The sequence below is a fragment of the Nilaparvata lugens genome, chromosome 6 (genome assembly GCF_014356525.2).
Source record: "Nilaparvata lugens isolate BPH chromosome 6, ASM1435652v1, whole genome shotgun sequence".
Taxonomy (NCBI): Eukaryota; Metazoa; Arthropoda; class Insecta; order Hemiptera; family Delphacidae; genus Nilaparvata; species Nilaparvata lugens.
In genome coordinates this window covers 14,436,204-14,717,770 of record NC_052509.1, presented here as the reverse complement: position 1 = coordinate 14,717,770, position 281,567 = coordinate 14,436,204, and the positions used below count along the sequence as shown (strand labels likewise).

Sequence of the window (281,567 nt, the reverse complement as noted above, 5' to 3'; positions counted from 1 at the left end):
TGGTTGGCTTAGCTCTGGTGTCAGAGTTTTCAGGTCTCGTGTAACTGATCAATTTCTTGGCCTCTGACATGACCTAACGACTGCTCTTTGGGCAGCTGGGACCGACAACTTAATGTGTCCATCCGAAACATGGGGTGGCCCAAGAAAAATATATTGTTCGGGCTGAGATCTGAACCCGCCTCTGAATTACAGAGCCAGCATCTAATCCACTCGAATTCCACCACTTCTAAGAGAAGAAACAATGAAGGATGTTTTATATTTTTGAATGTTATGATAAGAACCTACCAAACAAGGGCTTCCAATATTTTCAGTTTTGGAGGAGTGAATCATTATCTATTCTATTCAGTAGCTTTTGGTTATGATACCTAATCACGTAGGGTATTTCTCTTGCTAATTCACAAGATTTCTGATTTATCCCAACAGTAGATTTAAAATGAATGGATCATACAGGATCAGGTAAATGATTGATGAGGTATTCTGAAATTAACAATAAAATGGATTACGAGATTAATTTTATCATTGATAAAAACAATAGCAAATAAATCATACCGTGCCGATGATTACTACAAACACCCCAACAATAACTAGCCTACTACTCGTAGCAGAGTGTTGTTAAGATCATTACTAAATCATAAAGCAGAGGAAACGTTTGTATGCCGACCATGTTTTTCCATGGAAAACAATTAGTGTTAGTTATTCATATTATATTGATCCATATTGATTGTACATAGTAGCCCACTTTTCAAGTCGCCTATTATTGTCTGAATTGAAGGTTTTGTCTACTGTTACATGTCTACTGACATACTCTGGATAGAATTAGGTCTAGTACGGAACGGAGTACACACCATAAGGTACCGTAACCGTGATAAATATTTAAAAATATCAAGTCTGAATGTTGGAGAAAACTGGCGGAAGAACAGTTTATCAAGTCGGCTCTTACGGGAAGTTTGTGATTGATTTGCCACTGCAGCTGCTCAGCTCCGTTTTTATTTCAATGATTATAATTTTCAATGATATAGTACTTGATAATAGTGTCAAAAATACAAATTGAAGCGCGAATCGAGTTTTTAAAAAGTGATTTGTGGTTGTGGTTATTTAAAAAAAATATCAGTCAAAACTATACCTGTAACTATTACAGGGATGGCAATTCCATATAGTAGGAATGACAATGTAGGAGTACGATATTTAAGACTTTTTAACTTCGAAAAGTGCATGATCTACTTAGGATAATTGGAGAGATCAGAGTTGTATTTCTTAAGGTGAGTACAAAGATATCAGCTCTTACGTGATTTTCAAAGCATACGGTATGCTAATTTTTTAAAAATATTTGCATCTTAATAATTCGATATTAGTAGAAAGTATCTTAAATTTTTGAAAAATGCGTAATTTTATCATCATTTTTAGTGCAATAAACTATTATTGATTTCTCTAAAACGTGAATGAATCATCAATATCCTTGAAAAATGAAACTATTATAGATTATAGGCCTATCATTCAGTTCCAATCAAAAGAATAAGACTCGATGTCAAATTTGACTTAAATAGCCTACATGAATGATATTCTCATTACAGGAATTGAGTTTGTAAATTAGTGATTAAAACTGGAATATTACTGTCTCTAATGGGAATATATAAAATAAGTTTTCCAAAAAAGAAAATTTCAAAATTCTTAACCTGCTGAAATTGTTGGAGATCGAGAGAATAATAATGCAATTCGTTTCCGAGCGAAAGCGTTTACAAGACCGTATACTGATATAACTATAACTAGGTATTGAAAAATATAATAGCAAAATGGCTACACAGATAATTTGATGAATAGATAGTCAAATAAAGCCTATCGTGATTACTATATACATACCGATGATTACTATAAACACCCCACCAATAACTTACTACTCGTAGGGTTATTAGGATCATTACTAAATAATAAAGCACAGGAAACTTTTGTATGCCGACCATGTTTTTCCATGGGAAACAATTAGTGTTAGTTATTCATATAATATTGATCCATATTGATTGTATATAGTAGCCCACTTTTTCAAGTCGCCTATTATTGTCTGGATTGAAGGTTTCGTCCACAGTTTGACATACTCTGGATAGAATTAGGTCTAGTACGGAACGGAGTACACACCATAAGGTACCGTAACCGTGATAAATATTTAAAAAGTCTGAATGTTGGAGAAAACTGGCGGAAGAACAGTTTATCAAGTCGGCTCTTACGGGAAGTTTGTGATTGATTTGTCACTGCAGCTGCTCAGCTCCGTTTTTATTTCAATGATTATCATTTTTAATATCATTAGTACTTGATAATAGTGTTAAAAATATAAATCGAATCGCGAATCGAGTTTTTCAAAAGTGATTTGTGGTTGTGGTTATTGAAAAAATATCAGTCAAAACTATACCTGTAACTATTACAGGGATGGCAATTCCATATAGTAGAAATGACACATAATGTAGGAGTACGGTATTTAAGACTTTTTAACTTCGAAAAGTGCATGATCTACTAATGATAATTGGAGAGATCAGAGTTGTATTTCTTAAGGTGAGTACAAAGATATCAGCTCTTACGTGATTATCAAAGCATACGATATGCTAATTTTTTTTTAAGATTTGCATCTTAATTCGATATTAGTAGAAAGTTTCTTAAATTTTCGAAAAATGCATAATTTTATAATATTTTTTAGTGCAATAAACTATTATTGATTTCTCTAAAACGTGAATGAATCATCAATATCCTTGAAAAATGAAACTATTATAAATTATAGGCCTATCATTCAGTTCCAATCAAAATAATAAGACTTCTGATGTCAAGTTTGAATTGAATACATGAATGATATTACTTTCATTACTGGAATTAAGTTTTTAAATCAGTGCTTAAAACTGGAATATTACTGTCTTTAATGGAAATATATAGAATAAGTTTTCCAAAAAAGAAAATTTCAAAATTCTTAACCTGCTGAAATTGTTGGAGATCGAGAAAATAATAATGCAATTCGTTTCCGAGCGAAAGCGTTTACAAGACCGTATACCGTACTGATAACTATAACTAGGTATTGAAAAATATAATAGCAAAATGGCTACACAGATAAGTTGATTAATAGATAGTCCAATAAAAGTTATCAGTGATGAATTATAGCTGAGTATAATAATTTAATATAATTGTTCTACTGTTCCAAATTTCTACCTAAACAAATTAAGCAAGATTGAAAAGATTCATTCAATTATCAATGAATTCTTCGAGAATATTTAAATCTCCAATCAAAACTCGTACAATTCGAATATGACAAAATATTCATAGTGAGGAAGCATAAGTTCATGACAATTGAAATTTGCAGTCATATTAGTACGGTAATTATAAATAACCTTCACAGCATACCATGTGGGGAAGGAAACTCATTAGCAATCAGAAATTTCAAGTCATGTTTGCAAAAGGTCAGACTAGATCAAATTTGGACATGGTGACATACGAAGGTGAAGTTGAAATCAAAACTGAAATGTTCTTACTTTATGTCTGTTGATGACGATTGTAACCACTGTATTGAATGTAAGATTGTCGATTTATGTAAGACTGATCGACAATTTTCATTGACCGACAGTGTCTTAAAACTTAATGTGATTGACAGTCAGCTAATTGATTTGTGAGAATATAAGTCTCGAGTTTCGAGATTCCTTACTGCCATCAGAAATATACGGTAAGGAAAATTAAACTCACTATTTCGTCTTTCCAAAACGTTTCTAATGCAAAGATGGGTTTAAATTTTATTACAAAATCAGTCCGGTTGTCTCTCATTTCTTCTATGTTTGTTTTGAAGTTTGATTGTATCAGTAAAATGCAAGATCATCTACTAAATGAAAATTGAAAGATTTTTTTGAGGATCGATAATGTAGCTTCAACTTTTGATTAGAGAGTAGTCGTAATCGTACTTAAAAAAAATAATTAAATCCATTTGGTAGGATTAATGCGCCATCATACATTTACATGGATTTGAATAATACAAATGAATGATAGATTTTTTGTCAAGTAAAGTTCTATATAGACTAATTTCTGATTGCAACACTAAGAATACATGCCGCTTACTATATATTATGTGTGACCTGTAACTATCGAGTTCTTGAAGCTTGAAACACATTTTCGACAACAAGAAGATAAAAGAGACAATAAATTAGGCCTGATCTTAAACAACTTGAAAGGTTCCTTTCAACAAATCGACTTCTATTATACTTCATTTACTAAATTTAACCGCCAATATGTATTGTAATGCTGTTTAGTGCAATAGGTCTATGAAGACCTAGCACATCATTATAAAAATCAATCATAATATTGGACTATATTTTATGTGATTGTGGATCTTGATGCAAGTTTGCACACCTTTTAGGTTCGGAGACAGCCTTGTATATTCATATTGATCCTTTGAAAATACATTCAGGCTATAATATCACACCAGGGCTCTGAACTATTTTCCTTGTAATAATATTCTTATTATCTTCCCCGGACAAATTTAATCCATGGGGTTGATGACAAAAATGTGTTATTCAGGAAAAAATATGTTATTGTTAAATGTAATAAAGATTGTTAAAGATTCATTCTATTCTATGTCAGTTCCTTACTTTCTTGTAAATGATTTTCTTCATTTCAATAAATACCTAATGTGATTCTCTTCAAATGCGTGTTAGTCAATTTCTTTCGACTTCACATTACAAAAATGACATTAATAATAATGATAATAACAATAATAATAATTAATAACAATATAATTATTATCAATAATAATAATATGAAATATGTTATTATTATTGATATTTTATTGGGGTATATTTGATTGATAAAGGCAATTATTTATTTATTCTTATTATCTCTTCGAACACAATTCAACAATGTTGACCTCACCGTTAGGCTGTGCAAAGGCGGAAAATGAAATTACTACTGGTGATATTTTTCCGATTTTTACTTTCCTTGCCCTATTACCATAGGTATAAGGAAAGTATTGCTTTCCAAAAAAGAATTAAGGTACCCTAATTTCAAGTTGTGTGTGTGTGTGTGTGTGGTGTGTGTGTGTGTGTGTGTGTGTGTGTGTGTGTGGGTGTGTGTGTGTGTGTGTGTGTGTGTGTGTGTGTGTGGTGTGTGTGTGTGTGTGTGTGTGGTTGTGTGTGTGTGTGGTGTGTGTGTGTGTGTGTGTGTGGTGTGTGTGTGTGTTGTGTGTGTGTGTGTGTGTGTTGTGTGTGTGTGTGTGTGGTGTGGTGTGTGTGTGTTGTGTGTGTGTGGTGTGTGTGTGTGTGTGTGTGTGGTGTGTGTGTGTGTGTGTGTGTGTGTGTGTGTGGTGTGGTGTGTGTGTGTGTGTGTGTGTGTGTGTTGTGTGTGTGTGTGTGTGGGTGTGTGTGTGTGTGTGTGTGTGTGTGTGTGTGGTGTGTGTGGGTGTGTGTGTGTGTGTGTGTGTGTGGGTGTGTGTGTGTGTGTGTGTGTGTGTGTGTGTGTGTGTGTGGTGTGTGTGTGTGTGTGTGTGTGGTGTGTGTGTGTGTGTGTGTGGTGTGTGTGTGTGTGTGTGTGTGGTGTGTGTGTGTGTGTGTGTGTGTGTGTGTTGTGTGTGGGTGTGTGTGGTGTGTGTGTGTGTGTGTGTGGTGTGTGTGTGTGTGTGTGTGTGTGTGTGTGTGTGTGTGTGAACACGATAACTCCGTTCTTAATCAACCGATAGACTTAAAATTTTTAACTTGAGGTCCTTATACCATGAGGATTCGACAATAAGAAATTCAATAAAATTGAATTCAAGATGGCGGAAAAAGTGACGGATAAGTACTAAAAAACCATGTTTTTCACGGCTTTATCGAAAACGACTCTAATGATTTTCTTCAAATTTATACCATGGATAGCTATTTATAAGCCCTATCAACTGACATGAGTCTCATTTCTGGGAAAATTGCAGGAGCTTCGTAATATTCTTGAGAAAAATGGCGGATAATCACTAAAAAACCATGTTTTTTACGGTGTTCTCGAAAACAGCTCTAATGATTTTCTTCAAATTTATACCATTGATAGCTATTTATAAGCAATATCAACTGACATGAGTCTCAATTCTAGGAGAATTGCAGGAGCTCCGTAATATTCTTGAGAAAAATGGCGGATAATTACTAAAAAACATGTTTTACACGATTTTCTCAAAAATGACTTGACCCATTTTTTTCAAATTCATACCCTGTATAGTTTATCTATCAGCTCTATCATCTGGCACGAGTCTCCTTTCTGGGAAACTAATGAGGGGTTCACCCCATCCTTGAGAAATGGACTTTGTAACCGCCTTCTCGTGCATGAGCTAGGTAGGTAGAGCAGTTCATAAAAAGAACACATAGACGAGATATTTCATCTGTAGAACAGCTGTTTTGACGACTTTCAAAAAATCATCGAATTCCACAATTCACACAAAGGAAAAAGTACTCTGAAAACAGTTATATATATACACATATACAGAAGTCTGATCGTAGTTTCAAATATGTTGCCGCCAATCGTCATTATGTTATTCCCCTGAATTATTCTCGTTTAAGAATGGCGCTTACAGTTCAATGAGCAAGGAAAGTTGTGTGAGTGTATTACACCAGATTTTTCCGATTTGTATATCATCAAGCTATCAAAATGAAAAAGTTTTCTCAGGAAAACTTTTTTCCCGATCATTATTGTTTGAGATATGAGAGCCTAAAGTTTATTTTTTTGGGACAGAACATTTCAAATGTGGTTAGTGATAAATCCATAAAATTCTGAGGATGAATTCTACATGGTGTTGTTGATTGAATAGAACAATTTTTTTTTTTGAAAATATCTGTTTTTGAGAAAGTTATTCAATTTACTAAAATGACCTAAAATAACTTTTAGTTGAGTTATTTTTGGTAAATTGTATTAACTTTCTCAAAAATTGATTAATTTTTGTTTTGTTTTATTCAATAAACAATACCATTTAGAATTCATCCTCTGAATCTCATGTATTCATCTCTCACCGAATATGAAATGTTCTGTTCCAAGAATTTAAAATTAGGCTCATTTCTCAAAAAGTAATAATCGGAAAAAATGTTTTCCTGAGAAAAATTTTTCATTTTGATTGCTTGATGAAAAACTTTGAAAAATATCATCAGTAGAAAGTTTATTTTTAACCTTTGCACAGCCTTAAATTATTACAGATAATTTCATATTATTTGTAGTCCTGATGATAGGCATCTATCAACTTTTTTTCAAACTGCGAATTAGAATTCTCGTGAGATTCTTGATTATTGGCTCGTGAGAATTTGTGAAACGTGAAAAAGTCACGAATGCCACAACCAAAGTTCAGTCTAATTTTTTAAAATTAGAATACAAATTCAATTATTTGATAAGATTATGCTATCAGTGCTCAGAAATTTCCTCTCAATAATTATTATTATTAGGCTACATTTATCAGCAACTGATAAGTCTGCTCATTAGTAAGATGATATTTTTTCAAGTTTTCTTTCCATTGAGAATTTAAATGGGAACTCCCTATTCAGATAAGATTACAACTTCAATAATAGAGAACTCAGGGGGAAGAATCTTTGTTTGCTTTATCATAAAGGATCTCTGGTGAGGAATTAATTGAGAAAAGATGATAAAGGTCTGAAATGACGCGGGAAGTGAATAAAATAACGAGTGAGAACCCTGTTTTTTTCATATAATATTTGCGAGTTGATTTGTGAAGGTCTACGGTTACTTTATAGTGAGACATCAAATTTGATTAGAATACCTAGCTACGTATTCTAAGCTTCGAATGTGTCTTCTTTTCAAAGTGTTCCTATTACTGTGCTGAATTTCAAAAAATTGTGCTACAAGAATGAATGTGCCAATTTCCGGGACTTCATCTGGAAGAAGTAGAAAGTTGAAGAGAGAGAAAAGCAGCCCTCATTTGAGAAACTTCTTAAGCAATACATCTCTTCATGGTTTGAAGTACATTGGTGATTGCAATAGACACTGGATTGAACGACTCTTTTGGGGTATTGTTTTAATAAGTTTCATCATTTCGTTGGTTGGGATTTACAGAATGAAAATATCAAAATGGCAGAAAGCACCAATTACACTCGAAATAGCAAGCACTCCCGTTCATGTATCTACACTACCAAAACCTGGCTTTACAATATGTCAGTCAAAATCTGGAGAAATGCATAAATGGAAATTGTCAATTGACAATGATAAAATTCTTAAGTCGAGAAATTTCTACCCTGCATTCCCTATCAATTTCTTAGTGGATGATGGACGAATATCAAGGGTTGCTGACTCATATCTCGAACGCGAAGTTGATATTATATTTGGTGCTTCACGAGCAAAGAACGAAAAACTTTGCTTTGTAACACTCACCGACTTGGGACTTTGTCAATCTTGCAACATCTTTCCACCTTCAAAAATATATAGGAGGAATTCAGTGCGAAATTTTTTCAGTCTAAGTTGGAGTTTCTCAAATCTAGGACGAGATGACACTCAATTCACCAATCACAGTTATCAACCCAATAATGATACAATAAATGGGTTTCCTTCAATCAAAATAGTGGAATCTATTAATGAGATTGAAGAACCATATCCTACTTTAGTGGAAGATACACGAATTCATATCAAGCTTCACATTCCTGATTTTTATAGAACTACTTCTACAATCAAGTTTGATCCCATTTTTGCAATCCACAGTCCCTGGGACCTCCCAAGTCCTTTCATGAGATGGCACCATCTCAAGGGAAGGTCTACAGTGATCAACATTGAACCGGAACAAATCTTACAATATCCCTCGGATGCTAGTGATTTTCTGTACAACATTCCATCCTCTAAGCAGTGCTACAACACAACAGAAAAAAAGCTGGACTATTTCCAATTCTACACACATCAGAACTGTTTGATAGAATGCTCTACGAAAAAAGCTTTGGAAAAATGTGGATGTGTTCTGTTTTTTATGCCACATAATGAGGAAAAATGTTTATGCTCATTTTGGAAAACCCCTTGTGCATTCAATGAGGCCATTAAAGCACACTATGCTTCTAATGAAGAAAATGGAGTACACTCTTGCGACTGTCTGCCATCTTGTAATTCAACTGAATACAAAGTAATATCAATTGATTCAGACTACCCCGAGACAGATTTCAAAGTGGACCAATCAAACTTGCATATTGTATTCAGGGATGATTTTTTTTATCCGAAAATCCGCACTCTCCCTTACAAAAAGAATGACATGATTGATTCCACTGTTGCATACTTGGATACATTTTTAGGTGTAACTTTGTTGAGTATAGCTGAAATATTCTACTATAGCTCAAGGTATGTCATTGATAAAATTAGAAGTAGGATAAAGAGACAGCCAGTAGCAATTGAAAATGTTGTGAGTGGAGAAATTGAAGCAAGATATTAATATCATCTATTGTTCCATTCAAATGAATTTTGAAATCCAATTATTAAGAATTCGAATTACATAAATGGAGTGGGGAATTTGTTAATTTATGTGTTATATCCTTATCCTAATTGAAATGTTTGGAGCAATACAGTGCAGGAGTAGGTCTCAAGGTGAATGCTAACAAAACCAAAGTATTGACTTTCCATAGGGGTCGATTAGCAAATGTCAGTTCCAAGCTCGGGAAATGTGTAACCAGTATAATTATTTAGGAGTTCTTCTGAAAGATATACAGAGATGTTAAGAGGATCAATAAGTAGGGCTAAAGCGGAGTCCTAACAGTGGCGATGAATGTTTTATCTAGAGCCAGATAAGGGAAATGGATAGAAAGGATGAAGTTATTTGATACCTTTGTTATTCCATCCTGCCTATATGGTTCAGAGGTTTGGGGTCTGGGTTATGAAGAAGCAATAGAGGTAGCACAGTTATTTTCCTTGAAAGGTCTGCTGCTGCTGATCCGGTCGACGCCGAGTTGGAGTGTCTGATTCGAGACTGGTAGGTCGAAACTCAAGCTTTATGTCTTTAAGCATTATGATATAGGCCAAAGAGCTACAACACCCTGTGATGGCGGAGCTTCAAATTATAACAGCAAAGCTCTTGTAGGTGTTTTTTACAATCTCTTAGATTCATCACAAATTCTCTGAAAATTAAGCATGTTATAATTCAATTCATTTCCAAAGGAATAGACCTACGTAATCAATGAATAACTAACCGGTTTACTGGTTTAATGAGTTGAGAATAACTACTCGTTTACAATCACACTACTGTAATAATATGATAATGTATCCATCATAATGATGATGTAGGTGCAGTATATAACATATAAAGAATACACCACTATATACATATAATTATCTCAGGCTTATAAGTTCATAACGAATAGACATATAACTACATAATACTCTGTAGACAGATCTTCTTATCACTCCTAGATATATAACTAAATATCTATCGTCAAAGGGAGTTAGTTGATCACTGGTCAAGCAGTCAGCCTTGCGGTGGAAGTTAACTCTTCTATTAACCACTTGCTTTAAAGAACTGGTTAAGAGACGAGGAACAAGTTTTGTTATTCATCTGATTCCTAATCTGAGGCAAGCCTGGTTGGGTGACCTTCAACTTCACCAATTCCTAGTTGCGCTACCGGTTGCAAATAGTCTCAATCTTTTCTTGTTTCTATTTCCTTCCAATTACATAGATTACATATGTTTTGTTTTTGTTCCACATGAAGCTTGACTAAATAAACCTGACATGTGAGACTTGACTTGAGATCTCCATGAATTGGTTTGGATTAGAGTTAGATGAGTGCTCAGGCATTGCTCTAAGAATAGTCGATTGTCATTCTTTAATATTCAAATCCATTCCATTTACTAAGCCACACACCTTCCGTAGATACATACCCTGAAATAAATTACACAATCTGTTCGAATTTGGTGAAGAAGAAGATCATTCAAATTTAGCAACATCTACTCCATTACCCGAACATTGTATGTTGAGGTAGCTCACGATCATTCTATTCAATTGCAAATATGTATTTTTTGTGTTCATTATCTTTGCGATAGCAGCTTTATTTTTAAAGTAAGAAACAAAGGTTCTGTATAGTAGACCTTTTCATACTCTAATTATTTATTTTGGAGTGCTGGGCTTTTCATCTTCAGGGATGCATCACAGTGTCTGTGTGCAACTAAAATGAGCTGGCTCTCACGAACACGAATAAATTTCAAATGACATCCAATAAATCAGGAATTATATTTATAATGTGTGTATATAAACAAAATGTATATAATAAATGTATTTAAGAACTCTAAACGATTTGACAATACTTTTAAAGGAATCCAAAGCTAGATGGAGTTCCAAAGAGCGTCTAATAGTGTACAAACAGAGAGAGGGGTTAAATGTTTTCTTCAGTGCTGCCCACGTAGGGGGTTTGCTCCCAGACTGCAAACTCGAGATTCCTGCAGGGGTGGACTCAAAATCATAAAATTAGGCCCATAATCATATCTTGGGGGTCCCAAAAAAGGTCAGCTAAGTTTCTAAGTTTAATTTGACTACTGCCGAAATTTTCTTGTATGGAGGGGGTAGAAGCTGATTTTTTCTAAATGAAGGGCGGGGTGCGTCCACCGACCATGGGCTCAGTGGGGTGGCCACTGCTGTATTTTCAGATATTTTAATACATTCTTATAGAATGTATTCTTATTCATTTATCACTATAAATTATAAGATAGTTTTGCTAATTATTAATAAACTATGAAAAAATGAATAATACAAGCTTTTTCTATTTCAACAGATAAACTCAATTTTACACTACAAAGGAGTAGTAACGGTACGGAATTGATTTTTCTCAATGAGGTATTATTATCTTATTAACCGCTCCTCCGAAAATGATGTTCTCTCGCACAGATATTGACGTAAGTACAGATTTTCTTACCAAGATTCTACATTATTCTTCTTCACTTGTCAAATTCATTTTTCATTGTTAATTTCATCAATTTCGTGTTTAAATAATATTTTTGTCTATTCATACTGTCCGTCCTACATTCACACAATAATTTATAGCCTATCAAATTATTCTAAAACGGAAACATTACAGGGATTCCCCCAAAAATATAATTTGAAAGGATTAAAGTGGAAGGATACATCAATAAGATAAGTCAATTAGCGAAAGATCTAAAGGAGGAATTGTAATACAGGATCTTTATTATTTCCTGAAAAACGGAAGATGAATTTCTTGTACTTTGTTTTAGCTCCGGAACAAACGACCGTGACCACTGAACACCCACGCTGAGATGAGTTATGGTAATAGGAAAGAACAGTATTATTAATTGAATGGCAAGAATATTTGTTGCTAATTTAGGATGTAAAGAAATTCTACAGGGAACGGACATCAAGATCACTTCATTATTCAATCAATTAATACAATGATAAATCCTGGTAAAATGGTAGAATGTAGGGGTTATTGTTGGGCCAAGAGGTTTTTGGGAGATGCCAGTTTCAAGATATGTTCGATACAAATTAAAAGTGATTGAAAGTTTACAGTATGAAATTGCAGTATAATTCCAAATCATCCAAATTAATTGGAACTGGACCAATTAATTTGATTAATCGAATAGTTGAATGAGTCGAGTTTTCACAGAGGAAGAGAAAATTAAAAAGAAACACTCAACTAAACATAAAATACGAAGTAGTATTTACTCTGATTTCAACCGGTTGTATACTTTATACTGTATGAATATTGAACTTTTCTAAACGACTGTTAATGCTCATTGAAAATAACTGAAATTTGTGGAAATCAGCGGAGATTTCATGTTTTTCTAAAAGTGATTCGGATCATCAGAGCTCGGATAATTGGAGTTCTAGGTACTGCAATAAAATGAAAATAGGATACATAACAACAACGCAATGTTCAATGAACTGAATCTATGAGATCACTCACATGCTCTGCCAAATTCCCTTACCGAGAAATCTTTCACGTATACCTCTGAAAATATACTTATGGATAAAGGAGTATGAGTATTTTTAGAACTCTTATAGTACCAACTTTATTGTGATAACATTCATTGATTTCTATAATCATGCGTTTATACCATTATATACTGTATAGCATGCCATAGTTTCAGTGAAGAGATCTTAGAGCTCGAGTTTATAATCCTTAGAGTTCAAATAATGATAATTATGATACTAATGGAATAATCACCTTATAGTAATTAGTATAATTTGAACTCTAGTATTTGAAGATTCTAAACTGAATCTTTAAGATCTCTCCACAGAGGTTCCATAAAACTGTATTCCTGTAGGCCTACTAAGCAAACCAGAGAATCTAACAATACAAATACTAATAATTACACATCTTCAGCATCTCCATTCTGAAGCTTTTAAAGTACCAGAAGGATAAGGTCAAATGTTTCAGAGGCTCTCGCTCTGTGGAGATCCTGGCAGCCTGCTTGCATGGCTGGCCCCGGAGTCAGTAAAGCCAGAACACGCTCTACACATCAAACGTTTGCACAACAGGTACCCTACCCATAGCATAGCTACCTAGCTCACGACGGTGGAGAAGGAGAAAAGATAAATGCTCGTAGGAGCAGGAGAGACAATGTGGAAGGAACATTTTGAGAAGGTGAAGTGGACTAAAGGCAGGATGAGGAGGAGGACTTGGAGAAAGAGGAGAAGGAGATGGAGGAGAAAAGAAATGAGAATAAAAGAAGGAGAAGAGGAGGAGTTGGAGGAGGGAAGAAATCAGAGAAAAAGGAAAAATAAGAAGGAGAAAAGGAGGAGAAAGAGGAGAGAGGATAAATAATAATGAAGTAAGGAAGAAGAGGAATGGAAAAGGATTAAATATCGGGAGTGGTGGAAAATGAATAAAGAATTAATTCACTTCTCTTAAATTTCAGGAATACAACTGATAAAGAAACTGTTTAATTGTAAATTATACGCAGGAGAAAAAATATAGAGTACTAGGTGCATGAAACGAATAGGAGCAGGGAAAGTCAAGAGATAGAGATGGACGAATAAGAAAAAACAGAAATACAATGAGAGAAAGATGAATAAACAATAAGAGAAAAAATGTAGCAGAAACGAAAAGAAAAAGGATAATAGAGGGAAAAAAGTAAGACGGTGTATGAACTAAATTGAGAGATCAAAAATTGATAGTTTGGATCATTGGAAGTATATCCTCAAATAATATGATAGATTGTTTGGGAGAAGTAGTGCAATAGACGAGTGTGGAAAGATAGGATAGGAGAAAGATAGTTAGATGAAGCAGTTAGAGTGTAAAGGAGAGACGTAGATGATTATCACAAAAAATGAAGGAAAATAGAATATCATAGAACTTGTTCTTGTTTACAATGGAAAATTATCAATATCAACAATGTCCAAATTTAATATGAAATATGAACAGCCGAACCGATTAATATTGAAGAGATTACAAAGAGAAATAAGAAAATAAGCACCAGAGGGACTTCAACGAAAACCAATAGAATGGAGAAGTGAACGAGAGTATAATCTAAGAGAATTAGTAAGAAAGAGCTAAGAGAATCTCACAGAAACAGTAGAATAGTAGGAGAATACTAAAATAGAGAACAGTAGAATAGATAACAGTAGAATAGTAAGTAGAATAGTGGAGAGACAGAACAAAATAAACGAGAGAAGTAACAGAGAGGAAGAGAGGGACAAAGAATATTGTAACAAGGAGGAGTGAGATGGGATTAATTGAGGAACAAAGTAACGAAGAGAGAGACAATTTATTTGAAGGGTCCCCCTGTCGGATAGCGGGGAAGGGGACCCTGAGATGCCGGCAGATAGGTTGCTAGCAGCGTCTTGCTTCCAGTGACTGGCCTACCTTCTTCGCAAACGGTGTGCAACCAAGTGACTCAATTGTGCGATAGTGTGGTCACGCGAGTGTCTTGTGTACAATAACTGGATAATTCATAGGTAAGTGGATAGTTTCCGAAATTATGGATATTGAAATTAAAAATGGATAGTTGAAATTAATAAATTTCTCGACTTTCAGCAATAATACCAACATGCAGTCAACTTAGATATATGGACAATTTTTTGTTTATCAACATAGTGTTTGTTTACTTTCAAATAGTCATCTTTACAAATTTCTTTAAAGCTGCAACACTATAATATTAGAAATACAAATAATGCTGAAAAAGCTCAGGGTGTCATTTGGTTAATTCATTATCTATTGGAAAACATGGAAAAAGACAACTTTAATTTGTAGAATATACTCAAGCTGTTGTATTTTAACACAGAGAGTTTAACTCACTTTTGCCAGAATAGATTGTCTCCAAAACTATTCTTATAAAACTCACGATTAGGAGAGATTTCAAAAATCACCTAGAAATCAAACAATTTGTAAGTATTGCACTCAAATAGATTAAATTGAACAGAAAGACTTTTGTGATAGTAACTCTTCCAATGTGATAAGGTTCTAGTTTTGTAGGAGAGAAAAAAGGACGATTATAAGTATTTAAGTAAGTATTAAGTATTAAGTATCAAGTAAGTATTAAGAGGATTATAAGTATTCAGCTTCTCAGCTATTTCATTTGAACCATTCATCCTCAATTTCATTCACTCATGAAGCTAAGATTGATTGAATGACAGATTACACTAACCTTTCCATGATTTCATTGAAATAAAGTACGTTTAAGGTATTATACCATGATTGATTTACAATGTGCATCAATTCGACATGTTGGACAGATTTCTTTTTCAAGATAATGTAGCCTGATTTCATTGAAGTTGTGGAACCATCAAGAGTATAAAAACGTATATATGCTTGAAACAATTAAGTGACGATCGCACACTCACTTAAACTTTATAAAGATCCAAAGTGTGCATCTCTGAATAATTACTAACGCTCTTTGTGGGAGAAGGGCCCAGTTCGTATCAGTAGCGTTATTTCAATGACAAAGTTTACACGCATTCAACGTTTATTCCCTAAATCAAAAGAGCATGGATCTGAAAGTCATTTTCCTATTTAATGAGGTCTCAAAATCGCCGAATTTCGCTTTACATGAACCAGAGTTGCTCTATTTTCTCTACAACATTTATCCTTTTTACGCTGGAAAAATGTGAAAAATGAATTAATGACTTGATTATCCATGATCTTAACTTCAAAATAGACTAAACCAGGTCTATATCAACCATAAGGTACCTAATTTTTAACGTCTACATTTCCCGAATAACCATAATTATTATTTTGATATCATGATAATGATCTCAAGCTTTTTTATCACAGTCTACAAGAAGTAATATTGAAGAGACTATAAACGTGTACATTTTAAAGTATTTCTACAAAGCCATCAAGATTAATGGTTCCATGTCCTCTTCGATGATAAATATTATTGGTTGTTGAATGTCTTGTTTTTTGCAAGATTCTCATGCATCAATAAAAACCCTATACTTCCGCAAAACGGAACTAGCTGTAGAACTTGTGGTACACTACTTGCTAACCCTGACCAAGTCAAAGCCGGTAGAAAACTGCTCTGTGTTTTTGCAACTTCCTCAGTAACTTGCTACAATGTTAGCGACTTGGTATAATAATTATCAAGCAAGACATCCAATAACAATAAATTTCTATTTTTTTCTTTTGGAAATTGGATCAAATCAGTAATAATCATTATTGATCCATTGCCATTAATCGTGTTACAAAGGGTGTAAAACGAATAGCTGTTCTCATCTATTTTCAAATTTATTATATCATTTTTGTTGAAAAACAATTCAAAAAACACACTAAGTGGAATTTTTCTATTCATTCTCTTATCCCGAATTAGCAGAGAAAGTTATATAATGAATGAACTTGAATAAAAAGGGATAGAACGCGAGATTGCGTTTCAATGATCACGAAATTTGGTTGCTCAAAATTGAAGAAATGTGATGGTAGTACTCAGAGTGGTTTCTATTGTCACTCATTTTCTCTTTGAATATCACCTAATAATATTCTCTACGTTGAATCTTATTCACAGTTATGTTATTTACAGTGAACAAGATTTGATGTGATTTCACGTCCATCCAAATAGTGGATAAATCTTGATTTATTTCTACTGAACTCTATGATTTTCCACAATTTTTAGTCATCTGCAATCCAATAAAATCCGAGTGGAAATTTACAGCTGGTGTAAACTGTTCTTGAAAGAATCACTTTCCAAGAAAAATTCCATCCATTCTTCCAAGCTATGAATATTTTTTAATATTTCGAGTCATGGCTGAATAGATTCGCAGTTGGGATTTCAAACAATAAAACAATGAAACACTAAATGCACTCCCAGATTTCAATGCGCGGTTATCAATGTATTATTTGCACTGCTGAGACAATAGAGAGTTTAGGCGTCGAGATCATTTCATCGCAATACGCAGTGTGTTGCCAAGAAGGATTTAAATTTCAAGTAAATTATTATTTAATATTTTTCACGTTATAGGCTTTCTCTCGTGATTCTCTTTCTTCCATTCTAATTCAGAGAATATCATACGCAACATTATTATCAATGTTAATAATTATGTACTGTATTTGAAGCTGTTTATCAATGAAAACTGTATTTGGATCGATTACCAAATAGTTGAGCCTGATAAGTTTCATTCAAGTTCATAAGTTGATTCCAATCAGTAATTGACTGACTACGGTACTGATTACTGATTAACTGGGTAACTGAAAATATACCAGTCGTAGATATTTTATCACTTTTTTGTGCTACAAGTTGTTATTTAGGAATTGGAAAAAGGATATTTAAAATGTAGAGCTCTGAATGGTCACGAGTCATGTTTTTGGGAAAAATTTAAAATTATTTTACACAATTCTCTCAGTGCTGGTACTGTGATAAAAGCTTCCCAGGTGTACCAACATTGAACCTAGGACACGAAAACCAGGCCAAGATGTATCACAACAATTAACCACTATTGTCAAGGCTCATGGAAGAACTTTTCATGTCTTATGATTGAATTCTACCGTATAATTTCTGCCAAATGACCAGTTAATACAGCATATGCTGTCATGTTATGTCATGCCTTAATGTGTGCTGTATGTTGACATTGATTGTTCCATAATTCGAAGCTCCAGTATATAATCACTCATGTCATTGCAAAGAATAGGCCTATTGTAAGTAGGCTAACAATTTCCCTCATGACAGAAGTCTCATGAGAAGTAAATAAGGTTTGGATGTTTATGTTTAATAATCTGTAATTATAATATCAACCATTACTTGTGGCCTTCGTTAAGTTATGGGATCAAATATTAAACCTATTATTGGATTTTGTGGAGAATGATTTTTAATAATTTTTCTCTTCTTATCAAGGATCAATACAATTTTTTCCTTATACTTCTATAGTGAAATTCAATTTCAATTGTTTACATTGCTTGTTATGGGATCAAATATTTAACGTATTATTGGATTTTGTGGAGAATGATTTTTAACAATTTTTCTCTTCTTATCAAGGATCAATAACAATTTTTTCCCTTATACTTCTATAGTGTAATTCAATTTCAACTGTGAGCATAGATTGAATGGAAAGCATTGATGTTGACAATTTGAAGCGACTCTCATCTTAATATCTTGACGATTTGATCAGATCTCTTCTCAAACTTGCACATTCATTTTTTAACTAGTATTTCACATTTATAGACTATCCTAACAAAATCCCTGTCATAATAATTCAGTTTTCAGGATATTCTACGTCGTAATATATATTCGAAGATTTCTTTTGCACCGATAATCAATATAATATATCAATATTCTAATTATTATATCAATAATCAATATTCTTATTTCTTAACTTATCGAGGAGAGGGATAATAAGTCCCAGATGGAAAGGGTATCGAATGTAGGCCTAAGATCGGTGCAGCGATCGCTGACTGAAGTTGCAAAGCTCCAGACCCCCTGACAAACTAGGCTGCCCCTGACCAAGGTGGATAGATGGAGATAGAAGAACATCTTTCTATCTACCCTGGCAGTTAATTGTTCTATCTCTCATCCAATCACCCAAACATGTGATACACATTTTGTTGAATGAAGATAGGAAAGAGATAAACCAAATTAAAACTTAACAATATCAATATTGTAACATCATTTTGTTTCAAAGGAGATAGAGAAGAAATAGACTAACTCAAACTCAACTACATTAGTTAATACTTGTGCGATTTCCTTTCCACTCATCTTTTGCAATTTGCTATTTCCTTTCGAGACATTCAACGCACAATTTTTGGCATGCTTCAAGCAAGATGTGATTCATGTACTCCTTCTCCCTGTATCATTAACGCTTTATAGAACATGTGGCATGCAGCATGATGCATGGTGATTGACATGCAACACACAATTTTTGGCATGCTTCAAACAACATGATCACTCATATACTCTATTCAGTATCATTCATGCCTCATGGAAAGTGTTGCATGCAACTTATTGCATGCCATCGACGACCAAAAAGTTGCCCAAGAAGAATAGTGTGATCACAGATAATGACCATGACAAGGCAAGTAGCGAACCTTGAACTTCTACCGTGATATTCCCTTCAGTACATCAAACTGTCAAATGTAATTCGTCCAATTATAAATGAATTAAGAGGTTCCCACATGGAGAAAAAAGAGTTTATTTACTGTACAGACCAGTGGCCATCTACCTTGTTCAATGAGATTGCAATAATTACAGGTTGTAGCTGTAGTTATTTGTGGATATTGTCTCAGGTTACATTGTTAGTTATTGTTAGTTAGATAAGATCTGAGGATATTTTGTGAAGAAATTGGAATAATGAGAATAATAACTCTTTCTCCGATGTGAACTGTATCAGTTAAAGATTACTTCAAACTATGTAGTCCATGCAATGAAAATTCATAAGATTTTTCTGAATTTCCCGTTTTTTCCGACTACTTCTATATGGCTATTCAATTTCCTAAGAACTAGAATGAGTGAATCACATAATCGGTATGTACTTTGGTTGTATACCGTATTATATATGTGCTAATTATATAATATCGTTGCATCTAGCGAATTATATTTCATTTTTATCCAGGTGTACTCAATAATAGCATACACGATCTTATAACGATGAATTTCATAAGCTGTCTCTAGTGTCAAGACGTAATAGTGTTGAAGAATGTATAAAAACAATAATATACTTTTTATCCTTGATTACCTATTTGTTATTCTCATAATTCAAAAGTTGAGAATCAATTTCAGATCGGATTCCCAGTTGAAGTCCTTTAGACGTGAGTTCATGGAGTAATTTGGGAATTTTCGTCCTATTTGATGTATATTCTTTATTCTATTGAAAGATACCTTGTATAGATAAATTATTATATTATGTACATTTTAATATTGAGAGTGAAACCTAAATTTATGTACGGTATTATTATCAAATTGACGTTTCCGATAGCATTGTTGTGCATTGAAGGAATAAAATTATTCTTATTCTTATTCTTATCTGTTCAACCTAGTAAATATTACAGTATGCATCCTTGCACCTTCTATGATCACAAATTGAACATTTGTAAAATATTTTTGCATATTTGAAGTCAAATAGAATTATTGTATGGTCCACTCTCCTTTAGTACGACTATTCAGGACTGGAATAGACAGGGGAAAAATGAACATGATCGTTTTACATGCTCTTTTTCAGTTGATCGATTTTATTCTACTTACAATGTAGGAATACCTTAGGAAAATGAAAAGAGAAGGCTTCAAGACGATAAATTAAATAAATAATTGGTTATTCCAAAATTTTTGGACTGGCTAGTACAGGTCCTCCTACTCCAACTCATTTTTCTATTCTCTCTTATTCCTTTTTGCATATATTTTCTCCTCCTTCTTCCTTTTTGCAGATCATGATAATTATTATTCCATTATTAAAAACGTCGTGAGCTACACTGATGACTCAAATTCTATAAGTTATATGAAGCTTAATCTATTACAAGTTAGTGATAATTCAAACTTTTCACAGCTTTTACAGTAATGAGCTCAGTCAAATATCATTCCCCCAGTAGCGAACCGCATACTGCAGCGATGCTATCTCTCTCTATCTGATCGCTGGATAATGTTTGTTACTCACTACTCACTACTCTACTCACCGAAGGTAAACACATCTACAAACGGAAACAAATCTTGAATAATCAAAATTTGTTACACGCAAAACATAACTGGCTTTGACTTTGACAGTGACCGTGCGTCCATTAATTCGCACTCAATCCGGTTTTGTGAACGATATTATGATAACAGCAAGTACATCAACACTACTTCTAAAAAATTATAACAGGCACAGCAAAAATAACGGAACAGTCTACACCGAAATTTTTTTATCCATCATTCGTGTTCTCTTCAATTCTCCATCTCTTTCTCGATGAAAACGAAGATGCTAGATATACGAGTAGATGAGAGTAGGAGTCAAGATGAAGAAGAAGGAGAAGCAGAAAAAGAGGAAGAAAAAGAAAAAGACAGGTGAAGAAGAGGAATTAGAGGGGGACATAAGGAACTCGACAGTTCATTTAGAAGGTCAAACCTGTGGAACGTGTGTGGCTTATAGGATGCGTATATCTGGACAAGGTCCATGCGTTTCACCACATTTTATATTACTATATTTTATTCTTTCAGCGTGAGAATAAATATACATTCAGTGGTACAGTATATACTATAGAAGTAAGCCTAGTCTACAGAAATGATATTGATAGCACAATGAAGAAAACAGCTTACCACATAAAATTAACAATGATGAAAATTCATTCACGAAAATAATAGTAATTATTTTAAGAAAAGTAGGCTTCTATGTGGGTCCTTCTCTTCTACGAAGCATCAATGATCATCATAACGGATTTCCTTTTCAGACGAATTTGAAGGAAGTTGCAATGACTTGAAAGTTACACGGAAACATTGTAAGATGCAACCGGAAAAGTCAATCACTTTAGTAAATTTTAGTCACTCTCCAGTTAAGGCTTCAACATGGTTTCCGTAGACGAATACGTTTCTTTGGGTAGGTACTCTAACTTTTGTTCGGAGTTGATAGCTGATATCATTGAAGCTTTTCCAAGTGTTAGAGTGAAGAAGGGATTCTGATATTCTTGAGCATGAGAGGGTTGTAAAGGTTATCAAAAGGGAGTCAAAGATATTTATAGGTAAATAAATAGATATCTAGTGTCCAGACCCTTTTTGTTACTAATTGTATTCAAGCCAAAAATTATCTGCCCAAATATCAAAGACCATAGACTTTAAAAGGAATTGAAACAATAAACAAATTAATATAACTGGAGACTTGGGTGAGGAGCTCAAGTGGAGTCGAAGAGCTTTTACAAACTCTCTAAGTTATAAATTACAAGGAGAGGACATTACGGTACTACTTATTTGTCTACTCATTGTTAAATTGCCACATCTTTTTAACCTCAATTTAACACCAACAACCACTATTAACCTTCACGAGTGCTACTCAAGATTGCTTCAATTGAACGTCTATATTTCCGCGGTTTAGACACTTGAGCAGATGTAATCACTGTAATTCAACTGTGATATTCTACTTATTCTATTATCGAAAGTGATTGCTTGCTGGTAGATGGCTCTTTCTTTCCTTCGTGAATCAAGTTATCTCTTGTATTTCTCATGATTTTTTTTCTATGTAATTAGTAATCATTTCAATTTCGTAAAGTTAGTTTTTGATAATAGGTACTTGGACTATATAACTCTTTGAGTCAAGAAGACTGTAGCCAAAAATCTATAAACAAACAGAAATGTGAAAGAGCATAGATTTTTCAGAGTTCATCCTGAATAAGTATATTAATTCAATCACTTTCATAGTTATTCATATCTGGAAGAATTAACCATAACAAGGACTTAGTCTTCTCTATTAGTTCGATTGAGACTTGGACCTTAGTCCAATAATCTCCTCCACTCAGAAGGATTCACAAGACTGAATAATTGTTTGACTATTATTATTCAAGTAGGACTAGCTTTCAGCAAGAAGAAAAGAATAGATTCTATCAACAGTTTACTTCAGAGCCCCCTAGTTTACTTCTCAACAAGCTAATTTGTTCAGGAGAATCTGAAAGATAAATTAACTTCCCCAAATCAAAAATTAAGTTCTGTCAAAAATGTTCTTGAAGTTATGAGAGACTAACAAGCATTAATCAAATATATTTGTATTCTCTGGGCCCTAATAAGATATTCTGACATTTTTTATAACTTATTAGAATCATTCCCGATCTGCTGTCATAATATCTTAATAAATAACAGATGAGGAAGTGAAGTTATGTGCGTTTTTCAAAGGTACGGTACTGGACTATCGAGTTTGAAGGGTTGAACATTTCAAGGAACAAAGTAGTTGTTGTTGTATATTGCCTGCCACAATCTGGATGGATGGCTATGATCTAGATGGCTGGGTATAGGAAAGGCGGTCTGTAGCAACTCCTCAGTTTGTCAACTCACTCTCGTAGTTTCTCTATGTATCCTAATTCCATTCGGTTGACGAGGTTGACGAATTCTTGTTAGAGTGAAAAAAATTATTATCTAAATTTTGCAAATTTAATGGATTGTTAAATGTTATTAGAGTTTTATTCTAAGATTGATATTTTATGTTATTATGTTATTTATCTGTGACGTTTTTCAACTGTATTACATTGTTTTTGTTATACTTTTGTTGAGAATAAAATATTATTATTATTATTATTATTATTATTATTATTATATTATTATTATTATTATTCTTTATGTATTAATGAACACAACAGTTGTAACAGTTTCCAAGTTAATTAATACAATACTATGATGAAGTTATTAGGGGTAAAATAAACCAAGAACCAAGTTCAAATTCAAGTTTAATTGATAGTCTCTGCTCCATTTCAAGTAGTCTACTTGACCTTGAAGTAGATTCCAGTTTCCAGCCCAAGCTCCACGCACAAATGTTACATAAAACGATGCAAATGAAGCGTGCATTCAATTCATAAACCTATTTTAAATAACAGAGATACAACGTGGTATTATTGTAGGATGACGTCACACGCCCATGTTTATGAACACGTTGAGGCGGTCCTGTGACGTTTTGCTGGGAGGCCGTCGCGTCTCAAATTATCGTCAAACTCACTCTTGATCCTGACCGACCAGTTTTACATACTAGTTTTTTTTATGTAAAAGTCAGCAAATCGATTGGAGAAAAATGCTCAGCAACAGGAAATCGACCGAGTTAGTACGGAAAACCACTTCCAGATCAGAGTGCTTTAGTACCTTCGTCTTACTTTGTGCTTTGAGAACAATTATTATTTTCTTAGCTCAAGTATTCTTGTATTTCCTCAGCTGAAAGATTCAATTCCTTTCCATATCAGGTTATTTTTCAAATTATTATTATTAAACGAAAATCCAAATTAAATGCTGTAATTCCCCCCGAAGACTTCTGCTACTGCAAATATTGACAACAGGGTGAAAAGCTAGATGGAAATTCGATGAGCGCTGCTATTCAAAAACTATTTGTCAGCCAGGGAATCGAACCCAGTATAGGACTGCGCTCATATAGCAGCGCTCATTTTATACGAAGTCATAGCGGCCAGCCAGTCTACAGATGGAAATTACTGATATTGCAATTATTCAAATGCTCATAATGAATTAATTATTATTATTAAACGAAAATCCACAGTAAATTCACCATTGAGACTTTTGCTACTGCAAATATTGACAACAGGGTAAACAGCTCTAGATGGAAATTCGATGAGCGCTACTATTCAAAAATTTTTAGACATTTTTCAAACCTCTTGATGCAAAGTTTTGATAATATCCCACCAAAGATTCTCAGCTAGAAAATGCCATTTCCCATCAAAATGGAATTCTGTTCTCAATTGTTTATGGGCATAATTGCACAGATGCCTGCCAGATTTGAATCATCATAAAACTTCACGAAAGCCAATCAGTGGAAGTTTTTCGGAGAGCCCATAATGCGTTGATCTTCTCTGATTGGTTCTCTTGGCATGTATTCGGGATTAAAAGTTAACATACTTTTTGCAACCGAGTGTTTGTCGTTCCAAATTCTGAATATTGAATAGCCTGAACATATTCTAGACAGAAAATTGTATAATTTCTTTCATTGACAATCAAAAGTCTTAATAGGCCTTTACAATAATATGATTGGGAGAGAACAACTAACAGGCATAGCCCAAAACTGGTCTCTCTCCAAAATTTTGATGAATGAAAGTTTGGAAAGACATCAGGTTATGATTCCACTTTTCAAAGTATGAGTTCGATTTCAACTCCAAAACAAATGACATAAACTTGAAATTAAAAACTTGATGTTTGAGAATTAAAAATTCAACATCCAAAGACTATCATCTATCAACAGAATTTTTTCATCTGTACTGCTGTAATAGATTAAAAAAAGTATTTCTTAATTTCATAACTCGTGGCTGAAGCTCAAGGCTTCTTTTTCCAGTCACTCCAAGAACTATTGTATTTAAATGTTTTTTTTATTTGTAGAAATATTTCTTGTATTTGGCGATAGACTAAACATATTGCACTCATAATGTGGAGTTTTGGGGAGGTGAGAAGTGGAAAGTGACTTGACCGCATTTCGAAATGGTAATTTCTTACGTAAATTTTGGAGAGAAAAATTGAAGGATACGCCGGTTTTTCCTCCCTAATATAATTTAAACGATGAACGGTAATGTTGTACAAATTAGTTCATAAATAATAAAAATTACAATCATTCTATCTCCAGTTATTACTCATAATTCTATGCAAATGAACAATTTATTTTCGGAGGATAGACACCACCTGAGCTCTTGTCTCATGATTGAAGAAAGAGATAATGAGGTAAGATAAGCTTTACATGAAACTTGAACTCAAGTAAGAAGTAAGTAACAGTAACCCAAGTGGAATGCATTGTATGGGTGAGAAAAAAGTTCAAAGAAACTCATAATTATTTATGAAGGAAATAGGCTACATCATAAAAGTTAGTAATGATAGAGTGCATCCTCTTGTTCATTTAAGATAACGAGAAAGAATCTGATTGCTTTTCAACTTTTGTACATTAAATGCAACTTCGATATTTGCATTTGAAAGTCTATCCGATTCGCATAAGGAAATGTCCTGGGAACGTTTAATTATTGAAAATAAAACACAAAGGCTACTTGTGGTGTAAATGCAAAGTGGTAGTCATTATAGGTCTACTTGATAACAGTTTTTCCAACTGTTAATAAATTGAATAGGTACTTTACTAAAGTGTTAAATTTAACGCTTCATGGCTGCTCTTCTTTTTTTCTCCTTGCTCTCGTTAATCGTTCTTTCTCATCCTAACTTTTGCTCTCTTTTCAATGGTTTTTCTGTTTTCTTCTTCCGCTAATCCGCTTCTACTTGTTCTTCTCGCCTTCTCTCTTCCAGCTTAGGTACTCTTCTTAATCTTCTAAATTTTATCAAGGGTTGTGTGACAGAGAGGACCTAGAGCTCTTACTCGGCTATTCTGAAAAAAGGCAATTATTTGATTCAACTCAATTCTCCCCCTTCCCCTTTGTAAGAAATGCATTCAATAATAACAATATCAATCTCCAACGCTCGTATAGATTTTCCTGCTTAGAATATTAAGTTTGTTTTATGATCTTGCAAAATTATTTCTTTATATGTGAATATTTCCTATTCTAGTGATAATAATGTGAAATATTTCTTCTATGTTTGGTTTTGAATCATCTACATTTAAAAATCTACTTTGTGAAAATAATTAAATACTGAAAAATTCTGTGAAGTGAACAGCTGCAAGACTTAACCTATTTCGGACTATGTGTAGCCTTATCTAAATTTGGGAGAGGAATAGCACAAGGTTACCTTATTTTTTCTCTCCCTGTCATTCTGATGATGTACTTATTGTATGAATCAATAAAGAATAAGATTAAGATCATGGAGAAATCATGGATTAAGATTAAGATCAATTGAGATTTAAGAGAGAAATGAGATTGAGACAATTCAGAGGCTGACAATCCAGGTTGAATTTGACATTTTATGAAATACATAAGGTAGGCTACTTGGAGATGGGTAACTTTAGAGGTGGGTAACTAATCCAAAATGCAGTTTCTTTCATACTTTCGTGACAGTTGGTCAATTAACTTTCGATGTCACGGCTTTCATTCTATTTGAGATGAAGGAAGTTTTGTTTTGACAGAAAACGTGAAAAAGGGGAAAGACCTCTAAAGTGTGTAACTGCGCTTTTCGTGGATCCATTGGTTGGCTTCTGAAGGACGCTCAAACACGCAATGCTCTACTCTTACTGTTTAAATCATTCCACACTCATAATGACTCATTATGGTAAAATACTTATAACTCATCACCTCATTAAAATAAGGTATATAAAATAATAAAGGTATATATAATACATAATGAAATCTCTTTATTATAGAGATTGATTGATTATTTTATTTTTCTCCTGGCAGGGTTGAAACCATTTGGTTCTCTCTACCACCCAACCAGGCCAATACAATTACATAGAGAGAGATAGATATGAGGAAGATTAAGTGCCGGTTGCACAAAAGCCGGTTGAATTTTTATCGTGATTAATTTCACGATAACCAATCATAGACGTCTTCTTTTGGAAAAACCTTATGTGATTGAATCTCGTGAAATTAATCACGATTAAAATTCAACTGGCTTTTGTGCAACCGGGCCACAATGATCTAAAAAGTGAAACTAAAAAGTTAATCTAAAAAGTAAAACTAAAGATGATCTAAAATGTTTTATTAGGCTACTAAGAGATATAGTAATAGAAACAAGGTTGATAGACAACATACTACCGCATGTCTGTAAAAGAGTAACTTATACCATAGAGAAACAATAGCGTAAGTAGATATCCCATGGTATAGGGAATTTACGTCGCAATCATTACTGTTAATTTCCACTGTTTTGTTGGGGTGAGAGTGTATGAACGGCACAATTTGAGACTACCAGCGTCACACAGCTGCATGGGAAAGAACTACATGAACTATCGGCTTGGGATAACAGTAAAAGTTGCGGCATAAACGCCCTATACCATGGCATATCTACTTACGCTATCGTTTCTCTATGCTTATACCTACCTAGTGGATGCATCATGAATAAAAAAAACAATATTTCAGAAAATTTGATTATATTTTTTAATGTGACTGAAAAGTATCAAAGAATTTTAAATACTAGTTCCATTACTACAGTGATACGGACCATTTTCTAGAAGATTGTGAAGGAAGGTAATGTTTTGTTAAATATCCTTATTGAATGAAAACGACTTGATATTGTCAAGTACCACTAATTTTCAAAACAAATTAGAATACTTGGTTCGGTTGTTACACCATTATCAATTTGTTGTGAACTGGAAGCTTGAAAATTGAGCAGCAGAATAATAAACATGCATAAAAAGCCCAAATGATGTCTCATGATTGGTCATTAACTGTTGACCAATGGAGGTTGAGCTCGACTGTCATTTGCCGGACTAAGACTAACTCAACTCACACTTACGCGACTCAAGTCGATAAGAGACTCGACTCTAGTCGAGAGCATGTGGTGACAAATGGTGACACTCAGACCAGTCGATTCTAGTCTCCGCGACTGTCACCATTTGAAAACACGTCATGCTCTCGACTAGAGTCGGGTCACTTCTCAACCTGAGTCGCGTAAAGTGTGAGTTGAACCTAAGAGAACATTCCAAAAGTATATTCCAGAGTATATTCCAAAAAATATGGTCAATATGATAACAAACAACAAGAAATGATTAAAACTTGGAAACTTACAAAACCAATCTCCTTTCATATTAGTTTTCCACCTTTTTTCAATTGTGGTTTTTGCATTTTTCTATACTGTTTTCAAAATGAGAAAGCAAAAATAATCATGAGTTTATAAACTTATAGACCCAGACTTGTTCAAGAATTCCAAAAGCACCATTAGCCATATAGTTTTGTAATCAAATACCTCCAACTCTTTTGTTTACATACAAGTTTTCATAGCTAGTTTAAACTTATAAGGCACAAAGCGTCAAGGCATGAAACATACTAGTTGAATCTTCTGATTCAGTCGACTCTTTACAACTAGATTGATAGAAATGAGCAATTCACTCAGTTCGGAATGTGATTTTCGGGATTGCCTCCGAATAACACCATTGATATTTTCTAGTGAAGGATAAAATTGATCTTGTCAAGCATGATTCGTACCAAATTTGATGGCGGCAGAAAATGATCATCTCGAAGTCATAAAAACAATCTATCATAGTGATCTTTGAGAGAGCGGCAGCAGCAGTAGATTGATTACGAATCGGCCTAGCTCTGCCATGTAATGATTATGCCAAACTTGACAGACGATCTTGGATTACATTCATGCTTTGCTAATACTTATTTCAGAATCTATTTAATTAAGTTATGAAGAAATGTCATTCAGAAAATTCAATAACTGCTATTTTCTTGCACAAATAGTTTTCCTGTGATTTGGAACTTACGTGTGCATAATACCATAATTTTTCTATTATTCTAATTTATACCTACATAAAGTGAAGAAGCTGTTCGGGTTTCCCCAGCAATTAAATTCACTTGTAATTTTTCATCATCCAATAATACGAAGGATTGTTGAATACCTGATTGTCGACGGCAATATTATACGTATATTAATCTATTCACAGTAATATTATTGAACGGTTAGATAGATACCGAGGATGATTATTTGATAGATTATATTATGAAGTAAAATTATTTTCAATGATGCTTGAGAACTACGATTAATATTCTATTGGAAATACATTAGAGGGATCTGATTCAACATTAGGCTACAAGTGTATTGACTATAGTGACGAGGAGATCAAAAAATAAGATTGAGTCACATATGCTCATATCGAAAACTTTACTGAATATGAAGGATACAGTTTTTATTATTATTAAACGAAAATCCAAATTAAATGCTGTAGTACACCCCGAAGACTTCTGCTACTGCAAATATTGACAACAGGGTAAACAGCTGGATGGAAATTCGATGAGCGCTACTATTTAAAAATTATTTGTCAGCCCGGGAATGGAACCCAATACCATCTTGATATCGATAGAGAGGGCATATCGATATGCCGGTCAAGGCATTCCTGATCGGCAACTAGGAGGTACTGGGTACGATTCCCGGGCTGACAAATAATTTTTGAATACTAGCGCTCATCGAATTTCCATCTAGCTGTTTACCATGTTGTCAATATTTGCAGTAGCAGAAGTCTTCGAAGTGAATTACAACATTTAATTTGGATTTTCAATTAATAATATTAATTCATTAGCATTTGAATAATTGCAATATCTCAGTAATTTCCATCTGTAGATACAGTGCTTGTTGATGGAACAGGAATATGAAATTTATCATTCTTAAATTTGACAAATACCTAATGTCTTTGCTCTTTTGTTTCAGGTTAACTTTGACCTCATCACTGATGCACCAATAATTATGGTGAGTTATTTACTACTTGATATAGTGCTATTTACAATAAACCATGATTGAGACTTGTATTGGTATTAAGACTTATGAAGTCGAAAGCCTCTCATGAGAGAGGCTTTTAGGCAAAGGAAAGAAGATATGACAAGTTAATGGCGGCCAGCAGTTTCATTAAACGTCACTTCCACCAATTTTCATTTACAATTTCCCAGATAGCTCAAGAAATAAACTAAATTTATTATCATAGTCTTCGAAAACTCCTTGTAGTTTGAAATATCACTCTTCTTGGAATTATCATTTTTCATAGATCCATTTAGGCTATAATTAACAACCTCGAGTTTTCCTGTTCAATGAAACAATTAATTCGCATATACTAAAAATGTACCTACTTCAAAGCTCTATTTTCATGAGCTTGAAATCTTGTTCGAAGTTTAACAAAGTAAACCTGGCCCAATAAACTTGAAGTATGATTTCAGGTTTTGAGCGAAATATTTTACCTCATAGCTAACCTATGAGAACAGTTTAATGACCAACAAGTGGCAAGTGGCAGCAGCTTGTTGTGACGCAGGCGAACTGGAACTGGTTCCAATCCAGAATACTTATTCATTCTTGATGAAGAATCCTGCTTGAAACTCGTGTCTGTGCTTTGTTAATTCAAAAATGGTCTAGACTGAGACTGAATCAATTATTTTAGACTGAAGGATATGACTATAACAGATGTGTGGATGATACTTAAAATATATTAAGTTACTTTTGTGACTTTCTGACAAATGAATCAACATTTGCAAATTGATTATTTACTAAATATTTGACTGCATGTCGTTTGAAATACATAATAAAAGTTTATTAAATACATCGCAGCTTCGAATGGATTGAGATCATCATAAAAATATTTCCAAATAATTTTGAGAAAACATGACATAATATTCAGACTTTATTTGTTGATTGACCTCATTTGTAATATTTGTATGAATAATAATAAAATAGAATTTGTGACTATTCATAAATAGTTTTGAGATTTTTTGAGGGTATAAATATATACCATATCATTGAACAGCAGTGTTTCAAATGAATACTGACCAAATTCATTGATACGCAAGTTACGCAAAGAGTCGGTAACAGCGTTCATCTTCAACAGAGCTCTGTTTGCCTGGTAGGGAACTCAAACTTTGTTGTGCCAAAAGGACGTAACTCCACCTCAGCTCCTCTATGTATCTTATCGAAGGCAGCACGTTGCTTTTTATAAGCAACGGAAGAGGTTTGTTGCTTCTGTGAAGATACGCGAGGAGTCGGTAACTGCCCATCTCCAACAGAGCTCCTCTGTTTGCCAGGTAGAACGATTTAGGAGGGGGTGGGGGGTGTTTGTGAAAGCTAAAATTTTTTCAACACAGGTAGAACGATTTAGGAGGTGGTGGGGGGTGTTTGTGAAAGCTAAAATTTTTTCAACATGTCTATAGCGGGTGGGATGCGTTCATAAGCTTGGGGGGGGGGTGGTAACCCCAGTGTTTTTCAATGTTATTGAGTTCGTTCAAACATTTTGACAGCAATAAGCCAATTGTAAATACAGTAGTTTTCAAATTAATCTATGTGTCTATGAATTTAACTGATTACTTTAGTTCTTGAAATATCATTTTCCCAAAAATATGTTGGATAATGAAACTCTCATTATACAAGAAAATTAGTTGGTCCTTCAATGTGGAAAACTCTATAACAATAATGCGGAAAATTTAGCTTAATGTCCAACTTAAACTTGGTTGACTATTTTTGAAGGGCAATATGGATTCTTCTGCATACAATGTCTTGAATGACCACAGGCTATATGATTATTCTGCTCAGTGGTTTAATTACATAGTATTTGATTGAGAGGAAGTCTATGAAACCGGTTGTTAGTGTGTCTCTTGAATTCAAGGCACTACTATCTTGCTCATATGCCTGTATAACTTCCGCTGCAAAAAAATGTTCTTTCCTATTTGTCATGTTTTTGTTATCGATAGCTATTAACCTAACTATTTTTTGTAGAAGTATGTTATTCAGTTGTACAGGGATGAATATAATACTGCCAATATAAGTTGATAAAATCAAATTCAAGAATAAAATTACTCACTTTAATTTAACTGCCTTAATATGAGGATTTTGTTTATTTAATGAATGTCAATAAAGCTATTATTATTATACAAGCTACTCATCAATCATATATTCTCATTACTCAAACCCAGGGGTAACACGCCCCCTCACAAGCTCGATGATGCATCTCCCAGAACATCAAATTAGTATCAAAGTAATAAAAAATGAGATATTATCGCAAAAAAGGGTAGTTTTGTGGGACTACCCTTAGGATTTTTTTCTGAAACCCCTACGACCAAGAATTATAAGGACACGCAGTCTCCATGTTTTGTTTTATTGTTTCCATGTTTTATTATTTCCATAGTGAGTTGTGTTTTTCCTGGCTCTTAATTTTGTAAAATAATTACTCCAATTTTAAATTATTACTCTAATAAATTTTCCAATTAATGGTGATTTCAGTGTGATATTTTTGTTTTTTATTCTGTTTTCAACCATCAAAATTTAAAAAAATATTAGTTTTCGTTGTTTTTGAGTGAAAAAGGACTAAATTTTAGTAAAGTGAAATCATAACCCTATTTTGGAGTTTTAAAATTTTATCTAAATTTGGGAAAATAGTACAAGGAATATCCTTAGTTTTTCTCTCTCAATCAGTGATTCTTTGTGAAAAATATAAAATAAATGTTTATCTTATTTTGTTGTCAATCTATCGTGTTTCAGGAACCCGAGGAGAATAAAATGACAACTATAGACACGGGCAGTTCTTCTCCTGCGAATCGGGAACCAGCCATCACAGTGCGAAATGCCTACAAGAGATATGGACCACAGAATGTTATCTTGAAAGGCTTGAATATGACAGTTCCTGAGGGCTCAATGTAAGTTATTTTCATTCATATATATGTCTGGCCAAAAACTGTGGGCCCTGATACTGGTAGGCCTAATCGTCATTGAATAGATGAAAAAATTGATGACGTACCGTAAATAATTAACTAAAAAGGAAAGAGATCGATATTGAAAAGAGAATAAAAAATGGATGGATATCAAGAATTAAACTTGAGTGATTGTACTGTATAGTGATAAAAAATGAGTATTATTAATTAATGATTATTTTAGTGATAGGGCCTATATGCTCATATGATTAACCTCATTGGAAAACAGTCAAGATAATAGGATAATCACGATAATTTTCACATATAAAATGTGGGAAAGAGTTTATTTTTTTCACAATAATGACCAATTGATCAAAAAAACAGCAAGTTAGTCTTAATCATCTAAAAGATGCAAAGATCGATCAGTTGAAGAGTTTTCCTGATGTAAAAAATTGAGTGAGACTTTAAATGATTCATCAAGATAGTTTTCCTCAACTTTGGAACCAATCCAAGAGCATTATAAGTTGAATAAGAACTTGAATAAGAACTCAATAACTACTCATTATCTCATTGTAGCCTACATAAGATTCAACTTAGCAAGATGTTATATCAAGCAGATATCAACCCACGTTTTACTCATTATTAGTTGATTTGATATATTTATTCATGACGACATTTGAATAATCGTCCAATGAGGCAAATTATCTCATATCTAATAATATCAGTAGACTCTGGCTCTGCAATCATTTTTGATATGCAATTGAGACGCTATGACTGCTTCAATCACTGTTCCTCTTGAGTCTTGATACATAATATATTCATTTAATAATTATTAGGCTAATTTGCAATTTATTCTTCTTTTCGATTGAAGATGGAGGTATATCATTTGAAAAAGAGCCAATGAAATATCATTCGCATCAAAATGAAGCTGTAAAGATTTCATTGATGGAGCAAGTCTATATGGGAAAACACACTTTGATCTAAAATCGTTATAAATAATAATATATATCAATGCTTTTAGAAAATTCTTCTTATAATCAAATTTCAATTGATCATAATATATTATGCTACGGCACATTCTTCATAAAATAAATTCAAAATTATGAATGAAGTCAATTCAAACGCAGATAATTCTCATGAACAACTCCCAATCCCAAACAATACATTTGATCAACTGATAAAACCTGGTTGATACTACTGTACAGTAACTATAGGTAGTTACTGTAGGTAATACTATGACAAAAATCTAATTTCAAATCATTTTACAGATATGGTTTATTGGGCCCTAGCGGTTGTGGAAAAACAACATTACTCAGTTGTATAGTCGGCAGAAATGAATTGGATTCCGGAGAAATCACTGTCAAGTCATGCACGAGGAGAGAAATAGGATATATGCCTCAGGTATGTAATGCAGCCTACCTCAGATATAATAATGATTCAATAATACATTACATTTCAGGTTGTGCATTTTAGTCCTTCCCCAATCATTTTCGAATAGTGTTTTGTATATCATTGAATAAAATAATGTTTTTAACAGAGGTTGACCGAAGTGATAACAATACTTAATAATAATAATACCGTATAACTTGTATAGTTCTACTCATGGTACGGTAACACTTTATCAAATTTATCAATAAATATATGTGTATAATTTGAGTATTATTTTCCACAGGAACTAGCCATTTACCAAGAATTTAGTATATACGAGACTCTGGCCTACTACGGTTTTCTATTCGGAATGACGAAAAAGCAAATCCTCAAAAGGACAGAAGAGCTTCTAGAGTTTTTAGAGTTACCACCCAGGGATAGAACAGTTGATACACTGAGGTAAGTTTCATTCAAACATTGCAGAAAATTCTGTTGTATAAAATCCTTTACTATTCGAATCATCCAGGTCTTCTTTGGAATGTTTCTCAATAACAAACAAATAGTCTATTAATTGTTCCTTTTCATAAAATTATAACTATAACAAGTTTAATAGGTTTATTGAAATCAATCTGATTTCATACTTTCCTTGTCTGCTGTGGAGAGGAATCTCTCTCCATCCATTTATACTTTCTTGTTTTGAATTTCAAGAATTTTAGTTTCAAATGCATAGTAGGCCTATTCTTTAACAGTGCAATATGCGTATTGTTTAAAAAAATATTAATTTTTCACAGTGTAAAGAAATTAATGAGTAAGATTTTCTATTATTCATGTTCCATTTTTTGTTTGCAGTGGTGGACAGCAAAGGAGGCTTTCCTTCTCAATTGCTCTTCTGCACGATCCAAAACTTCTCATTCTAGATGAGCCTACAGTAGGAGTCGATCCCGTTCTAAGTCATAGGTGAGTAAATTGATTCAAAATGAATTTTTAAAAAGCCCAAAACCTTTAGAGAGAACGTAACTGAAATTGTGTGTGGTATATAATGTGAACCTTATGCAACGATTTGAACATTTATTATAACACGGTTTCCGATGCTGTATGGTTGTATACTGATCAATAAGCATTCATCCCTTTTTGGAAATTCTACGTCACTATAATGAGATTCACTTCAAATTGTCAAAATTGATTAAGAAAAATAATTTTATTCGTGAGGATTTCTCAAAGTTTGGAGTGAATCCCATCCATTTCTCTAATGAATGGATAAGGCACGGTGCTGACCATTAATTCAACTACTCACAAAACCCTTCAAAAGATTTAGATGTGATCACTAATTACCAATTACAGTATTTTGAAATATTAAAATATGAAATACCTTGAGCCTAACAAATTATTGAAACGAGTGGCATCAAAATGAATGATGATTTTTTGCAAGCACTTGTGAATGGCTATTCATTGTGGTAATTGAGATAATTTGATATTTGAGCTAAATAATGGAGAATTGAATGTAGCCTCAAGAATTGAAGTATTTCATCACTATTAAAAATATAAAGTGGAATATGAACAATAGAAAACAAAACACAAATAAAGAATAAAATGATGTAAGTTAATGAGTGTTTTATTCTACATTTGTGTTTTGTTTTCTATGAATATTATTATAAAATTAAATTGCAAATTCAGATATAAAACTTTAAAGTGTCCATTATGTAACGTGCTAAATGAGTAACATGCTACGTGATATTGGAATTGAATAAAATAGAGAGACCAACTGGAGCTAGAAAATGTCGAATAAATATATTCCAATTCCTATACTAATTGAATGGAATAGATGGTTTTGGAATAAATCTTTTAAAAAAGGGAACTTTGATCCAGTAAAGTTGAATGATTTTCTTCAGAAAAAACTGAATTATGAAGAAACAATTGAGCTGTATAGAGAACTTCTTAGATAGGAAAAAATAAAGAAAATTTCAGAAACCTCAAGAATAGTAATTCCAGATGAATACCAATTCAAGTACTCAAAGATGATTACAATATTCAGTTTGGACTATGTGCTTCATTCGCTTCTATGTAAGAAAAATATTGGATCACTCCAAAAATGGAAGGATAATATTATTGCGAGGAATATAAAGCTCCCCCATCCAAATGGGCAAATGACTGTATACACTATGTTTCCAATCATCAGTATAATTAATATCTAAGTTATTTCAAATATCAACGAATATTTCTATTAGTGTTCTGGATTTTGATTAGATTCTCTCATACCATTTCTTGTTTCTAGTATTTGGCAACATCTAGTCATGATGACAACACAACAACATAAAACTGTGATAATCACCACACATTATATTGAAGAGGCTCGACAAGCACATACTGTGAGTATATGAGATCCATGACTATCCTACTCAATTTTTTTCCTGAATAATTATTTCAATGATCTGACAAAATCTGGATGATATTATTTGAGTGTGACTCATGATTTAGTCCTTCATACTAGTATAGTTGAATACTTGTTTTCACGCATATTCATTCTATTTGTATGGTACAATTGATACTATTCAAATACACAATAGATTGTCTAGATGGAATAGTATGAAAAACATAGACAAAGATTATAACAATATATATTATTATGTTGGATGACAATTGGAAAAAATCACTCTGTTTCCACATCAGGCATACATTGTCACATTTTTTATTACATTCAATCGAAAAAAAATCACTCTGAACAAACATATCCCTGGGCCTAACTCCATTCAAATCCATTAATGATTGATTAATTTTGTACTCTGATTATCAATGTAAAATTTATTATCAAAGATAATAATTTCCATTTAGTTCTCATTTATTTTCAAATAAAAGCACTTCATATAAATTAATAGCATTCTCAACATATAAAACTTTATCGACAAATTGAAAAAAGGGTTCAAATGTTTTATACCTTCAGATTGGCTTGATGCGAGGAGGAATCCTATTGGCTGAAGAGCCGCCACTGCAGCTCATCATGAGGAACAACAGCAGCAATCTCGAGCAGGCGTTCTTAGAATTAAGTAAAAAGCAATCAGCAACTGGATACGACGATGACAATTCCGTAAGTTCAGACTAAGAATAAAGGTAAAATATTTAAAATGGATTGGAGCATCGTAGCCATAGAAGGTCTAGAAGATACCGTAATCTTATGAAAGAGTGACGATACAAAATTAACGTAGGCCTAAATGATCCTGAATAGAATAATAGAAATATCTTTGGAAAAAAGGGGTTTAGAAGAGTCAAAATGCTGAAAAACTCACCGTATAAAAGCCTATTTTCTTGTTAAAATAATATTTCACAAAATAATAATAATATTTTATATTTATTATCATTATTATTTTATTCGCATTATTTCCAGTTTATAATATCTCATGTGTGTACGCTGAGCGAATTCCTGATTTTATTTTCAATTATGAGATATGCTCCTGTTTGCAGACGAAGTTCACTCTTTAGCAAACAGTATTGTATTCATTGACTGTACACTACCTACGCATTTTTGTTGAATTCAATATTTGATTATCGCTATTCTTTAATGTACTTGTCATTGAATAAAGATTTATTTATTTAAAAAAGTAGTCTTCTTTCTCAAAAGAAGCCTGATATTTGAATTCAGCTCATTATCTGAAGAATATAAATGGAATACAGAATATAAAAAAATATAAAATGGCAGTACAAAATATATGTAGACTATGGGAATTTTATCTTCAAAAATATTATGAATAACTCCCATTTACTTATAATATTTTTAAATTATGATTCCGTACAATACTTTTTCATTTACTACAGTACAAACAACACTGATTACTTACATCTCACAATAATTATTTACATCTCATATCGATTCACATGTTTAGTTTTTTAAAAGGTATTGTGTTAATTTGTAGGAGTTCAAAGACTATCCACCAAAGACTGAACAGAAACCTACCCTGAAGTCGGACAGTCAGTTGACTGCGAGGAGAGTGAGGGCCCAGCTAGCTAAAACTATGTATTGGATGCAGAGGAATCTAGCGTAAGATTTCACTAAACTCAGTATTAATTATTCTTTTAACCGTACGTAGACAATTCAGAGCTATTTACTCTATTATTTCCTTTTATATCAAATACTACTATTTGTAATATATTTTCTCCTTCTACTATCTTCACTAATTATCTTCCACTATCTCCTTGTCTTAACATGGTTCTAAATGTTCTACCTCATTTCGTTTATAGTAATAGTTTAGTAATTTGTTTATATTTCATGTTACTTTTTTTAACGTTCTTTCCATCTATTATTGCTTTCACTAATTAACTAATTTCGTGAGAAATTTTTAGATGATGATTCCAAGGAAAATTATCCTTCAAATGTAATGATTATGATTACAAAAAATTTCACATCTTTCTGTAATGGTTATGATTACAGGAATAATTTTCATGAATTCCAGTGGAAAAAATGTCCATGTAAGCCTGTATCATCAAAATAATATCGAATACCATAAAATTCGTTTAGTTGTCTTTTATTGAAAATAGACTAAATTTTAGAAAAGTGAATCAGACTTTTAAAATGTTACCGGTATCTAAATAATTTGGGAGAGGAATAGTACAAGGAGTATCCTTAGTTTTTTTCTCCCAATCAGTGCTTCTTTGTAAAAAATGTAAATAAATAAATGATGAAAATCATCCTATTTTCTTGAAATAAATGTATGTAGTCAAGGCTTCTTTATTTATATATAAAATATCATCATATAGTACCCTATTTTTTAAAAGTTATTAATATAAAATAAAAGCACAAATTAAAATAAAACAACTAGTTTATGAACGTGTAGTTTCTAAGATGTTATTTTATAAATCATCCTATTCATATCTCATAGCATCCTTTATATCATTGTTATCTTGAAGTATAATCGTTTTCCAAAAAAAAAATCCAATCTAAAAGGTATCTGAGAAGCACTGAATTTATTGTTACATGATTATTCCACTTACATGAATGTTCTTCAATATCAATATGCATAATGTATATAGGGTATAACAAACATTTTATCACTATCTATTTATATAATATCTAATTCACCTCTATCTAAGTTTATAATATCTTCTGCTGGAAAAGATTTATCAACTAATTTTCTTACCACTATTTATTTATATAATATCCAATTTACCTCTATCTAAGTTGATAATACCTTCTGCTGAAAAAATTCCATGAACTTTTTTCTTCTGTGTTTTTTCCAACAGAATCATGGCATTCTTGATAGTCCTGCCAATTGTGCAGTGCGTTCTGTTCAACCTGACAATAGGCCGAGACCCGCTGAATCTGCACCTGGCCGTCGTCGACGAAGAACTGGAAAACGGATTGGCTGAATGCGACACTCTGCCTGTACATGGCTGTTACATACACTTACCGCTCAGCTGCAGATACTTGGATCGATTGAAAGAGAAAACAATCAAAATGGTGAGTTATTAAAAGTATTAATCAAATGTGAATAGGATTGATTTCGTTTCAAAAAATCTTCGTTGTATAAATGAACGAATGAATAATGAATACCGTAATGAATTTATTGCCAAATACAAGAAATATTTTTACAAATAAAAAGAATCATTACAATACAATAGTTTTTGGCATGACTGGAAAAGAAACCATGAGCTCCAGCCACGAGTTCTATATAATAAGAAATACATTCTCTAAATTCTTGAGTACTTTAGATTGCTTAAGAAAAATAAATTTGATTTTGAAAAATGCAGGATTCTAATGTTGACTCATTGCCGGTACACTATCATTCATCAATGTAATTCAGTCTACTTTCATAACTAGATTTGGAAAGGGTACCCAAGCAGCAAAATAATCAGTTTAAAGTACTTTGAAATGTAATTTTAAATCACTTTAAAGCACTTTTAAATTATTGTACAATGATTTACAATGCTTTAAGTGGGCAAAATTGTGATTTATAAACTACTTTAAAATCATTTGAAATCACTTTCAAATGATTGAATAAGTTCTTCAGAATCATTTAGAATCATCGATTTATGTACTTTTCAAATCACTTCAAAGCATTTCAAAGTAGATTTAAATCACTTTTAAATTACTTTTAAATGATTGTACAATGATTTACAATGCTTTAAGTGGGCAAAATTGTGATTTATAAATTACTTTCAAATGATTGAATAAGTTCTTCAGAATCATTTGGAATCATCGATCAATGTACTTTTTGAATCACTTTAAAGCATTTCAAAGTAGATTTAAATCACTTTTAAATTACTTTTAAATGATTGTACAATGATTTACAATGCTTTAAGTGGGCAAAATTGTGATTTATAAATTACTTTCAAATGATTGAATAAGTTCTTTAGAATCATTTGGAATCATCGATCCATGTACTTTTTAAATCACTTTAAAGCATTTCAAACTAGATTCAAATCACTTTTAAATTACTTTTAAATGATTGTACAATGATTTACAATGCTTTAAGTGGGCAAAATTGTGATTTATAAATTACTTGAAAATCACTTTCAAATGATTAAATAAGTTCTTAAAAATCATTTAGAATCATCGATTTATGTACTTTTTAAATCACTTCAAAGCATTTCAAACTAGATTCAAATCACTTTTAAATTACTTTTAAATGATTGTACAATGATTTACAATGCTTTAAGTGGGCAAAATTGTGATTTATAAATTACTTTCAAATGATTGAATAAGTTCTTTAGAATCATTTGGAATCATCGATCCATGTACTTTTTAAATCACTTTAAAGCATTTCAAAGTAGATTTAAATCACTTTTAAATTACTTTTAAATGATTGTACAATGATTTACAATGCTTTTAGTGGGCAAAATTGTGATTTATAAACTACTTGAAAATCACTTTCAAATGATTAAATAAGTTCTTAAAAATCATTTAGAATCATCGATTTATGTACTTTTTAAATCACTTCAAAGCATTTCAAACTAGATTAAAAACACTTTTAAATTACTCTCAAATCACTCTACAATGATTTACAATGCTTTAAGTGAGCAAAATTATGATTAATAAACTACTTTAAATCACTTTAGAAATGATTGAATAAGTTCTTCAGAATGATTCAAAATCATTGACATATAATCTCCTTTATAGAATAAATAGTATATTCAGCTGGATGTGAAAAAATTACATAACTTCAAAATTGATGAATAAATCCTTTACTTGAACATTCATCATTAACATAGTAATGCGACAAATTGTATTTTATGGCTGGAGCTCCAAATTAAAATTTTCAAGTGTCTCGTCTTCATTGACTTCAGCAGACGACTGTTTCTTCTTCTTTTCTCCATGTCTGTGAACAAAAATTGAATCAACTTGATTTCAATGTCATCTTTATTGTATAACTTCAGGTACAAAAATAAGTCAAAACGGAAGCATTTGACCTGTAGGTCCACAGCAGATCAAGTTCAAAGGAAAACAAAATTGGAACCTCAGTTATGTACATTATTATCAATCAATCAATCAATAATTATTATGAAGAATGTCATCTAAATTTGGAAAGAACATGTTTACTTCACTTATCTGTTAGAATACAAAGTTATTGTAATAAGAGCTCGTGGTATTCAATTCTTCCAGTTGCTCTCCTAAAAATGTAATTTTTCACTTCTAGATGAATTCTACTAGAATATTTTAACGACGACTCTGTGTTTCAAATCAATAAAACAAAAAAAATAGAATATCAAATCAATGGGTGAAACCTATCTCATTGGGGACATGGGACGGTCAAGCGAGAACAATACAACTGCAATACCCTTTGGCAGGTAGATTTAGCACATTTTCGACCCTTGTGCAATGAAGCATATGCCCCCTCCTGTTATGTTTAGTAACTTTATTCGACACTTAGCATTTAGAATTCTACTTATATTTGAAAAGATAGAGCTCATTTAGAAAAAATGGTTCGATTTCATCATCATGGAACATAATTTTGAGCCAATTCAAATATTATCAAAGAACAATAATTATAGTACAGCTTTACTATTCTACTACCTAATAACAGAATATCTATACTATGTAGAGTAGTATAGGTAGAGTCGTAGAGAGTTTATGGTATGGTATATAATACAGTGTAGTAGACTATATAATATAGTCATAGAATGAAAAAAAAAACATTAGGACAAGGCTCTTTGGGCCGCTGATTCAATGGATTTATTGGGCAGTTTTATTATATTATGTCAAATAATTCATGTTTTTTATGGCTCAGAGTAATAGGACTTGAGCATCACTACATAGTGGCCCAGCACAAGTGCGTTTACAATTTATTGTGATTGTTAAGGATATATCAATGTGTAATGCTAGTTTTTAAGTTTATAAGAATTATCATAGTAGACCAAAGACTTGAAGAAAATACACTATTTATGATGAACTTACAAGTTTATACATTTGAATATATAAAACTAATTTCATGTGCTACTTGATATTTTTCAAACGATACATATGTATAATGTATACATATGTATATATGTATACACATGTCGAGTTGTAAGTTGTGGACCAGAGTGTTGGGTTTTGGCGTAAATTTTGAAAATATATTATTTTTGCTAATTTATCTGGATGGGGGCTATGTGGAGTGTTAATCCCAGATTTGTAGCTTACTACAAATCAATTGATATTTCCAATACTAAGTAACGATCAGCATCATAATGACCACCACCCAAATTGAAAAAATCAACTTAGATATTCAATATTGCAGATCCTGGATGGAATGACTCATTTTTTTATTAAATAGAATAGAATGACTCCTTCATTTTAATGTCGTGGCGAAGTTTGGACAGTAGTGTCCACTCTACCACTCAACCACGGTGTTTGTGGATGTCATGTTTAATGGCGAAATAAAGTTTTTGAGTCAGTGAAGTAGTATTTTCTATTCAAGTGGGATTTTGTCTGGCTGATATTAATATTGCCAAATTAGCGTTGTTGAAAAATATGAAGCAAGCTACACAGTAAACTTCAAAAAGATGAATTTGCTGAAATCTTACCAATCATAACTTTAGTTATGAGAAGGTCCTTGAATGGTTTTTTCTCTATCTCATGGTCGTCCTTGCGTTGAACTCTTTTCCACGAAAAGTATATGGCAACGAAGGGTCACCAGCTTCCCCATGATACTCGTGATTGTGCGCCCCTCCAAAGCTGTATCGGCGCATGACGCGACATACGTCTCCTTTGAACAATGAAAAAACAATATATTTTAGTTGGATGATAAAATCAAAATTAAAGTATTCTCAAAGGGATCAAGTATATCAATCTGATGAATTCATAATGTAACCTTTGTTTTTTACAATTTCCAAAAAACTCTATTAAATAACTTAGAAAGCAGATTATGTATGTAAATCATTTTTGTTCTAAGTGCTTAGTTCTGTTTCATTTAGTGGAATTTATAGTTACGGCAAAAAATAATATTTTTGAAGTAGGGGTTTGGATTCAAGATTGAATACGAAAAAAATAATAGCTAGTGATTTGAAAAATTTGGAATGCTGAAGATTTGACAAAAATCATAGGCTCTGATACTCTTATACCGATTGAAATAAGAGACTAAATATATAACCCAAATTTGTGGGCTATCGTATGATGACCGGTAAAAAATATAAGCTTGTTCAGTCCTCTAGCTCATTACAGCCTATCAGGTCAGGTAGAATTCAACTAGTCAACCAAAATGAATTAACTGAACCTACCTAATATAGGTAGAAAAGACAGAACACAAGCTAGATCTATAAAATATAATAATAATGTGTATTTTCTCCAAGCTACTCTATAGTAGATATACTTTTATCAGTCTATGATTCAAACTTCCATAAATATAGTAATATTATTGTGTACTTACATTGATAATAGAAGATCAAGTGACTTCAAAACAAATAAATTCCCGGATAAAACACTGGAAACATGAACTGTAATCTGTATTCAATACATGATGAACTGAACTAACTGGCCCTTGCGACTGACTAGTGACAGTTTAGTGACAACACTACAACTAACCAAAAGACAAACCCAACCAAAAAGGGCGCGAAATACTCCGACTGAGAAGGAGTGAGTTGAGAAAGAGAGGGTAGACCAGTGGACAATGGTGACAGACTTACAAAAGAAGGGACTATTATTCGAAACTGTGGAGCAGGTAGTAAGTGGACTCGGGTGTTAAAATTGGGCAGGGAGTCTTCCTCAACTCTCTCATGTTGGACTACCAACCAACCAACTCACAACTTTGGCTCGATATGGTGTAATTGGAAAACTAGTAGCACCCAACTCCAAGACACGAAATAAAATTATCATTCAGCAAGAAATGTTATTGTTGTGATCATGTATCTGATCGAATAAACACCGATTCTGGTAGAAGTAAGTATTCCTGAGAAATAAACGATTCTACTATTGAAAAACTTTTTGTACGGTACCGGTATTCTAATATCAAGCCTCCATACCTACAATCCGGTAATTTCATATGATGATAATAATAATAAGAAAACTATTTTCTTGAGCTTCTTGAAGCCAGTGATAGTTAAGCCAGTTACACACATCGATTTTTGGACGTTCGATTTTTTGCCGTCCTTATAAATCCACCAGATTAAACGAGACTTGAAACTCTTGAATACATTATCTGTTTGCCAAGTTATGCAACTGTCAGAAAAGTAATAAAATAATATCCTCCCCATTAATACGCAACTGGAATAAGATTGATACGATACGGTATCAGAGAAAGTGTAAAATAGGCCTACTAAAACTAAAGAAGACTTGTAAAATGCTGCGAGACCTCAAAATTAAGTAATATGGTTCAAATTAGAAAAGAAATGGAAAAACTAAATTGCAATTCATCCTCATTTAAAAGGATTCTCAACTCCGGCTACGAAATGATCTTGACAATATAATTTCGCTTGTATAGCCTATGCTAAAAACTAAGCACCTGAATGAAGTAAGTGAGGCGTGAGCTATTTTCTCTTTCTCTTTCATGTTGTGTAATGAAAAAATCGTGTGTCTCTTGTGTGATGGTTATATTTTACAAGCTCATTCCAAGCCTTGAAGAACCACAGATCAATATAGAATCACTGTATGATTCTCAAAAATGTAGTAATTGCAATGATTGAATTGACTCCTGTACAGGGGAGTATCGTTGGCATAACATTTGCTGTTCTCACAACTTTACTTGAATTGGTTCCTGAGTTTCTTTCATAGAATTCAATTTGATATCTCTAATCTATTTCAATACTCAACCATGAAAACCATTTTCGAATCATAGTATCAATCAGACCCTTTGGATATCGATCTTCTAGTAGTTAACAGAACCAAAATGCAAAGAGTATAAAAAAACCCACCAGTCACTGGTGGTAGGGCTGTGGTTGGGTGCAAAGTAAATGCTGTTATTGTTGTAAATGGAAATAAATACGAAATATCTCCACTTTCGAGGTGAATTTCATTTCAAAGACTTGAGAGATATCGTCTATTTTTCATTCAAATAGTCTCCAATTTATCATAAGAGACAATACAGTAAGTTAATATTCTTTGACATTCAATATTTCGATTTCCGTTAATTGAATCAAGCGACTACAATGTAATTGAAGGTATTTAAGTGCTCTCTGATTAATATATAGATCTACTGGGTAGATTAATTGAGTCAGTATGTAATTAATAACTTGATTGTTGAATTCTGGAAATTACTACTTATCACAATTTCTGAAAAACTACTTCATGGGTTGTGATGAAACTTATTATTTCTTATACATAGAAACATTAAGATTGAAAAAACAACAGCTTTCCAAGATCCTAGATGTTTACCAATCATGCAGCTATCTTGTGGATATAATAACTTTAACTTCAAGAAATTTTCAGGACTGTTTTCAGAGACAAATATTGTTGAAGCGTTTGAGTTATATGAACTGTGATGAGCTTCTAGAAAATGTGATACAAATAAGATACTTTTTTCTCCTCTCAATACTCTCAATATTATTATGATAGTTTTTGTGATATGTTGATACACAAAATTAACGATGCATTTACTCCGCATGTGCTGGAAGTTTAGTGTAATTGATTAATACAGTACCGTATCAATAATGAAATCAAATATTGGGCTTATCGAGAAGTAATGACAATCGTTCAAGTATTTAGTCTGAATCGTATCTGAAAATGACTCTTCAACATCAGTAGCAAGTTCTATTTGCACAAAAGAGGAAATCTATACAGGTTTATTTCAAGATGAAATTCAATAGTGTGTCGTCCAATAAAGTATGTAATGAAAACATTTGGGGTATGTTGGGTGTGCTCTGTAGATGTGAGATTCTCTAAAATTATAATTAGTAGATAACCCGTGTTCCGCAACGGCGGTCTAATTAAAAACTTGATCCACTGAAATATTCAATAATTCAAAATAGGCCTATAACCATCCTCGGTAAATTAAGAATCAATATGCAAAATATTTCAAGTCAATCAGCTCAGTAGTTCTGGTGTGATGATAAGTCATTCGTGGATTTCCTGTCACCTACGTCTGTCTATTAGCCAATATTATTTCCTTAATTAGGCTATATTATAGATAACTCTAAAACATCAACACAGACAAATTATTATCGTGATTCACATGATGATACGGAAGATAATTGAATAAAGATCTAAAACTTACATGTAGGCCTACATTATTTTGCTGTAAACTTACTATAATCTTGATAGATACTATAAATTAGGATAGGAAGAGAGTTATGAGAGTTTCAGCTGCAAATCTTCCAAAAACTAGTGTGACAACCTCTTTCACCTACAAAAAGTGTTACAAAACTGTAGTGTGTTCTGTAAAATGTTATTGCCTTTATATTATATTTGCGACACGTTTCCTACAATCAAACTTCTATATTATGCATTTATAATATTTCAAACGTTAATTCATTCTTCAGAAGTTCATATTTATCAACATTTATTATGTTTCTATAAGAGAAACTATGGAATATTATAGAAACTTATAGAAGATTAGAAAAATCTATGCAATACAGGTATGACTCATCCAATTCAGGTATTATCGGTTGATATAAGTGAACAGTTCACTCACAACTCAGATTACGTAGTGACAGTGAACTCTATACTAAATAGGCTATGTATCGTTCATGTACTATAGCCTACTTCAAATTATGGAACAGTAATGCGATGTACTAGAAACTCGAAACGAAGAAGCAGTTAGGCTACAGTTTAGAATTTAGTTTTCAGTAGGCTACCTGCCAGCAAAGACAAGAAGATCCTCAGCCAAAAATCCAGTTAGTGGTGTGTCACACTCTTTTGAATTCTGATCTATTGATGCGAATTGGAATCATTGTCTACTTTTCAACTTTTTCTATCCAGAAAGGTTTAGAAGGTCCCTGCTTTGTAAATACTGCAGCTATAGTTGAATAGCTTTAGTTATACATACTAGGGATAGTGGGCAGTTGGATGAGTACTTATATATACAGGACAAAACATCTTCTCTCGCTTTCTCTATCACTTCTCTCTCTCCTCCCCTCTTGCTTATTCACCCGCTCTCTCTCCCGCTTACTCACTCACTCAATCTCTCACTCACTCTCTCTCTCTCTCACACACTCTCACTCTCTCTCTTTCTGTCTCATTTAATTATTTTTTTAAATAAATTTTTATACTTTGTAAAATTTGTTCAATAATTAGCATTACCATCAATTTATGTATAAGCCAGTAAATATTGTAACATACATAAATAAATAACTCTAATCTAATCCAATCTCTCTCTTTCACTCTCTCAATCTCTCTCTATCTCTCTCTCTCTCTTTCTCTCTCTGACAACTATTTGCTGAAACACGGCCGATTTATATAGTTACATCACAATATTATATTATCGTTATTTAAATTGCATTAAATCTTCATTCTCATTCATTTATTTTTCATACCTTGTCAAATTTGTTGAATAATTAGCAATACTTTCATTTTAATGAAATAAGTGTATAAGCCAGTGTATATTGTAACATACCTAAGTAATGAACTAGATTTATTCTAATAAAATCTCTCTTTGTCAGTTTTTCAGCCTTGATCAACAAGGAGAATTCAAACCAAAGTCTAGACTTGTTTGACCCTTGCAATAAAAGCTAAATACCCAACAAGCCATATTCGAGCTCGACTCCAACCAAGTATGTCATCCTTGAACAAGAAGGGTTTGCTGATTTCGGTTGTATAGATATTATTTAATATTGCTGAACAATGTTTACAAAATATATGATTTGATATTGCGAAAATATTGTGCTAATGTTGTATTGATATTATCTGAAAATGTTGAACAATATCTACATGATATATTATTCAATATTGTGACAATGTTGTATAGATATTATTTAATATTGCTGAACAATGTTTACATAATATATGATTTGATATTGCAAAAATATTATGACAATACTGCTACAATATTATAATGACAATATCTTGACAATGTTGCTGAATGTTGTGGCAATAATGAAACAATATTTTTTTGCTACTTGGGTTTGAACATTTAAACATTTAAACATTTAAACATTTAAACATTTAAACATTTAAACATTCAAACATTTAAACATTTAAACATTCAAACATTCAAACATTAAACATTTAAACATTTAAACATTTAAACATTTAAACATTAAACATTTAAACATTTAACATTTAAACATTTAAACATTTAAACATTTAAACATTTAAACATTTAAACATTTAAAATTTAAACATTTAAACATTTAAACATTTAAACATTTAAACATTTAAACATTAAACATTTAAACATTTAACATTTAAACATTTAAACATTTAAACATTTAAACATTTAACATTTAAACATTTAAACATTTAACATTTAAACATTAAACATTTAAACATTTAAACATTTAAACATTTAAACATTTAAACATTTAAACATTTAAACATTAAACATTTAAACATTTAAACATTTAAACATTTAACATTTAAACATTTAACATTTAAACATTAAACATTTAAACATTTAAACATTTAAACATTTAAACATTTAAACATTTAAACATTTAAACATTTAAACATTAAACATTTAAACATTTAAACATTTAAACATTTAAACATTTAAACATTTAACATTTAAACATTTAACATTAAACATTTAAACATTTAAACATTTAAACATTTAAACATTTAACATTTAAACATTTAAACATTTAAACATTTAAACATTTAAACATTTAAACATTTAAACATTTAAACATTTAAACATTTAAACATTTAAACATTTAAACATTTAAACATTTAAACATTTAAACATTTAAACATTTAAACATTTAAACATTTAAACATTTAAACATTTAAACATTTAAACATTTAAACATTAAACATTTAAACATTTAAACATTTAAACATTAAACATTTAAACATTTAAACATTTAAACATTTAAACATTTAAACATTTAAACATTTAAACATTTAAACATTAAACATTTAAACATTTAAACATTTAAACATTAAACATTTAAACATTTAAACATTTAAACATTTAAACATTTAAACATTTAAACATTTAAACATTCAAACATTCAAACATTTAAACATTTAAACATTTAAACATTTAAACATTTAAACATTTAAACATTTAAACATTTAAACATTTGAACATTTAAACATTAAGAGAAATGCCAAACCGTCGACTTGAATCCTAGACCTCACTTTGCTCGGTCAATTATCACACTTGATATCCTGTTCACCTCAAAAAGGACAAGAGAGATGGTGAATTTTATTGGACAGAGAACTTGTACAGTGTGTAATGGCTCCAAGAAAATTTATTCAAAATTCGAATTTGATTGAAAACTATCGTCGATCATAAAAATTTCAAAGTAAGCCTACTCGACTCTGAGCTAAGAGCTTCCTGCTCTCGTTGAAATTTAATATTCCCGAGAACAAAAGGGTGAAGATAGGCCCAGGCTGCCCAGTTCGCTAAGAACATGCTGTAAGAATTATAAATTAAAGTACTTCAGCTTCTCTGTGTCATTTAGTCCACGGTCATTCTCAAGTTCATTTAACTACCAAATTCCTTTCTTGGCTTTCATCCCCCAAGACTCAAACACTCTAACGCGCTTACTCTGTTTCTCCTATCTCAATCACACAATCATTCTCTCTCACTCACTCACTTACTCTCTCTCACCTTTCAAAATCTCTTTCTCCAACTGTCTTTCATTTGTTTAGAGAGTCAACAAAAGCGGGCCTTCCCTAATGACTTCAGCACGATTTTCATCCAGTACAGTAGGAATTTTACTACGTCCAGTCACAGACTTACAGTGCTAGAAGATTATACATACACATCGATTTCTACTCGTCCAATTTTTTCCGTCCTCATAAATTCTATTAGATTGAACATAACTTGATGAAGATATGATGTTGTCCATTCAATCTGGTAGAATTATAAAAACTTATAAAAATTATCGATGTGCTGTGTAACTGGCTTATTTATCCTTGGTTCAATTACAGTACTTGCAAGTTATGTTTTCCCATTATTTCAATTATCGTAAATCATTCATCATCACATTTTGTGGTCACATTTGCCACTCTACTCATTGCCTTGTTATGAATAACGTTAACTACTGAACATATTTTTAAGGCTATGCAGGAGGGGGACCATGTCGAATTGCTATCTCCATAATCGTAATGTTAATTGGGATCCCATATAACTCGGTTGATTTTCATCCGCACGCTCCGGTCAAAATCTCATTTTGAAGGTTTGTTAATTCTCTATTCAAGTTACGAGGTGGAGAATTGATATTTCTTGAGAAAACATTTATATTGCTCTATTAAGTGGGAAACTTCTATGATTTTTTCCTGGCGTTTTTGATGAATATTTTGGAAATAAACGGTTTTTAAATGGAATCTAGCCAAGGAATTTATCGTTTGCAAGCCACTGAAAAATGGAGGTGACAGACCCTCACACGCACGCACAAGCGGTGCGTGACCGCCTTTAGTTGACTAAAGGCGACCGGTTTCATGGGTTCAGTTTTCCTGTAAACAATAGTTCTTACATTTCCACTCCCTTTTGAAAGTTATTCGCAGAAAGAGTTCATGTGTAAAGGGATATTGACCTGAGAGTGGACAAAATATAATCAGTATACAGAATGTTCTGAAAAAAGGTGCCCGTAAATCAGGGCGTGATTCCTCACATCAAAAGAAGAAAAAAATTATAATTAACATGGGACCGAAAATGCTTGGTTACCAAGTGATAGAGGGTGGAAGATTTCGTCTGAAATTCTGTGCCTCTGCTGAAACGAACCCCCACGGGTATTTTGTTGGCTGTTGATTGAGATGTACAATTTAGCGTACTCTATGTGAAATGAACTGAAAAATTCAATAAAACCGTTTCCAGACCTATAACTACAGTAATTTTTAAAATATGTGACGAAATATGCGAAACTTGGTCCCGAAAACAGTTCCTTTAAAGTTTTTGTTAAAAAATGTCTCTCTCTCTCTATATATATATATATCTCTCCCGATCGTGTTCTAATGTGAAGGATGTTATGTTATATTCAGAGAGTTGACAATAATTTTATTGGTTGAAACACCGCCAATTTATGTAGTTACATCACAATATTATACTATTGTTTTTCAAATTGCATTCAATAATCAGTTTCAATCACCAATTATAAAATGATTGGGAAGTACTTTCAAGTACTTCACTTCAATAATTCTAAATGATTCATAAATCATTTTCAATCATCGATTATACAATGATTGGAAAATACTTTTAAGTACTTCACTTCAATCATTCTAAATGATTCATAAATCAGTTCCAATTACCAATTATAAAATGATTGGGAAGTACTTTCAAGTACTTTACTTCAATCATTCTAAATGATTCATAAATCAGTTTCAATCACCGATTATAGAATGATTGGAAAGTACTTTCAAGTACTTTACTTCAATCATTCTAAATGATTCATAAATCAGCTTCAATCACCGATTATAAAATGATTGGAAAGTACTTTCAAGTGCTTTACTTCAATCATTCTAAATGATTCATAAATCAGTTTCAATCACTGATTATAAAATGATTGGGAAGTACTTTCAAGTACTTTACTTCAATCATTCTAAATGATTCATAAATCAGTTTCAATCACCGATTATAAAATGATTGGGAAGTACTTTCAAGTACTCTACTTCAATCATTCTAAATGATTCATAAATCAGTTTCAATCACTGATTATAAAATGATTGGAAAGTACTTTCAAGTAATTTAATTCTGAACAATTTGTAAATCATTCTCATGCAGTCATTAATTTCATGGACATATTGGTCCACAAGATCCTTCTACATTATTATGGAGATATACTTCACACTTCATGATCTGTTGAGGATACTCGAAAGTTTCGAAGTTTTTCAATTTTCACTATAAGTATAGATTACTCATTAAAATCAAGCAATTCCAAATCATTCCATTCAAATGATTCCGAATGATTGTAAATGGATTTCAATCAGAAATGAGAAAAAAATTCAATGACTTGAAATTATTGTAAATGATTTTAAAGTAATTATAATTGTCTCTTTCAAATCACTTCAAAGTACTTTAAATCTGTTGACTCCAATCATTCTAAATTATTCGTAAATCAGCTCCAATCATTGGTCTTCAAGTAATTGAAAAGTACTTCAAAGTACTTCATTCAAATCATTTTAAGTAATTTATAAATCATTTTCAATCATTGGTCTTCAAATGATTGAAAAGTACTTTAAAGTACTTTACTAAATCATTTAAGGTAATTTATAAATCATTTTCAATCATTGGTCTCCAATGACATTTCATGAAGAATTAAAAGTAATTTGAAAGTACTTTTAAATTATTTAACTTGCCCTAAAAAGAGGTGACAAATTTTAAATCACTGGCAATTAGTTTCAAGCACTTTCAAATCATTTCCTTGCTGCTTGGGTAATAAAAGCCTGCACAAAAATATTCAATCATGATAAAGTATTTCATTTGGGATACTTAATGAATTGTTTGATTAATATAGAAATAACTCCAATAGTACCCTTTTTAAAACGTTTTATATAAACAATACTATAGTTTCAGCTGCCAAGACATTCTCAGGATTTTGGAAGAAAGCCACTTGGAAATGGCTTGAAAGCTAAAACTAGTAGGCTAGTTTTAATTTATAAAGTGTTAGGGTTCCATGTAGTTACTTGTATATATTCATTAAACAATCATGAATAACAAATAATGAGCTCAACTGATAGAATAGATGTATAACTTTTCCTTCCCATCCCATTCGAAAAGTGAAAATTGAATTTGAAGTTCCAAGAGGAAACATTTGCTCTCATGGAACAAAAAATATTTATTGAAGAAATAATTTAGTACCGAATAGGATATTGTTTGATTCAATAATCCAATAATAATTATTTTAATTAAAATTATCATTCTGTTTTGCACAACATCCACATAACTACGTATTTATATGAACTTTCACTATTTATTTGAACTTTTTCTATTATTGGCGTTTCATTTTATTCCATAGATTGAGTTTGAAGACATAGAATCAGCGAGACACGCAGTTGAGAAGAACGATGCATGGGGTCTGCTGTACTTCAGCAACAACTACTCAGAGAGCCTCATGGAGAGACTCAACTACTCTCACCGTGCCACTGACGAGGCACTCGATTGGAGTGAAATCAACATTTGGATGGACATGTCAAGTATGAATACTTCTGTAATAAGCAAATCCTAATAATTGAAAAATTAAGACAACATTAGGAAATCAAAGAAGTTTTGGGCAATAGCCTGTTTTTTCTTTTCCGATTACTATATTGTTTACTCTATACAATAAATAAATAATTGAAATTCAGAAATACTATCTATAATAATTATAATCTCATTGTAGATCACGACCTCTCACGCTTCTAAGAGATTGATGGAAATTTCATTTCCAGGATAGTATAGTGGAATAAAATATGCCATAGTACATAAAATAGTGAATATGCCATATGAATATGATATTGAGTGAAATAGGGCGTAGTGACATCTAAAAATAAAGAAAGGGAATGAGATTTTTTGAAAAATAAAATGAGGTCATATAAAATGTGGAGGAAAATTCCTTTCTCAGGGCGTAATCAGAGGTAATATAAATCTCACGTTTCTAAGAGATTGATGGAAATTTCATTTTCAGGATAGTATAGTGGTATGAAATATGCCATAGTACATAAAATAGTGAATATGCCATATGAATATGATATTGAGTGAAATAGGGCGTGGTGACATCTGAAAATAAAGAAAGGAAATGAGATTTTTTGAAAAATAAAATGAGGTAATATAAAATGTGGAGGAAAATTTATTTCTCAGGGCGTAATCAGAGGTAATCTACATTGTGGAAGAAAATTTTTCTCTCAGGGAGTATTGGATTGCACCCCAGCAGCCATCAGGAATACGAGTCGGATTTTAAAGTCTATATAAATAATTATAAAATTATATTTTGGAGTGGAATTTTAAAGTAGCTAGTAACCCATACCAAACTATTCAACTTTATTATTATTATTATTAAATTCTCCATAATTTTTTTGCTGTTATATCTTTGTAATATTAAGTAGCCTGTCTATTATTTCTGAAGTCCTCCTGAGCCAATGCTCACAAATTACTTCATTGAACAACTTCTGCTTCTTTGCCTTTAAATGAATGGTTTGAATTTTGAAACTATAAGCAATAACATTTTCAAACTTTCTCATACTTAATGAACTGTGCAATTTTCCAGATCAATACATTGGAAATCTGTTGAAGCGAGATTTGATATTCACGTTTATTGATTTCTTGAAATCGATTTATAGTGACTGTGGTTGGCCTGCCAGAGCTGCTGGTGTTCCAATAGATGTGAGTATAAGATACATATTTTTCACGCATGAAAATAGATAAAAGACCAATTTCAGTTCAAAAATAATTATCTATTAAAATTGATATGACAAGATGGAATTGAAAAAGCTACTATGGAGCCAACTCATTGAGTCCATTTGGATAAAAAAAATGCATTCCATTATTTCAGTAAGTTATCATCTTCTAAATAAATTCTAATGGATAATATGACTTATTAATATCATTAATTTATTGACTTTTCTAAGTTCAATGATATCATGAGAACATAAATATAATCCCTCTATCTTCAGGAGTTGGTAAACATCAGTTTTGAATGCTCCTTCATTGGAGAGAATGAGTGAATACTTATAATTTCTGAAGAACCAATTCATACTTGATGATACTTGATTTCTGTTGGCTGTGAATGATATTGTTGAGTAAAACTCAGCTTTGGTGGTTTAGATGTTCAGATCAAGTAAAACTATAAATAATTTTAACTATGCCTGATGACAAACACAACTATTTTTTTTCATCCATCTCTAGTTTAATACCATTTCTTTGTGTTTATTCATTACCACAACAATACAACTATTAATATTTGAATTATTCTGTCAATAATCAAATTGAAATGATTATAGGCCATGCCTGGTTTTTCTCCCACTAGGTGCATAGTTTAGTCATCAAATGAAATGAATGAATATATAATTCAATTATAGATTTCAGATGAAAGGCTAATATTTTTTCTACTTTTCAGCTTAGAGAAGCGGTCTATGGTCAGAACAATCCAAGTTTTGTGCACTTCACTGCTCCTGCTATCATTGGATTGTGAGTATTTCCACCAAAATTTCAAATAATATTTCTAACTGGTTTTATTAAGATTTTTTGATAGATTTCCAGTATTGGAAAAAAATGAACCTACTACATCATTATCATTGATAGGACTTTCCAATAATACTAATTTTGATACATATTTGTAAAAACTGAGCTAATCATGTACCGTATCATAGCCACCTCTAATACAAGGCCCCTGACTACGATATTGCAACGTCGCAGTTTAGGCCTAGAATCTAATACATTATTGGTGAAAAAGATCAGCTGGTATTTTTTAAAATCTTTTTCACCAATCATGTATTAGATTCTAGGCCTAAACTGCGACGTTGCAATATCGTAGTCAGGGGCCTTGTATTAGAGGTGGCTATGACCGTATGCAATTCGATCCAGAAATGGATTTATTTTATAAATTTATTTATGATATCAAGCTACATTAATTCTCTATTATTATTGTGTCCTATTACCATTAATAATATCAACAATCATTCATGTAATATTTTAATGTTTTTCTGTTCAGGTTCGTTTTCTATCTTCCTATGATGTTCACTGTTGGTGCCATTTTGATGGAGAAGAGATCTGGTATTTTGGAAAGGACTAGGGTAGCAGGTAGACTATCATGGAGTCAATATTGGAATTATACATTCTATTGAAAAAAAATCTCACACTCAATAGAGACACAGTGATTGTTATTGCAGTAATTAACATTATTATTAGAGACTTATAAGCATCTCGATGTAAAGTAGCAAAAGAGTATTGAATTCATTGTCAATAAACTGGAAAAAGAGTTCTGGATGAGCTTATTGATGTTGGGAAATTATGAAGAATTAGAATAATGAAAACACATAGGATATGTGGTCAGCAAGTATGACAAAGAATATTGGACGATTTTCAATGCATCAACTCATTGCAGTGGTATCAAGTACTTAATTCATTTTATTTAGGTCTACAGGTATCTAAATATCCTTTTTTATTTTAAAGATATAAGTTTGAGAAGTTTGTTGATCACTTTTGTGTTAATCCACTCTATACAAATCACTTATTTTTCAACATTCGTTGGATAATGTGACAGGTGATCAGAGATATTGAGGTGTTGCATGCTTGCATTTAAAATATTTTAAAATGAAATTGGTAAAAGGCTACTTTAACTGTGACTTAAACTCAATTATTTTGGCTTCCTACTCAATTATTAGTTATAACAAAAGATTATCACTATTTCACTATTCTACAAAATTATAAATTACTTTTTCCAGGTATGACAATGATTGAATTGATGACATCGCATATTTTCGTTCAATTCCTTCTTTTGGCTCTGCAAACGGCGATCATGATGGTGATTCTATTCGTGATCTTCGACAATCCACTGGTTGGCAGCATCAGTCTTGCACTGGGGCTTTTGGCTCTCATTGGTGTCAATGGAATGTGCTATGGTCAGTTCATCATTCTTATTAATTTATTTGAAAATATACTTCTTTAACTAGTTATTATTGTACCATTATTGTCTGTTATTTCTATCAACTAGAGAGTGATTTGAGAGTAGAAACTCCGTTATTTATTATCTTTATATTATATCACCGTTATTTGAAACTGAACTTAATAGACCTGGAGAGTCTATTTTTTTTTTATTATCAACAGATATAGGCTATCAAGTTAATGTTGATTCTTTCAACTTGAATGACTTATTACGGTACTTATTCGAATTCGATTCCAATTATATTTCTACAGACTTTTGCACTAAAATATCCAAGGCTCAAACTTTCTATGAAAAGTCTAGGTTCAATCAAATTAACAAACAACTCGAAACTATAATGTATGAAAACTCTTGTCTCTTATACGAGAAAATTGATAATGCATTTGCAATAATCGATACCGTATCTCTTCTTCCTGCTCCATTCATATTCCAATCCAACTCATAATTATTATTAGTAGGTATTATTATACATTTTTTCATATATCCATTAATATAACTCCTTAAATATCATGTGATTTTCATAAATATTATTTTCATTGTTCCAGGTTTCATGTGTGCAGTTATTTGCGATTCAGAAATTGCTGCCACTCTCATGGGACTTGGAAGCTTCTTTCCCTTGGTTCTACTGAGTGGTGAGTCTAGTTATGAAAAACGAGCTGTGATAAAATAGAGTTCAATCGAATAATTAGCAATTAAGAAGAATAAAATCATGATATCATCGTCCATCTCCTAATATATTTTGAACTGCGCAATGCGTTTTGGAGAATGAAGAGATAGAAATTAGAATGCAGCTATCTAGTTTAGAATGTATATGCTGTTAGAATCGAAAATAACTATTGAATTTGAATAGTTGAATGTGATTAGCTAGTTACCGTACCATAAAGACCAATTTTTCAGTTGATTTGGATACGACCTTTATGATTGATCTGTTTATCATATCATTTACAATCATACACCTTTGAAAATACACAAAATTTTTTAATTGTGTGCTTTGCATCCTTTATCTTGGAGTTTTCAACTTTTTCCAGAATTTCAACCAATTGATTCCCTTATTCTTGACAAAAAATGGATAGCGATTTCCATTATTCATGAAATCATAATGAATAATTGAATTTACATATAACTTCCATTAATAAAACGACATCATTTTTCATAATATTGATTATCCTACTAATTTTCACAGGTATGGTGTGGCCGATGGAGGGGATGCACTACGTTCTGAGATGGATGGGATGGCTGCTACCTCTCACTCTATCAACCGAATCTTTCCGAGCGATTTCCGCCAGAAACTGGCCTTTCTCTCACCCGTCAGTGTGGCGAGGCTTTGTGTCACAAGTATTCTGGATTATCTATTTCCTTTCGGTTACGTTTGTAATAGTCAAACTGAAGAAGGGACTGAGAGGTGCTGCCTGATTGTGTATTGCTACTACGATTGGGGTCTTTCACTTTGCCATAATATTATCAACAGATTCCAACGAGCTGGACTAGTATGAAATTTCACTACAGATTTGAGATATGGAGATAGATTGAGTCTGAATTCAGCTATTCTTGAGAAAAGTGGAGGCTACCCTGCAAATTCAACTGTGAAGGACAATTTTCATCTGAGTTGAGTTGAAGAATGTGTTGTGAACTCTTGAACTCTTGTACTACATACTAATTTATGTTTATTTTTTCCTATTACATAAGATAGACAAAATAATAATTGCAATAGGTTAATCAATAAACTTCAATAATCAATTGATTATGAAACACATTACAATCCAGAATTGAATATCATCTCAGAGTGTCAATAAATGAATATATCTACCTCCAATCATACCCTGATTGTATAATAATTATTCATAATAGTACTCCTCTATTCTCAAAAATAGTGTTATAACTCCATTAAATTGGCCAACGTCGATTTTTTAATAATTTTGAATTATCATCGAATCTTTTCCTCACTCCCATTAACCGATTATTTATGGTTCTTTGCTATTTATGCAATCAATGTGTAGAAAATCATATTCCTTACAATAATGCTATATTAGGTCAATATTAGATTCTATTAACTGATTTGTTATGTTCAATTACATGAAATATGTAATAATTTAACATGCATCAGTCATACATATTTGGAAACTGAGGATATAATCCTTTTCTGTTATTTACTTATTTGTTACTTGAGTTATTATAATTAGGTATATGTATCAATCCTCAGGTTGGAGTAATAAATTCAGTTTTTTCCTGAAGAAGAGTTTTATAGATTAGTGCATGTCCTATTCAGAGAAATTACAAATTTATGTAACATGTTGATTACTGTTAATGGATTTGCTTATGAAAGTTATATGAACTCTATGAACCTACAAAATTCAGTGATGTTTGATTACTTGATTCAGACATTAAAGAAAATTAATATTAGTAAATTATTAGAACAGTAAAAAAATACTTGAAATTACAAAAATCAATACAGTTCAATAACATTACTCCATCCAGACAAAGTAAAAATTTACAATGGTAGTGGAATATCTGAATATTCACTGATGTGATTCTTATTAACACCTATTTACAGTCAACTTGTTAACAGTGAACTTGTTGCTGACTTGGCTATAGAATGTCAATTTCTATATCAAAATAAAATCTCAATTCAGTAGTCTATGTTATTGCTGAATAATCTGTAAGGAATAAAATATTAATAATATGTAAATAAATAAAGAATCCTAGTTCTTATGATTATTATTCGGTTTAACCGATGCTCAAGTTAACGTGTGCAATGTGGTGTTGTAACTCTCAAGCTGGGTTTACACAGCTTAATCCTTATACATTCTATTAGATTGAACGGAACTTGACAAACACATTTGTTTATCATGTGTATGATAAGATAATATGTTCAATCTAATAGAATCTATAAGGATTAAGTTATTAACATTTTTTGTTATTAACTCTGGTGTAAACGCAGCTTTATGTTGCTATAGTGAAGAGTGTAATTTATTCATAAATCTATTTATAATGATTATATTTGGAAAAATACTATACCGATAAGTCTTCCTTGCATTGTTCAAGTGTAGTTCCGTTTAAAATGGGTATTGGACAATAAAAAGGTAGTTATGTTTATACTGAAATTTGTTATCATTACCATCCCATCGTTTGGAAGTTTTCATCCTCTCTATATTTTTATGTTGACTCTCAACATTAATATTAACAATGGTCATGTAGTATAGTATTTTTGATTGACGATATTATAAACCTTGTACCCCCCGTTAACTTGCATCATATGTAGTGAGGTCCACGTTATAATGGCAGTGGAGAAAGATGGGTGAATGGGATAACAACGTTGCCGATCATCTGTCTTGTCAATGACTCTATAGATACAGCTTTATTGAAGTAATATTAACTGTTCATTCTTGTTTAAAATAATCAATTATATTTTATTAAGAAAGAAATTATATTTTTCAATTATTTCATAATGAATTTTTATAATTAAGATGAAATATTTTGTTGATTAATCAATTATTCTACATTGTTGAAAGACGATCTGGCAACAGAGCAGAGCGAGAAAGAGATAGCGCTATCCGCTTTGTTGAATGATAGACAAGGATAGCAATACAATTTATTGCTAATCAAACACTGCCATTATAACTTGGACCTCACTATGGTGGCTTGGTTCCTCTTCTGTTCTGGAATGTGATCCACTGTTAAATCTTTGAAGTCATAATTATTAATCGATGATGAATTAGTCGATGATGATGATGATAATGTATGATAGATTCACTTATCGACGTACAGTAACTATATCATAATCAGTATTTGCTCAAATTCTGTTGACCATCAACATATCAAGCATTCTAAACGTGATTCATTGTCAAATTCCCGATCTAACAAAAAACAAAACAGTTCTTTTCGAAACACTCTCTATAATTTTTCCTCGTCATATTTTCTCATCAAGTCATTCATCATCTACTCAATGGTTGAATTGGGGAGAGGATTTAATAACGTTATGTATGTTGACTTTGAAAAGATGCAGTGCAATAATGCGTTTGTAAAAGAGGAAAGTGAAGAAGAAGGAGAAGAAGAAGAAGAAGAAGAAGAAGAGAAGAAGAAGAAGAAGAAGAAGAGAAGAAGAAGAAGAAAATGAAGAAGAAAAAGAAGAAGAAGTAGAAGAAGGAAAAAGTAGAGGAGATATTTAGGAGGATGAGGAGGAGTAGAAGAAGAAGGGAAAGAGGAAGAGACGAATCGAATGAAGCGAGAAGAATGAACTCCTACGCATTACTCTTCCAGCTGTTGAGGAGAGTAAGCAATAAGTGCTGAGAACTTTTGTGAAACGAAATATTCAACAGTGAGTGAGAGAGTGAGCTGAACTTTTCAATGAATGAGTGAGTGCGCGTTTATGTTGAGAATAGTAGCCTAAATCAGTTGCAGTAATCAATTCATAGAAGCAATATTTGATTTTAACTCATTGATCGAATTCTCAAGGAAAATGAATTAATAATGTAAGTACCTATGCGACTCCTTTATCTATGTTAGTTTACGTAGACTTTTCTCTCCATTCATACCAGAATAGGGGATAGGGATTTAGAAATATAGACACAGTTTGATCTTGACGAATCATATATAGTTGTTTTTCATATAAATCATTGCACTGTCAGTTGTACAGTATTGTTGTTTATTTTAGATTATATCTAAAAACTGATTTTCAGAGTCGATAAAGAAGAGGTCCATTTTTTTATTTGCTTGAATCTTTCCTCAAATTATCACATTTTCTATTAGTAGAATAATTTATTAAAGAAAGAGGGACCAATTGAAAAATAATTTCTGAAATTATATTATTCATGAATATACAAATTCACAATTTGGATGAATAATGATTGATGAAGTTAATGGAAAACCTTATGACTTTTACTGGTTCAGAGACTCTTTATTCTACATTGTAATGGATTCACTACTGTTGTGAATTTGAATACACTTTATTGAAATAATATTTAAGACTGGTAAATGGATACGTTGCAATGCTATGGAGATCATCCTCAATAACGAGGTATGTGACTGCTCTGATTGACGAATAATTATTGTGTTTCCATAAGTAAATATTGCAAGGACACATTACAATGATAATTATTACATTATCATTGACTCATTATTGATGTAGAATTTTAATCTGTTACTCGATTTAGATGCATATTCTATTGAAAAATTATCAATTAAATTTGAGGGCAATTATCCAAAATTATTATTTCAGCTATTATACCTGAGAACAGAAGGAACTGGTGGAAAAAACCAATAAAAAGTTAACTCAATGTAAAGACAATTAACTCAACTCCAACCCAGGAAATTCATTGTAGGTGACAGTTGGAGGAACATAGAAAAGCATATCGTCGCTCTAGAAATGATATAACTTAAATTTGCTATGCAGGATAACACAAAATGGGATATCACAGTTTTGATTGACAGGGAGAGAGATATAGAGTACGAGATTGAACTATAAAGCAAAACAGATGTCGAATAAATACGTGGCCTGCATTAATAAGCGCTTATTTTTGCATGAGGGTGAGAGAGAAGGGCTTTAGCATGACTGCATAGAGACACAATGCTGTGTGCTTTGACTAACTACTCAGTGATTATATTGTGGAAAGGCTCACCAAAGAGAATAAGAGGCTTTTTGTTTTTTTGGAGTTTTTTCGTTATTTTGGTAGACGGGATAGGAAAATATCGTGTATATAGTAATGTGTATAGGTATGGTAGAAACTTGAATTTAGTCAAAACGAGGAAATGTAGATTTTTTTCTGGAAGAATTTGGATTTTAATGAGTTATGTTGTGAAGAAAGCTTATACATCTACTGCCTTATTTCGAAATTAATAAGGTCCGGCATCATATTGTAAAATACTTCCTAGAACTTCCTTCAAGAAAAATTGGAGTCACTGTTCTAGTTTCCATGAAATAATAAAGCACAGAAAGGCTTCCTAGCTGATTAATTGATGGCTTGAATTTTAAGTCCTCAGGCGAGATGGAACTTCCATCTCTGGAACTTCCAACCGGAACTCCCCACAAATAAAAGCCATACGATTATTATTATTATTATCAAGTTATAACACTAGAATGACGATCTGCAGACTTCTATTGTTCTATTAACCTGCAGAACTATTAATTGTTCATGCGCAGTGTTTTCGCTCTTGAATAGTTGACTAGAAAATTGATTGGATGATAAGTTCTCAAAAATTTTTTGAAAATCTGAAGAGCTATAATGAGTTTGAAAGCCTAATTTGGTAATAACTCCGAGGCTAATTTTCACCAGAAGATTAGTAATGATTCCAATAACACGTCATCTATAATCCTATGGATTATAATCATATATTATGCTGTGCCATTATTTCCAGCTTCAATTGATGGAAGTCTACATGTTTTCTCTAGAGTTCGAACTACAAAATCACTATGCAGTTACCGTATTAACTGACAATATTTTTAGAGCGTGCCTTCCTGTAGAATAAGGAATTGAATTTCATATCGCTAACTGAATTATGAGAATGATAATATCTACGAGATCTACAGATAAACCTAATAAGGTATCTCAATGTTTTCCTATTCTACCAATGCTGATGTGCATGGAATTGCAATTAAATCGGTATTGCGAAATACAGTTCATATTAAATTATTTGAACTTGTATGCTCAATAAGTGGCAGGGTAGTCCTTGTTTTGTTTATTTTATTATCAATCACCAGTATATATTCAATTTCAGCACGTACAGTATTGTATATAAAGACACTTCAGTTGGGCTACTTTACAAATTAATAAAACAATATGGAAACTTTTACTACCCTTTATTATTTAAAATATTACAACGACTAGTTTCAACCATAACTTAGGTCAACATTTCAACTTGAAAATGACCTAAGTTATGGTGGAAGCTAGTCTTTGTCTTCTCCTCTTCTTTATCCTCGCCACTTGCCGTTATGCAGGGTCGGCATTACCAATCCTGAGGCGCCATTCCTTCTGATTATAGGCATCGTTTGTAGAAAGATCCAAATTTTCATGTCCTTCTGGACATTCGTCATCCAGGTAGTTTTTGGCCTACCTCTTTTTCTTGTTTGTGTAGCCATGGAGAGGCTCTTTTTCACCACGTGATCGTCGGGTCCTCGCATAACATGACCATACCATCTCAGCCTGAACTCTTTAAGTTTCTCAGCAATAGGCGCTACCTTAAAACTGCCACCTACATGTTCATTACGGATTTTATCTTTAAGGCTAACTCCTCCTGACCACCGCAGCATGCGCATTTCCGTAGTATGAAGCTTTTGCTCATGTGTTTGCAACGAAGCCCATGTTTCGCCTCCATAAAGTAAAGCCGGTCGTATGCATGTTTTGTAGACCCTGCCTTTTGTTCTAATGGGCATTCTTGGATCACAAAATACACTTGTTTGCTCGCGCCATCTGTTACATGCAGATGTTGTTCTATGTGTTATATCTGCTGTTATTTTGTCATCGTCTGAAATTACTGACCCTAGGTATTTGAATTTGCTCACTCTAGGTAGTATGATGCCATCTAGTTTGAGATCTGGATTTGTCCTACCAAATGTGTCTGGGTCGAAGTTGCACATCATATACTCGGTTTTGGTCCTGCTAATGCGCAGCCCATTTCGTTCAAGAGCTCTTCGCCACTGCTCCAGAGACCAGAGTATCTTGTATTTCTTTTACGCTGTCTGATATTAATGCTACATCATCTGCATACAACAGGTTCCATGGCTAGTCTTTGTAATATTTGAATATTTGATCCATGGTCGAAACTAGTCTTTGTAATATTTCAAATAATAAAGGGTACTTCAAGTTTCCATATAGTTTTATTAATTAGTATTGTATATAATATTATGATGTTGTGATCGTTTTAAAACTTGTACCGTAACTTATAAAATACAAATAACAGATCGGTCTACTAATGTCACTATTCTCAATGATACTCACTCTCAAAAACCAAGATTAATCAGGGACAAAAAGGGAAATAACCTAATAATGTTTCCTTCAGATTATACTTGCAAACACAAACTGCATACTATTTTTTCCTCACTCTTCTAATATTCTCTCATCTATGAACCTTCTCCTACTCTCATCTCACTTGAAGAGTCCTCTCACTCACTCTCTCTCTCTCTCACTCTCTCTCCCTCTCTCTAACTCTTTCTATTCTTTTCCTAAACGTGCATCAGAGTCAACACTTCCGGAAACTAAGTTGCATTAGAGCCGAATAACCCAGCAGTTCTCTTCAATTAACTCGCAGATTGCTTGTGGAGTCATTCGGGCTTTTAGCGAATTTACATGCCGCAACATCAAGACTTGTGGGCTGCTGGCCATCTTGCGTGCCAGTGACTTCAATAAAGGCATCAATAAAAATGGTTTAAGATTTGTACTCAACTAGGTTTTCAAAATTCATTGAGAAAAGAGTGCATTTAGAAGCAAGCTATTAATAATTGTTCAGATTGACAGATTGAGAACATGCAATGTTTTATTGTTACAAGCTACTACTCTTGTTTCGACAGAATAATTAATCATTCATTAATGTCAAAGGACAAGCTACGTGAAAAATATTAGTTTAGTAGTATCTTATGATACTTCAGAACATGTACGATATCACTTTACATTAATTATCAAAACAACGTGAATTTGTGCTTAATTTTATCTTAGATTATATTGAAATATAATTTGTAAATATAAATCTTTTGATGGACCTATTGAAATATCAAATCATACGTATATTCATATAGCTGTACCTGTATGAATATTAATATCAGAAAACTCTTCTAACTCAATAATAAAAATGAATCCCACCGTGGAAACAGTACAAGGGGAAGGGAAGTAGAAAAATAGTCAGCTCTGTAACTTCAAGAGTGTGGAGAAATTGAGGCATGTAAGTTTTAGATGTAATCAGGTCTCTACACTGCTCCGTGTTTCTTGATAATTTATCAGGGGGCTGAAGGTCATTCTTTCAGAAGCCTCCAGAACTACATGAGGAGTATTCTCCCATACAAATTGCAACGGTAGGCACATAAGTTATAGCGGTATTATGACACAGTTAACACATGTATGAATACTTGTTTTCGAGATTGATGAATTCTTACAGGACATTGAAATATTTAAAAATAGTTCAAATAATCAATTATTATTGAACTATTAATAATCAAGGAAAAATACGAATAATCAATTTAATAATAGATTTACACTCATAAATATCAGCTCTGAAGTTTTCTGTCTCTAAATAAAGCACTACCTGATATTATGTAAATATAGAATAAATCATGAAGTGAGATAGGTAATCTCAAAAAAGTTTCAAAATAAAAAGGTTGTAAACACTGTAGCTCTCATAGCTTATCTTTAATGCTGTGGTTAATATTTCACACAACATGCAATAAAAAGATAATCGTTGTTGGTAAGCCACTGTATGAGAGTAGTTTTAATGCACATTTTCTTACTTGTTTTTGGGATGATAACATTTATGACGGCAATGAAAATCTGAACATCTTGTAAAATCTCTCAGAGGAGACAACAGTCTCTGATGTGTTTCGCGAGAGAGTTTTCAAGTTTCAAGTCGAATAAGACAATAGAAAAGGTGAGTGTGTGAAAAATGATAGTTTTCTCTCGTAGAATATGATGAGAAACGTTTTCAATCACGATTTTGACTCGATTAGCCTACATCAAGCCGGTTAATAATCCCAAAACTTCTCTCTCAAAATTATTGGATTTTATTAGAATCCAATTGTATTTCCCTATTTCATTGGATTTTTGTAGAATTGATGTAACTTTTTAGCATTTGAATGATTATTCTGTCAACAATAAATAATAAATAAATTAGTGGGAATAATGGAATAATGAATTACCCACTTTAATCAATACAATATCTTTCTCCAAAGAAACATAATTTTCTGATCTGTTTATAAGATTGTCTCCTATCATAAAAAACCTAGTGTCATCATTTTCACGAAGATACTTTTAATCCAAGAGTAATTTGAAACATACTGATCCATTGTTGTCAAGATTATTGATGGCATAATATTATATTGATTATAAGGTATCAATATAATATGTATCGTCAATATTCTGTTCACTTATTGTTTTTCTAAACATGTTTTACCTATTTCTCATTGAAATAAGAATTTAAAATACTGAATTCTTAAGCTCCACTGGGGAGATTCTCAACATTATTCACTGAAAACTGTAATAGTGTCATCATTATCGAGTAAACAGAATAAAATGTCGAGAAAAATACGTTTCCGCAGAGTTTTTTGCCAGGAGACTGTACAATATGTTATCCATTTTATTGTAAAAAACTTCTAGAACTGATAAAACTTTCCCAATTTTTCTCTTCTAGTAACACAATAACAGAGGACAGGAGAATGGAATCTCAGCAATTTACTGAAGAAGAAGGACAAAACTATGTCAGTTCCTCGTCGGATGAAGCTCTGCCTGCTATTGTGAGCGAAAAAATACATCTCACAAATAGCAATTACGATGTGAGTCCCAGGTGAGCTATCTCTCAGGAATTTGTGAGTATTCTGATGGTTGATGATCGCTATATTCTATGTCATGAGGTTTTGATTTACTGCAGCATCATTTAACTTGTCAATTCGGAAAAAACAATACTCTGTCCCTACATTATAGCGTTATATTTTATAATAAATCATATATTTAGCATGTTACATTGATTCCAGTATAATATTTCATTGGAACAGTAAAATGTATTCCATATGATAATTTGATTGAGAAAGCCGTCGATTACAGATCCGATTTTTGCTCCTGAGGAAGATATAGTTGATAGAGTTGGAGGAGTTAGTAGAGTTTGTACGGTTGGTGGAGTTGGTACGATCAGTAGAGTTAGTTGGTAGCTCATCAATCTACGGAAACTAAAGCTACATCTACTGCTTCAGTGGCACCACAGAAGGGTTCAAAAGTTTTATTAATCATTCAGATAACTCTTGAAAATGAATAAATCACTCCAACAACATTTTTTCGGTTCCTTCACCGATCACCATTCATTCGAGATACGGATTGATTGACACTCCACAACTAGTTGCACGAAGTATAATAATGAAAGTTCGACTCCTGATTAGTTTCGAAATCCAATTGATTATTTGAGTAGTACTTGATGAGAAATCACAGCTTTGATTCAATGACGCATTTTTTTGTCGTTAGTGCAAGAAATTACGAATTACACTCTCACAATACTGACCCTACTGATGTAAAGATTGATCAATAATATTCTTATGCCGCATTCACACTCTCGCCAAGTGTATACAAATTATAATGAATGCGAGAGTGTGGATGGCTGCTTTGCCAGCGCTTGCCTTCATTTGCCTTCGCTCTGATTTTTGTCGGGACGAGACAAGGCGAGCGCAGGAAAGCTAAGCGAAAGCGAGTGGCCAGTCGAGCATCTACAAAAATGGTCACATTGCAGTGTGGATGGCCATTACAACAGCTTGGCCAGTGACTTGGAAAGCAAGCGCCTTCACAAGCGACTTGGCAAGCGACTTGGACTTGGCGAGAGTGTGGAATAGGAATTGGGATAATAATTAATTAGACTATCATGAGTGTAATTATTCCAGAAGCAACTAACCGTACTATCATTTGATATGATTAAACATTCTTTCTCAATAGTCAATATTCAAATGAGAAATTATTTGTTGAAGATGATGGTTTCTCGATCCATTCCGAGCTGCAATGTACTAAAACGTTTTTTACGTGTTTCAAGAAAAGCAAAAAATAGATCCAGTAAATATTCAACTGAATGTCGTGTGAAATACATAAAAAAGTGTATTTGTTTCAAGCTGCAAACACTTCTCATCTCAATCATACATAACATAAGTAGGCTTATTCAATTGAATTTAAAAGTATTAAATATTTGATCTTTGGATCAAATTATTTCAGAATGCGTCGTCGCGCCATTCTGAAAGATGGCTACACGAATATGTTCAACAGCAACGTTCCCCTGGCTGGACTGACGTCAATCACTCAGGACTTCTTCACATTCATGATGGAGTGCAGGTGGCGGACGCTGCTGCTTTTATTCTTCACGAGCTTCCTCATATCATGGCTGATATTCGCCGCACTCTACTGGGCTGTGGCGTTCGGTCATGGCGATCTAAGAGGCTATGAGGAGCTACATGATCCTTCCAAGTGAGTAGATAATACCATGAAGAAAAGATAGCGTAAGTATGATGGTTAGTAAGTATAATATAATTTATAACAAGTCTCTACAAGTGAGTAGATAATACCAATGAGGAAAGATGGCATAATGCTTATGCTATCTTTTCTTTATGATGTTACGTAATCTGATCATTATCATAATGTGTTATAATTAAATATTTAAAATGTAGTCCGCGTGATTGAGAGATGAATAATGAATGTATCCATTATGTTATTCAAGAGGAGGAGTTATGTTATTCATGAGGAGTTTTAAGATCCTATATCAAGTGAGATCATATCCAATATCTAATAAGTGGCAAGTTCAGTATTTTCGCGAGTGTTGAAGAAAATTTATCGATAATAATTAAGAAGCCTATATCCATATTGGATATTTTACGACTACAATTCCATCCATCTGATGTTCAAATTACGATTAAAAATTATTGTAGTCTGTATGAACGAGGTATTCGAATCTAGTTCTCCAGTACCATTAATATAATATTGTCTCTGTGCGAAATTCTTATATCTATTCTCATATATCTCAATATTCCAGGATCAGTTTAACAAAAAAAGGTTTCTTTTTCATTTAGAGAGCCATGTGTGACAATGATGGACGACTTCATTTCATGTTTCCTCTTCTCAATGGAGACGCAGTACTCTTCAGGGTACGGTACCCGATCCCCCACCACAGAGTGCCCAGAAGCAGTATTCCTGGTCGGCTTTCAGAGCATATTTGGAGCCCTCTTGCAACTCTCCATGTCTGGTATCATATTCGCCAAGTTTGCTCGACCCAAGATGCGTCAACAGGCAATTATGTTCAGGTGAGGCTTTCAAACGTAAATGCAGTACTGTTTTTGTAACAAGGTTCTGGTACGCAATGCCCCTTTGTATTCTGGAGGGTTTCCCAGCCTCGGAAAAACTTCTCAAATCCAGACTCAGAAACTGTGTTATCCTATTCTACTTGGAAATTGGAAAATATTTGAGACTATTCTACAAATTATTACTAAAATCTCATCTATGTATCTGAAAAGTTAAATTCCTTCTCATATTTTGTATCGATTTTTTAAAAGTCTGAATATTTTTGATTCTTAAGTCTGCCATATTTATGCCAATACCCAAATAATAACTGGGGACCTCGAATATTTCGAATGGAATTTCTTCAAACGTCTTTATTCCAAGACTTTTGGATCCCAATCATGATTAAGTGCCAAGAGAACCAATCAGAGAAGATATTTTTGGAGAGGCTTCTCTGATTGGTTCTCTTGAAGTGATCATAACCTCATTTTGAACTTTTAAAATGTTATCTAAATTTGGGAGAGAAATAGTACAAGGAGTATCCTTAATTTTTCTCTCCCAATCAGTGCTTCTTCGTAAAAAATATAAATGAATAAAATTAATAATAATAAATCATAATCAAAATTTCACAGGCTTTTGTCCAACTAAATTGAGGGTATAGATTAAGGGTATTGCCTTGACATAACTACGGCTACATCAACATAATACATGAAAACTCATAGTTTAGACTAATATGACTAATTTCAAACTGAATAGATTTCATTCCATTGATTATATTCTATACTCTCTTATCATCGTTCAATTCAATATCATATCATTTAATTTTCCAGGATTGCTTTTCATGAACACTACTCATCAAAACTCTGTAAAACTTTGTTGATTTTGTTGTAGTGAGAAAGCTGTGATCAGTCTGAGAGACAGGAGCCTGTGCCTGATGTTCAGAGTGGGAGATTGCCGCAAGTCTCGTCTGCTTGGAGCAACACTCAATGCCAGGCTGCTACAGCACAGAGTATCGGCTGAGGGTGAGAAGCTGCCTCACTATCAACATGACCTCAAACTGTCCGTGGATTCTAGTGGGTGTGTATCGAATAAAATCTATCAGATCATAGAAATGGTAACTGAGTTGCACCAATCAACACAATACTCACAAATGCTCCATAAATTTCGGACGCGTTTCAAGGTACTGAGTCCAATTTTCAAGTGTTTCGAAATGCGTGATCAATGAACAACAATACTCACATTTTCCATAAATTCAGTACGCTTTTCAAGGCACTGAGTTCAATTTCCAAGTGTTTCGAAATGAGTTAGGAGTTCACAGAGAGTGAAGAGACTTGAATTTTTACAAGAAAAAAAGTCTTGTAAGGTAATTTATACTTGATTCGTATAAGGTGAGATAGGCAAACTTGTAAGGTGAATGTGGCAATGTTATACCAAATCAGCATATTATTTTAATGTAAGAAACACAAATATTTTATACAGAATGAAATATGTACTTAGTTCACGGTACCGTATGCTGTGTCCCTAATTAGGGTTCAAAAAGGTAATATTCTACATTGTTGGTCAGTTAGTGTAGTTCAATAAGTTTTTCATCTCAATTTGTTGATACGGCATTTTCGAAATTAATTATGTTGTTAGAGAATAATTTGATAGGAAATTATCGCGAGACGAATTATTCCTCCATTCTGGTTCAACCCCAATATGAAATGCGTTTCAAATTGTTATCTATTTTATTGATAGTTTTTTCATTCGAATAAACTAGGCCCGCATAGAATAATCCAATTAATAATTCTATCAAGAATTGATAAATTATTCATCCACAAACAATGAACAGTTTAAGCTTTATGATTTTGAATGTGGGAATGTTGTATCAACATATTTTCATGCTAGAAATACATGGTTTTTGTACAGAATGAAATATAATCTGAATTGAATACAACTGCAGGTTGTGTCGAATCAATGATTAGCTGGAATCATTCATCGATACAATAAATTATACTCTGTATCAACGGAATATATTCCGTATATTTAATACAACTGTATATTGTGTTCATATCAAAGTTCGTAGCTGAAATAATACAATTATGTTATAATGATGAATATATCCTGGGGCTATCAAATAATTACGAATTTATTTATTTTGTAGATCGAACGTGTTCCTTCTTTGGCCTCTGACAGCTGTACACCGCATAGACTCGACCAGTCCTTTGTACGACATCTCGGCTGACGACCTAGCCTCAGCCACTTTCGAGATATTCGTAGCCCTGTCGGGCACAGTGGAAACCATGGGTCAGGACACGGAAGCCCGCACCTCCTACACTGCCACCGAGATCCTGTGGGGACACCGTCTGGTGCCACTGGTCAAAACCTGCGGTCGAGGATACATTCTAGATTACTCCCGGTTTCACACCACGTTCCCCGTCGATACACCCCGCTGCAGTGCTAGACAACTCTATTGCTGTACTCACAATTACGTGCTGTTGAACAAGGGCGGACTGTTGGGTCATGTTGATGGCTTCTTAGAGCAGAGAAAATACTATCCTCAGGATGATTTTTCAGAAAAGGATAATAAATTCTTGGACACTAAGGAACGTGGTGCTCCAGACAAGGAAGTATTTTTGGGAAATGATGAAAAGTTCTTGGAGGGAAGAGTTGGAATTTTGGAGGAGAATGATGGGTTTCTACCCAATCAGCATGAATCCTTGGACAATAGGGATAGAACCCTGTGCAACAATAGTGTTTTATGGAGTACCAATGGGTTATCAGCCAACGATAGAGACGTTGAGGATAGATTAATGGATTGTAATAATCAACAACTATCAACAACTGAATATCCATTATCGGGAAATGTTCATGAGAATCTGGACAAGAATATCCTAATGAGAGATGACAACAGACTTTCAAATAACAAGGATGAACTCCAAGAAATCTCCACAGGTAGAGACAGAATCCTGGATAGAAAAAACGAGTATCTCGGTTCAAAGAAAGCACTTCCAGTTGACGTTCTTCTTTTGGACAACAGGGATGTATTATTAGACAGAAAAGGAGATAGATTATTGAATAACAAGGATCAATATCACAACCATAACAACCATGAATTCCTTGGAGGAAAGGAAGGAGCTGAATACAGAGAAGAGAATGAGAGAGTTCAGAATCTGAGCAATTCATGTGTACCTGTCAGGAAGTTCTCGACGATACTGAAAGATGGTCCCGAAAGAGAGCTTCATCATTCACTGATATCGCTACATGACAGGAAGCAGCGAACGAGGCTAACGACACTATCGGAGGACGATTTGAGGTGATAGTTGATTGTTTTTGTTTGGAAAAGTGTGATCAGCTGTCAAAGATTGACTATATTATTAGTATTGCAGACCAGTAGAGCAACAAAACAATCGTTTTTCAAAAAAGCAATCGATTTTTGTATTGAAATAAAATTTTTCTGTAATACTATTCGATATATTGAAATACAATTTTTGAATTCGACCTCCAATGAGCCGTCACATTATTAAAATTTCAAATAACATTATACTTGAATATCACAGCAGTAATACACAGTTTCACATGATTGTGTGAGATATTCAAGTATGAAGTATTGATAAAGTATTTATTGATATAAAGTATTAGAGTATTGATATTGATATACAAGTATAAAGTACAATATATTCAAGTATTGTTGAGTATATTCAAGTCTACAATATTTCATTTAACTCATTTAAGATGAACAATGTTTTTGAACCTCAGGTTGTTTTTTTAAATACATCATTGAAAATATTATTTCTATTCTTGTCTATATCATTCGAAACAAAGAATAGAGTTAACTCTATTTATTTATTTATTTATTTATGGAGACAACAGGTCACCCCTAATGTGTCTCCTTCACAAATACAACAATACAAGATACAATACGTGAAATACAACAATACAATGAAAAAAAAATGAACAAAGTAACTTTCAATTGCAATATTGTTAAAAGAAAAAAAAACTATAGAAATACAAGAGAAGGAAAGAAAAATAGATGTATACAATAAAATAATTATAAAACGGAATATAGAAATGAAAAGGTTCTAAAATTAAAATAAAAATAAAATAAAAACTCTATGGACAATCAAAATAATAATAATTATTGTTGAGAATCCAGACCTTTCTGTGATTCTGATAATGACTCTCAAGAACTAGTATATTTTTCTGTGATTATTAGTTGATTCCAAATTATATTCATTTGATTTACCAAATGAGAACTTCACTTAAATTATAAGTAATGTGAGTTGCAACTTACAAGACTCTCAACTTTAGTAAGTTAGCCTGTGGTACTTTTCTGTAAGTTGTATAATTCTGAATGGTTGAATAAATAAATAAACTTTGTTCAACTGTTTGTATAGATTTATGATTGTCTTCTTATCGTGAGATTATGTTCAGTGATTCATGTTTGAAACGTAAAAAATGCCTCAATTTAATTTCCTCATTCACATACATGTAAATTTTGAAAAAAATCAACAGAAACAAACTTTGCAATCCTCACTCCTCAACAGAACAGCAGAAAGCTTTCAGAGTGTCCCACAAGTGACATTACCAGCAAGAAAATAACTATTATTTTACCTACAAAAAAGGAGCAGAAGAGTAAAAAAATAAAAAACAACTGCTAGCGACAATGTACCTATTCAATGCTAACTGTGATATTATGTTGCGTGAAGCTCTTTTCGTATTCACACTAGATGTGGGCGGTCTCATTTTCATACATTAACTGGAAAAGCCACGTGGAAAAACTTGGAGGGTTTTCCCGAGTTGACACTAAGATGAGGTGTGTGGTGCGGCCGAGACTTTCAATGAGGTGCAACATGAGCTTTTCCAACTACTCTATTACCATTCTTCCTTTTTTCTCCCTAATTTCCCTTCTCTCTCGTCGTATCCTTTTTTCACGACTTCCTGGTTCCTGGTATTCCCTCTCTTCTGCCAAAGTGCTCCGCAATTCTATCTGGTTCATGAATATTCATCGAATAGAGTTACCTTGTTGGCTAACACTCCCCTTTTTAACACTATCATCGAATCTACTCTCTGTCTACCTACTCTATCATTACTCTTCTTCATTTTTCCTTTTCTCCTTCCTCACCTCTTCTTCCTCCTCCTTTTATCCTCCCTCTCCAATATGTCCAAAGCTCCGCCAATTTATGTAGATGCATAACAATATTATCTATTCTATCTATAGTTATTACAAATTGATTTTTTTCATATCATATACAGCTCAATAATTATTTTCTTAATTTATATTTTGTAAATTCATCTATAATTTTGCTGTATTGTAAGCCATTGTATATAAGTGTATAAGCCAATATATATTGTAATCTACATAAATAAAGTACTCAATCAATCAATCAATCTCCATCCTCTACCTCCTCTCATCATCCTCCTTTTCTATTCAACATGCCCTTCCTTTATTTTTCCTGCTCCCAACTTAAAGACTGACTCTTTTTCTTTTCCTGCTATCCTGCCTTTTCTGTTTTTTTCTGATTCTCCTCTATATTCTGTATCGCACTGCGAATTCTTAGAGACGTCAAAAAAAAAACGTCTCTTTAATCTACTATATAGTTTGAAAAATGCTATACTATATTTTGAAAAAGAGTTCAAGTTCCAACCAAATTGCTTGAAATAGAATTTGAAGTTCATGTAAAATTATATTTGAAAAAAACTGAAAATTATATGAAAGTGGAAACCTAACTTCTTTTTGGAATTTGTCATTTCATCAAAATTCGGGACAGGAGTGGATTGAGGGCTTGAGGTTGACACTGTATTTCATGAATGAATTTACGATTTATGTCATCTATATAAGATAAAACTGATAATTTTCTGGTAAACTCGGTTGATTCTTACGATCGTGATTGTCTGAAAATATTGTTTGATCTCCTGGTGGTTGTGTAATAAGAGAATGAATTAATATCAATCCGGATAGATTGTTTTCGAGTAGTATTTTTATTCCTATTCTGGTCGATTGAAAACTCATATCTAATGAGGCAATGATTCCTCAAAAGAAGGACTAATTGGAAACACTTGGACTTCATTTTGGGCATATTTTCAATATAATATTACCAAGTCTCTCCGTCACTCTCATTCACAAAAAACAATCTTCTAAAATAAGAATTATATACCTAATTAAGTGTGTAGCGTGAATATCGATGTGGAACATTTCAAGGCTCTTAAATTCAATAATAGCACATCCCTTTGTTTCAATATAATCCGAGTATTCAGTTGAATAATCAGGAAAGCCAAGTTTCTGTAATGATTCTTTATCATAGATTATTGTTTCCGTGACTTATTTTCAAACTTCCTCTCCCAACCATTGTTCTATCTCCTGTACCTGTTCTTACTGAGGCCTGTCTCTCATTTTCTTCATTCACCCTCACTATTCTCATCTGTTATCTTTTTTCTTTACTCAGCTTACATTTTTTTGATAATATTCATTTCCTCTTTGAAACATTCTTTGCTCCAGTCTCCTCCTCCACCCCTTATCATACTCTCCTCGCCTCTCAACTCTCACACTATCTCTCTCACTAACACACACACTCTCTCTCTTTCTTTCTCCTTTTATCTCACTCTCTTTCTCTCTCTCTCTCTAAAATTTCTCCTCTTTCTCCACCTAACTCAATTCTCCTAGCCTCAACCCTAATCCCCAAGAGAGATACTCGCTTCGTGGCTTGTTGTCAACCATTCACAATTCTTCCCTTTGAACGCTTTCCGTTGAGTGAAAAAAGAGGAAAATCTGAAAAAGGAGAGAAAACTAAAAAGGTACTCGACTCACTTGTGATGGTAGGGTGTTCTTTTCAGGGATAATCCCTACCGAGTTGATCCCGCTATTCACTGAAGGTATTATTCCTCTTTAATAGCTTTTTAATTTGAATATTCTCCTCATTCAGGGAAAGCATCAAGCTTGTGCATTGTGAATGAGGTCAAGTGTTCAAGTAATATCCGTTGTTCGAAGTTTTTATCAGCTTGAAGCTTGAATTTTAATGTATTCCAATATGCATCCTTATTTTTAAAATAGGGTTGAAGATTGTATAATCCAAAGTGCATTATAATAGTATTTGTATTCCACCAGAAGTACGTTATAAGGACTCCCATACACTAAGGAAACTAATTTTACATGTACTCACGATGACAATGTTACATGGAATACTTTATAATAGTCATTGTAATGTTTAGGATGAAGATAGAAGTATTATTTTTCGAATAAAATCTCTTTCGAATTGCCAATTTTTGTATTGTAGTGGATAGTTTCCAGTCGTTCCACCAATTACATCAGTAAATCATATAAAAATTATTGTACTTACTTTAAATAAAGATATAATCTCATGCTAATTTTGTTATCTCAGGATAAACGTATCACACAGTACCGTGAACTTTTTAACTCACAATATCAGCTTTACTCTTGTACATGTCTACAACTCTTTACTCTTGTGGTCTTCATAAGATAAACAAAGCGTCTAGATAATTATGCTTATTCTTGTGCAGTAGTATTGTAGATCTATCACAGAGTATTGTCTTTTCCAATTTATAATGGTTTTTGATTTATTATGCTTATAAAATTGTAGTAGTAATCCAAGACATCTCATCGCATCTCATCTTATCTCACAAAATCCAAAAACTAAGTGAGATAACACTTACAAATTAATTAATTGAGTAATTTCATAAACTTTGGGCAAAATAACTTTTTGTCAAAATTTTGTAGGGAAATAATACAGGCTCAGCCTTGTTTTTCCCCATGGTCATAATTATACATAAATACATATTATGGTAATAGTGTTTTGGATAATAAATATATAAATAAATGAAATCACTTCACTTATATGGGCTACTTTATTCAAATTAATAAAAACTTGTAGTACCCTCTAATTAAAACATTTTTTAAACGTTAAAGCATTTACTTTTAAAATGTTTTTAAATTTTTTCAAATGTTTTAATAAAATGGTACTACAAGTTTTTACATTGATTTTATGAATAAATAAATGGATATCTTTCTCGTTCACGAACAAGCCTATGACTGTTTTGGGCTTCGTAGGATAAATATAGCGTATATATATGCTAATTCTTGTTACCCTAACAAAAAAATGTATTGTCCAATAATATTTTGCAGGATTTGACCTCAAATGATATAGCCTTTAATAAAGTAGTAGTAATCAAAGACTACAAAATTCAACGAATAAATTATGGAACTATGAACACGAATATTGGTATTTTCGAATTGATAAGAATTTTGACGTCAATTTAGTCCATAGTACGGTAGTAGTCTGAAGAACTACACGAATTGAAAATAATTATGAATGGACTAGGAACTCACAAATGCGAATAATAATGGGAACAGAGCAACTAAAGCCAACCTTTCCAGAATTGGAAAGCAAGCTAGGCAAAGCAAAGCAGAGACCTGGATTTTCATTAGAATCTCAAAAACAATGCCAGAGTCATCTCGAGAGTTGTTGGAGGAGGAGGAGGAGGTGGAGGTGGAGGAAGAGGAGGAGGTGAAGGAGGGGGAGGAGGAGAAGGAGTAGGTGGAGTAGTTGGTGGAGGAGGGGGAGAAGTAGGAGGAGGTGGAGGCAGTGGCGTAGGAGGAGGAGGAGAAGAAGAAGAATGAAGAGGTGGGGAGGAAAAGGGGTCACCCTTTCAAAAGGACCTAATTAGAGAACAAAAGTTTCTCTCGTGCACATCCATACCGAGTGTGAAAAGAAAATTTTTACCACTTCTTCTAAAAGAACAAACAATTTTCCAGCTTTTGTTCGAGATTTCACCTATCCAGGAGAGACTGCAGTTATATTCGGGAAGACTATTATCTGATAAGCTTATTCTGAATAATCATCTAGACTTGAGAGCTCTTTCAAGCAGAATTTAAAGAGAGATCATGAGATTTATTCAGTGTTCGGATGGACTATTATCTTGTGAGTTAAACCTCTTATACGGTAGGATGGTCTTCATGGCATCAGGTGATCCTTATTTTCTCAGTTTGTAGAGTAAATTGGTTTATTTATATAATATACGTAAATGAGTTATTTGAAGGACGATAATTATCATTTGTACTTTCGACCGATAATTACCCTTAACATCATCATTCTTATTGTCTCTATATCTCTACTGACATCGCCCCGGTTTCTTGCCATAAGAGAGTTATAACGTACTTACTTGAGGCTGTTAATATCAATTCACGACCTAACGTCGCTCTTCACAGACTGCTATTCAAAATTCAATATAGTATATTCTCATAACGCAATTATGCAACATATTATGTTCTCCGATAAAAATTGACCTTTTGACTAATTCATGACATACTAATTCCCTTGTTAGTATAACAAATTAGTTCGTATTATTGATTTAGCAAATCTTTATAATAAAAGCGAAATGGTACTCACTCACTGACTGACTGACTCACTCACTCACTCACTCACTCACTCGCAGAACTGAAAATCTACCTGACCAAAAACGTTCAAATTTGGTACGTATGTTCAGTTTGGCCCTTTAGAGGCGCACTAAGAACGGATTTGGAAAATTTTCCAAAGATACGCCCAAAATCTGCGTTTTTTCAGCGTTTCTTAGCGTTTTTCTCAGCTTTATCGAGAACAAATGAACAGAAATTGTTCATATTTAGTACAGAAGCTAGGCTAGGGTGTATAATGTTGTGTTAGAAGAATTTGAAATAACGTCGAATACACGCCCGAAATCTGCGTTTTTTGCACTTTCTCAGCTTTATCGAGAATAAATAATGAACAGAAAATGTTCAAATTTACTACAGAAGCTCAGCTGGGGTTTAATAATTTTGTGTTAGAAGGAATTTGAAATAACGCCAAAGATTCGCCCAAAATTAGCGTTTTTTGCGTTTTCTCAGTTCTTTCATCAAGTAATAGACAGAAAATGTTTACATTATGCAGGCGAGCGGAGCGAGCCCGCTGATCTCATTTTTGGACGATCCAGCCGGGGGTCCAGGGGGCGGAGCCCCCCGGCTAGATGAATATGACGAGCGAAGCGAGCCTGACGGCTAGTAACTTACTATTTTGGTTTTCAATAAAGAGTTGTACCACTAAAATAATCATGTACGAGCCAGGAACTTCAATGAAAAATATTTTTAATAATGCAACCTCAGGTTTATTGAACTCATTAACGGATCAATAGAAATCATGTCAAATTTTCAAGAGAACAAAGTATTCAGCAATCGATTCAGGTCAATAAGACATACTCAATTTTTACTCATACATTTTGGAACCTGCTAACTTGCTGCATTTAAATTTGGGCCTCGGTCATTCTATGAAACTAAATTTTGAGCTTAATAAGAAAAACAACAAAAGTTCGGCACTCACTTTTTCAACAATTTCAAATTTTACTTTTGAGACCACTCAATCCAAAACTCAATGAACTCAGACGTTATGAAACTTACTACACTTTACTTAAATTCACGCACACAATTAACTATTTAATTTTACATCTACTGATTCTATCAATTTTAGATTACTATACAAACTACAACAAAAGTACTGATAATGAAAAACTTTCCAATTTGTCCCTATGGATGGGCAACAGACCCTTTCAGAGGACCGAGGCTCGCGCACCGTTACATGATTTTTTGTTCGCGTCTCAATACCAACTGTGGCCTTTTCACTGAAAATTATTCCCCCTCCACGAGCGTTGAGCATAACTTCCAGTGAAAAAGCCAAAGCTGAAAAAAGGTCACGTCGGACAATTCCCAATACAGTAGCTTTTTCGACAAGAAATTGAAACTGCATTTGAAAAATGCACGAAATTGCTTTAATTTCGACAACTAACAACTAAGCAAATTCAAAACAAGACAGAGTCAATTCTCAGACTAAAACGCAGGGTTCAACATACAGTTAGAATCAAAGTTCATTTTAGTTCAAAAACCTGATAAATAATATAAGATACACAAAAACAACTACAATAATACCCAGTCAATATTCACACTATTACAATATAATGAGTTATTTGAAGAACGATAATTATCATTTGTACTTTCGACCGATAATTACCCTTATCATCATCATCATTGTTATTGTCTCTATATCTCTACTGACATCGCCCCGGTTCCTTGCCATAAGAGAGTTATAACGTACTTACTCAAGGCTGTTAATATCAATTCACGACCTAACGTCGCTTTTCACAGACTGCTATTCGAAATTCAATAATATATCTTCTCATAACGCAATTATGAAACATATCATGTTCCCTGATTAACATTGATCTTTTGGCTTATCCATGACGTACTTTGAATTGAATTGAATTGAATTTATTTCGCCAAAAAAGCACATTACATCATTAAAATAAAATGAAAAAAAATGAAAATTTAACTATACAAAACAGAAACAAAATTATAAATCATACTAAATACTTATGTACAATAGATTCAGTAAATAACTTAATAAATAAACTTGACATAGTACAGTAGTAGAAGTAAAATGAAATGTTCAGTTAACTTCATTGTAAAAGCAATTTTCCTTTTTGGCACTGCAACATAAGTAACACTTGTGTGTTGGCAGTGAGTTGTAGTTCATTACACTATTTGCTATGCAGTGACAATGATTTCGAAATACGAAAGTAAATAAAAGGAGATGTAAAAATAAGAAAAAAGAGGAAAAGTTAGCTGAAAGTCGATGTAGGGAGGCCACCATGATTTTTTTAAAGAATTTATAAAATTGTTGGGTAGGATTAAATCCGGATGTTTATTATTTATATACCAAATGTTAAATTCTAAAAATATAATATTGATCCAAATCACAGATCTATACAGCTAGCTTAAGAAAATATTTTGGTATATCCAATTATCCATACTGATGTGTAGAGCAAGAGTGATTTTTTGGTTATAAAATCATTGGGAATTTTGTTTACCATGTAATTGCTAAAGTAAGTTAATTGATGCCTGCATGTTGTAAGTTTTATGAGATTGATATTGTATTTATTGTTTGGACGAGTGTTATAGGGCGTTTCGCGCAAAACATATTGATACTATTTTTATTTATATGGAGAATGACCTTTTTACATAATTTTGTCTTAGCGTTGGAACTTTAAACTCAAGGAAGATTTCTCTACTTGGATATAATCTAGGTTTACCAAGCGCCGCTCTTATCATGTGTTTTTGGATAATGAACAATTTGTTTAAATGTGTATCATATGCACCTCCCCAAACTTCAATAATGTATTGAAATATTGAGTGGGCATAAGCAAAATATATCTTTCTTATTATATCAAGGTTCGTTAATCTATTAATTTTATAAAAACATAGATGAGGTATTTGGATTTGAACATAAGTATTCAATGTGTTTATCCCATTTGAGATGCTGGTCCAGTAGAATACCTAGATATTTTTATTGTTTGAACTCTTTCTAGGGTTTTGCAACTTCTGGATTATATGCTGTGTTATTTCATGTGTCTCCATTGTAATAGAAAGTTTGAAAGCTGTTGATGGTTGACCTGTTATGTTGGGTGAAAAAGTCATGTATTTGTTTTATCTGCATTTAGTGTCAATATGTGTTCTTGGAGCCATTTGTATACATTTTTATGTTTGTGTTTGCAGTGTTGAAAGTTTCTTCCCAAGTATTGCCACTGAAAACCAATACCGTATCATCTGCAAAGGATAAAGTTGTACAATTTGTTAAGTTTAGTTCAGAAGGTCGTTTACATAAATCAGGAAAAGAAGCGGTGATAACACAGTTCCTTGTGGCAAACCGAATCTTGTTGTACATCTGACATCCGTTTGTCCATGGAGAGAGAGGCATTGTGTTCTTCCACCCAAATATGTGTCTAAAAGTCTCTTTACTGTGCCTCTTATTCCAGATCTATCTAATTTATCCAACAATATATTGTGGGGTATCGTGTCGAACGCTTTTGATAAATCCATGAATACTGCCAGGGTTTTTTTATTACTGTTGAAATTTTCAAAAAATTATATGTATGTTATAAAACATATTTCATGATTTGATATTAATTACTAATTCCCTTGTTCGTACTATTCTGAGAGCTCAAGCAACATGAAGCACATATTGGGTTCTAAAAAATGAATTAGAAATTCCTCTTTGCTGCTGCTTTTGGTTTGATTGAAGACTTTTATTTGTGCTACTTAATTCTAGTAATTAATTCTTCAATCATTTTCTTTTATCACAGACTACAGTTTTGAATCTGTGTTTTAATGTTACAAAAAAATGCTTGTTGCGCATTACTGAAGCAATTACAATCTTGACAACCAGATGAGATAAATAGCTTGATATTAATTAATTTCAAGCTCGCGAAAAAAGTCAATGATCATTAATAATCATCCCACGTAAGGGTTGATGGAAGTCCCAGTGATGCGCTTCCTCTCTGCTGATAACACGGGTGGGTGTAGCAATTAAAACTAGGAAGCTCTCGTGCTTGAAATGACCAGAACAAGTCAGCAGATTGTAATTATTGTCGACTCGCAATATATTGTTCTGACTGTAAAATATATATTTTTCTCATAATTGTCGGCGCATTCGAGAGTAATAACGAACGATCAGTGGGGAAGATATTGTTGAAGAAGAAGGAGGAGATAGGAAAAAGTGGTGAGTAGCTGAGAAGAGAAGGAGCCATCGATGGGGGAATCGGGTGGAGAGGAATAAGCGAAAGAAGAGATGACGCAGAGGTGGAATTGGTGGGGGGTGGAAGAAGAAGAAGAAGAAGAAGAAGAAGAAGAAGAAGAAGGAAAAGAAGAAGAAGAAGAAGAAGAAGAAGAGAAGAAGAAGAAGAAGAAGAAGAAGGAAGAAGAAGAAGAAGAAAGAAGATGGAGAATACAAATTAAACCATAGGAGAAAATGAAGAAGAGAAATAAAATAGGAAGAGAAATGATGGGCAAGGAAGAGAGAAAGGAGATAGAAGACGGAGAGTCGAAAGAGGGAGAAGATGAGAACAAGAAGGATAAGGTCAAGAATAAGGAAGAGAATAAACAAACATGTGAGAGAAAAGGAATAAGAAAAAGGAGAAGTGGAAGAAGAGATGAAGAAGATGAAAAATATAAATATAAAGGAAACAGAAAATGGAGAAGAGAGGGAAAATATAAAAGAAAAGATAGTCAAAAAAGAGAGAAAAGATACAGAAGATGAGGAAAGAGATGGGGACATGTAGGTGGAGATGGAGAATGAGAATGAGCAAAGATTTAGAAAATGGAAGATAAAATAAATACGAAGAAGCGAAAGTAAATATAAATGAGTGGAAGGAAGGCTGAAAGAAGAGGGTGAGTGGCAAATGGGAAACAATGAGTGAGCAGTGAAGTCCTTCAAGTACATATCTCCTGTATCCTTCTTTTCTTCCTTCGTCCTGTTCCACCCCACATGAGGAAGGAATGGTGTGATAAAGTATGTCAAAAGGAGGATACGAATATTATTATAATGTCATTCAACCGAGAAGCGGGCTGTCATGCATGGTAGACGGTCCAGAGCGAGATAGAGATATGGCTTTGTCTCTTTCTTATTCACAGTAATTAACTTCAACTTTGATTTGTTCATCTGTCGGAGGGAGCCTTTATGTGAGGTGTGATAGAAGGGCGTGTGTTTCCATCTATGCATTAATATGTTTCATTATGATTCAAAAATCATTTGTAGAATTCATTTTACAGTTGATTTGAATCTTTCCATTGCAAAATTCTAAGATGACTTGGTAGAATCTCAAAATCATTAGGTTAGTTACACTGTCACGTTATTTTTTATAGTTAAATAACGATTAGCCTCCTGCTTGGCATCAATCGGTAGAGCATGAGAAATATTTCAATAATTATAAAATCTGATCATGGTTTTACTAGGATATAGTCTCATAAAAATCTTTATAGGCCCAGACATGAGCTTTCACAATAATACTGATAATTATAATATATAATATATATATATATATATATATATATATATATATATATATATATATTATATATATATATATATATAACTTATATCCTATAGTATTGAGGAATAAAATAAATCGTACACCATATAAAATTTGATACATATATTAACAAATATCTCAAAAAATAAGTCAAAAAACAAAAATATATAGAGCGACAGAAATATATAATATAACAAGAAACGAAATCAATAAAATATCACAGGTTAATATTATTCTTCAAGTTCTATAGCACAAAACGCTACCATGTGCTTTCATTTTATGATCATATGCATTTATTTACATGTGGCTTCGATATCAACTTGCTGATACTTGTCGACTTGGACAATTCTATTTCGAATATAAATTTCTTAAATCAGCATGATAAATTGACGAACTAATAATCCAAATATATATATTAAATTCTATGGTTTCCAATAGATTTCTTTATAATAAATATTTTTTATCTCAGGGTGCGAGATTTGGCACCTGACGGAATAGATAGATCAATTCATCTAGTGAATGAGAGCTACATTATATTATCACAAATTATATTGTAGAAATTAATGATCATATGAATATGGTATTAACAGCCTAGAACTTAGTATTCTTTTGATTGATGTATCCTTGGACATATGAATTGACTCGTTACTATCTAATAAAATACCTTTTATACTATCTTTAAACTTGCGCAAGTATTTTTACCAAATTCTTAATTTATAAAACCCTTTTGACGAGCTAGCTTTGATTTCTTATTTCATTTCGAAGCACTGAGGGCGCCCTATCACTATTTCGAATATTTTTCACTCACGTGCTGGAATTTTCTATGAGCTGCTAATGTCGATTCAAACTCCTGGTGGTCCTGGATTATTTGTAACCGGAGTCGTCTCTTCCAAGGGGTTGAAAAATTATTAAAAAATGACTTCTGTTTTACATTAGCATCACAAAGTCTTATGAAAAAATTTAGAAATTCAATTTAACTTTAAGCTATTAAAGGTATAGTAAGATATTACGCTCTATAATTTTTGGTGACATCTCATGGTGGTCGTTGGCAGGCAAGTGTCGAAGTTCTCTTTTCTAATTTACAATTTTCATTTCCGATTTCCAAATTTACATAAAATTTAAATAATCTGTTCCTCCGCCATTCATGGCTCAAATAGACCGTACCAAACTATTAGATTATTACTTATGTTACATCTTTAATAATTTATTTGCCTTCGGGCCGTACCCAAAACATAAACTGTTCAATAATAATTCATAAATTCTTATCATTTGTAGAAATATATACAAATAAATTTGAATCGGTCCACTATTACCGCCTATCAATTGCCACCATTTGATTGGTGCATGCAAATTATTATAGTATTCATGCGCCTAGTAACCTCCTACTTCCTTAATACATTTAATTATTTTTGTTTGGGTTTTTTAATATGCTTTTTACATGCAAAGTAATTTTTTACAGATTATAGGTTGTTTCTTATATTAGAATAATTAGCCACGTGGAACGTTTAGTTCCTCAAGTTGTATACTGTTTTGTTACAATAAGTTTCTGCCAAGGTGTTTGATCAGATTCTACGTTATGCGACTCGGTCGATCATTAGGTCGCCGATCAGTAGATGTTTTACACCTAACCTCAAATTTTCAATATTTTATATAATATTATAAGGTAGCAAAAATTATTTTCATTTCTATTCGGCTGTTGTACAATTTAGCCATGATGCTTGATATTATCTCATCTTTAACATTATCATCTTTGGCGATATTAGCCTATTATTTCACTTAGACCTATAAATTTCTTCAAATAAGAATTTTTATTTATCCATTCGGATTTTGAATGTTACAACACATACATAGATATTTGGACGTACGATTTTTTGTCGTCTTTATAAATTATTTTATTGGATTGGACAAATGATGTCAAACAGATTATGTTTGTCAAGTTCCGTTCAATCTGATAGAATAGGTAATTAGAAAAGGTAATAGAATAAGGACGGCAAAAAATCTTTTGTCCAAAAATCTATGGTATGTTATTGGCTTCACTATATTTAGTTGTCTTCGAAAATTGTAGTGAGATCATCGATTTAATAGGATAAGATCTCGGCTTTATTAGGGTACGAACAGAACGATCAGGTTAAGATGAATATTATTCATTTCTTCGATATATTAATTTCGTTTCTCTATCCATATAATTGATGACTCCAATCATAGAATAAAACAATTTTGGTATAAGTTTTCTCTGTTCAAATCTTTTCATCATTGCACAGCTATTTAGAGGCATTGATCTTCACCACGACTTACTCTTTCCTTCGCTCGTTATTGTATACCTTTACTGACTTAAATATCTTCTTCAATGTTTGATTCCATTACGAACTGCTTGTTAAATAATCACTTTGAACAATTAATTACGACATAGCAGTCAGGTATTTATATAAAATAAAGGCTATTATCTATTAATTAACAATTAATTACGACATAGCAGTCAGGTATTTATATAAATAGAGGCTATTATCTATTAATTAGCTTTTATTTATATAAATACCTGACTGCTATGTCGTAATTAATTGTTCAAAGTTATTAAATATCTTCTTCTACTCTATTTGAGATCAGTCTCTACATCCGTGAACAAAGCCGTAGAGCATTCGTGTGATGTCAGCACAGGTAAGGCTTCTACACCGATCAAAACAGTAGCTGAAATCAACGAATTTTTATTGGTGTAGGAGCCCTACCTGTGCTGACGTCACACGAATTCACTATGGCTTTGTTTACGGAGGTAGTGGATCAGTCCCTAGCTCTGATTCTTCTTCCTCTATGTTCTGTCATCATGGGAAATATCATCACAATCTCAATGAGTAGTCCACAAATATATCTGGATGTACTTTGCAACACTATGTGAAGGACTATGTGTAACAGAGATGGTGAATACTCGTGGAATCAACCAAGTTCTAACGATACTTTGAGACTCACAGCTTCACAGCAGCAAAGTTGGAAATTGCAAAATTATTGTCTAGATAGGGCAGCAACAGTTAAGAGGAAGTTGGTTATTATTTATGCTTTGAATTTGAACAGATGAGCGTAACTTGAACTGTGTTATGCTTGTTTGCAGCATTGTTATGTTGCATGCTGAAGCATTGTCGCCTTAGGACACATTTGTTATCTTCTTAACAATAGGATGGAGTCACTGCTAGAAGGAAGTTTGGCCCAGTGAATGTGACCAGACGATGAACAAGGAGAGAATGAGAAGAACGGGGAATGAAGATGTGTGCAAGGAGCTGAGTAAGAGGGAGATGAGAGAAAGCGGTTGTGACAGGAGTAACTAGAAAAAAGGAGATGACTGTATATATGATGATGATGATATTATTGATAAAGATGGACCTAAGAGAAGGGGAGAAATTACTGTATGATGATAATGATGATGATAATAATAATGATCATGATAATAATAATAATGATAATATGATAATGATGATAATAGTAAAAAGTAAATTCGTATGGCTTTTGTTGGTGGGGAGTCCCTTGCGGGAAGGTCCCACCGCCTGAATATATATCATTTAAGCCGTCAATGGGCCTTACGACTGTCATACTTCAGCCGGGATCGACAATTTAACGTGCCTATCCGATAACACGGGAGTGATCTGGTTAAAAAACATTTGATAATGAGAGGGTTTGAACCTGGGATCTCTATGCTGCTACGCAAGCACTCTATCCACTTGATCACGGATCACTCCGTGATATACTTAATGATAATAATGATAATAGTGATAATAATGATAATAGTGATAATAATGATAATAATGATAATAATGATAATAATGATAATAATGATAATAATGATAATAATGATAATAATGATAATAATGATAATAATGATAATATGATAATAATGATAATATGATAATAATGATAATAATGATAATAATGATAATAATGATAATAATGATAATAATGATAATAATGATAATAATGATAATAATGATAATAATGATAATAATGATAATAATGATAATAATGATAATAATGATAATAATGATGATGATAATGATGGTAATGTTTATAATGATGATAATGATGATATTTGTGAGGATGGACATACAGAAAAAAGGAGAAGAAGAAGAGCAATGAAAAGATTGAAGGGGGAAGAAGTTGAAGATAAAACAGGTTGAAGATAGAACCATAATTAATAGAAAGTTGACAGAAGAAGACAAAGTTGAAAGAAAATAAAAATGAGAGACAATAAAAGAGGGCCGACTGAAATTAATGAAGTTACAAGGAAATGAAAAGCATAATTATGAGAGTGACAGTCTGTAGGCCTGCCAAACATGGAAGTGGATGGAAAGAAGAACAGGATTACAAAACGAAATGTAGGTGGAAAAATTGTGAGAAATATAGACAAGTGATTGATAAAAGACTTCATCATCATCTTCACTTCAGGGACTAGCAGAGCTTAATTTGTGCCGGAACGCACCGGAACAGCGTTCCGGTACCTCTCAGGGATACCGGAACGTAACGTAGTTGCAGCTAAAAATATCAAAACTCGCGTCCACAGGCATGTGAATGAGTAAATATGACTTACCGTTTCATTTGATCAAATCCGTATTAATTTGTTTCAGATTTGAAACAGGGTTTTAAGGCTAAATTTAGAGAATATTTCCGGGAGTGGTCCCCGGACCCCCCTACACTGGGGGGGTCCGAACCCCCTGTAGTCGTGCCAGCCAAAGATCCGGCACCTCAAAATTTACAAATTGAGCAATGGGATTAGGTTTATTAATCAACCTGTTCCGGTACCCATCTCCTTCTTGGCCTTCCTTTATCTCTTTTTCCAGTAGGTTTATAGTTTTGGTCGACATGTGGCATTCTTCAAGGTGGCATTCTATTCAAATGACTGCACCAGTTGCGTCTGTATGAAGAAGACTTTTCAGACAAAATAAGAGGAGGAAAATTTGTGACAAGATTAGGAGGAGTTTGGAAATTTTGATAATGATAATAACATCATAGATAAAGGATAAGCATAAGTGAAAAAAGTGTAAAACAGAGTGTAAAATAATATAATTATATTTCTTGTCTCTGATAATATGTTGCTTTCCTTCCACTCACTCTGTATCACAGAAAGTGACCATCAAGACAATGACAAACTGGGCTGACGACAAAGTGGACTGACCACAAACTGGGCTGACGACAAAGTGGGCTACTGACAAAGTTGCACGCCGTCAAACTGGGCTGCATTCCTTAGAGTGCCAGTTTGGCGATGCATGCAACGACAAACTGGCACTCCTAAGATTTTGTCACTAAACGACAAAGTTGCACTCTGTCAAACTGGGCTGCATTCCTTAGAGTGCCAGTTTGGCGATGCATGCAACGACAAACTGGCACTCCTAAGATTTTGTCACTAAACGACAAAGTTGCACTCTGTCAAACTGGGCTGCATTCCTTAGAGTGCCAGTTTGGCGGTGCATACAACGACAAACTGGCACTCCTGAGATTTTGTCACTGAACGACAAAGTTGCACGCCGTCAAACTGGGCTGCATTCCTTAGAGTGCCAGTTTGGTGGTGCATGCAACGACAATGGGCTGGAAAACCAGCCCACTTTGTCGCCAGCCCAGTTTGACGCAGTCCCATTACATCAATGCTTCCCATGCAACCAATGATGACAGGAAATCTCGCCACAGTACCTCTACACTCTACATCTCATCGAATACAGTTTCTTCAGTATATAAACATCATTAAACGGGGCCACATCATGCAGTGTTCCCATCCAACGTTTTATTCGCAAGTTTTTGCAACTTGGAGTCGCATTTCGCATGTCCAACTCATGTCCGATATTTCTGTATGGTGGAAAGGTGATGGTAGGACAGATCATATGACGGACAAGTGCACCATTCTAGGCCGTTGTTATCCGTGAACGGATCGAAGTGAGATCGGAGCCCTGCATGACAGATGTGTCCCCGGCTTTAGGCAGTATAGGCCTATATCCTTAAGTCATAGAATGAACAATCATAGAATAAACAGTAGCCTATAGAAGTTTTCTCTGCTCAAGTTTAGAGCTCCATAATTCACTAGAATTGAATGTCAATATTGATGCACTGTAATGTATAAAGGCTCTTCATTATAACTGTTAATTAGACCTATCAATAGTTACTAACAAGAGATACCAAAATAATTTGATTGACGTTTTGGAAATCAGATACAATAAGTGTCATTACTTTTTACTGTCAAGTAACGAACAATTATTTGAAAAAGATATAGTGGAGTGAAATGTCTTTTGACTATTGATTGATATTGATATATATGTATATACTTATTTATTCTTTATTTCCAAATACAAGAAATATTTTTACAAATAAGAATAATCATCAAAATGCAATAGTTTTTGACGTGACTGGAAAAAGAATATTATTTTGGGGTAATAATAAATTATTCATTCAGGCTATATCACGAAAAAAGAAAAGTCTTTCGAAGTCTATTTACACGTGCATTGATTGATACCTCCCGTTGAAGTTTCCGATGTGAAGGAATATTTTTGATAATTGAGGAGAAATGGAAATTTTTAAATGATTGTAAAATACGTTTAAGGCAAAATGCATAATATAATTTATTGCATGAAAAGTAACAAAATATTGATGACTCATTGCACCTTCTGTCACAATATTTTCAATATTAATTGTTTGACCAATAGCTATGTGTCGTCATTGTTACAATATAAATACAATACCTGTCATGTTGTATTGATTTATTGATGTACAGTACCTAATCTAAGTAATTACACAGGTGAGGCTTCAATTAATTCATCAGGGTTACCAATTCACTTCATGTAATCAAATGGATTGACATGTCATTGATTTGTGGTTAAATCAGTCAACTCTGACTTATAGAGAACGAATAAGTAGGTAGCCTAAACTTAAATCCTTCATATATTCAAGTGAATTTGTGAATAATCCATATTGTTTTCAGTTGTAGTCCAATGAGTTCAAAGGTCAAGGCTATTTTGTCCGATTTCCTGCAATTACTTAAGATTTTATAAAGAGTTTTGTAATAAAATCACATAGCTTGAGGTCAATTACAACAATTGCACATTTTATCAATAATATTCGAATGTCATCAAACAAACAGACATGCAGCTTAGTAAAATTGTCCATGACGAATTAACAATTATTATTACATTAACAACAACAATATTCACCTATAGTTTACAAGTATTATTATTGAAAAATCACATTTATTCCATTCATAAAAACTTCAAGTGATAACTTTACACAGTTCATATTATTTAATTTAATACTATAGTTATAATAGAAGCTTTATTCAGTAACATCATCATTTATATAAACATAATATCTTACTTAAACTGCATTATATCATATTATGTAATATCACTGAAAATGTCAACCAACATCCATCAAATAATTCTCCCATTTATACTTTCATAATAAATTCCAGTTGAAATTTTTTATTTGTTTTTTTCATTTAATATCATTAAGAAAAATTTATTTATTATTACAAATACAATATTAATGATTGAAGTGCTCATATTCTTTAGTGAATTAATTTTTATATTATTGATATTTAGAAATTTTATGATTCATATTAGCAAATTAGACAAATTACAAGAGAATACAATTACAATAATCATTGAGATTGAAATTTATAAGTGAAAGATAAGCACTCAAGAGGAAGGATGAGAAACAATTATAATTAAAAAATGACACATTGATTTAATTTCTTGATTAATATATAATACATTATTAAATTTTCATGGATTATTATTGAGGGGATACTGATGGAAGAGTAGGCTATTTCGGGTGCTTGAACAAACCCAACTTTAAAATTAGGATTGATTGATAGAAGAAATGACCAATGAGATGAATGACAATATTGTTCAAAAGAAAGTAATTTTTAAAATAAGAATGATAATTGATCTCGAATGATAAATGTAAGACAGCATTTAAATACTACTATAGTAGAAATGGAGGAGAATAATGAAGATATTGAATCTCAAACTTAACAAAATAAAAAATATATTGTTGTATGAAACTATAAATCTTTATTTAGCATTGAAAAGCCTTCTCGTGATTGAAGATTTTAAAATATTAACTTCAAATCCTTGGATTAGGAAATTCAGTGGTGTAAATATGTTGTTTGAGGTAGTGGATTAATAACTTGGCTCAGCTCCAGTCCATGTGTCTGTAATAGAACTTTAAAATACTTAAATAAATAATGATCCCTTAAAAAGTGTGCAGGAAAGTTCTCTTGGAACAAGCTTAACAATAATCAATCAATATTAAGTATTGTTACAATAATGAAGGCTACCAACTAAAATTGATGTTTGATTATAATTATTTATGTTATCCAACATCATTCTATTTTCTTATATTTTCAACAGATGATATTTTGAATTTGAATAGTATAATAACAATGATATTGATAACACAAATCTGGAATGATGATTTTGGAACATCAAATATGCTAGTATTGTGAAAAATGTAATCACTCAACGATTAATAATTATTATTTCAGATGAAAATACATCAACATCTAACAAACTACAGAATCTGGAAACCTCAAATAATATTATAATTTGATAGAAAGTGTGATTAACGATAATAAAAGGTGAAAGCATCTAATGTGAGTGGATGTAGAGAGAACACTGTCAAAATTAGACATGTCTCATTCTAATGGGAAAAATATTACCTAAATTACATGAATAGGAAACGTGAATAATAGAGAAGTTTTAGACATTTACTCCTTCCTTGATAGAAGTGTGAAACTGTGGAATGAAGTATCTGCCAAAAAATATTGATGCTGTGTTAGTGTTGATTTCATTTCTCTATGAGTTTAAAGAAAATGTGACAGATTCTAAATGGGGGTTGATAATTACATCCTAGTTGATATCTCATCCTAGTTTCCATAACAGCATAAGTAGAACTTGTGATTAATGATAAATTAAGGATAAATTTTATTAATATTTAACACGATGGGTGTAGGCCTACTCTTCAGCCGTGAATATTATCTTACCGGTATAAATTGTGAGGATTTTACGTCCAACAAAGCTGTGTGATTGTTTAATCCTAATGACAAAAACTCTACCGTATGTCAAAATTTAATTCAGAAAACTTTCATCAAAAAACAAAACTTTGTGATTCAAATCTCAAAATAACTTACTGTGCGTGATTTTTCATGATAATATTCATTTTTCATTTGGGTTTTATCTTTGAAATTTTCACATACCATTTTTCAATTATTTTTCTCACTAACTGCTCTTATTGCAGCATGCTGTGGCATTCTCCCAGCAAGCCAATAACCTGAGACAGAATTTTCTAGATTAAATTTGAAATTATGAAAATTTGAGAACAACATAAACTTTGAAATTGAGATAATATAAAAAAAATATTTTTCTTGATGGATTTTGCTAGGAGAATATAGAATCCGTTTGTCAATTGTCTACTATGAATCATGAAAGTAGCAGATCCTTAGACGCTTAGAGTTGAACTAAGTTTAATTCAAACTCTGATCAAAACGAACGGCCTATCGTCCTGTCGTCGTTGTATTTAAATGGATTATTTGTAATGGTGAAGATAATTTCGAAAATGTGTTTTTTTCTGTGAAAATTGAATATTGAGTTTCAACCTTCTTTAACCTCAAAATTGATCCAGCAATCAGTTTTTTACTCAAATATGTGTATCGTTAAATGGACTAGCATATAATGGCGGTCAGACAAACTTATGTTCTCCTGACCAAAAACTACACAACATCTTGAAGAAATTGAAAGAATATAGTATATATGTAGACATTCGAGACTCATGAGCTTTATATGTGTTGTGTATATGCCATACGCTAAATAATAAAATAAATGGATTATTAAAACTGGGATTACCAAATAGCCCATTAATTAAAAGCTATGAATCATCCAATCATAGAAACGCATATTTTATATTACTTATATCAGTTCTATCAGTCCCTACGACTGTTCACTGATATATATACAAAAATGTGCATGAAGAATTTCGTTTGCATTATATATCATTCAGTAGCTCACAGAAGTTGGAAATAATCAAATGTTGATAATCATCCATGAAATAGAATTGAATTGGACGCCTTCGGGCATGTGGTTAGTTACGTCAGTGCCTGCCAATAAAACTTCAATTATCGACAATGAAGCAATTTCGCTGTCAATAACTGTCAGTGGTAATGATAAAATGCAATTTCGGATGGGTGAAAATTGAATAGGGTCTAATGGCTAATTCCATTTTGAATTACACATGGATTGGAATCAGCCAGTAGAAAAGCTGCTCTGAAAAGAACTAGGTAGTTAGTGTTACTGTCAATTTTTTCTCATTATATATTATTATTGATGAATTCAAAATCTAAATTTTTCTTTCCATTTACATTCTATTGTAGCCTACTGTGTTGTTGGAAGTGTAGTCAAAAAATGTGGTGTTTTCCACTTTATAAAAGTCTCAGTCCAAAAATTTATTAGATTAAAAATGGTTCAAACTATAGTGAGGTCCACGTTATAATGGCAGTGTGTGATTTGCAATGGTGTTGCTATCCTTGTCTATCGTTCAACAAAGCAGATGGCGCTATCTCTTTCACGCATTGCGATGTTGCCGCATCGTTTATCAACAATGTAGAAATTCAACTAATTGACAAAATATTTAATCTCAATCATGGAAACTTATTATTACATATTTAAAAAATATATTTTCTTGACAAAAAAATATGATTAACCATTTTCAGCAATATTGAACAGTTAAATTCATCAGATATACCAGTATCAGCTGTTTGGGTGGCAAGGCTGAGATCTGGCAACTCTTTTCTCCTATCTTCCTACACTGCCATTACAACCTGGACCTCACTATAGAAGAATGAGGAAAAACCGAAACAACTTATAAATAAAATATAATTGAGATGTTATTGCATTCCGCTGGACATAATCAGTATAATGAAAATTGAATGAAGTTACTCGAGCTAGTCATGAATTCCATTATTGGTTTCAAAATGTAATTCAATATTGGAATAATCTAGCATTCTAGCATTTTCCGCTGAGAACAGTAATTGCAATTCATAATGGTTTCATCGATAATATAAAATTAATACTCTATTAATAGGATATAACATTCTCTCTTGGAGAAACACTCTTGAATAGTATATAGGTAGTAAAAGTTATGAGAAATGAGTGTTCAGTGTATGGTCATTCATAGAGAAACATGGTGTGATTAAAGTCAAAACATCAATGTTTATATAAATTGATTGAATTAAGCGATACTGTAGTAAAAAGAATTTTCTGAAGACAGACACAATAAAACAATATATTTTTTCATTCACCAATTCAAAGTGCAAACATTGATATTACCGTATTTTGAATTTGAACTTCACTTTTTGTTCAATTAACTTCATTCGTTTTAATGGGAAATTTAGATTGAAACTTTATCTCAACATTAAATTTTAACGTTTTTTCAACTTTACCACCATGAATAGAATAATTTTTATGAATCATGAACTCATACAGGGGATTTTTTAACAGGGATAAAAATAATTATATATTTTTGAAAAAATAATTAAACATTTTTCTAATAATGATGATGCAGATGTTTACAGACACTCTGTTAACCGACCTCATATCAACCAATCATCGGATTGAATGACTCTGTTTCCAAGATAATGCATAACGCTACATTGTAGTGTCTTTATCGCTCCAAGGTGACAATTTCTTATCCGTTTATCGATTTAAACATCCGTTTAACCGACATTTCTTGCTATCCCACCACGGTTCATGTCGGTTTTAACAGAGTGTCTACTATATGATAAAATCTTTTATGAGCAATGACATCATCCTACACTTATTCAAGAGACGGATCTTCTCAGTTTAAGACCTTATTATTTGACATAACTTATTAGATTCCCATATCTATTAGAAATTTTTTTTACAAGTTCATACTTTTCTAAACGCATTTAACATTAATAGACACGGACAATGCATACACACTGAAGCAGCTATTTATCATTATCACAATTTATCGCTTAAAAATTACAATATTTTAATAAAATGTATAATAAAGAGTAGGCTACTTAATCATCGAGTTGAAAGTTTTTAAGACAATGCAGAGTCCAAGTATTCAAAGAAAGTGAGAAATTGATCGATCTACGATCAGAACTAATTAGAAAAATTACATTGAGGAATCTTTGAAAACTGAATAAATACCACACACCCTTGAAAAACGCTTTAATCCATGACAATGACAATTGTCATATATAATTGATCATATATAATAGACATATCTTCTCAACTAGTTTCGATCCTCATATATTTCCTGGTATGTTTTCAACAGATACTCATTATTTCGAGATTGAGTGGTCTCAAGTGGACTTGAAAGTCCTAACTCCGTCTTATATAGAATTTTTTTCATTCCTTCATTTAGAAATTGCTGTAGGAGCTCAAGAATTTTTATTCAAAAACGAACAGCCTAATAATAGGCACCTGTGGTAACTTTTGTTTTGAAGAAATTTTCCCGCAAAATCTAGAGTATTCATACTCAACTATTTACCATGGTAGAAGCAAGAATATTATAAACAATGAGACACCAAGTTAAGAAGAGATTATCACTAGTTTCGTTAACCTTTTTTATAAGGTTTGCAATAGTTAAGATGCATTGTTGTAAGATCAATAATAAATTAACGAACGAAAAACAAAGCATTTTAAAATTTACTCTCACACTCAGACTTAGGATATGTTCACTAAAATTATCTCATACTATTTTGTAGTTTTGTAACCTTATAATACTGACGTTTTCTAGTAGATTATTGAATTCTAACTCCTTGTCCTAGAATTCTATTACAAAACCAAAATTCTATTATATTTAATGAATCTACAATCAGTGTAATCATAAGCCTTTAGAAATTCAAGAAATCGAAAAATGAACTTTCTATATTATGAATGTCAGATTTCTGTCTAATTATTCACATGACTAGTTTAGGCTCTGTTGAAACACCTGTCTTATTGATAATTTGTAATAAATTATTGATGATAACGGTAAGATAGGAAGCAGATATTAAGATTAAGCTGAACATCCATTCATGTTTTTCTCTTATTATAGAAAGCTACTAATGTATATAAACACCATTCATATTTTATTACTGTATCATAAACTAACAAGGTATATCAACAAATTTAACATGATTGTGATACATTGTGTTAAAAACGTGATTGCTTGTCTTTGTATGTATAAAATATTTACTTTTGAGAGAACTCATTCTTATAATACTGTTTAGAATTGGCGTTGACGGGAAAAATCAAAGTGTTCACAAGATTAAGATGATAATTATTTTTGAAATTTTATATTCAGTCTTTCAATTCAATAAATCGATAACAATGTATAAGGGAGAAGAGAAAATGTGATGATGAATTTTGAAACTACTTGGTACTCAAATTAGATTTTATTGAGATATGAAAGAATATTATCTATTACTTATTTGATACACTTTTTAGGGTCTCTGATAACTCGAATTCAAATCATTCAAATTTGAAAATAATCTCTCCTGAATTCTTGGAGAGATTCTCAACTTTAAAAAGGGGAAAATGCAATTTTATTCTCAAAAGAGCTTGAATGAGGATTCATAATATCAGTCCTGCTAAAATAATATAAGTCTATCATGGGGAAACTAATCAACAGGCTGTTATTGGATGAATAGGATCCCTATAATAATTAGACTATATGAACTGTATTTAATAATATTGTATGAAAGAAGCATGCTTCACTAAAATAGACTTCAGATGAAAATTCAACTCCACTTTTAAATACAACTCCTCCCTTCTTCTATCATCATTTCATATGTCAAACCAAATATTGAATTTCATGATTATCATGAATCACAACATGTTTTGGAAAGAAATTCACCTTCCGTAAGTTTAAAAGTTGATTCAAAATCATCTCACATTTTCACAATAATAAGGCGCATGTCTTCCTGATATTTTCAAAATGGCTAATGGAAGAAGCATTTTGTCAATAAAATTAACATGTTCAACTAAATATTCTTGGAGCCTTCGCTCCAGCTAAGCTTCCTCGCTCGTAAACAAATTTAATATTAGCGTAGTAGAATACAAGGCGTTGAAATATAAATATTGTACAAGTAGCTATACAATCATAGTTATATTAATTTACTTATAGAATACGTATTTACAAAGCACAAAAAGGAATACTGTATGGTTCTCGAAAGCCCCAGATTATCTCAAATGCATCATCTATTCATTCATCCTTGGACAAAATCTATGATCAAAGATTACTGTAGTTCGGCAACTCGCTAATTCCCGATAGCTTTTGTCATCATTCTCTTTCCGATGCTTCTCTATAATTTCCTCTTTGCAATCCTCATCTTATTGATTTATAAGCCGCGTACTATATTAATTACTATATATTCAATACTCTTCTCAACAATAGGGGTTGTGAAAATGCATCTCCATTTTTGTATGATTCAATCGATCTGATTCTTCACTACAATCACAGTTTCATATTTCTATTATATCACTTCTCAACTAAACGTCATTAGACATTCTAATCACCGTTCTATGAGTAACATACTGCATTTTCAATGATACTAACCTATCAGTATCATTAATATAATTTATCATCACTCCTAGCATCCAACAATCGTTATTCTCAATCAGAAATAAGCATTTCTTTACTAGAAAATCTAATTCTAGTGTATCATCATCTTCCGATGATATCTCAGAAATCAAGTATCAATATTCTTCATGTAGGCTACAATGGGTTCTCACGTAAACTCTGTGATCAACTAACTTGTAGTCAACACCAGGTATTAGTGAGGTCCTTACTAATCTTTCCAACATTTCACAAGATTACACCTATCTAAGATTACTCCTTCTCCTTTTTACTCCTCCTTTTTTTAGAATCAAGTCACATACGCTTACTAACTAATCCCGAATCAATCACGCCCCCACAATTCAATGAAGATCAATAACATCAATCTAAAGAGAATTGATTTGTTGTCAACAAGTTCTTCAACTTGCAAATTACTCTAAAAATACAAGTCACGTATGTTACTCAACCTCAATTATCAAGTATATCCTTACAAGTTATAAAAATCAATTTCTGATAGGATCATTCATTTCGTGAATATCAACCAATCATAGTCTCTCATGAATGATCAATTCGGAACAATCACGTATCCTCCAAGCGGCATCATTATTGACCTCCTTATCAAGTGGTGGAAATTTCAGTTCAAAACTGCTCTAGAAAATTTTGTAGCTCAGTAGCCCTTTGTGATAGTGACGTTTGTCCCAATTATCAATACAATTCTCATTCAAACCTTCACCAACACTCCAAATAACTCAACTACCAAGTCGCTGCTCTTGATGAAAGTCAAGTTTATCCCACTTAGCCGCACATAATAATCCCCACATAATAATTTATATCCATACCTGTAATACTACCCCAACGAGTTCACCCATAATCAACATCATTCGCCCAACTCAAATATTCCAGAACAACATTGACATTTTCACCGCAATCACGACTCCAGTCCATCAACTACCCATTATCAAATACTTCAAATATTCCATACCCAACTCAAATATTTCGCGTCCAGAACTACATTGACGTTTTTACCGCAATCACTACTCCAGTCCCACAACTACTCATACCAACTTGTAACATCACTCCAATTTCCTAACCAACATCGTCCATCCAAAATGAGCCAAAACGACATTTCGTTTTTAGCGATTATACAATTTACAGTCCCATACACTACTGAGAGGGGCGGTTGTGACGCACAACTAGAGGGGCGGTTGTGCCACTTACGTTTGCAGCGCACTGGTTGGCCCACCCCCACCGCCCCCGGCGTCCTGGCCCAATGAGAGCGCCTGTACTATCCTCGGGTCGGCCTTGCTGCCCTCGCGGAACTCCTCCAGGGTCAGACGGTCGTCGTGGTTCTTGTCCATTTGGTCGAAGATTTTGTCGACTCGCTTCTGCGGCGTGTTCTCGTCCTCGGAGGTGGGTTGCTGACCCTGCACAAAAAATTACAACAGATTGATATTCTAGACCTGATTGGAAATGAGATGTGTTCGACATCTAAATCACTCAAATGTACGTTTTTTTGAAATCAATTCATTGTATTTATAATGCAATTTATTCAATCCTTTATATCTGTGTGATGCAATGCGGAAATACATTGATTCGATTTGAAAATGAATTCTCAATATCAACATTATGTTGTTGTTCTTTGCATTCCACATCAAGCTTGTTCCTCTAATAAATAAATTTGTATTGTCTCTCTACTCTGCACTGAGACATCCAATGGCCAATTTGATACTTTAAGGCCGGTTGCAGACGAACCACTATCGCATGTGGGATGTTAGAGCTACTATTTTCCTTCTGTGGTACCACAAACGCAGCGCATATGGAATGCATTGGCAGGAATGGCAGTGGCACTGATACTTCCACATGACGTTGCGCGCTGTGGTAGCGAGTATTTTCCTTGCGATTGTGGTACCACTGGTTTGAGCACGACGCTTCCCCTAGCTTCTATACCGAAATCGCACTAATGAGCGTTTTCTCGAATGTAATGTGAAAGACTCTCTGCGTTAGTCGTATTGTTCTGTGGTATTTCGGTCCCACATCCCACATGCGATAGTGGTTCGTCTGCAACCGGCCTTAAAGTACATAATCTAACAGTGTACAGTGTACAGCATGATATACAGCAAATCTAGCCCTGGTTTTTTAAAATCAGTACCAAGTTAATACTCAAAATATCCCTAAAGCTCTTTGCTTTTCTATGTCAATGGCAGCTCGATTATCCAGTCGTTATTTGTTCTATCAAACATTGCTGACCTTTTTTGAAACCCCCAACAGTCTGTGCTCAACGCAGTATTCTGTTAGTGACTGTAATCTTCTAAATTATCATTTTAGAATCGATCATGATCATACAGTAGATGATTAGCACACGGATTAGTAGTGGATGGACACGTTAAGCCGTCGGTCCCTGATGCCTAAAAAGCAGTCGTTAGGTCATGTCAGAGGCCCTGAAATTGATCAGCTGCGACCTGAAAACTCTGACACCAGACCTGAGCCAGCCAGGTCACTCGATATTATTGTTATTATTATTTTTTTTTTTAGCACAGAATACATACCACCATTTGATAGATGGCGTCAACGATGTTGTACATCTCGTCTCTTGTGATGAAGCCATCGTTATCCACATCGTACAGTCTGAACGCCCCTGCAACAAAATACAACAAAATTAGACAATTTCTTGAATGGGTCAATTATGGCCAGGTTGAATTACCGTTTGCCTGAACATCAATAAGGTTAATTTATGGTAATCTAAAATCAATCCATAATAACCTTGAGTACCTATGTTACAAAGTGTCATAATTATTCCAAAACTTGAAATTAGTTTTTCCAAGACACGCAATAAGTGCACTTCACATCCAACATCGACTACAACTGAGCTTGCGTACCAATAATGTCGATTCATAAATTGTTGGAAAATATGTGTTTTCACTCCTATTCTTCAGCTATAAACATTTAAAGATGAGTGATTCCTCTGATCTGTTAATGAAAGGAAGATTCTAGGTTTCAGTGAATAACTCACTTCTCTTCACTTGATGTCAACAAATACGATCAAGCCGTTTATCAAGGTGTGGGTATGAATGATGAATGGATGAGTTTTCGACTCTTGATTGAGTTGAGCTAATTCTGTAGGAGATTCTCATGGATTTTCCTTGAGTTGATTCTTAAGGAGGATTTGAATCCAGTTAACTCTTTTGGATTAGGATCCTCTTTTTAAGGATTTCAAGAAGAATCAGTGATAATCTTCTGCACAGATAGATAAGCTCAATACACAGAAAATAACTCTCGTCATAGATTCTTGTAATAAAATCCCGTTTAAAACAATCAAATCCTTGAGCTTCTTCAGCTTGCTCAATGCAAGCTCAGAATTCACGTTATACGACTTCTTGCGACTTTCCTAGAAGCATGACAATGGATCCCTTATTACGATAACTTTGCAAAAGGACCATTTCAAACTGAGAAGAGCAAGAACAGGGGAGAAAGAAGATAAAGCAGAACTTGGGACGCGCTTATTAACGGGACTGTGTGAAGGGGAAGCTGACAAAGCAGTAATTGCGCATTAAATATGGACGCCCGTTTCACTAATGATCAACGCTGATGCACAAACAGAACAGATGTGAGTGGAGGAGAGCGTGAGAGGGAATGATGGAAGGATAGGGTGGAGCGAGGGAGAGAGAGAGGACAGAGTGGAAGACACATATTAGAAGAACGACAAAGAAAAATGAGAGAATAGTTGGCAAGATTCGAGGAAGAATAAGAGTTGAATCATTTTGAGAAGTGGTAGCAAGGAATGAGACGATTGTGAAAAAGAGGGAGACAGAGAATAAGAGTCAAATAATACGAGGAAAATAGAGTAAATTAAGGGATTAGTAGATGAGGGAAAAGAAAGAATAAGTTAAGAGTGAGGAATACGGAGATAAGGAGCGGAATAGGGAAGCTGGACACAACAGTAGAGGAAATTGAAAACAAGTGCCTTGTATGATTAGGACGTACACAGAGGATGAGAGATGAAAGGTGGCCAAAAAGGATACTGAATTGGGATCCACCTGGAAAAAGAAGGAGGGGTAGACCACCCAAACTTTGAAACAAACCAGTATGATTAATAGAAATCTGGTCCAGGGAGACTGGAATAATCGCAATAAATGGCAGATGGGATGCGAGAAACGGTTGGAGCTGTAAAATAAACTCGCTTATACAGTATATACTTGTATAAGAATTAGAGTTGAATGGGAGGAGGGGAAAAATGAGGAAATAGAGACTGAGGGAAGAGAGAGAATAATAATGAAAAATCTGGCGGAAGTAAGATAAGGGAATAGCAGACAAGGAAAGAGAGAGAGAGAGAGTCAAATTAGAGAAGGAGCAGTAAAGATGAAGAAATAGTAAACGAAAGGACAACGGAAGAAATAGGATGAAAGCCAAAAATGAGAAGAAAGTAGAACAAGGGAGTAGTAGATGAAAGGGGAGAGAAAGGAATATAAATCAATATTGAACAAGAGATGAGAAAGTATGAGGGTAAAATATGATAAAGGATGAAGTAGGATAAGAAAAGAGTGATCAAGGAAAGAGAGAGAATAAAAGACAAATATCAGAAGAGAAAAGCTAAAAGAGAATGATCGATGAGAAGATATCAGAAAGGAGAAGAGGAAAAATTATAAATGAGACTTAACAGTTCATTTTATAACTTGGCAGAGTTTAAGAAATAGAAGAAAAATATCTAGACTGTTATCAATTAATTTGTTTAAAAACTACTTAAAACTTCTACCAAGTTAAATCGAACTGGTAATCAAAGTTTATTCATGAATATTGTATCCAATAACACAAAGTTCCAACACACAGTACTTCAGAGTCAGTTAACTTCCAAATCATGTTATTTCTTTGTCATTTTCCTTTGTCACTTGAAGTAAATTTCGTAGAAGTCATAATTTTCATGATCCAAAAACAACAAAAAGACTAAAGAAACTGAGCAGCTTTGTTGAATGAACATAATAACTTTGATTCTAACTCAACTTCAACTCCTAACCAACCCTGATGAATATCTCTGGTACAACAATACACACCCCCTAGAGTGTTGAATAATAATAGCATGAATGATGACGGTGACTCACTCTGATAGTAGCAATTATTAGTGGGAGACAAGCCGGATTGTTTAACTTGTAAATTCGTGTTTGAAGTCTGAAGTGTTCGTAGTGGGCCAACTGTACAATGCTCCTTCACCACTTCAAAGCAGCTGACCTATGCACTATCTACATTAGCATTCCCTCCCTTCCTTCCCTTCTCAGTCATTGGTGTTCCTTCTCTTATCCTCCATCACTGTTTCTATCTCCTTTTTCACCTTATAATTCATTGACTTCCCTCTCTCATCTTCCATTTCATTTCTTCTCTTCTCATTCATTGATATTCTGGTTTGTATATTTCTGGACTCGGAATTTGATTCAAAGTGAAGCAACATAACCTACCTTTCATAAATTGGCTTACTACTATCAAAATTCGGAAAGGGAAAAGTTTTGGGCTAGGCCTGTTGGTCCTTTTCTAATCATGTATTTGATTTGTGCATTGGTTAATGTAAATGAATGAATTAATATTCCTATTCTCATTCTTCATCACAGCTCCTATCTCCCGACTTTCCTTCCATCTCCCAAATCCCTCTTGTAAGACTTCATAGCTGGGACGTCATAGTTATTCTAGGTTTATTTATAGCTATTGTGATTGAGTGCTTATGTAAGGTATTTCCCATCTGATTTTACTTTCTTCTCCTGTTAATCTCCATCTTACTTACTATATCTTTTTAATCTTTAAAAAATTGACTCAATCCTGTTCGATTCGAAAAAGCCTATTCATGAGATATTAAGTTACATGTAATGTTGGAGAGAATGGGGAGTTGTACAGTTGAATACTATCAATTATCATTGCTATGGAAGTAGAAGTATGTTTTCATCATGATATGAGAAATGTAAATTCATTGTGACTGAATGGATCATGCAGATGATCAAACAATGGAAAAACCGCTATATTTATAGACGTAACAATCGAATTGTATTCAGTGCCTTCAAACTGTGGCCTCATGTCTTCATAATCACGAAATTGAAATCAATTTAAACTCGAAATTTTCAATTCACGAATGCTCGCTTAAACTCTATGCTTTCTCTCAAGACTACTTTTCTGTTCTGCATGGAGATACCAATCACATTCTATTTTAGTGAATAGTATCAAATACGTTAAACTGAAAACCAATGGTTGACCAAAGATTAACTGAGAGGTAAACACTAGAGGGTCCTACACATTGTGAGCTCAGTTTGCTAAGAAAAAAGGTAGACTATGCTAATTGTCAAGGTATGCGTTATTTTATTGGATTAAAATTTTCACACAAAAACTCACAAAATACAATAATAATAATCAGTTTGTGAAGAACATGACTGACAGTCACATGAACTCCATAATTGATCCTTACTATAAACTTTTCGATTTATGTGATTCGAATTAATAAAAACAATTGTTTCTATAAATGTTCCTAATAATGTTCTATGTTCTATATATTGTTCCTATAAATGTTCTATATATTGTTCCTAATTTATTAAAATGTTTATTAAAAGTAGCCCATGTGAGTGAAGTTTTTTTATGTGATTCGATATAACAGACTCGGTATACCTGAGGTCAGAATTTCTCCATTTCTTCAAAACCCTATCAACCCCAGACAATTCCACAAACAAAACAGACCTACTTTGCTAAATTTCTGGAACACTGAACATGAATACCATACTGCTCCACCGTTCTGCTTCACTTTGTAAATAATACATTTATAGAGCATAAAATACGGCCTGAAATGAGAGCAAATGAGGCAGAAAAATGGATCTTATGGATTTAGCAATTGAAAAATGTATGCCGTTCAACCCATTTATGCGGCGTAATGGCCGTCTTTTGCCCTGGGATAAAACCTGTTGGATAGGAATACTGGAGTTTATCCTGAGAGAGCGCTAAAGTATGAACATAAATAACTGCGTGAATGGTGTTTCGCCCCCTGGATTATTTTCACCCAGAGCTCAGCAGACGTTAAAACGTGAAGAATGCGTTCTGTTTTTGTTGGTGTCTTGATTTACTGTACGACTCGTGTTTTCATGCCGGATGCTTGATAAGGGCAGCATTCATTGGTTGCACAATTTTTAAATCTTCACCAGAAATTTTTACTATATTCTCATGATTTTCCTCGGGAATTTGATAGAGCTTGTACAATATTCTGTTCATGTCTTGGTTTATCGTAGCTACTAATATAGCACAAATTTAATTTTGAATGGTTTGCTAACTAATAGCAGAGGATGCATCGAAGGAGGTACAAGACAGGAACATTGATAGACAAACTCATTTTATTATCAAAATGTTCATCTTTCAGTATTCATTCTGAATGGGTCTGATTAGCAAGAGCTTACTAATAATAATAATAAAAAAATCTTTATTGACATCAACCACAAGAAAATAACGATAATAACTTGATGAATTTTCTATAGCAATGGCCTTCAGGTCGTCTGCCAGGAGTTTACCATATAAGAGCTTACTATATAGGTGCAAAAGAAAAAATGAGAAAGGAAGGAGATTGAGGAGAAGGAGGAGGAGGAGTAGAACGATGAGAAGGAGAGAAGGAGGAGAGAAAAAAGAGATGAAATAGGAGATTATGATGGTGAAGGAAATTGAGAAGAAGGGGGAAAGAAGAGAGGTTGAAGATTGAGTGGTTGGGGTTGCGAGAGGTTGAGGACGAGAAGAAGAAGTAGGCGGTGAGGAAATCGGAAAGGAGAAAGGTTGATGATAAGAAGGAGAAGGAGATGATGAAGAGAAAACAGGAGAAGTAGGGTGAGGAGAAATATAGAGTTGAGGTGTGACTGAGTGAAACCAGTAACCACATTGCCTTCTTGTGTATGTTGACACTGAGAGAGGGGTCAACCCTCAAGGGTACCTACCGTACTTCTAAAGCTCTTGAAACCTCCCTCTACCACATCTCTTTCTCTCCTCCTCTCTTTCCTCTCTATCTCTTCTCTTCCGTTCTCTCATATAAGGAAAGCACCCTATCTATATCATAAACCAACCATTACCTCCATAAATCCCCATAAGTGTGATGGTCATAAGTACCTACTGGAACAGAGTGATGCAACACTGACAAAATGAGATGACATTGTCAATGAATTTGATCTTTTTCTCGGATCCTACAGAATAAAACTTATTTGAACTAGTTGTAATAAATAAATTTTATAAGTAATTGAACTGTCCTAGAATACAATCAGATATTTCATAGTCATTTAGTTATTTGAAAAAGTAACTTACAATGTAGTTTTTCATCCAGATTCCCTCTAGACGTAACTGATAAGGCTCTGATGAATTCTTCAAACTCTATGGAACCGTCCTGGAACAAATTGAAACAAAAGTTGTGATTAAGAACTTACTAAATGGATTACATCCTTGATAATTAAAAAATCGAATTCTGATAAAATTCAGCTGCATTCCTTGTTTCCTTGTAATGTGATCAAATGTGAGACAGTTAATAATAATTATAGTGAATTGCCTACACTTCAATTTTCCTGATGATCACAATTTATCAGACGCAATTTGCATTGATCAGGTTCTGTGGCCTTCGTAGTCAAGTCATTGATAGCTGATACTGAACAGTTGCAGGTTCAAACTGCCTCATATTACAATGTTGGATTTTTTTTTCAAATGTTATTCGCCTGATCTGTGCCAGTTTTGCCGAACATACATCAATTCACAAGCCATTGAATCAATTCAGATGTAGCAATAGTCAAACATCAATCTGGATGAACTTCGTTTCCACTATACTACTTCAATCAAACAGACAAAAATCAATACTGACATTAAACTGAAACTCAATACCAGACAAACAGTACTAGATCGAGTGAAAGCATAGAAAACACTTAACTAAACAGCTCACATTGTTTACACAATGAATCTATTGCAAGTCCACCATGAATAGGAGTTCTCGATTTACAATTTTCGATTAAATACATGATATACATGCATATTGCGTCTACTGTGTACGAATACTATAGGCCTACTAGATTTGTGAGTACTTTACAAAGAAATACTCGGAATACTGAAAGAATACTCTACAAAAAATAATAATGAAAATGCATTGAGAACAGGAAAATTCTGCTTTATAGAGCAGAATGTAATTCATAAATTTTCCAACAGAATGGTAGGCTATCGACTTTTGTGAAGCTGATCACTTCTAATGGGATTTATTTTTATGTGATGGAAAGCTTCATTCTAATGTGATGAAACACGTTACAATAATATGTTGTAGTTTTATTAAAATAATAGGATGCAGGGCTTATTAATAGATGCAGGATTATTAATAAAAAATAGTATTAATTTCTTGAATTAGAGTACAAGAATTCTTATTGACAATAATTATTACGGAACCTGTCCCGAGAGTGTATTTAGATACCTATATATTCATATTATTCTTATTGATTTGTTAGTTTGAAGAGCACCGGATTTGATTGATTGATACACCGCTAATATTAGTTTACGTAATCTGTACCAAATTCAATATAAGTTTCTCTGAATCACAATGAGTCACTACTACCTAGGTGATATAGGTGATTCATTTGAGAGGTGGATTAGTCTAGCAGATTTATTAGTTCCCTCAATACCGCATTGGAGTTCTGCAAAATTCAAGGGATTCAAGATAGCCCATGGATGTTCCGCTTTTTCAACAGAAAAATTAACCATATTGCAAGAATACATGTAAATATTTTCAATATCATCTGATGACATGATAGTGTGTAAATGAAAATCAATTCCTGACCGTGGAAACCTCTAGATAGTGTGAACCAACTAGGTGGTAGTGCATGAATGGAGTTAGTTTTAGAACTTATAGAGGCTAAATTTCATAAGGTTCGTTATTCTCTCTTCTTGGCTTTCTTGTATCATACCTCTTTCTTGATTCTCACAGTCTCAAGGAATCAAATATTTCCACACTATCTTAACAAGAGATCATATTTGAAATATTTACTAGTCTTATAGCAATAGAATGAATGCTCTCGGACATTCATGGGCTATCTTGGACTCTGCAGAAATTCAATGCCGGACCAAGGAAACTGAACCTGCTTCATTCATCCACCTTTCAATTCAGCAATACAAATTTCTCAACTCAAAGAGATGACTCCCGATAAACTTCAAGTTGATAGCAGCTGATGAATTTCAATGGCCTGCACTTCATTGCAAAGTTCAACTGAATCAAACGCAAATATTCAAATAGTCAACCAAGTTTCCATCAGTTGAACAGGGAATAGATCCTGTGGAGATTTGCTTCATCGGTAAGGATGCAGAGATCTATTTACAATATTTGTTTGTGATTATATATTGTGAATCTGATAACTCACAGTGATTATTAATTGTTATTATGCTACATCTTCTATCGAAGAATAATTATTATTTGTTTTACTTACGTTATTTTCGTCAAATACTCGAAAAACGAGTGAAGCGAACTTCGTTGGATCTCCTTGTGGGAAGAATTGTCGGTAGATTTTTATGAATCCCTATAACAACAGGAAAACGAAAATCTGAATTTTTCAAATTTCTCTTGTAAAATCATGGAATATAATGTTGAAATTTATATTGTACCTATAAATTTAGAAGATTATCGGAAATCATTATCATTTACTCTTTGTAACTACAACTTGGAAAATTAACGTTAAAATATCAATTAAGGAAACTCTGTAGATCGTATTAGCTCGGGGATGGATTGATGAGATTATCAAGATTGATTATTATTGATCAAAAATCCTAATTTAATGCTGTAAATCACCCCGAAGACTTCTGTAACTGAAAATATTGACAACAGGGTTAACAGCTAGATGGAAATTCGATGAGCGCTACTATTGAAAAATTATTCATTAGGCTAACTATTTTTTTAATAATAATTATTATTATTCGTTATCAAATTATCATTTTAACAAATACAATTTCTAATTTATTTTCATCTGTAGACTGGCTGGCCGCTATGGCTTCGTAATATAAAATGAGCGCTGCTATCCAGAGATTGTCAGTTTGGTGAAAGGGTAAGCATTCCAGACTGGCAGCATATTTAATCATGATTTTCGTTTAAAAATAATTATTCATTAATTAGGATCTGAACAGATGCAATTTCTAAGTTATTAACAAGATTAATGCATTCCGATTGTATGAAACAAATTTGAAATTTGATTTTCTCTATATTTTTCCGTTGTACTCTTTGACATGAACTTCTTCTGTGAATAATTATTGTTTTGGAGAACTTCAAGCTATTTGCCAGAATTATTCTTTGTGTCGTCATAATCATGATTTGTCAGAGTTATTTTGTGCCTCAGCGATAACAAAATGGATGATTCCTGATTTAGCGATAGACATTACTTTTCAAAATACTTAGAAAGTTCTGAACTCAATTATATTGACATTCCTTCTTGCTATAGTGTTTGAAATGTAATCTACCATATTATAGATACTCCATATACTTTATTCAGAATTATTATTATTATTATTAAAAACACACATAACAAGACAAAACAAAATTACAAAGAATTTGAAACAAATAAAACACAATAAAATGTTACAAATATAAAAAACCATGGGCTTTGTGGTTGGGTGTGTTGGAGAAGAGAAAAAAAGAGAGGAAGATACCTAGCCAACTATGGTTTCCCATGTAATAGGCCGGCAAAGAAGAGAAGAGAAGTATGCATAACAAGAATGCATAAATGTAATCTATTTATAAAGAACGTTTCATTATTGATCTAGCATTAATAAGAAATTGATAATTGAATAAATTTAACCTTTTTTTTAATCAACTCACCTCTTCTGTGAGGAGTCCATTTGGACAGTCTTTAAGGAAGCCTTTGTGCCTGTGAAACAAAATAGATGGAAGCATTATTCTACATATCTGTTGTATTGAATCACGACCATTTGAAAGTTTACTTCTAAAAAGATGAACTCATAGAAAATTTAATTCTCATTGATCAAAATAATCAACTCTACAAACGAATCTAGAGTTTTTTCCAATTTCGCTCGAGCCTGAATAATGAGGGTGTCACTGTTATATTGCAACAGTTATTGTTGCAATTGAGTGATTGAGTCAAGTTGACTGTTATATTGGCCGAGACTGGACACGCCCAAGTATTTTAGTCTCGGCCAATGACAGTCAAGATCAACCTCCATTGGTCAACAGCTAATGGTCAATCGTGGGGTTCCATCAACTCTATATATTCTGCTGCTCAATGCTGAAGTTTCAGTCTACTGGCGATTGATGATGGTATGAAAACCTAAAAAATTACTCAAAATTGTTTCAACATAATATTATATATTTAATTATTTTTTTGTCATAGTCATTCAATCTCAGCTGTTTTCTATGCATGAAATCAAGCCGGTAAACAGCTGTTTGCAGAACAAATGAACATATGATTCTCATTACAGCATACTCCACGGTAATGGAACCATATGTTTTCTTTACAGTCGAGTATGTTTCCTAGTTCCAAAACTGCAAAACTGCTACAAAAAACCACCTTCAGCGCTCCAGGTTGAAGTTTCGTCAACTTCCTCAAAATTCCTGATTCGGAATTTGTAAACTAGGTTATGTTTATCGAATTCATGTGGTAACTCCAGCAAAAGCAGGTAATGTTTTCTATTTATCAATTATTCATCTTTAGATTATTATGACAAAAAATACTTCGCATTATTTGGACGTGAATGTCTTTTGCAGTGCTCGAATGAAATTCTAGTCTCGGCTAACGCCTCGACTCGAAACATCGTTCTCGCCTGTAAAAGGCCCCATCCCGTCCATGTGATGTAAGATACTACTAACGTAATCATAACGTAAATAACGTAGCATTCACATAATCGTGAATCTTAATAAATTGTATCACAACACGTCATTATTTGAGTGAAGCAGTCTTATCAACTTATGAACCAGCACATTTTAACAAGCTCCAATACGGTTATAACAAGATTCCAGCAAGGTTGTTAACAAGATTGCTATTTGAAGAATATGAAAAACTATCCTAATCTTTCAACAGCTGTACAGGAATGACGACTCTCTTGAGGATACAGCTTACTAAAATAGCTTATCAGAGGAATATCATCAAAGTTTCAAGTGATGATAAAACCGGAGTAATTTCCTGTAAAGAGCTATTTTCGAGCTGGCAACTTCATACTTTGCATATCAGTTCAGTTGAGATCTCGCAGAATTGCTGCGCTTTAAAGATGAAATAATGTGAAAAAATTTTCCCCTGAGAGTATGATGGGATATCGATCTTATAAGAAGGAGGGAAGGAACGGGGATTTGAATTGCATCCACCTACATACACCGCTGCTATGAAGCTTCAATTATCGGATGCTGTAAGGCAAAAGTGATAGGTGATCTTCCTCTCTTTTTCTCTCTTCACCTTTCTTACTTCCTTATCTCTCTTTTCCAATTGAGGAGTATTTCCAAGCACCTTTTTGAATAGGATTCTGATAATATCGGGACAAATCCTGATCACATTTTGAACATTTTCCTCTGATAATACCGATTGCCGTAAATGTTCAGCATCTGCCAGAAAAGTGATTATAATGCTAGAAGTATAAAAAATCTTGCAATAATACATTTTTCATACACAATCTCTCAGTCCAATAACCACATTGTGATTTTTCATAATCTATTAAAAATTCACTCTTACCAACTTTAAAATTCACTCTTACCAACTTTAAAATTCAGAGCCCGATTTTTCGGTCATGTCCTAGTATAAGGAGGAATAAATTGATCTATTCATTCATTACATGTATACATTTATATTCATTTACAGTGCGATTATCAAATAGATTCCCATATGATGTTATTGGATCTTATATAAAAATGAATGTCTGTTTGTGTGTTTTTTGTTTGTTCCCTATAGACTCGAAAAATACTTGACAGAACGGCATGAAACTTTGGGAATATGTTGTGTGAATATCGGGGATGGTTTCTGATCAGAAATTTCAATAGGGGGGCTAATAGTAATTCTTTTTTTAATTATCTATTTTACAGACCTATGTTTTCGAAATTTTCGGCCAAGCGGCTACCGAAGAACGGAAAGATGATCATGATTCAAGATTATATTGTGATAATATGATTTAGCATCTAAAGTTACCAACTGTATAATAAATACGTCACCCTGTGATAAATTGTGTACTGGTATAAAAACGGTAGTTTGGAGTTGAAGTTAGTGTAGTTGATTGGTACCAGCTGTAGATAATCGTTTCTTAGAAGACCTATACAGATAATTATCACTCCCCAATCATTGAGATACTGGAAGATGTTGGAAAAATTATTCACCTCATGAAAGGAAGTTGTTCATATTGCATTCATTAATTACTGAAGAATGACTGACTAATTTACTTTTTTTAATTTAGCTTATGCTATATTCATCCCAAAACGGAAGATGGGAAGAATATGGAATTCTGTGTAATTCATCGTACATCGCATATTTCCTGGACCATCCATTGACAATCAACAACTATGAAAACATTAAATTCATCTTTGAAACACTGATTCAACCATCTATTTTTTTAATTCAACGCTTTACTGATAGATATGACTACCAATTTTGATTGAGAAGAATATGTTTTAGGAATAATAAATGCTGCATGACTAAGCACATAGGAAGTCCGTATTGAGATGTAAATGGAAATATTGATTGTCAGATAAACTTCATGATTCATCAAATAAAGTCAGGTGTGACATGAGATAGATTGACTTTTTGGCGGTACGAAGTTCGCCGGGTAAGCTACTAGTGCTTGATAATAGATTCCAATATCCCTATTCTATTCCGTATCCTCAGTTCATTCTCGTTTATTAGTTATGTTAGCATTCCACAGATTTCAAATATTTATAATGGAAAATCCATATCGTCTACCTGGGAGATCAGAAATTCTTTACATTATACAACTGAGTATATTTTCTATGATTCACAATATCATTTTTAAATAATATTTTATATGCGATACTATTTTTAAACGAAATATAATACTGCTCTAATACTCCCACTTCTCAGATCCTCCCATCTTTTCATCACTCTTTGTACTTAACTTAAATTTGAAACATTCATAATAATTTTCCATCATTTTCTATCCAACCCTCGTATTCTTCACCCCAATTTATTCAACTCTCATCCACCTTCTTTCGTTATTATCCTCCACATTTTCCCATGAACAGCACTGGATTAAAGTGAGGTGTGAAGTCGAGCTGACTCGAATCTCCTTCCTCAGGCGTACAATAACAAGTTCCAAACTTTGCAATTTTATAAACGAAATGAAGCTTTATGTTGCTTATATGCTTCCCTCACTTTTCCCCCTTCACCATTGGTACTTTCTCTTCAATTTAAAACTTCTGTATAATAGACGCTTCAGGACGCGACGCAGGTCTCTGCGAATGAGAGAGAGTGAGAGAGTGTGTGAGAGTGAGAGAGATTAAGAAATGAATAGTGTATGGAAGAGATTTAGAGGGAGAAAAAGGGTGGATGAGAAAGAGAAGAAGGAAGTCTTTCTGCAACTCAATTTACGAATCGTCCTTTTGCTTCGTACCGCTTCAACGCCTCCATGTTGTAACTTTTGCAACCAAGTATCAAGCGACGTGCTTGCTCCAGAATATTCTCCGATTTTTCTTCTGTTCCACTTTCACCAAATCTCCATTCTATTTCTTCTCCTCTATATCCTTTTCTCCTCCTAAACTTTTTCCTCTTCTTCCTCCTCCTTATCATCCCTATCCTCCTCCTTTTTTTTCTCGTTTTCCTCTTTCTCCCACACCCTCTCCTTCTACTATTAGCCTCCTTATCCTCTTCTTCTCCTTCTCCTCCTTCTCCCCCATCTCCTCCTTCTCTCTAACTCCTCCTCCTCCTTCTCCTCCAACTCCTTTTCCTCCTCCTCCTTCTCCTCCTTCTCCGCCCACTCCTCCTGCTTCTTCTCCTTCTCCTCCTTCTCCACTATCTCATCCTTCTCCACCATCTCTTCCTCCTCCTCCTCCTCCTCCTCCTCCTCCTCCTCCTTCTCCTCCTACTCCTTTTCCTCCTCCTCCTGCTCCTCCTTCTCCTCCCTCTCCTCCTGCTTCTTCTCCTTCTCCTCCTTCTCCACCATCTCTTCCTCCTCCTCCTCCTCCTCCTCTTCATCCTTTTATCCCTTCTCCTCCTACTCCTTCCTTCTCCTAGTTCTTCTTTTCCTCCTTCTCCTCCTCCACCTCTCTTCCTTTTCTCCTCCTATTTTCGTCGTACTCTTTCTTTGTCCTTTTTTCTCTATTTCTTAATTCCCCTCTCCTGCTACTACTGCTCCTTGACTTGTTCTACTTCTACTACTCCTCCTCCTCATCACTCTCTTCCTTCATGTACCATTTCTACAATCCGATCTTTTCCTCCGTCATCTTCTCCTTGTCCACACTATTCCCTTTTTCCTTCAAGCTTACTTTTTCTTGTTGGGGCAGCAGAGCATCAGGTATATTATTCTTTCTTGAATATTTTTCGCTCCAGATATTCAAAGGCGTGGGATGACACCAACAATAATTGCAAACTCAAATTGTGAGAAATTGCCGAGCAGCTTCAACCATTCTACTACACACTTACATCATCTCCCCATGCTTCTATGATAGTGATGAACTCATTTCATATTCCACAGTTCCACAAAACTTTTCCGACAAGAATAATTCCCGATATAGTAAAAGTAATAGTAATTAATGAACGAGTAATTTTTCTGTCCAGTTTCAGTTGGTACTTCATCAATTTTTCCATGCGAATTCTATTCTTAAATATTGTTATTGTTTTATTGAATTGCACAGTAAGACTTAATCAAAAGTACTGGTAGGCAGGAATAGCATGAACTGTGAGATGCGCGAGAGGAGAGGTAATGGAGTGAGAGTGGGGAGGCCGCTCGAAACTAAGAGAGGGGAGGTGGCTGGAGCTTGTTGTTGAGATGGAAAGGCTCACTGTCGCCTTTCCTACTGCTTATGCTATTAGGCCTATGCAAACCGAAGCGATGTGCACAGTACGGAGGTCAAGTTGTGACTGAGTCAAATGATTCCCCCACCACTAAAATTCTCTCTCGGGCTACTGCGCATCTTGAACTTAGAGTTCATGCTATTCCTGACGGGCTGTATGTCGTTTCCTCGAATATTGTTGAAAAAATTTTTCGATACCACTTTGAGAGCTTTCAGCTATCTATCTCATGGGACTCTTGTTTATACAGTTCGTATTCAATTTGTATCTACGAGTAGTTCGTATACCTTGTACTCTACTTTTTCAAGTTCGTTTTCGTGATAAGTGAAGAGCTCATTGTATATCAAGTGATGTGGACTGTCTTTGGTATTCACAAACAGTTTTGTGACTAACTGGAAGTCCTGAATATTGCCTGGACGATCACTTGATTGATTTTGTAATAATTTTTCCTCTGTATAAATACTGTAGAATAATTCAGATACTGTTGCTGGTGAGATGTTGTGATATCTATCCATAATGGAAACACTAATATGTTGTCAAAAATATTTCTTATTTTTTTATTGTGAACTTGTTTTGACAACAATAGTTTCATCATCAGTGTGGAAAATTAAAAACTTTATTACAGTAAATTTCATTACTATAGAATTGGAAATTTTAGTAATAAGATTGGAATTCTACAGATCGACTACATTGTTTGCAAAGACTCATGACATTTTTTTTGCAAAAAACATTTTTTGAAACATGGTGTTTTTCTGGAAATTTTCATCGTTTTTCTACGACGGTAGTTCATATCTCCTTACTCGAATACATTCACATTCTAAATTATTCTGTAATACTCTTTTTGAAATGATCATTCGGAGTTAACTTCTTATGGTCCATGAAAACTCAGCACTGTCAAACCACATCAAAGTGGGTCCTCAGTTTCATGGAACTTTGTCCAGAACTTTTTTCACAGAATGAAAACTTTATCCTGACCTTTCATCCATATAATGATTGATGTGGTGGGGCATATTACGTTGGCCACGTTGAGTAGGGCCACAACTCCTAACTAGGTGAAGGATAGGGACGATAGAGAAGAAGATGAACGATGAGAGTGATAGAGAGCTCCACATTCAACTCCAGAACTATCTGGTGTGTGTATGTGTGGATGCATTCATTTCTGTACGTTTTAAACTTCAATACTCAACTATGCTCTTCTGCATTATTAAGTTGGCTTAGAAGCACGTCAAATTTGCGTTCTTGTCTCTCTATATGGCAATAATTTAATATCAGCGGCTTCGCCAGCAGCTTCAAGCATGCGGTTTCATTTTGAAAGTTGGCCGGATTTGCCAGATTAGATCTACTTCAAAAGTTATATGGATCTTATTTATGTGAACTTGATGCTGTTCAAGCACTCCCTAAATTCTGCTGATATGTTTCTCTGTATAAAATAGTATATGATATGTATTTCTCCAAATGACAAAACTTCATAATTCAATTCAACTGTTTCCATAAATAAATACTGAGACTGGAATTGGATGAATTTAATGAATGGATTCAGAATATTAATATTAATAACAATACAGTGTTGGAACAAGTATAAATATACATATCTAGGAAGTGACATCAGTTACAAAGATGAATTAGATATTGAAAAGAAAATAGGAAAGTTCCAAATGATATGTGGAAATATCAGCAGGACTTCGGGTAAAAAAGCTAGAACAGATACAATTATGAAATTTTATAAGGTAATGGCCGCTCCAGTCCTCCTCTATGGTAGTGAATCATGGGTTACTACGAAGCCACTTGAAAGTAGAGTGCAGGCAGCCGAGATGAGATTTTCTCCGAAGAACCAAGGGATGTGACAGAAGAGATCATTTCAGGAGTGAAGATATTAGGAAAGAATTGAAAATCTGCAGCATGAATCAAAGAGTTACGGAGAATCGGCATCAATGGAGGGAGCATGTTCAAAGAATGTCAGCTGAAAGAATACCATTCAAAGTCTATAATTATCAGCCAGTAGGCAAAAGAGATGTTGGCAGACCACGCAAGCGGTGGCAATAATAGGATTTTTTATGTTTATTTGAATAATTGGCTAGATGTGAGTCGGAACAGGTTAAAGCCTAATCCTTGTTTGTAAGAAGAAGAGAAGAAGATTTAGAATATGAACTAATTCTGTATAATAGATGAGGGCAATCCGTCATCATGTAAAGTTTGAAGCAAAATCAGCGATGGAGCTCCAAGTTTTTCAGTGATTTTCGTAGCAGATAATAATAATTCTTCACTATAACTTTGATACGAATGTGAGTCTGAGAGCATTAAGCTTCAATTTTATTTTTTTAGAGAACTGCAATAATGGGCCCGTTCTATGTACATGGAATGTGGTAAATTGTCTGATTCACAATTTACCAAGTGAAAAGTTCCACGTTCCATGGGAGGAATTTTGACAGATTCTGTTCCAGAATCCTGTTTCAGTTCCAACTTTCTGCCCCACAGTCGAAGTGTGGTAAATTGTCCGACCTGGTACAGTTCCAACAGGTTTCAACTATCTGAGCTCTCATTGGTCAATTATTGTAGTCTGCTTGCTTCTCTGCGCATGCGCTGATAGTTGTTTACCATAGCATAGAATACATAACCAACAATAATGTTTGATAACCATTCATTAAATGAATTTTTCTCGATAGAAAATTTGAGAGTAATGGAATAAAAGAAATTTACACTTTTCTAGACGGTAGGTTTGTAAAACAGCCTTTCTTCATTCACGCAGCTAGTAAACGACACATTTTAGTGTAAATCACCTTTATATGTGCGCGCCAAAAGCTTGAACCAACGATTTTGAAATGGCGTTCCATGGGAACATTTTGCACTAGTCACGTGATGGAACAATAATTTACGATTGGAACTGGAACAATTTACTGTACACAGAACGTACACAATAATAAATTAACTTGAATTATGAAACAAATAAGTATTATAGTAAGCAAGTGCATCACAAGAATCTTAAGAGATTGGTCTTTTGCTTATTCAATCGTGGAAAATATTATTCTAAAAAGTATCGTTATTGCACAATTTATCCAATAATCGTCTCTCTATAATCATTCTGGAAAATTGAACTATTATTGTTTCAAAATATAATAACTGTATATTCAATTAAATGGGAAGATATAATATCTTAGAATAGGAGAATACCTAAAATAATTTAATTCAATGGTGATGAACTATCGTGAAAAACTTACCATTGTCGAATTTCTTTTTCCGAGACTGTGAGCATGAAAGGAAAGAGAAAATTCTTGTTAAAATTCAGGATAAATATGCTAATGCATTCAAAAAACAATCCATGGTCATGGTAATTGATAGTAAACATTGCAAGGATGTCATGTAGTTTTAAGATCTCATTTTGAATTAATTAAACTAGAATACGGTAATATTATTAATATAACAGATTATCACAATTCGGAGAATCTATAAAAATTAGAAGATATTGTTGTCTAATAAAAGCGGAAGGTGAAAAATAGAGGTTAGTAGAGGTTCCAATCAGAATCGTTACAGTGTTGTGAGGGAAATACTCGGACTTATGTGAATAAACTTCCTCTAAATTCGATTTTGATTACGAGTGAATGATCACCATATATATGATACAATCTATGATGAAAAAAGATCAAATTTTAAATTTTTACTGATTGCTTCATTCCAGATATGAGGGACTCTTCCACAATTTATCATCATATTTCCAGAATTGGTTCATATTCTAGATAAAAAAGACATCTAGGTATGCCACAGAAATTGAACTTCATCAGTATGATAAAAAAACAAGATATCAGAGGTCTGATTGAGAAAAATCACTAGAGCCAAGTCATTATATTGCAAGCAATTACTTCAGAAGGGTATTCGGAAAAATGAATGAGAAAAGGAAGAAGAATGAAAAAAGGAGAAGAAAATAGGGTATTAAATAAGAAATATATGAATAACATGATAAGAAAGAAACTAGTTGGGAAGACTCATGATAAAAAAGAATTTTGAAAAATACAGAGAGCAGCTACTACATAGTATTATATAAATATTATATGCGAAATAGAAAGAAGACTTCCTGAGAAAACTGACTCCCTACTAATTACTACTAGAGGATGGGGTGTAAGATTATTTCCTCACAAAGTGATGTTTCTTATCATCTTTGAAACAACGAAATAGAACAAGGAACTTGTTTGAAAAAAGAAGGAACAAAAGCTATGATGTAGGGGTAAGGAGGAAGAAGATAAGAATAAGAGATAACGGCAATGGATGCAAATGGGTGACAAGCAGAAAATGAGAAGCTGTACTTGAAAGGGAAAATCAGGATTTAACAGAAAAAAGGAGAATACTGGGGGGAACTGACTCCAACAAACTAATTATAACGCGGATGGGTAGGGTGTAAGGTTCTATTACAAAGTGGCATTTCTTTGCATTTTCTTTCAAGTTGAAAATAAAGAAAAACTGAACAGAAATTGTCTAGCTGGAAGGACGCCAAAACACAATTGCGGAGTGCACCAGAAGCAATTTGTCTTTGTTATCCGTTTTCAAATAACGCGCCGCTTAGTCGTGCGGAAAAATGGCGACGAGTGGTGGATGATAGTAAGAAGGAGAGGGGATGATGTATGGATAAGGAAGAACAAGTGAGAGAGAGCGAGAATGATAGGAGGACAATACAGAGGCTAGAGATTGTTTGACTTCTTGGACACGACAAGAGTTCATCGTTTTATCTATCATTCTGCAGCTTGTTCCTAATACACTATTTTCAGGTGAATTTTTATGATGAACAGATTGGAGATCTGCTGACATGATACACCAGACATGAGAAGTAGACATAAGAACTAGTACATGATGTGATATCTGACTGGAGAGACTCAACTAACTGAAGAAAAGCTTAAAAGTACCCGATTATTCACCAACAATAATTGAAGAGTAATTATTTGATGCTGCCCCTAAAATATGATTTTAGTGAGGAAATCACGTCACTGAACACATGAGAAAAAATATTCATAATGAAATCACAATATTGTGAGATTTTAGTTTTTATTTCTTCTGGAGGATCCTCAAATGACTGAGGCAAGACATTTCAATGTACCCAATTATTCATCAACAAAAAGAGTAATTGGACAATAATTTGATGATGCTTCCTAAACTGTAACCTTTCTACCCTGGATGTTATGTAATTAGCAGCATCGCCCCATAATTCAACTCCATATGTGATTATGGATTATATTAAAAACTTGGACGAGTATTATACGAGTCTAGTCACAGTCTCTCATAGTTTGAGAGAAGTATACAGAGTTTTATCATTGGAATAGTCGAATACTCTAGGTTCGTGTGTATCACATGACGCCATTTCACCTCAAGAGGCACTCTACTTTATTCCAATTCTTGCATTTAAATTTTATCAAAACTCAAGTAGCTCATATTTCTAGTCAGTGTAACCTCAATCTAAACGACATCTTGATATTAGCCTTCTGCAAGTACCATTTAATGGCAATATTTCACAAACACATACAAAATAGGTTGACAACTACTTATAGAATACAACTACAGTAATAGCATACGAATAGAATACACATTGAGGCTGGAAAAATTAACTGTCATTTACATTGGTAACAGAGAAAGCATACAAGATGAAACACACACTGGCATTCAAGGAGAATTTGATAGATGAAAAATACTCTTTGAAACAAACACCACATTTCTACTTTTTGAGGGGAAATGTTCGCCTACACTTTAAAAGTTGAATATAAAAATGATGGAATGGAAAACGCCCACGCAATGGAAGATACCAAAGATGAAATACATAATTTATAGAAAGTACTCTTGTGAAATTACATCATATTCTATAAAAATACATTCTTATTGAGGAAATCTTTGAAGGAAAGAACATGACATGGAATGCGCCCACACATAGAAGAAGACACACCCGGAATGATTCTGAAAATTATTAATGTGATTCTTCTATTTATACTCGAGAAGCAGAATTATTTTTGTAATAAAATACATTTCCACTCGTATTGAAGTAGGCTATCTTCCATGCGTGAATACGAATATAACCTCTTCCCATAAATTATATCGTTTTTCTCTCCCAAAAAGTGGAACAAGGTGACATGAACTTCAGAGTTCCCCTATAATAAAGTGCCGATTCCATTACATTCGAATTGATCCCTCAAGCGAACAACTGCCGTTTTTTGTCGGTGTGGGGGAGAAAATAAGTTTTTTCCTCCAAGCTCCAGCATCAGACATCATTATTCTCTTCGCGGGAGCTTCGACATCATTTGTCGTATTTCATGATGTCTTTCCTTCTCTTTTCCCCTGCTTATCAGGTGGAGAAAATGGAACCTGACCCAGAAGATATGAGCAAAATATTCATATCTCGATGTTTTTTTATGGATTCGACCTTCGATCGAACCTGGAAGATTACTGAGCCAGATTCTAGTAATGTGTGATTGGAGATGTAAGATAGAGCTTTACTAGCTTTAAAAGTTTGTGTTGTAGACTACTCCTAATGTTAACGATATGACCTTCACAATAATGGAATTATCAGTTAAATTCAAGAATATATTATAGAGCAAACTTTTTCCCACAAAAGTTTGTTTTTTTCATCTACAAATATGAATAGAAGTTACAGAAAAGTTTCAAACTTTGACGCTTAGCTCCAGAGAAGTGATCTGGAAGAGTTTCCAGAGAAACAGTAGCTACTGGAATTTGCAAAGCTCATCACCAACATTTCAGAACTATTCAGTGATTCAGTTCAAAAAATGTAATCCCATTTATCTTGAAAACTGTTTGTGACATGAAATTATACAAAAATTTTCGTGGCAGAACTATAAAAGAACTGTCTGTGACACAGATTATTATTCTAATGTCAAAATAAATATTTCTACCAATGCAGAAATTTTTACATTAATACTTCACAATATTTTCTGTGTCACACCAATTTCACTGTCTGTGACACCAAATTGATCACTACTCATCCAAAGGGATGAACTCGGCCGTCAGAGATTTCAACTAAATAATAGTCCTGGATATTTTCCCCTAACTAGAAGACATGGAATTATGGCGCGTCGTATAACTTTCGAGAAAAAAACGCTGAGTAGGCGAGATGAACGCAACGCAACGCACAATTCAAGTAATAAAGAGTGCCAAGTTGGAACTTGTGGCATGTGAAGTATAGCATCTATAACTTCTCCTGGAGAGAAAAAAGTAATTCACTCGAAAGTTGAGATTGAAACTTTCAAGTTTTCCAACGTCTCGTTGATTAAAGTACTAGTCTGTTTAGATTCAACTTCGTTTGCTGCAATTTAGATGATTGAGAATAATCTAGTTATGGTAATAAGAAGATTTTTATCATTTAATTTTACACCTGCTACTTTGAATATTTAGAGAAATGAAATAAGTGAGATTTTGTTTTCAAGCATGACTTTTCATGCTAGTGATAGTACAAGAATATAGCACTACCTTCTGAAACACAAAAAACATAAGTATGAAAATCAACATGATATTGTACGAGAATTGAGACTGAAAATTAATATTCATATCAATTAATTCCAATATTGTATAATTTTGTCGAACTCCATTATCGAGAAACTCTGTACCCCCGTCAATCATGTAGAATCTGAATAAAGTTACTTAGACTGTATAGATTTATCTTCAGAGAACGGAACTAGTTTTCATATATGATTGTTCTATGTTTGGATACATAACAAATTACCAGATCTCGGATGTATTCTCATCCTCTACCTTATGTTCTCTCTCACTTTAGCCTTTTGAAATACTGAAATCAGATTAGTCAGGTTGAAAGACAGCTTGATTTGCAGTGAATTATGCGGTACGTCCCATTCAATACCTCACGTCGAGTTGAAATGACAACAATTTGGTAACAACATTTTGCAATGACAACATGCGATCACAGTATTCATGTTGCGACACTGACAACCTTTCCAATGGTCTCTCGCAAAACACAATTATTATTCAGCTGTACGTGAATTCAGCAGTATTACAACCGCGGGGCGTAAACTCTGTTTTCAAATGATCACTTCTATTATTTACCTATTTCAAATACATCCCCCTCACTGACGAAGCCTCTCTATATCTGTGTTGTTCGTTGATTCGAAATGCTAGATGTGTTTGAAATTCAATAACACACGCACGCAAGCACACTCACATCAGAATTGAGTTTCCGCTACGTGGAAATCCTATTTTTGCATATATTTTAGTCGTGTTTCACGATTTACTGCTCTGTTATGTTCGAATGTCAGTAATGCATACATGATCTCTGAGTTTCAGACCAACAAATGCCAGAGTTGAATGTTGAGCTTTATATATCAGCTTGTCATTTCACACTGATTTTGAGGAGGAATGTGAAATATTGATATTCCATACCAATCATGAATTTGGGTAATTGATTCATTTCATTGTGGTTTTGTGTGCGGAGTGTGAGGAATCGAATTTGAATAAATCAAATTTTATCAGAGTGCCTCCAAATAATGAAAATTCAACAGAAATTTATGTTAAATGATATCGTTCCGAGTACTTTCATACCTGCCCATTAACACAATGAATAATAATTATTAAACATGCTACTCATAATAGGGAGTTTGACCTCTAATAACAGGAATTATTAGAAATGTCGTTACCTTAATAGCTATGTAGGCTAATAGAGTCCATGATATAGGCTTATGCTTTGATTGAAATGAATTGGAAATGGACTAAAATTTAATTTCAAATTCAAATTCAAAATAATTGTAAAGAGTACCTTCCATACAATTATTATAATTAGAAAGTTGAAAAGATAGTCCATGATTACAGTATTTGGTGACGTTGCCTGAATAACTCATGTATAGTTTAACTAGCCGTCAGGCTCGCTTCGCTCGCCATATCCGTCCAGCTAGGGGGCTCCGCCCCCTGGACCCCCGACTGGATCGTCCAAGAATGAGATCATTCTCGCTTCGCTCGCCTGCATTTTTCATTTGAGCGTTTTTATCATATGTTAGGACAATCCAGTCGGGGGTCCAGATTAAACGTCTGGCTAAACGGATATGGCGAGCGAAGCGAGCCTGACGGCTAGTAATATTCCCAGGATTGAAGTAGCAGTGCCCAATCAATTTTTCCGAAATAAATGCATTTAAATCTTCAACATGGTGCCAAGCTAACAAAGCTAACTCAACTTAATGCCAACCTGACAAAATTATTAATTTAGTTGCCAGTTAACAACTGTTTCGAAGAGGTACTCTATCTAGATTATAGTTCTATAGTAACATATGATATGGAAATTGGAAATTCATTAAAATAATTCATCCCATGCTCTGATAGGTTGAGTAGATAATAAACCGTGATAATAATTATTCGTTTTTCATGGTAATGGAGTTCCATGGTAATGGATTGGTGACACTATCACGTCAAGCTGATATTGGATGGATAGCGAACGATAGAGAGAGATCGGTCAAGAGGAAGAAAGATTAAAAGAGTCAGTGAGAATGAGTGAGGGGGGAAGTGAGGGAGGATGATTCTAGAAAGAAGAAGAAAAAGAAAGAGGAAAGATAGAGATTCCAAATGGAATATGAATAGTGAAACAAATGAATATGAATGGAAGAAAAGAGAGAAAATAACGTAAGAGATGGTGAGAGGGAAGAGAGAAAGAATGATTAATAGCAAACATCGATGACTCACATAAATTACAATGACACTACACGTCGGGGGTGGTGGCGCAGACTGGTGGTGAAATTTAGCGTCAACTGACGGAGCTGATGAATCACTTGTGTTCGAGCGGACACTGATTGCCCATTAAATACGGTACGCAACGCCCAACGCCTCTGCTCTACTTTGCTTGCAAGTGAATATCATTGGTCAAGTACCACAGGCAATTACGCTCTATCCATCAAGGTATGCTTTGAAATTCATGGAAGATAATTACTTATCAAGTGTCAACGTACCTTACAATTCACTGATACTTTTCTCAAATATGAATAATAATAATATTCGTATGGCTTTTATTAGTGGGGAGTTCCTGACGGATGTTCCCCATCGCCTGAATATATCATTTAAGCCGTCGATGGGCTTTACGACTGTCATACTGTCAAATATTAAAAGGGGTAGAAGTCAAAATCTTATATAATTCGTTTGTGGGAAGGCTATATTTCGTGCACCAATTATAATAATTGGAGAAGCACTTTTTATAAATTTGCAATTTATACAATAAGTTGCAAGCAATGTTCAGTTTGTTTTTGCCTGGAAGTTGGGACACTTTTTTAGGGAACATTGTATTTTATTGCAGGCAATATGATGAATACATTACATTTCTATCATGGGAATGATCTATTATTGGAATCATATTATAATCATGAACTCATTTGATAAAGTTTTTTGCTTCCTGAAACGACATTGATGTTCATCATCAAACATCAATAATCTTCATTTTTTTCATATTTCTTGATAGTTTTTTTCATATTCTCTGATATTATTGATTTCATCAATTTTTTCGTCAGAAATCAGCAAAACTTTGAGAATTTCAAGAAGTTCATGAGCAATATACACCATAATATACATTGAAAGGTATAATAATTTGACAAGGGCTCGTGGAAAACCCCGGCTACAATATTTGAAGCAAGTTACCAGGAATCTAGGGATCCAAAGCTACATCCTACTGGAAAGTATATCTCTGGACAGAAAACGATGGAAAACTGCCTACCAATCGAATGGTGAAGCTAACGATACTCCATGAGATTCAGTGTATCAAGTCATTGAATATTACTTATTGTTGCCTGAAGCATTTTAACAAGGTTTTTCATTACAACACAAAATTCCAAATTGTACAGATTCTAATTGAATTCTCCTGGAAGAGTGTAAGATATTATGAATTGACTATATCTTAAGAATTCTTACATGAGAACAATAAATTCGAAGGACTATGATGTGAATACAGTCCACACTTACAGTACTCAAGATAAGAGATTATAGTCCATAAATTCAATTCCCTAGCCATCCGAACAGACATCTAACAAAACCAGCGCGCAGTTTACAAGATTGTCTGAAATGAATCGACTTGCCGGCGAGAATTCCATGCCGAAAATTAGAATATTATTTCTCAGAGAAACAAGATGATGCATTGTTTATTGTGAGGATAGAGGAGGGGGGCTGAAGGGGGTTGTTTCAGCTCCTATTTCTCATTTCCTTTTATTGCACCTTAGATTTAGGGACGAGGAAGGAAAGGGGTTTCTTCTGGGTTGGAGATCAACAGAGAAAGAGAGATGATGAAGAGTAGGTGGTGGATGGAAGAGTGAGGAAGTTATTTGTGAGAGGAATGAGAGAGAAACCAACACTTGACTCCCTTTAGGATTGTTTGAACAGAATTATTATTTGTTTCTGCCTCATTCTTGCTCCAGTACACACCAGTTTCTCGTTTGTTCAGATTATTATTTGTCAAATAATTTCCAGTGGAATGAAATGCTAATTTTGTACGGTAGTAGTGTAGTTCCAGTGTTTGCTAGAAATCCAAATAGCGCACGTCTTTTGAATGAATATGAGTTTAGTAAAGATACTCATCGTCAGTACCTTCATATATTTTCTCGAATTATAATTATGTGTTATTCTCTGTATCAGAGTTTGTATTCTACAACATAATATATAATATATTTAATTCGTCCATTTTAATACAGAATAATGTAATCGAATCACGATTAAACAGCTTATTCGAATGCAAATAGCACTGTATTACACTTTACTTTTTCGGAAAGTCTCCTCTGGAAAGAAAACACGTTTCGTGGAACAGAGTAGCAGTGAACTTCATTGGAATTCCGGAGGGCTGACAAGCTTTGGTGTCCTTTCAGGTTGCTTCAACATTATTTCGTATTCAGCCGGCGCCCCAGGCTTATATTCATGATATTTCTGAGGCCTGCTAGGCTTTGTGCAATGATAATTTCAATAGAATTAGTCTAACTTCTGGGTTTTGGAGTTAGCAGGCACTCGCAATTGGATTTAGGATTGGTGGCGCCCCCAGGCGATTCAGGAAGAACGAAATTGAGGCTCAGTGCGGAACTGGAGTTTTATTTTCTTTCAGAATTCTATCTTGTAGAGAGTACACCATATTCTCATACACTGGAGACGTCTGTAGTTGTTGGGTCTGCCTATGTTCCTATAACTCTAGTCATGCCAGTATTTAACATTATATTTATGCAGATTTTGGTGATAGCAGGGAGCTAGTTATTATGAGTGTTATAAATGAAACTATCAATAGCTTATGTACAATAGTTTTCATCCGTATATAAAAGAATAAAGTTAATACTTTTCAGTGTTAATCTTCGTCGTTAGTTTCACTGTAGTTGAGGTCTCTAATATCATGAATGGGTTCCGAACTCATTGACTTCAGCGACCACTAAAATACGATGGAAAAGTGGAAATTCAACGATTGATTAATATATCGAATGAATTGAAGTTTTTTTGTGAATATGTTGGGAACATATTCAAGGTTTTCGTATGAAAATAGGTGTTGAACAATTTATCAGCGTTCATTAGTGCACTATGGAATACTGTTCTTTGCTCTTCCATCTTGAGTCAGACTCATTAATACCATCTCATGGTCAACCTCGAAAGAAACTATTGACGTTCATATGACATTTATGTTGATTTACAGCATTTAATTAGGATTTTCGTTAAATAATAATTATATATAATTAGCATTTGAATAAATGCATTCTCCATTTAATTCCATCTTTATGTTGAAGGATTTTATCGAAGATTTACTTGGAATTTTAGGAAAATTCACGTGATAAATTATTATTTTATTGAATTCTACAATGGAATATATAATTTGAATTGATTAATTTATTCCGGATGTGCTTCCCGGACGAAATTGCTTTTTGTGATGCGGAAGGCATCCGATTCAGACTCAACCGATTGGAGGTTGGTGTGTAAATTGCAAGAAAAATTTGTAGGAATTGGGTCTTTTGCCTGCTCAAGGGAATGTCTTTCGTAAGAGAGGAGCATTTCAAAATATTAAGAATCTGCTCGAATGCTCATAGCTCAGTAATACATCATGTACTAAAAAGGACCTCATCGTTGTGAATGCCAATCCTATCGGCAGCTAATTTTCTTGAAATATCTAGTATTTTTCTGCTCTCGAGATACGGAAATGGATGAATCAATTTATTCTTCTCTAGTAACGTGAAATAAGTACTTTTTCCGTAGATAATATTTTTTCTTTTGATTAAAAATGTTCACTCTATGAAAACAATGCAACGCGTAAACCCCAGAAATGAATAGCTCCTTCAAAGCAATCCATGAACTAACACTATTTCACAATATGCTCGTGAAATAGAACATTAATTCAATTAGAACATTGCAAACATTACTTCCATTTGAATAAATTAGTCACCATTAAGCTGGGACCATAAATATGTGACAATTGGTTAATATGGGTCTCGCTTCTCCAGAATCACGGTCCATTCATTCTCAATGCTTCTTAGTTCCACTTCTGGTCTTTCAGTGAGTCTTCACCTCCACCTCCTCCATCTTCTCTTCCACCTCCTTCTCATCCACCTTCTCCTCTTTTCTCTCATTCTTCATCATCATCATCTTCGTTATCTTCTTCATAATACTAATAATTTTCTTTTGTTTCTCCTCTTCACACCTTTTCTGATCATCCGTTTTCTCAAATTTCTACAACATATTTCATCTTTTCCATTTCCTCATTCACCTTTACTAACCTCAATTTCCTCCTCTTTCTCCCTGTTCGTCTTATCATTTCACTTCCCCTACTTCCAACTCCTCCTCTACGTATTCATTAGTTTCCACTCTTGTTCAGAACTGTTCTCTCAATAAGCAGAAGATGCTGCTCCACTAACCAGTCAAGTCAGGAAAACGTTGGCACGATTCCCACTATAGAAGTGCATAGAACATGGATGAGCTCCATTGTTGGGCTTCCCACTGTCTTCTCTATTGGAATAATGCACTTCCTTCATCAGGGTCACATAGTTACTGTTTCTGGCCAGTCAATGGGACAGTGCATTACGAATCACAACTTGAAAATCAAGCAGTGTGAATAGAATGTAGTATTATTATTTCTGCATAATATATTCCCTCACTGATAAGATTTTGTTGAGAAGGCTCATCTTATATTAAATGAGATAAGTTATTTATATTTTAACATGTATGCAAATTGAATAATACGTTTAACATTGAGCCACGATTTATTGTTGGTGGACTTCTTGTTGATAGGGTCATGATATTCGGGTGTCATATAGAGTTGTATAGAGGGCTTTGATATCCATTCCAATGTGTTCAATTCATTCTAACATCCCGGGCTAAAACAAATTTGTTTAAAATCCAATAATTGACCGAAGTGGAGCTGAGGTCTAGGTTTCGACTCGATCGGCTTTTGTCTGTTTGTTTGTTTGTACCGCAGTAACAGTCGCAGTTATTGTCCGATTTGGATGAAATTTGGTATGTGAGTTCTTTGAAACAAGGCACAGAAACGTATGTGTAACGATTTTTGGTAAGACCTCCGGTTTTTTGTAATATTTAAAAACTGTAAACTAACCTCAAAAGTTACTTTTTAGTATCTTTGAAGATACAGCAATTCATGTTCCTACTTTATCGCCTTCACTATCAACAAGTCACAGTAGTTTAGAGACCTGGAGCGTTGGATTTCGCATTGTGCGCCCTAGTTTCAAATCTCGTTTTGACACGATTTTTTCGCAAATGATACTTTGTTTTATCTTATTCTAATAATATGAATCATTATAAAATGAATTATTATGATTATTATTATTATATTATTTTTATTATTAAATTGATTTATCAAATTAATTGGATAAATTATTTAAAAAAAACTCTTTATTGTATTGGAGTCCAATACTGCAGTTGTAGAAAAAAATGTGTATGTGATTTCAGCGATAAAGTCGAGTTTTACGCTCTCAATACATAAATAACTATTATTGTCTATGTTACAGATAAGTCAATAATTTCAGTTGTGGACTATTTTTATTATCATAAAAATCAGGTACAATAATTATTATTGTATTGTATGCATTTTTGTGTCGCTCCAAAGTGTCAATTTTTTTCCTTTTGGTATGAGATCCGAAACTGATTTGTGAGCATTGATATTCTGCATAGGCATAACAAGCCATAACATCAAATCAGGACCTCCTAAATAATTAGTATTTAGGAGGTCCTGATTGAATCCACTTTTTATGAAAAATATCATTGGCAACCTCCTGTCATTGTAACCAACAAACCCATCTTATTAAGAATCATTTTCCGTCTCACCATCGTCTGTGAGACGATTCATCGTCTAAATTGCCTACTGCATATTCCATTTTTCCGTCAGTTGACCGATTTCTTATAATTTATTATTAGAAAAGTTGTAATATATGTTAATATTGTAAATTTGGAGACGATATAAAGGTACATCCTTGATAAGTCCGGTGTATCTGGAAACAGTTCTCTAGCACTTTCAATGGATAAAATAATAGATGACATGGCTAAATATTCACAATATACTGTACTTACTGTACTGGCCCTTCTCATTAGATTGAAAGTTGTATTCATGAGCGAGGTATACTGTTCGCAGAATTACTAGTAATTTTATTATTATCTAATAATAGCTTGCTGTTTTATATCTGTTTAATACTGATATGGTGCATGTGACCCTCTGACCTGCATACTGACAGAACACAATAATCATACTCGATGGTTGTTCCAGATTATTCCTTCGATATTTTGTTTCCGTGAACTAATCTCTGTAATTGGGGGTTCTTGATCAATTAATTAATAATTTTGGGTGATCCATGATGATTTTGTACATGAATTTAGTTTAGTAGTGTAGCAGTGATCGAGAGCTCACCCACTTTAGTACTAAAATGTCATCAATTGTATAGAATTATTTATCAGATCACTGTGCACAATCTAACAATTCATCATTAGTCATTAATCCGAATTTGAAATAACTCATTCTCCATTATTGGGATCACAGTTTATATTTCTGATATATAATTCATACCACATCGAGCTATGGTAGAAGGTTGTGGGAATACTCCAAATAATATATATGAATGAAGAGCTAAGTTTGAGACATCAAATTATTGTAAAGCCAAAGTAGCTTCATCTCGGACTAGATTGATAACGTTGCACTAAAATCCTTTTCCAAGCATCCTCTCGAGAATGTCTTATAAATATGCATCTTGTACAAATTTCATCACTTTCAAAAGATTTTCAGATAAAAGATTTTGTTTGTGTAGTTGAGAAGTTGATATTGTGGTAATTATTCATATTGAATGAAAAATACTAAGAAATTGTCCAAAAACCACAGATTCATTGATACTTAGAAAGACCGGTTTTGGTTATTACACCATTGTCAATCTCTGATGAATTTATTAGTTTATCAGAGATTGACAATGGTGTAATAACTGAAACCGGTCTTTCTAAGTATCAATAAATCTGTGGTTTTTTGACAATTTCTTAGTCTTTTTCATTCAATATGAAAGATATTCGGAAAAGTCTGTCCGTTTTCCGGAAAACCATCATAAAACACTGGAGAAATAAGGTGTGAACCACAGATATTACGGGAGACACATGATTATTATTGATACAGGAGAACTCTAATTTGAGAGTCGGTCAAAACTGGAGCTGAAAATAGGATGTCTAGCCGTACATAGGAGGTGGAAAATGGGTTTTCTTGGTTGTGCCCTTTAAAACGAAGAGGATTCAAGACGAGCTAAGGGGCCTGGATTGCATTACCTTATTGAGGTGGATGAGAAAAAGAAAGAAGGAAGATAGGGATAGACAGTGAGAAGAGGAGAAGTATCAAGGACACAGAATAAAGTGGAAAGGATGCTGGTTGATATCTGTTGAAGCAGAACCCACTGCTTTGCAGGGAGAAAAGGTTGAACTGAGGACTGAGATGAGGCGGATAGTGTTGGTGAGAAGCCATCATCATCATCATCATCATCATGACATCGGGTAAATTGGTCGCAGGAGCAATAGGCAAGTGGAATGGAAAAAATAAATGATGATGGTGATTGTGACCTGAAAACGAATGGAAAAGGAGTAAAAGGAATATTTGAAATAGGAGAGAGGATGAGAGAAGAGTGAAGTAGAGTGTATTGGAGAAGAGAGTAGAATTAAAGTGGAAAGAGTAAGAAGAATAGGGAATACAATAGGGAATGGAAAAAATAAGAACATCAAAAAAAGAAAGCAAGAGAGACCAAGGAAACACGAGAAAATGGATGCAACGGAAACTCAAGAGAAAGAAAGGATACGAATGAATAATAAGATAATAAGGAGGATTTGTAAGTGAAATAGAAGAAGAATATAACGGAGTGTAAGTGAGGAGAGAAATCTAATCAAAACCAAGAATTGTATCCAATTAAACTTCTTCCTTTTTCAAGCCTAGAATGGTGCGAATTAGGAAAGTAATGCTAAATGATTGGATCAAAGAATAGGAAGAGAAATAATGTGATAAGATGAATTTGATATGGAGATGTTCCAATCAAAAGAGGAGGAAACTGTGAAGAAGAGCTAGTTGATATCCATGGGAATAGAGGAGATGGGTATGAGAATTTAATTTGGAAGATTATTACATTATAATAATGTTATCATTCCAAAATTAATATTCAATGGAAGCTATATATAAATAGAACTAAGCTTTCATTGGATATTTGAAATAACTATTATAAAAAAAATAATATCCCAGCAATTGGTCAAACTGAAATTTCCATAGAATCTTCAATAATTTGGAAGAACTGTGATGGACAGGAGATGGAGAAAGGAGAGAGAGACGAAGCAGAAAAGTAGAGTCAATTAAAACAGGAGAAAGAATGCGACAGAAAGGGTAGCTCGGGGTACAGAAGTAAGGAGTAAATGTGTTAGTGAAGTTGTGAGTACAAGAGGGAATCGAGGAGATGAATCAGGAGGAGGAGAAGAGTTTAAAGGCAAAAACGGAGTTGCAGGAAAGGACGAATATTTGGAAAACTGGAAGATTTAGGAACGGAAATTCAGGTGTGTGGAGAGAAAGGCGTAAACATAGTCTGTTGTAGAATCACATTGATAATGGAATGAATTTGAACGTTGATTATTTTTTCCCCAACTAATACATTGCAATCTAGTCTAAAAAGACTGATGATTTTAATAATTTTCTTATGTAATAAGATTACTAAAGATTTTCATCTGATTATTATCACTAGGAAGGCTAACATAGGTCACTGCTGGTTATCTATACTCGCAAGAAGCTCAATATTAATGAGATACAAAAAGATGAAGATATATAAGTGTTTAGACAAGTCAAGACGAAAACTAAATTAATAGTGGACGAATATACAGAAGACCAGAAAGGGGAGATATATTTACGGGCAGCACAAAAAAATTAATTAATAGTGGAAGAACAGAAAGAAAAGGGTCATGTGATCTCAGTGGAAGTTGTGCGAGAGTGTGACATCAAGAAGAGAAGCGAGAGGACATGATGATAATGTGAAGCACGTAGCGAGGTTCCCTTTCGTTCTCAGACGTGTCTTACCACTCACCAACCACTCTCCACTTACCGTTCTTCTTTTTCTTATCCTCCTTCCACCCCTTCTCATTCTCACTTCTCATTCTATTCTCCTCTCTTCGCACACAAATCTATCACACCTCTCCACATCCCCTTCACATCATTCCATTCTTCTCTCTTATCACACCTCTTTTCCCATACTTCTTGTCCACCCTAATCAGCTTGTAAGCTCCCACTTTTTCTCCGCAAACCGAGTCATCAGTTGCAAACTATCTCCAGCTTACCTCTGCAATCAATATCCATTACAAGAGCCACCTCTCCCAAGGAGTGTGTACATTGTTGTTGTTACAGATTGTCGAGATCTCAGAGTTATTACTCTTAATGATAGCTGAGATCACTCGTTGAGAAAAGTTTGTAGTGGACAATTTATAATTGTTCCCATCAGTAATAGACTTCCAAGAACTGTAGATGGAAATGTAGATAGTAGATGATGTTCAGAAGATGTAACATGTGTGACTTGATTTTGGAAATTATGAATGTGGTTCGAACTACTAATGTGCTATCAAAATCTTGAACATAAAAGTAATTTTATAGTCATTTCCTCTCGACGAACTTGTCTCCATTCATTCATCGTTCTTATTCATTAAAAGTTGAAATGGAATTAGGTCATTATTACGAATGTGCAATCTAGATCATCAACTTGATAGGTATTTCATAGTGACTCTCATTCTGAAAAATCGTTACTTGAAATCATCAGTATTATACAATCATCATATTATATTTCAGGTCTGCAGGTGATGGTCATCAATCCAGAGATTCTTATCAAATGATAGTTAACTTTTTCGTCTTTTAGTCGGCGACATGCATCGAAGAAATACTTGTTTTACTCAATAATATTTTTGGTTAAATTTTGATGATCATCCATCATCCATCATCAATAAATCCTTATTCAGTTTTCTTTCTTTCAGCTTGATAATACTTTCTAAATAAGCATAAGAGAGAGTGGAGTCTGAAATGGAGTTTAATGAGCTGCATAGCTCCATTGGTTTGGGGATTTTAAATTGACAAAGTTCCAACAATCATATCAAAAATTCAATTTCAATTTTAATTGTAATTGATATTGCTTCACGTCTTGAAATACGTTTTAACAAAGTTAATTTACACTCTCATCTTCATTCAGCCAAACAATAATTATTGTAGCAACTAGTGTAATTAGTGTAACTAGTGCCTTCAGTTTGTTGAAAGTCGTAGCAGAGGCTCTCGGAATATTGATATTGATGACTTGTTCCTCGCCTGATGTGACAAGAGTTGGCCTAACTTGATTATTCTATATGTTTAGGTGTGTGTATTTTGTGTATGTGTGTGTGTATGTGTGTGTGTGTGTGATGAGCCACGAGCTGTTTTCCCCATTGGCAATGCAAGCCAGTTTGATCAATATCTCCAGGACGGGCTTTACAACACAAACATTGCTGAACTAGTTTGCTACACAATTCCATTATTACAAATATATACATGCCTTCATAGATGTTAAATATCTGGTATATGGGGGTGTGTTACTGAAATATGCTACCGGCGCAGTCCTTCAGTAATTAACATCAATGCCCAGATGCTAAAATAGATCCTTACTCTTACTTATAATATTTTCTGATTTCTTTTGGATCTCCTTCTTTTGGTCTATTTCAGAGCTAGCAAGCTCTAGTAAAATCTTCTATGATTCTCATTGATTGCTTTCATATTCTTTCCCCAGAAAAACATAATCAAGATATTGAATGGAATTAATTAACCTTAAATAAGTTGAGTAGACAATATACTATGTTTTCATTTCAAGTAATTTTTTTGTAAACATTTTTTATGTGGGTGGAATCAGAGAGGTTTCACCCGAATAAGCGTAACAAGGAAAGACTCAGGTTTCACCCACTTCGATTAAGGTTCCACCTTATTCATAATGTTTCATTGAACTGAACGGATCATTTAACTAGAAGGATTTACAGTGAAAGTAGAGTTAACATCAACTGCAATTCTGCAGAAATTTAAGGTTTTACACGTGTTGATTGTACAGTATAAACTTCATTCAAGGTATTATCTTATTATTTTAAGCGAGCAATCTCTGTATGTCTGTTTATATTTTTATATCTGGTTATCTGGTTATTTATGTTCAACGGATCTCGAAAACGGCTCTAATGATTTTCACGAAATTTTAAACATACGAGATTGCACTAGGACTCTTCCTCGGGAAAACTCGTTGAACGACATTGAAAGGTTAATTCATCCTTGGCTGAAACAGCTGAGACTTTCGTCGTCTGTGGATAGTGAAAAGTGAGTGATTCTGTGGAAAATCAAAATATCGCATCCTCGAAATTCATAAGCTGTAAAATATAAACACGATCATTTTAGAGAATTGTGTTTTGTTTATCAATAATTAAAAATAACGAGTGAAGCTCGGTGCCACGATATTTAATTTAAAAAAAGGAATCATAATCAATAAAGATTAATTATTTTACATTATTAGTACTCTTGAAAATCAAACCTGATCTGATTATGAAGAAACCATCTCCGCACTATTATAAAATTAATCAATCTAGATCGTGACAGCCCTCGAAAAATTAATTATTCATTCATAATGAACTGTAAACTTCATGACCCAGCAGTTCAGTCTCCAACGCTCTTGAGTGAGATTGGTCAAAGCTTTGCCTAGATATCGAATGAGCATGTGGGCGTATATTATGAGATTACACGTTATTAGCGGGTGTTTGTGTGCACAAGTACGTGGGTTGGGCTCTCATGAGGTGGCAATAACCTCAATTTGCGCAAGTAATTGATTGCAAGCAATTGCTGACGTGCAAGTAATAAATTATTGATGACGTGATGCAATCGGACCGTATGCAGGGTCCTTTGTGTTGGTTCAATTACAGTCAATCGAACGGTAAATTTGGCAAATTAGAATGGATCTACTCTATCAACTGTGTGCACATGGTACTTTATACATTTTTCTGAAAGATTCATTAACTTTATTTAACGCGAATAAAGAATCTAGGAATAGATGATCTACCATTTGTAGTATGCAATCTTTAAACGTAGTATCGCAATCTTGTAGTATTCCAATCTTCTAAATTTTCACGCATCTTCTAGCAGAAGAAATAATATAGTAATTTTCAAACAGTGAGAAAAGGTAACTCAACCAGGGAAAAGTAACCCCTTGATCATTATGGAACACTTCACGTGAAATATATTACTATACGGTAGTTAACTGATTCTAAATCTCTGATTCCAAAAACATAAATTGATAAAACAATATTAAAAAATATCAATACCTTCCAGAGGTTCCCAAACTGTGCGCCGCGGCACCCGGGGGCGCCGCGAGCTAGTGCCAGGTGCGCCGCCGTTGTCTATCAAAGAGTCACACTACAAAACGGATCAGTCAGTATTGATGAAATTTTTCTCCTTAAACTGGCGTTCCTAACAGATATTTCTCAACGTTTGAACATTCTAAACCAGTCTTAGCAGGGAAACAATACGGATATTTTTCAATTGACTAGTAAAGTTGAAGCATTCAAGAAGAAACGTATGCTTTGAGAAAACAGTTTGAAGAATGGAGATTATTCGATGTTCTACCTTGAACTAGTTTCTTGAAGAAAGCAGTCTCACCTTAAAAGAAGAAGAGGAAAACATTTTGACTCAGCTCTTATCTAGAGTAGGTACTGGGTTAATAATTGTACCAGCCACAAGATGAAATAAAAAGATGAGTGAACGACCCTTTTCAATCTGAAACGCCTCAAAACTTCAGCAAGAAGAAGCAGAACAGCTGATTGAAATTTCAACGGCCTTGTCATTGAAATCATATTTTAGTCCCAATCTCTGTTTGAGTTTTGACTTTCATTAGGCTTTGTTTGCCGTTATTCCATTTGCAAGTTCTTACTTTTGCGAATGTGGTTTCCCACTGTTGCAGTCACAGAATCCAAATATAGAGCAAGGGTTTTATTGAAAACGAAAAACGGGTTGCTATAACAAAATTTACTCCCAGGTACAATGGACTTATAAAAGCCAAACAAGTACATCCCTCTCATTAAATCATACTCTGCTCATGACTTCTGCCATGGGCCTTGCTAATTTAAGTGTAACATTTTCCAAGTGAGCACTTTATTTATATCTATATCTTGAAATTTCTTAAAAGGGGAGCCATTTTTTTCTTAAGGTTATTTCATTTTTTCCTGCAATAATTCAAGTACAATACAACTATTGTGTGTTTATGTTGTTTATCAAATCCTTAGGCATGTGTTGCTGAAAAAATAGTAACAATCTTATTTACTAAAATGTTATGGAAAGTTTATTAACAAACACTATTAAAAATAAAAATTTAAATTTGATTATAATAAATAATGCAATGCAAAACAAATGAATTATATTATATGGGCCGCCAAGCCATGACTGTACTCAAAGGGAGCCGTAGGTCAAAAAAGTTTGGCAACCTCTGCCTTATACTCATTATGACCTCAAATATGAATATTTTTAAATATCTTTCAAATGCCACTGTAACTCTAGAAAGCGGTATCGTGATTAATGGGACTCAACATTTGAATTGCTTCATTCAGAATCTAGTCCAAATATTTCATGATTGTAGACTGTACTCTGGTTAACAATTGTTATTCCGCATCTTCGATTGCATTCTCTTGAAATAAATTTGTTTCACTGAACATACATTGATGAAAAGTTTGGAGTTATCAAGAATAATGTGATTTGGGAATAAACTTTGATATCCATATACTATGTCGCATACTGTGTACTTTTCAGCTTGGAAATACAGTTCCTCTCTATTAAAAAAATTGATCTTTCCATGACAATTTATAATTTTTGAAATGATTGAAGTTCAAAAGGATTGTTTGTCATTTTAATGAGTTTCTTTGTTTTTTCAAATTCATATCAAATAAAGCAATCATTTGGTTTTTTCGATTCAAATTCATTCTCTTTCAAGTTCAGTTCCTTTTCAATCATCCTAGTAACAGTATCAGCCAGTATTAGTTTGCCAATCCGGTGCTGGCTGGGAGATTAGGAACAGTCAGCTTAAATTTGCAATTTGCCTGACTAATCTCCTCACAGATCCAACAGAATCTCCAACTTTGAACAGTACTGCGCGCTTGTCGCCACAGATTATCATTGTTTGGAACAATCGAGAATTGATTAGCTCGGGAATCGTGACTGAAATCAAGAGAGATTGGCTTCCTGAACGGTTCCAGTTCGAGAACAATCCGACTGTGGAATCTACAGATAAATTGGCAGATTTTGATGCTGAAAATTGAAAATAATGGTCAGTGATTTTCGCCTAATTCCATTTTTCTTGAAAATCAAAAGAATCCATGGAAACTAGCATGTAATTTGGCTGTGAAATCTACAAATAAATTGGCGGATTTAGAAGCTGAAAATTGAAAATAATGGTAGTATATTAGAAGATTATAGTAAAAAATAAGATAGTGAAATTAGTAACAAAAATTCATAGGGTTACTTGTTAAGTTACTTGAATACTCCTCAAATCAGAACATTTTCATGGACACGATATATGTTCCGGTTGAAACGTCATAATCAAGTATAAAATAATAATTCCTCTTCTTTTAGTTGACACTTGACTTGATAATAGCCAAAATATGTTGTGTCCATTAAAATATAAAAAGTGAAGAGGTACTATATTTGAAAAATATCTGATTAAATATCCTTCTAATGACATCTGATAAAAACACCATATTTCCAAATCCCAAAACTCATATACCAACGATTTTCATCCATTACACTCTTAACGTATAGATTTTCAACGAAGCCACATAAAAACTGACTAATAATGCAAATCAACATTTTTATCTGGATTTACAGCGTGAGAAATTTAGGTTTTCCACATGCAAAAACAACTCTCGTTGCCATATGCGGTGGAAAAAAACTGCAGGAAATATTTCTATGCGGAACAGACCGAATTTCTCGTCCCCTAATAGACACTTAAAACTGGACGCGTGCAGGAAAAAATTGGTTAGTGCTGGTTTGAGGGGGAGGGGGAATTAGTTGAGAGATGTACGGTGAAGGAATGTGGAGGGACGTGGGGAGAAGCGGCTAAAAGCAAAATTGAAATTGGAAATGTGGGAGAGCAGTTGGAATCAGTGGTGGGGGTGGTGGTGGGTGTAGAGTAGATAGCCTCCTCTCCCTTTCCACACTTGTTATTCAATTTTATTCGCCCACTCAAAAAAAAAAAAAAATGGGGACGATAATTTTAATAAACATTTCATTTCAAAAAAGACTTCAACTCCTTCTTTTCATCCCTCTCCATCATTACATTCTGCTCCTCCTCCTACTCTTTCTCCTCCTCCTCCTACCCCTTCACCACCACTTACTCCTCCTCTTCCTCCTACCCCTTCTCCACCACTTACTCTTCCTCCTCCTCCTCCTCCTCCTCCTCCTCCTCCTCCTCCTACCCCTTCTCCACCACTTACTCTTCCTCCTCCTCCTCCTCCTCCTCCTACCCCTTCTCCACCACTTACTCTTCCTCCTCCTCCTCCTCCTCCCACCCCTTCTCCACCACTTACTCTTCCTCCTCCTCCTCCTCCTCCCACCCCTTCCCCACCACTTACTCTTCCTCCTCCTCCTACCCCTTCTTCATCACTTCCTATTCCTCCTCCTCCTTCTCGTCCTACCCTTCTCCTCCACCTCCTCCTCTTGACTACAGTGCTCTTCTCTCCTCCTCTTCTTCCTACTCTGATCCTAAATAATTTAGCTCTTGTTCACTTTCTCCTTCTACGTTATTATTTCTCAGTTAAGTTTTCTATGAACCATACAGTATTATATAGGAATAATGATGACACATTGATCCACATGCATAGTATGCAATCCTCAAACCTCAAGAGAGGTGAGCTTCACTTTTGATTTTCAAATCAATACATTTGATTCGATGAATGAGGAATTTTGAAAACTCAAGTCATAAGATAATTGGATGGGCTACTCACTAAATGCGCTAGATAGAGATTGAAAAAATATTGAGAATTGATAATGGATAAAGATAGTAGAATTTGTAAAGTTTCACTTCAAAGAACATTGAGGGCCGGTTTCCGAGCTCGGGATCTATAAGTTCTGGACTTACAGAGTCCACGACTAAAATAAGCTCTCGGGTCTAAATTGACTTTCTGAGTCACGATTTTATCTTCTAAATCCCGGAGTCTATCAAGTTCTCGGCTTATTATTGAGTCCAGGACTCTAACGCAGTAAACGTGAGGGAAATTCACAATATTTTGCTGTTGTATTGTTGGCATTATAGCAAAACGGAAACTGCTGATTACAGCGGGACAATTCAAATGAGCATGCTCTACAAACTATAATTATTGTAAAAACACGTTTTGATTTCTTTGTAGGCCTATTCAAAGCAAAACCTTTGAAAGGTGAATGAATAAAAATTTCATTTTACGCTATGCTATTATTGATCATTGATCCTAACCAGTGATTTTGGAATAAAAATTTCATTAGGCTATTGAGTTTGAAAACGCATTTGTTTTGAAAAAACTGGAGTGATAATTCATAATTGTTATTATTATTATTATTAATATTAATATGTTGAATATGACATTGAATAATAACATTCAGATTGTAATATAAATTCCAAGACAATCCTTGTATTATTTTGCTTGAACATTTTTAGGTTATATTACAGTCGTAAAACTTAGACCAGATATAGAATAGACACGCTGGGAAGTCTAGCCTCTGAAGCCAACATCTACTGCCATATCTCCAAATCGTGACGTCATCATCGGATAGAGAACTTTCAGATTGTGTCTATTTCAGAAGGATGTAAATTATTATTCAATTACTAATCATTATTAAACTCCAGCTGCGCTCTCGCTAAAATAGACACAATCTGCTATGGAAAACAATGTAAACAAACTCTACAGAAAAGTTTTCTATCTGATCCTGACGTCACGATTTGGAGATGTGGCAGTAGATGTTGGCTTCATCGACTTTCAGTATGAATATACAATAGGCCGTTTCTATTCTATAACTGGTCTAAGTCGTAAAATGAGGTTAGTTTTTTACGCATATTTCTGATACAATTTTATTCCAAAATGAACTTGAAAACTATAAATTATTATGAATTTAGATGGACTAATCCAAATAATTTATACTCAAGGGTCTAACATGATCTCTAAACTCCAGAGTCTATTCAAGTGCTCATCTACGTCAACGCTCTGACTCGGAAAGCCAATTTTCTGACTCCAGAGTTTAAAGCCAGTTAAAGTCTAGAACTTAGCTAAATCCCGAGCTCGGAAACCGGCCCTAACACTTGAATCTACTATGTACCGAACGTTTTTGGAAATAGAAGAAAAATCAGTCCAAAAAGACGTTTATTGTCTTGTTTCAGACAAGTAGAAACCTTAGACAAGGGTTACTATTTTTCCACCAGAGCGCTCTATCAAAATAGGGGTTTCTTTAACTCCTTTAAACCTATATTACATACGAACCTATCAGTACAAGTCTTACCCGTACTAAAAAACAAGGTTCCCGATAAACGGTGGATTTATCCAGAAAAATCACTAACATCTAAGTCGTACTGGGTTAACGACTTCCACGCTGAACACCAGAACTCAGAAAAAACTGAAATGGGAATTTGATGTTTGTCGACTCCGTAATATTTGAACAAGAGTGGAGATCAGGCAAAGAACGATATTATTTATGAGGCCAGTTGCCAGCTCTCACTAGAAAAGAGAGGGGTTAAAAATTTCGATAGCAGAGTCAAACGGAGCTAGTCAGGACTCAAGCTTTTTCCACTTCAGTTCGCATGAATATTAAAATCGAAATTTGCAATTTTATCACTCTTTCCAACGACCCCAGACTGGAATTGCCCGGTATCAAGAGGTCCACCTTTAATAGGGTAACTTAGATGGTAAAGCACTCTACATCAAGCTCACTCCTCTCTTACTAGGATAAAATGTTTTCTTTTGATTTTATTTTTCTGTTCATTCATATTCATATCTTAAGCTCTCGAGTACTACTACCCTAAAAGTGGAACTTTTAGAATTGAAATTCATAATTCAAGGTTCAGAAACCTTTTTTCATACTTGTACCACTATTGCTCTTACACTTACTACAATATATATGTCTTCAAGGGAGTGTTATAAAGCATTTTAACCATGTCAAAAGGTGCAGTATTGTTCATTCCAATCAAACTCCATTGATTCCCTATTTGTGTATAGTAATATTGAATGTGGAGCTTTCTTAGGAATTTCCAGTCTTGGACTCCAAAGTAAATCCATCAAAATTTTTCTCTAACAAAAATGTTGCGATTATATTTTTCATTATAAACAATGAAAATTAAATGATAAATTCATATCTATAATGGATGAATTTACAAAATAATATAGGATTACACTCCCTCTTCAGAGTTATGTACTTTCATTGTCTTGAGGTTGAGCTGTAATTCAATGCAGTCTTGCTTTAAATTTCAACTTCTGACCTCTTTAATTGAGAAGATTCTGTGAATTCGACAACTCAATTCCTTGGTCATCATTCATACAGGGAAGTATTGAAGTATAGGAATTGTAATCAAAAAACATCTATTCATAAGAAAATCGTGATTAAAATTATTCTGAATATCATAAAACAGAGTCAATTCCATGACAGGCCTTTCTTTTAGCGAATAGAACAATTTAATGCAAGAGCTGATTCAATTCATCTTATGTAGTATTTCGGGACAGTCTTTCAAAAACTTCAACAGAAGTGATCTGGGGATATGTTTTACTGTATCTTGAGTCACTGAGAATCCCTAAAGATAGATTGAGCTTATTCAAATAACATCAACATTAAGCAAATAGCTCGATGCAACATCAGCAAGAGTAAATCTGTTTATGTTTCAGAGAAGATTGCAAAACTAACTTTTCCTCCCACACCGCATTCTATGAATGATGTAGATCTTCTTCTTCTTCTTCTTCTTCTTCCTCTTCTTCTTCTTCTTCTTCTTCTTCTTTCTTCTTCTTCTTCAACTTCTTCTTCATCTCATCCTCCTCCTTCTTCTTCTTCACCTCCTCCTTCTGCTCCTTCTTCTCTTCCTCCACCTTCTCCACCAACGATATGCAAGTCACTCTGAATGATAAACTACAGCGTTGCCAAAATTATTGTCTACGTTTCGTCTACTCTCTCCAACGCCATGATCATATCACCCCAGCCCACATTGCTAGTTCAACATTGAAGCTTCCCGATCAGAGGCTTTTTCGAATAGTCAAGCTTGTTAGAGATATCTTGAAATACGGTAATCCGAACTATTTTAAAGATGATTTCAAATTTGTCTCTGAAGGTAGGAGGATAGATGCTTCACATACTAGAACCGGAGAAAGTACTTTAAGGATACCCAATCATCGAACTACTATTTTCACAAAATCCTTCTTAGTCAGTGCCTGTCGTGCATGGAATACACTTCCTGTTTCTATCAGGTCTATCGAGAGCCGAGCGAGCTTCAACCTGACTTTAAAAAACATATTTTGGAACAAATGACTGAAACTGTCCGGCCCTAGAACGATCACATGACAACCATCCCTCACCCATTCCACCAATATAAACCTTTAAACCATGTTATAGAACGAATTGTATATATATATATATATATATATATATATATTATATATATATATTATATATATATATTATATAAACTCATGTTATTTCAATTATCCACTGCATACTGCTGTATATTACTGAAATTTGATAACCCTGATCTACTTTCAGCCTACTTCATTTTATTAATCAATTATTTGATCTTATCTACCTATATAATTATTTTACTTTATCAATTTTCTGTTTTTTTTTCTCCTCAATATTCATATTGATTAAAACTTTTACAATATTTCCATTAATAAATAAATCCTTAGTTTAAATAACGAAATTAACGTTTTGGTAGAGAGTTAGTGGGGAGGATATTTTTAATACTCTTCCCAAAGAATGGACATTGATATGTCCAAAGCTCCGCCAATTTATGTAGATGCATAACAATATGATTATTATCTATAGTTATTATATTACAAATTGCTTTTTCATATCATATACAGTTCAATAGTTATTTTCCTAGTCTATATTATGTAAATTCATTTATAATTTTGCTGTATTGTAAGCTATTGTATATAAGTGTATAAGCCAGTATATATTGTAATCTACATAAATAAAGTACTCAATCAATCAATCAATCAATCAATCAATCAATTCTCCACCATCTCCTCCTTCTCCTCCTCCTTCTTCTCCTCTTCTTCCCCCTTTTCCTCTCCAATAACCACTTCTTCTTCTATTTTCTTATTCTCCTCATTCTTCTCTTTCTCCACCTACTCCTCCTTCTCCTTCTTCTCCTCCTCCTCCTTCTTCCCTTCTTCTTCTACCCCCTTTTCTTCTCCCATACCCACTTCTCCTTCTTCTACTTTCTTATTCTCAGTAGATAATCTCCAAAAATCAACTTTGGCAGCAGCTTCCAACTTAGCTACTCTTACAGTAGAGTAGGAGTACCTCAAATTCAATTGCGAATAAACAGTGATGAGTGAAATTGGCGTGGCGGCGGCGGCGGCGGCGGCTGTTTGAAAAGTTCTCGGCTCAGTTTCAGTTTTGTGTTCTATTATTCAGAGTCGCTTCTCAGCAGTGTTTCGTCGTATTCGAAATCCGCTTTTCAAATTTGCACGACTTAATCCTAGATTTGTGACGCCTCGACTGTCACTACTTCTTTGCTGATCGAGTCAACACATTTTCACTTCTTAATCATTCCAGCCAACTTCATTGAATTTAGGAGATTAAATTTGTTTTCAAATTAAGTTTTTTTTTCAAAGAATTAAGTTTGTTTTTCGGTAATTCTTCAAAATTATATGTGTAATATGTGGATATTTCCTATTCCAGTTATAATAATTTGAAATATTTATCCTATATTTAGTTTTGAAGCATCTAAATTTGAAAATCTACTTGTGAAAATACTTGAGGACTGGAAATTTTGTGAATTGAAGAACTACAAGACTCAACCTATTTCGAACTATGTGTTATCTAAATTTGGGAGAGGAATAGCACAAGGTTACCTTATTTTTCCTCTCATCAATTCTGGGATACCAATATCATAATCAGTCATGTGAGTTAAGTGCCTAATAGAATTTATGAATCCATAAAGCATACAGAGCTTGACTTGTTGTGGAAGTGTATTTTAGAGTATGGAGTTAAAAACAGGTAAGGTATCTCGAAGACAAAAGAATCTTTTGATCTTTATCACATGTGCAATAATCCGAAAATCCGAAATAAGGAATGTCAAGAACTAACATTAAGAAATAGTAGGTACTAGAAAATTTGTGTCTAAAATACAGAAACAAACCCAAACAAGGTACAGGAATCCATAAATGGAATGAAATGAATCTGAAACTTAATCTGCAATTCACGACGGATATAATTATATGGAAGAGAAGGAGGAGAAAGAGGTGAGAAGGAGAGGAGAAGAAGGAGGAGAAGGAGGACTAGGAGGTGTAGAAGGAAGAGAAGTTTGTGAAGGAGGAGGAGATGAATTCGGCGAAGAAGAAGGAGGTGGAGAAGAAGATGAAGGAGGAGAATAAAAAGAAGAGGGAGAAGAATAGAAACAATATTATAGGAAAACGAAGAAGGGGTAATATAGCATAAATAAAATACGAAAGAATATCCCAATAGAAGAAAAAAACAGGAGAAAAAGGAGAAGGAGAAGAAAAAGAAGAAAACGCAGTCTATCGCTCTGTGATGTAACTTTATGCGCGTGCCGCCTCTCTGAATCGCTCTCAATTCTTTTTGAACTCCCCTGGGATGATTTCTTTCGCGTATCTTCTGATATCGGATCCTACGCTTTTGCGAATCCTCCAAACAAAGGGAATAAGTTGTAATCTATAGCTCTCGACTGGCCTCTCGGATCTTCTCGGATTCATTTATAATGAAAGCATTCTTGTGCTAGAAGGAGAAAAGCGAGTACATAGTTTATGCTATTGAACGGATTCCGTCTAGAATGGAGTATCGTGTGAAAAATAGTGAAGGACGGAAAGAGAGGATTCTAGTGGATTGAGGGTTGAAAGTCGAAGGAGATAAAGGAAAATTATGGAGAAGAAAGAAGAGTGACATTATGGAAGGGGATGAGGGGAAGGAAGAGAATGAAGATGAGGATGAGAAGGAGAAATGTGATGAGAAGAAGTAGTGGAAAGAGGAGGAGATTAAGAATGAGGAGGATAACTACAATAAAAAAGTAATTCGTCATCAACTGACCTTACCAGTGAGGGGGTGCTCACCCCTCCATTGACAAGCCAAAATGATCAAGCCAGCAAACCTTCAAATAATTATTACTCTACAAGCAATATAATCATAAATCAACAATATTATCGATTTGAAGTGAAAATTATTGTCCAACATGATTAGTCCAATCCCCTGCATTACCAATAATTTTATTCACGAGTTTGAAATCCCGTGAAGTTCGCTTCATTTTAAGCTCACATCCCACTCACAAGCTATGGAGGTAATCATGCATATTATTTAAATCTATAATGTATTCAAATTATTACGACAAGCTTAGAATTTTCGAATTATACAAATCCACAAGTAATGTATTTAAATCCGTTCATGTTACACATGGTAGGATTCTCCAATAGCCTAGAAAGGCCTGGGCGTACACCGAGTGGCGGTGACTAGAGAGAGAGCTGAAAATATCAGACAAAAATCTACAAGAAGAAAAATGATCAGCAATAACCTAATTTTTACTTTCCTTGCCCTATTACCATAGGTAAGGAAAGTATAGCTTTCCGAAAAAAATTAAGGTACCCCAATGTCCAAATTTCTATACGTTTCAAGGTCCACCGAGTACAAAAAAGTGGTCTTTGGATATTGGTCTGTATGTGTTTGTGTGTGTGTGTGTATGTGTGTGTGTGTGTGTGTGTGTGTGTGTGTATGTGTGTGTGTGTGTTGTGTGTGTGTGTGTGTGTGTGTGTATGAGTGTATGTGCGTCTGTGTACACGATATCTCATCTCCCAATTAACGGAATGACTTAATGTTGAATGACGGAATGTTGTCAAAACAGGGTTTTTCGCGATTTTCTCGATAATGGCTTCAACGATTTCGATTAAATTCATACCTAATATAGTCATTGATAAGCTATATCAACTGCCATGAGTCCCATATCTGTAAAAATTTCAGGAGCTCCGCCCCATCTATGCGAAGTTTGATTTTAGATTTTCAATTATCAGGTTTCAGATATAATTTGAACGGAGAACTTCGAGTGGAAAAGATTGAGCATGAAAATCTCTTCAATTAATGTCCAGTAAAATTTTCATCAAAAATAAGCTCGAAATTCGAGAAAATGTGATTAAACAATATTATTGCAAACTGTTGGCAACTGTTGATTCTATTGAATGATTCACTATGAAGAGATAGCAGACCTCGTGTGTCTCCAGCGTTATTGCCCTGTCACCAGCTGGCTCTAATCTTTTAATAGTAGACTTGAGATGCGCGGGAACACTAGCGTCAAGTGATCAATTTCCATAACGGCAAGGAAAGTTAAGTGAGTGCGCCACACCAGATTTTTATTTTTTTAAATTAATGACAAAATCAAGCTGAATCTGATTTTGAATCAAAGTTGATAGGTATTCAACCTGATCAATTTACTAGCCTTGAGCTGAACCTGTATACAAAATAAACTTTCGTTAATTCAGTCGTTCTTGAAATTCTGCAGACATGCAATGGAAAACAGGATAAACAGATCAATGTTAAATCATTTTGAGCCCTCTTAAAACATCATTACCAGACTCTAGCTCAATTGTACCAATTTTTTCTGCCAATCAGTCATCATTCTAATAAGCTATAACAAAGCAAAAACGTTGGAAAAAGGCAGATCTCATAGTGCGCGTCTGAAGCTGAACATTCCTGTTAGATCTGACAGATTTTTAGTTCTTCTGAAGAATATTCAATGAATGAATGAAGGAATGAAGTACCATTATTTCGCTTCATCTTATATGTTAGGTATGATAGTGTATATGTAGTGTATGTGGAATGTATATGAAGTAGGAGAATGGTAAAGACAGTATGTTACAGTGAGTCCTGCAGCTTGTCGTTACGATTGGTAAGTTATAAACAGAAACGGACGGACGGAGTAGATCCTATCCGCACTGATTCCAATTCCAAGTTCAATTTATGCTTCTCATTTATGCGGACGGCTACACAAATAATCCAGCAATCCCTCGAGAGGAATACGAATGAATGGTCGGTCGTCTACACATAAATAATGGTAATACTCACAATGGTTATGGTAATGGACATTTGTTCAACTAATGGTAATCGACCATTATGGAGAAGTCAATCCATGAATCAGAATTCTGAATGCGTTATTAACAGAGAAGCCGACAACTGTGAGGTTATCATTGTAAGGTTTGTTTGGATAATTTTGCTGTTTTGGGTCCATGAAACAATGAAACACATTCGGGATTTCGTGCCTTATCATTGATTGAGATTGTCGGAACGATACGGATTATCCAATAAGTTATCTTTGGCTTTTGGTTATCCGATATAAATCCCCATTTCATATTTTTTTTAAGAATTTCAAATGTAAAAGGTGCATTTCAAATGCATCAATGATTGATACTCATGAAGTCTCATTTCGGGAGTAGTATAATTCTTTTAAAATGTTGAATCTCAAAGACTAGAATTTGTCTTCTTATTAACAAATGTTTGGAGAAATCAAACAAAATCTTGTTTTATAATTGGATGTAGTTGCTATAGCAGCTAGTTTTTTCTGTGGAAATTTGGTTGAGAAAATACTCAGGGCAAAAATTATTATGTGAAAATTCCCTAGTGGAAAGTTCGACTTATGTGACAAGCAACGAATTATTATGAATCTAGGTATGCTACGAAGTATGGTATATTTCTCTTATGAAATGTTCGTGGATACGGTCCACTATTTGTGCACAAGGAACAATATTTGTCATTATTCAATCTATTGTAATAACAAGATTCGTCATAAAATATAATCATTCTAGTTGATTGATCTTTAGGATCAGACGGTGACGGAAAATTCACTTCAAATTCTTTCTATTTTAAGAGAATTCTTTAGTGAGAAATTAACTTTATCTTGGACTATATTATTACTCAAATTCCGAAGTAAGAATAGCACAAATATTTTTGTATAATAGCCTTAGTATTTTATCTACCAATATCGTTGTATGGAACATAGATTATTTGTTCAGTTCATATGACGCTTTTCGAGGAAAAACCTCAATTACTCTGATTTTTCTACAAAAAAATGTTACTCTATAAAGAAATTAATTCATGCTCAAATTCTTCAGATTCGCTAAATTCCCGCCTAATCTTGAACCTTAGCCACAATGACTCTGCACATTTTCAGACTCATACTAGGGTCTCAAGTAGTTTCATTCTCTCAATGTTTGACCGCAGTTAGAACAGTCAAGGCACTACAGCGGCACAACTCTCCATTATCCGGCTCGCTCAACTCGGTTATCAGACACAGTTCGAATGAGAAGAAACAATTGTGCAGCATTAGGAGGAGAAGCAAGTGATTGTGCAGAAGGTCTTATCGGGGATTTGGTGACGGTTGTTTCCGGCAGCCACACTTCAACTGCAACTAACTCAGCTATTCTCTTTGAACAGTCGGTGGAGAGAAGAGAAGATAATGGAAGAGAAGAGAAGAAAGGAATAGATAAGAGTAAAGGAGAGAAGAGATGATGAGAGGAGAAAGAGAGCGAAGAAGGGGGAGTGATAGGGAAGAGAAGTGAAGAATAGAAGAAAAGAAAAGAGCATAGAGGAGAATGGGAGAGAAGGAGAGAGATGAGAAGGGAAGAGAAGATTGTAGAGAATGGAGAGGGGGGTGAAGAGAAGGAAAGTGAAGAATAGAGAAAAGAAGTGAAGTGGTACATATAGTATGTGTTGTATTTGCTGAAGTTATTTGAGAAGGAATGGAAAAGAAGTAAGGAATAGAAGATAAGAAAAGATAAGAGCATAGAGGAAATGGGAGAGAAGGAGAGAGAGTGAGGAAGGGGGAGTAGAAGGGAGGAGAAGTGAAGAAAAGAAGATAAGAGCATAGAGGAGAATTAGAGAGAAGGAGAGAGTGTAGGAGGGGGAGTAAAAGGGAAGAGAATTGAAGAATAGAAGATATGAAAAGAGAAGAGCATAATGGAGAATTGGAGAGAAAGAGAGAGAGTTAAGAAAGGGGAATAGAAGGGAAGAGAAGTGAACAATAGAAGATAAGAAAAGAGAAGAGAATAGAGTAGAATAAGAGAGAAGGAGTGAGATGGGAAGGGAAGAGAAGATTTTGGAGAAGGGGGAAGGGAGTGAGGAAAAAGAAAGTAAAAAATATAGGAGAAAAGTGAAGAGATAAGTATAGTAATGTATGTGTTGTATTTTCTGAGTGTAATGGAAGCAATTGAAAGTAGTGTTATTGAAATTAGTGAAAATTAGAACGTAATATTTTATTTGCTGGCTGCCTAGCATAGGCTACGGAAAGCTTGCATTTTTTCAACCGATGGACGAGGGTAGGATCTTTCTCAGGGTTGAGAACTGCCTAGCTTGCATCCCAGCCTGGGAAAGATAGTTTCCATCCACTCGTCCCATCAACAGTTTCCGGCTCTTCTTCTCCCCTGCCGTAGTCTAGTTTTCCACGTGTAGGCCTAGGAAGAGTCGGACCTGAGACAAAAATTGCATTCTTTCCGTGCACTCTTGTTTTAACCGTTGAAGCGAACACAACGCGCTCAGACATCAATTCTTTTCGGGAGTGTGGATCACCAAAATCATCGTTCAATGGATTTCTTCAGCGCCTTCATTATGGGTGAGTCCCGAATATTAATCCTACTCAAATGACAAGGGGCGATTGATCTTTATTTGCATAACGACGATAGGTTTTTTCTTGTTTATTTGTACCATTCCAAATCTCTTTCAATGTTTTTTTTTTGTATTAGGCTAGGCAGCCGAGTAGAGTCAAAATTGATGTAAAAATTTGGTAGAGAAAATGTTTAAATACAACAAATTTTCATAGAGTAAAAATTAGCTTTCTTTAACCTCGTCTACCCTTTGGTAAAAGCAGTTAATCATACTAAATCTACCCGAGAAATTACATGAGGTTATTCCATAGAATATGTGGCTCTATTCAGATTGGAAGTAAGTATTGATTTGTTGAGTGAGGATGATTCAATCAATACATTGTTTTATGAGTATTATATTATTGTTGTATCAATAAAAATTATAATATGAGTAAAATACAACTTATAATACAATATTATAATATGAGTTGCACTGTTGCAGAAGTCATCAGGGTGATTGATTATCAATTTGACCTTTTATCAAGCTCTACAAGCTCTAACACTTGAATGACGACTTGTATAATAATATAAAATTATTGTGAAAAATATATAATATGAACACACTGACTAAATTAACTTATCAGTTATTGAGAAACTAGCTCAAGACGTGAATTTTCCATTGATTATTAGAGGTTGCGAGATTTGACATGAGACTCAACCCCTCTAAACAGTCAGAGAGTGGCTATAACTCGTGGCTTCCCCAAGAATATGTGTTATTGAAATATCCAATACATAAATATCCAAGACTTTTCTCACATGACTTTTCTCACATTTCGTAGTTGAAATCAAACTAAACGAGTAAAACATAGGCGCGTTAGATTCGAATTCTAGCTAATGTGATTAAAATTATTCAATTGATATATAAAAAATCACCGAAAAGTAATCCTTACAGTGGATGATTCCATGTCTTCCTGATGAGCTGTTGTATAACCATGCTGCTATAACCACGCTCATCACTAGACCAATATATCCATAAATTTGCATTCTGTGGGAAAAACAGGAGGAACTCACATTTTAATGCTGAACTAGAAGAAAACTAAATGAGGAGTGATTGTACCAAGTCAAATACGCAATCTCTTCAAATGCACTGTCTCATTAAGAACTCAATGTTTTCAACTGACATCTAAAATGTCACTTCTTTATGTAAGTGGGATTTGAATTCATTTATTGCAGGAAGAATAAATATTTTCCAACAAGTTAAACAATCATACAAAGTGAATAAGCAATCTATCGATTAAAACTGTCATCATTACATTACAAATACATTTTTGTAATGTGATTAGAATTCATTCCTAAAAACATACAGAAATCTATTAATAAAATAAAATTCCTCTGATAAAGTATTAATGTGATTATAAATTATTATAAAAATTTTTATATTTGTTTACTTTTCAAATATGAATATGTGTTTAGAAATCAGTTTTCTTAATTTTAAACTTTATAAAATAGAAACTCAGAAAGTGGAAGTGCAAATTTTTAGTGAGAAATCATGAAGAACCCAATACATAACCTATAAACTTGAGTGTTGATAGGAAATGACATTGGGTAATACGGCAAGGCAGAACATCCAAAAGGATCTCTCTGTCGATAAAAGCCATAACAATGAATAAATAAAATAATGTGATTATAGAAAATAACTAGTACCCTTTTACTATTGTTATATTTTTAAATTAAACACGACTAGATTTTATATTTATGTCATTCTCAAGTGTCTTTTTTCAAAATGTTGTATTTTTGAAAAGGGTGACTTGAGAATGGAATAAATGTCAAAGCTAGTTGTGTTTATTTTCAAAATATTACAAGGGTACCCACTAGTTATCTTCTATAGCTGATGATTCATGTGTTTATTTTCAAAATATTTTAAGGGCACCCACTAGTAATCTTCTATAACAGTTAGTTATTCGTGAACGATTGAGCAGATCAACGAGATAGGTAAATAAATTGTTCTCAAATTCAAAAATTATTCCATAAAATGAATAATTTAAAGCTGTTATGAAGGAGAAATTACTTACTCCTCAGAAAAAGTTCTATATCTTTCCACAATAGAATCTCCACATAATTAAGATACTCTGTTGTGATAAAATATGAGAGAACTTTCTAGAATAAACTTTGGAGATCACCCACCGTGAAGCACAAGGAGAATAGTAATAACATTTGAGTCGACTGAGCGTTCAAGCTCAAGTAGAGCAATCATTTTTCAATCTAGTTTACCTGTGCGATCACAGGACAAGGATAACGTTACGCAGGAAACAGCGGTAAATGAAAGGAAAAAGGCGATAGGATAGATAAAAAATGAGTTGGATGATAGGTGTAATACAGAAGAAAAGTATTCACAATAACTTTCCATTAAATGTCTACTTATAGCTGTATGTATTATTATACTTGTATTCATAGAGGTTAACTTCACAATATAACTAATAAAACTTTTGAACAATTAATTACGACATAGCAGTCAGGTATTTATATGAATAAAAGCTATTAGCTTCTACTTACTTTAGTGTAGCGCTTTCGGACACTCAACTCGACAATAATATACAATAATATAACTGTGATCTATACTTTGAAGCTGAACTAATTGAGGAGGATGCATTCTTGGCTAACCACTTTTCTTTTCATTGCTCAAATATACTGATGAAATAATATGATTTTCAAGAGATTTTGGATTGAATCAATAGTATTGTAACTAGTTGAACTCAGAGTAGAATATTGTGAAATAGGATGGACGAGTTATTCGGAATGTCACCATTCATTTGGTGAAGTACCAAGGGAGGAAAAGCCTGCCTCATCATCATTTCGAAACAGGCAGACTTGCGTAATGAGAGCTAAGGGAGGCTTTTCAAATTTAATGGACTAACACCAACGGCTCTACACAGATTTCAGTCGCGGCTCACAAGAGTACTTAAGTGCTTCCATATTCGACTTCTCTACATGGAATGTAAACTTGAAATTACCAAGTTCTCCTTCGCCCCTGACAATCTCTGTCTCTCTCTTTTTCTAGAATAAATCTTTCTGTCACTCTCTCTTTCTTTTGAGGATGAATCTATTTCAATCACTCACTCTCTTTCTTTCTTTGTTTTTATCTCTCCGTTTCTTCTCTTGTCTCTGTTCAACTCCTGAGAATCCTTTTGTCTCTCTGTACTTTGATAATTTCAATTTTTGATTATGTTATTGTAAATAATCACATGCTTTTTACTCTCAATTCAGTTATCAGTAATCAAAATCAAATCAATGGCAAACAAAGGAAAATATCCAATCAGAGCCAAAATAGAATTAAACGGAACATTAATAGAACAAGTGAAAAATTTCAACTATCTTGGTAATGATGTAACATATGATACAGATATTGATTTGTACAATAAAATTTTAAAGTTCTAGGAAATATGTGGCACTATACATAGAAACCTCAAAAATAGAACAAGACAAGAAACAAGAATAAAGTTCTGTAACACTATTGCAGTTCCGACTCTCCTATATGGAAGTGAGAATTGGATTCACACACGTAGAATGGACTGTCGAATTCAAGCTGCAGAAATGAGGCTTCTAAGGAGTGTATTTGGCTGCACTGAAGTTGATAGAATCAGAAATACTGATATAAGACAAGTTTTATCGATTGCTCCTCTGCATGAAAGAATATCATTCAAAATAGACGCAACTGGTGCAGTCATTTGGATAGAATGCCACCTGGAAGAATGCCCCTTCCCCCTTGAAGTCCAAAACTATGGACCAACAGGAAAAAGAGATGTGGGCCATAAGGATGATAGGGTGGCCAAGAAAGAGATTGGTAACGGAACAGGTCAATTAATAAACCTAATCCCTCAAGTGAAGATGATGATGATGATACTCTCAGTTCCAATCCACGCAACTCATTCTGTGTTTAGCACTTTCTTTGATCAAATTGATGTAGATGATCATCAATTTGACTCACTTTAATATAATATAGAAGTAATCTCCAATCAATTTGTATTATCTGTGTACTTCATTTTGAAAATGTGGACTAATTTTTTTTCATATTTTCATAATAACCTGCTCAACCTGTTTTACTCGACCCTGCATAACTCGCGCGAATTTGGTTTTATTATTACTCGGGCGTGGTCAATATGAACCCATTTGATTTCAAGTATATTTTCGTATTTCTGAAATGAAATTTTTGCAAATCATTTTATAAATGTAATGAGTTCATATCACTGAGAGATTGGCTGTTCTATCCAGACAATGTTAATGATAGTTGATGGCCAGCTAGTTGATAGTTGATGACCAGTAATAGTTGATAGTTAACTATCCAGTAATTAGATTACTCTATCCAGTCACATCTGTAGGTTGAAGATAATATTCATTTAGGGCCTCTGAATTAACATACTACTGAAGAATTGGAAGAAGGGAGAGAAAGACTATTGAACAAGCCAGTAGCTGCTGGCATCTAGTAGCAGAATTGAGAACTAGTAATGGTCGACCAATGAGAGAACGAGTAGGCGGAGCTAGGAGGCGTGGCTCACAAGTCTTCACATCGACTGTAATTGGTTCTCTATGCTCTTGTTCATTTCAAAATTGATCTTTCCTGTTCCTTCCCTCTTATCATTTTGTCTTGTCCACTCCTGAATCTCGTATTACTTCATAAATCAAATTTAATTCAATCGTTATCAGAAGACAAAAATATAATATAAATCAAATTAATACGAGTAAGCAGACAAAATAATATTTATCTAAGAAGTGAGACTTGGTTCCGAAAAAAATATTGTTGTTTTAAAAATGACGTTTGTTTCATGGCAATACCATGAAGGAATTTTGTCAGCTTCTATAACGTTTATTGTTGTATCAACTTCTGTATTATTATAACTGTTTTACTTCTGTATTATTATAATATTGTTGTATTATTCCTCGACCATTCAGGCATTTTAAGGATAAGGACATTGATGTACACTCAGTTCAAGTATTCAACTCATTGTTAATGTGGTACAACCCCTATATTAATATCTTTGAGCGACGTTTTTGTGGAACAATGTCTTCGACTGAGAGTTTGAAAGAAAGACATCAGCTGATTTTCGAAGTTGTAGCATAAAACGCTACAATTATTACTCCATAATTCATGTTACAATTTATTGAAAAAAAAATTGACTGCGAGGTTTTTGAAGGAATTGAGACGTAACTTTGCCAGTCTAATATAAAATTCACGTCACTTCAAGCTTCGAAATACGAGTGGAATCATAGCAGTGTTGATAGCCGTAGAGTGGGAAAAACTCATATCACCACATGAACAGAGCTACAAAAACGTACGACACATCTGGGAAGTATGCCAAGTATGGAATAGGAAATTCATTGAACAGCGCAAATGCTGCACTCAACTGGCAATTTAAATTATTCCAGAATGTGAATTCACATTCAAATATGTGATTTCAAAAGCAGTTCGTTCTCTGCGCAGCTATATGGCTCATTAGTCAGGATTGCTTGTAAAATGAGCATCCAATTAGCATATCGAAGAGAATGCGTTTTTCAAACAGCAGTCTCAGAGGATTCTATTTTTTTTTTTAATGCGGATGATGCGCACATGGGTTTTTGCATTCTAGGTACATTGAGTTTTTGCTTGTACTTGGTTAATGAGATGAGAAGACTGTAATGCCTTAACAGTCTGATTTTACAATTACCAATTAGTACACTCCATGATTTTTCATGGACCACTATCAGACTGTTTATTTGTTTATTCATTAACTCAATGGTAAAATAACAATTTTTCTTCACAATGATAGGAAATGAGATATAATATACATAATCATGAAATGAATTGAGAATTTAAAACAGACTTACACCACATTTAGTATTCCATTCCCTAATTTTGATTGAAAACAAGTTGAAAAAGGTTCAAGGGAGTGTTTTTTCAACAGATTTATGTTTGGTGCTGAACTGATAACAAGAAATTTTGAACTTAGAGTGTTAGTATACAAAATTATAAGCAATATTTTCAATTTCTGTATTAAATTGTTTTCACTCCAAGTACCGTATGCAATAGGTGTTGCATAAAAAACAGTACAGATACGTAGGATCAATCAATATTCACTTGCTTCACTACACAATCTTTGAATACAAATGCAGAAAATCAATGAATTGATTATTGATAGGTAATGTGCGCTACAGGTGGCCTTCATAATTTCAAACCAGTATGAAACCAAAAAATTCTCTGGACATTAAAACCGACGAAGAAAAATAACTCCGAAAGTTAAGTAATCAAATCACTAAAGCTGCCGATTGAAAAACTGTTCATGAGTTTGTGGACAGAAAATCGTTCTAGCTTTTTCACAGTTTTCGTCTGGCAAATCGCGCAGTACGGGAAAAAGCAGACCGAAAGGTGTGATCAAAGAGTAAGCCGAAGTGGGATGAAGAAGAGGAAGAAGAAAAATAAGATGAAGAGGAAGAATATGAAGAAGAACAACAACAACAAGAATTAGAACAACAACAATATGATGATGATGATGATGATGATGATGATGATGATGATGATGATGATGATGATGATGATGATGATGATGATGATGATGATGATGATGATGATGGAAAAAGAAGAAAAGGCAAAAGAAAAATGAAAAATAGCTGCAAATGGCCATGAATGAAATGAGATGTTCTGCTGAACGAATTGAAGGCTATAAAGAGGTTTGTTGACGGTAAACAAGCTGATTATAGAGCTTGCAAGTTTGGAAGTGGGATTTGAGTGAGAGAGAGAGTGATGATAGGGGAGGGATTCACTGAATAGAAAAAAGATAGAGAAATGAATGGAGAGTAAAGAAGAGGGTCAGATTGTTTACAGAATCAATACAAACGACTGGAAGAGCCACAACGTCAAGCCATCTCATGAATTTGCCATTTATGTTTGCATTATTTTCCTACTTTGCTTGTGAAATATTTTGTTCAATCAGACTCTCGTTATATTCTCAGACTCTTTCAGGGATCATGAATCAACATCTTTGATGCTATTTAGATTATCTTCTGGCATTGGGATTGAATCTTATCTGAGGATTTTTGCTTCCTTGGATAGATCAGATCATGTAAGATGACTGCGATTATAGATAAATCGTTTCCACCAGTGGAATAATAATGTTATTTTAGTGGAATGATATGTTCATTTGGGAGATGAATATCTTCATTACTATAATTATTGTTTATGAATAATTTTCATTGTAATTTAATATTGTTTTTATAAAACTTTTATTCTTGAAATGTTCATGATTAGTGGAATAATAATTCATAATATTATTCCAAAGTTGTCCAATATCAAAAACCATCTTATCAATGCAATTATGTATGATAATATTCTATTTCTCATCTGATTAATATCAAAACTGTAGGAGAAACTGAAATATTCCAAAAGTGTATTCCATCTTATAATCTAAGTTTATTTGTAAGTTCCCAATTATACAATATCGATATAATACCACAAATATATTTTTTGCTGAGGGCGATGCCCACATGAGCTCTAGGTTTGTGCGTAGGTGATGAGACGGATGGTAATGTGATTTATGAATGGAACGAAAGTTTTAAGTTGGCTCCGAACCACCGGGAGCGACTTTACAAGTCATGAATCAAATTCAGAGGAGTTGCTTAAGCCGTCCACCCTTCCAACGGGAGTAGCGGCGCATGGTTCACCCTTAACCTCCTTTTATTGATGTCAGTTGTCTCATGATTCTTAACTTATCTGAGCGATAGCTTATCAGCGCGACCACTGAGTCAAACCGCTCTTATTGGAAGTATTCTATGAGAAAGAGAACAGTGACAATTCTCACAGTAATTTGAAACGTCATATCCTCTTCAGGGGCACTGGAACCTGAATATGATGTGATTGTACAAGAGAAATCATTTAGAGTTTGAAGTTTGGATAGCTCTTCATAGCATAGTTATTTTCATGGATGTAATGACATCCTTATTCTGGTTCTTATACAATTTTTTACCCCTATGACAATTATACAATTTTATACCTTTTCTATGTGTGATTTTATTGATGTTGTCAGATGTCTCATTTATTATTTTTCACCCACTGGATGAATGTATCGCAGTTCGAAATTCAGGTAAAGACTGCGATCATAACTGGCGTACATTTTTACTTTCCCTTTTGTGTGTGTGTGTGTGTGTGTGGTGTGTGTGTGTGTGTGTGTGTGTGTGTGTGTGTGTGTGTGTGTATGAGTGTATGTGCGTCTGTGTACACGATATCTCATCTCCCAATTAACGGAATGTCTTGAAATTCGGAACTTAAGGTCCTTACAATATAAGGATCCGACTCGAACAATTTCGATTCAATGCAATTCAAGATGGCGGATAAAATAGTGAAAATGTTGTCAAAAACAGGGTTTTTCGCAATTTTCTCGAAAACGGCTTCAACGATTTTGATCAAATTTATACCTTAAATAGTCAATGATAAGCTCTACCAACTGCCTCAAGTCCCATATCTGTAAAAATTTCAGGAGCTCCACCCCATCTATGCAAAGTTTGATTTTAGATTCCCAATTATCAGGCTTTAAATACAATTTGAACAAAAAATGGAGATTTTCCAAGTGGAGAAGATTGAGCTTGGAAATCTCTACAATTAATGTTCAGTAACATTTTCACCCAAAATTGAAAATAAGCTCGAAATTCGAGAAAATGTTATTAATTCAATTATAAACTGATGGCAACTGTTGATTCTATTAAATCATTCACTATGAAGAGATAGCAGACTTCGTGTGTCTCCAGCCTTATTGTCCTGTCACCAGCTGGCTTGGATCTTTGAATAGTAGATTTGAGATGCACGGGAACACTAGCGTCAGGTGATAAATTTTCATAACGGCAAGGAAAGTTGTGTGAGTGCGCCACACCAGATTTTTTAAAATAATTTTATCATCTTCTCAATCTTTTGATAATTATATCCTATGTGGAGTTTTAGTTATTCAAAAATTATTTTCAATGTATTCTCTATATTGAATAATTTGTTATTGAGAGGAAGGTCGTTGAAAACTCGTGATGCAATGTGAAAAATATCTTGAATCAATATTTTTAGCTCACTGAGTCTTTGCCACAATCATGCTACAAGATAAACCCAGATCATTCAACACATTCAAAATTCTTCTTCGGATCATTGACTGCTATAGTCAACTTTGTGATTTATATTGTGGAAGAACCACATATCATACGAATGGAGAGGCTTCCAATCCATTGCAAAATTCATGAGCTTCTTTTATTGTAACCAACATTATAATGTATCTATACTCCTCCCTGCACAACATTCCTCTCCAAATCTTCTGCTCTCTTATCTGCAGCTGATGATCTTTCTCCTCTTCTTCTCCCAACACAAGAGAAGGAGATCTTCTTCTCCTTAAAGAGAGGTTCTCTTCTTCACACACTTCTCCTGGTTCTACTTACTTACTTATCTCTACGTTTCTCTTTTAATCATCTTCTTTCTCTTTCTTCTTCTTCTTCTTCTTCTCCATCTCCTTTTTCTTCTTCTTCTTCTTCTTCTTCTTCTTTCTTCTTCTTCTTCTTCTTCTCTTCTTCTTCTTCTTTTCTTCTTCTTCTTCTTCTTCTTCTTCTTCTTCTCTTCTTCTTCTTCTTTTTCTTCTTCTTCTTTCTTTTCTTCTTCTTCTTCTTCTCCATCTCCTTTTTCTTCTTCTTCTTCTCCATCTCCTTTTTCTTCGTATTCTGTTTCCCCACCTTCATTTATATCTTCTTCATCCTTACCTCAATCTCACCATAACCACATCAATCTATTCATCTTCATCCTTATCTTCATCTTTATTCATCTCTTTCTTTCACTCGATCTTTATCTTCATCTCTATATTATAGTCATATTTGGTCTTGATCTCTATACATATTAATGTCATCTTCATTCATAATCTTACTAAATTGACTACAAAAAAATTGATCCAATATTCATTCCATTCGGTTCTCACATTTATGCAACCATAGAATAAATGAATCAAGATCATACAACTAAGAAAAACATTTCTAATTATCCACTCAATCTCAAGATGTAGACGTGATTTCTATCATGTTCCAAAACAGTATATCCTTCTTTTCACTGTCCATTCTACATTGGGGAGAAACCTGATAGAGATTGCAGTTGAATAACCTAAAACGAGTATCGTTTACTTTATTTCTCTGAAGGATTGCATACATCATTACAACTAATCATCTCTTCTCCTTTTTCTCCTTCTTCTCTGAAAGATTGCATACATACTGTTCACTGTTTGAAAATGAGAATAGGACGGCAGACAACGGTCCGCTGTGCCCTGGGGAGAAGGAAGAATAGGGACGGCAGACAACGGTCCGCTGTGCCCTGGGGAAATAGGAGGACAGGGACGGCAGACAACGGTCCGCTGTGCCCTGGGGAGATGGGAGGACAGGGACGGCAGACAACGGTCCGCTGTGCCCTGGGGAATGGGAGGTCAGGGACAGCAGACAACGGTCCGCTGTGCCCTGGGGAAATGGGAGGACAGGGACGGCAGACAATGGTCCGCTGTGCCCCAGGGAGATGGGAGGTCAGGGACGGCAGACAACGGTCCGCTGTGCCCTGGAGAAATGGAGGACAGGACGGCAGACAACGGTCCGCTGTGCCCTGGGGAAATGGGAGGACAGGGACGGCAGACAACGGTCCGCTGTGCCCTGGAGAAATGGGAGACAGGGACGGCAGACAACGGTCCGCTGTGCCCTGGGGAATGGGAGGACAGGACGGCAGACACGGTCCGCTGTGCCCTAGGAGATGGGAGGACAGGGACGGCAGACAACGGTCCGCTGTGCCCTGGGGAATGGAAGGTCAGGGACGGCAGACAACGGTCCGCTGTGCCCTGGAGAAATGGGAGGACAGGGACGGCAGACAACGTCCGCTGTGCCCTGGGGAAATGGGAGGACAGGGACGGCAGACAACGGTCCGCTGTGCCCTGGAGAAATGGGAGGACAGGGACGGCAGACAACGGTCCGCTGTGCCCTGGGGAAATGGGAGGACAGGGACGGCAGACAACGGTCCGCTGTGCCCTAGGAGATGGAGGACAGGGACGGCAGACAACGGTCCGCTGTGCCCTGGGGAATGGAAGGTCAGGGACGGCAGACAACGGTCCGCTGTGCCCTGGGGAATGGAGGACAGGGACGCAGACAACGGTCCGCTGTGCCCTGGGGAAATGGGGGACAGGGACGGCAGACAACGGTCCGCTGTGCCCTGGGGAATGGAAGGTCAGGGACGGCAGACAACGGTCCGCTGTGCCCTGGGGAAATGGAGGACAGGGACGGCAGACAACGGTCCGCTGTGCCCTAGGGTGATGGGAGGTCAGGGACGGCAGACAACGGTCCGCTGTGCCCTGGGGAATGGGAGGACAGGGACGGCAGACAACGGTCCGCTGTGCCCTAGGTGATGGGAGGTCAGGGACGGCAGACAACGGTCCGCTGTGCCCTGGGGAAATGGGAGGACAGGACGGCAGACACGGTCCGCTGTGCCCTAGGTAGATGGGAGGACAGGGACGGCAGACAACGGTCCGCTGTGCCCTAGGTAGATGGGAGGACAGGGACGGCAGACAACGGTCCGCTGTGCCCTAGGAGATGGAAGGTTAGGGACATACGGCAGCCAACGGCCGCTGTACCAGGGCAGGAGGTCGGGGACGTACGGCAGCCAACGGGTCGCTGTACCAGGAGCAGGAAGGTTGTGAGCGGAATGCTGTGGACTGGGGCTCGTCCGGCGTTTAAATACTCCCCCAAAGTGGAGGGGATGAGTTGTGCCGCCGCCAGAGGCGGTGGAAATCTTCTCGATGCGTGGAAGATGATGCGCCATCGTACCTTCCTTATCTCCGCGGTCGGCTAGCCTTGCTGATAGCCGAGCGTCTTTCAATAATATTATTATTATTTAGCAATATATTCCCGTCACAATTTTACTTTGTGACACCCCACTCCTACTTGGGGGGGGGGAATAGGGTGTTCGGAGCCCTCTATGGCACCACCTTAAAAGGCGTGAGCCATCTAGGCATCACCTTAAGAGGTGTACACCTCCAAGGCATCACCTTTAGAGGTGTATGCCACTCACTATGAGCATCATCTACACCTGGTCCACAGGTACATATTTACATCGTCCATCTGGAAATCAGACTTTTATACGTGGCTTGCCGGCCCGTTTGCGCTTGCCTGATGTTGTGTTGCGGTGGCACATCACTGGATCGATATTTCGAGAGGGGCCTGGTCTGGGTTCCTGGGACGGTGGGACTACTTCATTGGTAGTTGAAGACTGCGTTTGCTCTTCCACATCCATTTCAGTTGAGGAGGGTATTGACTCCTCCACATCCATGACAGTAGGGGTGGTATTGACTCTTCCACATCCCTCTCGGATTCACCACTTGTGTTGGTGGCTGGGGCATGAATCGTGGCCTGGCGTTCAGAGTCAGTCATCTCATTCCTGTGATCCATCACTATGTTGCCCCCGGATGCTTGCCTTGGAACATATGACAACTCTGCTTTGCTATCAATCAAGGCATTGGGTTCGACTCTGTTCAAACCATCCTGCTTGAACATCCTTCTGTCGCGATCCTTGTTGTCCTGAGATTCGGATTGTACAGCTGATATTGTTGGGACTGCTGTTGTCTTAGTCCCCAATAAGAGAGATTGCGACATTATTAGCGGACTTGTAGGATTCAGTTGGGGAGGATCCCACTCTACCTCTCTCGTGAATGTGTGAATATTCACTCTGTTTTCACACATAAATTCCTAATAGCAACTCTTGTCCAAGTCCTTCCATTATAGACGCCACTAGTGGAACTGTGATTTGTCCTATAGTTACATTAGTTGTCAGCTTCCCATTTAATGGGGTAGATCGTCCATCAGCAAATATCGCGTGGTGATGAGTTGGTACCTTCCTTATCATCCCTATTTTTTTGAGAACTTCATAAACGTCATTACTCATATAATTAGCTTCAGCGCCACTATCTAGCAATGCCCGACACTTTTTACCACCGATTGTCACAGTAATGAATAGTCTGTTGTCACTTGATGACTCTTCAATCACAGGAATCCTGTGTGCCGTTCGCATCACTGCTGTCTTGTTCGGAGTTTTATTCTCTTTCTGCACATCACAGACAAATTTCAGTGCTCTCTTTCCGCTCCTTTTACATGGTGGGATATCGGGACAGTGTGATCTCCAGTGCTCCGGTCTCTTGTATTGCCCACACATGGGTTCAGACTCACTAAGAGATGGTCTGTTACTAGTAGAGGTTATAACTGTCTCAACCTTGAGCCTTGTAATCTTTTTCGTGTCCTCAATCATGTGAACTCTCGAATTCTGTCTATTCTGTTTCTCCTCTGCTTTTATTTGTTCATACTCCCTCGCGAATTTCTCCAATTCGTTGATACTATGACATCTGATTGCCGAATATACAATTTGTACCGTGGGAGGAGATTCTTATACACTCTCTGTAATTTATTCTCGTCTGTAAAACCTCCTCTACGCCTCATGAGTGTCAGTACATCTTCGAGAATTCGTCAAACAATTCACCTTCCCTTTGCTTCCTTGCCTGAATTAGATTCTCGAGGTCCTCCTCATAGGTAAGTGGTAGTAGCGTGATCTGAAATCTGTCACAAAATTGTCCCATGATTTCCACTGGTCACGACGATTACGCATCCATAGAGTAGCTTTACCATCAGTAATTCAGGCAGCGCGACTAGTAGCTGGTTGCCAGTGAGCCCATAGGCTTGTTGTAGCTCGTCCAGCCTTTCCAAGAAGCTAGGAGCATCTGATTGGCCGTCGAATGACAGTCTCCAGCTTCTTACCTTGTCACATACCGCCCCTGGGTCCATGAGGGGGTTTGTGTGAATATTGGTTCTAACCTCAGTGTGGGTACCTGTCACCAAGTGTTTAGTTTCCCCACTGCTTCCGCTCATTATGCCGGGTCTTGGCTGGGATAACGTACTGCCATCTTCTTATGTTGTTCTACTAACAACTTTCTCAACTCAGCAAGTGTTCCAGATGACACTATGCCCCAATCATGTAGAAGATTGAATGCCTCATCCTTTTTCAATCTATAGATCCAGGAAACTCTGGGGTCGGCTATCACCTCGGGGTTTATGTCCTCGACCGACTGATCCTCTGTCAGCTCCTGTGTTGAGCATCTGAATCAGACTCTCCCTGTTCACTCATGATTCTTACTTCGTTGCCTCGTGCCCCACGTTGGGCGCCAATCTATCACGTACACCCTGAGTAGCTTCAGAGGTGGGTGATTGATACCCAGGTGTTGCTCCTGGATGACTTCGCTCAGTCGTAATGTGGGCGGGGAAAGAGGCAAGTCGAAGTTCCTCTTCCTTCTTCTTTGTTCCTCACTGGCGTGAACAGCACCTCCTGGTGCTTCTGACGGCGTGAAGGTCGCTCTCTTCTCTGATGACACCACTTTGATGTATTTTGTATCGGCCTTACGGCCTCGGTTCCGCTCCAGTGGAGTAGGAAAAGAAAGGACAGAAAGGATAGGGACGGCAGACACGGTCCGCTGTGCCCTGGGGAGAAGGAAGAATAGGGACGGCAGACAACGGTCCGCTGTGCCCTGGGGAGAAGGAAGAATAGGGACGGCAGACAACGGTCCGCTGTGCCCTGGGGAGAAGGAAGAATGGGGACGGCAGACAACGGTCCGCTGTGCCCCGGGGAGAAGAAGAATAGGGATGGCAGACAATGGTCCGCTGTGCCCTGAGGGGATGGAAAGAATAGGGACGGCAGACAACGGTCCGCTGTGCCCTGGGGAGAAGGAAGAATAGGGACGGCAGACAACGGTCCGCTGTGCCCTGGGGACATGGGAGGACAGGGACGGCAGACAACGGTCCGCTGTGCCCTGAGGGGATGGAAAGAATAGGGACGGCAGACACGGTCCGCTGTGCCCTGGGGAGAAGGAAGAATAGGGACGGCAGACAACGTCCGCTGTGCCCTGGGGAAATAGGAGGACAGGGACAGCAGACAACGGTCCGCTGTGCCCTAGGGAGATGGAGGACAGGACGGCAGACAACGGTCCGCTGTGCCCTGGGGGAATGGGAGGTCAGGGACGGCAGACAACGGTCCGCTGTGCCCTAGGGAGATGGGAGGACAGGGACGGCAGACAACGGTCCGCTGTGCCCTAGGTAGATGGGAGGACAGGGACGGCAGACAACGGTCCGCTGTGCCCTAGGTAGATGGGAGGACAGGGACGGCAGACAACGGTCCGCTGTGCCCTAGGGAGATGGAAGGTTAGGGACGTACGTCAGCCAACGGGCCGCTGTACCAGGGCAGGAGGTCGGGACATACGGCAGCCAACGGCCGCTGTACCAGGAGCAGGAAGGTTGTGAGCGGAATGCTGTGGACAGGGGCTCGTCCGGCGTTTAAATACTCCCCCAAAGTGGAGGGGATGGAGTTGTGCCGCCGCCAGAGGCGGTGGAAATCTTCTCGATGCGCGGAAGATGATGCGCCATCGGTACCTTCCTTATCTCCGCGGTCGGCTAGCCTTGCTGATAGCCGAGCGTCTTTCAATAATATTATTAATTATTTAGCAATATATTCCCGTCACAATTTTACTTTGTGACAGTGTATGAGTGTATGTGCGTCTGTGTACACGATATCTCATCTCCCAATTAACGGAATGTCTTGAAATTCGGAACTTAAGGTCCTTACAATATAAGGATCCGACACGAACAATTTCGATCCAATGCAATTCAAGATGGCGGATAAAATAGTGAAAATGTTGTCAAAAACAGGGTTTTTCGCAATTTTCTCGAAAACGGCTTCAACGATTTTGATCAAATTTATACCTTAAATAGTCAATGATAAGTTCTACCAACTGCCACAAGTCCCATATCTGTAAAAATTTCAGGAGCTCCACCCCATCTATGCAAAGTTTGATTTTAGATTCCCAATTATCAGGCTTTAAATACAATTTGAACAAAAAATGGAGATTTTCCAAGTGGAGAAGATTGAGCTTGGAAATCTCTACAATTAATGTTCAGTAACATTTTCACCCAAAATTGAAAATAAGCTCGAAATTCGAGAAAATGTTATTATTTCAATTATAAACTGATGGCAACTGTTGATTCTATTAAATCATTCACTATGAAGAGATAGCAGACTTCGTGTGTCTCCAGCCTTATTGTCCTGTCACCAGCTGGCTTGGATCTTTGAATAGTAGATTTGAGATGCACGGGAACACTAGCGTCAGGTGATAAATTTTCATAACGGCAAGGAAAGTTGTGTGAGTGCGCCACACCAGATTTTTTAAAATAATTTTATCATCTTCTCAATCTTTTGATAATTATATCCTATGTGAAGTTTTAGTTATTCAAAAATTATTTTCAATGTATTCTCTATATTGAATAATTTTTGTTATTGAGAGGAAGGTCGTTAAAAACTCTTGATGCAATGTGAAAAATATCTTGAATCAATATTTTTAGCTCACTGAGTCTTTGCCACAATCATGCTACAAGATAAACCCAGATCATTCAACACATTCAAAATTCTTCTTCGGATCATTGACTGCTATAGTCAACTTTGTGATTTATATTGTGGAAGAACCACATATCATACGAATGGAGAGGCTTCCAATCCATTGCAAAATTCATGAGCTTCTTTTATTGTAACCAACATTATAATGTATCTATACTCCTCCCTGCACAACATTCCTCTCCAAATCTTCTACTGCAGCGGATGATCTTTGCCTTCTCTTCTTCTTCTTCTTAACACAAGAGAAAAAGATCTTCTTCTCCTTAAAGAGAGGCTCTCTTCTTCACACACTTCTCCTGGTTCTACTTACTTACTTATCTCTACGTTTCTCTTTCAATCATCTTCTTTCTCTTTCATCTTCTCATATCCTCATTCTTTCTCGTCTTCTTCGTTATTTATCCTTTGTCTTCCTCGCTCCTTCCACTTCTTCTTCTCCCCCTTCTTCTTCTTCTTCTTTTTCTTCTTCTTCTTCTTCTTCTTTTTCTTCTTCTTTCTTTTCTTCTTCTTCTTCTCCATCTCCTTTTTCTTCTTCTTCTTCTCCATCTCCTTTTTCTTCGTATTCTGTTTCCCCCACCTTCATTTATATCTTCTTCATCCTTACCTCAATCTCACCATAACCACATCAATCTATTCATCTTCATCCTTATATCTTTATCTTCATCTCTATATTATAGTCATATTTGGTCTTGATCTCTATACATATTAATGTCATCTTCATTCATAATCTTACTAAATTGACTACAAAAAATTGATCCAATATCAATATTCATTCCATTCGGTTCTCACATTTATGCAACCACAGAATAAATCAATCAAGATCATACAACTGAAAAAAGATATCTAATCATCCACTAAATCTCAAGATGTAGACGTGATTTCTATCATGTTTCAAAACAGTATATCCTTCTTTCCACTGTCCATTCTACATTAGAGAGAAACCTCAGAGAGACTGAAGTTGAATAACCTAAAACGAATATCGTTTACTTTCTTTCTCTGAAGGATTGCCTACATCATCTCTTCTACTTTTTCTTCTTCTTCTCTGAAAGATTGCATACATACTGTTCACTGTTTGAAAATGAGAATCAATTTAACAAGGCTCATCATCAAAGCCAGCCTAATTAAAGGATATAAAGGGAAATTACTAGCTACGAGAAAGTATAGGATAATATTGAAAACTGAGAAGCTTTTAAAAGCCTTCCCTTCCTTCTCTAGTTATACTAGGAGAAATTGCGTTAAATCGCGATACGGGGATAAAATTACTATGTACCAGAGAAAACTTATACTAAAGAAAACTTGGATTGTTTTATCCTATGCTATGTACTGTAGACTTTACAGTGAGGAGACCTTTCGACTGTCAGCATTACTCAAATGGGGAGTATCTATGTTGTTTATCAGGCATGCTGACTGTTTGGAGTGGATCTCATCATAGACAAATATTGGACCTTTATAGAGATATTCCATCCATATTTATTTTCAATTCTTATCCTCTTTGATCTCACTGAAATTATCATGAATTGCCAAAAACCATTCATAAATCACGAAATCACCAACGGCGGCAAGCATAAACAATCATTGATGGAATAATAAAAACAATATAAAACATGTAGAACCCTTTTTATTTGAAACATTTTAAAACATTAATGTTTTTAATGAAAAGGTTACTAAAGTTACTAAGGTTACTAATATTGGTTTAATATTGCTTTTATTAAGTTTAATAAAGTAGCCCATACAAGTGAAGTGATTTTACAATGAAATCTATATCCATCTATCTGAAATTCAAGATTTTTGATACTGGATGAGCTGCTATCTCTGATGATAATATCACAATATATCGCAAACAAAGTAGTCAATGCAGGTGAAATTATCGAAGAAAGTCTTATTTTATGTTACAGAAATCAACTTTTCACTTTCCTTGCCCTATTACCATAGGTAAGGGAAGTATTGCTTTCCGAAAAAATTGAGGTATCCCAATTTCTAAATTTCTATACGTTTCAAGGTCCCCTGAGTACAAAAAAGTGGTTTTTGGGTATTGGTCTGTATGTATGTATGTGTGTGTGTGTGTGTGTTGTGTGTGTGTGTGTGGTGTGTGTGTGTGTGTGTTGTGTGTGTGTGTGTGTGTGTGTGTGTGTGTGTGTGTGTGTGTGTGTGTGTGTGTGTGTGTATACACGATATCTCATCTCCCAATTAACGGAATGACTTGAAATCTGGAACTTAAGGTCCTTACAATATAAAGATCCGACACGAACAATTTCGATCTAATGCAATTCAAGGTTGCGGATAAAATGGTGAAAATGTTGTCAAAAACAGGGTTTTTCGCGATTATCTCAAAAACGGCTCCAACGATTTTGATCAAATTTATACCTAAAATAATCATTGATAAGCTCTGTCAACTATCACAAGTCTTATATCTGTAAAAATTCCAGGAGATCCGCCCCATCTATGCAAAGTTTGATTTTAGATTCCCAATTATCAGGCTTTATATACAATTTAAACAAAAAAATTGCAAGTGGAAAAGATTGAGCATGAAAATCTCTACAGTAACATTAACATCAGTAACATTTCCACCTAAAATTCAAAATAAGCTCGAAATCCGAGAAAATGTTATTATTTCAATTGCAAACTGTTGGCAACTGTTGATTCTATTAAGTCATTCATCAAATTTCGTTTCTCCAGTGTTATTGTCCTATCATCAGCTGGCTTGGATCTTTGAAAAGTAGACTTGAGATGCGCGGGAACACTATCGTCAGGTGATAAAAATTATCATATAAGCAAGGAAAGTTGTGTGAGTGTGCCACCACAGTATACATACAGTACGGAAACTTGGCTATACCCTGACGCCAAAATCCGCCATCTTGTTAGGAAGTGCCGCATTGTAATAGTATTGATGGTAGGTTCGGATCACTTGAATGATCCGGATCAATTGATCTCATTCACTGCCACGAGCCAATCAGAAGACCAGGATTGGAACTTTCCAAGGTCACGTGACGTGTTTAGTATTGGCGTCATGTAAAAAGCATTGGTTAGATAGGCGTTTGATTACAAGTTTCCATTCTGTACCTATTCTGTGGTGCCACACCAGATTTTATTCACCTTATAAACAAATTCTCACTTTATAAAACACTTATTGAAATGGGCTGCTTTTAAATTAATAAAACAAAATAAAACTTGTAGCACCCTTTATTTATTAAAAAACTTAAAATAGTTGAACTACTAGTTTATATAAATAAAGGGTGCTACAAGTTTTATTTTGTTTTATTAAATTCTCACTTCTATGGAAGATGATGTCTCTTTTTCAAGCCATCACCTCTTCAGATCTCTTTCTAACAACCTCGTTGCTTCTTCTTTCGTTTCTTCTTCTTCTTCCTTCTTCTTCTTCTTTCTCTTCTTTTCTTTCTTTTCTTCTTTTTCTTCTTCTTTCTTCTTCTCTCTTCTTTTCTTTCTTCTTTCTCTTCTTTTTCTTCTCTTCTTTCTCTTCTTCTTCTCTTCTCTTCTTCTTCTTCTTTTTTTCTTCTTTCTTCTTTCTCTTTCTTCTTCTTCCTTTCTTCTTCTCTTTCTTCTCTTCTTCTCTTTCTTCTTTCTTTTTTCTTCTTTTTTCTTTCTTCTTTCTTCTTCTTCTTTCTTCTTTTCTTCTTCTTTCTCTTCTTTCTTCTTCTTTCTTCTTTCTTCTTTCTTCTTTCTTCTTTCTTCTTTCTTCTTCTTCTTCTTCTTTCTTCTTTCTTCTTTCTCTTTCTTCTTTCTTCTTTCTTCTTTCTTCTTCTTCTTTTCTTTCTTCTTTCTTCTTTCTTCTTTCTTCTTTCTTTTTTTTTCTTCTTTTTTCTTTCTCTTTCTTCTTTCTTTTTCTTCTTTCTTCTTTCTTCTTCTTTCTTCTTTCTTCTTTTCTTCTTTCTTCTTTCTTCTTTCTCTTCTTTTTCTTCTTTCTTCTTTCTTCTTTCTTCTTCTCTTTTCTTTCTTCTTTCTTCTTTTTCTTTCTTCTTCTTCTTCTTTCTTCTTTCTTCTTTCTTCTTCTTCTTTCTTCTTCTTCTTTCTTTTCTTTCTTCTTCTCTTTCTTCTTTCTTCTTCTTTCTTCTTCTTTCTTCTTCTTTCTTCTCTTTTCTCTCTTTCTCCATTCTCTCATTCTCCTCATTCGTCTCCATCTTTTATCACGCTTCTCTTTCCCCCTCTCACTCACATTACTTCGCAGCGCAGACTTTCCACAGGAGTAGAACTTAGTTTCCGTTAATTGGAAACCGCTGCTGCAGAAACGATTCGCTGAGCATAACTTATTACTGAGGAGAAACCACTGACTGCTCTGTGCTGCGATCTGCCGGTGAAATGTGCACTAACTGGTGTGTGACAGCTAACAAATTACCAACCCTCAACCCTCAACCAGTGGTGAAAGGCCAATATTCGCAATACTTCCTCCCCTTCTAGTTTTATTTCAGTATTTCTGAGCCGCCAATCTTCATCTTATAACAGCTTAATTTTCGCCTTTCAATCTTAGGCTGGCCACTAACGGTAGAAATGTATGACACACAGTCGACATACAATGAATCTCCAAATATTTGGTGTTCAATTTCTCTTTTCTGCTCTACTTGAGGCTGCATTATTATCATTATAATTTGTAATTTTTCAGTGGTTCATTTTTTGTTATTAGTTGTTCATTTTCTATTTTTGAAGCCTGTTGCTGATGACAAAATATGCATGATGAATATGTGTGTATGTATGATAAAGATGCATGTCATGCATGTTCCACCGTAAGTGACCAGCCTAACAGCACCTCGTATTAACAATTATATAACATGAAGCAGATTGAAATTCGAATGATTCATCTACATGAATAGGCTTCACACTTTGAAGTGGAACCTTGAAGAACTCCATTTCAGTTTTAGAAGTATTAAAGTTCAATTTTAGAAGAGGTAGAATTCAAAAAACAATTGATTAACAATGATGGAAATTTATCAAATATAATTGTCCCTGAATATTGCCCTGGAACATTACCTGTTTCCATTCATCACCCTTCCCAACACAATTACTTGGGGGCTTTTTCATATTGATGTTCGGATCAACTAATGTTGATATTGTATAGTATTATATTTTCATGTTTATATGTCGATTAACATTGATGTAATTTTTTTTGTAATGTTACTGTAACCTTTTATCTAAAATTGATGTATTGTTGCGTGCAAAATAATGAATTCGAATTGGGATTTCAAGCGTTAATAACATTATTTTTTGTCATAGCTATTCAATCTCAGCTGCTAGTCCATGCATGAAATCAAGCCGATAAACAGCTGATTGTAGAACAAATAAACATATGATTCTCATTACAGCATACTTTACTGTGATAAAATCATATGTTTTCTTTACAGTAGAGTATTTTTCCTAGTTCCGAAAAAGGAACAGCAAAACTGGTACAAAACGCCTTTTAGCGTTCCAGGTGGAAGTTTTGTCAACTACAATCAAGAAATTCCTAATTTGGAATTTGTAAACTAGGTTAAGTTTATACAATGCATGTAGTAGCGTCAGCACAAGCAGGTAATGTTTTCTATTTATCAATTATTATTCTGCAGATTATCATGACAGAAAATCGGCTAACGCCTCGACTAGAAACATCTTTCTCACCTGCAAAAGGCCCCTTCCCATCCTTGTTACGTGAGATACTATTCTATCATGTTTCTATACTTCAATCTCATTATTTTTCTGGACTTTCAGTTTGCATAACGAGAAAATCGATTGACGAATTTGAAAGTATGGCTATATATTTCAAATCAATCTCCTTTAGTTTTTTGGAAGGATAGCGGTGAGAAGAAAATCATAGAGAAGTGGTAAGGAGATACGAATTTGATAATAAGAGTGAAGAAGTAGACATTTTAGTGTAAAACTTGATTAGATACCAGAAGACAGAATATTAGGTTAGGGGTTGCGGAATAGGATTGCTCTACAGGATCCCTTTGTTTGTTCCGTTCCGTTTTGTATAAATAGGTCAGCACCCTCAAAATATGACTGCAGGCTTCCTGAGCTTTGGCTCTTCTTCTTCTCCTTCTTCTTCTTCTTCTCTTCTTTTTCTTCTACATCATCATCTCCCTCCTCAACACGTCCCTCTGCACAACCCCTTACCACAACCCCTCCTTCTCTCACATTTCCACTTGCTTCCCAGGTCCCCCAAATTGTCCCCTACTTCGCCCAAATTTCGCCAATTTCAATTTCTCCTAACTGTCTCTGTCATTGCCAAGTGTTGGACTCTTTCCCATTTTGTGCTTCTGTTGTTACGTTTATCGATTCTGTTTCCAATTATCAGTTGTTTCTTTCCTTATCGTACTTCCCCGATTGTTATTTTCTCCAAACTATTCCCACATTCAAGTGTCCTTCTTTATCGATTTGTCCTCTCTTCCACTAATTGTGGGACGGTAATACGTTCAGCGTTACTTTATAAGTGTGTGTAGCTTTTGCTTTAATGTTACGAAGCAGTAAGTTTTCGAATAGCAGTGGTTTTTCAGAGCCACTGACTTGTATAAGACAGAGAAATTACACGTATCGAATCTAAAATCAAATCCCGGAATGTTACATACAAAAATGAGAGTTACGGTTCAATAAGATATAGAGGAAACCCCCTACAAGACTAAAACAGGTCTCTGTGTAGGAGTAAATCTTGAATGCCCAGTAATACTTTCATATCCGATTTTTACTATCCTTGCCCTATTACTATAGGTAAGGAAAATATTGCTTTTCGAAAAAATTAAGGTACCCCAATTTCTAAATTTCTATACGTTTCAAGGTCCCCTGAGTCCAAAAAAGTGGTTTTTGGGTATTGGTATGTATGTGTGTGTGTATGTGCGTCTGTGTACACGATATCTCATCACCCAATTAACGGAATGACTTGAAATTTGGAACTAAAGGTCCTTACACTATAATGATCCGACACGAACAATTTCGATCATATGCAATTCAAGATGGCGGCTAAAATATCAAAAATGTTGTCAGAAACAGTGTTTTTCGCGATTTTCTCAGAAACGGCTCCAACGATTTTGATCAAATTTATAACTAAAATAGTCTTCGATAAGCTCTATCAAATGGCACAAGTCTCATATTTGTAAAAATTTCAGGAGCTCCGCCCCATCTATGCAAAGTTTGATTTTATATTGCTAATTATTAGGTCTCAGATATAATTTAAACGAAAATTTCCGAGTGGAAAAGATTGAGCATGAAAATCTCTTCAATTAATGTTCAGTAACATTTTCACCTAAAATTGAAAATAAGTTTGAAATTTGAGAAAATGTGATTATTCAATTGCAAACTGTTGGCAACTGCTGATTCTATTGAATCATCCACTATGAACAGATCTTGTGTGTATCCAGCGTTATTGTCCTGTCACCTGCTGGCTCAGATCTTTGAATAGTAGATTTTTGAGATGCGCGTGAACACTAGCGTCAGGTGATCAATTTTCATAACGGCAAGGAAAGTTTTGTGAGTGTGCCACACCAGATTTTTTCCATACCTTTTTATAGATGTAAATTTTACTACATACGACAATAAATTAATGATAAATGATTAATACATGTGTCTATAATGAAATGTTTAATAATAATGTTTCAATAATGAAATGTTCAATAATAATGTTCCATTTTTGATAATGACCAAATGACGAAGCAGGGTGTGATATCATAAACTCAACCTTTGGACAACATTAACTTTTTATCAAACTTTTTGGTGAGAAATAGTACAGTCTCAGCCTAGTTTTTCCTTCAATGTCATAATTATATTATGATTGTAGTATTTTGTGCAATAAATGAAATAAAATAAATAAATAAATGTTTGATGTGTGGGCCTTCAAGCCTTCAATCAATCTCCCCGAAATATATTGTTAACATCAGAATGAAGCAGAAAAAAGAGAGAGGGGAATGAGCATTGAATTACAGACGGATCCAGACAAATGAAAAGGTGTAATACGAGTATACAAGTATAGATTGGGATGAACTTATTAAATGAGGTGTTCAGTCAATTCACCACAAAGATGATACATTTTAAAAATGAAAGATTTCCAGATTTCAAATCCTTCAGAGTTGTAGAGTAACCTACATATGGCTCTCATAGCTTCACCGAAGTGAGCAATTCAATTATTCATGATCATTTTGTTAGTTGCGTGTCTGTTACAAGCTCTTTTATTACAGAGATAAATTTCCAACAATGTCCAGCTCTTCAAGAAACACGAGTGTAAAACACATCTCTCAAAACTATGATACGGAGAAAAAATCAGTACATGAATTATACAAGGACCCATGCACTAGAATAGTCCTTCAGTGCCCAGCCAGGGTTGAGAAACAATGAGCTTTCTCAGTGGCCTACAGCCGTGAAATATTCATGAAGAAATCATGAATAATGTAGATACTTGCAGTTTTAAAGCAACAAAACTGAGCATGTCAAGCAGTGGCGACCGCCATTTAGGGCCTTTTTTCAGCGACTTAATCGTCTGGAAGGATTAGACAACTGAATTCAAGGTACTTAGCATGATCCTGGTCAGTTAAGCTTGCCTGCAAAAATAAGTTCGACCCCAATGGGAAGGGAAAGAAGCAGCTTAAAAACAAAGTCCTCAACTGAAAACCATTATAATATATCCTTTCATCAGGAATTGGGTCAAAGAGGTTTGGTGTCCAAGTCCAATGAGACTCGTTTCTCATCAACTAATAAACTCTCATTCACTTTTTTTTATTGGAAGAGGAAAGAGTATTTCGAAATCGTGTATCTTCCACGTTCATGTGAGATCATTCATAATTATTATTTAACGAAAATCCTAAATAATTTATTAATTAGCATTTGAATAAATGCATTCTCTATTTAATTTTATCTGAGATCATTCATTTGACTACCTTAAGCTATGAAGATCAATTTGTTTATCTCGCTTATCCCCGTTTAAAATGTATTACATTTTGTTAGAAAAGAATAGAATAACTTTTCTATTTCATGACGTGGCGAAGTTTGGACAGCAATTTCAACTCTACCACTCAGCTATGGGAGTTGTTGATATAACTCACTGAAAATTCAATTTTTTATTCATCATAGAATCTATGCTTCATGCTCCAAGTCTTCTATTGTATTCTTTTGTAGTATATTTCACTACACAGAGTATAGACAGCCAATTTTTTGATTCTTGACGTCATGAGCATTATTAAAAAGGTTTCTCGAGAGTACATAATGTAGATGATGGAAAGGTTTCCTGAAGAATTTGTGTTCAAAGACAATTAATTTATCAGAAAACTTCATAATCGGGACCATATTATATAAAACTTGATTCGCAAAACTCATCCTAGTTTCAATTAATAGCTGAGCCCCATCTTTTTAATTCTATTATTTGTCATTGAACCACTATTTTAGCAATTCACAGTTTTTCTATGGTTTTTTGTGATCTGACAAGTCTCAACGCTCTTTTCAGCTTTATAGCAACGATGTTCATTGATAAAATTACTTGTTTTTAAAATTTTTGAATTTATGTGGTAATATAGGTGATTTTTCAAGCCAATACTAATTCACATATTTAGTTATTTCTATGATCCCAACTCTTACAGTAAATTTCAACTACTATTAGCACCCCAATGGAATATTATTTAAAATTCTGAACTCATTCCAAGAGCGAACTTCACTCTCAACTTTCATTCATCCAACAAAAGGATTCGTTAGTAAAAATAATGAGATAGCAACGAACAAAGATTCCTCCAAGATCAGACCCAACAAAACTCGATTGTCAAGAATATTTCGTTTAGAAAGTTTTCTTGCTCATCTAGAAGAAAGCGGTCATGAAAACTTCTGGAGCTTGGAATCCCATTCTCCCAGAATATATTGATTGCTAGCTACGAGCTTTTGTTCGGACAATATCTATGGATATTCGGCCTATCTGTGTTGTACATATCTATCAGCAATATATAACGGTGAAGAAAGTTTTTTATCTCTTCAATATAGAAAAGATGATGGACAGAAAGAGATTTAGTGTGGAAACATAGTAACGATCACCACTACATCTTGCAATTGAAAAATATATTGGATTGTGGAGGAATCATGGAGGGGGAAAAGACACAAAGATTATATCCATAAGAAAGAGAAGGGTATCAGAAGTGATAAGATGAAGATGAGTAGGAAGATGGAGGTTGAGATGAAAATGAACATGAAGATGAAAATGGAGATGAAAACTAAGATGAAGTTAAAGATTAAATAAAGTTCAGGTAATCGACTAACCTGACTAATCTGAACGGTTATTGACTGAAAGAGGATGTGAAGTTGAAAATTTCTTCTTAATATTGTCTGTATATACCTTTCAACTGATTAAAGTGTCTACAGAGTGTAGAATATCAAGTAGTAGAGTGAATAAAGTGTGGTAAATATAGATTTATGTAGTAAATGTAAATGTTTAGAGTTGTTAGTGAATATAGAGTGTTGAATTAATATTATTATTAGTCTCCACATTTTTTTATATATTCCTGCACCTCTCATCTCTTATCCTCCCATTTATTTATGATTCATTTTCTCTCTCTCTCTCTCTGTAATTATATCTTTTCTTTGCTGTTATATATTCTTGTCTCTGAACTTTTCTCTATTTCATAGATTTTTTTCCCATGTAGTAAAAGCACAATAAAAACATTTTCTTCTTCATTCTGTGTTATCTTATGATCCACTTGAAAAAAGTAGCAATGCAAACAATTATTTTTTCAAAATCCATTCCAAGATTCAATACTCCTTTATGTGTAATTTCAATTGCACAATCACAACATAAAATAGATTATTACTAATAATTATATTTATCAAAATTTGAAATTTCCTGTTTAGTCATTGGTTTTGAAGTAGAAATTGGACTTTTAAAAGTGGAATCTTAACCTCATTCTTTTTTGAAACTTCTATTTGTAAAAATTTGGGAGAAGACAGTTTTGGGCTATGCCTGTTGTCTTCTCCCAATCATATTATATTCTATAATTATGATTTGTTATTGTCAATGGAATAAATAAATAAAATACTGGAACACAGATTATTTCTGAACAACTTTGTTCAACCGAGGTTCACATTCTTCAAAATTCTTCTCCATCCTCTTCTCATCTGTTCCTCCCCACTTTTTCCTCTTCATGATTTCTTCTTGATTCCTTTTTCCTTTTCTCATCTACTCCTCCTCTCCTCCCTTCTTCTCATCATATTTCATCCCGTACAGAATCAACACTTCTCCCCCCACTAACTCTTCTTTTCCGATACCCCATATTCCTTCCAATTTCTTCCGAAACCTCCAATTTCCGTTTCATATGTCACTTCAACTCTTTCCCGCATTCTCCACTCTATCTCTGTGATTCTCACTCACTGACTCTCTCTCTCTCTCACTCTTTCTCTCTTTCATCTCCTTCACATCCACAATATATCATTGACTTTGTCGTAGAACAATGTGCGATATTTCAGTGTGCAATGTGCTAGAGGCTAGAGTCTATTACTCATGAACTAAAATAGAAAGCTGACTTCAAGTTGCTCCCAATTCCTTAATGTCATTGTCAGTTATCCCCTCTTCTTATTTCTTAGCGGAAGTGATTCCTATTCCCTCTAGTATGTTTCTCTCAAACCCCTCTCCTTTTTCTTCTTGCATCAGAGAGATTTGTGGATGGATTAATCCTAATTGAGTGGAAGTGGCACAAGTTTATTGTCACAAGGGATTGTGAAAATACTCGTGAATAATTGATAGTGGCAAAAGAATTCACCATGCATACACAGTCAGAGAAAAAGTCATACACAGCTCATCATATTTCATCCCGTACAGGACACATACACATACACATACACATACACAGTCATACACAAATCAGAGAAAGCATACACAGATCATGGAAAGAAAGTATTTGATAAGAGTCAACGATTTCAGAAAGTTTTAATCCACACAAAGCTACATTCGTCAGTGTGATGATCGATTGCTTTTTCTGAATATTATAGCCCAAAACATAAAAAATTTATACAAATTTATAATGAATAGGTAATCCTAATATTGAATTCACATTCACTGTATGTGAAAATATTTGTTGATAAATCTGTTTCAAACAGAAGAAACCCAAAACAGTGAATTTTTGTTATCTACTGATGTATTTGAATTGATAAGAGTTCTGCGAATTATAACATCCTATACAAACTATTTCCAAATATTGTTATACCATCAATGAGTACTGTGGAAATTCAAGTTTGTCTTTCAAACTGTAGATCACTTTTACTTAATTAGTTTATTGGTTTCTTGCTAATCACATAACCTTTAATTACTACACTGAAAACACTTTCAATTAAAATCAAGAGAGGAAAACCGAAAGCCTAATCGGTCGCGTTTTTGTCTCTTCTTCATCATTAATATCGCTTTCTCAGCGTCACTCTCACTTCATCGAGCCTTTCTTCGAATAGTAATCTTTCTCTTATCCCCTTCCAATGCAATTGTCAACTAAATCTGATCATTAAGTTGGCAACTGTGCTTCTTTCTACTATTATGTGCATTTACTCTATTCATCAATGTAATCGGCTGATCTCCGTCCATTTCTCTTCTCTTCTCTTCTTCAAGTCGGAGGTTGTTTGGAAATCTGATCATTTCTTCCTCGAAACGAAATATTAAATATCTTGTTATTTTTGTTTATATAAGAATGTTATGATTTTCCCTCTTCCTATTTTCCATGTAATGTTTTCTATACACCCTGTTTACACTGTATATATGAATCACTATATTATGAATAAGAGAGTACCATTGTTATATAGAATAAGATACTCGAGAGAATTTCGTTTTGTTGTGAATGTTTTCAAAAAATGGGCTTCGTTCCATTATTTTCTATTCTGTTTATATATTTGCTTCTGTGCTAACTCAATTTAAATCAGGTTAAGCGTTTGATAATCTTATCTCCTACTCCCACTGGCGAATAAGAGTCATCTTATGCCAGTGTTTTTTTTTCACTTACCGTTTATTATTATTACATTTTGGTTGGATTGTGTTGTCATGTTGAGCTTTGTTTAATTTATGTGTATGTATTAATGAGTGTGGGATAAATTTGAAATTAAATTTTAAATTTGAAATGACATGAGCTGAGTAGCGTTTCAACTTTGAAAAATCATCATGCTAGTAAATCGTGATCGATCGTCCTAGTCCCCTCAAGAGTTGAGAAAACAAATAATTATATTTATTCGATAACTGAAAGGAAATATTCATGTAACTCAAACCTTGCAACACTTATTCATGAATACAGTTATTGTTCTAAAATAATCATCAAGTCAATGATATTTCATCCTTTTGATATTCCATTCACACTGTATCAACGTCTACGGTACTTACATCTTACGAGTGACAAGATCTTCTGAATATCGCTCAGCAACCGATTAATTAAAGACGGTTCCCCTGAATGAACTTCAACTCTGCACATTGGGAAGCGTATTACAATAATCCATCTTCACCATTATAAAGCTCAAGTTTCAATGATAGACAGATCCTCCTTTGAATTTCCCAGCTACCATTAATAATACCTACATTCGATCAGAACAATACATAATATATCGGAATAGAATTGTATGAATCGATGTAGAGAACAACTATGTAAACAGAGCGAACATAATATATGTGTCACAAGAATACTGTTGACATATAGGTATTATAAACTGCGATACTATATTATGGGAATAGACCTCAATATCGGTATATATTGTTCACTGAGTCTGTCTATTTGTATAGCATGAGCTTATTTGGATAGCGAAGCCGCCATATTGGAATGGAAGCATTAGCGCGCGATTCAAAGCGTGATTAAATAGTCTTCCTTGAGGGAATAAGATGTGCACGCCTGTATTATATGGAGGCATGCACACATAACCGAATTCTCAGGGGCTGTTTATATGATGGAGTGGGGAAATTGATGCTCGGGTTGGAGGGGGAATTCAATACAAAAGACTATTTGCATCCAGATAGGTTTAAGTGGGTTGCCGTTATGGAGGTTTGGTATCTGAGTCTGTTCTCATCAAATTATTGTGGGCTCTAATATCCTGAACTAATACGTATCAGGCTATACGAATTATGCTATGTATATGAATATATTCCGAGGACGTCAGTGGGGGAGGGAAAAGTGCTTTTTGAATGAAAAAGACTAAGAAATTGTCAAAAAACCACTGATTTATTGATAATTAGAAAGACCGGTTTCGGTTATTACACCATTGTCAATCTCTGATAAACTAAAACTAAATACAAGAGCAGCAGAATTTATACTAGTAGGCGAGTACTGCTATTGGTCGAGGGCATGAAGACATACGGTCTTTCTACATACGGTCTTTCTAATTATCAATAAATCAGTGGTTTTTTGACAATTTCTTAGTCTTTTTCATTCAATATGACTTACCACAATATCAACTTCTCAACTACACAAAAAGTGAAAAGTGCTTTTACTATAGTTTGGAAATGTCTTTTTGATAATCAAGCTCCTCTGATGTTTATAGTTATATCGGCATGAATGAGTGGAATCGAGTTCGATCATAAAACCCATATTTTTCCTTTCTTGTTATCTCAATCAAGTCTAAAAAGGCTAATTAGCAATCTCTTCTGATATAATGAAAAGTTCAATCAATAAGATAGGTAGGTACTTCTCACCAGGACTACTATTTCTTACGACTAGCATTGAGATTCATATTTATGAAATAATTATATTATTAATATTATTACAAACTCACACTATTGAATATGTTTCGCCTTTGACACTATCATTTCACAATACTAGACAATAAAATTCGTAGGGTTTGGACCGCTTCAAGAAGCTGAGCTACTTCTTTATTTTTATGCAGTCTGAGCCTATCTGCATAGTTGCTTGCAAAGCGTTCAGTTACTGTTGAATAAACATTTATGATTCATAGAGGTTTTCATAGATTATCTCCATTCTAAAACAATATGGTATCCATATAATTAATCTAATATTTGCTTATAATCTACTCTTTCTAGGCTATTATAATGATAATATATAGTTGGATGAGTCACCACATTCACAACAAAACTTGATATCTTCCCAAATGTAACCGAAATCCTCCCATAATATTTCATCATGTTGGAAAAGCTTGAATAGTCTGATTCTACAGAAATTAACTCAGTCCATTTCTTTCTCCTCCAACATAACTCCTGAATGCATTCCAAGAGTTTTTGTTGCCCACCCAAACATTTTTCACTTAAACGAAAAATAATGAACAAAGCATGTCGTTTGCTTTATGAACTGTTACAGCGTTCAGACCCCATGAAGACAGCACATTGCAGCTCGTATACTAGCAGAGAGAAACGCACACCTAATCTGTTTAGGGATGTGCGCTGTAAAATATGCATGTCCCGTTCCACAGATGGGCTGCGTTTCTCACCTGGTCAGTCCACCTCCCCATAACACCCACTGACCCCCCCACCACAGACTTACTGCCCCCACCCCCCCTAAATTCCCCCTCAGGCCCCCTGACCGACCTCTAAACTGACCGACACCCTTGGCGAGGCAGGGAGAGGTAAACCACACCCCATTCCACATCATGCTGTAGCAGACACGCCGTTTTCACTTTATCTTGTTTACATTTAGCTCATTTTTCCTGTTTCTACATTGCGTGTTCTGTCACTTGGTTTGTAGCTCTTCATCATCTCATTCCTCTAATCTTTCTCGTTTTTCATCTTCATTCAACTATTTTCCTAAGAGAATTTTCATAAGTTTTCCTCAGATGTATACCAGGTTCTGTCAATGTTTTCCTCTGTTCATTACAATTTTCTAGCTGAGGAAAACTTTGTTACTATTTAGACTCATCCTAGGAAAACAATAGGATGAAGTGCAAGGAATCTTCACAAAGTTTTCATGTTTTCCACGAGGATGTTTTCTTCCCATCCATGTTTTCGACTTCCATTTATGAATGTGTGTTATTGGTATCAATGTACAATCTATCCTATCGGATTATAGATTGATAACATACTTTAATAAATATGGGGAATTCTTCACTCTCATCTCTGAGTATGTTGAATTGGATTCTATGTAGAATATCTTCTAACGGAATAAAGATCAATAAATCGATTAATACATAGTATTTGGAATCATAGTAGATGTAGATTTCCTTCTATCGAAGTATGGATTGACAAATTGATAAATATGTAAAATTTATAATAAAAATGATATACAATATGTTGATATGAATAATTGGAATCGATGCAAAATCTATTCTATAGGAACAGTGACGAGACGTATCACTCGTGAAAGACTCATAATTCCTAACACTCTCAAACTCCAAACTTCCAAGCTGAAACTATAAGTGTCAACAATGAATGTAATTTCCCCACTCGGCGAAAATACTAATACTCACTGAAGGGCTTAAAGTCAACCAACTTTCTATATAAGTTGGTTAATTATTCAGCAACTTGTCAACCTGTGTACCCCAAACTTCAAAGTTAAACACTCTATATAAGTAAAGTTGGAGAACCATGGGCTTCCTGATATAACAGGGACCTGCAAATTTTACAAAGATTATCAATCGTTGCCTGACTAAGCTTATAATAATTTTAGCTTATAATGTTCGCAGGTCAGAAATTGATTTACTTGCACAAGAGCAATTTTGATTATTGAACACCCTTCACAACCAGAGCTAAAAAATAAAGTGGATTGGTCACTGTCATTGGAAGTATCTCTGAAGTATCTTACTAAAATTTGTGATGTATAGTTTTCAAAACTCACGCAAGATTTCGATATCCTTTCTCTCATAAAAGGGAAAGGGAATGATTATATTTCCTTCTTCCCAAATCTTTCAAATTACAACCCTCTTCTGGACACTCAATATTTCATTCACTCAAGCGCCTTCTTCACCAAGAAGAAATTCCTGGGCCTACAAATCACTTTGGAAAGATAGATTAGAACTCTCAATCCAACAGTGAACAAAAGAAGAAGTGTTAAACATTGAACATTGTTGCAATGAACAGCATCGTGAAACAAAATACAGTTGTAGATTAGTGAAAATGAGAGAAACTTACAATATGTATCATTCATAAGACGATCGATTGTCTCCTGTTTCAACTTGGAATTCCTCTTCCCCATTGTCCTGCGCTGCCACAATTATCTGTCACAAAATGAAGCCATCTCCTGAAAAAAATTGTAAGAATGATTATCAAAACACAGAATTTCGAATTAGAGAAACAGACCTAAAGTGTAAATTCGAAACCTTCATTTTTAGAAGAACACGTGAAATTTCTGACAAAGCTAAATCCAACGAAGTGAAGAATCAAATTTTAATTTCAAACATCAACTGGAATTCTGGTATCCCAAATCACTAACACAGTACAAATACTAACTGGAATTCCGAATTTCAAAAGAATAAAAATCTTTTGGTAGATGAGCATGATGTACGTTTTTCAAACAACGTTCCTGCTTAACATTCGCATGAGTTTTTTCGAAAATCGTCAATCTTTTCATTTGAAATCCCTGAAGTGGAGGAATTCAACAAATGAATCAGGTTTTCCAAAAACCCTACGGCAGAGCTCCGATAACAATTCACATTCAAAAGCTCATTCATTACATGGGATTTCCCAGCTCTGGACCCGCTTACCCACACTGAGTGTCCGGAATTGTTTCTACACGAGCTTTCCCGGCTTTTCTCTTGGATTTTCCAGGCCGACAAGCTCTTCCATCAAAAAGCGAACAAAAAGTGACATTAATGAAGTTTTCCACTGTATCAAAACAAGAGTATGTGCCTTGTGCCTTCTTGAGTACGTTGTTTTGGACCTGACAACTTTGTGGAATGGAAAAGGATTGTGTGATACCAAAAAAAAAACTAGTACTTCTGACTAGGATTATCCCAAATACCAGTACATTTTTGCCTGAGGATAAGGGATAACAAAGAGGATAAGGGTATGGAATATATCTATATTATAGTGCGGTACAAAAAATAAAGTAATGATTATCTTTTTCTTATCTTCAAAAAAATAGAATGAAAATTCTATTTTCCTGTTGTATATTACCTATGGATAATTTTATAATATACTTGAGTATCTCATCACTATACTTGACAAAAGTTTGAGTTTTATACACCGTATTTTCTCATTAATGTGAAGAGACCCACAATTTTTGCACGTTATAACTCCACTCATTTATCGATTATTGAATAAAAAAAGATGAAAGAAACAGGAAATATTTATAAAGAATTCGTCTGAGATTTATGAATTTGGTCATTCGATGAAGTTGAAAATACTGAATTTATTATAACTTTCTTTACAAGAACACTAACTTCTCATCAAAACAATTTTTTTCTATCAGTGTTATTGATAGAACCATAACAGAAAACATTCTTGAAGACATTTGCATATCTTCACAGCCCACTCTGTATACAAGAGCGTCGACAATTAATCGATTAATAGAGTGTTTGTGTTGGAAACCGGAAATATTGAATTAGTGTGGGTGGCATTTTGATTTGTTATCAGGTGTCGTGCTGTGGCAACACTGCTTGCTTGAGGGACTCAAGGGGCGTTGGTTGGGTTAGGTTGGTCACGCAAAGCCAGAGCCAGCTCCAATTTCAACAACAAGAACACAACAACAACAACAACAATTGGGGATGATTACTACTCCCCAAACGGACTCTGAATAGTTTATGAATGGTTTGCCACCAGATTACAATCACTGCTGCAAAAGTGTCATACAGTTTGCATTTTTTAATAGTAATCCGCGTCCTATTCATGGCAGTATTTCTGCCATATTCATGGCAGTAATTAAGCGGAGGTAAATCCGAGGATTTCCGGAGATTCAAATTGTGTTCCTGTGAATATCATTCATGATTATTCGCTCATTAATCAACCTTCATGCAAAAAACAAATTATTCCAAAATGGAGATATGGGTTACTTTTTCACTCTCATTATCCTGATAGCTCAAATTGATTACATTATAGCATGAAGGAAGCAGGAATCATTACTATAACGAATGATCTCCAATATATTTAATTTCATGTGATCAGATTTTCTGAGGATAAATTCACCAACAAAATTCACAAGATTTGAAGAGGGATTTTCATAATATTTGGGAAGAGAATAATATTATATTGAGGTAATTCATAAAAAAATATTATGAATATTAAGGTAATTTATTACATTTTTGAATAGACAACAGAGTTTTGCAACGTGCGGAGTTTGAAAATGATAAAGTTGTCAGCTTTGGTCAAGGACAGCAAACCAATTTGAATTGGATACCGAGTCGAAAACATGAATCTAAATGAAAAGAATTGACTCCCCTGAAGGTTGAATTTTGATAAATCTATCATTTAACACTGTCACGTTATTCTTTATATTTAAATAACGATTAGCCTCCTGCTTGGCATCAGTCGGTAAAGCATGAGATTTGATATAATTATATAATTAGGTCGTGGTTTTCTAATAGTATTCAGTCTTAAAAAATCTTGATAGGCCTAGGTATGGGCTTCTCCTATAACTCTTGTAATTCAATAAAAAAAATAAATATATATAAATATGATACTTATACAATAGTGTTGAGGAATAATAAATAAATTGCACACCATAAACGTTTCATACATATATTAAACAAATAATGCAAAAAATAAATCGAGGCAAAAAATATATAAAGAGCGATAGAAAAATATAATATAAAAATAGAACAATAATTGAAATCAATAAAATATCACAGGCTAAATTTTATATTCTAGATTTATGGCACGAATCATTACCGTGTGCCTTTATCTTAAAATCATATGCATTCTTTTGCACGTAGCTGCGATATGCGCTTGCTAATACTTGTCGACTTGGACAATTCAATTAAAAATGTGTGCTTTAAGATCAGCTTGATAAATTAGCCACTAATAATCCTAATATATATATATTAAAATCCCTAGTACTTAGTAGATTTCTTTATATCGAATATATATTTTTATCTCAGGGTGCAAGATTCGGCACCTGACGGAATAGGTAGAGCCATTCATCTAGTGAATTAGAGCTATAATAAACTATCGCAAATTATATTGCAAAAATTAAATATCATATGCATATGTTTTAATAGCCTAGATTTTGTACTTCTTTGATTTAATAGAAATTTCTGAAATATTGATCTATCTTTTTTCTTTTAATAAAATACCTTTAATACTAATTTTACTTGCGCAAGTATTACTCTTATTAATTTCTTAATTTATAATAAAAACCCTTTCGGCGAGCTAGCTTTGACTATTAGATTAATTCGAAGCACTAGGGCGCCCATCACTAATTCAATATTTATCACTCACGTGTCGAAAATCTTCTTGTAAGCCGCCGATGTCGATCCAACTCCATGTGGTCGGGAATATGGTAGCCGGAATCGTCTCCTCCAAGGGGTTATAAATTTATTTAAAAATGAAAATGACTTCTGCTTCACAATAGCATCACGAAGTCTTTTAAGAAATTTAATAATTTAATTTAACTTTAACTTTTACAAAATCATTATCAAGGTACTACGCTCTACAATATTTGGGGTCCTCTCCTGGTGGCATTTGGTTGGCGAGTGCTGGTTCTCCTTTCTCAATTTTACAAATCTTATTTCCGACTTTCAAATTAACATAAAATTTGAATATCTTAGTCCTCCGCCATTTAGGTTCAAATAGATCGTACAAAAAAATATCAAATTATTGCTTAGATTGTATGATTAATAATTTCTTTGCTTTCGAGCCATATCGATAACATAGACTATACAACAATTCAACATAGATTCCGATCATTTATAGAAATATATATAAATATTTTTGAATTGGCCTACAATTGCCGCCTATTAACTGCCGTTTTACTATTGGTGCATGCAAATTTTATTCGGTATTCATGCGCCTGGTACCTCTTATTTCCTGAATACACTTAATTATTTTTATTTGGTTTATTTGTTATGCTCTTTACATGCTAGCTAATATTCTATACATTAATATTAATTCCATGCTACCTAATAATTAGCCACGTGATCAGGTGTTTTTTCACATTGCACACTATTTGATTGCAATAGAGCTCTGCCAAGGGGTTTTGGTCAGATTCTACGTTTATCGATTTGATCGATCTCTAGGTCACCGATCCGTGAATACATGTACCTAACCTCAATCTTCAAAATATTTTATATAATAATCTATTTATTAGCAATAAAATTCCTTCAAATCCCTTTTAGGTTTTTGTACCATTTAGCCAGAACAAGCTGAGGCTATCTAATCTTAGTTATTATCTATTTGGCGATATTAGCCAGTTACTTTATTTTCAGACCTATTACTATTTCGGTTAGGGATTTTTATCTCCCCAAATTCGATACTTTACATGCGCCCCTGGGTTTGAATTCAAAATATTTGAGAATCACAATGTTTTTAATGAAAACCCACCCTTCAATACATAGATATACACTATACTTTATTTATAAATTATACTCTCATACTTCTATCACAGTTCGCAGACATATTTGCTGCATCTCCTTTATACCTTTATCAAATACAATAACAAATTCTCCTCCTCAACACACAAAAATATCATAAATATAAACTTCTAAACACACTCCTCCTGACAACACTTAAACATAATATTTTTAAATTCGCTGCTTGCAGGGCCGCCAACCTAACTACACATATCATGATTCTCACAATCGATTCCTTTCAGACAATAATTTCAATTTACAAACTTCTGGGCTTATATCTTATAGTATTTCTTAGGTCTTAATATAAATAATTTTCTATACATCAGGTACAAAACTTTTCTTTTGCTAATGGCTCTTTGGTTTTTTGGTAGCTTGCATTTACTTTAGGTTTTTTCAGGTAACAACGTGGCATAACTAAAGGTAATAAATATAAAACATATAAATAAATGTACTAACATTGATAAATATAATAAATAACAATAATAAATAACAATTTTGGGGTTACCATACTTTTTTATAATCATATGTTTACAGACATTACATATTTGATTTAGTTGGCTTTGCCCAGCTGGTCACTGGTTCTACAGAATTTGCTGTCGAATTTCATAACTAACCTAATTGCTGCATTTTTTTCCTTTCAAAGGTAATTAACAATCTTTAAACATACTATCCCCGCTTGTGTCCTTTTTTATCTGATGTATATTATTAAATTACATATTTTAAAAATTGTTCTTTGACTGTTCCAGGCCTCTAACAGTTGGAAGGAATCAAAAATCTGATTTATTGACACGAGGTTGCTTCATCAATATTAAATTTATTAAGAAAGGTCAGTAATCGGTTTGATAATAATGTTTTCCTTGATTTCTTATCATATTTATTTCAAATTCGATGATATTTCATGTAGAATTGTTGTGGTCTTCCCATATCTTTTGACTTTCTGCTTGTAGCTATACTATAGGCCGGTTGGGTTATCTGCTGTCCGGTTGTTAATTGTTGAGGCTGTCCTATTATTAATTTATCTTTCTCAAATTTAAAGCCCTTGTATCTGGTGTACTCTTTCTTCAAATAACTCCTTGTTCCTTTAATAATAATTTCTTTTAATCTGTTCTTTTCCAATTCATCCTGTAGTCTTAAATTCATCTTTCCTCTTATTTTCATCTAATTTTCTTGATTTCGGCTCATTATAACTCATTAGGCTTACAACAATAAACATTTTTATAATATTAAATTTCCAATTATCAATAATAGATTCATTTAATAATAACAATATAATATTTTCCATCCTATCTACAACACAGTCTTTTATTAATATCACAGCCATTATTACAAACATTAAACACCATATCCAAACATTTATCATCTTTTCAATAGCATAATATCCAGGTACTTTCACTTTCTTAATATTATTTTTTAATTCTTCCAATCTTCTCAAACACCGTTCATCCTTCATCAAATCTCAATAAGTAGTCCACTTTATTGTTGCCCATGCACGAATCCGTAGTTGCTTTGTTACCAGTTCCATTTTTGTTCCAATTATTTGCTTCCTTTTTTCGGTCACATCGTTGGTTTGCCCTCTTGAAACGTATGTGCCGCGGATGCATGACGTCGGTCCCTTCCTCCTGGTGACGATCCGGTATCCTCCTTTGCCTCTTGAAGCGTGCATGCGGCTTCCATCGGCGCGCGCGGTTCCTCCGTTTCTTCCGCCTCCGGGCCTTACGATGCATGCTCCTCTTTCCGTCCTGTAGTCCGTCTTCTCGGTACTGATGCCGGTCGGGTGTCCTCGGGCGCTTTCGTCTCCGGGCCTTGCGGTGGTCGCTCCTCTTGTCCGGTAGTCCGTCCTCCCTGGTGTCATCCTCTTGGTCCACTATCCTGGGTTCCTTGGGGTGCCTTGGGTGGGGTCGAATGATGCGCGGGTGCGGTGTGCAGATACATGGTGGCGGTCTCTTGATGTGCGGGCTGCTCTTCCTGCGGTGATGTGTCTTCGGCGGGAAACAATATACTTAAAATGGGTTGATGTTTGCGGCTGGCTTTAATTGCATGTTTGGCGGCGGTTTTTTGTAGTAGGCTGTCTTGTATAGGTTTCGGTTCTTCTAATACTATTTTCGGTAAATCATTTCTAAAGGTGGTGTATGATGTTGAAATATCTTGATTTTCTTTGTTTGTTTCATTGGAGCTTGTCAGTGTTATATCGGGGGTATCATGTAGTCCTGGTTTATTAGCTGTAGTTTTCTGTATATCTGGTGGCGGGTTGTTGGGTGTTGGGTTCCGGGTTTTTTGTTGATTCAATCCTATTGCATGTGCTAATGTATAATTTGTACTTACTTGTTGAGGTGGCGGTTTATAATTTCTGTTGTAATTGTTCTGTGTGTGATTATTATTTGAGTTTAATCGATCACGGCCATCATAGTGATTCTTACGATTGCTCTGCTGGGCATAGTGGTTGGTTGTGCGATTTTGAAATTTTTCATTATTCCAGTTACCATTTTGCCTGTGCTCATAGCGGCGTTCAAATTGAGGGGCAGATTGGTAGCGATCATATGATACCGGTTCATAATTTTGGCTGTTATACTGATTAAATTTTGAGTTATGTTGATTTTGTGCATATCTCTGGTCTGAACGGTGGTTTGATATTGCCATCACAGACTGTATGCCATATAAATGATTTATCAGCTGTTTGCAATCAGTAATGGGTTGTGTAGCCAATGCTGTTCTGACTTGGAAAGGTAGCTTTTTTACGATTATATTTGCTAAAACTGAATCACACATTGGCTCATCTAATTGAGCATTTTTCAGTTTAAGAGTATTAACAAAATTGATGGATGTGTCGTCTGTCCTAGAATTAAACTCACAAGCAATGATATTGGCTAGTGCATCCATTTGTCTATTTTTACTCCAATATTGTTCCAGGAAAGCTGCACTGAACTCGTCTAACGTCCTGAATTCGTGATTATGGATCTGGAAGAACATCAGAGGTTCACCGCTTAACAAACTGGATAATCGAAGACGCCAAAAATTCCAAGAGGTGGGTGTTAATGATTGAACTAGTTTTATCTGATCTATAAATTCTTTAGGTTGGAGATAGCGGTCTGTATTGTCAAAACGGCCTAATTCATTGAAACTGTGTAGTGAATCAAACGTTGCTATGGGAATAGGCTCTATATTCTCGTGCGGAAATTGATGTATTTGATTTTCAAGTTGTACTAACTTCTCTTGGGCCTGTTTCCAATGACTAGAAGCTTCTGTTTCATTATCTACTACTTCGGCATTTAATTCAGATGAAAATAATTGCTGTTCTCCAACGGCTGTCTCCAATGAATTAAGTTGTACTATGTTTTGATTTATATCAGAATTTGGGTGAGCTATTTCATGAATTTGCGAAGTGTTTTGTGCTGGTGGGTTATCTATTCTTTCGTTTAACTCACAAGTGACAGTATCTATTTTTGCTGTTAAATCGGTTGTAATTAGTTCTTGATTTTCAGCGGTAGATGCTGATATTGTGTCCGCAGTTTCCTTACCCGTTCTTACCGATGTATCCTTCAATGATTCCCGCATTTCCTTCATTTCCGCCTTCAAGTCCTTCATTACCATGGTCATTGTTTTTTCTAAACTATTAGAAAATGACTTGATCATCCCCTCTACTATAACCCTTCTTATTGCTTCTTGGGAGACATTTAACGGTTTATTACTGTTCACAGGATTCTTGGCGGTGATTGAAGAGATCTGGGCGTTGGACTCCATCGCGCCCCCCTCAGCGTCGATCTCCGCTACTATCGCCGTCTGCAGTGTGTCTGCTACCTTACTTTGCGTGGACGAAAAGAGACTCATATTTTAAAAATGGATTAAGTGTCAAGTGTTTGTTAAAAAAGTGAAAGTTTTGGCCAACAAGGCATTATAAGGACACAAATGAGGATAGGCCTATGGACATTACAAGCCAGGTAACCTATTTATTACTTAAGCTCTTATAATATAATAATACAATAATATATAATAATTCATTGATTTCTGACTAGCAGTTTAGGCCCATAAAATATAATAGCTCTCTCTATAAAATATATTTTCTACAATAATAATAATATAAAATTTTCTTTAAAACATATAATTTCTCTTTATTTAAAGCTATTGATTCCCCAAAAAGTAATACAAATTTCACTTCGCCTGTTTTCCTCAAAACTCGTATAAGTTATCTATAATTTTCAATATGGTTATTGACTTAATTTCAAATAATTATTCAATGAGCTTGGCTCTCATCATCAGTCCCACGTTGGTACGGCATGTTTCTCTGCCGTATCCGTGGCCCCACGTTGGGCGCCATGTTTTATGTCACGTTATTCTTTATATTTAAATAACGATTAGCCTCCTGCTTGGCATCAGTCGGTAAAGCATGAGATTTGATATAATTATATAATTAGGTCGTGGTTTTCTAATAGTATTCAGTCTTAAAAAATCTTGATAGGCCTAGGTATGGGCTTCTCCTATAACTCTTGTAATTCAACGCACGTAGCTGCGATATGCGCTTGCTAATACTTGTCGACTTGGACAATTCAATTAAAAATGTGTGCTTTAAGATCAGCTTGATAAATTAGCCACTAATAATCCTAATATATATATATTAAAATCCCTAGTACTTAGTAGATTTCTTTATATCGAATATATATTTTTATCTCAGGGTGCAAGATTCGGCACCTGACGGAATAGGTAGAGCCATTCATCTAGTGAATTAGAGCTATAATAAACTATCGCAAATTATATTGCAAAAATTAAATATCATATGCATATGTTTTAATAGCCTAGATTTTGTACTTCTTTGATTTATAGAAATTTCTGAAATATTGATCTATCTTTTTTCTTTTAATAAAATACCTTTAATACTAATTTTACTTGCGCAAGTATTACTCTTATTAATTTCTTAATTTATAATAAAAACCCTTTCGGCGAGCTAGCTTTGACTATTAGATTAATTCGAAGCACTAGGGCGCCCATCACTAATTCAATATTTATCACTCACGTGTCGAAAATCTTCTTGTAAGCCGCCGATGTCGATCCAACTCCATGTGGTCCGGGAATATGGTAGCCGGAATCGTCTCCTCCAAGGGGTTATAAATTTATTTAAAATGAAAATGACTTCTGCTTCACAATAGCATCACGAAGTCTTTTAAGAAATTTAATAATTTAATTTAACTTTAACTTTTACAAAATCATTATCAAGGTACTACGCTCTACAATATTTGGGGTCCTCTCCTGGTGGCATTTGGTTGGCGAGTGCTGGTTCTCCTTTCTCAATTTTACAAATCTTATTTCCGACTTTCAAATTAACATAAAATTTGAATATCTTAGTCCTCCGCCATTTAGGTTCAAATAGATCGTACAAAAAAATATCAAATTATTGCTTAGATTGTATGATTAATAATTTCTTTGCTTTCGAGCCATATCGATAACATAGACTATACAACAATTCAACATAGATTCCGATCATTTATAGAAATATATATAAATATTTTTGAATTGGCCTACAATTGCCGCCTATTAACTGCCGTTTTACTATTGGTGCATGCAAATTTTATTCGGTATTCATGCGCCTGGTACCTCTTATTTCCTGAATACACTTAATTATTTTTATTTGGTTTATTTGTTATGCTCTTTACATGCTAGCTAATATTCTATACATTAATATTAATTCCATGCTACCTAATAATTAGCCACGTGATCAGGTGTTTTTTCACATTGCACACTATTTGATTGCAATAGAGCTCTGCCAAGGGGTTTTGGTCAGATTCTACATTTATCGATTTGATCGATCTCTAGGTCACCGATCCGTGAATACATGTACCTAACCTCAATCTTCAAAATATTTTATATAATAATCTATTTATTAGCAATAAAATTCCTTCAAATCCCTTTTAGGTTTTTGTACCATTTAGCCAGAACAAGCTGAGGCTATCTAATCTTAGTTATTATCTATTTGGCGATATTAGCCAGTTACTTTATTTTCAGACCTATTACTATTTCGGTTAGGGATTTTTATCTCCCCAAATTCGATACTTTACAACACAAATCAATTTTAGTACAATTTTGTAACAAGAAATGGAGGCTCGAAAAAAGTGCATTCCTGTATTCCGTTTATAATAATACCTAATAAGCGGAGATTCTGGAATGATTCACATAGAATAAAACAACACTTCGCAAAGATTTGCTCGAGCGCTGTTTAATTCCAAACCTGCTTTCACCAAAGTGTTTTTAGAGTGGAGATGAGTTTTCAAAAGGAAATCTGCAGGCAAGTGAAATGAGATTTGGCGGAGCAGAAGCTTTCAGTGGCAAATTAGCAGACCTGGAAAAGGAAAAGCGAATAGCCGTTATTATCGAACACGAATGAAATGTTTACATTAATATTCTCGTCTCATTTCCCTGTGTTGGGATTGAAAAATGCGCTTGGAAACTGGAAAATGGTTTGTTGGAAATCGTTGGCTTTATTTTTTCTTCTCTATAATACTACTGGGAAAGGTAATTAGCCGTGAAAGTTGAGATTAAAACACTCTCGACTCCACTTCTCCTCATATCCAATTCTGGCTTTTCTAGAGATCTGAAAAATATAAGTCGGAGGGAAGAAGTCAGATCAAACAAGATAAGAAGTACAAGTAGAAGGAGAAGAAGAAGAAGAAGAAACAGAAGAAGGAGAAGAAGAAAAAAAGGAGAAAATAAGAAGAAGAAACAGAAGAAGGAGAAGAAGAAAAAAAGGAGAAAATAAGAAGAAGAAACAGAAGAAGGAGAAGAAAGAGAAAGGGAAAGGAAGAAGTAGAGAAACAAGAATGGAATGAGTAAGTGGACGAAAAGAGATGAAGATGAGTTCCCTATTCCTGGAGATAAATGATTGCAGTAAAAATAAGAGTCTTGCAGTCATACATCACTAGGAGAGTGATCGATGATGGTGTTATCTTTAAATGAGTGATTCTTATAATATAACTTGAGCTGACTTAATTTACTTCAACTTTCCATCACATGGAATCCTGATTGTAGTTTTCCCTCTGCTAAAGGAAGTTAGTCACGGATGGGATTCAAATAATTTTGAAGTATCTTCCACTTTTTCCCCATTTTCTTAATGCCATCATGGCCATATTAATTATTCCCATTGTCAACTTCTGCATTGAAACTTTCTCCTGGGCCGCTTTCATTTCAGGGCTTACTCATTCCAATTTTTGATGGAATGATCTTGACCTAGTTCCCCACATTGTTTGAAGCTTACGTTTATGTATAATTTTCTTACTATTTTGATCTAGTAGGCAGTTTGTCTCTGGAAATAAATTGATTCAATTACTAATGATGGTCAATATTCTAAATATCATGTAACCTATTGTCTTTTTCTTTGTGCATTCTCTCCAATATTTTTCGTAGATGTGTATTATTGCTGTATTGATTGTTGACAATATACTTCACAGATTTCAGGCTTGATACAAATCTGCTTCAATTTTCGATTCAAACAGTGGAATTTGTAACATAAACGCCCTTTACCATGGAATATCTTCTTATGCTATCTTTTTTCTATGGTAAAAAAAAGTAAATTCGTATGGCTTTTGTTGGTGGGGAGTCCCTTTCGGGAAGGTCCCACCGCCTGAATATATAATTTAAGCCGTCAATGAGCCTTACGACTGTCATACTTCAGCCGGGGCCGACAGTTTAACGTGCCCATCCGATAACACTGGAGTGATCTGGTTAAAAAACTTTTGGTAATGAGAGGGGTTCGAACCCGGGATCTCTATGCTAATATGTAATTTTCTATGGTAATATTGTCATAGCTATCTTTAGCTTTGTCACGGTTTCAAAGTTTCATGTCCTAGGCTCTCGGACCTAGTTTTTCTTATTTATTTCTGAATTTTACCACTATGCTACAGGATTTTAAAACAATTTATTATACTATTGATTTCTTCGAGATCAGTTAACAGTTACCAGCCTTACCGGTTTCGAGTCCTGAAAATTTTGAAAGAATTAAAAAAAATAACGTTTTTTTTTATAAGATGATAAGGATATTAAATCTAGGTAGTATATCAACGGTCTGAAGGTCAAGTCTGGAGTCTTTTTCTCTACTTTCCCTTCCATTTCACAAAACCTATTGAACAAAAAACTATATTCAATGATTTAGATCAAAATTTGGAGATCAGATGAGAATACTACTTCATATTTACATAGAATTCCTCTACGGGTTGAGTGGCCTACAAACGCTCACCCTAAAAAATTCTCTAAAAGGGAATTTCCGGGTATGGGATGAGTTGAGTGGGGGAAATATTGACAAGTGAAAGTTCAAGCAAGTTAGGCCACTACGTCAATGGTGCCGAGGCACCTCTTTGTGTTGCACTTTTTTATATTCCGTCGACGCTTGCTGGCCTGGCAATAAAACTTGGCCATACACATTCCAGCCAGCCATCCATCTATGTGAGGGGGAGAAGGGATATATGGATGGAGTGGAGGGAATTGGAAAGGGAGAGAAGAGTGACAGGAGGGAGGGGGAGGCCACTTTTTGACAGGACACGTGGTGTGAGGGCTTTGGAAAAAGGTTTAGAGGTGTGGGGAACAGAATAGAGTGTGAGGGAGAAAGCGGCATTTATGGATTTGAAGAAATTTTGGGAAAGTAATGTATCGAGTTTCCAATATTTAATTCTTTGCCCAGAAGATTATTCAAAGAAGGAATTGGTGTTTTATAGAATGGTATCCCCCTAACAATGGTAACTGAATCATTGAATGATCGATCAATTAAATATGCACAAAATCCTTCCCAATCAATCAAATTCTTTATTTGCCATAATACCATACAAGTCTCAAAAACAGAAGCACCATTGAAATACTTTATTTGAACATAAACTTGAAATGAATATGAATTCCTCTCAACATAACCTTATAGGCGTTGCAAGCAAAACCAGAGGTTTAAGTCCTGCAACGGGCATCAATTTCAGAAATCTTAACTCATGAAAATGATCCCCGTTTAAACATGCATATTATTAATAAATTATCCTGTGATAACTACCTAGGCCTATTAATATTTATGATTTCGTTCCTCATAAAACGTGATAGGTTTACTTACATCTTGGCATTTTGTTATGCAGCCTATCACTCTGTCCAATATTGTTCTTAATATATCCATATGCCTATAGTCTAATCGATCCACACTAACTCTAAAAGAAACCTTATCCTCTTTTCCCTATGCTGAATCAAAGAATATGAGTTCTTTACTGTCTTACCAACCACTTTCACTCTCACTTACCTTTCACCTTTACCTCTTATCATACCTTTTACCACACAAGAAGGAACACTATATTTTTACTCTGTGCTTTTACCTGACCTTCCGTCTTCTCCATTGTCTCAACTGTGGTTATCTTTTTTTGGTGAACCAATGAGTTCATGACCAATCGAATTCTAATCATTTTTTTAACGTCTAACCATTCTAATTGAAAATGGAATTGAATTGTTGGATAATTAATATCATTATCAGTCCTCTTCCTTTCTTCCTCTTTGTCACCATTATCTATCTCTGTTCTCTTCCTCACACTATCTTCCTCAGTCATTCCCTCTTGTTCCTTGTCTTTCCTTCTTCTTCTTCTTCTTATTCTTCTTCTTCTTCTTATTCTTCTTCTTCTTCTTATTCTTCTTCTTCTTCTTCTTCTTCTTCTTCTTCTTCTTCTTCTTCTTTTTCTTCTTCTTCTTCTTCTTCTTCTTCTCCCTTTCCCTACCTTCCCTGGTCCAGAAACCTAATCTTGTTTTCCTTTCATCTTTCCACTGCTTTCCCCTTAAATGCCTATTTATTTCCTTCAACTTCCGTCTTCTCCACAACCCACATAGTTTTCTCCCTTTTGTTTCTCCATAATTTCTCTCTCCATAGTTTCTCTCTACCTCTTCTTCATAATCATTTCTCTCTCTTATTCTCTCTCCTCAATCTTGACATCAAAATCGTTCTCCAAGCCCCAAAATTCTCTTCAACCTCAAAAACGATGTCCCAACCCCCAAAAACACTTTGAAAGTCCCCAATCGATATCCTGTGACCCCCACACAGCTTAAGAGGTCCAAGACACAGCAACCAACTCTTTTCTATATCAATATTTACTCCCCCCTCCCACTCGACGGAGTTTAGCGAAAGAGTGCAACCTCTTGGCTTATTCTATTTCCAATTCGTCCCTTTTTGATCTCTCTCTCTCGTTCTCCCTGTCTCTCTCACTCACTCTTTCTCACTCTATCCTACTCTCTTTCTCTCCGTTCCCTTATTCCCTTGAGTGACTTCCCACACCTGTCCTTCCAGCAAGGCGATAAAGGTCACAGCCTGAGGGCATTCGCATTTAGTACTCAATTCCATATGGAGTCACATCGGTTGTCTGATGGAATTTGGAAGGAAAGGAATTTCGAGAAAATATGTGACAGGAACAAATAGGTGAAGTGTGGGACTAGATGTTGGTAGAGAGAAAATTCCCAAAAATGTTTTTTCAACGCTATAGCAGCATCCGCACTTATTCCGAATAAGTAATAAATTTATCCCTTAGTGGAAGGAATATCATCTGAATTATAATGTTTGAATGATTGAATCAATACTATTATCAAAATCAATCAGTGAGTACATTTGAAAACATGAACTTATGAGCCATAGCAATTTAATTTGTTTGTTTTATTTGTTTGTTAGTTTTTATTAATATATTATTCATTCATAGACAATAGATACAATCCAGGTTTAAACAACAGACATTTTAAAACCTTCCCAGACACCCCCATCTCAGTATAGGAGTTGTCAAAGTAAGATCATGATCATTATAGTTATCGTACGAAAATAGTCCAGCATTGATATTAATGGTTTTCAATTGATTGTACGGTGTTCAATTTCTTTCACATTCAATAATTCAAATGGTTCTTATAAGAAGGAAATTATTTAGTTAAATTATACAGCCAACGACGAAAGTTCAAGAATGAATTTACTAGTAGTTCCAATCGAGATAGTGTCCCACATGCACATTATATTATACTATTGACAACTTTTTAATGGACTTCAAAAACTCCATTCATGTTATACTGTGTTTCATATTGCATATTTGCAACTATTCAATGTACTTTGATACTTCATTCATATTATACTGTGTTTTATATTGCATATTCCTTGTGAATATTTCATATCGGACCATGAAATACTTTATGTACTTCAGGCACCACAGAACCATGGGTGGTTCGACGAATCGTAAAAACTTAATTAAATTAAGATGAGAATAAAATAAAGGCGTCTGCACACTCATTCCTCTTATATTTATATTGTTGTTAACCGTAGAATTTTCATATACTATATAGAAATGTTGGTAATAATAGACAGACTATCATCAGTCACGGAAAACGATGGTAATAAAATGAAAGAGCACCACCAGAGAATAATAAAATGACGCGAGAAGGTGGAGTGAATGAATATCATGGGGAAAAGATGTGTTAATAAAATAAGAAAGAATAGGCTAATAGTCTTAGTGGCTGCGGAAGGAATATCATGATGTGGTGGAAGAGTTCTTCCACGAAGATTGGGGAGAAAGGGAAAGAATATGAGCATAAAATGGGGAAAGGTGGACAAGAAGAACAAGAATAATGAGAAGAAGAGGAAGAACGAGAAGAAAAGGAAAAACAGGAAGAACAAGAAGAGCAAGAAGAACAAAGAGAACAAGGAAAACAGAAATACCAACAAGAAGAACCAAGACGAAAGACCAACAAGAAGAACAAGTAGATCTGTAGGAATAATAAGAAAGAAAGAACAACAAAAATAATATAAACAAGAAGTACAAGATCGAGAAGAGCAAGAAGAAAAACAACGCAAAGAAAAGAGGCCATGAAGAGCAAGAGAAAGCAAGGAAACATGAGAAAAAGGACAAGAAAAACTAGAAGAGAAATATAACAGGATGATCAATAAGAGAAGGAAACAATATGATAAGAAGAAACAAGGAGAACAAGAACAACAAACAGAAAAGAAGAAGAGAAAGTAAAAATGGAAGGGAAAATTATGAGTGACGGAATGAAGAATAAATGGGGAGAAAAAAGAACAGGAAAGAAGAAAAGGAGGAAAGGGAAGTAAGAACTGGTGGTAATCCTAGAGTAATCTAAGAGATAGGTGAATGGAAAAGAACGAATGAAGTGATAAAAAATAGGTGGCTATAAAGGATGAAAGTTAGAATATTGTGGAAAGGAGAAGGAATCGAATAAATCCAAATAAAAGGCGACAAAGGATGAAGAGAAATCGAGAAGAAAGGGAGAACACTAAACCTATATAAGAAAAGGAAATGTAGAAAAGCCGAGTGTCGGTGTTTCGTAAAAGACATCAAGACAGCAGAAGTCCAAGATGAAAGTGGCTCTTTGTACTTTCCCCGTTCTAGAAACAATTTTTTATTTTCCCCACACAGGAAATACGAGAAAAGCCACCTTTCCCAACCCCCTTCCGCCCACCGCCCTGAACAGCAGACAGACGAAGAAAAACGTAAATAAAACTGGAAAGCTCACTTTGCATCTAAAAGAATTTTCCGTTTTTTCACAGTGACATTTTCTAACTACTCGTTTTTCCAAGCGTCACGTTTTTCAAAAAGTGTCAAGTTCAGTGACAAACACAGTGGGAGGCTGGATGGAGAATGTTTAAAAAAATGGCAGTAGCAATTTGAAAAAGTAATTACATTTCTGTTCATACTGCAAGTATAGAATAAACTGTACAACCTCATGATAAGCAAAAGGGTTTTACTTCTTTGGATATCATGGGAATTGGCGGAGTTAATGGAGGCTACATATTTTTTCAATAGAAAACATGAACTTTTTACAAAGTTGACAAGCTGTCACAAGTTGGAAATCTGCAAACATGATTGCTTCAAACTTGAATGTAGCAAATCTACTGTAACTTCTGTTCAATCAAGTTATGTGGAATAGAGATATTCTGTTTAGTTGGCGTGTTTTTATAAAAATTGAGGTACCCTGAGAATCATAAACAGCTCATTTATATAATAAGCATTGAGCTTAGTGCCAACATGTCGTCCAGCTTAAGGTCATCTATAATATAATAGAGGAAAGAATCGGCTTATACACGTACTGTATGGGAGATTCACGAATGACGCATCACCTCGTCTGGACTACTCAACTGATTAACTAGAATTTTGCATAGTACAGATTATTAATTTTTCTACAACTGCGCGTGAAAAAAGAAATTACATACTCAATTAATTCTCCTCGTAAAACAGCTTATTTCTGAGGAGAATCTACTTTTTCGATCGCTAACCATCCGCGCATGCGCAGTAGATTTTCTTTACGCTTACTAATCATTCGCGCATGCGCAGAAGAGTTTCTTTACGCTCGCTAATCAGCTGATGGTAAGCAGCTCGCCAAAAGTTAGTCAGTATTTATTCTTAACCTAAAAAGTCGGTAATTGTATCGGTTGTGCACTATGCAGCCATGGTGGATATCAGTGAAGACGAATTTATTATTAACTCCGCCGATATAAGTAATTCAACAGGTTTGGGCAGTTGTAGAAAAAATGTTGTAATTCGCGCGTAATGCTTCTTTATCGCTCTTGCAAAATTATCACGCTCCGCTTCGCGTCGCGTGATAACTGTTTTCCGCGAGCGATAAAGTCACGCATTACGCTCTTACTACATAAATAACTATCATCGAAGCCTATTTCAAATTCTTCAAGGTTTCAGTACGTCATTACAATAAGTTTCTTATTGGACCCTTGCGGAGCACGGGTTACCCACTAGTATAATATGACTTTGTATTTAATTTATAATTCTAAAAATAATCGGTCAAGAGTCTTATAATAATCATGAGTAATTCTTAAATAATATGAGTAAGGATTATATATTCAAATGACTTTCATTGAGGGGATTCCCTGGCGGGAGATCTACCTGAAGGTCATATTAATCAAAAATATTTAATTCAATCCCATCTCACATAAGAGAAATTGATGGCTTGAAGGAATTCAAAAAAAGCACTCAGGGAATTCCTTATTGTATTGTGTCCATACAGATTAGCAGACTTCCTTGTTGAATGATGTTTGATTGATGTATGTTATGTGGGATCTGTTGTGTTGAAATAGGAGGGATGGTAGATATTAGATTAAACTTTGACGTGTCATATACTGCGGGATCGTTGCTCCCTTAATGCAGTTCAGTAATTGTGACAAACAAGAAAAGTAAAGTAATCATTATTCTATTGTACACTCGTCTACTCTAGTACTTTATAGAACCATATTCCCATGTGTAACAAACCTTTTAATGTTGAAAATTGATGAGACAATAGTTGTCAAGTAAGTTCAATTTTACCTCCACTAAAAGTGGTGCACAATAACATAACGGCAACCTTTGTTTGTTTGTAAGTTTATGCGTAATTTTCACAGTGAACCTTTATTTAAAAGGCAATAGTTATTATCAATGGTTTGAACTGAATGCTCTCAAAAGATGAAGGATGTTTCCATGAAAATGCATTATCGACAATAAAGTGGGAAACTGAGGGTGAAACGCTTTAGATAAACGGTAATTTCCAGCTTAATGCTTAATGATGCCGTTGATAATATGCATGTATTAAGGGTGAAACTTCCCTCTCCACTTCAGCATGACACTTGATGTATAAGCTTTGATAGTGAGATTCACTTGGAACTGTCAGTATTACTCACATCTAACATCAATGACTCCCAACCAAACCAATGCTGACAGTTTAGAGGGAATCCGACTATAGCCCCTCTAATTGAAATTCGGTTCAGATACTCGAATAGCATCGGAATGATGAGGAGGCATCGGTAGACTTCAAGTAGATATTAGCGATTTATTGGGCTCAGGCGAACTGGTTGATTGAATAATCTGTAGACCAATGAGACAGTAGTTTAACCGTGATATTATAAACTGAATCAATAGGAATAATCAATCGACTAGAACCAAAGAGATACATTATTATTATTAGCGTATGGCTTTGAATGGTGGGGAGACCCAAGGGTAGTTCCACCTTGCCGTATATAGTCCAAAGTTCCCTAATGGGAAACCGGACACTAAGGTTATAGTGAGCACAATACTTTAAAATTACACTTTTCACTTTGAAATAAAGTTTATTTTGATGTTAAAAAGTCCAAACATCCAAAGTCCAACGTCTTCCGACGTCCCTTTTCCCCATCCAACTGTAACTTCCAAGCTTGTAGTGGAAGACGAGTTGGTGGCATACGGCGCAGGTGATTTGTCCATTTTAATCTGTATTTTTTAATGATTTCTGTTAGTGGTTGCACATTGCACTCACTTCGAATTGTTTCATTACTTATGTGGTCTCGTCTCGAGTATCCTTGAATGCTGCGCAGAAACCTCATCTCCGATGCCTGAATTCGTGAGTCATCATTCTTGGTCTTTGTCCATACCTCACTACCGTATGTCATTAAAGGGATGGCCATTGTCCTATAGAATATTAAATTTAGACAATAAATTTAGAGCTGAAAATTTATAGCACGTTACAATTTTGCCAGGGCAAACACAAGAGATACATGATAAAGACCGATATTGATCAATGCCATAGAAGATCTAATTTCACATTCAGATCATAATTTTCGAATTCAAATCAATTTGACACCAATTGATATAATTATGTAGCAGAAATTTGATGTGGCACAACGAAACCAGATCATACATTCCAACAAATATGAATAGAGTTCGAAATTCGTAACAATATATTTTTATAAAAGGGATATACGATATCGTACAGAATGCCCAAGGTCTTATGTTACGAAAATGACAGGAAGGGACATATGACATCCGAACCAATCTCGAATGGGATGAAGATGGGACCTCATCATCCTCGCAAACCTGATCTCCTGAAATAGGGACAAGGAGGGCGAGTGCATAATGGTGATATATTCCTAACATTATGGGAATGGACATGGTTTTCAATTTGATTGTACGGTGTTCAATTTCTTTCATATTCAATAATCAAATGGTTCTTATAAGAAGGAAATTATTTAGTTAAATATACAGCCAACGACGAAAGTTCAAGAATGAATTTACTAGTAGTTCCAATCGAGATAGTGTCCCACATGCACATTATATTATACTATTGACAACTATTCAATGGACTTTAAAAACTCCATTCATGTTATACTGTGTTTCATATTGCATATTTGCAACTATTCAATGTACTTTGAGACTTCATTCATATTATACTGTGTTTTATATTGCATATTCCTTGTGAATATTTCATATCGGACCATGAAATACTTTATGTACTTCAGGCACCACAGAACCATGGGTGGTTCGACGAATCGTAAAAACTGAATTAAATTAAGATGAGAATAAAATAAAGGCGTCTGCACACTCATTCCTCTTATATATTGTTGTTAACCGTAGAATTTTCATATACTATATAGAAATGTTGGTAATAAGAGACAGACTATCATCAGTCACGGAAAACGATGGTAATAAAATGAAAGAGCACCACCAGAGAATAATAAAATGACGCGAGAAGGTGAAGAGAATGAATATCATGGGGAAAAGATGTGTTAATAAAATAAGAAAGAATAGGCTAATAGTCTTAGTGGCTGGGAAAGGAATATCATGATGTGGTGGAAGAGTTCTCCCACGAAGATTGGGGAGAAAGGTAAAGAATATGAGCATAAAATGGGGAAAGGTGGACAAGAAGAACAAGAATAATAAGAAGAAGAGGAAGAACGAGAAGAACGAGAAAAACAAGAAGAACAAGAAGAACACGTAGAACAAGGATAACAAGGAGAACAAGAAGAACAAGAATATCAAGAAGAACAAGGAGAACATGAAGAACAAGAATATCAAGAAGAACAAGAGAAACAAGGAGAACAAGAAACAAAAAACAGAAATACAAGAAGAGCCAAGACGAAAGACCAACAAGAAGAACAAGTAGATCAGTAGGAAAAATTAAGAAAGGAAGAACAAGAAAAATAATAAAAACAAGAAGTTCAAAATCGAGAAGAGCAAGAAGAGAAACAATGCAAAGGAAAAGAGACTATGGAAAGCAAGAGAAAGCAAGGAAACATGAGAAAAGAACAAGAAACACTAGAAGAGAAAGATAACAGGAAGATCAATAAGAGTAGGAAACAATAAGATCAGGAGAAACAAGTAAAACAAGAACAACAAACAGAAAAGAAGGAGAAAAAGTAAAAATGGGAGGGAATATAGTAAATGATGGAATGAAGAATAAATAGGGAGAAAAAAGTACAGGAAAGGAGAAAAGGAGGAATAGAAAGGAAAGTAAGAACTGGTAATCCTAGAGTAATCCAAGAGATGAGTGAATGGAAAATAACGATAAGGAATATGTGGCCATAAAGGATGAAAGTTAGAGAAGGCGACAAAGGATGAAGAGAAATTGAGAAGAAAGGGGGAACACTAAACCTATATAAGAAAAGGAAATGTAGAAAAGCCGAGTGTCGGTGTTTCGTGAAAGACATCAAGACAGCAGAAGTCCGAGATGAAAGTGGCTCTTTGTACTTTCCCCGTTCTAGAAACAATTTTTTATTTTCCCCGCACAGGAAATACGAGAAAAGCCACCTTTCCCAACCCCCTTCCGCCCTCCGCCCTGAACAGCAGACAGACGAAGAAAAACGTAAATAAAACTGGAAAGCTCACTTTGCATTTAAAAGAATTTTCCGTTTTTTCACAGTGACATTTTCTAACTACTCGTTTTTCCGTGCGTCACTTTTTTCAAAAAGTGTCAAGTTCAGTGACAAACACAGTGGGAGGCTGGATGGAGAATGTTTAAAAAAAATGGCAGTAGCAATTTGAAAAAGTAATTACATTTCGGTTCATACTGCAAGTATAGAATAAACTGTACAACCTAACCTCATGATAAGCAAAAGGGTTTTACTTCTTTGGATATCATGGGAATTGGCGGAGTTAATGGAGGCTACATATTTTTTCAATAGAAAACATGAACTTTTTACAAAGTTGACAAGCTGTCACAAGTTGGAAATCTGCAAACATGATTGCTTCAAACTTGAATGTAGTAGATTTACTGTAACTTCTGTTCAATCAAGTTATGTGGAATAGAGAATATTCTGTTTAGTTGGTGTGTTTTTATAAAAATTGAGGTACCCTGAGAATCATGAACAGCTCATTTATATAATAAGCATTGAGCTTAGTGCCAACATGTCGTCCAGCTTAAGGTCATCTATAATATAATAGAGGAAATAATCGGCTTATACACGTACTGTATGAGAGATTCACGAATGACGCATCACCTCGTCAGGACTACTCAACTGATTAACTAGAATTTTGCATAGTACAGATTATTAATTTTTCTACAACTGCGCGTAAAAAAAGAAATTACGTACTCAATTCTCCTCGTAAAACAGCTTATTTCTGAGGAGAATCTACTTTTTTCGCTCGCTAACCATCCGCGCATGCGCAGTAGATTTTCTTTACGCATGCTTATCATTCGCGCATGCGTAGAAGAGTTTCTTTACGTTCGCTAATCAGCTGAAAGTAAGCAGCTCGCCAAAAGTTAGTCAGTTCTTATTCTTAACCTAAAAAGTCGGTAATTGTATCGGTTCTGCACTATGCAGCCATGATGGATATCAGTGAGGACGAATTTATTATTAACTCCGCCGATATAAGTAATTTAACAGGTTTGGGCAGTTGTAGAAAAAACGTTGTATGTAATTCGGGCATTACGCTCTTAATACATAAATAACTATTATCGAAGCCTTTTTCAAATTCTTCAAGATTTCAGTACGTCATTACTTTTAATTTTTTATTAGACCCTTGCGGAGCACGGGTTACCCACTAGTATAATATAACTGTGTATTTAATTTTATAATTCTAAAAATAATCGGTCAAGAGTCTTATAATAATCATGAGTAAGTCTTAAATAATATGAGTAAGTATTATATATTCAAATGACTTTCAGTGAGGGGATTCCCTGACGGGAGATCTACCTAAAGGTCATATTAATCAATCCCATCAGGTCATATTAATCAAAAATATTTAATTCAATCCCATCTCACATAAAAGAAATTGATGGCTTGAAGGAATTCAAAAAACACTCAGGGAATTCCTTATTGTATTGTTGAATAATGTATGATTAATGTATGTTATGTGGGATCTGTTGTGTTGGAATAGGAGGGATGGTAGATATTAGATTAAACTTTGACGTGTCATATACTACGGGATCGTTGCTTCCTTAATGCAGTTCAGTAATTGTGACGAACAAGAAAAGTAAAGTGAAGTAATCATTATTACTATTGTACACTCGTCTATTCTAGTACTTTATAGAACACATGTGTAACAAACCTTTTAATGTTGGAAATTTTTGAGACAATAGTTGTCAAGTAAGTTCAATTTTACCTCCACTAAAAGTGGTACACAATAACATAACGGCAACCTTTGTTTGTTTGTAATTTTGAAAGTGAATCTTTATTTAAAAGGCAAGAGTTGTTATCAATGGTTTGAACTGAATGCTCTCAAAAGATGAAGGATGTTTCCATGAAAATGCATTATCGACAATTAAGTGGGAAACTGAGGGTGAAACGCTTTAGATAAACGGTAATTTCCAGCTTAATGCTTAATGATGCCGTTGATAATATGCATGTATTAAGGGTGAAACTTCCCTCTCCACATCAGCATGACACTTGATGAATAAGCTTTCATAGTGAGATTCACTTGGAACTGTCAGTATTACTCACATCTAACATCAATGACTCCCAACCAAACCAATGCTGACAGTATAGAGGGAATCCGACTATAGCCCCTCTAATTGAAATTCGGTTCAGATACTCGAATAGCATCGGAATGATGAGGAGGCATCGGATAGACTTCAAGTAGATATCAGCGATTATTGGGCTCAGGTGAACTGGTTGATTGAATAATCATTAGACCAATGAGACATTAGTTCAACCGTGAAATTATAAACTGAATCAATAGAAATAATCAATTGACTAGAACCAAAGAGATACATTATTATTATTAGCGTATGGCTTTGAATGGTGGGGAGACCCAAGGGTAGTTCCACCTTGCCGTATATAGTCCAAAGTTCCCTAATGGGAAACCGGACACTAAGGTTATAGTGAGCACAATACTTTAAAATTACACTTTTCACTTTGAAATAAAGTTCATTTTGATGTTAAAAAGTCCAAACATATACAAAACCAAAACAAAACACAAAACCACTAAGCCAAATTTAGAAAATATAAAATTTAGAGCCGAAAATTTATAGCACGTTACAATTTTGCCATGGCAACCACAAGAGATACTTGATAAAGACCGATATTGATCAATCTCATAGTAGATCCAATTTCACATTCAGATCATATAATTTTCGAATTAAAATCAATTTGACACCAATTGATATAATATGTAGCAGAAATTTGATGTGGCACAACGAAAACAGATCATACATTCCAACAAATATGAATAGAGTTCGAAATTCGGAACAATATATTTTTATAAAAGGAATATACGATATCGTTTAGAATGCCCAAGGTCTTATGTTACGAAAATGACAGGAAGGGACATATGACATCCGAACCAATCTCGAATGGGATGAAGATGGGACCGCATCATCCTCGCAAACCTGATCTCCTGGAATAGGGACAAGGAGGGCGAGTGCATAATGGTGATATATTCCTAACATTATGGGAATGGACATCGTTTGCTCAAGAATGATTGTGGCAGATATTGTCGTTTATCTTCTTCTTCTTCTCTTATATCTTCTCCCACTTCTCCTTCTCTTCTTCTTCTTCTCCTACATCTTCTTTTCTCTTTTTTCGTCTCCTTTTTCTTCCTCTTATTCTTCTTCTACTTCATCTTCTTCTCTTCTTCCCTACTACTTCCTTTCTACTCTCATCCTCTTCTTTATTCTCCTCTCTGGTTCTCTTTTTGGTTGTGCAATCAGAAAATGGTTGGAAAAGGTGTAGAGGAGGACTACAAGGAGAAGAAGAACGACATCAAAAGAAGGTGAATGGGGAGAATTAGAAGAAGAATAGAAGTAAGATAAATAGAAGAAAAAGGAGTAAGAATGATGGAGAAGTTGAGTAAAATAAATAAAATTGTTGAAAATAATGATTGAAGATAAAAGAATAGAGATCCGCTTAGTGAAGAAATTTAAAAAGAGGAGAGAGGAGAAGAATAGTTACAGTCAGGAGAACAGAAAGGAAGGTATAATAGGGAGAAGGGATCCAAATTCAATAAAGTAAGATGTGAGATTTACATAGATGAGTGATGGCGAGGAGAAAAGGAGGAGATGAAACAGCATGATGGAAGAAGACGAAGAGGAAGAAGAAGAAGAAAACGAAGAACAGGAGGAAGAAGAACAACTACGACAAGAGGAAGGATAAGATAAAGAACGAATGAGAACGAAAACCGAGTTGGAAGAAGGAGAAAAAGGAACTGGAATGAGAATGCGACGAATAGCTGGCAGAATAGGATGAGGAAGAAGAAGAATGAAGAAGAGGCGGAGAAAGAGATGTTTTTGCGGTGTGAGATGAGCCCTCAAGAGGCTGTACGTTACAAATTGCCAGTCAGCTTATTTTTTAGCACTAGCTTGACCATCCTGCTTTCCCACCTTACACCTTACAGCAACCAATTCGAAGAAAGAGTTTGACCACTCCTGTTCAAGCACCTCAAAATGAATTGCACACTATGAACACTGCGTCCTGTAGATAATGGTTAGTGAGGTAAGAAGTGACGATAAACGATCTTCTTGTATTTTATTGTGATCTATCTTCGAACTTGGTAAATACGAGGTGTTGGTGATTCTGAAAATGCCAGAAAATTGTTCAAGGGTCAGTGACTGTGAGTGATATCGTTCAACTGTCTGTCCCAGCTGAAGTATGAAAGTCGTAATGTCCATTAACGGTTTGAATTATATCATTTCAGGCTAAGTGGGAGGTTCTCATGAAGGACTTCCCACAAGGAAGATATACGAAATTAGAATTTTTGAAATAGATTGTTACAAGCATCAATATTTTTGCTGTTTGCAGAAAACTGAGAATTGTGCGATGCAAATGTGTTTTAACACTGCTCATTGTTGTATCAGTACAATTACAAGTAATCTATGAAAAGAAATAACGGAAAATAATGAAAGATAAAATGATAAGAGTTTAAAAACTAATACAAATCTGTACTTCATTTCTAGGTTATGCAATAATTATTATTCAACTTAATGGGGTCTGGTATCTTCCTTCTTCTCTAAGTACCGTCTCACATTCCTTATTTAGTGTCCATGCTTCAAACCCATACAAGAAAACAGGTAATACATAGCACTTCAAGAGACAAGTCACGAGCCGTCATTGGAGGTCACATTTTTACAAAGGCAGCTCTGGCCTTTTCAATTCTCATTTTCATTTCTGGCATGTGACTTGCATTGCTACTGACGCGGGTTCCCAGATAGTTATGAGCCTCTACCCGCTCTATTATATCCTGTCCAGCAAAAATGTATGTTATGTATCCAATCAAATACTGAACTGAATGCCGAATATATAATAGTCAACTACCGCATTTGAAGGAATCTAAGTGCCATATAGTATTTATATTTTATTGAATTCTATATAATTTCACCATACTAGCAATAGTAGATACTAGGATTATTGATACTATCACTAGGTGATATCTACTATATACTAATCTACCATATACTATCACTATAAATTTATAATTATTGTACATTTCTGTAGTATCATATATTGTTCATCACATTACAATAAGATCTAGCCCGCACTGTTTTACTATTGTACTCAATTTTATTTTCACTCAGCATTTTGTACTTTTTCTGTTCTGGCATATTGGTTAATATCTTGAATGGAGAAATGAATCATAAAATGAGTCTTTCTCTCATTCATTGCTAAAAAGCCACTTCACTCCGATTGGCGTGAACCGTATTACCAGCCTGGCTATAACCGAAACCCACGCGTTACATTTAAGCAGAAGTGATGACACATAATAACGAACAATACACGCGTATACCGTTCATTATACAGCTATAACGAACAATGGGGTTCTCTATTGTAGTGTGATCTTCGTTCACAGCTAATTGCTGCTTCCAAGCGAATAATCGGACCTCATTCGCTTGGATTGGGCAGACAGAGTGGACCAATAAACGGGGGAAATCAGGTGAAAGAAGGATGCGAGGAATAGAATATGAGATGGTGAGAGGGAGGAGAGATTACACTCTTGACGAGAAGGAGAGAGGGAGAAGGAAGAGTGTAGAGGGAAAATTTAAGGAGTGTGAGTGAGGCAATGAGGTGGAAAACGGACGAAAAGAGAAGAAAGCGAGGAATAGGGTATGAAAGAGTGAAAGAGAGAAAGAAGAGAATTGCACTGCGAATCACACTCTTGAAGAGAAGGAGAGAGTGAGAAGGAATAATGCAAAGGGGAAATGGAAGGAGTGTGTGTGAGAGAATGAGCTGGACAACGGACGAAAAGAGGAGGAAGCGAGGGATAGAATATGAAATGGTGAGAGGGAGAAAAGAATACACTATTGAAGGAAAGGAGGGAGGGAGAAGGAAGAGTGTAAAGGGAAAATAGATGTAGTATAAGTGGGACAATGAGGTGGGAAGGCGGATGGAAAGAGGAGAAAGCGAGGGATAGAATATGGAATTGTTAGAGAGAAAAAAGAATTACACTCTTGACGGGAAGGAGAGAGGGAGAAGGAAGGGAAATGGGAAAAGTGTGAGTGAGAAAATGAGGTTAAAAACGAATCTAAAGAGGAGGAATCGCGAAATTGAGTATGAGAGGTAGAAGAGAATTTTATACAGTCGAGCCTCTGTTTAATGAAGTCGATTATCCCGAGAAAAAATTCGCTGCCGAGAGGTTCGGCATTCGTTATTGAGAGGTTCTGTCAAGAAAACTGCCACGATCCTATGGATCTTATAACATTGTATCACGGCGGTAAATAAATGAATACCGTATGGTACATAAAACATATCGCGAACGTAGGTAGGGTACCTATTAGGCCAATATTAATATGGAAATTTGAAAATTCATGCTGTTGAAAAAAACATGTTTTTTGAATATTTGTAGAACGTAATTAGTAAGTGAACTCACCAATTTATTTCCAGAAAGCTTGATTTGTACTATTAGTAGAGTTTAATCAAAGTACATACTCTGTAGCAATATTTTTCAACTTTTTATACTACTATTAGATGGAACGCAAAATACGGTTATTTTGTCAATATCTTCACTATAAATACTATAATAACTCAAATTCCCTATTTTTTTTTTTTTGTTTTATATTTGAAAAAGTGAGTAATATCGGTTGAATTTTGCATTTTAATAAAACATCATGTTCGATAAACGACTCATATTTCTTCAAACAGTCGGACATGTCTGGTACACTATTTTTCAGTTTCAATCCTTGCCTGATAATTTTGAGCCTCCAGAACTTCTTGATCTGACGGATTCTTCTCCTCAAGTACGTCACAGTCATTATCATCATCATAGTCAGTTCAAAGAATTGAAGTGTGTAACAAAAGCAAGAATGGGAAAGTCCAGTCGTTCACCTGCCTGGTCTACAATAAAGACAAGCTCTTGGAATTCAATTTCCAGTAACTTGTATTAAATTTCCGACTGTGTTTCACCCTCTATTGATTGTCTACCACTCTATCTTCTTCCTACCTGAATTGCCATTATTTTCAGTCTATTGACCTTTCTGTTGAAACTAAAGAATTCCTTGAAAATGACCGTCTGCTTCCTATACACACTACACTTTGTATGTTGAAGTAAAGAGATAACTTTGTTGTTGAGAGGTCCGAAATTCGTTAAATAGAGGTAAATAAGCAGCAAAAACTCTAAAATGTCTGGGACCAGGTAAAAATTCGTTGTGTAGAGGATTTCGTTAAGTGGAGGCTCGTTTTAGAGAGGTTTGACTGTACTCTTAGATTTAACGTACACTGGCCTACAGCGAGAAACAGGATATTGGGCAGAAAATAAAATGAAGGGAGTAGGAAAAAAGAAGAGAACAGAGGAAGAGGTAGGTAGAAGGAGGAATCGGATCAAAAATAAATGGAAACTAATCAATAACTCTGAATGGAAACTCTGCATGGAAGGAAGTAAGGAGATACCGAAGAATGAAGAGGAAGGAAGGGGAAATTGGGATACGATCTGAAAGAAATGGAAACTCATTAATGTTTCTGGAGCTCAAAGAAGAGAGCATAGAGAGTAGAGAGTGAAGGAAGAAGGAAGAGAAAGGAAGAAATATTATCAGAAATATTATCAGGTCTTATTGGAGACTCTGAGTGAAGCTGAATAATGTTTCATGAATGAGAGAAGAGAAATAGTGAAAAAAGTAGGAAAGATGTTAGGAAGTAGGAAAAATATGTAGATAGAATAGGCAATATTTGTAGGACAGGAATAGAATATGCGTGTTTTTGGATAAGTAAGAGTAGGAAAAAAGAGGTAAAAATTAGGAAGTATTTACATTGAGTTGATAATGCTGGCGGTTATAGAGTGATGGAGTAAAGAAGAGTGAAGAAAAAAGTAGTAGAATGAACGATTGTAAAGGAAGCGGGAAGAGGAAGAGAACAAGAGGAAAGAGGAAAGAAGAGGAGCAAAGGAAGAAAAAGAAGGGGAAAAGGAAAAAGAAAGGTGGGCAAGAGAGGAAAAGAAGGAAGAGGACATTGAATAGAGAAGGAAGAAAATAAGGGATGACGATTACGATGAGGATGATAGCTATAGTGGATTGATCTGATAGAGGCTGGTGGAGAATATCCTAATTGGTAATCGCCAAAGATTACAATGGACTGCATGCTTCCTATGCAAGCCAATCCCTTCCAGCTGCATTAGGTATTCGAGTGAATCTGGTAATCTGTTTGGAGAGCAAACAACTATTATCGGTGCTATAGATATTGGTATCGATTCTAATCCCAACTGCGTTTTGCAGTCACAAAATAAATCCTTCCACAACGTTAGTAACATAGGAGTATTTCTCTTGTTCTTTCACATGGTTCTGGTTCCATTACAGAATGAATCATTCATAGATTGTTGTTTTAGAAAGTCTTCACATGAAATATCAAGTAATTGTTTACCAAGAAACAAATCTTTGATTTGATCTTCGATTATTGAATTTCATTGAAAGAATTTAGTGTTGTTAATTTAATATTAAAATGGAGACATTTGAAAGAAATTTTTCCAGAGCTTCTTGAAATCTACCTATTGATATTTTTCTGCACTTGGCGATTGCCAGACCTTGTTCAACTGCGGGACTATACGTAGACGTACTACTTGACGGTTTTATAAAGAATACTAAACTACATTATCCTTTGAATTTCTAGGTAAAAAAAGTAAATTCGTATGGCTTTTGTTGGTGGGGAGTCCCTTGCGGGAAGGTCCCACCGCCTGAATATATTATTTAAGCCGTCAATGGGCCTTACGACTGTCATACCTCAGCCGGGACCGACAGTTTAACGTGCCCATCCACGGGAGTGATCTGGTTAAAAAACTTTTGGTTATGAGAGGGATTGAACCCGGGATCTCTGTGCTGCTACGTAAGCACTCTAGATGATTATCCTTTGAATTTCTAGGTGATTGTGGAGTCTCTGAAATGAACAATTCGATGATCAAGTATTTTATATCAATGACTAAATTGTTGAAAGAACTGAATCAAATCTACGAAACAATCATGAACCCAGTTTTTTATATTTTTCAAGTAGAGGAGCTCTATAGTCTCACCTGATTGATTCAATATCAAAATCCCAGTTATCATAGTCAGCCTAATCAATAACATATATCAATATCAAATTGTGATATATAGCCACAGTAGATTGATACAGTATATGTATTTATGCTACATAAATATTTATGAACTCACAATACACTAAAGCAGGCGAAAATGGACGCCCTCACGAGGAAAAGTGTCGTCAGTAATAATTTAGAACACTGCTGTCCCCCTAAAGATTCATGATTTCGCGCCCCCCACCAACTAAATTTTAAGGACACAGTCTGTGTCCAAACCCCCCTCCCCCTGAGAACCCCTTTGCTTAGAGTATCTTCTAGGTATCTATTATTATATAATTGTATTATTATGATTGTATTATTACTATGATTATCATAATTGTATTATGATTATAGTATTTTATACAATAAATGAATAAATGAATAAATGAATAAATATCTATCTGCAGGTAGCTTCAAGTAACTATCTAAGAACTTCAGGTAACTATTAATAGTATAGTATTTATTTATAGTAATAAAGTAGACTATATTACAATCTATGGATGATAACTTCAAATTTCGAAGGTACCCAACCATAATCAACAACAAGATGATCCCACCCTTCACCGTAATTTGTTATTTTGATTTCCCTAGTTTTCCTGAGCTCCTGCACAAAATTCCCAGTTATTTTCCACCTGAGAAAAGCGGCGGAAAATGGAATGGATGGATGTGATCAATCGTAGTTTCCCCTGGAAAACTGGAATGGAATGAGAAGTTGGCTTTTACTTTGGGCAAGGCACGCGATCAAACAGAAAACGACAATTTCCCTTTCAGCTTTCAAGAATCATCGATTCTGAGCAACTACTGTTATGACTGACTTCACCCGAACGTAAAATAAACTGTGACAGCTTAATCGAAGATTTGTTCTATTTGTCTGACAAATCACAACATTTTTGGAGAATGGTTCTCGTTCTAGTCATGCTCAGAACTATTCTGTTCTATATTTATTTATTTATTTATTAGGTTAGCAAAAAATACAAGAATCGGAAAAGAAAAAACAGGCTATTGCCTAAAACTTCTTCAATTTCCTGATTTAGTTTTAAATTGTCCAAATATTATCGGTTATGTCCATTCAAATTTCTACACCAAATTACAATCTAAAATATAAATTAGAATGAAACAAACAATTTTAAATTTGAATAGATTAATAATAAAAGTTTCTTAAAAACATGAAACAAACTATAAATTCACAAAATAAAGAATAAAAATACTTAAATTTTGAGCTCGAAAATATCACATTGTACTGTGCAGTATTTTTTTCTTCAATTATACTCTTCTATCATTACTATTATTAGCGTATGGCTTTCAATGGTTGGGAGACCTAAGGGTAGTTCCACCTTGCCGTATATAGTCCAAAGTTCCCTAATGGGAAACATTGGGAAACCGAACACTCTCAGGGTATACTCTTCTAATAATTCTTGAATGAGTTTTCTCTTTTATCCATCACTATTATCTCAAAGCTCATTGAATTACATTCATTGCTTGGAGGTTTTCAATATTGTATAGAATACTGAGAATAGCTCTTAGAATGAGCATCCCTCTCAAATTCATCACATTTATTTCAATACTGTTTTAATTTACAATTTTTATTGCTTCGATGCATTAGTATTCTAGATTTCTACTAATTTATACAGTCATTAATACTGTACTGTAGATAGTCTATACTTTCACAAACTTACTTTTCAGGAATAATCTTTCTAAAGGTTTTTCTTCAAATTTTAGACACTATACTTCTACATGCTTCTCGATAATTTTGTATGATAATTCAGTGCGGTAGAAATAGAAGAATAATATGAGAAATGGTTCCCATGCATTTCGGTGTGAAGCACAACATAAAAAAATGTATCAATCAACTCTATAATAACTCAAAAGATATATTTTGAGATGCTCTTCTAATGAGTTTCTAATAATGAATTGTTATCCGTTATTTCAACACATGAAGCTTCATCTCTTCTCCAATTATTTCAGATAGAATATTGAATTTGATTGATATGAAATACAGTTAACATTTGAATGTGCCTTGTTTCATGAACAATAAAAATGTTATCAGATACTAGAAAAAGCTTCTAAACGTGGACGTAGAAATCCAACACAATAAAATAATAATTACGTAATATTGCAGTCAGTACATTAAAAAATAATGAGCCAAAGCACGTCTGCTATGAACTTCTGGTGAATGGGCTGCTTTTCAGTGTTACTGAGAAACTCTCTATGAAACAAGCTCTTCATTACCCTCACCAGTTTCAAAATATCTCCAATTCTCCTAGAAAATTCCCTTCAAATTCGCGAATTTTTCCTCAATGCGTTTCCATCGAAATATATACGCCTTCATTACCTCTGTTTCAACATTGAAACTTCATCTCATCTTCAACATAGATCTGTTGAATAGAATATCATTTCACACCACCGCCACAAGTAAATTTGCAAGTCTGCTTGCGCCTTCAGATTCCAGACCGAAGATATTCTCAAATTCAGTCAGTCAGTCAGCCTGCATAAATTATGCAAAACAGACTCGCGCAACGCTACACACAATCTTATCAACGCCCCAGCAATCGTGTCATCTACTCGCTCGCACTCACTATTGCAAAACTTTTCTCACACTGCTTGTGGAAAGTTGCAACTTCAAGTATAGAGGTACTACAGTAGTTGTGGTGGTGAATGAAGTTTCGATTTTCGACCAGTAGAGGTCACCACTGAACAACCATTCATCTTCTTTCGAGCTTCGAGAGTTTTCTTTGAGGAGGAAAGGGAGTTACTTGCAGCTGGCGATTGGCCAACCAGCTTCCTCCTCCTCCTACTACTCCTCTTCCTCCTTCTCCTTCTCCTTTTCAAAAAAGATCCGAGATGTTATTGACAATCACTTAATGCTCTGGTCGAACGTATGATGACAATCGAAACATTTTCTCTTCTTCATCTTCTTTTCTTTCTTCTTCTTCTTCTTCTTCTTCTTCTTCTTCTTCTTCTTCATCTTCATCTTCATCTTCATCTTCTTCTTCTTCTTCTTCTTCTCTTCTTCTTCTTCTTCTTCATCTTCATCTTCATCTTCATCTTCTTCTTCTTCTTCTTCTTCTTCTTCTTCTTCTTCTTCTTCTTCTTCTTCTTCTTCTTCTTCTTCTTCTTCTTCTCTTCTTCTTTCTTCTTCTTCTTCTTCTTCTTCTTCTTCTTCTTCTTCTTGCATCTTCTTCTTCTTCTTCTTCTTCTTCTTCTTGCATCTTCTTCTTCTTCTTCTTCTTCTTCATCTTCATCTTCATCTTCATCTTCATCTTCATCTTCTTCTTCCCTCTCTTTTTCTTCTCCTTATCTCATGTCTTCGATCTCTTCTGCCAGTACGACTTCAGGTTCGACTTCACATCTTTCCAAGTCACTCAAGTCGTGAGTGATTTTTCCTATCTTGTTGCTACAAAGTTAGAAACTGATATCCTACTGTTGTACATCCATGTTCAGTTTTTGTGCAAGTTTTTGAAAGTTCAAACTTCCCGATTCATCTTCAATGTTTTGCTGAGAATTAACAATGCTTCCAGTTACGGGTGACCTAGTTTCTTCCTTATTGGTCCAAGTTTCATTGTTTTCCTGGGAGTAATCTGAGTTTTTCAAACCTTTCTAGTATTTCATATATTTATATTCTCAGAAATATTATGTATGATACTTCAAACTTCTTGGACTATTGTACGTTAATCAGAATCTAATATTGCGGTAAAGGTTTTATACTCATTTTATATTTTTTATAAAGTATATTGTGGTGAAGCTTTATACTTATTCGTCATATTATTGTGTCTCATGTTATTGAAATTAAAATGATAAGTGGAACGTTCAGTGTCAGCCAAAAATGTATAACTGAATTGAATGGTTAAAGTACAGTTATATTCTTGTCGTTCACAAACGGTTCACCCTCTCTTCACTTCATTTCCCGTCTTTGCCTCTTATCTATCGGAAGGATTGCTGCCCCACCCCACTTCAAGCCAGCCGTCGATCATACATATTCGAAGTATGGTCGTCCCCAATGTACACCACCTTTCATAGCCTTGCAAAGCACTCTAAATAAGGTAAAACAGCAAATCAATCATGTGTTCTGTATTAACCATGGTCCTCCACCTATAAAACCCTCGTAAACCCTCGTTCACAATTCTAAGATTAAGATTCAGAATAAGATATCTTTTATTGTCAATAAACATATACAATGCAGTAATAGGCAAAAGTCACAATAAAGTAACAAGGTGAAGGAGACAAAGTTTGATTATAGAGTTAGTTCTGGGTAATGTATGTATATGTCTTATGTCTTATGTAAGTATATGACTTACTAAACACTAACTAATGATACGCACAAAAAACTTACAAAACCTACTCTAGAACATGGTACGCCATAGTGGAGTAGGTCAATTTCCACACAGAAAAATCTGGTGTGGCGCACTCACACAACTTTCCTTGCCGTTATGAAAATTGATCACCTGACGCTAGTGTTCCCGCGCATCTCAAGTCTACTATTCAAAGATTTGAGCCAGCTGGTGACAGGGCAATAACGCTGGAGACACACATGAGGTCTGCTATCTCTTCATAGTGAATGATTTAATAGAATCAACAATAATTTGCAATTGAATAATCACATTTTCTCGAGTTTAAAGCTTATTTTCAATTTTAGGTGAAAATGTTACTGAACATTAATTGTAGAGATTTTCATGCTCAATCTACTCCACTTGATATTTTTTGTTCCAATTATATCTGAAGCCTGATAATTGGGAATCTATCTGCATTGATGGGGCGGAGCTCCTGAAATTTTTACAGATATGGGACTTGTGGCAGTTGATAGAGCTTATTGATGACTATTTTAGGTATGAATTTGATCAAAATCGTTGGAGCCGTTTCCGAGAAAATCACGAAAACCCTGTTTTTGACAACATTTTTGCCATTTTAGACGCCATCTTGAATTGCATTTGATCGAAATTGTTCGTGTCGGATCCTTATAGTGAAAGGACCTTAAGTTCCAAATTTCTAGTCATTCCGTTAATTGGGAGTTGAGATATAGTGTACACAGACGCACATACACTCATACACACACACACACACACACACATACAGACCAATACCCAAAAACCAGTTTTTTGGACTCAGGGGACCTTGAAACGTATAGGAATTTAGAATTTGGGGTAGCTTAATTTTTTTCGGAAAGTAATACTTTCCTTACCTATGGTAATAGGGCAAGGAAAGTAAAAAACTAAACAAGTTTAGAAGAAGAACACATTATAAGAAGTTTTTGTAACTAACTATCGTATGTGATATTGTAATTTATCTAATATTTTGTGTAATTGATGTTGTAGTTTTAATGTTTTTGGGAAATAAACATTTATTCATTTATTTATTCTATGTATGATAATCTATTCACCTCAAAGGTTCAAATAATCAGATATCACTTTTCAAATGACCCTTGTACCATGAAACCACCTGAATCCAATTACACACAATGCACTCCCGTTGACAAACCAGTACCATTTGAACGCTCATATAAAAACAATCACTGATAAGCAACATGAGTAACAACAAAGAACTGATGAAAAAGTGAATTTGGAAAAAGCGCACTGGTAATAGAATTCGCTTCCAATATTCTGTTACAGCTTTAATCACATTGGAATTCACGTCAGGGTGAAGCTCCATTGACAGCCATGTTGGCGTGAGTACCAATAAAACTGATTCGAAACAAATTAGAATTCGAGCCCTTCCACATTCATTTACGCCTACTTCACATCTCCATTTTCATATTTTTTCTCTAATTTCCAGTTTTCTCTACTCTCTCTTCCTATTCAGCACTCTTGGCTGCATAGATTTGCTTTTATCCCTTTTCCTACAATACTCCTTATTTTCTTAATGGTCTTCCTTGTTCATTCAACGGAGTGGAGGATTTTTGTTTTTCTCTCACAGCTTCTCTTTCATTCGTTTATTCTTCTTTTATCTTTCTCTTTTATCGTTTTCCATTGTTCAGATTATTGCTCTGTTTCTCAAAATACTCCACATTTTCTCTCGTCTCGCATTTTTCGCAATTTGTTCATACAAATTACCATTTAGCTCGATTGTTTGCAGTTCATTCCCCTTCACTCCCTTCTCTTCCTTCTTGTCCTTCTTGTCCTTCTCTTCCTCCTCTTCATTCTCTTCATCCTCTTCCTTGTCTTCCTTGTCTTCTTCTCGTCCTTTTCGTCCTTCTCTTCCTTCTCTCCATTATTTTTCTTGTTTTTCTTGTTTTCCTTGTCATCCTTCTCTTCGCATTGCTCTTATTTTGTCTATTTCGTTTACCATCTCACAGTCACCTGTCTCTTACTCCCTTCTCCTTATTGTCCATTCTGTTTCTATCAACCCTTATTTTATACTCCCTTTTAATATTTTTATACCTCCTCCCTTTCTCATACATCCTCGTCCTTCTCTTGTAAGCATCTTATCCTTTCTTGCTCAAACCTCTTCCCAATAATCCTTATTTTCTTCCTCCTCTCCTCAATTCTATTCCTATACTTAAATCTATTCTATTATTCCATTTTTTTCCCACTAAAATCCTAGTCATACTTTCTCATGTATTTTCGTCTCCACTCTTTCGTTCTTCCACCTACTTCTCCTTTCCGTAACTAAGTCTTGCAGTCAATGACTACAGTGAGATTCAATGAACTCGTAATTCGGTCCTTGATTCTTCACTCACTTTGTATAAGATCTCCTTCATCCAGTATTAGGCAAGTATTGGGTCTTGAGCCTAAGGCTAGACGCACACCAGTTAGTCAAGTCAAGACAAGACATGATCAGACAGTTCAGTCACAATACTTCTCATAGTTGCTTATGACGCAACTCACACTGATTAGTCATTACAATTAGTCTATTCAAGTAACTATGTGAAGTATTGTGATTAAACGTGACTAGTCTTTTCTTGTACCGGTGTATATGTTTTTCTATAATCATTCTTCATTGTGAATGTTATGAGTATTTTGACAAATACATGGACATATTAGAAATAAAAAATAAAAATCCAAGTACCCTTTTTTATAATTTAGATTTTATTTTCCTACAGTTACCTTGAAAAGTGACGATTCCTGCACTGATTACAGAACGCAAAGATTCACTTTTCCGCTCTAGTGCGGGAAATTTTTTTTCTGCACTCCAGATTTGCAACATGGCAACACAAAATAGTTGGTGGGTTATTAGGAGGATTAGTGCACGAAAACAAAAATTAAGTTGGTAACAATGACTGTAGTTAGATTTAGATAAGAATCATTTCAATGGCTACCCTACATTTATGATAAAATCCCAATCTAGAAATCCAAAACAAGAATAATGTTCATCTAAATCATAATTAAATAATCATCATTTACGAATTCTCATCATTTAATAATAAATAATAGTTCTTTTCTATTGATAATTACTATTTCAACTGCAAGAAATGAGAAAAGTAGCAAATATACATTATAAAATTCGAATTTTGAGGTTGAATGATTACCGTTCGATATTCATAGAAATAAAAATAATAAAAAACATAACAATACTACAATAAATATTCTCTGTTGTCTATGTTATTTTTATAAATATTTTTCAGTTTACTTTGAGCATTTTTCTCGGTAATTTGAGCAAAAGTCTAAATTTCTGAATCGTGTTTCAGTAATTTTTAGCTGGATGAAACAAACTTAGGTACGATTCTTCCCGCTAGGTCGCGCGCTTGTCGGTTCAGCCATCTTGTTGTGTTCAGCCATCTTGCAGCTCGGTTCAGCCAACAAGCTGTTGGCGTGTATTTTGAATGTGAATTTTTTGTTCCATCTGTATTTTTTCTGATTCTTGAATGAATAAAAATGAGAACTTTGGCTGAGAATTTTCAACTTCAATTGGATTATCAATTTTTGAATGAATTGAGGTTATTAATAACAGCATCACACACACAAACATTTGATGGATTTCAGCCATCATTTTACCAATAATTACCCACTTTTCATATTCAATGGTATCTGTAGGAAAAATTTAATGTGAAATACGTGCGCAAAGTTCCTCTGCTTCACTCAAGAAGTCATTCCGCCCTCGCCTACGGCCCGGGCGTAAACGCTTCTTTCGGTGCAGCAAACTGTCACTTTGCACACTAGTTGCACAAATAACTATTTTATTCCTATTCAAGAGTGGCCCTAACGGAAAAAAATTATGAACAAATTAGTATACCTTCATCGGGTAGGTATTAGAAACATTCCCCATGATCATCACTATCAACTTGATTCCCTGTACCACTTCACCTCAGATAATCGTCCGATTGGCTGTCTGTCTCAAGTAAGATCTCCAGTTCAAATACCGTCCATTCTGTCGAATGACCAGTAGAGGCTCACTCAATATCGCATGACCAGCTTAATCACTCATAGACGACTTCCCAGTGTACATCAGTCTGGATTCCGAGGAGGGTACAAGACCATTTCAGCCATACTATGTCTTTGATTACAGTCAGATACCCATGTTTAAGCGGTTAATACTCACACTGATGGTTCCGACCGACTCCAGTGCGGTATTCGATTGTATTCCACTGAGGATTATAACAGATCGTTCTGTGTCACTCAATTGCACTGACAATAACAGATTCTGTGAGACTGCTTGCAGATTGTGGATAGTTCACCAGCGTATGTAAGGAAGTGCAGAGGCGTACATTTTTTGGGGCTGAAGTCTTCATATGGCTCATTGATTGATTGATAAGTTGAGAGATCTCTGAGGGATCTTTAATCGCTCAGCTAAGGAAGGATATCGATGCATCTCTCTTCTGTTCACTTATACAGTTTATCAAGTGTTAATTTGACATCTTGTGGGACCACAATTCTCTCTTCTCATACTCTCCGGCACTCTCAACCTCAACACTAGATGAATATCACTAATTCGCCTACAGTTCCCAAAGAGTAAGGACCAAGCCACATGAAGCGTTTTCTCAGGTGTTTTTGGACTGATGACGGACGAGTCAGTAGCGTCGAAAGCTCTCCGATTATCAGCTGATTTTCGAACGTCAACACAATCAGCTGATAATCAGCCAATCGGGGAGTCTCCCGCCCTGACAACCCCAATGCAAATACGCCTGAAAATAAACGCTTTATGTGGCTTGGCCCTTACTTTTGGGTAACACTAGGCTAATTAGTAAGAATCCATCTAGTTTTTAGAGAGCCGGGGACTCATATAACAGTGCCGAGCTCCTCCTATATGGATACCATATTGGATCCATACTAAAGACGGATGATAGTGTGGAATGCCCCTGCATGGTTGACTCTCAGCTCTCTCACAAAAGAGTCTCACACAAGATGGGCTTAGCTTGCTCATGAATGCTTTCTTATCTAATACAATCAATGTATGGGTAAAGTCATCTCTCTTTGGAAGTTCCAGCCTGAATTGCGGAATTCCAGTCCCAATGGAAAAATTGCAGAAGTAGGTTCAGTCATTCGTTATCCACAGTTGAATCCAGTGAAAAATTGGTGAGAAGTTCAACTTAGATTGGAATTTATTAAGTTCTAGCATAATTGAACAACTATATAGCACAGAGAGAAAAATGGTTATAGTTTAAATACATTATAACAGTAGCTATTGAAGAATAGTGTAATATGTATTTGAGTGAGAGAGAGAGAGAGCCAGCTGCGCTCCAACTCTGCCCTCCTAGGTTAGAATAAAGGCAGCCAATCAAACAATCAATCTTAGCCCTTTCCGTATTGTGAAAAACCATTGGAAAAAGCAGAGATACGAGACGCTGATAGAACATCAAATAAATTGCAATTAAAACGATGCATTCTTGTTTTTTTCCTCAATTCTATTTTATTCTGATTCATCACGCTTTCCTTTCGTATTCTAGAAAATTTGGCGGCTAAAGAGCAATTATTGTACATTCATATTCGAAGTGCATGAGAGAGAATGCTTGTTTATAAATTAGTTTTAATTCCTTTCTCTCAAATTCATATCTCCATTCACAGTTTTATCTTCTCTCCTTACTTCCGATCATCGGATAATTCATCACTGACAACAATTTATCCTGACAAGCTTGTGATTCAGTTAACGGATTTTCAAATCATTTTTGCCTTTTTTCGTTGTTTTTTCAGGTCTTATCGACTGATATTTCTTCACATATGAGTTTGTTGCCATTTTACAGCGATTTTCCGTCCCTCTCTACCCCACTCTTAATCTTTCTTCCTGTACAAGTTCTCATTTTACTTTTTTCTTCCTCTTTTTCACTCTTATCACCATTATCTTCACATTCTACTCTTCTTTCTATCCTGCCTTTGCCAAGAACCATTAAAAAAGAGTTTCCGTTCATTTCTCCTGGATCTATTTATTAACAACATTTTTCTCTCTATTTCCAATTTCTAATTATAACCTGAATTGTAAAATCATATAGAACATTAATATTCTTACTGTTAACGGCCCAAATATTCAACAAATGGAGATTGATTCATTTATCAACATAGATATAACAACATTCATATTATAGCAGTATTGAAACACTTGACAAGTCAACAGCTTCGAATATTTAAACTATTCATATTCATATATAGAATAAAAAAATCCAGTGTTTCCTTCGGAATTTAACACAATTTTAGAAACTAGATCCTTTGTCAATTAATATCATGTATATATTGTACTAGCCGTCAGGCTCGCTTCGCTTGCCATATCCATCTAGCCAGGGGGCTCCGCCCCCTGGACCCCCGACTGGATCGTCCGAGAATGAGATCAGCAGGCTCGCTTCGCTCGCCTGCATTTTTCATTTGAGCATTTTTATCATATGTTAGGACAATCCAGTCGGGGGTCGAGACTAAACGTCTGGCTAAACGGAATAGCCAGGACTAGCTCTGATTGAAGTAGCAGTGCCCAATCAATTTCTCTGCGATAAATGCATTTCAATCTTCAACTTGGTGCCAACCTAATAAAGTTAACTCAACTTAATGCCATCCTGACAAAATTATTAATTTAGTTGCCAGTTAACAACTGTTTCGAAGAGGTACTCTATCTGATTATAGTTCAGTAGTAACATATGATATGGACATTTCAATTATAATTAAGAGATTGGGAGAAGAAGAATATACATGCTGAAAGACGAACTTTAAACCCTTAAAAACAACCCTTAGAGTTAAAATATTGCCAAAAGATTCCTTAGTGCGCCTCTAAAGGGCCAACTGAACATACCTACCAAATTTGAACGTTTTTGGTCCGGTAGATTTTTAGTTCTGCGAATGAGTGAGTGAGTCAGTCAGTAAGTGAGTGAGAGCCATTTCGCATTTTATATATTTAGAAGAAGAAGATAAAACTAGATGTCCATTGATATGTATCTGCATGTCTATAACAATATACTGTATTGTATCAGAGTTGAAGAAACATGTTCTCCATCCATTGATTTTTTACCTTTCCCAAATATTATTAATCCTATCTATTATTCAAAAATTCCATTTTCACCAGTGTAATCTTTTTTTGAAAAGATCTTCTATGAGAAAATTTATAGTCTGTCCTTCTCATCGTATTTGTCTCTTGATGTAGGTTTTCTTTGCAGTGAGCTAAAAACATTTTAATGTCAAGCGGAAATCAAAAAGTTCCAATTCCACAAAAATAAACAATTACTACAAAATTCCAGTTCTAGAATGCAATTAACGACCAAAGGCTCAGCATCCAAAGAAAGTGGAATAAAGTTGTTCGATTCACTTTGAATAATTCAATATTTACCGAGAAGCTTCCCTATACTATAATAGTCTACATCAGTAGATAAATAATTAGAAGAAGCCCTCCCACGCTAACCGACTACAAATTGAGATCTTTTAATTTCCAGCGCTTGTTCTAATTATACTCGTGAATTTTCCCGGGCAGGAAAAATCTCATTCCCAATTAATTTCGGAGAAACAACTTTGCTTCCAAGGGTTTGCGTCTAGGTGGAGAAAAAAATAATAGGAAAAACGCCGGCGAGACCCTTCTAACGTTGCTGAAATATTAAAAAGTTACATCGAGAGATGTGAGGGAAAGTGTGGGGAGGATGTGATGAAGAAGGGGGGAAATTACGGGTAATGAAGGAGGATAACGATGGGGAGACGAAGGGTGGAAGAGGAAGAAATCTCTCAAGTGGAATCAGGGATGAGTGGAAATAAATTTCTTATCTTAATGAGCGACTGGCATTTTCTTATCGCCTACATTAATCAATTTTATCGACTTTCTTCAATAAAAACAGTTCCGTACAGTAGCCAGAAGCTTGCAGCTATCAAATAAGCTCACGCCGCTATGATTTATTACAAGAGTTTTAGAGTTTTATGAGAGTTGAAATTTACGACAAATTGTCAATTTCATGACTGGGGGTCGAATTTATTGTATACGAACACGAGAATTCAAATTGCTAATTTTTCAAATGCGTGCGTTCAATATGAATTGATTTATTATCACTTCTGATGTGAAATTAGCCACAGTATAACAACAGAAATTCCAATATCAAGTCTTCATACAATATTTTAAGTAAATCGTGAATATATTTGTTTTTTGGATTTTTAATAATTTCAAACACCTCTAACTATGGAATCCAACAACATAATTTATCAGTAGATTGAAGATCAGAGATAACTACAGGAGAATTCCAGAGAAGTTATTGTTCAAAGAACATTGAAATTAAAATTGGACCTATGAATATTCTAGACCAAATAAAACTAATCACCAAGCAAATGCTGCTACCTATTGGAAAAGTTTATGATTATTAAACTATGAACATTTACAAATTATCGACCAACCATGATAGAGTGGGTGGATTTGAAAATATGACCCAACATGTGCAGTCCTCTACTGGGATTGAAGATAGATTACCGAGTTGCATTACAAACTGTCGGTCGACCAATCAGGTGAGAGTGGGCGGAGTCAAGAGTACAAGAGTAAATTTGTCATCCTATAAGTTCTGCCACCTATTGGCAGAGCTCTGCTTCGGATATAATTCAAGGTTTCCAATAATTAGGAGGAAGTAGGCAGAGTTAGAAGTAGTCCAGATACAGAGGTACCAGAAGACATGTCTCTTGAACTTGCTTTTTAAGAAGAAGAAGAAGATGAAGAAGAAGAAGAAGAAGAAGAAGAAGAAGAAGAAGAAGAAGAAGAAGAGAAGAAGAAGAAGAAGAAGAAGAAGAAGAAGAAGAAGAAGAAGGAGAAGAAGAAGAAGAAGAAGAAGAAGAAGATGAAGAAGAAGAAGAAGAAGAAGAAGAAGAAGGAAAAGAAAACGTTTTATGATAAAAAGAAAATTATTGAAAGAAACTTGAAGAGCTTGGGGAGAATTGATGTTAATTATTTGGAATGGTAAAAGTTTGATGTTGATCCCACTACAACTAAACACCCATTCAACCAACACAAATAGCATCTTAACAAATAATTATACTCGTACGTCTACACACACAAAATATGCAATGAGTGTTGGAGAGTTTTACAACAAAGCCCACTGGCCAGAATAGGTTTGGCAGCGGACTAGTACACAAGCGTCATTCACAGTTTGAGTTTTGTTGACAGTTCAATTGATTTTGCGACAAAGTCGGACGAAGTGACGCCAGGCTCTAGCGCAGCGCACTGTAGACTCCCACTGTAAACAAATCGTGATTGTCGCCCAATCAAAAGCTATTTCACATCGACAGGACTGTTTCTCTATAAATGAGGCACTTCATCCTTATATTTCCATTTTCTATGTACCCTTTACTGAAGATTGATTGATAAAGAAAGATGTGGAAGTACGCTATCCAACTGGAACCTTCAAATCGACCTGACCGTTCTATTCGTACCCAAGGGTACATTGTTTGGATACATTTTACTGAGGATTATAAAATGTATCGTACCCAAGGGTACGAATAGAACGGTCAGGTCGATTTGAAGGTTCCAGTTGGATAGCGTACTTCCACATCTTTCTTTATCAATCAATCCTCAGTAAAATGTATCCAAACACATCATTTTTTGGGCTTGAGCCTTTGGCACTTCACTAAAAGTTGTGTAATTCTGAATATTGAATCAATGGATAATTTGTAATCTGAATTTATCGTATAAACAGATAAGCCCTGTACATACACATCTATTTTTCTTCGTACGATATTATGATCTCTATCAGAGTCTTCTCCACATTTAATATGGTATTTTTTTTCGCAAAAGAAGAAGAAAATAAATAAATTTCAATTTCAATTTTTATGTAGTTATGGTTTCTTGCAATGACTCTCTTCCATGTCTGTTCATGTAAACGAGTATTTGATCAATTTCAAATGCGTTACAAACCATATTAAAAGCTTGTTAGTATGTCACTCCAGATGCAAGTGTGTGACTCCGTTTTATCAGTGTGTTTTGTGATAGTACTTTGTTTCAATGAGCACTTTGAAGGGAAAGTGAGCCTCTTTGTGTTGCCAGTATTTTGTGAGCGCGTTCAGTGTCGCGAGGGTGAGTCGCCGTAACAAAAGCGGCAACAACTGACAACGTCACAATGGTATGTAGAGCGGAGCAGAGCAGAGCAGAGCAGATAGTCAGTCAGTCAGTCAGTCAGTCCTACGTTGAATGGAATTGGCCACGTCACGTGATCCACTGTCAGCATTGATTAAACGAGAAGCATTGACTTCACTCATAAGGAATGCTGACAGTTCAAAATGACCCTCACTGCAGACGACGATTGACATTTGAACAATGCGATTCGTCCTCACTCCCAACCTGATACGTTAGTAGAAATCGAGATGGAGAGAGAGACGAAATAACGAGACCTGGACACGGATGACAGAGATGGGAGAGAAGGAAAATTGGTGGAAACAGAGCAGTGAGATAGGGAACAAAAGGAAATCACGATGAGTGGACACAGATGAGAGGGAATTCATACGAGAGTGAGAAAACATGATAGGATCAAATGTGAATGATTCAGGAGAAAGTGAGAGAGGTAGATGAAAAGGAATGAGCAATTTACATTCATGTTCATCTCTCACGTTTTCCATTCATGTGTGTTCTTTTGTTTCACAGTATGGAACTACCATTTGCGCGCATGATGCAGTGATTTTTCAGCTTATGGAAATTTATTGCTCTTATAGATAGAGTATGGACTATGAAGAGTATTATTTGTAGCAATAATTCTATTCAATTCATTGTTTGAAAGAAAGTGGAGAGATTGTACATGAATGAATCAACAATGTTGCTCTATTCTACTACATTTTGTTCTTTTGTTGTTCGATTTTCAGGTTATGGAATTTCATCGTGAGTATAGATAGACTATGAAGAAGTATTGTTTTGTGGAGTTATTCTGTGGAACTATTTTGATTCATTCCCTGTCAGTATTTCGATTCATTTCCTATTAGCTGTTTGATTTATATTTACTATCATTTTCATCTTATTATGTTTGCTTTTGGTTAATTTTGTTTTCAAAGTAATTAATGCAAGTTATTATGAGTTCTATGATGTACTGGGTACTATTTTGAATATTATTCTCATTGGAGCATATTTGTGTACATATTTATCCATTATATTTCCCGTTTGTCTGTATTTTATTCTTCTCTTGTGTTTCATTATTTGAATTAATGTATATATAAATTTGCAAAGTATAAATAAGGACTCCTAGAGGAATAATTTTATTCTGTTTTGTAACTGAAAGATCTTTGGGTTTATATAATTTTTGTTTTCCTATCAATTTGGATTTCTTATTTTGTATGATTAAAACTTTATTATTTAGTAACTGCATCAATAAATTACGTAATCTAGTTAATTATAGTTTGAAAATTGTATTTATTTATTTATCTTTCACACTTTGATGATGATTTCTATTATTTTGTTCATTTATTATTTCTATGTAATAAGGTAATTGCTCTTAAGACTCATCACTCAGCACAAGCTTATGCTTAAAGAGGGATGGACCTTTTTTCATTGATTTGTATAAGTTTATTAGTACAAGATTTTTGCAGTATTGTATATTATTATTTTGTTTGATATGATTGGTTAATAAAATTTATTTATTTATTTATTTATTTTTATTATTTATTTATTTATTTATTTATTATTTATTTATTTATTTATTTATTTATTTATTTATTTATTTATTATTTATTTATTATTTATTTATTTATTTATTTATTATTTATTTATTTATTTATTATTTATTTATTTTATTTATTTATTTATTATTTATTTATTTATTTATTTAATAAAATTTATGTATTTTTCTAGAATGAAAAGCTATTCACGGGTATGATATATACGGACTATAGTCTGTCCAAACTGCCATGAGCCCTGAAAGATTAGCCCTGAAAGATTCGCTCCACCACGCGCAGGCACGCCCGATCTGTGCCATTGATATATGTATTCTAAGTAGTATAAAGGTAGACAGACCGTCCCTTTACTCACACACACAAAAGGAGACTGCGGTTGTGTGTGTGAGTAGTAGGAGGGTCGGCCTAATCCTTCAGAGCTCATGCCTGTTTGGACAGAGTATAGGTATGATATGACCATGGATCATAAATCATTCTTGTTATCTAGTTTTCCATCTGTGGTAAATTCACATGATCGCAAGCATTTTTCCGTCACGATGCGTCAACATCCTCAAACTCGCGGATCCTATAATGCTAGTAAAACGAATCTAGCTAGATAGAACATGCTTCAATACTCTTTGAAAATCTACTTTACAGACGGTCCGAATCAAATAAGTAGCCTGATAAACTAATAGAACAGATTAAATTAAACAGATTTTAATTTTTCACAAATAAAATGATCAACAATGTATAAAAACTGCTGGTATCAAAAGTAGAATTTTTAGATATAACAGTAAAGTAGCGTACAGGATTGGAACTAGAGCTATCTGAATAGAATCGTTCGATACCCCAAAACACTCACTTTCAGTAGAACAGTCAGCTTAATGACACTCCCAATAACAACTCCAGCAAAAAGTTTGTCGGCTCACAAAAACCAATCACTAACGGAAACTCTGTTGATGGCTCAGTTGAGTTTTATATTGTTATCCCAATGGCCAATGTGTATGGATGGATGAATAAATGTCCAAAAACAAAACAAATAAGTTTGATTTATCTCTAGATGATAAAAAACCGACCAAAAATATACCCCTTCATACTAGCGCTTCTCTGGTATTTGAAACGTGGATCAAAAATATATAGATCATACATTGTGGGCTTTTCGATTATAGGCAACGTATATTGATAAAGAATATGTATATTTGGCCTACGTGGGTTTATGATATAGCCTAGAGCATGATAAAATTAGCTTTATGGCATCAGTTATGATACATTCTATACATAGATATTTTCAGGTAGGTGGGGTTTTGGTGGCCGGTGAGAGATTTTCCACTCGTTTGAGAGGGATATCAACAGAGACGCTTTCAATAGCAACTCAATCTCACGCTGGTGATTGATATACGCGATTGAAATTACTCGCGGCGCCATTTTTGTTGGCGCTTTTTTTTTGAAAAGAGGAAATTGGAGGTGTGTATTATTGGCGGCCGGTGATGGCGAGTTTCAAACCTTTGTGCGTGTAATCCCCACTCTGATGGGGGATTTCAAATAAATGGCGGACAACAACGGAATTCCTCGGGGAAGGGGATACACATTTCATCCTTGAATTGAATTTATTCCCTCCCCATAGCTAGTAGCAGGAGACCTCCTAAATGGAAAATGTGAAATGGAGATTTATTTGTGGTGTGAATCGATTAGAGAAACAACAAACTGTTGCATTTATTTGTATTCGATCAAGGTTTACTTTTCAAGTGCATTACTCTCGTGCAGGATTATATGGAATATTAAAACAGTTTGGAGCTTCGACATGGTCGAATTATTTGTCCCTGAAAAAGTCCCCACAAGGTAAATGTGAAAAATGGATTCAGGAATCCATATTCGTTTCTTAACCCTGTATATTTTACTACACCAATTCATCAATTTATTTCAATCTCATTCATTTATTTACAAACTAGCAGGTAACCCGTGCTCCGAAAATGTCTAATTAGAAAACTTGACCTACTGAGATCTCAAAGAATTCAAATTAAGCCTTCAAGCATTACCACATCCTCGGTGAATTTAGAATCTATATGAAAAGTTTCAAGCTCATCAATCCAGTAGTACAGTAGTGAAAATGCGTCATTCGTGAATTTTCTATCCCTTACGTGTATAGGCCAATATTTTTCCTACATTATATTATAGACTGGAAGCTAACCCGTGCTCGGCTTACTTACTTTACTTCATCTGGCTCTACAGTCCTGGGTGGACCTTGACCTCCTCTACATGACGCCTCCATAAATCCCGCTCTTGTGTTCCCTGCCGCCAGTTCGCCACACCTAGCACACGGAGATCTTCTACCACATCGCTGATCCATCTTCTTCTTGGCCTTCCTCTTTTTCGGGTGTCCATCATCCATCTTTCATCAAGCAGCTTTTGTGGTACTCTTTCATCACTCATTCTTACCACGTGACCCAGCCATTATATTATTTTTGCTTTGATACACCTTATAATATTTCTTTCGCCAATTGCTTCATCAATCTCATTGTTAAATCTGGCTCTCCAGTTTCCTTCAACGCAGACCAGTCCCCATATCCTTCTGTACATCTTTCTCTCGAAAGACCTCAACGCTCTTTCATCTTTACCCGTGCTCGGCAAGGACCTCATTAAAAACTTGACAAACGTGATCTACTGAAATCTTGAAGTATTTAAATTAGACCTATAACCATCCTCGGTGAATTGAGAATCTAGTCTATATGCAAAATTTCAAGTTGATCAGTCCTGTAGCTCAGACGTGATGATGCGTCATTCGTGTATTCTCTATCCTTTTCGTGTATAAGCTAATTTTTTCCTTTATTATATTATGAATAATCACGGTAGAAAAGTAAGTCAAACTGTTTTTCTTCCTAGTTTTAATAAAACGTTCAAATAAAGTGTATGTTACCATTGTTAACTCAAAATCATCTCTCATCTGTCTCATTAGCGACGCATAAGCCTGGGCTCATGTGAGCATCACCCTCAGCAAACATAATTGAATTCCTCTTTATTCCAATTCACGAAAATGTATAATATGATAAAGGAAAGAATCGTAAACATGTACGGGACTGGAATCATTTTTGAACTACTGATCTGATTAACTTGAAATTTTTGATAAGGATTTTGAATTCATAGAGGATGGGATTGGGCTTATTTTTATTGTTATTGTTATTAATCAATCAATTCTGATTCCACGATTAAAACAAATGTATTAAATTCAAAAATCAAATCAAATCAAATTTATTTATTTACCAATTCACTCGAAGTTCACAAAATAACACTTATCAACTAATATACATTGGTGTGGCTGGAAAAAGAAGCCTTGAGCTCCAGCCACGAGTTCGAAAATATTCTTTAAATTATTTGTACATTTGCCGTGATAATATTCTAAAATAAAAATTAAAAGATAGTAAACCAAAAATATGTATAAATAAAAACAAAAATCAATTCTTGAATCAAAAATCAACAAGCCCAATAATAGAAATAGGTAGGCTAATATAGAAATTATAATAATAATAATAAAAAAAAAAATCCTTTTTCAGGTAATCAAAAAAAAAAAAACAAAGTTTAAATTGAGCGTGTTAAAAACAAGTTATAATATAGTAATTTAGTTTTCGATTTTAAAAAAGTAATTCTCTTTTACCCAGGATCTTATTTTATTTAATTTATTACTTGTAATTTTATCCCTAATGAAATCGTCTGGTATTCTATTTATTAGCTTATCGCTCTGGAACTTGAATTGATGATTGCTGGTTGTCAATGTAGTGAAATTTATACTGTAAGCACTTACACTTGCTGGTCTTAATTGTAAGTGACATTGCGTTGAGTAAATAGATGTGTATTTTTATTTATGAATATAATTAAGTTTGTTATGTACGTTTGGCGAAGCGTTGGTAAGTTTATCTCATCAAATATTAGTCTGCTAGGATAGCGTCTTGGTCTTCCTAGCGCAGCCCTGATGATATGCTTTTGAATAGTAAAAAGTTTATTGAAATGGGTGTCAAAGGCTGCTCCCCATACTTCTATATTGTAGTGGAAGATTGAGTGAGCATATGCATTGTAAATTGTTCTGAGAATGTTCAAGTCTTTCAATTGATTAATTTTGTAAAATATTGTAATCAAGTATTTTAATTTATAACAAAGATTTGGATGTGAATGTCCCATTTAATATGCTGATCAATCGTAATTCCTAAATATTTCATTGACTTAACTCTTTCTATAGTTGAACAAGTACAGTTGGGAGTGTCGCAGTTATGATTATGTATTATTAGTTTTAAATGTTCTGAAGGTTGACCGCTTCTATTAGGCGAAAAGTTATATATTAGTTTTTATTGTATTTAATGTTAGAATATGACTTTTTAACCACGACTTGACCACTGAAGACCGCGATTTGCACAGTTGAATGTTTCATCCCAAGTTGAGCCTGAAAAGATTAAAGCAGTGTCATCGGCAAAAGATAGAGCAATACCATTCGGAATGCGTAGTTTCAATAAATCATTCACATAAATCAAAAACATAAGAGGCGATAGTACAGTGCCTTGTGGCAGACCATAATCTTTAATAATCTGGATATCAGTTTCCAAAATTTGGGTTCGATCCTTCAAATAGCTTGCGAATAGTTTTTTTGCTATCCCCCTTATTCCACTATTTTCCAACTTGTTTAATAAGATAGAATGTGGTATTGTATCGAACGCCTTCGCTAAGTCACAGAATACAGCAAGTGTTTTTTTATTACTATTGAATTTTTGTCGATTATACTTGTCAAATGTAACACAGCATCCTTGGTAGATTTACCTTTTGGAATCCATACTGGTTGCCCTCAATAAATCTATTTTTTTCAAGAAAATTCAACAGTCTTGCTTTTATAATTTTTTCCATGATTTTAGACAAGTTGCTGAGTAGACTAATAGGTCTATAATTTTGTGGATCATCAAGTTTATTGGATTTAGGAATCGGTTTTATTAAGGCTACTTTAAATTTTCTGGGAAAATATCCTAGTAGAAAGCATCTATAACTATGAATTCAAGAGGACAAACAATATAGTTTGAAATTTTCTTTAGACATATGCTACTTATGCCATCCGCACCTGGAGAAGAGTTTGGTTTTAGCTCATGAATGTATTTATTTATTCTGTAACATTGGTTGGGCTTAGAAAAAAGCTATGTAAGGTTCTAGGTGAGATTGTTTCGGGAATTTCAATTATATTATTTTGAATTAGGTTTTTAGCATATTTCTGGCCTACTGTTGCAAAATGTTTATTTAGTACGACAGCTTCAATTCTAGCTTCAAATTCTTTAGTTTTGGTTTTGGTAATTTCTTTTATGCAATCCCAAGTTTTCTTAATATTACCTTTATAATTGAGAAACTTTTGATTATAGTATTCAATTTTTGCTTTTTTGATCAAAATGTTCAGAGTGTTTCTATATCGCTTATATTCCTCCTTCAATCTAATATTAAATGGTTCTTTAGTCAGTTTCCTATGCATCTTGTCTCGCTTTCTTATAGAATTAATAATGCCCTGACTTATCCATGGCTTCAGTGGTTTTCTTTTATGAGGTATCTTAAAAGATCGTGAGCTAAGTTTAATGTGGTCCGTGAGTGTATTTATAAAAGCATCCACTAACTCATCAATGTCTTCAGTATTGCTATTAAATATCTTATCCCATCTTTCTTCTTCTAAGCTACGACATAATTTTTCATAATCAATTTTGACTATATCATTAGTCGATGAAATACTCTTAGTTTTTATGTTATTCGGATTTAAATGGATGGTTGTGCAAAAATGATCAGTAATATTTGATTCAATTACAGTTGCTAATATGTTTTCAGGATTTATATTCTTATCTTTGAGAAATATATGATCAATACATGTCTTAGTATTATTTTGAATTCTGGTTGGTATATTTATGTAGGATTTAAATCCATTTAAATGAACAGCACTCAAGTATTCGTTCGTTAGATTGCAATTTTCTAATAGGTTCAAATTCATGTCTCCTAGCACCAAAAATGTATTTCCATTATTAGTATTTTGCAAAAGAGAGTCGAAACTGTTTATGAAATCAACAATATTAAGTGAAGGTGAGCGATAGACAGACAACAGCGTATACTTCTTATCTAGAAATGTGAATGTAATTGCAATCGAGTTAGCTTTATCTATTTCTAAATCAATCAGTTCGAAGTCTATGATGCTATTGTCAATAAACAAGCAGATACCATCGCTTCTTGAATATTTGGATTTTTTATATATAGTTCGGTATCCATCCATAGTAAAATTACATTGAGAGTCCTCAGTTATCCATGTTTCTGATAAAATTATCACATGAAATTTTGTTTCACACTGGTTCAGGTAACATATAAATTGATCAAAATTTTTATTAACACTCCTTATGTTCATATGCAATAAGTTGAGTAAACTCTCTGTATTACTATTTAAATAATTATCCGGCTTGAAGTTAGCAATATCTTGAACCTCCAGCGTATCATAGATACCAACATCAACTGTATCACCTATTTCAAAAGGCATTGGATTGGGTAGAAAAATAAAATAACAACTTCGTTACTCATTAAAAATTCGGCTAGCCACCTACTGCACACGATAAGATAAAGATTTATATTAATAGGACAATGGAGTCTTACGAATATTGAAATCCTAATTATTGACAATATTGTGACAATGATGTAGAATACAATTATTTTATTAATAAAAATATTCAAATCAACCTGTTCTTGTTTAATTTGTGGATCTTCGGCTCTAATAAAGCTGTTTGGAATCATTCTATATAAATTTACAATAAACATAGTAATTAAAATGATTGAACGTTTTCAAAATTGCGTTCTATATATATACCTTTGGCCGTTCAAATAAAATAATACCAAGAAGCCATCTTTCAATAAATCAATCAGCAAAGACAAAAAACTAATCTCGCTTGAATTCAACTTTTTAACAGTTTTATAATTATTAGTGATATTGTATTCTTCAGATACATATTTAATTTGACGATTTCTCATAAACAATATGAAGTAAATTAAATCCTGGAAATAATAAATAATTCTACCTGAACTTCTGTTCATCTTTATACAAAATAGATCTATAAAAGTCATAAAATCATAGTTCCATCTTGAAAAACACCAAAAAATAATAAAATTCATGTTTTGAATGTTCTAAAGTAATCAGAGTATAGTTCTTTCTCAGTTTATCATTAGACAATGTAAATAATAGGCCTATTGCGAAACATAACTTAGTGTTATAGAAAAATATCTTCATAGTTACAAAGTAAGACTTAAAACAAAATAATTCGGCCATCTATAGTTTCACAAAATCTTTCTCATTTCTCACATGTATTGGCTGCTTACCTTCCTCCTTCCTAGCCAGTATCCTACCATCCTTAACCCATACAAAACGATAGCCTTTTTGAATAGCGATCTAAAAAATTTGTGATTCAAAGGTTTTCGTAACTATGAAAGCCTAACCAAATAGATATTTCTCCAAGTGACTCCGTAGCTAAGTTGGTGGCGAGCGCGGTTGATGATTCAAAGGTTGAAGGTTCGAGACTATCAAACCAATTTTTTTTGCAGGATATTTTCTACTCTTAAAGAGATCATCACATTATTTTGAACAAAATAATAAATAATTATTCATTATCATGTTTCCTGGACATAAGGAGATTGCATTTTACAACACAAAATTTCACCCTGAGCAAAGCACGAGTGTTACATGCTAGTGTTGAATAAGTCTTAATCAATTCATATCTTCTAATTTATTTCGCCTTTTTTAATTCGCCTTATTGACTTATAAACCTGAGAATAGATTAATCAACAATACACATTGTAGAGCCTTTTAGACAAGCCCTATCAGCTATAAAGCTAAACACATTAATAGTGAAGCTTATTAGAGCCAGGGGCGTAATGATTGCAACACATCTGGTGCGTTCAACCATTATGTGGTGTGTTATGACCAAAGCTATCAACTGGATACAGAGTGGCTCATAAACCTGTCACACGATTGTGTCAACTGGTGGTGATGACGTCACTCTCATGAGCCATCGAACTGCTATAAACTGTGCAATGACAGCATTTATGAGTAACGATGGCAGGCTGTGTGAACATGGCCTTTAAACGGTTTGCACTCATTGCGAGATACGTGCTCGGTTCGCTAATCATGTTGGGATACCTAATTTGGGTATTGGAGAATATATTAGCTGTTTCGTTTTAAGGTGAGCGCAAGGATTATATAATAAGCTTAGATGTATTCTAGATTCTTGGGTGAGCACAAGAATCGAGCTCTTCTGAAAATTCACAAATAAAAAAATAGGGTAGATAGAATGACTTTCTTATTTTCTTATTTGAAGATCACGGCAATGGAGTCTTGCCAATGTAATTTGGGTTGTGCTCATAAAACCCTGTCCTGTGCTGTTCAAACTCTGACTAAGCCCCTGTATCTTGTATTGTGTTGATGAACATCCACACCTGTCAGCCAATCATCTTTCATTTTATAAGCAAAGATTGCCAGATTGTACAAATAGAGACTAGGAACCGTCAAAATTCTATTATCTTTGAACAGCGATCTACATGAGAAACGGGGTGGCTTCTTAAATATGATCCTTAGGACTCTCTTTTGGGCACAGAAGATAGAGGCAGAGAATCTTGATCCTCCCCACAGCAATATCCCATAAGACAGTAATGACTCATAATATCCATAGTAAGCAGAAATCACTGCCTCATGATATATTAGATTCGTTTAAGATTTTCGAATAGTAATATTATTTGTTACTTTGTTTCCGATATGACCTATTGTTTGATGTCTTGAGAATTGGGGATAAGTACTTCTCTGATAATGATGCTCACACACATATATCAAATATGCACTATACAAGAGTATAGATAACTTAAGCACAATTAAGTAGTGCTTGAGAAATAAGGTGAAGAGTGATATGACTGTCATTCTTTCAATACATGGTTGCAGCAAACTAGATACGTTTTTATATACAGTATATTGACTTACACTCCCTCCTGGAGTCTCCTAGACGTAGTCTAAAAAAATAGGGTTTACCTTTCCGCTAACATCATCCGAATATTCAAGATATATTATCGCAATATTGGTGCAATTCAGCTTTGAGACAAACAAGACACCAAGCCGTGAGAGATTATAAGAACGTTCTTAATCTATTCTTATGAACGCTCTCAATCAAGTAGGACTAAGTACAGGAAACCAGCAACTAGAAAATATTCTGATTAGTTCCTGTTATCGGTTGTTGAGAATCCGATGGTTACTCGGATTACATTCTCAAGCATCATTCATGAATAATCTCTTGGTTGAACTGAACTGATATGAAAATTTAAAACGATTCCCTCATTTCAAGCATCAATATTCATTTCTACCCTGAGACTTCGGGTTTCTTTGTATCCTTCGTATCTTTTTTAAAATCTTCTTGGTATCTTTTTAATAGTTCTGCAAAGATTCCACTAATCTTTCAAGGCTGGGTCTTTTATAGAGTTGCACTGTTTAGCAAACAATACAACTTGATTTATTGGTTGAACTGGCAGCGTCTATAAAAAATTGCTGCTAGTATAATTCTGAAACTATTAGTGTTTTAAATGTTGTAATTTTCTTCTTCTACTTTACAACTATGGAAATTCAGTGAAACCCTGAACATCTTCATTTATGGAATTTGATGATAATAACATTCATTGATTTTCATTCATAAAGTCAATTACAATGTCGTGTTAGAAGTGTAGTGCAGTAATGACGATCACCTTTAACAGAATGTAAACAGGCTACAAAGGGAATCCTGGACCCAGTTGTTCGAACAGAACGAATTTCAATCAAAAAAAGCTCAACGTCGCATTGATCAGTGGGGGGAGAAGAGGAATGGAGGATGTCGATCAGGGTATCAGACAAGCCGTGTCCTATTTACAAATCTGATTAAGGTAGTTTGGTGCCACTCGCGCACGCGCGATCACGCTAGCGAGCGGAGCAGTTAGTGCAGATCCGTTCAGCCTCTTCTGCAGTGTAGGTTGCATTAAATCTTGCCTCCTGTTATGTGGAGAGGTATAGAGGAAATCCCTCTGGAGCATGTTGGTATCACTTTATGTGTAGAATTGGTATTTGTATGTGGTTCACTTGTCGCCTTTCTTGTTTTCTCTCTCTTTCACCCACTTGTTTTTCTTCTCTCTTCCTCCTTCCCTTTCTTGTTCCCTTGTTCTCCTGTTACTCTATATATCTCCTCTCTCATTGATCATTCTTCATTCACCTTCTCGTTTCATTAAGTTCCCTGCTTCATCTTTTATATTTTCCTACTCCCTTTATGTAAATAGTCCTGTTTCTTATTTTCATATTCACCGCTCTCGCTCACTCTTCTTATCGCTTATCGCTCACTTTTCTTTCTCCCCCATCTTCGTTCTCTTTTTCTTCACTGATTTTTCCCCCACTTCTCTTTAATCTTCTACTTACTCTTCCCATTTTTATTTTTCATCTTCAGTCTTGTTCAGTCTAAATTCTCTTTCCCCATTTTCAACTCATCATCTCCAAAATCATCACTTTTTTGTCCTATTCATCCCTTTCTTTTTCCCAATTTTTCATTCTGGACTCCTATTTCCTCTCTCAATTCACCTTTCCCATTTTCATCTCCTCTTTCTTATAATTCCTCTTTCTCTCTCATTTTTATATTCTCCGCTCTCGCTCACTTTTCTTATCGCTTCCCCTACTTGATGTTCTAATCTCCTTTTTCCATTTATCTTTTCTTCTACTTATCTTTTGACATCTCTTCTGATTGTATCTGGTTCTTCTATTGTCAATATATAACGTTGAGCTTCAGCTTCCATCTTTTACCTTTCTTCCCTCTCATATCCTCCTTTCAACCCCCTTCAACTCATCCTCAGTCCTTCTCTCTTTCACCTCACTATATGTCATTGAATTATGTTTTCATCTCCTTCTCGCTCACTTCGATCTCTATCTATTTCAGATACTTCTCTTATTTTACTCTGTTGTTCACTAATCTCCTGTTTTGCAGCTCAGAAGGGGGAAGATTTAAAGACAATCCACGTATCGTGAAAGGATTACTTGCCCTAGAAGAGATTTTTTTGTGTGTAGTTGCAGATGTTTCTCGATCCTCCTCCTCTCCTTATCGTTTCTTCAATTTTCCTCCTTACTACCTCAATACTACACTTACTACTCCCTGCTTCATCTTTTATATCTTCTTACTCCCTTTATGTAAATAGTCCTGTTTCTTATGTTCATATTCACCGCTCTCCCTTACTCTTCTTTTCGCTTATCGCTCACTTTTCTTTCTCCTCCATCTTCGTTCTCTTTTTCTTCTCTGATTTTTTTCCCCACTTCTCATTTTTCTTTTTCATCTTCTTCTGCTTCATCTTCCTCCTCATCTTCTATGTGTTCTTCTCCACCTTCTTTATATTCTTTCTCTTCTCATTCTACTCTTTCTTCTCCATTTTCTTCCTCCATATCTCTTGCTAATACTTCTCTTTCTCCTTTTGCTTCTCTATTCATTTGTCACTGGCTCACTCAATTACTAATTCCTTGAGCCTGTACCTCTTCTTCTTCTCCGACTTCTTCTCTTCATCCTCTATTCCTTCTCCAAGTATGTACTACCTCTTCTTCTTCTTCTCCTTCTTTTTTCTCTTCTTCTTCTCTCTCCTATTCTTCTTCTTCTTCTTCTCCTTCTTCCTCTTCTTCTTCTTCTTCTTCTTCTTCTTCTTCTCCTCCTTCTTTTTCTTCTTCTTCTTTTTCTTCTTCCCTTCTTCTTCTCGTTCTCCTTCTTTTTCTTCTTTTTCTCCTTCTTTTTCTTCTTCTTCTTCTTCTACTTCTTCCTCTTTTTCCTCTTCGTCTTCTCCTTCTCCTTCTCCATCTCCTGCTCTTCCTCCTCCTTCTCCTTCTTGTTCACATTCTCCTTCTTCTCCTCTTCCTTTTCCTTCTCCTCGTCACCCTCCACCCCGTGCTCATTCTCCTTCGCCTCCTACGCCCCTTCCTCCTTTCTCTTCCCCTTTGAACCTTTCGTCTCCGTCTCTTTCGCCTTCATCCCTTTCTTCGAACCATCTCCTCAGTCACTCTCTCTCTCTCCAAATTGGAACAGCTGAACATCGACCAGTAATAGTAGCATTGCGCCAATTGGTGGAGCAACGCAAGCAGGCAGCTTTTATCTGCTGTTGTCAGCTTTTTGTTCGACCAATTGATTTTCACGTCTTACACACACATACACTCGCACCCACTAACCGACAATAGCAGAATCGCCAAAACCCAACTGCTTGCTTCGCCCGAGCAACTGGTGTGGATTGCTCAAGCAGGAAAAACAACGATTACTACAAGAAAATAGAAAAGATAGGGATGGTCACAGAGATCCGTGAACAGAGAACAGAAAAACCAATGAAGTGGTTTCAAGTTCAAATTGATTTTCAATTGGATGTCAAGCTTGCAGTGAGCAAAAATGCTCTGAACACCTCAAGATGTAGCCTTTGGTCGTTAGAAATTGTGTTGCAATAATGAATGTTCGAGAAATTATGGTGTGGAATAGTTTTTCACATGATAGTGTTAAATAGACTTTCAATGGTGTGGAATAGGGAGTCCGATCTCACTAGGCATCAAACCAGCATCATTGTATTGAATGTGTTGACGGTTGAGCAGCTGTATATAAAGGATTTAATTATTTACATTAATAAACATAGAGCACTTTTCAAACTCCGTATATCGCCTTACAATCTCCGTCCCTCAACCATTACCTTTGAACCACACAATGCAGTTCTATCCATTTGTAGAAGACAGTTTGATTATATTGTTCATAAGCTTATTAATGTGATACCTGCTTTTTTATAACAGATAATTTAAATGGAAGACTCTTGAGAGAGATAGATTTATGGATTGCTTCTTCACATCCTAGGATAAGTGATTTCTTGTAATATTGTAACTAGGATAAGTTCACAATCATTCAAGAATGTCTGCTTTTTTATTTTATTATCTCTTATTTTCTTACTTTTTTTCACTTTCCTTCTTTGTAATTTTTTTTCAAATTCAGATGTTAATAGGAATCCACCGATTTTATTTATCTTGAAAATAATTTTGTTTTTAGTAATAACACTCGGCCCCTGCGCTCAGGTTTTTAACCTTTTCAGGGACTTTCCGTATTTAATAATAATACTATTTCACTTTTAACTTATTTTGTTAATTGTCAATTCTATTTATGTATTTATACATTCATGTATGCATTGTATGAAGGAAATAAACTATTGATTGAGATTGATTGATTGATTGTAGAAATCAATCTGAATAGATATCAATAGTGTGGAATAGACAGCAATACTGTGGAATGGACATCAATAGTGTTGAATAGACATCAATAGTGTGGGATAGACTTTCATGCAAGATAGATTCTAATATTGACACTTTCTATTGATTTGAAACTCTCGCGATCTTAGTGAAACAGGGAATTGATCGTGAATGGTATTTTCTCAATACAATGAACCAGGTGTGTTGTTATATGAGAGTGGGCCCACGTAAGCACTTCTGTGAAAAACAAGAGAACAGCCGAGAAGTAAATATTCGAATAACTATATCCTATACTATTAAACGAGCAATTTCTGTTTAGATGTTTGTATTTCACCGGATCTCGAAAACGGCTCAAACGATTTTCACGAAATTCAGAACATAGTAGATTTATAATATGAAGATTCGATTGCACTAGGTCTCATCCCTGGAAAAACTCTCTGAAGGACATTAAAAGGATAATTCATCCTTGGAAGAACAATTTTCGTCGTCTGTCGATAACAGAAGATGCGTGTGCCTGTGTGGGAGATCAGCAGTGTAATCATTCAAACAGCTTACCGTAACTCGCGAGAAATATTATCTAGAAATTTTAATAGACTCTATCAAAATAATCTGATTTGTTGACATGACATGGCTTATCACTCTCAATTAGAGTATATCATAATATTCAAATTTAATCATTATTTTACAGTTTTAAGTGATTAGTGAGTGTTATTTTGTTATTCAATTTGGTTGTTAACAATCTAAATTGGAACTTTTCTGTTTTTAAATATTTTGACTGAAAATTGGACCTGAATTCAAGTGTATAAAACATAACCTACTTTTTGGACCATTTATAATGTATAAATAAAAATTCGGGGAAGAAACAGTTTTGGGCTGTGCCTGTTTGTCCTTCCCCAATCATTTTGAAGAATTATGATTTGTTTATCAATAAATAAATAACGAGCGAAGCTCGGTGTCCCGATATTGATTGTAGTTTGAGTAAAATGTTTTCCACACAGTCTGGAAAAACTTCAACTAATATAGAAAAGCAGAGTGGAATCGATCATCGCTTTCTCAAGCTCTGAAGCTTTATCATTCAATTAGAGAGATTCAGTTTATCTTGTATTATAGGTTTGTTTGTACAATATTGTAGGTTTATTTGAATAATTAGCTAGATGTGAGTTGGAGCTTTCTATAGCCTAATCCTTGTTTGTGAGAAGAAGACTGTTTATATTATTTTTCCTTAGTTACTATTCTCTTACTTCTATTTTACTTGTTTATGGAGTGTATAATAAATATTTCTGAAGAATAAATCAGTGTTTCATATTTTTATCGAAATCATATTTCCCCCGCAATGTGATGTTCGAGTAGGAAGTCCTTGTTTCTTAGTTTATAGTTTCTCCCTGTTTTCTTGCAATAATCTGGAACCATACCATATAGAAGATCTTCTATACAATTATCAGGGTCGAGAATAACATGACATGAAGCTGTATCATGTTAATATTGAACTCTCATAGTAGTGCTAATCTCCAAGACTCGAGTCAAGCAATCAAAACAGCACTGTTCTACACAAAGTGAATAATGATAAGATAAATAGGCTATCAATACTACTTAGAGAAGTTATCAATTACTTAGAGGAACTTAATAATATAAATAAACAATATGTGAACAAATATGACAAAAGAGTTTTACTTTCTACACTATGATATTCTCTTTTGAATATCAAACTCCTCGTAATACCCTTAAATCGATCTGTATATTTGTGTTGCGAGTCTAGCTAATAAGTGAAAAAATCAAAGGAAATACAAATTATCATGCCAATCTGGGTCGGCCCTAAACGTACTGTATTTCCAAATCCTCAAGAGCCCTAGAATGCAGAAAAACATCATTATCACAGCCGTAACTTGTGAATATTAATGCCGTCTATTCAAGTTCTTTGGCAAAGCATTATTAGAGCATCGTCGAGCGCTCCTCTGCCTTTGATCAAGAAATCCGTTGGCTTTTTGCGGCTCTTTAAAGCGCTTTCTAAAGAGCGGCTTAGCTAAATGTCGGGGATTGATAGAAAAAGAAAGAATATGGCTGGTAGCAGGAAAAGGAGGAGGAAAAGATGAAGTAGAAGAAGAAGCAGAAGAAGAAGAAGAAGAAGAAGAAGAAGAAGAAGAAGAGAAGAAGAAGAAGAAGAAGAAGAAGAGAAGAAGAAGAAGAAGAAGAGAAGAAGAAGAAGAAGAATAAGAAGAAGAAATGTGAAGAGAGATATAGGAAGTGAAGTGAAGAAAGTGCCGTGATCTCGATATTGTATTGAACAGAGAGCTTCACGATTTGATTTCTTGTGTATATTTTGTAGAAAGGTATAAAAAGGACCCATTATTGTCTTCACATGGAGAAAAATGCAGCTTTAATCAGTTTGAATGGAAAATGCCTCACATTTTCCGCGGTCACCAGGAATTTTACACACAGCGGTAAGGTAACGAATAATACACATAATGCACTTCTGAATTTTTTGTTCGATACTACAGCTACCTTTAACTACCTTTAAATATCAAGCTTTGTAAGAGTGAGTCGTAACCACTCTCCAACCAAAAATTTGCCTGAGAAACCAAAATATTGTCAAAATTTGAATGTCAGAACTAATACAATTTTCTATATATTACTGGGTTGAAGGTTGTGGAAGTCCACTATAACTCTAGGAATTATTCCTGACTCTATCATGAATCCACCTCATAAGTTTATATCTTTGAAATAATCTTTATCACCGGATTCCAAACACCATGAATAACAGAAATATTTCACTCAATATTTAATGAGTTGATTCCCCATCAGGGAGTTTTTGGAATCTACTCTTTGTCATAGAATTTCATTCTATTTTCCAATCGAACAAAAAACAATGCCATTCCACACTCATTCTCACTTTCCAATTCATTCCCACAAAACTCCTTTTTTCCTTTGAGTAACTTTCAAAATAGAATGTCTGAAAACGTATTGTAATTCCTAAACAATTATAAACGTCGAATCAGTGAGAGGTCATTGTATATCAAGAAGAAATAGCGCAAGTTTCGTTTGACGATAGGAAGTAAAACATCCTCAAATATCATGAATTCGAGAAAAGCAACTCCACATACCACGTTGTTGGAGTTTTATTTTTACGTAGACAGGTTCCAAACTTCACAGAGAGTATCACCAAATAGTATTCTCATCCATTGAGAGACTTAATTTTTTCAAGCCTTGATAATAAAGGTGTAGGTGATTGCGAAGATTTTCACCTGTAAACTCTTCAAGTAACTATTATAAAGTATATCAAAATGACAATTGCACAATACTGCTATTTTTTCTACTATTACTTTGAGGTCACTCACCCCACCAAAAAAATGATAAATTAAGAGAAGTAATTTCTCAAACTAGAGTTTGAGTTCCCGATACTATGATTACGATCTTGTAGGCAAATTCAAACTACTCATCATATACTATCAGAAAGTACAAACTCTCATTTTTCGGGGAATTTCAGTTTGTGGAAGTTTTATTACGAAAATGTGTAAGATCGGGAATGTTTTTCACCTGTGATCTATTCAAGTAATAATATAGGAATGTTTTCAATGAGAACGTCAAAAATAATTTTATGAATATAGGAATGTGTTCTATGAGAATCTCACAAATAATCTTATTCGTGGAAGGAATGCGTTATGAGATTTCTAGTTGACACCTCACCCTGACTCTGGAAACGGTATGATGAAGTGGGAAAAGTTTTGGCTCAAGCAAGAGTGATCCATCAAAAACACTATCCTTCATTCATGAATTAATATTCAAACAGTAAAATGATTAATACCTTGGTATAGTTAGTGCCCTTTTAACCTATAAAAATAATTTAGATTGGAACCTTATAGTCGTTCCTATACTAGATTGGGGGGTCATACCTTGTCTAAATTGTCAAAAATATATTGTCAAGTAATTAAAAAAATGTTGACATTTATAGTAAAAGATCTCAATGATACCAACTTACACAAATATTGCAGTTTTGGACGGGAGGAGGGGAGTAGTGAATGGGGGCTTCCTCACCCAGTCAGAAAATGCTTGAACACTGCACGACAAGTTGACTAGTCACACACTGGCCGGACTGATCACGCGGACTTGCGACGTGCTACTGACTGGCTGACTGGAGCTCTGCTCCCCCTCTGCTCTCTGGGAGGGTGCGCGCGCACCTTCGGGGGGTTGCTGGGGGTCCTGGGGGGTGAGTTGTCGAAAAGGGGCCGCCGCATTGCGGGAGAGAAGAGAGGCTGCCCAAAGTTGAGAGCTGAGTAGCAGTCGGGGTTGGAGGTTTCAAGTTGGAGGTTCGAGGTTGGAGGTTGGAGACTGGAGGAGACCCGGTCACCAAGTCAACAGTCAGCATTGTGGCTTTGGAGGGTCATGTCGAGATAGGATGTGGTGGCAAATCTTCTTGGTCATCAATATGACACAAAAGTATTGGTCATTAGGTTATCTCTAATAATATAATAAAAGAAAGAATTGGCTTATATTGAATAAGAAGACTAAGAAATCGACAAAAACCACAGATTTATTGAAAGTTAGAAAGACCGCTTTCGGTTGTTACACCATTGTCAATCTCTGATAAGAAAAAGGCTTGTATACAAATACGGGATGGGAAATTCACGAATATATAATAATAATAATTCTATAACAATAATAAAGGAAAAACTGTCTTATACACGTACGGGATAGAGACTTCTGGACTGATTAACTTGAAATATTGCATGAAGGTTCTTAATTTACCGAGGATGGTTATAGGACTATTCCAAATTCTTCAAGATATCAGTAGGTCAAGTTTTCAGTTTGTCAAGGTTTCAATTAGACCCTTGCGAAGCACGGGTTACCTGCTAGTCAACAATAATTATAGCCTCCAACTTACTCTGAAAGTTGCTATATGTTTCAAATAGAACTTTTCGTTGTTGGCTGTAATCAAAATGGTAGAGGTGTTCTTTATGATCAATATTAAATCCATATATCGGTCATCAGATAAATTTATATCATCTCCTGATGACATACCGTACGTTGGTATCAAAAACCAACTATCAAGCAAATCAAACAATCAGACTTTCAATTCTGGTTCAGGAATCATGAATGATAATTATCTGTCAAATGAACCATTTCAATGATTGTACAAAATTGTATTTATAGTTCAGTTGATAGTAATGGCAGATCTAGCAAGTAACCAAAGTTACACTAGTTTCTTCTGTTAATGAACCTTATCTATTGCAAAAAGTTTTTTTTCCAGTTGAGTTAATAGTAAAGGCAGGATAACTAGCAGGATAACTAAAGTTACACTAGTCTCCGTCACATTGCGATTACTATCAGATATAAGTTTGAATATGATAAGCACTTAGCTAGTTATCTTACGCTACACCAAATCGAATTACTATAGTACTAGACCTACTGTCATGAGTATTTCTTAAGGTGCGTACAGACTTTCGCTCTGCTCCGCAACCGAACTTCACTCGAGCAGAGCGATTGATAATCGACCGGGAGCAAGAGTGGAACGCGAGAAGAGCTAACATCTCCCGTAATGTTCATGATCGGTGCGACTGCGGAGCGATGGCGGAACGAGGGCGGAGCGATGGTGGACAAGGGTGGAGCTTGCGCGGAGCGGGTTGGAGGCGCGTATATCTGTACGCACCTTAATAAAAAATAATAATCCATTTGAGGGAGTGTAGCTTCCATGTAGTGACCATGAGCTTCAGTAAGTCATAAATCATTGGATACAAAGGGAAAGTCAACAGCATTTAAAACATTTCGAATTATGACCCAAGTTACAAACGACTACAACAAATAAAAGAAATACATACACTCTCAATAGATTACAAAACTCATAGCTCTGTCTCAACAACACTACATCCATGTAAAAGCATTGTGGGGGAAGCGTAAATGAATACCATCTTCGTAAATGAAAACTGCAACAGGAGAAAACCCGAGAAACAATAATGTGATAGAAAAGAAAAAAGTGAAAGAGAACAGATACATGAAGGAGAGAGAGAAGTGAAAGATAACATATAGATTTTTTTTCTATTGGTCAATACTACAGCCATCTGGTCTAAAGACTAATGAGCTAATTTTTTCTATCCTAAATTACTACTCGGAAAATTGAACAGTGAATTTCTCATTAGGAAATCTTACTGCTATTGTTTAATTAATATGTAACTTATTGACTGCACTATAGAAGCTAGATTCACTCAATCACTGCTCTGCTCTTTCACTGGACACTACTAGAACAAGCATATAGATGAAGGAGAAAGATGAGTGAAAGAGAACATATACATGAGAAGGTCAAGGGAGACCCAAGAAGAAGTCATGATAGAACAGAAACAATAAAGATGAGAACAATGCGAGGAAAATTACAGAAGGAGGAGAAAGTGAATTTGCAGAATGAAAAGAGAGATAGGGGATAAATAATGAGAGAGAATAAGTAGAAGAAAACAGAGAAGGATCGTCGTAAAATCGTGCGCGCTCCAATATTGAAAATGAGCAGTGAATGAGAAAGGGCTAACGTGACAAGAATGAACAAGTAGGTAGTCAGTCTGTGAATATATATAAGACAGCCACTGCCACAACCCACACTATCAGTCGAGCTGGCGTAGATTTTCTTCGAAAGTGGTTGGTTGGCAGGGAAGCGATTTTTCAGTTCTCGGTCGGTCAGAGGGTGTTGCTCCTTCTTCCATGACTGCACCAAGTCCTTGGTGAGAAAGAGAGAGAGAGAGAGAGTTGCCTGAAATGGATGTGGTGGTCTCTAGGAGAAAGAGAGAGATAGGTGACACTCGAAGTCGAGTAGAAGCGAACCGCCAAATGAAAAATGATAGTCTCCTTGGATGACATTATTTTGCAATTATTATCCACTACAATAGAGTAAGCATACGTTTCAAGATTATTTATCTAGATTATTTGTCTCTGCTACCATAGAGTGGAGATAGTGTTCAATATCTTTATAAGATTATTTTTAGATAAAATAAATTCGAAATTTCATTTGTTTGAATGCTAATTAATGAATAATAATAAAATTATTATTTATTTGCGATTTTCGTTTAATAATAATTATTCATAACAGATTATTTTGTCTCTGCTACTACTTCTTGAACAGTATGAACATATATAATAGAGGAGACTGTGGTGATCTGGTAATTCATTCATTCATTTATTTACGATACAAATAGAGCTGATGTTATATATAACATTGGTAGATGAAATAATAAGGTAGCCCTAGTGCTATTTTTCTTCCAAATTCATAGGTTATGACACAGTCCAAATAGGGTTAGAATCTCGCGTGTACAATTTCTATACAATTCTAGTCCAAAATAGACATGGAAACTATAGATTTTAAATTTGGATAGCTCAAGTTAACAAATCAATTAGGAATATTCCACTCAATGACCACTTGTAACGATATAATATTGAGCTATTTAAGAAAATTTGGAACCATGGAAGGAACACAAACTACTTGAAGCTTGAAAACTCTATCTTCATATACGGTCATGAAAAATTTATTATTTTGATAAGAGAATATGAGGATGATGGATTCTATAAAATGATTATATTCCAGGTTCTACTGAAAGATAACTCTCATGTGTTTTATTATTCTACAATGGATGAAGAAATCAAAAATGGTGTAGAATCATAAAACCACATAGTAGAATCAAAATAAGGCTCTTTCCATCGGAAGAATATCTCCAAGGATATCATTTCCAATTTTCTCAGCTGAAGTGAGGAATTCAAAATGAGGAGGAGCAGTCAAGATAAGAAATGAAAGAGTATCAAAAATGAGAAACGGAATAGAGGAAACTGAGAACATGAAGAGAAGAAACATTCATGAAAAAGTAGTATCAATAATATGGAGAGAAATATTGGTTGATTGTTGATTTTCAAAACCCAATGGAAAAATAAAGAAATGGGTGAAGAAAGTGCCTAGTTTACAAGAGTTTTTCACGAGAAGTTTTAGAGAGCTGTGCATTAACAACCAGTTTGAAAGATCTGAGGATAGAACAATACAACAAATAAATCAGGTGGTCGGAAAAATTTGGAAAGTTATGCTTAAACTAATGGAGAAAAAATGGAGAGCAGTTGTACAGACTAATTAAGAAACAAAATTGAGCAGAATCAACTGTAGGAGGAGTTAAGGAAGGAAAGGAGGAGTGAGAAAAAAAGTGCTAAAGAAAGAAGGTGTGAGAAGGAAAGAAGAAGGTTTGTCATCCAAAGTCACTGGCTGCATATCAAATGAGATCGAAGACTCTCACCTCCCAAAAACAAAAAACTCGGATCAGTCACTCTTTTTCAGACTAGATGTCTTTTTAGTCTCAAGGATACCATCACAAGTCTATTTCGCAATTCAGGGACTTTCGGAGAATTCGGTACACCATTATTCAGAATCTTTGAGGATAGGAGAGACATTTACAAGTTTGATATGGTTGCTTAACTCTACAATGTTGAGTTTGGTAAGAATGCTACTCACATCAACAATTGGTTACGGATTGGTTTATTAATATCCTGGTGAATGGATAAATAGAAGTATAGATGTTTCCGTATCCATGCTACATACAAATTATAATAACATGAGCAATCGAAGATGGACAGAGCAAAGTGTAAACAACACAATAGTCAGAGAAAATAGAACATTGATTAAAACATTAAGTGGTGTTGAATGAAGGAGGATGCCTTCTACTGAAACACACAATCAACAGTTGAAACATTTCTAATTCGTAGTTTAATATGAATAATTGCCTCAACAAAACTGTGTTTTTGTTAAATTCGTACTATTTTCAGTCTATAATTCACGGGTATAAGGTATCTCTATGCAGTTACCTTTATTGCTTAATGCAGAACATTCCTCTAAAAAAATGATGCCAAGGAATTGTAATATTAATTTGTTATGTAAATTGCATTATTGCACATACTATCAATAACTTTTCAAGGAACAATGATTTAAGATAATTTTAATAATAATGTTATAATTTCCTACCTTAAAAATTATTATTGTCATGGAATTCATTATGACATCCTTCCATTATCATCCTCTAATATTCTCAAAAAAGGGGATCGGAAAGCGATGAAGTAGGTGAAATGGATAGATGAAGTACATGAAAAGAGATGAAATGGGCAAATATCAATGAGAGACACTCATGAGTAATGAGATATCTTTATTCACTTTGTTATTTTATAATGCACAACCTTTCTCAAACAAAATGATACCAAGGAAATGTCACAAAATTTTACCAAGTCACTATCATCCTTCAATATTTCTACAAAATGGGATAAAAAGTCCTAGAGGAAATGAAAAAGACGAATGTCAGTGCTCGATAAAGAAGAAATAGAATGAAAAACGAAGATAAATCTGGTGAGAAAGGTATCTGGAGTCTGGAGAGCTTATTGTGTCAAGGTAAATTTATGTGCTGAATGTAAAATAAGCTGCTCAAACGCAAAACAGTCGACCGATGCTGTGGATATGATGTGATTTAGTGCGCTTCTCCGCAGAAAGTTCAGACAAAGTGAGCACTGAGTACTTGGAATGTTGTCAAGTGGTTCGATACCCATAGAGTGCTCTTCAGACATACATCATTGGTTCGCTTTGATTGGCTGCAGTTCGTAAGTGACCTACTTGATGGTAGTGTTGATTTCAGTTACTTACTTTCTTCAGTTCCTTGGTTTGCAGGTAAGTAGAGGAAACTTGGGCAATAGGTAATTCAGATAACAGGTAATTTAGGTTATAGGAAATGCAGGTGATACGTAATCTAGGTAATACGTAATTTAGGTGATAGGTAATTCAGATAATAGGTAATTTAAGTAGTTGGGGTAGATAAAGGTGAGTATAGGTAGTATTCAGTAATTATGAATATCAGTAGATCCCTAGTATTTAATTGAGTGATTTGTTCTATTTTATTATTGAGTCTCCATTCATATGAACGTATAAATAAAAACGTTGAAGTTAGAAATAAAACGATAAAACGTTGAAGTTGGATATTTATTTTCTACTCCTTCAAGTATATTTTTTTGCAGGATGAGTTCATGGAGAATTTTCTCAGCTCCCCAAGTCTTTTTATTTTCCTTGCCCTATTACCATAGGTAAGGAAAGTATTGCTTTCCGAAAAAAATTAAGGTACCCCAATTTCTAAATTTCTATACGTTTCAAGGTCCCCTGAGTCCAAAAAAGTGGTTTTGGGTATTGATCTGTATGTGTGTGTGTGTGGTGTGTGTGTGTGTGTGTGGTGTGTGTGTGTGTGTGTGTGTGTGTGTGTGTGTGTGTGTGTGTGTATGAGTGTATGTGCGTCTGTGTACACGATATCTCATCTCCCAATTAACGGAATGACTTGAAATTTGGAACGTGAGGTCCTTACACTATAAGGATCTGACACGAACAATTTCGATCAAATGCGATTCAATATGGCGGCTAAAATGGCGAAAATGTTGTCAAAAACAGGGTTTTTTGCGATTTTCTCGAAAACGGCTCCAACAATTTTGATTAAAGTTATACCTAGAGTAGTCATCGTTAAGCTCTTTCATCTGCCACAAGTCCAACATCTGTAAAAATTTCAGGAGCTCCGCCCCATCTATGCAAAGTTTCATTTTAGATTCTCAATTATCAGGCTTCAGATACAATTTAAACAAAGAATTTCGAGTGTAAAAGATTGAGCATGAGAATCTCTACAATTAATTTTCAGTAACATTTTCACCTAAAATTAAAAATAAGCTCGAAATTCGAGAAAATGTGATTATCTAATTATTGCAAACTGTTGGCAACTGTTGATTCTATTAAATGATTCACTATAATGAAGAGATAGCAGACCTCGTGTGTCTCCAGCGTTATTACCCTGTCACCAGCTGGCTCAAATCTTTGAATAGTAGACTTGAGATGCGCGGGAACACTAGCGTCAGATGATCAATTTTCATAACGGCAAGGAAAGTTGTGTGAGTGTGCCACACCAGATTTTTGATACTACATCCTCTTTACCTCACATCATCAAATACATACAGACCATTACAATATATAACATTATTACCGAGTACCTGAAGAGTAAGCACGAAAAATATATTGTGCGATTTATTTATGATCGATAATGTTGTTGTAAGTTTTAAACAGAACTAGTATCTTCTCCTTATTCATATTATTACGACTTAGATGTTGGGACTATATGTATGCAAATCATTAGATTGAAGACAAAGGGGAATATTTCTTGATCAAATAGCGACCGAGGTGGAAGGATTGAGAATTATGGGGATAAGTATCGGTTGCAAATCTAAAAGTATTTATAATACTGTTTCATAAAAAATCAAATTATTAGCACAATTAGAGACTCCGGTCATGGAAATAAAGGTATGAGTTCACTGACTTCACTATTTCTGAGTTCACATAAGATTATTTATCTAGACTATATGCTTTCAAATTCTATTGATCTTCATCAGATTATTCGATGAACGTTTCTAAAACTCTTATAAAATTCAAATTTATAGAATAAATCAAAATTCAAGTTGATTCTTATAGGATTATTGTAAACACATAATTCAACAAATGATAAATTATCCTTCCCGTTTAAAACAGAATGTTATAGATAATAGATTCTAGTTTTCCCGTTTTGAGCAGAATATTATAGATAATAGATTCTAGTAGAAGGTGTGATGCGTTCAAAAGAGTTATAAATCAAGACTCAACTTGAATTTCCATCCAACCACAAATCATTTCCCAGCGTGTCGTCGACATAGACTTAGCACACATATTTATAACGTTCACAAACAAATGGACGCATTCACACATGGGCGCTGTCACATGTTCAATAACTGTTTACGAAACTGCTTGTGTGTGAGTGAACCCAACAACACACAATATTTTCCCTCATTATGCACGTACTGAGAGGAGGGATCTAGGAAGAGGAAGGGATTCACAGCACAACCTCACTAAATCCAACTTAACTTCTTCCGCTTGTTGTTATGCTAACACGTTTGGACGACGTTCAAAGGAGGAAACATCCGCAGAATGCGAATTTTGGAAGAGCTTCTCCCAAACTGCAACCCTTTGAATATTTGGTATGTTTCTTGAGAATATGGTAAGAGAATAACTCTTTCTAAATTTATACTCAAATGTAGATTTGTTATAATGTAGACATTTTTTCTCAAATGTCACTGTAGATTTGTAGTACATGTGAATGAAGTACAAACTGTAGATGAATCAAATTTTCTCGCAAGTTTCTAACTTTTTTAAGCATGCAAATCGATCAATAATTTTATTCAATTCAACACAATATACATAAAAGAAATCAAAATCCAAAACATCACAATCAAAAATAAATTTCTAATAAAATACATAAAACAGGCTTCGTGGTGGGGTGTGCTGAAAAACATTATTCCAAAACTTTTACAAATACTAAATGAATCAAAGCTTCTAAAGTTTCAGTTCTTCAAAACTTTCATTGGTTTAGAAGTAGTACATTTAGAAAAAGCATAATTGGTCAAATCTCTCGAATTTCTAGTTATTCTTGTAAATGAGCTACCGGATAAATTCTAGTACCTTACATAAATATGGATGATCAAACCTTCTCAAGCCAACTTGAAGGGTCTATGAAAAGCACTAATCTTCCAAATTCAGAACATCAAAATTGTATAAATTTTTGTCACATCTCTTCATGATATGAACAGAATCAGTTGAAAAGAATAATAGAATAGAGAATATGGAAGGAGAGAGAAGGAATGGGTAGTGACTGTAGGACAGGAAAAGAAACAATAATTCATGGAGGATTAGAAAAAGATGTCTGGGAAGAAAGTGAAATTTATTGGATAAGGTGAGAAAAAAGAAAGCCTGATCCACTATGAAGGTAAGAAGGAGAATAAGGTTATAGAATAGACAGAAAGGGAGTGAGTGAGAGGGAGTGAAGAGTGAGAGAGAGAGAATGAGTGAGTGAGAGAGAGAGTGAGAGCAAGAGGGAGTAAGAGAGAGGGTGAAAGAAGGTGAACCCATCGTACACGCTTTCTCAAGAAGTCAAACAGGGGGTCCAGAATGTACGCCTGAGATTCCAAGGGTAGACAACATTAATCACAACAAACTTCTAAATAATAATGAATTTACGCTCCGTATACAACATAAATATACGGCTAAACGGAGGAACCGTAAAATGTATACAGATATCTGGTGATACTGTGAAGCGTTGAATGTTATCTTGTGTGGTGCGGGTAGTCTATGCTCATCCTGCGTTAACGGCGTTCATTTTCCCAACATGTCAAGAGCTACTTGACAAACTCGATTAGTATTCAGTTCTATCTCCCGTAATGAATTTGAACTTTAATGATGTATCAATGGTAAATATTGTTGCTGGCACAAAGTGGGACATGATAGAGATCATGGTATTGATTATATCGTAGATGGTGGAAATTGTTTCGAAATTAGAGAGTTTGTCATGGTACCAGAGATCATAGTAAAGACTGTTACATGATACCGAGTATCAATCAATACATTTTATTGGAAAAACATTGTTACATTGTTGGGTCCTGCTAAACCCGTGGGTTTTAGAAGGTGCCTGATCAAATCAAAATTATTCACAACTTTAAATTATAAGTATGGAAAATACTAATAGAGTATGTGTTGGAGACAGTTCAACTCTTCTACTTTAATAGCTCAACAGAGTTACATTACCCACTGGACTACTAAATAGGCTAGAAGCGTTAATATTATTCTCATTCACGAAAAGTTATGTGCCTATAGCCAATTACTTACTGTTTCAGTTGATACCTATAAAACATCATGATTACAATGATACTAGACTTCACTAGGATGTATGGAATAATGTATATGCTGTGACAGAAACCTATCCGCTCGTATCTTTTCCATCGGAAACTAGCCAAGTCAACTGGAAATATAAAATCAAATAAAATTTTATTCACTGTCATCATTTACATAACAGATTCCGTTACACATTTGATATTACAGATCATTGAATACAATTGTATACTGTTTGCTTAAGAGAATTCTTGTCTGCAAACAGGAGTTAAAATACTGTGAAAAATCGATGAGGTGTTGTTTTGATTGTATTTAAGCAATTTGAGCAGAATTTATTTGAGAAATGTTATGGCAATGTTATGTTATGTACAATATGATGAATATGTTGTTCCTCTGTATTCATGACTGGAGCATTAATCAAATGGCATTTTCTCAAAAACACAAGCTCCACTGAGATGAATTTAAAGTGTCGAACTCTTGTATTACGTTCACTGCTATTGATTTCAATTAATTTGATCTTTTGATAGTTATTCCTTGCTTCCCTTTTTCAAATGGAAGGCAATATATTGGAATGAGAGACGCTCTTCATGCTGTTTCACTTTTCACGTTATGCCACAGATACTGCTAATGTATCTATGATTATCCATTGTGTTCAAGTTAGTGATTGTCTGTGATTATATTATATTGAATGCTCAAAATTACTTGAAAGTATATAATTTGATTTCTGGACGAGAATCGTTTGACAGAAAAGTTGATATTACTGGTATATCCCCATATTCCAATCATATTATGACATATGTATCGTTTCACCCCAGCACAATTTGACGCATACGATCAGCTTCAACTTTTACGATCCATGCCATTTGAAATGTTCATAACAATATTTTAGGCCGCCGAGACACTCCACTCTCCTCAACGTATCTCATACGACGTTTCCTTCAACATATTTTTGCTCAAAAGTATTTCATACACTTTATCCGTTCCCATACCCTTACCACAAAGATCGAAGATATTTCGAAAACAGTGTCGAGAGTAACCGGGAATACGAATAGGCTCCAAGGAGGTCCCATTTCATATGTGGGGAACCGGAAATTACACCAACTTCAACGAAAGTGATGATATAGTAGGAGAGGATGGTGGTTGGAGAGAAGAAGGAGGAGGAAGAAGAAGAAGAGGATGAGGAAGAAGAAGAAAAAGAAGAAGACGGAGAAGAAGAAGAAGAAGAAGAAGAAGAAGAAGAAGAAGAAGAAGAAGAAGAAGAAGAAGAAGAAGAATAAGGAGTAGAAGAAGAAGGAGTAGAAGAAGCTATTTGGGTCTGTTTAGGCGCCAATCCAATCACCTTACCTTGTCCCACTACTACACTCAAGTTTTCTCAGCATGTACAAAACTCCTGATTGGATTTTGCCCACAGCCTCATTTCACGCCGAAAATTATTATGACTCAACCAGCTGGATAGTAGTTCTGATGAAATACGAAGTAGCGTTTACAGCACTATTTTTCTACAAGCGTAGCGAACACTCGCTGTTGATTGACTGAATACGTAATGTTTGTGAGTTTGTATGTTCGATGATTGCTTTCTATTACTTCCATAAATCAACTTAAAATTTCAACTTATATTCTTAGAATCATTATATGGATCGAGTCCAACGGAAATTACTCAATCCTTCGCCCATTTTGAGAATATAATAGGATAACATTGAAAGTGCATAAGAGGAAATTTGAAGTAATTCATCAATACAAATCAACATTTTTTAATGATGCTTGCTGATAATAACTGCATGCAACTTGAGCTATCTTGACTTTCCACTGTTTTTAAAAAAGCAACTGACAGATTATCAGCGGCATTTTGAGTGATTCTCCAGCCCGGGGGTAACTAGTAGATTGAAATGAATGTAGAAGCTACAGGATAGAATGCATGAATAAGCTGAAAAAATATAACAATGTAAAACTATAAACAAAAATATAACAAATATAACAATTACTATTCGAAGTGCTATCTTCAAAATGCGATAGTAACAAGATGGTAGTAGCAATGCAGTAGTTATAAAGGTGCGTACAGATATACGCGCCGCGAACATGAGCAATTCACTTTTAATCAGCTGATTATATCTGTATTTTTACAAAAGCGGTAAGATACAGATATAAAAAACTTGGCATCAGCTGATTAGAAGTGAATTGCTCGTGTTCGCGGCGCGTAAATCTGTACGCACCTTAAGATAGAATAAGGAACAATAGGAATAAATTGTTTCCAATAGAGGCTTAGAGGAGTACTGCTTATCACTTACTGTTCTAGCTTGCAAATTTTATAAGCTAGTTTAGTGCAATATTACAATATCTATCCAATACTCTATTACAATATTGAGTTTTCAAAATAAGAATGATCATCTTCTTTGATTCTGATGATCATTTAATAGGCACTTTAAATATTTATTTGGTCCAGTCATTATTTAATGCCTAGATGATGAAGGATATGAGTTTCAAGTAGATGCAAGGCAAGTGACAACGATAAGAATAAGAATATTTTATTGTTGTTGAACAACATCAACTGCAATATGCTTCATCTACATTATTACAAAATGTTACAGTGTAAAACAAGACTGCTGACAAGATCTTCCCCAGTAAATCGAATTAACCAAAAAAAACCTGATGAATAAATCAGACCGCCAAATTGGAATGTAAACATTGCAAAGTGACCACGAAAGGAAATGCTAATAGACGGTCGCATTTACGTGTCTTGAATTGTTTATACAATGTGCCCTGCACTTCCGGTCCGGAAATGAGGTTTGCGTGACTGGTCAAGAAACCCACTCAGGTGAGGTTATGTCAGGTTAACTACTCACCACTTCTCAATAATATAACGTCGAGGTGTCTTTATCATAGCTGTGTGTACTCCTAATCACTCTTCTTACTATTCGTCCAAGTAAAGTTATTTATATTATGTTTTGGGCTTCAAGCCTGTTGTTCCTTTCACAATCATTAATAGTTGAGAATAATTATATTGTATCTATCAATGTATAAATTAATAAATGAATGGATAAATAAATAAATAACTAAATAAATAAATGAATAATTGAATAAATAGATAAATAAATAAATAAATATTAATAATTATTACTATTAGCGTATGGCTTTGAATGGTGGGGAGACCCAAGGGTAGTTCCACCTCGCCGTTTATAGTCCAAAGTTCCCTAATGGGAAACCGGACACTAAGGTTATAGTGAGCACAATACTGTAAATTTACACTTCGGAATAAAGTTTATTTTGATGTTGAAAAGTCCAAACATATACAAAACCGAAACAAAACACAAAACCACTAAGCCAATTTAGAAAATATCAATAAATGAATAAATAAATAGATGAATGAATAAATTAATTAATTAATAAATAAATTGAATAAATGAATGAATTAATGGATGAATGTATGGATAAATGAATAAATAAATAAATGGATAGATATATAAATAAATGAATAATCAAATGTTTATTTCCCAAAAAACTAAAACTACTTCATCAATAACAGAAAAAATTAGTTCACAATTACAAACAATAGTTAGTTTCACAAATTTCTCATAATGTCTACATGTTTAGTGTTTCTGTGTGGAAATTGACCTATTCCACTATGGCGTACCGTGTTCCAGAGTAGGTTTTGTTTGTTGTTTTGTTTTGTTTTTCAAATAAATATATAAACAGACTTATGTGGCCATCATTGGTAGAAAATCATTACTGTGTACATTCCTGATCCTTTCATGTCCTATTCTACACGTGAAATCTACATTGACAGATCTATGTGGACGTAATTGGCGTGGAAATTGAATGGATAACCCAATGAACGTTGAGGAAAATCGTGTCAAGTGAAAAAGAACGCCAAAACATGTCAAGATCTCTGGGATCGCCACTATATCCGTCAAGAGACACGACTCATACAATAACAGTACTTGGAGCCTGCTTAGGGTTTGATTTACTGCAGTATTTGCCTGACGGTAATCTCTTACTCAAACTTTCGACGCCTGTTGGGAGCAAAAAGGGATGAAAAGAGGGAAGGAAAAAGAGAGAAAATAATACAGAGAGAGGTGGTGAGGGGATAAAGGGATGGATAGTGAGGGAAAGAAAGGGTTGAGAATAGGGAATAGACAGGGGAGGAAAAAAGTAATACAGAAGGAGGGAATAAGGAGATAAAGGGATAGATGGTGAGGGAAAGAAAGGATGATAATAAGGAATAGAGGGGGGATATAAAAGAAAGTAATACAGAGAGAGAGAGAGAGAGAGAGAGAGTGAGTACAAGGGAATAAAGGGGTAGTGAGTGAGGGGAAGATGGATGGAAAAGAGATGGAGGTTGCAGAGAGCTGGAAACAAAAACTTGGGAAAATCACGTTTCTGACAAAATCACGTAGCAGGCTCTGTCAGCAGAACAGGGTGAAAAATGTATGATGTATGTATTGTTCTGTGATATGTAGGGCATAGAAGAGATGAATTTTATTTTATTTATCTGTTTACTGAGCTTATCCAAGCTTTTGACTCAACTGTAAGGTTTCTGGTTCATGCTTTTAGAATAGCATGTTTTCATTTTCCAGGGTTATCTGTTTGCTGAACTTATCTCAGGTTTGAAATTAACAGTAAAGGTGCAAACAGAACAAGTGGGTCACTTTGAAGTTGAATTATTGTTGTAAATGGATAAGTAAAACAATTTCGGTTTCGATCGATGACCCATTAATAAGCCGTAAATGATAAAACATTAGTAATCGCACAGAACGGAAATCGAGACTCAACCGGTCTGTTCACTCCCATGATTTACAATGTTCATGTAAATCTGGGTTTTCGTTGATGCGTAAATGCTGTCAGTTATGGGTTTAGAAGGAAACTATGTGTTTTTAGAAAGACTTGAAAGAAATGAACCTTCCGAAGTTCCGATGGATGCCTAGGTCTGGACCGGAACGGGATGCTCCTGTAGATTGGACACGGCAGGTGTCAGTACATCAGTTGGGCTTACGGAAATTTCGTCTGGAAATTCCTCCAGGAATTTTCTTGCTGGGACCTTGGTTCCAATTGGTGGAAATCGTTTATGTTGGTGGCCCGCAATTTTGGTTTCGTTCTGCGAGGTATGAGTCTTGAAGAATTGAAGTTCTTGAGATTGTTGCGAGTTTTTCACAAAATGAAAAGCTTAGTGTAAATGGCTGGCTGCTGAATTTTTCAACGTTTTCTTCAGAGGGTTACCTTGCTCGTATCGTGAAAACTCGGCGAAGTGCTGAGAACAATCGGTCCGGGAAAATAACACAGTACACGAAATAATTCACAATGTAGTACAACCGAGTTCGGGCGCCAGTTATGGGTTTAGAAGGAAACGTTGTGTTTTCAAAAATACTTTATTCAGGCATCGCCTGCACAACAATGTTACACTTACAACATCTGACTTAAGACTAACTATTCATTAATTAAAAGTATCTATTTATTGCTTCATAATCAGGAGAAAGTTCTAGTTTACAGTAACAAGTGTCAAGTGATTACAATTGGCCAAAGTTTAGAATAAGCAAATAAGAATCACATATTATTCATTATCATTATTAAATACAATCATATTATCTTTTAAGTTTACAATAACAAGTGATTACATTGAACAAAGTTTGGAATCTGCAAATATGACTCATATGTTATTTGTTATGATGTCATTAACAACTACAGTTTAGAATATGCAAATATGACTAATATATTTATAATTATGTTAGGACGATCCAGTCGGGGATCCAGACTAAACGTCTGGCTAAACGAATATGGCGAGCGAAGCGAGCCGAACGGCTTGTAATATAATATTCCCAGGGATAGCTCTGATTGAAGTAGCAGTGCCCAATCAATTTATCCGCGATAAATGCATTTCAATTTTTAACTTGGTGCCAACTAAAGTCAACTCAACTTAATGTCAACCTGACAAAACTATTAATTTAGTTACCAGTTAACAACTGTTTCGAAGAGGTACTCTCTTTAGATTATAGTTCTATATTAACATATGGTATGGACATTTTTCAAGTATAATTAAGAGAATAAGAAGAATATACATGCTAAAAGACGAACTTTAAACCCTTAAAAAAAACTCTTAGAGTTAAAATATTGCCAAAAGATTTCTTAGTGCGCCTCTAAAGGGCCAACTGAACATACCTACCAAATTTGAAAGTTTTTGGTCCGGTAGATTTTTAGTTCTGCAAGTAAGTGAGTGAGTCAATCAGTCAGTCAGTGAGTGCCATTTCGCTTTTATATATATAGATTATGATGTCATTGATATCTTTATCTAACTGTCGTCGACCACGACAGGGTGAGGATCTCAGATTTGGTAGATTTTAATTTGTTTAAATAACCTAAAATATAATGTTCAATTATGTTTGAATGGGGGAGGTTGAATCTATACTTTCCTATACTTTTAAATAGCAATATGTTGATATTATTAGAAATGTTTTGATTCTTCAATGAAAAGCACAAGTAATGAAAAGTTATTTGATCATGGAGCACCTTTACGAAAAAGCACCTTTACATGAAGCTCTATCGCGTTCGCGACCAACACTGAGAGCTACAAATCAACCTGACCGTATCGTTATGTTCGTACTCTGAGAGCCGGTTGCACAAATAGAGCCTGTCAAATTTTTAATTTGTGGTGATCAAATTCCACGAGAGCCAATCAGAGAAGCCTTTTTTTCGAAAAAAGCCTTATGCCATTGGCTCTCTTGGCATTCAATCCTAATTAAAACTTAACAGGCTTTAGTGCAAGCATGTCTTGGGCTTCTTGATACGGATTATAGTTTTGGCAAAAAAACTTATAGTTTTGTTTATTTTGTTCAGGCATGATTTTGTTTCTAAACTACTGTATGCTTTACTTATCTGTACTTGAAGTATACAGACTCCCCCTAACCCCCTGAACTAGATCTATGACTACTCTCACTTTGAGCGAATTTATAATACCCCTAAGTTCGATTGAATTGAATAAAAATAAGAGGAATGAATTACTAGTTATATAAAATTTCTGAGCATAGACATTTTCGATTTGCAATGAAAATGCATTCGTTTGTACCAGTACTAATTCATCAACAATTGAATTAGATCCTATTAAATAGTTCAGATTCAAGCCCTGCCTTTCTGAATAGATAGACCCCAGTTTGTTAATAATTCATTCACAAAATTACACTGCTTCACTGATGAATGGCTTTTCTACTTGTGATTCATTCATCGTTGATAATTCACTGCTTCACTTTCTGATGAATGGTTCCAGTTTGCAATTCATCTGTTCCAGTTAATGAGCTAGTAAATTCCCCCTTTCAATTATCCCCTACTTCGAACCAATCAGCTGACATATTGTTAGAATGCTTCTCTAGTGAAATTCTTCGACGCATTGGAAGCGAGTGAAATTTTCCCGAACGCTCCAAAAAGAAGGGGAAGAATCTCATTTACCCGTTTCTAATTGAATTAATCACTTATCAGAGTCCCCCTCCACGCGCTCATTCATTCTTAATAAACTGATGTTAAATTACTACCTATTCTCCTCCCAGCTCTCACTCTATCCTTTACTCACATTATCACTCCTCTCACTTCAAATGTTTTACATTGATGTGTATACAAACATAGCTAGAAAATAGAATAAATAAAATTTACTGTTGATTAGCATCACCATTATCTTACGTGCAAGGTTAAATCCCCGCATACACACATCGATTTTTGTTCGTACGGTATTTTGCCGTCCTTATTAATTCCATCAGATTAAACAGATGACTTCAAACAGATGATGTTTGTCAAGTTCCGTTTAATCTGATATAACTAGTAATTCTGTGAACAGTAGACCTCACGCAGCATTCTCATCCACAAGTACCGAATTGAAACTATAGACCTTATGGAAATACAGCAATAGACTGGCTTCTCCACACATCTGTGTCATCACATGTCAGCTGATTTATGATGAATAATTCTATAGTGTGATTTTTACTTTCCTTGCCCTATTACCATAGGTAAGGAAAGTATTGCTTTCCGAAAAAAATTAAGGTACCCCAATTTCTAAATTTCTATACGTTTCAAGGTCCCCTGAGTCCAAAAAAGTGGTTTTTGGGTATTGGTCTGTATGTGTGTGTGTGTGTGTGTATGAGTGTATGTGCGTCTTTGTACACGATATCTCATCTCTTATTAATTTTAGATTCCCAATTATCAGGCTTCACATACAATTTAAACAAAAAATTTTAGGTGGAAAAGATTGAGCATGAAAATCTCTGCAATTAATGACCAGTAACATTTCTACCTAGAATTGAAAATAAGCTTGAAATCCGAGAAAATGTGATTATTGAAATGCAAACTGATGGCAACTGTTGGTTCTATTAAATCATTCACTACGAAGAGATAGCAGATATAGTGTGTTTCCAGCGTTATTGACCTATCACCAGCTGTCTCATATCTTTGAATAGTAGACTTGAGATGCGCGAGTACACTAGCGTCAGGTGATCAATTTTCTTAACGGCAAGGAAAGTTGTGTGAGTGTGCCACACCAGATTTTTACTCTAATATTGGCGTATGAAGGAGACTCCTTTTTCCTTTCATATTATCCTTGAAATGCAAAATTTTCAAAAACCTTGTATATACGTCGACGCGCAATTAAAAAAGGAACATACCTGTCAAATTTCATGAAAATCTATTACCGCGTTTTGCCGTAAATGCGCAACATATAACATTTAAACATTTAAACATTTGAACATTTAAACATTTAAACATTTAAACATTTAAACATTTAAACATTTAAACATTTACACATTTAAACATTTAAACATTCAAACATTTAAACATTTAAATATTTAAACATTTAAACATTTAAACATTTAAACATTTAAACATTTAAACATTTAAACATTAAACATTTAAACATTTAAACATTTAAACATTTAAACATTTAAACATTTAAACATTTAAACATTTAAACATTTAAACATTTAAACATTTAAACATTTAAACATTTAAACATTAAACATTTAAACTTTAAACATTTAAACATTTAAACATTTAAACATTTAAACATTAAACATTTAAACATTTAAACATTTACACATTTAAACATTTAAACATTTAAACATTTAAACATTTAAACATTTAAACATTTAAACATTTAAACATTTAAACATTTAAACATTTAACATTTAAACATTTAAACATTTAAACATTTAAACATTTAAACATTTAAACATTTAAACATTTAAACATTTAAACATTTAAACATTTAAACATTTAAACATTTAAACATTTAAACATTTAACATTTAAACATTTAAACATTAAACATTTAAACATTTAAACATTTAAACATTTAAACATTTAAACATTTAAACATTTAACATTTAAACATTTAACATTTAAACATTTAACATTTAACATTTAAACATTTAAACATTTAAACTTTAAACATTTAAACATTTAAACATTTAAACATTAAACATTTAAACATTTAAACATTTAAACATTTAAACATTTAAACATTAAACATTTAAACATTTAAACATTTAAACATTTAAACATTTAAACATTTAAACATTTAAACATTTAAACATTTAAACATTTAACATTTAAACATTTAAACATTTAAACATTAAGAGAAATGCCAAACCGTCTTGAATCTTAGACTCACTTCGCTCGGTCAATTATTTATAAGGACGGCAAAATATCGTACGAACAAAAATCAATGTGTGAGTGCTCGGGGCTATGCCTGATCCAACTTACAAACAGCTCATTGTTATTTAAGTATGAGTGTAAAGATGGAATCTGTTGATCATTCCCATTGAATTTAAGGTCTTCTTATTCTTTACGAATTTTTTGCAATTCAGAGTCGCTTCTGGCATTTCCTCAGCCATCTCTCCTTATCCCTCCAGTCATCCTCTCGCAAACCTCTGCATTCCATCTCTTTTCGTACATTGGCCATGCAAGTTTCCCTTGGACTACCCCGCTTTTGATGCTGGCTTGGAATCTATTCAAATACTCTCAATGGTATTCATTCGACGTGGGTGGCTATAATATTTTAGCTGGTTCTTAACAATGCTACTTAGTATAGTTTATTTTACATCAATCTGCTCTCTTACTACTTCATTCCTTACTTTGTCTTATAGTGATAGGCTGTTTTAATACACATTCTATGAAAATTCCTATAATTAATTTATCAATATTTAAGCCATCTAAATTCAAAATTTATAGTTTTAATGTTTATTTTGGTCCAAAATTTTATAAAAATTGTACACGTGAAATTCTAACCTTATCTTGAACTTTGTCATCTATAAATTTGGAAGAAAAATAGCACAATGACTACCTTATTATTTTATCTTTCAATGTTATTACATTAGTGTTATTTGCATTGTAAATAAATGAATAAATTATTGTAATTACAACTATTACAATCTTTTCACTATAAATTTATGGTTAGATTCATACTATTGGAAACCAGAATTACAAATTCAGATACATTGAGAAAAATTAAAATATTCTTTAAAGACAATTTTCGTTACTAATAAAGTAGGCCACTGCATCGGAATTGGATCATTTTCGAAAGATTGCCTACTGCTACTCTGTATGTAGACTACTTCCAAAAATATTGAAGCAAGCAATTATGAATTATTGTAAAAGACCTCATCAAAAAACTGACAAATAATACCTAATCATTACTTTCGCGAATTATAATACACAAATCTAGTATTAAACTCAATTGATACTCGCCATTTCCACCTATTCAATTTCAATGCAAGTTCATGAAATTTCAACGGGAAAATTTTCGATCAATATTCAACATCCACAGGTGTTCAATGTCCATCCAATCATACGACGCGCCTACTTCCAAAGTTGATTATTAATTTTCAGTGCAGTGTTGCCGCCCAGCAGTAATAACACATGAGAATCAGCGGACAATGTTCGCTCATTTGTTTTTATTAGAGAAGTGTAGAGCGTAGTTTTACGCCATAAAAAATCATTCACCAGCAAATGCAGTAATTGGAATTGTTGAAAGTTTCAGCTGGTTTCAATATTACTAACTTTCTGTTTTTGTAGGGGACTAAACTGGGTTGAAATGTGTTCAACTTTCGCTCCTATGCCACATTTGATTTCAGTTTTTGCTGTGGATACTAAATTGAACTTGGCTTGAATTCGTGTAGATCTATTTCATACATCCATTCCCTCCAGTATGATCGCAACCATCCCTACGCAAATTTATGAAAACTATTTTTGACACAACTTAAGCCAGATCAGCACTGATAAAAAACTAGCTCTCTGTAACAAACACTTTCATTAGGCCTTCTTACACTGTTCAATTATTTTATGTTCTCATTCTTGCACCTCCTCTATGATCAGTCATATAATGATATACCTATATTCATATAATTAGTCACCACTATAACTAACTTCCACTTGTTCCATTAAAATGTTCAATTGAGTCATTCATTCTATTTTTTCATACCATAGAGAACTTTTATATCATATCAAAACTTTTCGAACTTTCAATAAAAGTTTTGTCATCTTATCTATCCGAAGAGAAGTCAAAGAAGCAGAAATGATGTTATAGAACGAAGCAATGAGACCTTGAGTTAATGGAATTTGTAAGCTAATGTGAGTCTTGAACCCATGAATGGAATTTTCAAGCGAGTTCTCATTCCTCTATTTCAGTTGTGCATTCGAATTAAGCGAATCAAAGACATGAAGAACTCAACTCTGATTACTTTGAATACCTCTAATTTGGAGTTTGTCTTTAGGCACTTGAAGGCAAGAAAGGATTTTCCACTTCATCTCCCTCCTCATAATTCTACTTCTTTCTCTTCCTCTTCTTATTCTTATTCCTCTTTATCTTCTTTTTCTCCTCCCCCTCCTCTTCTTCATCATCCTACTCATCCTCCTACTTCTCCTCCTTCTCCTCCTTCTCCGTTGCCTCTTAGTCCCAACAACTGGAGGTTGAATTCTGCTCTTACATATTATTCCAATCTCTCTACCTCATTTTTATTCTTATTTTCCTTATCTGTTCCTACTATTCGTCCTTCGCCTAATTCTTTTCCTCTCTTCTTGCCCTTTCGCTTTTTTCCAGTCTTCCTCTTCTTCCCTTTCTTCTTCTTCATCTTCTTCTTCTTCTTCTTCTCCTTCTTCTTCATCTTCTTCTCCTGCTTCTTCTCCTTCTCCTTGTTTTTCTTCTCCTTCTCCTTCTTCTTCTCCTTCTTCTTCATCTTCTTCTCCTGCTTCTTCTTCTTCTCCTTCTCCTTTTTCTCCTCCTCCTTCCCTTCTTCTCTTCATGTATTTCTTCTCCATCTTATCAATCTTTCCCTCCTCTTTTGTCTCCTTCCACTGCTTCTCCTCCTTCTGCTCATTCTTCTCCTCTTCCTCCTTCTTCTTCTTCTTCTTCTTCTCCTTTTTTTCTTCTTCTTCATCTTTATCTTCATCTTCTTCTCCTATTATAAGCGTTTATCTGACTTGGAACTGGTATAGAAGTCTCCAAACAGAGGGAAAATAATGCGATTTGAAATACTCGTAGACTGAAAGCATCATCATAGAAAGAGTGTGAAAAGAGAGGAAGAGTAGAAGGAGAGAGAAAGTGCAGATGGGAAGCAGGAATAGTGATGACATCGACATTGAACAAGTTGAAGAGAGAGAATGAAGGGAGAGAGCTGTCAAAGGAAGAGGATATATAAAGATAGGAAAGAGAAGGTCATGGAGGAAGTGATTTATGAAGAAGATAGGAGAAAATTAAGAAGAAGAAATAACAGAGAACAGAGAGAGGAATAGGATAATGGGAGAAGAAGAGTGAGTGGAACCAAATTTGTTCTCAATTGAGTTGTCGTTGATTCTGTTAAACTAATTTTATTTGCTAGACGATCAATAGCTAATCAAGAGCTGTGACAAAAAGGCTTTGTTTCAATGCAAGAAATTGTCCTCTTCTTTTGTGCATAGAACCATACAGAATTTCATTTGATAAATGCAGACAAAAGTATAAGTATAGTAGTATAAAAATGTTTAATAAATACCTCTGACATGGGTTACATGACGGAGAAAAATAAAATTGTCTACAAATGGTATACAGGAACTCAGAACTCAAACTGTATCTCTAGTTGATATAATGCAAGTCTTTTGAAATAACTACAAATTAGAACGGACTTTAAATTAAAGTAACGTTTGTAGAACTATGAGCGTGATTGATGTTCTGGAATGAATGAAAAAAAATGATTATTAGTATTATCATAGAGAAACGAAGCATAAGCTATTATTTACGCTATTTACGCTATTGTTTCTCCATGGTATTATTCAATCTTCTCAACCAAATTAGGGGAGGAAGTTTCTAAAACCAACAATTATTGTTCTCTACAATAACCGAAATTTCCATGTCTCTTGTACCAGCTAGCTTGGTAAGTTCCAACTTCACCCTTAGCTGAGCTTTCCCATTTTCTGGTCTGCTGCTTCTAACATCTTTCAAATAACTTCACTGCATGACTTTCCAATAACAAAATTTCATACTATAAACTTATTTGTGATCTATTGTTATTTCTAGATTTTTTTATCATATTCTTCAGTAGATTTGGGATTGGACTAATTGTTCATTTCATTATATGATTGAGCCAAGATAATTTTTTTACTTTCTCTCCAAAAATTCCTAGTAATTTGCAATAGCCAAAAAATGAATTATACAATTTTATATAAAGGTGTTGTAGCATCCAATATACAACCAATTTACTATCATCAATATATTTACATTTATACATTAATTATTAATAATATACATGTATTATCTCTATGGCAATAACAATAATTTCTATAGAAGAATCTACAAGCATTTGTGAAGAACTACAATGTTGATTTTTTTAGTTTTATCACAAGCTTAGGGTGATGTCACATCTGGCAGTTGACAACTTCTCTTGAAGATTTTGTTGTCAGTGAAACATATTCATGCCCATCGCGTATTCAACTTTTTCAAATTTATTTTCTCATTTCAGATTGTTATCTCCTGTTTCACATACATACTTTGCAGACAATCATCTTACTTGAGTTTTCGTTACTTTTCAGCTCTGTGGACAAGGTTTACTACATTTTTCGCCCTGTTTTGTTCGTTTTCCGGCGGCTGGGAAAGCGTAACTTTGATACGAGCGTATTCAGCATTCACCTATCGTCAGTTGTTGAAATTCGAATACTCTCGAACTCTCTCCTCAAAACTTTTCACCTTTTTCCAGTTCGTGAAGTTTGGTCAGGAAAACTTTCATTTGGAACAAAGAGGGTGTCGGTCACGTGAATAGTGGACGAAAAAAGAGTTGGAAAACTTGATGGCGTAACTGATAAATGAGATAGGAAAGAGAAATCTGCTGAAAAAAGTTCAAGTTTCTATTTCTGCTGCTACCGGTAGGTACCCATCTTGCTGGGTAAAATGGTGGTTAGGTTATTTACAACTTCATTACGTAGCCTATCATCCTATTATACTAAGTAATAGTATATTTCGCACCTAGGGCCGAAAATGAGACTTTTCCGGCTCGAAATCGGTTTTCAAGTCCGAGGCCGTAGGCCGAGGACTAGAAAAGATTGAGAGCCGGAAAAACATTTTTGCCCGTGGTGCGAACGCTATTTTTCGCCACACAGAGAAATAAACAATATATATGAGAATAATTGTTTATTAAGCAGTTCCGAAAACAAAAGTGGAAGGTCATAGCTCTAGCTATTAGTATAGTTATTAGTATCTAGTTATTAAAGTATAGAAAACTGAAGAATACATAATACTTGGAAACCTCACAGAATCATATTGATTTTTCCAATACATCAATAAATTTTAGTTCTATTAGGATCCTCCTCAATTTGAATCAGGCAGCCTTTTGTTTTCCCAATTCCAAAAAAATACCTAAAATACTCGTTTCACTGGGAATTCGTGTCTGATAGTAGCCTACATTATAACTGAAGAATATAAATTATTACTCATTTTATTGTGATCTATTCATGTTTTTCTTATGAAATTCAATAAATTATAGGCCTACAGCATGAAGACTATGTCCAATTCATTTGTACTGGTGGCAAAATTTTACATTGAAAATAATTATTTGATAAAATCCAAGTTCAATAGTAATGAAAACAAATTCCTTCAAAAAATAATTGATAATAATACGTTTCGAGGGAAAAAATTAAGAACAAAAAATGGAAGCATCGGGGGATTTGAACCGAGGTACCATCGCTCCGTAAGCAAGCTTCTTACCGCTGCGCTACATAGACGTTCGTAAATTGTAGTCTTATAACCTGCTCATAAAAATACACACTTTGGGCTATGGAACTTCAATTAGCCTACGGTAGCATAGATGAATTTGAACATTAATATTCTGAAAAATCTAGAAGGAAAATAGAAATTTGGGCTTCCAGGTGCACGAGATTGATATTTTTAGAATCTATGTTCAAAATTTGGAGATCTAAATCATTCCCGTTTTTCCGGTATGCAATCCACAAGTTGACATGTTTTGATGCGAACAAACACAACCCCACTCTCTCTAATTATATAGAAGAAGAAGATATCTTACCTCTATTTCATTCATCCAAATAAAATGATAGTATATTACTGCAGAATACTTTATTCAATTCTAGAAGCATAAACTGATTCTGTTTCATAAACTATTTGTTAAAACGTTCAGAACCATGGATATTGCCCAAGTAGTTCCAAAACTATCCACCAGGTTTTGTGATAAACGCAGTACTATGAGGTTTGAGGTTAGATTCTATTATACTCTGAAAATTGAATTTGAGTAGTTTATAATATCTTATTTGTATTTCATTCATCCAAATGAAATGATAGTATCTTATTGCAAAATACTTTATTCAATTCTAGAAGCATAAACTGATTCTGTTTCATAAACTATTTTGTAAACCCGTTCATATCAAATCAGAATCAGCTGTTATTCAAGGTCATTTTACAGCCCTAGGGCCGTAAAGTTTTACCGGCCTGGTCGGAAAACAATCACTTTCGGCCACCATATGACGCACGTAAACCAGCTCATTACATCCAAGTGTGGCGAAAACAATTTTTATAGCCTATGTTTGTGGATATAATGTATACCCAATTAAGCAAGCAATTTTTATAGTCTATTTCCATGTATATATCATTATATGAATATTATTATATTGAGTGAGCAATAGTGTATGTACGATCGGGCTGATCTCAGAAACGGCTCTAATTTTTATAAAATGTGCTTCACTATGTAACTCATGTGGTAACTCGCTAAATGACATTAAATGTAATTTTATTTTAATAAGGGTAAATTTTTCCTTTGAGTAGCATTAGCTTATCAGGCACAAATTTACAAGGTATATTTTGATGGTAAGGTTATAATCATAATACTTTACATAATACGAAATACGGTAATATCATAATTAAGTCTTTTATTAGTGGAGAGTCCCTGACTTCCCTGAGTTTTTAATTCAATTCAATGGGGGTCTTGAATGTTATAAATATAACATCCGGGACCAACAGTTTAACGTGCATATCCGTTATTTTATACTCACCATGTATTTTTTTCTCCTGATGCCCATAGCGCATAGGCTATGCAAAAAATGCATTGGAAAAACTTTGTGATAATCTCCTGAGCCGCTCTATTCTCTCTTCATAATAGGTACCCTTAACCTGTAAGTCCTGAGTAGTCTGAGTGTCACGTTTCATTATTATACTCATTTATAGTGAGGTCCACGTTATAATCAATGGCAGTTTTTGATTAGCAATGGTATTGCTATCCTTGCCTATTATTCAACAAAGCAGATAGCGCTATCTCTTACTTGCTTGGCTCTGTTGCCAGATCGGCTTTTTACAATGTAGAATTAACTATTAATTAACAAAATATTGCATCTTAATTATGAAAATTCATTGAGAACTTATTGAAAAATTGTAATTATAATTAAAAATAATAATATAATTATTAAAAATTATAGTTTTCTGCTTAATAAAATATAATTGATCATTTTAAACGAGAATAAACAATAAATGATACATTAATAAACCTGTTCCAAATACCGTCAAGAAGGCATTGCCAAGACAGTGAGGATCGGTCCCGTTGTTCTTCAGTGGCGAAGCTACCTATAACTAGAAGGGGAGTCTAGGAATTCTGAAGCTTACCTTAATTTTTCTTGTAGATTAAATCTATGCGCCGGTCTTTCTTCTGTGCAAAGACATCAATAATTCGGTCTTTGAAGCTCTGACTGTTTGACAGTTCTTGCAAAAGTGATTTCTCTATTGCCAGTGTGCTCAAGTTGGTGAGTCTATCATTGGTCATAGAATTTCTTAAAAATGTTTTTATGCGTTTTAGTGCACTCATTGATCTCTCACTGGAACATGTTGTCACTGGAAATGTGAGCACTAAACGAATTAAACGTGTAGTTTGTTCATAAACAGGATCCAGACCATTATCCAAAAAATACTGCAACAATTTCTGTGGGGGTAGATGCTTGGAATTGTCAGAGTAAATGTTTAAGAGTTCATTTTGCAGTTGCTCGCTATCAAAGAAAGGATAATTTTTCAAGAGCTGATCCAACTTGGAGGTTGGAAAATTGTCATTGTAGGATGTAAACTGACTCTCATCCAGTAATTCTGCAAAGTGAAAGTTCTCAAAATCACAGAACCTTGTTTCCATCTGCACCACTATGGTATCAACTATTTCATATGCAGTTGCTTTTAGGGTTGGCAAAACAAATTTTTCTGTTGTCACTTCATTATTGAGCTCTATGCTGGATTCGACACATTCATTGATTGTTTCCTCATTTCTCAAGTTCTGTAGATTTTTAATTGTTTCTTTCATCTTATGATTGCAAATATTCACATTTGATGTACACTTCAGTTGCAACACCTTGAATAAATGGTCAGTGAAACTGAAAATTTTATTGAAAAAACAAAGGAGGAATAGGAAGTTTGGGTCGTCCAATCTCTTGAAAAGTCCTAAGGCACCATTCACTGATTCACCATCCCATTCATCATCATTTTCAATGACTTGCCCAAGAGCTTCTTTCAAGCCTTTGAAATGAGATGAAATTGTCATTGTTGCCCTGGAGTGAAAGTTCCATCGCGTTGTGCAGGCTTGAGGAAGTTTGAACCCTTTATCCCTCAACACTTGTGTTCTTTTTGAAGATTTGCTGAAATATGTATGGAAGGCAGTCAATCATATGTGAAGAAACGCACTTTCTTTATAGTTTTTGCTCCATACAAGAGAACCAAATTAAGTTGGTGGGCATAGCAATGTATGAACATTGCCAGTGGGCAATCTTGCTTTATAATCGCTTGCACACCCCCTCTAGAACCGGCCATTACTGAAGCACCATCATATGTCTGACATATCAATTTTTTATCCACCCCCATTTCTTCAAGACATTCAAAATTACAGTTGCTAGACCAGCAGCACTTTTATCCTTCGAAACATCATAAAAACCAACAAACCTCTCATAAACATTGTAATTTAAACAATAACGGAGTATAATGTTCATTTGTGTCTGACAAGAGACGTCCAATGTTTCATCAGCCTGAACCGATACAAACTCACAAGTTGAAAGCTGCTTTTGAATTTCTTCATTCACCACTTGTGTCACACAGTCAATAATATCATTTTGAATCTCACTTGAAGTTCCTTTGAATCCTGATGCTGCTCCAAGATGCTCTCTCATGAATTGTTCTTCTTGTGCCAGCAGTTCAAGAGTTTCAAGGTAGTTGCCTCTATTCACAGAATTACTACTCTCAACATGCCCCCGGAAAGGAAGTTCTTGTTTACCAAGAAAACAAACCACTTGAACTAATCTACCAACAACCCGTCGATTATGTGTTACTACCTCATTATGTTTCAGAGCTGCAAGACGTGCTGCTTCTGATAATGCATGCTCTACTCTATTCCTGCCAAGAAGAAGAAAACGCTCACTATTTAGAATATGTCTTTTAGAAATCTGGTGTTTTCGTGCTCTCCTATGAAAGTTTTTAAGGATACTGATTCCAGTCTGATTCCATTCACTATCACCCCCAAATAACAAACAAACATAACAATAAAATTTACAGTCTGTCACACTTGCCGTAAGCCATTGATAATTCTTATACCATTGGGACTGAAAAGTTCTTGCTTGATTGCCATCTTTTTGAACAATTTTCAGTAATGGTTGTGGCCGCTTGCCTTTCAGAGCACATTTTGCTTCAAAAGATAAAGAAGAAAACGGAGTTTGAAGCAAATACTTCACCAGATCATTACACTGATCCATAGCCTAATTATTAAGAAGTTGGAAATTATGGTGAAAGTTCAACAACAAATTGAAGATAAAATTTCGAAATTGAAAAAATATTCGATTTCATTATTTATGATTATGGGTAAACGAGAACAAACCGCCGAAACCGAGTTTTAGGTTAAGAACGCGCCAAATGTTACCGTTATCCGTTACATGAGACATAAACCAACTGATTTATTTGAAATCTTCAAATTATTTTGAAAAGCATCGATTGCTTCAATGTCGACTGTTCGATACATTGAGATCAAGACATCGAAGTGGTTGCCATTTCAGTGCCTAAATTACGTGTTATTATTGTGTCTTTGTATCACTCACCTAGTGGGAATTTTGTGCATTTTTGTGAACTTTTTGAACGGCTATTGATATTTTTAACCAAGAAATATGATTCTGAAATTCTGATTGCTGGTGATTTCAATGTTGATTTTATCAGTGATGCCCCAAAAACTCGATCTGTTATTGAATTGCTAAAATGTTATGGAATGTATATCACCTGCACTGAACCTACAAGAGGAAAAGCTTGCCTTGACAACGTTGCAGTTAGCCTTCAGTCTGAATTTTGCAGCACGAATGTGATAGAGTTGCATGGGGATGACCACTCTGCTTTGAGTACTGCTTGCATCCTCCCGAAGGATGAGGCACGTGTCGCGCCCTCTTCTACCTGGCATGCTGATTACATTTTTCGAACGAGACCTGTGCATGAATCAGCCCTTGAAAATTTCAGAGGTATCTTGTCCAGTACACCCTGGAATGATATTTTCCTCTCCTCAGGTGGTACTGAGTTGTTTGCAGCTTTTTTTCAATATTTTCGTGACAGATTCGATTTCTTTTTTCCTGAGATTGTCAGGCCTCACCGCCCCCAGGCACTAAGGAGGAGACCTAGACATCTGGATGACCACAGGGAGTGGTATACTGATGATCTGGCCAGACTTAAGGGACTCATGCTCGCTCTCAAGAACCGATGTGAGGATGGTGATGCTGACAGCTCTGCTAGATATAGAAACTTTAAACAATTCTACAATAGGAGGATCGAGCTGGCTAAGAGGTTGGCAACTGAGCGACAGATCGAGGATGCACCTAACCAATGCAAAGCTGCCTGGGATGTGATAAATACAAACAGATCCATGCCACGGAAAAAGATCGACTTTGCAAGCCCGGATGATTTTAATGGCTTCTTTGTGGGTTCGGTTCAGGATATAGTGGATTCCCTGCCTGATACTGCCATTGATCCAATTGATCTGTTGGAAGGAAGAATCCAGCCGTGACAGGAGCATCTCTCCTTCTTTCGCCCCACCACACCAGCTGCCTTGAGGAGGATCATACACTCTTTCAAACCCTCAAAAAATCCAGATGTGTTTGGCATGTCTGTGAGCATGCTTCGAGAGGTTGTTGATGCCATTGCAGTTCCTCTCTCTGCATCTGTCAATGAGTGCTTGAGGTCTGGAAATTTTCCTGATTTCTTGAAAACATCAAGAACTGTCCCAGTCTTCAAGAAGGGTGATCGTGAGAACCTTCGTAGCTTCAGGCCAATCTCCATAACCCCTGTCTTTGGCAAGGTGATTGAGGCAGTGATAAAGCCTCAGCTGGAGGCCTTTTTCGAGGAGAATGGCCTGTTTCCAACATGCAGTTTGGTTTCCGAGTTGGGAGATCAACAGTGGGTGCAGTCGACCATGTGGCTGAGC

The 281,567-nt window shown here is 34.5% G+C and overlaps 4 protein-coding genes and 1 long non-coding RNA gene across 7 annotated transcripts; 2 read left to right on the top strand and 3 right to left on the bottom strand.

Moving 5' to 3' along the window:
• The first annotated feature begins 14,736 nt into the window (after positions 1–14,736).
• LOC111052060 (ABC transporter G family member 23) lies at positions 14,737–60,742 on the top strand. The gene is made up of 17 exons (XM_039430187.1): positions 14,737–14,842; positions 30,250–30,288; positions 33,055–33,209; positions 34,472–34,604; positions 34,876–35,030; positions 35,421–35,528; positions 36,844–36,937; positions 37,510–37,653; positions 38,477–38,601; positions 39,801–40,017; positions 54,027–54,204; positions 55,254–55,369; positions 56,103–56,173; positions 56,697–56,785; positions 57,430–57,606; positions 58,193–58,279; positions 58,831–60,742. Exons 2-17 carry the CDS (start codon positions 30,286–30,288, stop codon positions 59,058–59,060), a joined length of 2,082 nt encoding a protein of 693 aa, XP_039286121.1. The 5' UTR covers positions 14,737–14,842; positions 30,250–30,285; the 3' UTR covers positions 59,061–60,742.
• On the bottom strand, positions 41,523–44,814 carry LOC120351806. The gene is made up of 3 exons (XR_005571540.1): positions 44,402–44,814; positions 43,560–43,741; positions 41,523–41,875 (listed from the first exon to the last, which is right to left on the bottom strand). It is a non-coding gene; the product is annotated as an uncharacterized LOC120351806 (long non-coding RNA).
• A 1,157-nt stretch (positions 60,743–61,899) lies between the features above and the next one.
• On the top strand, positions 61,900–74,180 carry LOC111052061 (ATP-sensitive inward rectifier potassium channel 11). Of its 2 annotated transcripts, none has more exons than XM_039430186.1 (6): positions 61,900–62,116; positions 67,974–68,126; positions 69,527–69,775; positions 70,375–70,605; positions 71,471–71,656; positions 72,723–74,180. In XM_039430186.1, the coding sequence occupies exons 2-6, from the start codon at positions 67,999–68,001 to the stop codon at positions 73,876–73,878; spliced, it is 1,950 nt and encodes a 649-aa protein (XP_039286120.1). In that variant the 5' UTR covers positions 61,900–62,116; positions 67,974–67,998; the 3' UTR covers positions 73,879–74,180. The 2 variants fall into 2 exon arrangements, with proteins under 2 accessions (XP_039286120.1, XP_039286119.1); XM_039430185.1 differs by lacking the exon at positions 61,900–62,116 and adding an exon at positions 67,059–67,214.
• LOC120351990 lies at positions 64,552–65,217 on the bottom strand. Its single transcript, XM_039431359.1, has one exon. It carries the CDS (start codon positions 65,215–65,217, stop codon positions 64,552–64,554), a length of 666 nt encoding a protein of 221 aa, XP_039287293.1.
• A 25,312-nt stretch (positions 74,181–99,492) lies between the features above and the next one.
• On the bottom strand, positions 99,493–251,071 carry LOC111052062 (frequenin-1). Of its 2 annotated transcripts, XM_039430183.1 has the most exons (8): positions 250,925–251,071; positions 186,690–186,798; positions 120,198–120,222; positions 111,846–111,894; positions 110,467–110,556; positions 108,323–108,401; positions 102,574–102,662; positions 99,493–101,451 (listed from the first exon to the last, which is right to left on the bottom strand). In XM_039430183.1, the coding sequence occupies exons 2-8, from the start codon at positions 186,751–186,753 to the stop codon at positions 101,242–101,244; spliced, it is 606 nt and encodes a 201-aa protein (XP_039286117.1). In that variant the 5' UTR covers positions 186,754–186,798; positions 250,925–251,071; the 3' UTR covers positions 99,493–101,241. The 2 variants fall into 2 exon arrangements, with proteins under 2 accessions (XP_039286117.1, XP_039286118.1); XM_039430184.1 differs by lacking the exons at positions 186,690–186,798; positions 250,925–251,071 and adding an exon at positions 154,182–154,270.
• Positions 251,072–281,567: the final 30,496 nt, after the last annotated feature.

Coding starts and splice junctions, on each gene's coding strand:
- LOC111052060 (XM_039430187.1), top strand. Junction 54,205..55,253: donor CATTTGGATGGACATGTCAA/GTATGAATACTT, acceptor GCAATTTTCCAG/ATCAATACATTGGAAATCTG. Junction 57,607..58,192: donor TGTCAATGGAATGTGCTATG/GTCAGTTCATCA, acceptor TCATTGTTCCAG/GTTTCATGTGTGCAGTTATT.
- LOC120351990 (XM_039431359.1), bottom strand. CDS start 65,217: ATGTGCAACTTCGACCCAGACACATTTGGTAGGACAAATCCAGATCTC.
- LOC111052061 (XM_039430186.1), top strand. CDS start 67,999: ATGGAATCTCAGCAATTTACTGAAGAAGAAGGACAAAACTATGTCAGT. Junction 69,776..70,374: donor GAGCTACATGATCCTTCCAA/GTGAGTAGATAA, acceptor TTTTTCATTTAG/AGAGCCATGTGTGACAATGA. Junction 70,606..71,470: donor CAACAGGCAATTATGTTCAG/GTGAGGCTTTCA, acceptor ATTTTGTTGTAG/TGAGAAAGCTGTGATCAGTC.
- LOC111052062 (XM_039430183.1), bottom strand. CDS start 186,753: ATGGGGAAGAGGAATTCCAAGTTGAAACAGGAGACAATCGATCGTCTT. Junction 110,557..111,845: donor ATGGACTCCTCACAGAAGAG/GTGAGTTGATTA, acceptor CTGTTGTTATAG/GGATTCATAAAAATCTACCG. Junction 108,402..110,466: donor GAGTATTTGACGAAAATAAC/GTAAGTAAAACA, acceptor AATTTGTTCCAG/GACGGTTCCATAGAGTTTGA.